This window comes from Aotus nancymaae, unplaced genomic scaffold (genome assembly GCF_030222135.1).
Source record: "Aotus nancymaae isolate 86718 unplaced genomic scaffold, 86718_ANA_hifiasm-v0.15.2.pri h1tg000058l, whole genome shotgun sequence".
Taxonomy (NCBI): Eukaryota; Metazoa; Chordata; class Mammalia; order Primates; family Aotidae; genus Aotus; species Aotus nancymaae.
The window spans coordinates 18,108,084-18,396,441 of NW_026988472.1; the positions used below are offsets into that span (position 1 = coordinate 18,108,084).

The 288,358-nt window shown below is 40.7% G+C and overlaps 1 protein-coding gene and 2 pseudogenes across 4 annotated transcripts; all 3 read right to left on the reverse strand.

Annotated features, from left to right (window-relative positions):
- Positions 1 to 21,977: 21,977 nt before the first annotated feature.
- LOC105724397 (glyceraldehyde-3-phosphate dehydrogenase-like) lies at positions 21,978 to 22,995 on the reverse strand (annotated as a pseudogene).
- A 10,826-nt stretch (positions 22,996 to 33,821) lies between these two features.
- On the reverse strand, positions 33,822 to 190,005 carry USP9X (ubiquitin specific peptidase 9 X-linked). Of its 4 annotated transcripts, none has more exons than XM_064364411.1 (45): positions 189,874 to 190,005; positions 152,534 to 152,787; positions 147,259 to 147,404; positions 143,548 to 143,627; positions 140,105 to 140,217; positions 137,542 to 137,760; positions 133,485 to 133,600; positions 133,023 to 133,274; positions 132,809 to 132,947; positions 130,501 to 130,653; positions 129,196 to 129,300; positions 127,269 to 127,475; positions 124,783 to 124,919; positions 122,789 to 122,922; positions 114,317 to 114,404; positions 109,850 to 110,192; positions 108,462 to 108,557; positions 107,512 to 107,723; positions 105,498 to 105,738; positions 105,124 to 105,273; positions 103,900 to 104,020; positions 90,604 to 90,734; positions 90,096 to 90,374; positions 87,980 to 88,105; positions 86,547 to 86,672; positions 85,193 to 85,359; positions 78,673 to 78,781; positions 78,296 to 78,442; positions 77,234 to 77,380; positions 76,029 to 76,251; positions 73,513 to 73,733; positions 69,087 to 69,277; positions 63,820 to 63,993; positions 60,448 to 60,589; positions 54,869 to 55,622; positions 54,514 to 54,637; positions 53,246 to 53,471; positions 52,608 to 52,737; positions 48,597 to 48,782; positions 46,882 to 47,102; positions 46,707 to 46,795; positions 41,055 to 41,211; positions 40,637 to 40,897; positions 39,930 to 40,025; positions 33,822 to 37,987 (listed from the first exon to the last, which is right to left on the reverse strand). In XM_064364411.1, exons 2-45 carry the CDS (start codon positions 152,627 to 152,629, stop codon positions 37,850 to 37,852), a joined length of 7,713 nt encoding a protein of 2,570 aa, XP_064220481.1. In that variant the 5' UTR covers positions 152,630 to 152,787; positions 189,874 to 190,005; the 3' UTR covers positions 33,822 to 37,849. The 4 variants fall into 4 exon arrangements, with proteins under 4 accessions (XP_064220481.1, XP_064220480.1, XP_064220483.1 ...); XM_064364410.1 differs by having other exon boundaries at positions 122,789 to 122,937; XM_064364413.1 differs by having other exon boundaries at positions 40,685 to 40,897; positions 189,874 to 190,001.
- Positions 41,219 to 44,594, reverse strand: LOC105714231 (keratin, type I cytoskeletal 18-like; annotated as a pseudogene).
- Positions 190,006 to 288,358: the final 98,353 nt, after the last annotated feature.

The window sequence follows — 288,358 nt, forward strand, 5'->3', positions numbered from 1 at the left end:
CCCTCATTATGTATTTTTATTTTTTAATAATAAGATAAATTGAGCTTGTGTTTTAATTAGGCTTGGCTGTGTAACAAGCCACCCCAAAACTTAGTGGCCCAAAGCAACCATAGTTTACTATTTCTCACCATTCCAGTGATTGGCTGGACAGTTCCTCTGCCAGTTTTGACTGGAGTTCCTCCTAAAATGTGTAAGATGGCCCCTCATCCTCTAATAGGCTAGATGGGCCTCCTTATATGGCACCTAGAGTTTGCTTTTTTTTTGCTTCCATCAACATAACTTTCTTTTCTTTCTTTCTTTCTTCCTTCCTTCTTCCTTTCTTCCCTTTCTTTTGAGATGGGGTCTCACTCTGTTGCCCAGGCTGCAGTGCAGTTGTGCCATTATAGCTCACTGCAGCCTCAAACTCCTAGGCTCAAGCAATCCTCCTGCCTCAGCCTCCTGAGTAGCTGGGACTAAGCACACAACAACACACCTGTCTAAATTTTAAAATTTTTGTACAGATGGAGTCTCACTATGTTTCCCAGGCTGGCCTCCAAATCCTGGCCTCAAATGATCCTCCCACTTAAGCCTCCCAAAGTGTTGGGATTACAGGCATGAGCCACCACACCTAGCCCATAACTTTTCCTTTTAATAAACTTTATAGTATATATATATATATATATATATATATATTCTTTTTCTAAGACTCAATTCAGAGGATATAACCATTATTTTATTTTATTTTGTTTTTGAGACAGAGTTTCACTCTTGCTGCCCAGGCTGGAGTGCAATGGCGCAATCTCGGATCACCACAACCTCTGCCTCCTGGGTTCAAGTGATTCTCCTGCCTCAGCCTCCTGAGTAACTGGGATTATAGGCATGCGCCACCACGCCCAGCTAATTTTGTTTTTTTTAGTAGAGACGAGGTTTCTCCATGTTGGTCAGGCTGGTCTTGAACTCCTGACCTCAACTAATCCGCCCACCTCGGCCTTTCAAAGTGCTGGGATTACAGGTGTGAGCCACTGTGCCTGGCCTTATTTTTTTATATTTTTTATTTTTCTAATTTTGTTTATTTTATTTTATTTTTATTTTTTGAGACCGAGTCTTGCTCTGTCACCCAGGCTGAAGTACAGTGGTAGGATCTCAGCTCACTGCAACCTCCACCTCCCAGATCAGGGAATTCTTCTGCCTAAGCCTCCAAATAGCTGGGATTGCAGGCGCCCACTACCACGCCCGGCTAATTTTTGTATTTTCAGTGGAGACAGGTTTCACCATGTTGGCCAGGCTGGTCTCAAACTCCTGGCCTCAAGTGATCTGCCTGCCTCAGCCTCCCAAAGTGCTGGGATTACAGGTGTGAGTCACCGCGCCCAGCCAACTTTTAGAACAGTTTTAGGTTCATGGCAACAATGGGTAGAAGATACAGAGATTTCCCTTATACCCCCTTGACCCCCGACACATACAGCCTCCCCCATTATCAATATCCCCCACCAGAATGGTACATTTGTTGCAATTGATGAACCTATATTGACACATCATCATCACCCAGAGTCCACAGTTTACGTTAGGGTTTACTCTCGGTGTTGTACATTCTATGAGTTTGGACAAATGTATGATTATGTGTGTCCAGCATCATAGTATCATACGGAGTATTTTCTCTTTTTTGTTGTTTTCTTTTTCTTTTTTTTTTTGAAACGGAGTTTCGCTCTTGTTACCCAGGCTGGAGTGCAATGGCACGATCTCGGCTCACTGCAACCTCTGCCTCACTGGGTTCAAGTGATTCTCCTGCCTCAGCCTCCTGAGTAGCTGGGACTACAGGCGTGCACCACAATGCCTAGCTAATTTTTTCTATTTTTAGTAGAGAGACAGGGTTTCACCATGTTGGCCAGGATGGTCTTGATCTCTTAACCTCGTGATTCTATTTTTTTTTTTTTTTTTTTTGAGACAGGATCTCACTCTGTCTCTCTCCCAGGCTGGAGTGCAGTGGTGCAATCCTAGCTCACTGCAGCCTCAACCTCCTGAGCTCAAGTGATCATCCCACCTCAACCTCCCAAATAGCTGATACCAAAGGCATGTATCACTATACCCAGCTAATGTGTGTATTTTTGTAGAGATAGGGTCTCACTACGTGTATTAGTCTGTTTTCATAATGCTGATAAAGACATACCAAAGACTGGCCAATCTACAAAAGAAAGAGGTTTAATTGGGCTTACAGTTCCACATGGCTAGGGAGGCCTCACAATCATTACAGAAGGCAAAAGGAAGCAAGTCACATCTTACATGGATGGCGGCAGGCAAAGAGAGGTGCACTTGTGCAGGGAAACTCCCCTTTTTATAACCGTCAGATCTTGTGAGACTTATTCACTATCACAAGAACAGCTGGGGAAGACCTGCCCCCATGATTCAATTACCTCCCACATGGGAATTCAAGCTGATATTTGGGTTGGGACACAGTCAAACCATATCACTATGTTGCCCAGGCTGGTCTCGAACTCCTGGGCTCAAGCCATCCTCCCCTCTGAAACTCCCAAAGTGCTAGGTTTACAGGCATAAGCCACCATGCCTAGCCTGTCATTTTCTTTTTTCTTTTCTTTTCTTTTTTTGGAGATGAAGTCCTGTTCTGTCACCCAGGCTTGAGTGCAGTGGTGCAATCTCAGCTCACTTCAACCTCCACCTCCTGGGTTCAAGCAATTCTCACGCCTCAGCCTCCTGAGTAGCTGGGATTTCAGGCTCCTGCCACCATATCCAGCCATTTTTTGGGTATTTTTAATAGAGACAGGACTTCACCATGTTGGCCAGGCTGGTTTCCAACTCTTGACCTCAGGTGATCTGCCCACTTTGGCCTCCCAATGTGCTTGGCCTGTAGCACTCTTCTTTTTTTTTTGAGCGGAGTCACGCTCTGTCACCCGGCTGGAGTACAGTGGCGCGATCTTGGCTCACTGCAACCTCCACCTCCAAGGTTCAAGAGATTCTCCTGCCTCAGCCTCCCAAGTAGCTGGGACTACAGGCGTATGCCACCACGCCCAGCTAATTTTTGTATTTTTAGTAGAGACGGGGTTTCACCATGTTGGCCTGGATGGTCTCAATCTCTTGACCTCGTGATCCTCCCACCTCGGCTTCCCAAAGTGCTGGGATTACAGGTGTGAGCCACTGCACCCCACCTTAGTACTCTTATATTTGACGTTCAAGAAGGAAACAATTGCATTCCCAAACAGCTAAATATGCATGTCTTTAAAGTGGAGTCTTTTTTTAAAAAAACTGTCACATTCTCTGCAAAGCCCATTCATCTCAGCATCCCAAAGCTGAAGCACACCTTCTGTGAGCTCTGTAAGAAAGTGACAAATACAGGGCATCACTGACAGCACAGCTCAGTATGCCTGCTTATAAAACGAGACTTCTGACGCTGGCTGCAGCATCATTTTCTCACCATCCTCACGTGGGAGAGCAGTTGTCTGAGTGATCGCTAAGTCATGTTCACTAAGTCAGTGCAGTAAGAATTGCACTGCTGAAGCTGAGACCAGGACAGCCTCTGCTGGGGCTAGAGCAGGCATGGCAACGAACTCCAAGCTGGGATCTCCTTTTGTTTTCTTTTTCTTTTTATTTATTGATTTTTTTTTTTTTTTTTTTTTTTTGAGACTGAGTCTCGATCTGTCTTGCCCAGGGTGGAGTGCAGTCATGCAATTTCAGCTCACTGCAGCCTCTACCTCCTGGGTTCAAGCGATTCTCCTGCCTCAGCCTCCCAAGTAGCTGGGACTACAGGCATGCATCATCATGCCCAGCTAATTTTGTATTTTTAGTAGAGACGGGATTTCACCATGTTGGCCAGCCTGGTCTCGAACTCCTGACCTCAGGTGATCTGCCTGCCTCAGCCTCCTGAAGTGCTGGGATTACAGCATGAACTACCACATCCAGACTCTTTGTAAATTTTTTTTTTTTTTTTGGAAATGGAGTTTTGCCCTTGTTACCCAGGCTGGAGAGTGCAATGGTGCGATCTTGGCTTACTGCAACCTCTGCCTCCTGGGTTCAGGCAATTCTCCTGCCTCAGCCTCCTGAGTAGCTGGGATTACAGGCACACGCCACCATGCCCAGCTAATTTTTTGTATTTTTAGTAGAGACGGGGTTTCACCATGTTGACCAGGATGGTCTTGATCTCTTGACCTCGTGATCCACCCGCCTCGGCCTCCCAAAGTGCTGGGATTACAGGTGTGAGCCACCGCGCCCAGCCTAAATTTTTTTTTTTGAGAAAGAGTCTTGCTCTGTTGCCCAGGCTGGAGTGCAGTGGTGCAATCATGGCTCACTGCAGCCTCGGCCTCCCAGGCTCAAGTGATCCTCCTACCTCACCCTCCCAAGTAACTGGGTCTACAGGCACATCCCACGACACCCAGCTAACAGAGCTGAGATTCTCCCTGTGTTGCCAAGGCTGGTCTCAAATTCCTGGGCTCAAGTGATCAGACCTCCTCGGCCTCCCAAAGCGCCGGAATTACAGGTGTGCGCCACGACACTTGGCCTCCATTTGTTTTCTAGCAAGCCAACGTCTGAGTGGAAAAAACCCAAACTGCTTTTCCTCTGGCCTCACACAACAATTAACACAGAACACTTCTGTGACCCCAAAATATGTGGGGATTTTCCCCACCAACAATCAAGCAATCAGTTCTGCAGTGGACACCAACTGCGTGTCCTCTAATTCTATTCAATTCTGACACTACCTGGAGATAGCGTCACATCCCACAGGTTGATGGCTCAGTCTCCAAGACTGTCCCACCTTTAGATGTCAATGGCAAGCCTCAGGTTGTGTCACCTGTGCTTCTGACTGATGGGCTATAAATTGGGGTTCCCCTCCGCCCCTTCCTTTGGTTCATTTAATTTGTTAGAGCGGCTCCCAGAACTCAGGGAAACATGTTTACCAGTTTATTAACAAGGATATTACAAAGGATACAGATGAAGAGATACACAGGGCAAGGTATGGGGGAAGGGGTGCGGAGCTTCCATGCCCCCTCCAGGTGCACCACCCTCCAGGAACCTCAACGTGTGCAGCTATCCAGAAGCTCCCAGAACTCAGTCCTTTTGGGTTTTTATGGTAGCTTCATTAGGTAGGCATGATTGATTAAACCATTGGCCATTGGTGGGCAACTCAACCTGCAGCCCCTCTCCCCTTCCCAGAGGATAGGAGTGGGACTGAAAGTCCCAACCCTCTAATCCTGCCTTGGTCTTTTTGGGGAGCAGCCCCCATCCTGAAGCTACCTAGGGGCTCCAGCCGTCAGTCATCGTCAGCATACACAGGCCATCACTCTGGAGATGCTAAGGATTTTCAGAGTTGTATGCAGGGAAACTAGGGTCAAAAACCAACATATATTTGATAATATCACCAAAAGAAGGGCTTTTCAAAGTTGTAATTACTTCTGGCAAAAATGTTACAGTACTGAAGATTCTTCTTTCTGTGGAATATGGATTTTGCCTTGACTTTCCTGTCCTTCAGTTCCACTTTGTTGCCACGCAGCGCGATGGGGATATTTTCACATGCTGTGCACAGTACTTGTACCAGATCTCTATGCCAACAAGGCACTTTTTTTTTCTTTGAGACAGAGTCTCACTCTGTTGCCCAAGCTGGAGTGCAGTGGTGTGATCTTGGCTCACTGCAACCTCCGACTCCCGGGTTCAAGTGATTCTCGTGCCTCAGCCTTTTGAGTAGCTGGGATTACAGGTGTGCGCTACCATGCCTGGCTAATTTTTTTTTTTTGTAGTTTTAGTAGAGACAGGTTTCACCATATTGGCCAGGCTGGTCTTGAATTCCTGACCTCAGGTAATCCACCTGCCTTGGCCTCCCAAACTGCTGGAATTATAGGCATGAGCCACCTCAGCCAGCCTTAAGGTACTTTTTTTTTTTTTTTTTTTTTTTGAAGCAGAGTTTTGCTATTGTTGCTCAGGCTAGAGTGAAATGGTGCAATCTCAGCTGATCTCAGCTCACTGCAACCTCCGCCTCTTGGCTTCAAGTGATCTTCACTGCAACCTCTGCCTCCCTGTTCAAGCGATTCTCCTGCCTCTGCCTCCCAAGTAGCTGGGATTACAGGCATGCGTCACCACACCCAGCTAATTTTGTATTTTTAGTAGAGACGGGGTTTCTCCATATTGGTCAGGCTGGTCTCGAACTCCTGACCTCAGGTGATCTGCCTGCCTTGGCCTCCCAAAATTCTGGAATTACAGGCATGAGCCACCACACCTGGCCTAATTTTGTATTTTTAGTAAAGACACGGTTTCATCCATATTGGCCAGGCTGGTCTCAAACCCCTAACCTCGGGTGATCCACTCCCTTCAGCCTCCCAAAGTGCTAGGATTATAAGCGTGAGCCACTATGCCCAGCCCAATCACATTTCTAAATGGATGCCCGTGCTTCATGCCTATCCAATGAAGTCTCCATAAAAGGCCAAGAAGGCCAGGCGTGGTGGCTCACTCCTGTAACCCCAGCACTTTGGGAGGCTGAGGCGGGTGGATCACGAGGTCAGGAGTTTAAGACTAGACTGGCCAACATGGTGAAACCCCATCTCTACTAAAAAATACAAAAATCTGCTGGGCATGGTGGCTCGTGCCTGTAATCCCAGCTACTCGGGAGGCTGAGGTAGGAGAATTGCTTGAACCGAGACTGGGGAGGCGGAGATTGTAGTGAGCTGAGATCAAGCCACTGCACTCCAGCCTGGGCGACAGAGTGAGACTCCATCAGAAAAATAAATAAATAAATAAATAAATACATAATGCACTGTAAATATTGTATTTTCTCTTAAAAAAGATTTTATTATGATAAAAATACATACAATTCGCCATGTTTTTTATGTATACAGTTCAGTGGCATTAAGTACATTCACATTGTTGTGCAACCAGCACCATCGTCCATCCCCGGAACTTGTTCATCTTCCCAAACTGAAACTCCATATCCGTTCAACAGTAACTTCCCCACTCCCCCCAGCCCCTGGTAACCTCTATTTTATTTTCTGTTCCTGTGAATTCATCTATTCCAGGTACTTCAGTGAAGTGAAAATGTGGCCATATTTGCAAACGATCTATCACCTACTTGGTTTTTGTTTTGTTTTGTTTTTGAGACAGAGTTTCACTTTTTTTTTTTTGATATGGAGTCTCACTCTGCCACCCAGGGTGGAGTGCAGTGGCGCTATCTCAGCTCACTGGAACCTCCGCCTCCTGGGTTCAAGCAACTCTCGTACCTCAGCCTCCCGAGTAGCTGGGATTACAGGCACCTGCCACTGTGCCCCGCTAATTTTTGTATTTGTAGTAGAGACAGGATTTCACCATCTTGGCCAGGCTGGTCTCGAACTCCTGACCTAATGATCCACCCGCCTCGGCCTCTCAAAGTGCTGGGATTACAGGCATGAGCCACCACGCCCAGCCGGAGTTTCATTCCTATTGCCCAGGCTGGAGTGCAGTGGTGCGATCTCAGCTCACTACTACCTCCATCTCCCAGATTCAAGTGATTCTCCTGCCTCAGCTTCCCGAGTAGTTGGGAGTACAGGCATGCGCACCCAGTTGATTTTGCATTTTTAGGAGAGACAGGGGTTTTGCCATGTTGCCCAGGCTAGTCTTGAACTCCTGACCTCAGGTGATATGCCCTCCTCAGCCTCCCAAAGTGCTGGGATTACAGGTGTGAGCCACCGAGCCCGGCCATGTTTTTTTTTTTTTTTTTTTTTTTTTTTTGAGATAGAGTTTCGTTCTTGCTGCCCAGGCCAGAGTGCAATGGTGCGATCTCGGCTCACTGCAACCTCTGCCTCCAGGAGAATCAAGCGATTCTCCTGCCTCAGCCTCCGGAGTAGCTGAGATTACAGGCGCCTGACACCATGCCTGGCTAACTTTTGTATTAGTAGCAGAGACGGGATTTCACTATGTTGGCCAAGCTGGTCTCGAACTCCTGACCTGGTGATCTGCCCACCTCGGCCTCCCAAAGTGCTGGGATTACAGGCGTGAGCGTCCGCACCCAGCGTAGGGGAAACTTTTAAAGATGGCAGTTACCGTCCATGATGCTGAAGAAGCTAGGACTTCTTGGAGGTCAAGATTCCAGCCTTCCTGGTTGTTCAACATTAGAATCCAGTATGAAGGGCTGGGTGCGGTGGCTCACGCCTGTCATCCCAGCACTTTGGGAGGCCGAGGCAGGCGGATCACTTAAGGTCAGGAGTTCAAGACCAGCCTGGCCAAGATGGTGAAATCCAGTCTCTACAAAAAATACAAAAATTAACCAGGCGTGGTGGCAGGCGCCTGTAGTCCCAGCTACTTGGGCGGCTGAAGCAGGAGAATCGCTTGAACAGGGGAGGCAGAGGTTGCAGTGAGCTGTGAGCCGAGATTGAGCCACTGCACTCCAGCCTGGGCGACAGAGAGAGACTTCATCTCAAAAAAAAGAATCCAGTATGAAGGAGATGTGATGAGTCAGAGTACAGGGCTTTGGATTCCAGTATGATGGTGATGGGGATGGGGGATGGTGACCAAGCTGACCCTCCCAGTTGCAGGCCTGTGGGAGGGCTCCCTCAGGCCTCCTAGATCCTGTGTGCCTCAGGAGCCAGCCTGCAGCAGTGTCCCCCATCAGTCTGGGGCGCCCACCATGTCCTGCCTTGTCATGCGTGCCAAGATGAATGCTAAATGTGGAGATTCTTACTCAGTGCTGGATTTCACGCCTTCTGGCATTCAATACTAGCCTAGTTTTTAATAAAAAAGAAACAACACTATTTTGGTGCAGTAAACCTATTTTTCACCATCTGGCATCCCCTTATGCCTCTTATGTTTCCTCTTCTAGGTCAGCAAAAATCCCACGATGGGACCACAACCTCCCTACCAAGGAGGATGTTCTCATAGATTCCCAGGGACAAGGTACCTCTCTTCAGGTTGCATCCACTTAACTTTGAATAACAGACTCCCAAAAAACCTCTTTCTATAAATGCCAGTAGAACAAAATGAAAGTTTAGTTCATGGAAATTAACATAAAAATAAAGGTTTGATTTTTTTTTTTTTTTTTTTTTTTTTTTTTTTGCATAACAGATGATGGCAATCTTAAAATACCCGACAGATGAAAGAGGAAGCAAAACCACCCCTTCTGTCTGAGAGAATTGTGCAATGATGGCCCAAAGCGGTCCTCTGCAAATTCTTCGGGGGTGACACCAAAGGAACAGAAGGCACTGGGGGAACCAACGGGAAAATTAGTTTAATTAGTCAAATTAACTTAATTAGAAAAAATAATTCTCTTTGGAGCAAGCTTTGAATAAATCTGTGATAATTTTGTGATTCTATGAATTTTCTGGAATATGTGTACGTGTGTGTGTTGGGGTGCATGCTCATGTGCGATCATGCGTGTGCATATGTGTGCCTGAATGCATGGTGTTGGACCCAGGTTTTGTGGTCCCTGAAGATTATACAATTTTGAATCGCCCTTTAAAAAAAGGAACTCAGGCCAGGCGCAGTGGTTCATGCCTGTAATCCCAGCACTTTGGGAGGCCGAGGCAGGAGGATTGCTTGAGCCCAGGAGTTCAAGACCAGCCTGGGCAAAATAGCGAGATTTCACCCCTACTTAAAAGAAAAAAAAATTTTAACAACAATGTTTTTAAAACCACAAAACGTGAATCCAAAATTAGGTAGGAGAGGGATGCCTATTTAGGTTTAGAAAGAAAACACAATTCACAATATTTTCAAAGCTGAAAAATACCTCCAATTTCACGTAATTCAGGAAACTAGCAAAGTTTTGTTTAACTGCTTAACAAACCTCAAGGGCACGTCTTCCTCCTATAATCTGTGGCTGCATACTCTTGGATCATCTTTTTTTTCTTTTTCTTTTTTCTCTCCCCCCGCCCACTTCACCTTTTCGTATGGCCACAATTTTATAATATTTTCTAGGGAGAGGATAGAAAGATAATTCAGTTTTTACGCTTGATATTAGCCAAAAAGCCAAGAAGTGATGATCATGCAGTTTTTGGCTGGCCAGGTGCAGTGGCTCATGCCTGTAATCCCAGCACTTTGGGAGGCCGAGGGGGGTGGATCACCTGGGGTCAGGAGTTCAAGACCAGCCTGGCCAACATGGTGAAACCCCATCTCTACTAATAACACAAAAATTAGCCAGTCATGGTGGCACACATCTGTAATCTCAGCTACTCAGGAGGCTGAGGCAGAAGAATCGCTTGAATCCGGGAGGGGGAGGTTGCAGTGAACTGAGATGGTACCACTGCACTCCAGCCTGGTGACAGAGCCAGACTCTGTCTCAAAAAAAGAAAGAAAGATAATTCAGTTTTTGTTCTAGCATAGTTGATAGAAATTTGGTTTTCATTATTGATAATTTAGAAAACTTTCAGCTTCACATTTTCATAATTAATAGTTTTGTGCATATTTTTAGGATTGCTGTCAAATTTGGGAAAACCTCTATCAAGTTTCTTTCATATAAAAGCTGTAAGTTGGCCGGGCGTGGTGGCTCACGCCTGTAATCCAAGCACTTTGGAGGCCAAGGCGGGCAGATCACCTGAGGTCGGGAGTTCAAGACCAGCCTGACCAATATGGTAAAACCCCATCTTAAAAAAAATAAATAAATAAAAAATAAAAGCTGTAAGTTTTCAGGGCATATCAAGGTTTCATGTTCAGGAGCCAACCTTAAATACTCTAAATTGGCAATACTCATGAACCAATTTGACCTCTGTGTCTTGCTGTAGAGGCTTATTATGAGATTTATGTTATCTTTGTCAATGTCTATATTTTAGTAAAATCTGCACAAAATGTAAATGTTTTCCTACTGTGTTCATATATTTCACTTCTTTTATGAAGTAAATTATTTAACAATCCAAGAGCCCATATATTACCTCTATTCAAAATTTGTCTCTGATCTGAAAAAAATTTGGTACAATTTACTTCTCAGACGTCAGAATCTTTTCTATTGGTTATATATAGAAATATTTGAAAAATTTCATCATATAGTGAGTTTGCAATTATATTACTGCATTATTGAATATATATATATGTGTGTGTTATATATATGTGTGTGTGTGTATATATATATATGTATGTATTTTTTTTTTCTTGGAGACAGGGACTCACTCACTCTATCACCCAGGTTGGAGTGCAGTGGTGCAATCATGGCTCACTGCAGACTTGACTTCCTGGGCTCAAGCACTCCTCCCATCTCAGCCTCCCCAGTAGCTGAGACTACAAGCATGCACTGCCGCACATGGCTAATTTTTTATTTATTTTTTTTTAGGGATAGGTCTCCCTATGTTGCCCAGGCTGGTCTCAAAGTCCTGAGCTCAAGCGATCCTCCTGCCTCATCTTCCCAAAATGCTGGGATTACACGCCTGAGCCACGATACATAGACTGATTATATTAGGAAAAACTTTCATTTTGATCTGCTTACAAGTTTTTGCATTTGATGGTTGGAAGAATTTTCCACTGATTAACTTCTGACTCTGTACATTTCAAACCTTGCTGTTTCTCCACCAGCCCAGGGCAGTTCAGATCATTCCTGGAAGTCATCCCTATCCCAGGATGGCCAATAATAACTATATGTAAAAACGTATGTGAAAACTCTATGTGGAAAGCATCCCATTAAAGGCCTCAAAGGGTCTTCTGCAAGTGAGGGGCTCTGAGGGTTAAGCTTCATGAGTTCTGTGTCTCTATGAGTGTGTGAGAGATTTTTGTTTGTTTTTTGAGACAGAGTGTCACTTGGTTGCCCAGGCTGGAGGGCAGTGGCACAATCTTGGCTCACTGCAGTCCCAACTTCCCAGGCTCAAGCGATTCTCCTGCTCAACCTCCCAAGTAGCGTGGATTACAGGCACCTGCCACCGCACCCGGCTAATTTTGTATTTTTAATAGAGACGGGGTTTCACCATGTTGGTCAGGCAGGTCTGGAACTCCTGGCTTCAAGTGATCTGCCCACCTCAGCCTCCCAAAGTGCTGGGATTACAGTCACTGCGTCCAGCCCCAAGGGTTTTGTTTGGTTGGTGTTTTTTGTTTTTAAACCACACCTGCTGAAGTGAGATAGTTTTCTTTTTAAAAAATTAACAGGGGCAGCAGGGCGCGGTGGCTCACGCCTGTATTCCCAGCACTTTGGGAGGCCGAGGTGGGTGGATCACCTGAGGTCAGGAGTTTGAGACCAGCCTGGCCAAAATAATGAAACCCTGTCTCTACTAAAAATACAAAAAATTAGCCAAACGTGGGGGCACGCGCCTGTAGTCCCAGCTACTCGGCAGGCTGAGGAAGGAGAATCGCTTGAACACCGGAGACGGAGGTCGCAGTGAACCGAGATCGCGCCGCTGCACTGCAGCCTGGGTGACAGAGACTTCAAAAACAAAACAACAACAACAACAGGAGCCAACAGAATACGAAAGGGCCCAGCACAGAGAGTTTGGATCTGTGCCTCCGCGTGAGCCCGCACTCCCTGTGAGCTTGAACAGATCTCTTACTTCAAGGCTTGTCCACCTTGGTTCGTCCCACTCGAACCCACCTTGCCCCGACCGCCTCATGGGCCATGTGGCCCAGTGGCCTCTAGAGGGCAGCACATCCTCACTTCTCACGACCCGGCTGCAGTCTCGGCTCGAGGGCGGTGGCGGGGGCTGCGGCGCATGCTTGAGGGCTGCGGCGCATGCTTGATTGCTGCCGGACTCGCTCCGGGGGGCTGTCGGCGCTTTGCGCAGTCGTGCTCCACGCAAGACAACGTCGTCAGCAGGAAATATGTCAACCAGCCTGGCTTCGCGCAGGTGCCGCTTGGTTCCAAACGGATGTGCGCAATGGAGCCGGGGCAGAGAGGGCGCCGGCCTCCCTTAGTGAAGTTCAAGTTCGCAGGACGGTTTTCATTACCCACTACCCTCACGGATCAAGGTCCTCTTGGCTTTGGGTCTAAGTACCTAAGGGAAGTAGGAAAGAACTCGCAGGTCTGGCATCTGTGGGCCGGATGATGTGACCACGGTGCTGGCAGCGTCACTGACTTCACACAGAAACACACGGTAGGAACCAGGGACTTAGCGCATGGCCCCTGCAGAGATGTTTGAGAGGCCCTCCCTGCCACCAGGCCCCCCCCACCCCCGGCGACTTTGCCACCCCTCAGGTCCTGAAGCACAGGACACTCCTCTTGATTTCTGGTATCTGGCACCTGCCGGACATAGGGGTTCATCAGTTGACGCGGGGATGCTTGTGACCAGGTGGGGCCGGGATCTGGGGTGGGCCCACCACCTAGACAACAAGGCACAAGCCCTTGGCCAGCTGCTGCTCCCCTAGCACCTATCCTAAAGGGCCTGTACAGGATCTGATGGGGTCTGAAGAGCCCCAGTTTGCGGGTCAGGCTATGCACGGGGAGGGGGCTCACTCTCCCATGGGACCTCCTCAGAAGGTGGCTGCCTTCCACCAGGGAGCAGTGGGTATAACTAATGTTTTCTATTTTGTCTTTGATCCCTGGAACTCAGGGGCAGGAGGAAGCTGAGAGTGTCCAGGGCTCCCCTCCCACTGTCTGTGGGTAAAGGGGTAGGGTGAGGAGGCAGAAGCAAAGGATTTAGGTGAGAAAAGCATGCTAATTAAATTGACTATTGTCAGCCACTGTCAGCTGTGGTGTGCTAGGCAGAGGGTGTGTGTGCACATCCTGGAGCAACGTGCAGGGAAAGGCACATTTTTTTTTTTTTTTTTTTAATTGAGATGGACTCTCACTCTGTCACCCAGGCTGGAGTGCAATGGCATGATCTCAGCTCATTGCAACCTCCACCTCCCCGGTCCAAGCAGTTCTCTGCCTCAGCCTCCTGAGTAGCTGGGATCACAGGTGCCTGCCACCGCACCTGGCTAATTTTTGTATTTTTAGTAGAGACAGGTTTCACCATCTTGGCCAGGCTGGTCTTGAACTCCTGACCTTGTGATCCACCCACCTCAGCCTCCCAAAGTGCTGGGATTACATGCTTGAGCCACAGCGCCCGGCAAGGCGCATGTTTTTTAAAAAGGTTATTGAGGCTGGGCGCGGTGGCTCATGCCTGTAATCCCAGCACTTTGGGAGGCCGAGGCGGGTGGATCACGAGGTCAAGAGATCGAGACCATCCTGGTCAACATGGTGAAACCCCGTCTCTACTAAAAATACAAAAAAATTAGCTGGGCATGGTGGCGCGTGCCTGTAATCCCAGCTACTCAGGAGGCTGAGGCAGGAGAATTGCCTGAACCCAGGAGGCGGAGGTTGCGGTGAGCCGAGATCGCGCCATTGCACTCCAGCCTGGGTAACAAGAGTGAAACTCCGTCTCAAAAAAAAAAAAAGGTTATTGAGGCTGGGCTCAGTGGCTCACATCTGTAATCCCAGCACTTTGGGAGGTTGAAGTGGGAGGATCACTTGAGACTAGGAGTTCAAGACCAGCCTGGGCAACATAGGGAGAACCCATCTCTGCCAAAAAATAAATAAATATTTTTTAAATTAAAAATTTATTGTGTAGAGTGTAGGACACACTTGCCAGAGACTGGGAAAGGTAGCGGGGGTGGAGTGGGGATTGTTAATGGGTACAAAAAAATAGAATCACATCTAGTATTTATAGAATAAATAAGATCTAGTGTTTGATAGCACAACAGGGTGACTATAGTCAATAATAATTTAATTGTACACACTTATGATCTCAGCACTTTGGGAAGCCAAGGCAGGTAAATCAGATTGCTTGAGCTAAGGAGATTGAGACCAGCCTGGGCAACGTGATAAAACCTTGTCTCTACAAAAAAAATACAGAAAAAGTTAGCCAGGCATGGTGGCACACGTCTGTAATTCCAGCTACTTGGGAGGCTGAGATTGGAGGATCACTTGAGCCCTGGAGGCAGAGGTTGCAATGAGCTGAGATTGTACCACTGCACTCCAGCCTGGGTGACAGAATGAGACCCTGTCTCCAAAAAAATTTTTTTTAATTTATTGTGGTAAAATACATATACAATTAACCATGTTCACCATTAAAAGATTTTTTGGTTTTTGTTTGTTTGTTTGTTTTTTGAAACGGAGCCTTGCTCTGTTGCCCAGGCTGGAGTGAAGAGGTGCCATCTCGGCTTACTGCAACCTCTGCCTCCCAGGCTCAAGCGATTCTCCTGCCTCAGCCTCCCGAGTAACTGAGACTACAGGCACACGCCACCATGCCCAGCTAAATTTTTGTATTTTTAGTAGAGACAGGTTTTCCTGATGTTGGCCATGCTGGTCTTGAACTCCTGACCTCAAGAGATCCACCCATATCAGCCTCCCAAAGTGCTGGGATTACAGGGGTGAACCACCGCACCCAACCAGAAGTTTTTTTTATTGTGGTAAAATATGCATACCATAAAATTTACCGTTTTAACATGTGCAATTTGTAGCATTTAGTGCATTCATAATCTTGTGCAACTATCATCACTATCTAGTTCCAGAACATTTTCCCGCCCAAAAAAAACCCTGCCCATTAGCAGTCACTTCCCATTCTCCCCTCTCCCAGCCCCTGGCAGCCACTAACCTGCTTTCCACCTCTATGGATTTGCCTGTTCTGGATGTTTTATATCAATGGAATCGTGCCACCATGGCCTTCCGTGTCTGGCTTCTTTTGTTCAGCCTGTTTCCAAAGTTCACCCATGTTGCAGCATGTGCGCTAGTGCTTCCTTCCTTTTCGTGGCTGAATCATATTCCATTGTATGGATAGGCCCCATTCTGTTTACCCATTCATCTGTCCATGAACGCCTGGGCTGTTTCCACCTTTTGGCAACTGTGAATGAGGCGCGCGTGCCTTTGCGGCTGTGTCTGGCCCTCATCTGCAGGCACCTCTGAGTCTAGTACCCTCTGCCAATGCTGGGCTGTGAGCAGGTGTTCTGGGCCTGCACAACTTCCCCCACCCTTTTACTTCCTGGGGAGTCCGGGCACGTGGACCAAAGGTCCAGGTGCCCGGACTCCCCAGGTGTTGCCTTAAATTGAGGGTCCACTCAGAGTTATTTTGTTTCCTCTCAGGGGCCAGGCGCTTTAAAACTCAGATGCTGGCCGGGCGCGGTGGCTCAAGCCTGTAATCCCAGCACTTTGGGAGGCCGAGGCGGGTGGATCACAAGGTCAAGAGATCGAGACCATCCTGGTCAACATAGTGAAACCCCGTCTCTACTAACACAAAAAAAAAATTAGCTGGGCATGGTGGCGCGTGCCTGTAATCCCAGCTACTCAGGAGGCTGAGGCAGGAGAATTGCCTGAACCCAGGAGGCGGAGGTTGCGGTGAGCCGAGATCGCGCCATTGCACTCCAGCCTGGGTAACAAGAGCGAAACTCCGTCTCAACAAAAAAAAAAAAAAAAAAAAAAAAAAAAAAAAAAAAAACTCAGATGCTAGAAGCAGCTCCTTTTCCTCTACTTTCTGCTAATACATCCCCAAGGCAAAGAATAAGACTGGCCTGGCTGCCGCCATGATGAGAGGATGGACAAGGCAAAGACAGTAGGAAATGCCAGGCAGTAGAAGGGTAAGGGAAGCAAATGTGATCCTCCATATTTTCTTTTCTTTTTTTTTTTTTTTTTTGAGACAGAGTAAGACTCTGCAGTTCAGTGGGTGATCTCGGCTCACTGCAACCTCTGCCTCCCGGGTTCAAGCCATTCGCCTGCCCAGCCTCCCCAGTAGCTGGGATTACAGGACCCCGCCACCACGCCCAGCTAATTTTTGTATTTTTAGTAGACATGGGGTTTCACCATGTTGGCCAGGCTGGTCTCGAACTCCTGACTTCAGGTGATCCACCCACCTTGGCCTCCCAAAGTGCTGGGATTACAGGCGTGAGCCACCGCACCCGGCCAATTATATTCATCCTCACTTACTCTCTTGCATGACAACTGAGTGGAGGGTGGGATAGTGTGGGACATGGAGGCGGCAGCCCAGGACAGTGGGTAGGGGAGATGATGAGGGGCCACATTTCCTCCCAGTATGACCAGTCTACCCAGGCCCGGGCAGGAAGCAAGAGGAGGGCAGACCATGTGGGGGTAGGGTGTGTCTGTGGCGGCCCTGTCTGGATGAGCAGACTAAGGTGGTCCTTCTTTGTCAAGAGAGATGGGCATATTGTGATGGCCAGTTCTGGAAAAGGCAGTCAATGGGCCCTGGGGAGAAGAGAATCTCTCCCCAAATCCACATGGAGGGAACCCTCCCTGGGCACTCAGATCAGTGAACAACTCATATCAGCATAAGGTACATGAGTTGGTATATTTACTCCTTGAGTTTTTATAGACAAGAATCCTTTGACTTGTCAAGTCCTTTAGCTACAGAAAATAAACCCATGTCTGTCCTCTCTGCTCCACCCTGCCATTTGCTGACCTACATTTGCTTTGTCAGTGAACACTAGAGGCCCGATTCCAGCTTGTGTCATTTGAAATCCAGTATTTACTGAGATGTCATAGATGAGCTGCTCTCAGATATCTCAATTTTTAAAACTGATACACTTTAAAAAAAAAAAAAAGAGAGAGAGAGACCTGGCTGGGCTTGGGGCTCACGCCTATAATCCCAGCACTTTGGGAGGCGGAGGTGGGCAGATCATGAGGTCAGGAGATCCTCCAGACCATCCTGGCCAACATGGTGAAACCCCGTCTCTAAAAAAAAAAAAAAAAAAAAAAAAAAAAAAAAAAAAAAAATCCAGAGGTACAAAATCTCATAGGATAGTTGTTTAAATGAAACAAATTCAGTCTTATGAAAATCTTACTCTGTTGTACCAATCGCTCATTCTGCATCATTTTGACCAGACACAATCCTCAAGGATTATGAGGTCTGGGGAGCAACCCAGCGTTCAGAAACCCCTTCCAGGGTGCGTCCTCCTGGGAGTATCCCATCCGGTTATTTTGTTTCCTTCTTCAATTATTCTTCCCAATTTTTTTCATAGGCATCTATGGGGTCTTTGACGAATTAGTCAGAATCTCCTGTACCTTTTAGAAATTTCTATATTAGTGGTGAGCAAACTTAATTTTCCCCCACAAGAACCAATTTAGGGCAAAAAAAATGATGCTTACGGGCTGTATTTATTTTCATTCCAAATGAAAATAGCTTTGAATCCCATGGGGGTGGGGGGAGGAAATGTATTTTCTTCCAGGGTAGAATGTCTGTGCAATCAAGTAGATTTCTGCTAATGAGAAAACAGTGCTGCTTTCCAGTTACTAAGATGTTAATATCCGAGATGGTTGAGAATTAGTTATATAGAGGCAGCTTTCTAATTTTTTAGCCTAACATTCGTTGACAGGCTGAAGGTATAGAGAAATAGAATGGCACAAAACCATTTATTAAAAGTGTAAGGTCTGTTTTTGCCGAAGATGAAACGGAGAAACTGAGGCCAGCACGAAAATAATCCAACGCAAGGGAATTTATTCAGGCTCCCGGACGAGGTTCTGCGGTCCGGACAGGAAGGGCCAAAGAAGTCACTGGGACTCCTCTCAGGCACGGGGTTTTATAGGGAGAGGAGGCATCCGATTGGCTGTGGCCCAGGTGGGTGGGACAAAAATGGAGGGGAGTGGGACCCGGATGGAAGGGAGTGGGGCCTGGATGGTATCAGGTAAGTCCTGATGGGGCTTTTTTCCCCGGGCTCTCGGCGGGGGGAGGAGGCGTGTCTGAGCTCCCGGCAAGGGAAGGAGGCGTGTCCGAGCTCCCGGCGAGGGGAGGAGGCGTGTCCGAACTCTCCACGACGCAGCCAACCTTACAAAAAGTATGTTTCATTCTTCTTCCTTTGATCAACCACGTGGACTTATTTTGATCCAATACAGGAAACCAAGTTATTAAGAATTATGCTAGTTCGTTAGTACATTGCAAACTGTACATTTCAGTCAGAACTCAGATGGTTTCTAAGGTTTGGCTACAAAGGCCAGTCTCAAAACAGCTGCTGTCTCCAGGTAGCAAGAGCTTCCTCAGAAGTCCGTAAGGAAGCCCAGAGCAAGCCTGCTGGAAATCACTCATTTTGGAGGCTTTTAAAAAAAATTACAAAAATTGGCCAGACATGGTGGCTCACACTTATAATCCCAGCACTTTGGGAGGCCAAGGTGGGTGGATCACCTGAGGTCAGGAGCTGGAGACCAGCCTGGCCAACATGGTAAAATCCCATCTCTACTAAAAATACAAAAAATTAGCTGGGCGTGGTGGCGCATGCCTATAATCCCAGCTGCAGAGACGGCTGAGGCAGGAGACTCTCTTGAACCTGGGAGGTGGAGGTTGGCGTGAGCTGAGATCACACCACTGCACTCCAGCCTGGGCGACAGAGCAAGACTCTGTCTCAAAAAAACAAATAAATAAATAAATAAGAAAATAATTTCCTGTTTATCTTTCATCCTGCTGAGCCACCCCAGATAAGATATTATATTTAAGCCCATTGAGCTGAAATTTCTTCAGTAAGATAAGGATATTTCACATACCTCATAGGGTTGTGGGGATTAGGGCTATCCTACTGCTTGCTGAGAACTAAATACTCCAGTCTTTTTGTAGTCCTATTCCATAGACAAGACAAAAGAACACTATCTTGTTATATCGTTTAGGAAATCAATAGAAAAAAATACCCATTGAAATTCCTCAAAGCAAAGAGTAAAGCTAACCGCCAGTGGTCATCCCTGAAAATCACCCCCACGCATTATGAAAAATCATTTGGTGAACTAGATAGGCAGATGTTCCAGAAGATTCTTATTGCTAATTTCAGCAACAAAGCCCAGCTTATACATAAACACACAACCACAAAGTTGTGGTCCTCCCCACGTTCCTCCCATTTCTTTGCTTTTCTTCAAAAAGGAGAGACACTTCAAGATACCAGGACACGCCACATTTGTTGTTCTGAAGCAAACCTCACATTACCAAAACATCTTGGATAAAAATAAAATTGTGTTTCTTTCTGAGATGGAAATTGCTTTTGGCTGCTCACCCAACCATGCTTTTTGCTAAACTCTGGGCTTTGTTTTTGCTTTTTATTGAAGCAGGTTTATAAACACCAGAGGCAAAATGCAGCAACTTGAACAGATGGCTTAAAGTGCTATTTCATTTGTCATAGATTGTAAAGTTGGGCTTCTGAGTCGCCAAGCTTAAAGCTGGAGGAATGTCTTCGGCAGAATCAAAGTCCCCTGCAAGGCAAGGCTCTACACAAAGTGGGGCCTTGGTACTTTTCTTTTCTAAAATGAAAACTTGACAGACACAAAAACCATCCTTTTCTTGCTCATAGTACTCAAACCATAGGTGAGAAAAACCTATGATGACTAGAAATCTTATTTCCACAAATTTGGGGGAGGCAGCCATGTCATATCCCTCATGCACCAAGACCCCATTTCCAACTCAGGGCCTCATGACCAATTCTGAAGAAACATTGTCAATTCCTTTTGAACTCTGACACCTTTGTCTAGGATATACTATGTTACAGTCATTTTGCTCACACGATGTTAGCAGTATTCCTGAACTCACCAAATTATTTTCTTGGTGTTGGAATTCTCTGTTGTATATATTTTTTGAGACAAGTCTCACTTTGTCGCCAGGCTGGCGTCTCAGCTCACAGCCACCTCTGCCTCCCAGGCTCGAGCAATTCTCCTGCCTCAGCCTCCTGAATAGCTGTGACTACAGGCGTGTGCCACCACGCCTAGCTAGTTTTTGTATTTTCAGTAGAGACAGGGTTTCACCATGGTGGCCAGGGTGATCTCGATCTCTTGACCTCATGATCCTCCAATCTCAGTCTCCCAAAGTCCTGAGATCATAGGCGTGAGCCACCGTGCCCAGCCTTTGTTTTGGAATTCTCGAAGATCCTCTTGGTCCTTTGCTGGAGAAACACCATTTCCAGTTTTCCCTGTGAAGTCCCTATCTTAGGGTTGATGTGGCATCCTAAATGGGCCATCTGTTAGCAAAGTTGGGCACCATTAAAAACTGCATCTCAAGGATACACATTGAATCATGACGGTGCTTGCTTCTGCTGTAGGGGAAGGGAATGGAATGGAGGATGGGGGAAATGGGAATTTATTGTAATACCTGATTTCTTTTAATGAAGAGAATACTTAAAGCAAATATGCCAGTTCCAGGTCATAGGCACATGTGTGTTATATTTGTCTGCATAGTTCTGTTTTGTTTTGTTTTGTTTTGTTTTGTTTTGTTTGTTTTGAGATGGAGTCTCACTTGTCACTGAGGCTGGAGTGCAGCTGTGTGATCTCGGCTCACTGCAACCTCTACCTTCCGGGTTCAAGCCATTCACCTGCCCAGCCTCTCAAGTAGCTGGGATTACAGGCACCCGCCACCACGCCCGGCTAAGTTTTGTGTTTTTAGTAGAGACAGGGTTTTGCCATGTTGGCCAGGCTGGTCTCGAACTCCTGACCTCAGTTGATCCACCTGCCTTGGCCTCCCAAAGTGCTGGGATTACAGGCGTGAGCCACCATGCCTGGCCACTTCTCTGTATTTTTAAAGTTTTGCAAAAACCTTTTTTAAGAATGACAGTGCACTACAGAAATGGTTTCAAACCCGACTGTAGTTATATGTGGAACATTAAAAATGCTAGAGATTCTTGGGCATGCCAAACCTATACTCAGTCTCCAGGAGTGGGATCCAGATGTTCTTCAAGCAGCCAATCCGGCACCAGCCTTTGGACCAGCTGCCTTCCAAAGTCATTCACCCTACATGATGCCAAAAACCTGGTAACTCACATACTTCAAAACGAAAAACCCAGCCAAGTATCTTCCCCTTTGGACAGTCCATTCTTTTAACCCAGCATCAATGGTAACTATAACAACAGCAAAAAGGTCACTTTTTAAAAATTTTTAAATTTTTATTTTCGGAGATGGAGTCTCACTCTGCCGCCCAGGCTGGAGTACAGTGGCGTGATCTTGGCACACTGCAACCTCCACCTCCCAGGTTCAAGTGATTTTCCTGCTTCAGCCTACTGAATAGCTGGGATGACAGGCGTGCACCTCCACGCAGGGCTTTTTTTTTTTTTTTTTTTTTTTTGAGCACAGGGGATTTTATTGATGGTACACGACAAGGTGGGGCTCCCTAGGCCCCTCCCTCTTCAAGGGGTCTGCATGGAAACTGTGAGGAGGGGCAATTCAGTGTGGTGGGGACTCAGTGTGGCAGGGACCCCCCAGCAGCTGAGGGCCTCTCTTCCTCTCGTGCTCTAGCTGGGGCTGGTGGTCCAGGGGTCTTACTCCTTGGAGGCCATGTGGGACATGAGGTCCACCACCCTGTTGCTGTAGCCAAATTCATTGTCATACCAGGAAATGAGCTTGACGAAGTGGTCGTTGAGGGCAATGCCAGCCCCAGCATCGAAGGTGGAAGAATGGGTGTTGCTGTTGAAGTCAGAGGACACCACCTGGTGCTCAGTGTAGCCCAGGATGCCCTTGAGGGGGCCCTCCGACACCTGCTTCACCACCTTCTTGATGTCATCATATTTGGCAGGTTTTTCCAGATGGCAGGTCAGGTCCACCACTGACACATTGGCAGTGGGGACACGGAAGGCCATGCCAGTGAGCTTCTCCCGTTCAGCTCAGGGATGACCTTGCCCACGGCCTTGGCAGCACCAGTAGAGGCAGGGATGGTGTTCTGGAGAGCCCCGTGGCCATCACGCCACAGTTTCCCGGAGGGGCCATCCATAGTCTTCTGGGTGGCAGTGATGACGTGGACGGTGGTCATGAGTCCTTCCATGATACCAAAGTTGTCGTGGATGACCTTGGCCAGGGGCGCTAAGCAGCTGGTGGTGCAGGGGGCATTGCTGACGGTCTGGAGGCTGTTGTCATACTTCTCATGGTTCACACCCATCACGAACATGGGGGCATCAGCAGAAGGGGCAGAGATGATGACCCTTTTGGCTCCCCCTTGCAAGTGAGCCCCAGCCTTCTCCATGGTGGTGAAGACGCCAGTGGACTCCCCCACGTACTCAGCGCCAGCATCGCCCCACTTGATTTTGGAGGGATCTCGCTCCTGGAAGATGGTGATGGGATTTCCATTAATGACAAGCTTCCCGTTCTCAGCCTTGACAGTGCCATGGAATTTGCCATGGGTGGAATCATACTGGAACATGTAGACCATGTAGTTGAGGTCAATGAAGGGATCATTGATGGCGACAATATCCACTTTACCAGAGTTAAAAGCAGCCGTGGTGGCCGGGCGCAGTGGCTCACGGCTGTAATCCCAGCACTTTGGGAGGCCGAGGCGGGTGGATCACGAAGTCAAGAGATCGAGACCATCCTGGTCAATATGGTGAAACCCCATCTCTACTACTACAAAAAATTAACTGGGCATGGTGGCGCGTGCCTGTAATCCCAGCTACTCAGGAGGCTGAGGCAGGAGAATTGCCTGAACCCAGGAGGCGGAGGTTGCGGTGAGCCGAGATCGCGCCATTGCACTCCAGCCTGGGTAACGAGCGAAACTCCGTCTCAAAAAAAAAAAAAAAAAAGCAGCCCTGGTGACCAGGCGCCTAATACGACCAAATCCGTTGACTCCGACCTTCACCTTCCCCATGGTGTCTCAGGGATGTGGCTGTCTGTCGAACAGGTGGAGTAGAGAGCCGGCTTTTTTTTTTTTTTGAGATGAAGTCTTGCTCTGTTACCCAGGCTGGAATGCAGTGGCGCGATTTAGGCTCACTGCAACCTCCGCCTCTGGGTTCAAGCGATTCTCCTGTCTCAGCCTCCTGAATAGCTGGGACTACAGGTACACACCACCACACCCGGCTAATTTTTATGTTTTTAGTAAAGATAGGATTTCTTGAACTCCTGACCTCAGGTGATCCACCCACCTTGACTTCCCAAAGTGCTGGAATTACAGGCATGAGACATCGAGCCCAGGTTTTTGTTTGTTTGTTTGTTTTGTTTTTTAAGTACAGACAGGGTTTTACCATATTGGCCAGGCTGGTCTCGAACCCCTGACCTCAAGTGATCCGCCCTCCTCGGCCTCCCAAAGTGCTAGGATTACAGGCGGGAGCCACTGCGCCCAGCCAAGGTCACTATTTTTAAGTCTTTATATGTGCACACTGGAACAGAAGTCCTTTGACAATGTATGGACTAGGATCCTTGTGCAGTTTTAAAGCTAAACCTTTAAGCTTTAACAGCTTACATGATAATAACATCTGTAAATGGCATTGCAATATCAATGGAATTTCCTTTTCAGATAATCTGGATCTCTAACTGGACTAGCTGTAGGACAACTGAACTTGAAAATAGCATCTTTTTCAGAGTAGGACTGGATATTACAGAATTTTACCCAAGATTTTGTTAGGATTGTCTTCATTTTTTAGTGTTAACTTTAAATATTTAAGTTTCTTCTATCATGTCCAATCAAGATTTTTTTTGTTTTTTTTGAGAAGGAGTTTTACTCTTCTTGCCCAGGCTGGAGTGCAATGGCACAATCTCAGCTCACTGCAACCTCCGTCTCCCGGGTTCAAGCGATTCTCCTGTCTCAGACTCTTGAGTAGCTGGGATTACAGGCATGCGCCACCACACCCGGCTAATTTTGTATTTTTAGTAAAAACAGGGTTTCACCATGTTGGTCAGGCTGGTCCTCAGGTGATCTGCCTGCCTCTACCTCCCAATGTGCTGGGATTACAGGCTTGAGCCACCATGCCCAGGTCAAGATTTTTTTTTTAAAGGTAATTAATGAGTTTAAGCCCACCATATGCACACTTACATTTATATGCACACCACCGTTCATGAAAAATCACTCCTTGGGACTGATGACTCAGTTGCACACTTTAAAGTCTGTCATTTAGCTGTTGCTCATTATGACTTTTTTTTTTCTTTTTTTTCCCGAGACGGAGTTTCGCTCTTGTTACCCAGGCTGGAGTGCAATGGCGCGATCTCGGCTCACCGCAACCTCCGCCTCCTGAGTTCAGGCAATTCTCCTGCCTCAGCCTCCTGAATAGCTGGGATTACAGGCATGTGCCACCATGCCCAGCTAATTTTTTGTATTTTTAGTAGAGACGGGGTTTCACCATGTTGACCAGGATGGTCTTGATCTCTTGACCTCCTGATCCACCCGCGTTGGCCTCCCAAAGTGCTGGGATTATAGGCGTGAGCCACCGCGCCTGGCCTGACTTTTTTTTTTTTTTTTTTGGCCATTACTCTTATCCTCCATCTGATGTGTGAGCAGCAAAGCAAGGAGGTGAAATTAAATCGTCCTCTTTGCTACTTGACAACAGCTTGGTACCAGGCAGCTAACACTAATTGTGATAACCTGCTTTTTGCCAGCTAAAACTAACTCTCTCTTTCTCAGACTAAAAGCTGTTCAGGCTTTATGTTAGCTTCTTGAGCTGGACAGACTCCATCTTAGCTTCTTCATTTTGGTTATTTTCCCACCATTAAGTATGTAACTATAGTATGTAGCTGGGGCAGGCTGACACTGGGCACCTCCAGGAATGCCTTTGTTGATAAGGGGCCGGGTTAAGTGGTACCAGCAGAGCCTGGGATTGCAGGTGCTGTCAAGCACCCAGAGCCCCCATTATCTATAAGTTGTATGTCTTTCATGACAACTTTACCCCTCACACCTGGCACTGTTTTATTTCTCTTTTTTTTTTTGAGACGGAGTTTCGCTCTTGTTACCCAGGCTGGAGAGTGCAATGGCGTGATCTCGGCTCACCGCAACCTCCGCCTCCTGGGTTCAGGCAATTCTCCTGCCTCAGCCTCCTGAATAGCTGGGATTACAGGCATGTGCCACCATGCCCAGCTAATTTTTTGTATTTTTAGTAGAGACGGGGTTTCACCATATTGACCAGGATGGTCTCGAACTCCTGACCTTGTGATCCACCCGCCTCGGCCTCCCAAAGTGCTGGGATTACAGGTGTGAGCCACCGCGCCCGGCCTTTGTTTTACTTCTCATGTACTAGTTTATCTTTTAACTTTCTGCTTACTCTGCTTTTGTGAAAAATTTGCTTCAGCTAGGTTTCCCTCCCTTTTAAAACTAGGGTATAAAAGACCACCTAACTTTTTCTTAGGGGCCAAGAGAATTTTGGGCGTTAGCCACCTCTCGGTCGCCGACATAATAAAGGACTCATAATTCAATATCAGAGTGTGGCGCATTCCTTGACTCGCTCCAGTACAACATAATAAATAAAAACCAGGGGCCCAGCATGGTGGCTCACGCCTGTAATCCCAGCACTTTGGGAAGCCGAGGCAGGTGGATCACCTAAGGTCAGGAGTTAAAGGCCAGCCTGGTCAACATGGCGAAACCCTGTCTCTATTAAAAATATCAAAATTAGCTGGGCATGGTGGCACACGCCTGTAGTCCCAGCTACTTGGGAGGCTGAGGCAAGAGAATCACTGGAACCTGGGAGGTGGAGGTTGCAGTGAGCTGAGATCGAACCCACTGCAGCCTAGGTGACAGAGCAAGACTCGGTCTCAAATAAGTAAATAAATAAATAAATCAAATGTTAAGAACAATTCTGTACATAGGTTAGAACTTCCAAGGTTGAAAGGAGCCCTGCTACCCCAGGTTTGGGGACTGCACTCAGAATGACTGTGCCAATGAGGCTGGCCCCTTGGGCAGGCTCGTGAGCAAACTTAGCATAATTATCAGGTATTCCTGGGACACCTACTATGTCCCAGTGTCATAGTTACATATTACCAGGACACCTTCATGTGTACAACATTGTCATACATACATTTTAGTAAATAGCCAGCATTGAGAAGGTTCCCCCTCCCAATTCAAACTCTCTAATGAATTGTGTACAGCCTCTTTGGTATGGAAAAGCTTAGTATAAGAACAGTGTGTGTGAGACCTGGTGACCTGCAGCACTCTTGTGAACTGTCCCTCTCTTTTCGTCTGGCTCCAGTCCTTTTTTTTTTGAGACAAAGTCTCGGTCTTGCCTCTTGTTGCCCAGACTGGAGTGCAGTGGCTTGATAACGGCTCACTGCAACCTATGCCTCCCAGGTTCAAGTTGCAGCCTCTTGAGTAGCTGGGATTACAGGTGCCCATCTCCATACCCGGCTAATTTTTTGTATTTTTAGTAGAGACAGGGTTTCACCATGTTGGCCAGGCTGGTCTCAAACTCCTGACCTCAGGTGATCCGTCTGCGTTGGCGTCCCAAAGTGTTGGGATTACAGGCGTGAGCCACCATGCCTGGCCTCCAGTCCTTTCTTAAGGGCCACTGCAGCCCTTGCTGCCCTTGACTTTGTACCATGAGGAAAAGGAAAGCAAGTTCAAGTGTACAGCAAAGAATCCAATCAGTTTCAACGAAAATTAATTCAAACAAAATACAAAGAAAAGTAACCAGAGTTGGGCAAGACAATATTCCTTAACTGTGTATATGTTCAAAATCTGAATGCATAAAATATTAAAGAAAAGAGTAAATACAAGGAAGCAACTGAAAAGCGAACACCACACACCAATCACTTTGGGTTGCATCCACCTATTCAGGTAACCACGCAATCCTAAGCTTACCAATTTTTCCATTTTCATTCTAAGCTGGGCCAGGCGTGGTGGCTCAAGCCTGTAATCCCAGCACTTTGGGAGGCCGAGGCGGGTGGATCACAAGGTCAGGAGTTCGAGACCATCCTGGCCAACATGGTGAAACCCCATCTCTACTGAAAATAGATAAAATTAGCCAGGCATGGTGGCAGGCGCCTGTAATCCCAGATACTTGGGAGGCTGAAGCAGGAGAATCACTTGAACTCGGAAAGAGGAGGTTGCAGTGAGCTGAGACTGCTCTACTGCACTCCAGCCTGGGCAACAGAGAGAGACTCCATCTCAAAGAAAAAAAAAAAAAACATTCTAAGCTAACAGATTTTATTAGTTGACTTTTTTTTTTTTTTTTTTTTTTCCTGAGACACTCTCCCTGTGTCACCCAGGCTGCAGTCCAGTGGTGCAATCTTGGCTCACTGCAATCTCCACTTCCCAGGTTCAAGTGATTCTCCTGCCTCCGCCTCCAGAGTAACTGGGACTACGGGCGCCCACCACTACACCCAGCTAATTTATATATTTTTAGTAGACATGGGGTTTCACTATGTTGACCAGGCTGGTCTCAAACTCTTGATCTCAGGTGATCCACCCACCTTGGCCTCCCAAAGTGCTGGGATTACAGGCATGAGCCACAGCATCTGCCCCCCGCCCCCCTCTTTTTTTTTTTTAACATGAGAGTTGCATCAACTGTCTGTAAAGAAAGCTGACTTTTCTTATAAAAAAAGACACTGAGTATATCCAGAAAACTCCGGCAAGGATGGATTTCTCTAAACCAAACACAAATACTTCAGACATGATTAATGACTGTGCACCTGGAGTGATGAGCTTTCCAGAGGTCAAATTAAACTCAATCTCCCATATTAAATCAAGAGAGCAACTGAGAGAGAGCACAATTTAAGGCAAAGTGCACTTCACACATGTGGAAGCTGTGCCTCAGTTGTGATGGCCACCCTCACCTCCTGTCTTTACATAGTTTCTTCAGTCCCATAACATGTTTGCAGTATTATTATTACTGAGTGATTGTGACAGCAAAATTAACTTTTTTTTTTTGAGATGGAGTCCCATTCTGTTGCCCAGGCTGGAGTGCAGTGGCGTGATCTTGGCTCACTGCAACCTCTGCCTCCCAGGTTCAAGTGATTCTCCTGCCTTAGCCTCTTGAGTAGCTGGGATTGCAGGCGTGCACCCCCACGCCCCACTAATTTTTGTATTTTTAGTAGAGACAGGGTTTCACCATGTTGGCCAGGCTGGTCTTGAACTCCCGACCTCAGGTTATCTGCCCACCTCAGCCTCCCAAAGTGCTGGGATTACAGGCCTGAGCTACCCCACCTGGCCTGAAATTAACTTCTGATGAAAAGAAAACTGATTGTAACAAAGACAAGAGTTTTTGAAATGCAAGTGAGAAAAATTCCTGCCTTGGAGACCTGACAAATGGCTACCAGTAGGACAGTCTAAATTCAGCCCATTTAGGAAAGCTATAAAGGAGATGCATTTTTTTTCTTTTCTTTTGTTATTTTAAATTTAATTCCAAGTTAGTTTCCTAAGAAGATGCATTTTTAATCAAAGTCACCACGGTAGGGTTTCATAGGAATAAACAAGCTTTTTATTTTTTTAATGGGGGATAACATTTGGGGTTGAGAGCAGATTTGAGAAGAACCGTACAGACTGCTTTCTTAGAGCTAGGCATTGCCCCTCTGGGCCAGAACACAGCCCTCACACACCCACTTCTTGTTTGGTGCTATACTGAAGTCACCATTGGGACCTGTGACATCCATATTTTAAAGCTGCTAAAGGATTTGGACGGATTGGTGCTGAGTTGGGGTACAGTCTGCTGTCACTTGAAAATATGAGCTGCTATTTTATTTTCTTCCTGGGACCCATGTGTTTTGTACAGCACATTAGCACATTTTCTTCTCAAAGTAGTCGCTACAACACTTGATCTCAGCCACTGGAAATGTGTTAGCGTAAATCTTCAATACTTATTTTCAAATGAGGTTCAAATCAGAGCTATGAAAAAGTGAAAGGCGTATTTCAGTTTTCAAAGTTGTACTCCCACATGGAATTTGTAACAAAAGCTGCTCGTCAACAGGAGTTCACGCTAAATGAATTGCAAAGAACTACTGCGGGCGGTGGGGGGATTACTGCAATTGATGTATAGCATAATTTAAAATATGGGATATTATTTTAGCCAACTGTATTTTCTTTTAGTCTAGACACAAAATGCAACACTATATTTTAGCTTTTGTACATCTGTAAACAAACTCAGAATTAAAAAAAAAAACTTACTTTTTTCCCCCATTCACTAGTCAAATTTAGAAAGCCAAGTTTTTTGTTCTGTTTTGTTGTTTGTTTTGACACAGAGTTTTGCTCTTATCGCCCAGGCTGGAGTGTAATGGTGCCATCTTGGCTCATTGCAACCTCCGCCTCCCGGGTTCAAGCGATTTTCCTGCCTCAGCCTCCTGAGTAGCTGGGATTACAGGCGCCTGCCACCACGCCCTGCTAATTTTTATATTTTTAGTAGAGACGAGGTTTTATCATGTTGGTCAAGCTAGTCAACAACTCCTGACCTTAAGTGACTCGCCGCCTCGGCCTCCCAAAAGTGCTGGGAATACAGGCGTGAGCCACCGTGCCTGGCCTGAAGGCCAAGTTTTAACAACTATTTTCAAACCAACCTAATGCCAAACTTCAGTATTTAGTAGGAGATTCAGGTATGACATTATATTTGCTTTCTTTCAGTTCTTAGCCTTGAATCTTCGGTTAATTCTTGACTTTAAATTTGTACAGTTAAACCAGCTTCTCTAAAAGTAATTCCTCTTTTGTGTTTACAGCTTCAAGCTGCTTTTGTGATGAGTATTGCCCATTGCACTTTGGCATAGTGGAACAGCAGTTAAAAGCCTAAATGTGGATTGCATATTGATAAATTGTCGCTCCTCAAAAGCACCTGATAATATAGGTGTCACTCTTGGTTACTTTATCACCCATTTCTAGAGCAAAATACAGACCCAGAGGAACATCCTGTAGCCATTTCTATTTTACATTTTTTCCAGCCTGCACTCTTGAAGAGTGGATTATTTTCCCTGTAAGAATAGAGTATTTGCTAATATCAGCATAAGAGGCATAGTTTCAAGTGTCTAACGCTGTGCTGATAAGTGCTAAACATTAACCCAACATCCAGTTTATCTAGCACTTAACGTTACTGAGTTAGTAAACCATGCTTCAGTGGCCATTAGTAGGGCAAACCTGCTACCATTTTAGTGCAAGTCCGAATTTTTGGTTTTTGCTTTTCTGTTAGACAAAAATTCCCATCTTGGGCTGGGCATAGGGGCTCACACCTGTAATCGCAGCACTTTGGGAGAAGGAGGTGGGCAGATCACCCGAGGTCAGGAGTCCAAGATCAGCCTGGCCAACATGGTGAAACCCCATCTCTACCAAAAATACAAAAATTAGTCAGGCATGGTGGTGGGCGCCTGTAATCCCAGTTACTCAGGAGGCAGAGGCAGGAGAATCGCTTGAACCCGGGATGCGGAGGTTGCAGTAAGCTGAGATCACACCACTGCACGCCAGCCTGGGCCACAGAGTGAGACTCTGTCTCAAAAAAAAAAAAAAAAAAAAAAAAAAAATCCATTCTTGGAGCAATAGAAAAGGCTAAATACAATCTAAAAGCTTGGTTATTTAAAACCAACCTAATAGCTTTAGCTTTCAAGTCTCTTTAGTATATTTATTCTCTGATTAAGTCAGACTTCCTAAAGAAGATATTTTGGGAATCTGCATAAGGCCCATTTTACTAGAAAAAAGTCATAATAAATGCTTAAGAAAACATTCTGAAAGTAGATGGCTGGAAGAACTAATTACTAGTACTACTGATTAATATTTTCAGTAAGGTAAGGTACTAACTCACCAAATTTAAGCAGTCCCATCTAGGTTTCTGATTGATTTTAAACACAGCCTGAAAAAGTTGTTTCCTTAATCACCCAGCAGAACGCATTAGTTTACATCAAGAAATAAGGGCCGCATCCTAAACATGTAGACACCTGAGGAAAATGGATTCTGAAGGGTTTTCCCTGAACACACCATGTGCCCTAAATTTTGACTTATTTCCTTGACATTCTGCAAATGCTTCCTCTTGCTAACAGCTGTTGCGGAGGCAGCAGTTGGTGGGTCAGAAGGGAATGCAATTCTGAACCTCCAAGAAGCAAATCCTTCCTTCTTCTTGGTCCCAGTAGCATGGGAATTAAGAGTCAGCCCAAATTATCCTTACTTCTGAACTCCAAAGGTGTACCCAATGTTTTAATGGGTGGGGGAAGAATTAGATGAGAACATGAGAGAATTAATGGCAAATGATTTAGGAAACACAGCAGCAACACTGTTAAGAATACATTTCTATTCCTCATGCAACTGAATTGCTAAAAAGGACTCCATGGAAACACCTTTCCAATATCCAAAGTACCCATCTTGGTTTTTAAACACATCTATAGGGTTGAATATAAATAGAAAATTAACACAGGCTGGGCGCAGTGGCTCACGCCTGTAATCCCAACACTTTGGGAGGCCAAGGGGGGTGGATCACCTGAGGTCAGGAGTTCGAGACCAGCCTGACCAACACGGAGAAATCCCGTCCCTACTAAAAATACAAAATTAGCTGGGCGTGGTGGCACATGCCTGTAATCCCAGCTACTCGGGAGGCTGAGTCAGGAGAATTGCTTGAATCAGCAGGCAGAGGTTGCGGTAAGCTGAGATCGCACCACTGCACTCCAGCCTGAGCAACAAGAGTGAAACTCTGTCTTAAAAAAAAACAAACACAATTCTCACTATTTTGCAAGGTGCCCCCCACTTGGTTACCTCTGGGGAGTTTGGCTAGCGGTGGGAAGGCTACATAAGCCAGTTTCTATACTTTTTTGAGACAGTCTCACTCGGTCGCCCAGGCTGGAGTGCAGTGGCGCCATCTTGGCTCACTGCAACCTCCGCCTCTCGGGTTTTCGTGCCTCAGCCTCCTGAGTAGCTGGGATTACAGGTGCGCGCCATCACATCTGGTTAATTTTCGTATTTTTAGTAGACAGGGTTTCACCATGTTGGCCACGCTGGTCTCGAACTCCCGACCTCAGGTGATCCGCCACCCTCAGCCTTCTCAAGTGGTGTGATTGCAGGCGTGAGCCACTGCACTCGGCCTCTATATTCATTTTCTAACATAGGGAGTGTTTTGACAGGCAGAGACAAGTCCAGGGCAGCTGAACCATTCTGGCAGAGCAAGAAAGTCCACTTGGTGTCTTAACTATAATGTATATGAAAACTAGATGCTACGACACAAAACTACCTCAAGAAGACCGCTTACACAGGGCACTTCATAATTTGGTGACTCCTCAAAGGTTCAGTTCCATCAAGCTGTTTCTTCATAAACTTGTAAATTGGCCAGCTTTGTTAACAATGACAAAAATAGGATTCCTAAGTTCCACTAATGGAAAAAAAAAAGCAATGTGAGAAAAGCCCACGACAAAAATCTATTTCCGGATGCAAAATGACATTTGTCATGACAAGGATTACTACCAGATGGTATACCCCACATTTTAATATCCGTGAAAGCCAGTGATTTTGCTTGCTGAGGCGCTCTGTAACCAACGGCATCTTGCATTTGTTCAAATACAGTATATTCTGTCTTGTGTTAATGGATCCAAACAAGACTTATTTACTTAGATGATGGCTAAAATGATTATCTTCCTCTTGAGTTTTGACTATCTAAATAGACTGACCTTAAAATAATCAACCTTTATTTAAATGGCTCTGAAATTTGTTCTATTTAGGAAATTTTTTTGTAGTTTAAATTTCTCGAGATTTTACATGCCTAAAGTTACTGTTTTATGTAACCCCAACTTTAGTAAGATATCTAAACTTTCAAGTATACAGATAAAAATAAAGATGTCAACTTTTTGCCTATCTGTTTAAGTTATCAGATTACAATGAAGCAATTCAAAATACTGGCAGCTATGTAGATTTTCAGTTTAGATGTACTCATGTAGCTAAAAATAGTTGAAATACAGTCTAATCCAACTGGAAGGAGTTTTCCAAATTGCAGAATAGTTTTCCATTTAAAAAAAATCAGTGAAATTAAATCCAATGAAAATCTGAGATATGTCTTTTAGCAGTTCTTTAAGTCACCCAACTTTAGGAAAGCACGGCCAGGTTTCTGTGTAAATCTTATTTCCCTGGGACATGACAACAAAGAGCTATTTCTAGACACTAAAAAACAGCAGATGGAATATGCTAGAGTTAACTGAATTTTCACTTCTGTGGCTCCCCTCAAAACATGTGGTCTGCTTTATTTCCTATTTAAGAGAACTGTGAAACACCAGTTTGTCGAATCTTAAGTTTTAACTGTAAAGTCTGCAATTAGATTACAACTCCTTTCTTTGAGCTTCTTAGGTGCGAATCCACTTTTGATATAAACAATGACAGCTAAATTCCTCATAAACATTTCCCTTCAGCTCTATTACGCCTCTACCTTGTTTAGAAATCTTGTATTAATAAATAAAGGGAAAACCGAAATTTAATTTATAAAGTTTTATTTTTGTATATGTGCTAAATCTTAGGAACCGTGAACAATCTTCATGTCAGTCTGTTGGCTTGTAAAAGGCTAAGAAGTGCATGACTTGGGTGGTGAAATTTCCTTTTGGGAATCTGGATCTCAAAATAAATTTTCACACATTTGCAGCTTTAAAATGTGGTGCACCTTGCCCCCACTTCTCTTACACCTATAAATTTGGAGGGAAAGTGCTACATTTCTGCAAACGTAAAAATAATTGTTATAAACACAATCGGCAGCAAATTCTCAATACACTTAGCACTTCTGTAGTGTTTTATCACACTCAAAAACCTTATTTTCAAAAACTAAACACTCACATATGTGTAGGACCAATTCTGGTTGAATCCTACTATGAAACCAGTACTGTTTTTTTTCTTAGTAACACAAAAACTGGGGTGTGGGGGAGTGTTGTTTTCCTTTATCGGCAGTATGTAGTACCTTCAAACTAGAGACCAAAACTGGGCACTTACAATGAAAAGGCAATTTTTTTATCCAGCTAATAATCCTTAATAAGGCAGGATATATCCACCAAATTAGCCACAAAATTCAGCAAAGTAAAATAGCTCATGGGAGAACATAAGCTGACTAATAAACTGAAAGAACTACTTTGAAGTAGTCATCTGAATATTCACAGACTTGTTTTCATTTACAAATGTAAGTCAAATAAAAAAGCCTCCTCATCTTTCTAACCACTACTAGGATTAAGGATTTAAGTTATCATTCACTAAGTTAATCATGAAAAAAAATAGAAAACATTTTCATAATTCTAAATTTGTATACACAATAGCTAAAAGACACAAGGCTGGAAAATTATCACCAGGAGAAAAATCAATGAAAGAGAAAACCCCAAATATGCTATTTCTGCCTCTACAATGCTAAACATGAACATTCAGTTGGTGGAGGGCTTAGAAACAGCAGCAATATGGTTTTTACCAAGTTGTGCACTGAAATACTTAGATACAATAGGGCAAAAGCCCTTGTTCACACGGTTTTACAACTAAAATATCTTCAGTCTTTATGTTAACACATTCTACTTACTGTCTTCTATAATCATGTTATTTAGAATTCTGGGGGCTACTTCTTTCAAAGGAAGACTGGTGATTCTGCAAACATTTAAAATAGGAAATATATGGCTCAAAAAATCAGTTGAAGGATAACTAAATAATCCTTAGGCACTTTGAAGACTTGAAATTTAAAATGTGCCATTTATGTTCAGAAAGACCTCAAAATCACCATTATGTTGTTATAATAACATGCATCTTTAAATTTCTGGTTATACATTAATGCTTAAGAGTTAAATATAGAAAATAATTTGCACAAACAAAAATAACTCCATTCACTTTCTCTTGCTCCTGGTTACAACACAGACCACTCTTCCTCAAATGGAGACAAAAACGATTCATGAGCCCCTCACCTGCACAAGGGGGCTTGTAAATTCAAAGCAACCAAAGTTGGGCTCTTCTTCCAAGTAGAAATATTCACAGCCTTTTATATGTCAAGTTTTTTCTCATCTAGGAAGTCAATAAAGTTTTTAAGTACATTACATATTTTGTTAAGGAGCAGGAAATATATAAATCGCCTCTCAGATGGTGAGATGGTATACTTAACAATAGTAACTCCTCCAAATAGTTATTTCACTCATTGAAGGAGCTTGAAACCGACAAACTTTTAAATTAAAAAACTATCAACTGGAGCCAGGTGTGGTGGCTCATGCCTGTAATCTCAGCACTCTGGGAGGGCAAGGCGGGTGGATCACCTGAGGTCAGGAGTTCAAGACCAGCCTGGCCAACACGGTGAAACCCCGTCTCTACAAAAAAAACAAATTAGCTGGACGTGGTAGTGGGCACCTGTAATCCCAGCTACTTGGGAGGCTGAGGCAGAAGAATCACTTGAACCTGGGAGACGGAGGTTGTAGTGAGCTGAGATTGTGCCATTGCACTCCAGCCTGGGCAACAGAGCGAGACTCTGTCTCCAAAACAAAACCAATTGGAATTGCAAATACTGTTGACTTTCACTCCAACTTAAAAAACTATCTGGTGTCAAAATTTCCTATTACAGGAACACCTAGAAGCACAGGTTGACTATATAGAGTACTACAAATAAGATACCCAAAGCTTTATCTTAAATACCTGCCCCTTTTAATCACAAAATAATGCAATGCTCTATTGATTCTGCTTTGTTCAGTTCCAGCTGTAGCCTTGACAAAACATGTCCCTATTAACTGAATTGTAAAAAATACAACCAAGCTTGTGCTCATTAAATATACATGTATATAAAAAACATACAAAAAGTACAAGATTATGTTAGGAAACTTTTACAGTGTCAACATCCTGATTTCTCAATATCCTCAGTAAAGGGCCAAAGGTCAAATCTTTCTGTGCACAAAAACTGAACGTGACTGAAATCCTGAATCGGTGTCATGCCTAGGCAGGCTATGCACAGAATGAATTTTAATATCCAGTCCTCTTTAAAAAAAGGACAAAAAAGTAACCAAAAAAAACCAAAAACACACCACAGGACAAAAAGTTCTTCTTAAATCAAATTCTATTTGTGAATTCAGCAAAATAATTTCTATAAAATAAAACAGCAAAATATTTAAATAGAATACGGTGGGCTGTATCTGTTTGCAGGGGTATTTGGTTTTTAGACAGGTTCCGAAAAATTACACACATTCAAGTTACCAATTCTTTTAAATACAGTATTAACTGAGGAGTTCCTTATTTTTAATCAAATGTTTATTCTGAAATCGTGGTATCTCAATTATATTAACTAACCAGTAGTTTCTTTTTTAATTAGACCCTGCTTTGAACGTTAGACTTTCTGGAATAATGGAGAAGGAGCTAGGACAATTCTTGCTTTCAAGTAAAATTGTGACTGAGCAGAAAATCAGCCAGCTATCTTGGTGCAGAGAGGTACTCCAAGTACTGTGGGGTTCTGATGACTTCCACGTCACTGGGATCCAGCAGAAGGAAAGTTTTAGAAGATTCACCTAATAAAGTCTACCAAAGAAATAAAACAAGCACACCAAATACAGTCTTCTATTATGCTCCAGCATCTTGGCATAGCAAATTTTTGCATATTTGTTTTAAATCTTTTAAAATTCCCATTACTGATACTTAAGTGTTCTTTATCCCACCCAGAGATTGAACTGTCAAACATTATATATAAGGAACATATGTGCAACTGAAAACAGCTTGCTTGTCACATTTCTCCCCTTGTTTTATATTTTAATATTCTAGGTGTAAGAAGTAAAAGCTCTGAGTAATACAGCTGTCACTTCTTGGACAACTGCTGTCATTATGGTAACTTTTTCCTCATTGGCTACACTAACTTGGTGTGAAGCCATGCTAAATGTTACAGCATAACTATAGCTTCAAAGTGATTAACCTAGTATCAGAATAAAAAGGCAATGAAAAAAACCTAGAAACAGTGTTACATCACCAATTTTCCACATCAACCAAATAATTTAAAGGGTACCAGCCTTACATTGCTCATAGCAAAATTGACTCCAGTGGCAAAGAATTAACATGAAACTATTGGTGTGGCTGACATGGATGGGCTCTGTTTTGTTGCTGCTGTTTTTTTTTTTGTAAAGGAGCTGATTCTACTGCCATGAGGCAGGCAACACTGGTTGCAGAGTGCAGTGGGTATAACAAGAAAATTAACTTTTGTAGTTTTTGTAGATCTGTGAGTCTCAACAAGAAAAAAGTTTCTTGCTTAAGAATTAACAGTCAACATTAATATACTATATACACCTTTGCCATTTACACATTAGCATCAGGCCATTTATTACAAAACACTATACACTTTCCACTGCAGGCGGGTTATATATTGACAGCAAATTTCTGCAGATAAGACAGTGAATAAACTCTCCACTCCATGTTGATTAGGAATAGTTTTTCTAGTTTTAAATATTAGCCAGACACAGAAAAAGGTTGGACTGTAAGGCCTGGGTGCACAGTCTTGATGGAACCAGTTCATTATGTGCATTTCACTGATCCTTGGTTTGAGGTGGGGATACTTCTTCACTGCCTTCATAATTTTCTTGTGCTCGTTGGCCAGTTCTCTGAGGGTTGTTCATGTGATGTGCTGCTGGGCCTGTATATGGCTGTCCATGCACATGATTATTCTAGGAAAGGAGAAGAGATCTGCATGTTAAAACTTTTCACATAGTAAAACAACTTCAAAACCATGGTCCGAAGTCTCTGGAAATATAAACTTTTATTCTTGGGACTTACTCTGTAAATACCCTTGCGCTACTATAGTGCAAAAACAAAACAAAACAAACAAACAAAAAAGGCCTGAAAGAGAAAAACAAAGTGTAAATGCAAACCCCACTGCTCTGAATAAGAGCAGTGACTGTGTAGGTCCACAGAAATCTTTGGCCAAAGTGATTTTCAGTGCCAAAAATTATTTAGACTCAAGTCTGGCAAATAAAGGATTAACCCACTGTTGCTCTTGGTAAAAAATTGTCAGAGAATGATCTGTGAGCATCTGTTGAGTCTTCCACATGCTAAATCCGACTGATTAACCATGATATGAGATCTGCAGAAGCAGTAACCCTGAACTCACAATAATGCTGATTAAAAACAGAACAATGTTCAAGATGATAAAGTAACCAGGCATGATTAACATAGAGTTTTCTCAGGGCCAAACTAAGTTAAACTTCCTTGTAGATTTGGTTCCCTAACCTTTTTAAACATCTGAACCCTACAGTGCTCTCATTTCTCTGTACATACTCCATCAGCCAAGCCAAGATTTTAGGCTTTTTTTTTTTTTCCCCTTTTTTTGAAAGGGAACCTTGCTCTGTCTCCAGGCTAGAGGGTAGTGGTGTGATCTTGGCTCAGTGCAACCTCTGCCTCCCAGGTTGAAGCAATTCTCTTGCCTCAACCTCCCAAGTAGCTGGGATTACAGGCATGCGTCACCATGCCCGGCTTTTTTTTTTTTTTTTTTTAAAGACAGAATCTCACTCTGTTGCCCAGGCTGGAGTGCAGTGGCACAATCTTGGCTCACTGCAACCTCTGTCTTCCGGGTTCAAGCAATTCTCCTGCTTCAGCCTCCTGAGTAGCTGGGACTACAAGCATGTGCCACCATGCCCGACTAATTTATTTTTACTAGAGACAGGGTTTCACCATGTTGGCCAGGCTAGTCTCGAACTCCTGCCTTGTGATCCACCTGCCTTGGCCTCCCAAAGCGCTAGGATTACAGGTGTGAGCCACCATGCCCGGCCAGGCTTTACTTTCTATAGATGAAAATAAATATGCTGAATGTGTACTTCCTAACTATTCAGTTTGCTTGTATGTACACACTGAAATGTAACAAAGAATGCCTGAAATGATGTTTCTCAAAGTATGGTTCCTGGACCACCAGCAGTATCACTTGGGAACTTGTTAGAAATGCACATCTTCCAGCCCCCTTGTAGACCTATGAAATTAGACACTCTGGGGTAGCATCCAGCCCTCTGCTGGAGCAAGCCTCCCAAGGGAGACTCATGCCTGTTCAAGTTTGAGTACCACTGCCTCACAAGAGCTGATTTAGTTGCATTTTGGTTTCAGAAAGAAAAAGTTCTCATTTAGAATGTTTCTTTATCTAATTTCATTTGCTATTTATTTACTTTACAGTTAATCACCTATGAAACCCAAATCCTTTTTTTTTTCCAGTTATTTTTACCATTACTGAAACCTGTGGCTAAGTAACCAAGGACTTCTTACTTCATTGCCATATCTTAGTATCTTTAAAATCCAGGTGAAGATTTCGCCTCATAGTAAATGTCACCATAATCCTCTGCACTAAACAATGATCATTTTATGTTGACATAATTTCTCACATAGTTTTATTAACTACTAGCACAAGAGGGATACCTTCTTGACAAGGAAAACCCTACAGGGGTTAAGTTGAAACATGTTGCACCATGACCCCCACTCCAAACCATTCTTCTACTGATCATGCTCCCAAAGCTAGTCTACATAATCCTGTTACTTTGTAGTCACAACAAAAAATTGAGCCATCCTCTAAAATTAAGCATAAAACCTAGTTCTAGGGGATAAAATCACAAACTGACTCCTGTTTACCTGTTGATACTGAGATCCAGGTGAATGGGGGTACAATGGGGCATCTTCAGGTGGAGGCGACTCATGTTCATCTGGGGCATCTTGGTCATCTGGCTCCTAATTTTGAATATTTCAAGATACAGAATTATGTAGGCGAACTCAAGTTTATTTTTAACCTTTTCTATTTGAAATAAATTTTAAAAACTACAAAACTGACTCATTAGCAACTTTTACTGCAAATAAATTGAAAACAAACAAATAAAAAAAACTGATATGCATTCTCTTAGAAATACTATATCTCAGGCAATTTCACAGAAATTTCTCCAAAGGAAGGCTCCCTCGTTTGCTTAAGATGACACAGAATAAACATTTTTCTTATCTTTTTTTTTGAGACGGAGTTTTACTCTTGTCACCCAGGCTGGAGTGCAATGGCACAATGTTCACTCACAGCAACCTCCGCCTCCTCAGATGAGATTACAGGCGCCCGCCACCACGCCCGGCTAATTTTTGTATTTTTAGTAGAGATGGGGATTCGCCATGTTGGCCAGGCTGCTCTTGAACTCCTGACCTCAGGTGATCCACCCACCTCGGCCTCCCAAAGTGCTGGGATTACAAGCATGAGCCACCACGCCCAGCCGAATAAACATTTTTCAAAGCCCAAAACTTCAACACAATCTTTTAATAATATCATTAATACATAAACACTGGCCTATAAAATAAAGAATTACTTTGCTCTCTTCCATTTCTATCTGCTGCACACTGGTGGCTTTTTTTACCTCCTCTGGACAGAGTTCACAAGCTTTAGCAAGTGTCATCCTAGCACTATGTGATCTCTCCAAGAAATAACCATTTGATGTCTCATTGCTTTGCACTGGGGGAGACCAATTGTTGTAAGTGTACTGAGGATTGCCAGTATATGGTCTTCTTTCAAGTTCATCTCCAAGCCATTCCACCGCCCAGGTCCACTTTCTTTTAAGATCTCCATTTCCCTGAAAAAGAAAATAAAATCATATATATAAGAGGATTTGGAATACTTCAAAGTTAACTTAAAATGATGACCCCAAGTTCTCATGATTCTCTTCTTTTAAAATACAATCCTTAATTCTGATTAAGAGTTCTACAAAATTATAAGAACAAGATCCTCACCTGCAAGATTTGGTAAGCAACAGGACAGTTACTAAATAGAGCTACCATACATTTTATACACTGGTATGCTCTTTTTTGATAGTGATTCTTAGAGCGCTGGATTGTGTCAAACAGCCCATCTCGGTCATCTGGAATTCCTTTCAGTGCATTATGGATTCTGAAAGAGAACCAGATATCAAAGAAAAACGTCTAAAATCTAATATATACTGAGTGCCTACTATGTGCCACGCAATAACGTCTTTGATTTAGTCATTTAATCTAACACTAGACAGTACATACTATTATTAAACCTTTTAACAGATGAGAAAATTGGCACAGAGTTACACAGCTTGCTGAGGCCATACAGCTGCGCTCTTATTAACTTATTACCAATCCAAAATAATTCTGCCATGTATGTAATTTAAACACATTGCCTGAAGTGAATTCAGTACACTCAAAAGTATGCAAATTTTTAAATAGTAACTAAGTTATGACTGCTGTAGTCAAAAATAATTTGCTATACATCAATACCTTTTATAAAACTGCATCTCTGAAGGCAAGTTAGGATTCAGTGACATAATTTGGAGGTACAGTATTCAAATTCTAATAATGCAAATACATGGCAGGCAAAGCATTCTGACAGGCAATAGTACAATTTGTATGATTTGCCAATAACACAGGATTTCATTTCAGCTCTTCTCAAACTACAACAGAGTAAATAATACCTAGCCAACTAGTTCCTATCTTTCCCTGAAATAACTAACTTAAAACAAGATTGTAGGGGCACAAACATGCCTTCTTTTGTGTTAAAAATATTATGTGTCAGTAAATAAAATGTGGTGTATATATATCTATAAATTATCCAGATATAATGACATGTAACATGGATGGATCTGAAAACATTACATTAAATGAAAGAAGTCAGACACACAAATTGCATGATTTCATTTTTATGAAATGTCTACAATAGGCAAATCCATAGAGACAGCAGATTAGTGGTTGCTGGGGCTGGAAGGAATGGTGAGTGACTGCTTAATTGGGTACAACTTTCCTTTTGGGGTAATAAAAATGTTCTGGAATCAGATAGTAGTAATGGCTATATAACATTGTGAATGTACTAAAAGTCACCGAATTGTATACTTTAAAATGGTTGAAATGATGAATTTTATGTTATGTAAATTTTACCTCAATTAGAAAACACAACCTGGACACTGAGAATTTAAGATTCTAATGTACACTATGGTATTTTACTTAATAGAATGTTTCAATTCAAAAAGATTTTTTTCCTCCATCAACTGCATTCATGATTTCCAAACAGATTACTTCAGCAATTTTGCAAAGCTTAATCATTTCAGATAAATCAACCATGTCCACGCCTTCTTGCTGTTTAATCTGAAACACTACATATAAATTGCTTTTATCTTCTGTTTTTTCAGGTGATAATGAAGTGCTAAATCAGTATTTCTGCCATACCATATTTTCTCCCCATTAGTATCAACTGTTCTCAAATGCCATTTTTATTAATACTAACTTCACTTGCCTTATTACCTGATGCCAAGCAGCGCTGGGCACATGGTAGACACTCCATAAATAGTTGAACGCTGTTCACTGAATGAACTAAAAGCTCATTATGAGAAAGTATTTTCACGTTTGGCGTTTGGGTCAGTGATTCACATAACAATATCTTTTTTTTTTTTTTTTTTTTTTTGAGACAGTGTTACCCAGGCTGGAGTGCAATGGTGCGATCTCGGCTCACTGCAACCTCCGCCTCCTGGGTTCAGGCAATTCTCCTGCCTCAGCCTCCCGAGTAGCTGGGATTACAGGCACGCGCCACCATGCCCAGCTAATTTTTTTTGTATTTTTAGTAGAGATGGGGTTTCACCTTGTTGACCAGGATGGTCTCGATCTCTTGACCTCGTGATCCGCCTCAGCCTCCCAAAGTGCTGGGATTACAGGCGTGAGCCACTGCGCCCGGCCAACAATATCTTATCTGATTACACAAAAATGTAATTTTCACATTTACTCTAGCATATATGTCTTAGTCATTAACACTTGCTCTAATCAAACAAGAGCTAAGATGTGATTAACTGGTTCAAAACTGTAAGTGCTTATAGAATTTTTTTTTTTTGACCTCTGAACTTTTTATTGGCCTCCTGCTCCCCAAAGGGTCCCCTGCTTCTGCTGGCCTAATGTCTCAGAACTTTGGTGTCGTTGGTCTCAGACATCACTTTGCCATCCACTATCTGGCGGGTGGTGGTCTTTTGGATGGTTTGCATGGAGTTGCTGCTGTTTAGGGCATCACTAAGACTGAAGTCCTCGCCATCTTCCAGCAGGCGGCGGTAGGTGGCGATCTCAGCCTCCAGCTTGACCTTGATGTTCAGCAGAGCCTCGTACTCCTGGGCCTGGCGCTGTCCCTCTGCCCGGGTCTGTGCCAGCTCTGACTCCAGGTGCAGCAGGATCCCTTGAGCTGCTCCATCTGCAGGGCATAGCGGGCCTCCACCTCCCTCAGGCTGTTCTCCAAGCTGATCTTTGTATTTCTCATGGAGTCCAGGTCGATCTCCAAGAACTGGACCGTACGTCTCAGCTCTGTGAGCATCATCTCAGCAGCTTCAACCTCAGTGGACCGTGTGGTGACCACTATGGTGCTCTCCTCAATCAGCTGAGTCCAGTACTTGTCCAGCTCCTCTCGGTTCTTCCGAGCCAGCTCGTCATATTGAGCTCGGATTTCTGCCATGATCTGGGCGAGGTCCTGAGATTTGGGGGCATCTACCTCCACGGTCAACCCAGAGCTGGCAATCTGGGCTTGTAGGCAGTTTACTTCCTCTTCATGGTTCTTCTTCATGAAGAGCAGCTCCTCCTTGAGAGCCTCGATCTCTGTCTCCAGCTGCAGCCGAGTGACATTGGTGTCATCGATGACCTTGCGGAGACCATGGATGTTGCTCTCCACAGACTGGCGCATGGCCAGCTGTCTCATGCTTGACTCTAAAGTCATCAGCAGCAAGACGGGCATTGTCAATCTGCAGAACGATGCGGGCATTGTCCACAGTATTTGTGAAGATCTGAGCCCTGAGGTCCTTGATGGTCTTGAAGTTATGGCCCCAGTCTCTGACCTGGGGTCCCTTCTTCTCCAGGTGCTCCCGGATTTTGCTCTCCAGCTTCCAGTTCTCGGTCTCCAGGATCCTCACTTTGTCCAGGTAGGAGGCCAGGCGGTTGTTCAGGATTTGCATGGTCTCCTTCTCGTTCTGGATGCCTCCCACTCCTCCCAGACCCCTGGCCATCCCCGCGGCCAGGCCCCTGACCCCCATGCTGCTCCGGAAGCTGGCGGAGCGCGTCACGGAGATGCGGGAACCAGAACCCCCGGCGCCTGCATAGACGCTGGCCGCGCTGCTGACCGGCTGGGCGCCGTAGCTGGGCACCCGGATGGAGCCCACGGACCGGCAGTTGGTGGAGAAGGTGGAGCAAGTGGTGAAGCTCATGCTGCCCAGGGAGGAGAGCGAGAGGACAGGACTCAGGCTTTGCCGACAACCCAGAATTTTCTTTTTTAAAAAAAATAGAGAAGGCCGGGAGCGGTGGCTCACGCCTATAATCCCAGCACCTTGGGAGGCCGAGGCGGGTGGATCACAAGGTCAAGAGATCGAGACCATCCTGGTCAACAAGGTGAAACCCCGTCTCTACTAAAAATACAAAAATTAGCTGGGCATGGTGGTGCGCGCCTGTAATCCCAGATACTTGGGAGGCTGAGGCAGGAGAATTGCCTGAACCCAGGAGGCGGAGGTTGCGGTGAGCCGAGATCGCGCCATTGCACTCCAGTCTGGGTAACAACAGTGAAACTCTGCCTCAAAAAATAAATACATAAATAAATAAAATAAAAATAAAATAAAAAAACAGAGCCAAGATCTTGCTATGTTGGTCAAGCTGGCCTCGAACACCTGGCCTCAAATGATTCTTCTGCCTTGGCCTCTCAAAGTGCTTATTACAGGGTGAGCCACTGTTCCCAGAAATACGCATTTTAAAAAAAGAAAACAGTAAAAGTTAGATTTCATTAAAATCAACTCTGAAGAAAGCTTTCAAATCCTATGAACATATTTAGAAGGCCACTGAATATTGCTTGAATAAATGGCTTTAATTTTGAGCTACTATCTTTTGTGTCTCATGAAAACTGATTTTTGGTTTAATGCTATTTTTACAGTATTTGTTTGTAATCTATTATGGTAAATTTGGAGATAATTTGAAAAATACTAAGTTACAAATTCTGGTATTCGCAATCCCCACTAAAACTCCAGATTGTAACTTCTCTTTAAGCATTTTGTTGTTACAGATCTAGTTTTTGAGTTTATTACATTGACAGATGGGAGGCAAACTGCAATACAGACTTTGAATTGTTTCCCCAAATTAACTATTATACTATCTTCCATGTGGGAAGGGAAGTTATAAAACCGGGCACAGCTGTCAACTAATACCATAATTTACCATCAATTATATAACTCTTGGGATTAAAGATAACATATTCAACTTTTACTACAAAAAAAAAAAAATAGAAAAATTCTCATGAAAGTCTGAGAGCCAGTTAAGCTGGATAACCTTAGTTCTCAAGGGGAAAAAAGTTAAAATTCTAAAACTTCTCATAAAAAACTAATTATAATTGATCTCTATTCATGAATTCTGTATTTGCGAATCTGCCTACTTCCTAAACTTTATAACTGCAAAATCAATCCTCAAGGTGCTTTCTAGGTCATATGTGGACACATGCGGAGCAGTAAAAGATATATCAAGTTGTCCAACACAATCATTCCTAGATGAAGTCCAAAAGTGATATTCTATCATGTTTCAGCTTAAACTGTAAACAAGTGTCCTTCTTCGTGCCACATTTTCCACGTATTTGTGCTTTTGTTGGTTATTTTTATGTTGAAAATGACCCCTAAGTACATAATGTTGAAGTTCTGTCTAATGTTCCTAAGCACAAGGTGGCTGTGATGTGCCTTATGGGGAATGTGTTAAAAAAGCTTGAGTTGAGCCTTAAGTTATAGAGCTGTTGGCTGCGAACTTAATGAGTCAACAATATATATTAAATGACTTTAAGTAGAAACACACATAAAACAAGGTTATGTATTGAACTGGTTGATAAAAATGTAAACAGAAGCTTATAGAAATCTAATTCTCTATTTTCTCCTAGGAGTAATGGTTCAGTATTTGCTAACTCAGTGTCTGTGGTGACTTTACAGAATATAAATACCATGAAAAATGGAAACTGTACTTAGCTAGGAATTACTTTTAAATATACTATTTGTGACTAATGACTACTTTAAGTTACTTGAAATGACTAGTTCTAAAATAAATGTAATTTAGTCATAAAATAATCCTAGGGCATCATTAATGAAATTCAAATATTTACCAAAAGCCCAAGCTAGCTCTTAATTTAAAAAAAAAAAAAATCAATCTAAAGAAAAGGCTTATTAAGTATGAAACTTAGGTAATGAGAGAATAATAAAAAAGGAAAAATTCTGAGGAAAGGGGGAGAACTTGTTATTTACCCTTGTCCTAGGTTTCAGTTTAAGATAAAACACTCACTAGAACTCCAATAGGCTTAAAAAAAAAATGTGGTGACTGGCAATTTCAGTTACGTCTAACACCTGGGCAAGCCTAACTGTTTCCAGTAACAAAAAGAGTATCCACCTGTGAGTTTGCCAGGAGTCCTCAATCAGTAAGATTTGCAAAAGCAGATCCAAATACGGCCGCAGTTCATAGGTATAGGAATATGCAACCTAAAAACAAGTAAGACATGGTGAATAACTTAATGAAAGGAGTAACAAATCAAATTATAAACATACAAAGGTTATTTTCCTTTTACCTGCCACAGAAGTTCACTGAGGACAGTAGATGAAAACTGAGGATTTTCCCAGCAGCAAAAACGAAGCAATTTGACAGTTTCCTCTGAATTACTGCAGTCTTCAATGATTTTCTTCACATAACTTGTTCTCACAAATAAAATGTCTGCCACATTCTGCTGAATTGGCATTATAGGTTGTGATAAATTAGGATCACCAAAAGGATTGGGAAGAGGAGGATTACCTAGAATACAGATTTGTCACCAATAAAAAATAAGCTTCTCCACAATAATAGTACACAACTTTCACGATAGAAAATAGCCTATACTTTTTTTTTTTTTTTTAAGATGGAGTCTTGCTCTGTCACCCAGGCTGGAGTGCAGTGGTGCGATCTCGGCTCACTGCAAATCTGGCCTCCTGAGTTCAAGCAATTCTCCTGCCTCAGCCTTCCAAATAGCTGGGACTACAGGTGCGCACCACCACACGCGATCCACCACACCTGGCCAAATGTTTTATTTTAGAAAAATAACATATTAAATCAAGTTTCCCAAGCACAATAAGAAAGTAACATTATGCATTATAATGATCAGATATACTGAGATGTAAAAATGCAAACTCTAAATACAAAAAATATTTTTGTTTTGGACACTTGGTCTCACTCTGTCACCCAGACTGGAGTGCAGTGGTGTCACCATAGCTCACTGCAGCCTTGATCTCCTGGGCTGAAGTGATTCTCCCACTTCAGTCTCCTGAGTAGCTGGGACTACAGGCACATGCCACCACACCCAGCTAACTTTCCTGTTGTTAATTTTTAGTAGCGATGAAGTCTCACTGTTGCCCAGGCTCAACCTCTTGAGCTTGAGTGATCCTCCTGCCTTGGCCTCCCGCAAAGCGTAGGGATTACAGGCATGAGCCACTGACCCCAGCCTAAGAAGTTAATTCTTTTTTTTTTTTTTTTTTTTGAGACAGTGTCTCGCTCTGTCACCCAGGCTGGAGTGCAGTGGCACGATCTCGGCTCACTGTAACCTCTGCCCCCCAGGTTCAAGCGATTCTGGTACCTCAGCCTCCCGAGTAGTTGGGATTACAGGCGCCCACTACCACGCCTAGCTAATTTTTGCATTTTTAGTAGAGACAGTGTTTCACCATGTAGACCAGGCTGGTTTCAATCTCCTGATCTCAGGCGATCCGCCCGCCTCAGCCTCCCAATGTGCTGGGATTACAGGTGTGAACCACTGTGCCTGGCCTAAAAAGTTAATTCTTAAACTATTTCATAAATAAGGTATCAACCTCAGTGACAAGGAGACAGAAAAAAGATTCCCATTAAATTTGTAGAAAAGGTACAGGACTAAAATATTCCAAAGGAGAAATCTTCCTCCAGACTCTCAATACTATATACGCCCAACAACATTTAAAAACTACTGTAAAGAGGGCTGGGCATGGTAGCTCACACCTGGAACCCCAACACTTTGGGAGGCTGAGGCGGGCGGGTCACCTGAGGTCAGGTGTTGGAGACCAGCCTGACCAACATGGCGAGACCCCGTCTCTATTAAAAATACAAAATTAGCCAGGTGTGGTGGTGGGTGCCTGTAATCCCAGCTACTTGGGAGGCTGAGGCAGGCAGTGAGCCGAGATCGAGCCATTGCACTCCAGCTGGGCAACAAGAATGAAACTCCGTCTCAAAAACAAACAAAACAAAACAAAACAAAACCACCATAAAGAATGGAGCATTCAAATTTACCATTGATTGAAGACTGCATTCTTGAAGAGACATTGCAGCAGCGGATCAGCTGTGACACTACTGAGTATAATTTGCCTAATTCAGCATACTGATATTTGATTGGAGGACCTGGACCTTCATCTAAAGACACAAGCATAAAGGTAGCAGGTACACTCAATTTCAGAAGCTGTGTCTTCTCTGCCACACCTACAACAAAGGAGTGAGGGGCAGAAGAAATAGAGGGAGAAATATGTGAGGAAAAAATTAAGATGCCAATGGCTTCATGAATAAAACAAGTAGTTATACAAAATATATTGTCTATAATTTTATGATCAGAAAAGTTTTGATTTGTAATTTCATCACTTTTACTTAGTATTCAGAGAACTGTTTTATTAGAAAAGAAAACCCATTGAGTGTAAGTATTAACACTGTTAAACAGTGACAATGACCACGACTATGACATTTCAATCGCGCCAGCCCACTATTAAGTTAGATGAACAATTTCTTTCTTCTTTTTGAGATGGAGTCTCCCTCTGTTACCAGGCTAGAGTGCAGTGGTGTGATCTGAGTTCACTGCAACCTCTGCCCCCAAGTACAAGCGATTCTCCTGCCTCAGCCTCCCGAATAGATGGGACTATAGGCATGTGACATCATGCCCAGCTTCATGCCCAGCTAATTTTTGTATTTTTAGTAGAGATGGGGTTTCACCATGTTGGCCAGGATGATCTTAATCTCTTGACCTCATGATCCATCTGCTTCCGCCTCCCAAAGTGCTGGGATTACAGGCATGAGTCACTGCACCCAGCTGGAAGATGGACACTTTCTATGGCCTGGAGAGTCTAAAGGGACTAATCAAGACTGCGACCCTCATTTGTAGGGAGGGTGAAAACAACAAAACAACTATATGAAAGGAGGAACAAGAAATCTTTTTAAAGTTGCCTCCCTCTCTTCTTTCCTCCACAGCCAAACTTCTTGAAAAAGATACCTACATTTGGTCTGTCTACTTTCCCATTTTCTATTCCTCAACCTATGCAGATTTGGTTTTGGCCCCTCTTCTCCGTAATAAGCTAAGGAGCAGTTCTCAGACCATAACCACTTCCTCCTCCCTAGATTCCTAATTTTCTTTCTACCTCTTCTTGTTCTTATTTGCGACTCCTCCTGTCTCTTTAAAAACTGATATTTCTCCAAGTTCCCGTGACAGGCTATCTTTTCACACCGATTTCCCTGGATGATCTAGCCCACTCTCATGGCTTTAAAGTTCTAGATATTTTCTTTCAGATGACTCAAAAACATTTCAAGACAAAAATCTTACTGTTCTACTGTGTATCTCCATTTGGGTGTCAGATAGGATCATGGAGTCAGATAGGCTCAAACTCAATCTACCCAAACTGAACTCAACCCTTTCTTTCCATACATACATGTTTCTCCTCCTGTGTTTCCCCTTAGTAAATGGTACCACTATCCATTCACAGTTGTTCAAGTTAGAATCCTGGGCATCATTCTTCACATTTCTTCCCTGTCCCCTCCTTCTGTGAATATCCAATCACCAAATTAACTGATTCCACTTCTTATAAAAGCACCATATATATCTATCTGTCCACTTGTATCTCCCTTACTGCCAGTTCCAATAAAGGCCACAATGATCTTATGTCTACAGATCATTTTAACACTCTCTGGGATCTTACTCCACTGCAATCCATTCCACACTGTAGCCACGGTGCTCTTTCTAGATGGTATTATCTGTTCAAAACTCTGTGATGGCTTATCCAGTGCCTGAGCCTCTCTCACAAGGCCTGTTAGAACCACATGATCAGAAACTCCTGCTCAGCACTCCTGCCATTCCCATCTTACATCAATTCTAGTCACATTAGATAACTTTCATTCCATCCAATAAGCCACAGCAAGTTTATCCCAAGTCTTTGCATCTGCTGTTCACTCTAGACGAAAAGTTCAACTAACCAATTCCCACATCATATTCTCCATTAAGTCTTCTGTACTTTCCAAATCCCTTCAGGTACCACACCCCCATGATGCATTTTGCATTTTCCCTATTACAGCCATTAACTTATTGTATGGCAACTACATTTTTATTTGCTTCTACATCCCATTAGGCAGTCTTATTTATTGCCATATTCCCAGAAACATAATAAAAACAGGTCCATAACCTCTTATTTAAAATCCTAAGATGCCCAAAGCTTTTTTTTTTTTTTTTTTTTTTGAGATGGAGTCTCCTTCTGTTGCACAGGTTGGAGTACAGTGGCATGATCTCAGCTCACTGCAACCTCGGCCTCCCGGGTTCAAGCAATTCTCCTGCTTCAGCCTCCTGAGTACTGGAAATACTGGCGCATGCCACCACGACCGGCTAATTTTTGTATTTTTAGTATAGACGGGGTTTCACCATGTTGGCCAGGCTGGTCTCAAACTCCTGACCTCGTGACCCACTCGCCTCAGGTTCCCAAAGTGCTAGGATTAAAGGTGTGAGCCCCCGCACCCAGGCCAACAAAGTTTTTCACTAAGTTGGTGTCAAAATGTGTTTGGCGTGATAACCTAGCCAGAACTGACTAAAGGCTACTTAGTCTTCATTTCTCCCTTCGCTATAAATATTCACGTCTTACTGTAGAAATATTAACGTGTTCAATTGTAAGTTGTTGTCTCAGACCCTACTATAGGGATGTTGATATATGCATTGCCTTGCTTTTCTTAAATCCAAACAATTCTCAACCCCAATACATATCTGACCTTAAGGATTTAATATTAAGGTTTACAGACCCTACAGTATTTGTTTTCAGCAGGAAAATTTTACAGTAGTTTACATTATGGAACAATGACGTGTGCTTTGTGAACAGGTAATATTTAAAAGAAGAGTTGAACACATGGGATTTTTCTGAATGTCTAAATTTTGCATTTTTAAGTTTGAAATACAGATTCCACTTATGCTTCTCTGTGTAATAAATATTATCTTCTTTCTCATCTACAAATACCCAAATATTTGCAGTATGGAAAAGGTAAAGGAAAAGAAGACAAACTAAAGAGACAAATGAAAAGTAGAATCTCCCTTATGTTAAAAGAACCATGGATCCAATGGTGATTAAGTAAGGTCACAGAAAAAAACCTGAAATGACAGGAATGCTTAGATACAGAACTTCATTTTGGATATACAGCTTTTCGGTTTGTTTGTTTTTTGGAGACTGGGTCTCATTCTGTTGCTCAGACTAGAGTGCAGTGGTACAATCACGGCTCACTGCAGCCTCGACCTCCTTAGCTCAAGTGACCCTTCCACCTCAGCCTCCCAAGTAGCTAGGACTACAGGCATATGCCACCACACCCAACTATTTTTTTTTTTTTTTTTAGAAGGAGGCTTGGTTTGTCGCCCAAGCCCTGGAGTGCAGTGGCACAATCTCGGCTCACTGCAACCTCTGCTTACTGACACCCCGCTAATTTTTAAATTTTATTTTGTAGAGATAGGGTCTCCCTATAGTGCCTAGTTTGGTCTTGAACTCCTGGGCTCAAGCAATCCTCCTGCCTTGGCTTCCCAAAGTGTTGAGAGTACAGGCATAAGCCATTGCACCCAGCCCCTAAATATTTTAAGTAAATATTTATATTATCCATAATTGTAATTTACTTCAATAAAAAACGTACATACAGACTAAGTCCTCTATCTAAATTTGGTGAGTATCACCAATCATCTGGGGATCCCTTTGAAAATGGATTCCCTGGCATTAGCTTTGGGAATGCTGATTCAATCAGTGTGAGAAGAGGCCTAAAAACTGTATTTTCAATAAGCAGCCAGATTTGGCACCACTGCATTACGAGATTAAAAAGAAAAAAATCAAGACACAGATTCTGACCTGTGTCTACTACAAAGACACATGCATAATTAAAGTAAAAGGTGAAAGTGCCATGTTCAGATGAAATTCACAACAGATTTTGGAAATTGTTTCTATTTCAGATCAGATTTCATCACTTGACTAAGTGACTTCACAATTTAATATGACACATCAAAATAGAATTCTGAAAAACTTAAATTCTTACCTAAATTGGCATACATTACAAATAGGTTGAAATACTGCTGTAAATGACGCCCATGCTCTGAAACTTCCCTTCTCAAGAGATTTAGTACTGCTCTTAGTAAGTGATCACTCAAGCTTAAGTTGTCATAAGCCTGTAAAGGATAAAACATTACCTGTTTTACAGCAACAAGGTATACATATACTTCTATTTGCATAAAAAGGATATGCACATATGGTGATACAGGCATACATTTATGGAAGGACTGATCACACAAACTAAACTTTTTTGCTTCTTGGGAAAGGGAATGGAGATCAGAGGTGGATTTCATTATAAATTCTTCACATTTGTAATTCTTAAAAAAAACTAAGGCTATTAAAAAAACCTTTAAAGTAGAAAAAAATCTACTTAACAGTAAATTTATAATTAAGTTACTGTATGTAACTGAAGAGGGAAAATTCTCTTATGTTTTTAAAGAGCCAACAATTACTCTTCATTGCTATGCAGTAGTTTTAAATGGAACTTACTGACGTCAGATTGAGCGTGTGTTTGTTAGGTAGGTAAACATATCAAGTAGATGGATATGTTTGTGACTTTAACTTCCAGGAGACACAATTTATTTGTAAACATTTAATCATTTAGAAAGAAAGCTGTGTGATTACCTGACTAGAAGGTCCAGGAGATGCAAAAGGTGAAGGACATGGCCCATCTTGCAAGGAAAAATGTGCAATAAAGACTATAAGTTTTGCAAATGCACCCCTCACTTCTGCACTAGGGCACTCCAGAAGGTATTCGGAGAAGCGATTTGAAACATTAAAAAGGACATTATGAGCAAACCAAAAACGTACATTCTTGCTGTGACGGAGGAGAATACACAATGCATCATACCTAAAATAAAACAAAAAAAATCTATGACTATTAATTAAATAACTTGTTTCCTATAGTAAAAGGATGAATCTCTATGAACCAAAAAAAAAGACAAAGATCTTCCTTTACTGCTGGGGAGAGAACCAGTAAAGGTTGCTTCTAGTATTAAAACAATGGATAAATACTATGACTTGCTCTGTTCTCTCAGAGTTACAAAACAGGTGAAAGCTTGTCCTCTAAAAATCCATTAACAAACTTTTCCTAGGTTCAACAACAAAATACCACCCCGTTCCCTTATCTTGACATATCATGGCCTCTATACTTTCACAATTAGAAACTTAAGAAAACCATTTCAATTTTTACCATTTTAATCTGCATCAGAATTCAATCTAGGTAAGCTAAAACCTAATACATTTTTTTTTTTTTAGTTTTTTTTCTTTTTAGAACTTTTGTTCCAAGAATAAATAAATTTCATAAGTAGCTTACACTTTTCAGTTTCATCGTGTAATCTTTGGTTTTGTTTGAGACAGTCTTGCTCTGCTGCCCAAGCTGGAGTGCAGTGGCACAGTCATGGCTCACTGCAGCCTCAACCTCCCAGGCTCCAGTGATCCTCCCACCTTAGCCTTCCAAAGTAGCTGGGATTACATGTGTGCACAACCATACTCGGGTAATTTTTTAAATCTTCTTTGAAGAGATGGGGCTCTCACTATGTTGCCTAGGCTGGTCTTGCTGAGCTGCTGAGCTGAAGCAATCCTCCCACCCTGGCCTCGAAAAGTGATGGGATTACAGGTCACTGTGCCCAGACTCATCTTGTAATCTTTGGTACAGAGAGGTCAAAGACATGATACAAGGTAATAGAAGCAGAAGTCAGCTTCTGAATAACAAAAGGCCATTTTTAGACTATTTTAATACGATTCTTCTCACTATTGTGGCCAAGAGTTATTTTTATTCTGTATTCCAAACTTCAAACAAGATTCTCATGGTTTAGAAAAAAATAAAGCAGCCTACTGAAGAACCAAACCAAGTATTAGTATAATAGAAATCAAAATCCAAAGCAATGTACCAATCACTGGCAGAGCCACGGACTACTTTCTTTGTGTGAAATCCTGTAGTAAAGAGGAACCTAGCAGCAAGTTGAATACTGATCATAGTGATTTCTTCTGCTTCAGGTAACAGGTGATCTTGCCCTATAAATAAAATGCAGATATAAAAACAAATTTTTATTTTCCAACCCCATTTTCAAACAAGTCTGCATTTCCATTAATTTTGAGAAGTCCTAAATTTGTTAAGAACCCTTCTCAGGCTACTTTAATTTAGACCCATTTAAAGTGAAAACATTAATTTTATGAACTTAAACATGTTGATGTCTACTAGAAATTATTCTTTATTAACTAAGAAGCTAAACTCTTGATACTTACCGGGAGGAGGGTTTAAGTAAACGCCATTACATGTAAGCAGTTTTTTCATAAACTGAAAATACTCCAAACTGTACTGCATTCGGTTATGCATGAATTGTACATTCTGTTTCCGTACACTTCTCTCAATGGCTGATGGCATAATAATCTGATGAGGTCTGGTGGTGACAGCAAGCTCTGATATGTATCTTATCAACTCATCATCTTGGTCTATTGTGTCCATTCGTTCATAAAAAAGTATATAAGCATTCCACCACCTTTTCTGGCGCCTGTATGACATACGCTTCATCATGTGATCAAACACTTCTCCCATGTACTCTCCACCAAAACACTGGTTTTTCATTTCCTCATCATCATCCATTTTACATTCTGTTACATCACCATCATCAAATTTATACCAGCGATTTCTCTCACCATCTCCACCATTCCTTTGGATGATGTAAGAATAATAATGCCCCCCACTCGCTTGACCACTGTGTACAAGCACACCCACAAGTCTGTATTTTGTGCTTCCTGCTGTCTCACTTTCAGACTGCTCGCTCTGTTGTATCAACTGACTCTCTGGGTTTACATTATCTCCTTCCAGCTTTGCGACACCTGCAACTGTGTAAGGTTCCATGTCCAGCTCTCGAGGAAATTCAAAATAATCATTGAACTTGATTGCACATTCTCTTTCCCAGTCATAGTCAAATCGTTTTAGTTGAATAGCAAGAACAGGAGGTAATTTTTTAATCAGCAAGCGCTTTACAGTATCAACCTAAAATAAATAACAGCAAGTTACCAAATGTTCTATCATAATCCACAGGAAAAACAAAAACAGAACAAAACAAAAAAACAAAAACCAAGCAAACTTTTAAATGATGCTGAATTCTTAAGACTTAACTGAATTTTTAAGTGTAAACAAATAAATGACAATGAACATAATCAAGATAATCCTACCACCTGATTTAAATGCTAACTAAAACTAATAATACGCAAATGAAAATTTGTTGACTGGTTTCTGCACGTCATTGTTATCTAGCCATTATTACCTGTTTGATGCTGTTGTTCCCATGGAGGTGGTTTGCTATGCACAAACCAAAGAACTACAATAATAGTAGCTGTTATTTGTTAGGAAATTAAGATGTCAGATAATATACTAAGTGCTGCACAAGTAGAAACATAACTAATTCTTATAACCTTCTCTAGTGTGTACTACTGAACCTTAAAGATGAAAATTAGTAATCACAGAGAGGTCAAGTAACTTGCCTCAGGTCTCAGGAGCTGCGGGTGGCAGGCAGTATCACTTTACAGCCCACAGTCTCAATCTTTAAACTTTAAGGCTCCTCTAAGTGGGCTGCATAAGGCCAAAACACCACAAGTGACTTGAAGGTGAAAGGGTTTGGGAGCCCCCAAGATATACCTTATTCATTATTATAATGCATATGAATCATCTCTCCCAAAGAATTGCTAATAAGTTTCCAAAATAAATGGTTTTATAACATAGGTGGTAAAATAAATCTTATGTGGCACCTGACTAAAAGAAATCTTATGTGGTTCAATAAAGTAATTAATGGTTTTAGCAAATATTTTGGTCTTGACAAGTAACCCTGGACATGACAGGAGAACTGTTTTCCTCTATCAGCTCTGTATCTTTGAGGGGTTCAATGGCAATGTGTTTCTTGGTAGAGATGGAAAATGTCTGTGTAACTTATATAAGAGAATATGCTATCACATTATTTATGACTTTTAAAATTATTCACTCGGGGAAGATCCAAGATGGCCACTTAGGAGCAGCTCAGGATTGCAGCTCCCAGTGAAAGCGCAGAGGGTGAGTGGACGCCACATTTCCAGACGGATTTTTATTGCCCATAGACCAGGAGAATCCCAGGCGGAGGAGCCCCACGGGTCGCCTACGTGGCTGTTTTGGCTGGTGCAGCTGTTTTGCCGGCGCCCTGGCGCGGTGCTTCTCCCTACAAAACACACTGGTCTGGGTCTGGCTAGTGGAGATCCAGGAAGCCACAGTTGCCCATTCATCTGATTAAAAAAGGGGACTGAAACAGGGAGCCAGGCCAGGAGATTCCCGGGCAAAAAAAAAAAACACCACTGTTTCAGCCAGCTCAGTGGGTCGCCACATGGGAAAGCACACAGATCCCGGCGCCTTTTCGGCAGGCGAGAGAGTCGACCATTCAACTAAAAGAAAAAAAAAAAGGCTCTGAGGCAGGGAGCTAGGTGATCTGGCTCAGCTGGTCCCACTCCCCCTCCCCCACACACAAAAAAACAGCAATTGGAAACGCTCTGGGTTGACAGCTTCACAGCAAGCACAGCTGAACCTAGGACGGTCCAGCTCTGTGGGGGAGGGGCGTCTGCGATTACCGAGGTACTCCACCACTACCGAGGTAGTCCGCCTTTGCTGAGGCAGCCCGCTGTTGCCGAGGCAACCTGCCATTACAGAGAGAGTCCACCATTGCCGAGGCAGTTCTAACTACACCCATATAAACAGGACTGCAAGGAAGTTCACAGAGCAGCTGGGCGGAGCCCATAGCAGCTCAGCAAAGCCTCTGCAGGCAGACAGTGACTAGGCTGCCTCCTTGCTGGGCAGTGCAGCCCTGAAAAAAAGGCAGCAGCACAACAGAAATTCCTAAATAAAGCCCTAACTCCCCGGGACAGAGCACCTGGGGAAAAAAAAGGGGTGTATGAGTTCAGCTGTAGCAGACTTAAACGTACTTGCCCAGCAGCTCTGAATGAACAACGGAACTCAAAGCTCAGCATTTGAGCTCCTATAAAGGACAGACTGTCTCCTCAAGCAGCTCCCTGACTCCCGTATATCCAAAGATTCACCTCATAAAGGAGACATCAGACTGACATTTGGCAGGCATCCTTCTGGGACAAAGATAGCAGAAGAAGAAACTGGTAGCAACCCTTATTGTTCTGCAGCTGCTGTAGGTGACCCCAGGCAAGCAGGGCCTGGAGTGAACCTCAGCAGTCCTACAGCAGAGGGGCCAGACTGTTAGAAGGAAAACTAAGAAATAGAAATAACTTCATCATCAGCAAACTAGACGTCCACTCAGAGACCCAATCTGAAAGTCAGCAACTACAAAGACCACAGGTGGATAAATCCACAGAGATGGGAAGAAACCAGTGCAAAAAGGATGAAAACACGTGAAACCACAACACCTCTCCTCCTACAAAGGATCACAACTCCTCACCAGCAAGGGAACAAGGCTGGATGGAGAATGAGTGTGATGAAATGACAGAATCAGGCTTCAGAAGATGGGTAATAAGAAACTTCTGTGAGCTAAAAGAACATGTTCTAACCCAATGCAAAGAAACCAAGAACCTTGAAAAAAGATTTGACGAAATGCTAACGAGAATGGACAACTTAGAGAGGAATATAAATGAATTGATGGAGCTGAAAAACACAACAAAGGATGTAAAGGACTTCTTCAAGGAGAACTACAAACCACTGCTCAACGAAATAAGAGAGGACACAAACAGATGGAGAAACATTCCATGTTCATGGTTAGGAAGAATCAATATTGTGAAAATGGCCATACTCCCCAGAGTAATTTACAGATTCAACGCTATCCCCATCAAGCTACCAATGATCTTCTTCACAGAACTTGAAAAAACCAACTTAAACTTCATATGGAACCAAAAGAGAGCCCGCATAGCCAAGTCAATTCTAAGCAAAAAGAACAAAGCGGGAGGCATCACACTACTGGACTTCAAACTATACTACAAGGCTTCAGTAATCAAAACAGCATGGTACTGGTACCAAAATAGAGATATAGATCAATGGAACAGAACAGAGGCCTCGAAGGCAACACAACATATCTACAACCATCCAATCTTTGACAAACCTGAGAAAAACAAGCAATGGGGAAAGGAGTCTCTGTTTAATAAATGGTGTTGGGAAAACTGGCTAGCCATGTGCAGAAAGCAGAAACTGGACCCCTTCCTGACACCTTACACTAAAATTAACTCCAGATGGATTAAAGACTTAAACATAAGACCTAACACCATAAAAACCCTAGAAGAAAATCTAGGCGAAACCATTCAGGACATAGGCGTAGGCAAGGACTTCATGACCAAAACACCAAAAGCATTGGCAACAAAAGCCAAAATAGACAAATGGGACCTGATCAAACTCCACAGCTTCTGCACGGCAAAAGAAACAGTCATTAGAGTGAATCAGCAACCAACAGAATGGGAAAAAATTTTTGCAGTTTACTCATCTGACAAAGGGCTGATATCCAGAATTTACCACGAACTAAAGCAGATTTACAAGAAAAAAACAAACAAGCCCATTCAAAAGTGGGCAAAGGATATGAACACACACTTTACAAAAGAAGACATACATGAGGCCAACAAACATATGAAAAAATGCTCATCATCACTGGTTATTAGAGAAATGCAAATCAAAACTACATTGAGATACCATCTCACGCCAGTTAGAATGGCGATCATTAAAAAATCTGGAGACAACAGATGCTGGAGAGGATGTGGAGAAATAGAACACTTTTACACTGTTGGTGGGAGTGTAAATTAGTTCAACCATTGTGGAAGACAATGTGGCAATTCCTCAAGGACCTAGAAATAGAAATTCCATTTGACCCAGCAATCTCATTGCTGGGTATATATCCAAAGGATTATAAATCGTTCTACTATAAGGACACATGCACACGAATGTTCACTGCAGCACAGTTTACAATAGCAAAGACCTGGAACCAACCTAAATGTCCATCAATGATAGACTGGACAGGGAAAATGTGGCACATAGACACCATGGAATATTATGCAGCCATCAAAAACGATGAGTTCGTGTCCTTTGTAGGGACATGGATAAACCTGGAAACCATCATTCTCAGCAAACTGACACAAGAACACAAAATCAAACACCGCATGTTCTCACTCATAGGCGGGTGTTGAACAATGAGAACACATGGACACAGAGAGGGGAGCACTACACACTGGGGTCTGTTGGGGGGAAATAGGGGAGGGGACAGCGGGGGGTGGGGAGTTGGGGAGAGATATCATGGGGAGAAATGCCAGATATAGGTGAAGGGGAGGAAGGCAGCAAATCATACTGCCACGTGTGTACCTATGCAACAATCTTGCATGTTCTGCACATGTACCCCAAAACCTAAAATACAATAAAAAATAAAATAAAAAAATAAAATAAAAATTTACTAAAGATAAAAAACAATTAAAATAAAAAAATAAAATTATTCACTCTTATTTACCTTTTTTTTTTGAGATGGGGTTTCACCATGTTGGTCAGGCTGGTCTCAAACTCCTGACCTTGTGATCCACCTGCCTTGGCCTCCCAAAGTGCTGGGATTACAGGCAGGAGTCACTGTGCCCGGCCCTTATTTACCTATTTTTATCTTATTTACCTAGCCCCTTTGGCACTACTGTTTTTCCTTCCCTGCCAAACCTATGTATCAGTTATCACATTGACTACTTCTCTGCTACCACTATACCAAGGCAGAAAAAAGTAAAAAGAGGGTGACTTTTAAGGATGAACCAAAAAAACCAATTTCTTCTAAATCCATTAAATGTAATTAAAATTACATTAAACAAAACTGGACAGCCCATACCTTTTTATTGCATTTTTCACAATGATATGCATTTGCACCTTCTAGTAAATCTCCTTTGACGTATTGTTCCAAAGAATCAAGAAGATTTTGGTGATTTCTAATGTCTACGTTTAGAGTCGTAAAAGATTCTTCACATTCGTACCTAAAAACGATAAAAAAAAGAATTTATCCCTTAGTTTTCTAACCATTTATTTAGTTATGGATGTAATGAAAACTACATTTGCCATTTTTATAATATGAAACCCATAAGTCATAGAATGTTAGCAATAAAAAAGTTAACCTGATCATTAAGTGAAACGGTATTTTAAAGTTGAATCTGTCTGGGCTCACAGCTTAATCTCTTTGTGGTATACCATGCTGCTTCTAGTGTTATCTATTTAGATAGTAATTCATGCCGAAGGCAAAGCATGAATTTATTAAATTCTGAAAAGGATCAATTATGAAAAAGCTAAATTTTTAAACTGTTCTTCCTTTGCTGTAATGGAAACCTTAGTAAAGCACAAGTTTGAACACAGCAATGAGTAGAAGATAAGCAATCTGAGTAGGAGCTACAATCCCAGTTTTGCATATATGCATGTGTCTCATCAGAAACCGGAAAAGTGATGAGACACATGCATATATGCAAAACAAGGCAAGTAAGGAATACATTATCAACAATTAATTTCCGGTTTCTGATGAGACACATGCATATATGAAAAACAAGGGAAGTAAGGAATACATTATCAACCATTAATTCATTCAATGGATAGACTGAGAGTGCCTTCCATGTGTAAAAGCACTGTGGGATAGTCAATGTTTAAGATGGTCCCTCATTTAAGGAATTTTAAACTCAGGAAAAAAGATAGGTACAAAAAGGCATTTACGAATGGTATGAATGGAATATAAAGCAGGTATTAAGCAAATTGCTACTATATAATCAAGGAACAGCCCATAGAAAAAAAAAGACGTTAGACTACACTTCAAAAGCAGGATATTCTTCAACATCTATAAAAAGAAGGTGTTCTAACACTAGAGGGCAGCAAAATCTTTCTGTAAAGGGCCAGATAGTACATATCTTAGGTTTTGTGAGGTGTATGGTCTCTGCGGCAACTACAGATGCTCTTTGCTTATGAAATGGCTACATCCCAATAAAGCCATCATAAGTTGAAAATACTGTAAGCTGAAAATGCATTTAACACACCTAACTTAACAAACATCATAGCTTTAGCCTAGCCTAGCCTAGCCTAAATGTGTTCAGAACACTTATATTAGCCTATAGTTGGGCAAAATCTTGCAACACAAAGCTTCATGCAATTATCTCATGTAATTCATTGAATACTGTACTGAAAGTGAAAAACAGAATGGTTGTATGGGCACTCAAAGTAGAGTTTTTTTCTTTTTTGTTTTTAACAAGGTGAGTTCTCACTCTGTCACCCAGGCTGGAATGCAGTGGCATGATCATAGTTCACTGTAACTTGCATCACTGTAACTTGTAACTCCTGGGCTCAAGCGATCCTCCTGCCTCAGCCTCCCAAGCAGCTAGGACTACAGGCATCCACCACCATGCCCAGCTAGTTAAAAAAATAAGACTAGTTTAGTTGTTGATCAGGTATTAGCAATCTGATTTCAAGACCATAATCTTTTGACATTTCACTTGCCAAAAAAAACCAGTGATTTCCAAATAATTTAGAAAATTATCTAAAACTAAGGAGGACTGACAGGAACAAATGACTTCAAAGTTGGCTGTTTTTATCAATAATTAAAAACAAGAGGGCCGGGCGAGGTGGCTCACACCTGTAATCCCAGCACTTTGGGAGGCTGAGGTGGGCAGATCACATGGTCAAGAGATCGAGACCACCCTGGCCAACATGGTAAAACCTCATCTCTACTAAAAAATAAAAAAATTAGCTGGGCCTTGTGGCACGCGCCTGTAGTCCCAGCTACTTGGGAGGCTGAGGCAGGAGGTTCGCTTGAACCCAGGAGGTGGAGGTTGCAATGAGCCGAGATCATGCCACTGCACTCCAGCCTGGTAAAAGAGTAAGACTCCATCTCACAAACAAACAAACAAACCAAGAGATTAAAATTTTGTTTTATTGTTCGCCTAATATAAAAGGCCTTTCGAAAGGACTAAAAGTTGCCTAGGCTAAGTAAATAAGTATATGCCCTAATTATGAATGAGTGGTAAGACTATAACTTGATAGATAGAAATTTCTCATTTATATAGTATTATCTCTCCCACAATCATTTCCTGGTAATCAAAAACAAAATACTCCCAACAAACCACATGTATACTCAACCCATGACTATATTTAATACAGTTTGGATCATAGAAAATACTATCTTACTGTGACATTTTGGTGAAAAACAATTGCAAATCAACATTAATTTGTAATATAACAAGACAAGTCCCAAAGTAAAACTTCCATGACAGGCATGTGTGTGTATCAGTAATGAACTAATAGAAGCCCTTAATCGATTTTCTTTTTAAGTCAAACAATTTGTTTTGTCAATCTTTTTCTTGTAAAAAATTTTTTACAATTAAGTTTTGTCAACTCTGATATGTTTCATATACAAATATACCGTAAAGATAAGGACAATAATCAATGCTATTTTAAAAGTCATTATTTCATTTGTATAGAAAATACTACCACAGCTTTGTCATCTTCTAAACTTACTGTATTTACACTATTATCATCACTCAAGTTCTAAGATAAAGGGTAAATTTATAAGTAACACCTGTAGCTATAGGCAAAATGCCATTTTATTTCCCGAGGAATAATCATCTGTAAAAGAACATAAGAGGAGGCTGGGCGTGGTGGCTCATGCCTGTCATCTCAACACTTTGGGAAGCTGAGGTGTGAGGACTGATTTTGAGGTCAGGAGTTTTGAGACCAGCTTGGGCAACATAGCAAGATCCCATCTCTAAAATAATTAAAAATTAGCCAGGTGTGGTGGCACATGCCTGTAGTCCCAGCTATTTGGGAGGCTGAGGCAGTAGGATTGCTTGAGCCCAGGAGTTCAAAGTTACTATGAGTTGCCGTCATGCCACTGCACTTCAGCGTGGGCAACAAACAGAAACCTTGTCTCAAGAAGGAAAGAAAAGCGAAGAAAACGAAGGAAGCGAAGGAAGGGAGGGAGGGACTGTAAGAGTATAATATAATAAAATGGCTAAGAGATCAGGTAGAGTAGAAGGAACTAAAAGTTATTTGACAAAAACAAAAAACAGCCCCACAACAGTAAGGTAGTATGCACAGTATATAAATCACTCAGTTTCAGGTATTTTATAATCAGTGACATACTCCACTTTTGTATGTAAGTACTAGTAAAAATTTTATTTTTGTTAGTATATACATGGTACAACATATACTTTCAATGTGTAATTATAGTACGTACCTATGTGGGCAGCCTTGGCAGATCTTCTGATCAGCAAAGGAACCTCCTAAGACTTTACTTAGCATAGCTGGATGTCCTAAAGCTTTTAAAGCTTCATCTAAACTATCCACCAATGAATTAAAAAATTCTAAAGCATCGTGTTGTTCACGCAGATTAACAGGCTCACCCCAAAGCCTAAGAAATGAATGAAATAAAACATGTAACATGTGACATTCACAGAACAATATGTACAACTATATTTTTCAGGGGAAAAAAAGGCAACAGGACCACAAACAACAGTATATAAAACTGAGATTTCATTCCTCAACTACATGGAAAAGGAGAAAAAAAATGAATGTGTTTTCCCTATAGAATGTAGTAGGGTAAGAGAGTGAGCCTCATAGTAGAACTAGTACTCTAGCGGCAAAGAACTGCCATGAAACCAGTGGTGTAACTGATGGGTAGTATGGCTCCAAGAAGGATGGTCGCTTCAGGTGATATGGCACATGCATGCCATTTTGAATACAATTAAAAATACTATTAAGATGAGGTGGTGGATCTCACTCTTATGTGGATGTTACAATTACTATTTTATTTATGTCATTTTGCTTAAATTTTGGATTATAGATAGTAAAAATATCAGATCTAGTTACTCTTAAATTTATTTTTTTCCCAAGTGAAGAGAGAAAAGTCTAACTTGTTCTAGAGTTAATCTCTTGAATAATCTAAGAAAACACACCATCACTACATATCACAAAATGAGAACTGATACTGCTAAAACCCAGGCACTGCTGGAAACTATCAATAATACCTGATTTTGTATTTACAGAATAATGCACGTAGAGAATTTAAGTGTATTCGTTCTAAGCAAGAAATGACAAACATTTTTAAGTATGCCAGAAGAACTGTCTTGATACTTTTGTAAAACCTCTTCTAAGTAGCAAATAATCTCATCTTATTTATATTTTAGACAAGAATTTATATACAGTAAGTTTAAAATCAAATATATTATTTGTTAAAAATCAGCTTGTTTCATTATTGGAAATTGTACCAGTCCATTCTATTTACTTTGAAACCATACTCAACTCCTCAAACTTTCAAATGTATAATCAACTTACTAATTTCAAAAGGGAAAAGGTACCCTTTATAATGGAGCGATCTGTTAAGACACCAAGAAATCAAAATTAATATCACTTAATAATTAAGTGGATAACACATGCCTCCCAATACAGTACAGTGAGAAACACATAACATCACTTATGTAGTTTCATTGCCCACACTCCCTCAACATTTAACATGAAGCTAATCATGAGGAAACAATCACACAAATAAAAAAAGACATTGTGCAAGACAACTGGCCTGGACTCTCTAAAAATTTCAGTGCGATACAAGTGACAAGTTAGGGAGATTATTTTACATAAAAGGCGACTAAAGAGGTAACAGCCACGCCTGGTGCAGTGGCTCATGTCTGCAATCCCAGCACTTTGGATCCAAGGTGGGCAGATCACCTGAGGTAAGGAGTTCAAGACCAGCCTGGCCAACATGGTGAAACACCGTGTCTATTAAAATACAAAAATTAGCTGGGCATGGTGGCCGGTGCCTGTAATCCCAGCTACTCGGGAGGCTGAGGCTGGAGAATTGCTTGAACCCGGGAGGTGAAGGTTGCAGTGAGCTGAGATCACAACACAGCACTCCCGCCTGGGCGACAGAGTGAGACTCTGCCTCAAAAATAAATAAATAAATAAATAAATAAATAAGAGGTAACAGCTGAATTCTTGTGATTCCTTCATGAGTATCAGATTGGGGTAGAAAGATAAGTTGTAAAGACCATTTTTGGGAAATCAGAATATATACTGATCAATATTAGAGAATAAAAATTGATACTACTTGGATATAATTGTATTATACATAAGTAGGAAAATCACCTTATTCTGATATACAATCTTTTTTTTTTTTTTTTGAGATAGAGTCTCGTTCTGTTGCCAGACTGAAGTGCACTGGCATGATCTCGGCTCATTGTAACCTCCACCTCCCGGGTTCAAGCGCAACTCCTGCCTCAGCCTCCCAAGTAGCTGGGACTACAGGCGCATACCACCAGGCCCAGCTAATTTTTTGTATTTTTTAGTAGAGATGAGGTTTCACCATGTTGGCCAGGATGGTCTCGATCTCCTGACGATGTGATCCGCCCACCTCGGCCTCCCAAAGTGCTGGGATTACAGGCGTGAGCCACTGCGCCCGGGTAATATATGATCTAAGATACATGTTGAAGTATGAAGGGGTAAAGCGTCATGTTTGCAACTTACTATCGATTTAAAATAAACCAAAAACCAAGTATACATATGACAAGATAAGCAAATATGCCAAAATGTTATCTAGTAAAACTGGGTAAATATAATATAAAGGTGATAATTATACCTCTTCTTCACCTTTACTGTAGGTTTGAAATTTTTGAAAATAAAAAAGTGAGGTGAGGAAGTGTAGTTAACTAACCCACGTGTATCAAGAGTAGATTATGTGTCTAAAGTGTGGATAATCCAAAGTACTAGTCTATACAAACCGAGCTCCACTAGCACAGAGAGTAACTAATTGAAAAGTCAAAAAGCAAAGGCATTACAAGTGAAAGAATTACAACTGAACGACAAATTAAGACAAAAGCTTAAAGAGTATAAGCCTTGGCTGGACGTGGTGGTCCACATCTGTAAGCTCAGCATTTTGGGAGCTGAGGCGGGTGGATCACCTCAAGTCAGGAGTTAAAGACCAGCCTGACCAATATGGTGAAACCCCATTTCTATTAAAAATACAAATATTAGCCAAGCATGGTGGCAGGCGCCTGTAATCCCAGCTATTTGGGAGGCTGAGACAGGAGAATTGCCTGAACCCATGAGGTAGAGGTTACTGTGAGCCGAGATCACGTCACTGCACTCTAGCCTGGGTGACAGAGGGAGACTCTGTCTCAAAACAACAACAACAACAACAACACCCCACCAGTATAAGACTCTGTTTGTGCTCTTCAATTTGGAAGAGCATCAACAGAAATGCTAAAAGCCTTAAGGCAGAAATGGAATAACCTAGAGAAAGAAGACAGAGTTGGAATAGTCAGAGAGGAAGGAGAGTGTTATGCTAGATGATGGGACTAAAAGCAAAACGAGAGCTGGGTGGGAGGGTGGTCCACACAAGCCACTAGTACAGAGTAAGTAGAGGGCCTAGTTAGGGGAGGAAAAGGAATTTATACTGCTCTGTCAGAAGGAGGGAAGGTATACTAGAGTATCAGTGTCAGGTGACCCTTCATTTCCTCCTCCTCTCAGCTGGCCGGGAAGCACCTTGAAGGGATTCTAAGGAAGATTACTTTCAAACCAAATGAAACCAAACCTTATTGCTGTAAAGAATTATAGCTCTTTTCATACACAATAGGAGTTATGTGGTTGTACTGTAATTATTTTAGCACAGTGCATGACATAGTACTGACATTAAAAAAAAGTCAAAACAAGATCAAAATGTAACTGAGTTTTCTAACTTAAAAAAAAATAGTTGGTGAGGGCAAATTTCCCTTTATAGATCTTTTGTAGCTAGTAAATGAAAAAATTAATTAGATTATTATTATTTTGTAACCCTGAAAAAATCCTGTATTAAGACAATGATAATCGGCTGGGTGAGATGGCTCACTCCTGTAATCCCAGCACTTTGGGAGGCCAAGGCAGGTGAATTGCCTGACATCGAGTTCATGACCAGCCTGGCCAACGTGGTGAAACCCCATCTCTATTAAAAATACAAAAAATTAGTGCGGTGTGGTGGCAGGCGCCTGTAGTCCCAGCTACTTGGGAGGCTGAGGCAGGCGGATCACAAGGTCAGGAGTTCGAGAGCAGCCTGGCCAACATGGTGAAGTCCATCTCTACTAAAAATACAAAAATTAGCTGGGCATGGTGGTGCACGCCTGTAATCCTAGCTACTCAGGAGAACTGCTTGAACCTGGGAGGCAGAGGTTGCAGTGAGCTGAGATTGTGCCATTGCACTTCAGCCTGGGCAACAGAGCGAGACTCCACCTCAGGAAACAAACAAAAAAAAAGATAATCAATTGCGGTTAACATCATAAGACAGACATTATATGCCACTCCTCATGGAGATCAACATTAACCCCTAAGAAGTAGCTTTCCTTATCCATTCCACAACAAGAAAAATAATACCTCAATCTTATCGAGCTTCTAGATCTCACAAGGTGTTTATAGAAGATGCAGGTGACCAAGAAAAACAGAAAATAATAAAAGGCCACAGGGATTCCATCAACAAAATTCAGACTATGGGGAAATTTACAGGGTAAACTATTTGTCCCCTGATTCTCGCGTAACTGTAAAGGGGAAAAAAACAGATCAATAATCAAGAGTCATTATCAACCATTTGTGGTAAACGGACCTCAACTGAATCTTAATTTTTAAAAATATCAGTAAAAACCGATTCTGAGATAACTCGGTAAATTCAAACACTGACAGAGATATTTGATGTTAAGCAATTTAAAAACTTAATGGTATCATGGTCATGTTTTGAGACAAGACACTAAAGACCCATACTAAAGTATTTGTAGATGGAACTAAGTTTCGCTTCACAACAATCTAGAAAGAAATAGGTAGGGGATGGGCGCGGTGGCTGACATCTGTTATCTCAGCACTTTAGGAGGCTGAGGTGGATGGATCACCTGAGGTCAGGAGTTCGAGACCAGCCTGGGCCAGAATGGTGAAACCGTGTCTCCACTAAAAATACAAAAAATGAGCCAGGTGTGGTGGTGGACACCTGTAATCCCAGCTACTTGGGAGGCTGAGGCAGCAGAATTGCTTGAACCTGGGAGGCGGATGTTGCAGTGAGACGACATCGTGCCATTGCGTTGCAGTCTGGGCAACAAGAGTGCAACGCCGTTTCAAAAAAAAAAAACAAAAAAAACAGAGAGAGAGAAAAGAAATAGGTAATAGGAATACAGATTAAATGAAGCTGGCCACAAGTTGACTACTACTGAGGTTGGGTGACAGGTATACAAGCAAGGGGCCATACTATTTTTTCTACTTCTGTATTTATTAGACATTTTCCTAATAAAAAGTTAATAATATCATTAAGAGACTAAAGGATGCTGCCCTTCCTTACCATGATGAAAAACAAAAAACAACCCACCCAACTAAGGACAGTTTGAATATTACCAGTGCTTAAAAAAAAGATGCCTTCCAACATGTCTTTTAGAGGTTCTATGTTAGTGTACTGAGATACTCATTTTAGGAAGTACCTGTATTACTATTCATCCAGTTTACCTGAACTGTTTCCAAAATCCTCTGGGCACGTAATACTGCAGTCGAGAAGCAGCTAAATGACCAAAGATGACCTGAAGGTGTCTTAGGACACCAATATTGTACTCTTTTCTATCTTCAGTTTTACTTAATGCTGGTTTATCTTCAAATTGTTGAGGATATCCAAATACATCATCCCTGGGATCGACGTTGCTCTAGAAATCAAAAAATATCACTAATGAGCTAGAGTAGAGTATAATATGATGAGACAAGTGCCAAGCAGTTAGGGAACAAATGATTTATATTCCTATTATGCTCATTTCCACAGCACTTACGTTTTTTTTTTTCTTTTCGGGTGTCTTGCATTGGAATTAAATTTTATAAATTTTTAGTATTTAGTGTTTATCCCCACCATTTCACATATTAGTTATCATAACCAAATATCCATGACCATGTATAAGAAAGAAAGATAATAACAGTATAGAGTTAGCATAGTAATTTAGACTGAACCAGACACAAATGCAGGCTCTACCACTTATAAGCCAAGTAACTTTGAGCAAGTAAAAATTACTTAAACTTTCTAAGCTTTAAGTTTCTTTTTTTTTAAATTTATTTATTTTTTATTCATTTTTAACAATTTTTTTTTGTTTTTAAAGACAAAGTCTCACTCTGTCGTCCAGGCTGGAGTGCAGTGGCACAATCTTGGCTCACTGCAACTTCTACCTCCCAGGTTCAGACAATTCTCCTGCCTCAGTTTTCTGAGTAGCTGGGATTACAGGCATGCACCACCACGCCCAGCTAATTTTTGTTATTTTTAGTAGAGACGGGGTTTCACCATGTTGGTCAAGCTGGTCTTGAACTCCTGACCTTGTGATCTGCCTGTCTTGGCCTCCCAAAGTGCTGGGATTACAGGCGTGAGCCACCGTGCCCAGCCAGCTTCAAGTTTATGTGTGAATGGGGATAATATATTATTCATGTAGTTATTGTATGTAACATGCTCAGATCTGTCAATAAAATACACCTATTAATATTAGCACAGTCATTCTTTGCTTAATGACAGGGATAAACTCTGAGAAATGCATCATTAGGTGATTCTGTCATGTGAACATCGTAGAATGTATCTATAAAATGTAGATGGTATAGCCTACTTGCTCCTAGGTTGTAAACCTGTACAGCATGTTATTGTACTACATACTGTAGACAACTGCAACCCAACAGTGAATCTATGCATCTAAAAATAGAAAAAATCAACTCGAATCAAAATTCTAAATATAAAAGCTAAAACCACAGAACCCTTAAAAAAAATAGGGCAAAAGCTTCAAGACAATGGATTTCGCAATGATTTCTTAGATATGACACTAGAGGTATAGACAACAAAAGAAAGTATCTGCAAATCACGTATCTGATATGGAGTTAATATCTAGAACATAGAGAGAACTCTTAAAACTCAAAAATACAACTCCATTTAAAAACAGACAAAGATGATGCATAAGCGGCCAATAATAAGCACAGCCAAAGAGGCTAAAAATCATTAACCATTTGGGAAATGCAAATCAAAACCATGACGAGATACTACCTCACACTCAATTAGGGTGTCAACTACCAGAAAGAGCGAATATAACAAGTGTTGACAAGGATGTGGAGAAACTGGAACTCTTGTGCACTGCTGGTAGGAATGCAAAATGCTGCAGTCACTGTAGAAAACAGTTCCTCGAAAAATTTGGCTGTGTAAGGTGGCTCACACCTATAATCTCAGCACTTTGAAAAGGCCAAGGATCACCTGAGGTCAGGAGTTCGAGACCAGCCTGGCTAACACGATGAAACCCCATCTCTATAAAAATACAAAAATTAGTGGGAAGTGGTGGTACAAGCCTGTAGTCCCAGCTACTCGGGAGGCGGAGGCAGGAGAATCACTTGAACCAAGAAGGCAGAGGTTGCAGTGAGCCCAGACTGCACCACTGCACTCCAGCCTGTGTGACAGAAAGAGAGTGTCTCAAAAAATAAAAATAATAATAATAATAAAAAAGCATCACCATATATCCAGTACTTCCACTTCTGGGCATGTAACTAGAAATACTGTGAGCAGGGTCTCAAACAGATATTTGTATATCCATGTTCATGGCAGCCTTATTCACAATAGCTCAAATGGGGAAGCAACCCAAATGTCCACTGACAAATGAATGGATAAGCAAAATGTCGTATATACATACAATGGAATATTACTCAGACTTTAAAATGAAAAAAGCCAGCTACGAAAAGGCAAATAGTGTATGATTTCATTTACATGAAGTATGTAGAGTAGTCAATAATAGAGACAAATAGTAGTTGCCAGAGGCTGTGGGGAGGGGGAATGGGGAGTAGTTTAATGGCAACAGTTTCAGTTTTACAATATGAAGAGTTTTGGAGATGGGTAGTGGTGATGGTGTACAACAATGTAAATGTATTTAATATTACTAAACCGTACATTAAAAACAGTTAACATGGCAAGTTTCATGTTATATGTATTTTACCACAATTTAAAAAGCAATAGGAGTAGTGGTAGAAGATGTAACATGAAGACAGAATTCCTAAAGGTCATAATCATATTGCAGCTACAGAACAGAATTTGTTTTTACATTTAACTGAATATCTTTCAATATTCTCTGAATTGTATCTGAGACCTCTGATATAGAAATAGACAACATCCAGTCCTTGCCCATGAGACACTTATAGTCTAGGGATGAAAACAAAAACGTAAGCCAAAAAGAAAACCAAAACCCAAAAAACCCCACAAAAACTCCCACAGTGCACTGGGGTGCCAAGACAACATAGAGCAGAGGATAGCTTGAAAGTAAAGGTGGGACAACTTATTTGAAATTGTATTATATTTTGTGTGTCTCATTTACTTCTTTACTACAATTACCTGTATCTATTTGTGTTTAACTCAACATCCCAGGTATATGATGGGCTACAGAACTGGAATTTGAATTACATTTTTTTCCTCAGAGCAGTGATTTCTAACCAGGTATGGGTGTGTCATTTATGAAGCCTTTTTCTTTTTCTATACCCAATTCCTGCAGATACGAAGCTTTTTTAAAAAATAAAAATGCTCAGACCCCAATCCCTAGACCATCTGGTACAGCCGGTCTAGGGAAAAGTTGAGGCAAGTCGATGTTACAGAAGCTCCATAATTGATAAACTACTTCTTCAGAGCAAAATCAGTTCTGGCAACTGAAGGGAGGGAATGAAAAGAACCATTTACTACAATTAGAATATACTCTGGCTTCTCTCCTCAGTGCCATCACTATAAACAGGAAAAGTTAAAATAAAACCAAGGAAATACTGTAAGGTAAGTACAAATATGACCACAGCTTAAGTCTTCTTGCCATATGCTCTTCTTTAAAGAGCCATCTCATAGTTATGTCAATTCTGATTCGCCACTACAACTCAACTTTCTCACTGCTTTATATTGCGTTGGATACTCAGTGGGCAGCCTAAATTTTGCCACAAGACCATGTAACTCTTTAAAAAGTAGGGGAAGTTTGTTTCCTAATCGAGAATACCTATGATCTAACGGAAATTCAAAGAGTAACCTAAAAGCAAGCACAGACAGCGAAACTGGCAGATACTGTATAACTTGGCTAAAAACAGAAAATTAAAAACTTGAAAAAGTAAAAATTTAAAACTTATTAAAAATGAATGTTCCTACCATTAAACAAACTCCGTATTATACTAAATATACCAAAATAATGAGTACATTAACTGTTGCTTTTTTTTTTTTTTTTGAGACGAAGTCTCACTGTCATCTAGGCTAGAGTGCAGTGGTGCCATCTTGGCTTATTGCAACCTCCATCTTCCAGGTTCAAGCAATTCTCCTGCCTCAGCCTCCTGAGTAGCTGGGACTACAGGCACATGCCACCAGACCCAGCTAATTTTTGTAATTTTGGTAGACACAGGGTTTCACTATGTTGGCCAGGCTGGTCTTGATCTCCTGACCTCAGGTGATCCACCTGCCTCAGCCTCCCAAAGTGCTGAGGTTACAGGTGTGAGCCACCGCAACTAGTGAACTGTTCCTTTGAAAATGTGCAAACTATTCTAAAAATTAACTGCAGTTTAAAGTCTGGTAGGTAGTGAGCACTATACTATCTTAAGAGGGAGCAGTTCATGCTGGCTGGCAGAAGTTCATCCCTACTTACCTTTTTTTTTTTTTCTAAGACAGGGTCTCACTCTGTCACCCAGGCTAGAGTGCAGTGGCATGATCAAGGCTCACTGCAGCCTCAAGCTTCCAGGCTCAAGCAATGGTCTTGCATCAGTCTCCTGAGTAGCTAGGACTACAGGTGTGTGCCCAGTCCATCCCTACTTTCGAATATACTTTAACAGGTCTAATGAAATATAGTATTCTCTTAAGAGAGAATAGTATCTTATATCATGACTTGAAACACAGAAAACAGAAATGGTAACTCAAATTTACCTCATTGTCCTGCTTCTCATCCCCAGACATATCATCATCTACATCACTACCTGTGCCTTCAATTGCAAGAATACCGTTCCTAATGGAAGGAATCATGTAGAGTTGCTGAATCACAGAATTCATGTAACAAGTAGCACCGGCATTTTTCAGCCCCACAAATCCTTTGGGTGGGCGGGGTCCAACAGGTGGCAGATATTCCCACTCAGTAAGTGCTTCACAAGCTGAGAGAAGAAAAGATTCTTGTAGCATGAACACAGCCATTTTGTCCTTTCAAACTCGATTACGCTGACAAAGCAACCCTGGCAATAATTCTACTACCCATAATTCCACTAACCCTGCGGCAACCTGAAGCAGTGTTCTAAGTTTGCGCTTCATCTTCAAACGATCTAAAATATACAGCAGCATGCACCATTGTGCAGCTTCTTATCCAATCACCCACAAACCCGTGTTTTATCTGATGTTGTTTCTGTGGCAGTCTCAAAAGTACAAGATGGTATATCCCTAATGTCTACATGCTAACTTTACTTGCATCTTTATTTTTTAGCCATTATTAACTTTCTTAATATTTTATACTTTTGCCTTCAAATTTGCCAAGGAATGAAATGTTATCTTAATAGATCAACATCCTAATTTTCTCAGTTTTAAATAATCCTAAAACCACATAGGCTCACATCCTGGTTCTGATGCCCTATCAACTTTTTTCCCCCCACCTTTAGGTGACCTTCTGTTTCTTCCTAGTAAACGTAATAATAAAAGTAACACTTGCCTTTCTTATGTCTATAATACTATTTTGAGGAGCAAGCAAGACAGTAATTTGTGATAATTGTAAACCACTGTACATCTTCCTATCTCCCTCCCACCTAATATAAACCTGGAAACAAGTTAAGTATCATTGTCTAGGGAACCAGTTAATTACATAATACTGGCTGAAAGGTACATAGCTAAAAATGGAATCAGGTAAATATTTATGTGTTGGCAGGGAACAATGACAGATACGGAACCATGCAAAGAACATTGTACTATATAATCTCTGATTATAATATTAACCCCCATTAAGTTAAAAAAAAAATACAATATATAGATTTGATAGGACAGCTAAAGATCTAACCTTTTTAAGCAATCAATTTATTCAGAAATTCCTAACATGTTATTTAAAACTTCCTAACATTCTGAAACACATCAAGAAGTAATGTGACATGTTCTTAAAGATTTACTATCATCAGTTATATTCTTAAGTGTTCTCAACAGTGATTTTCTCTTAAAACGAAACAACATCAATTATGCTTATTTCTGCTTTTTGTTATTAATGTTTTATATTGCCCTTGCCCCTTTTGAGCTTCAATTTCTTATCTGTAAGGTCTGAAATCTGCAGTCTATTCATGTGCTTGATGTGGGCATTAAATGAGAACATAAATAAGGTGCACTAAAATTTTAACTTCTCATGTTCTAATTTTCAAAGCCAGATTTTCTTTGAACTCATAAAAATAATGTTAAGGAACTTCTAAGTGAGGACCTGAAAGGTCTTCCAATACTTGCAATTTAAAGTTTTAAGACTGGGACAGGTGCAGTGGCTCACACCTGGAATCCCAGCACTTTGGGAGGCCAAGGTGGGTGGATCACCAGAGGTCAGGAGTTAAAGACCAGCCTGGCCAACATGGTGAAACCCTGTCTCTACTAAAAAACCAAAAAATTAGCTGGGTGTGGTGGCAGGTGCCTGTAATCCCAGCTACTTGGGAGGCTGAGGCAGGAGGATCACTTGAACCTGAGAGGTGGAGGTTGCAGTGAGCCAAGATCACACTATCGCACTCCAGCCTGGGCAACAAGAGCAAAACTCTGCCTCAAATAAAAAAATAAAGTTTTAAGTCTGTAATACTCTACGGCATTTACTTTGGCTATTTTTAAATCTGGAATTTAGATTTTATATCAGGTTTCATAAGATGAAATTTATCTTGCCAAATGGCTATACCACTTATAGGGTGACATTTAACAAATGTTTGAATTTTTTTCTATATTAAGGTTGTCTGCTTATAATGGTGTTAACTATTCATTAATTTTTCTTTTTTTATTTTTTTTTGAGATGGAGTCTTGCTCTGTTGTCCAGGCTGGAGTGCAGTGGTGCTGCCTCAGCTCACTGCAACCTCCATCTCCTGGGTTCAAGCGATTCTCCTGTCTCAGCCTCCTGAGTAGCTAGGATTACAGGTGCGTGCCATGACACCTGCCTAATTTTTGTATTTTCAGTAGAGATGGGGTTTCTCCATGTTGGCCAAGCTGGTCTCGAACTCCTGGCCTCAAGTGATCTGCCCACCTTGGCCTCCCAAAGTGCTGGGATTACAGGCCTGAGCCACCGAACCTGGCCTATAATGTTCTTAATTCATTAATGTTCTTAATTCATTCACTAAAAATGGTAAACTAGTTACTGAAAGAAATATGTAAGTTGGAACTAGAAGAAAAACAGATAAACCGAAATGTGAAACACTGGAATGATCAATTATCACATTATATTTTAAAATACTTACTAGTTATTGCTGTGCCAATGTAATACATTTCAGTCAAAGAATCTACTATTTGTTTGAGATTCCTCACACAGCCAACAGCTAATGCTACAAGTAATTCAAAACCAGCATTAATTGTAGGTGGTGAACCACAGACTGGAATAGCCTGTTCGGCTGGGAGCTCTCCATTTCTCATATACTGTAGGTAAACATTGGATGCAGGAAATATGAAATCATCAATTAATTCCTAAAAAGTTGAAAGAGAGTACATTAGCAACGCTATACATTTTTAGAAAAAAAAAAAAAAAGTCTCTTGTAAGTAAATAATTTTAAAATTACTCATTAGAATTTAAGATCTCATTACATCTCAGAAAACTCACTTAGATCTTCTAATAAAAAGATCTTCCTTCAAAACACTATTTACCATCATTAATAAAACATACCTAATTTCCCAGATTAATTTGTAAATATTAAGAAAGAACTGAATTTAGTACTTATCAAAATTTATATTTTAAATAAGTTTGCTCCTTTAACCAAATGTATGGCAATTTAAACCCATTTTTAATAGAAACAAAACGTACAAAAATGAAACTTGTTTCCCTGAGTTATTACATGAAGAAACTCACTAAAGATATACAAGCTGCATTCTTACAAAACAGGTTTGCCTCATTAAATAAAATGAATTCAGATTTTCCAAAGAGAAAAATTAAACAATTACTTTATAAAGTATCTTATTTATCTATTTATTTTGAGACAGTGCCTTGCTCTGTTGCTCAAGTTGGAGTGCAGTGGTGCAATCTCGACTCATTGCAACCTCCACCTCCTGGGCTCAAGTGATACTTCCCCATCTCAGCCTCTCAAGTAGCTGGGATCATGGGCGTGTGCCATCACATCTGGTTTTGTTTTTTTTTGTAGAGAAGGGGTTTCACCATGTTGCCCAGGCTGGTCTTCAACTCCTGGGCTCAAGCCATCTACCAGACTCAGCCTCCCAAAGTGCTGGGATTATAGGTGTGAGCCAGCATGTCCAGCCACAAAATATTTAAATACAAATTTAGAAATGTCTCTTGAATAAGGCACAACTGTATTTCTTAAATTACTGTACATTTGATTAAGATTCTTTAAAAAAAGATCAAGAAAATACAAAGACATGATACTACTATAAATTATTTAGATTTGATCATCAATATTTAGAAGGTTATATCTAGCTAACCCAAGAACACAGAACTTACTTTAATGAGATTAGCACCTCCTTTTTCACAACCAATATGAAATTTTTTCTCAGAAGTTTGAAAGGCCAGTAACTCCTTTGTCACTCCTAGGTGGCCCTCTAAGATTGTTTCTTCAATACCCGTCTCTCCTGTTCTTTTAACATCATCCTGCCAAAGGGGGAAAAAAAGATCAAATGTCTAGCTTATGAAAGGGAGGTAAAGGAGGGGAGAGGAGCCAGAACAAGACAGAGCCAGAGGTACACGATATAATTTCCTTAAGTCTTTCCATTCAAGCAAGTTTGTTTTCTTTAGAACTTTCTAGAAATAGGCTTTATGAACTACTAGAACAAATGCTAATTTAAAGGCTAGAAACTATAAATCTCTTCAGAAATAAATTCTTGTTCTGCCCAAATCAAAGTTATCAGATGTTATAATCAAAAGTTCTGCTCTATCAGACTCATTTTTTTTTTTTTTGAGACGGAGTTTCGCTCTTGTTACCCAGGCTGGAGTGCAATGGCGCGATCTCGGCTCACCGCAACCTCCGCCTCCTGGGTTCAAGCAATTCTCCTGCCTCAGCCTCCTGAGAAGCTGGGATTACAGGCACGCACCACCATGCCCAGCTAATTTTTTGTATTTTTAGTAGAGACGGGGTTTCACCATGTTGACCAGGATGGTCTCGATCTCTTGACCTCGTGATCCACCTGCCTCGGCCTCCCAAAGTGCTGGGATTACAGTCATGAGCCACCGCGCCCGGCCCAGACTCATTTTTGACACAAACTATTCAAGAATACTTTTTTTAAAAAAATGGGAATTTGCAAAAAGACCCAAAATGCTAAAATAAAAGAAGCTGAACATCAATATTTCAAGTCTCAAGTAAGCAATCCATTTTACAAAACAAGATATGCATTCATTTTGTGAATCACAGGTTACTAACATCCACCAATGCAGAGTACATTTCTTTGGTCCCTTTTATCAATCTTTGGAATTTTCCACTTAACCAAAATGCTCAAAAAATATAAATCATTAATAAAACAATCTATTTACTAATACTGACATATAAATGTAGTATTAACTGTAACTTACCCTAATTCTTTTTAGCCAATCAATTTCATTATTGAGAAGAACTTCAGCATTGGGTACATTAATATTACTATTGTAAGCATAATTAAGAAGGTGTCTTAAAAGAGTAAAGTAGTCGCCTGAATGTTTAGCTCTCTCTCTTGCTGTGCTCTGGAAATGAAGTAGAATAATATCAATTTACATGTCTATGCTCAGAATCCCCTTTCTTAAAGCCAGAGTTAACTAGAGAAGATGACTATAACAGTATGAGAAATTAAGTAGTATTTCATTTATTAAATATAGACTGTCCTAACTTTAATGCAAGCTAAGACCACAAATTTCTCAATGTTTCTTGCTTAAAGAATGAATCACATTGATAAGCATATTTTAAAAAGTCTCACCCCCAAAACAGTAAAGAGTAGAGTAATGAAGAAAAGTAGAGGCCGGTGTCCCATGCAACATCTGGTGCACATTAAAAAGAACTGCTCCTGTGCCACCTGACGAACAGTTCTGAAATAAAAATGTTTCACATTTAATACATTATTTTCATTAAAAAAATAACTATAACATTGTTTCGTCTTGGGGAGGGCAGGTGGGGGGAGTATAAGAGGAAGACAAATTAAGAGTAAGGATACAGGATTACCCCACCTATACACACCAAGCACTCAAGCCAACACCACATAACAGATGAGCTTAAGCTGTATGTCCAGGACTATAACCTCAAATTGACACTAAGAGTTTGAAGGATACCACCTTCCAACACCTCTTTCTTGGAAGAGGCTAGAACTGTTCCTCTATATACAAAATGCTCTACAGTAAGCCTTATGCATCTTTTTAGCCTTCCACAGAATTTTCATTAAACTGGTTTTGCACAACAGCTCTGTGGAAATTCTATAGTAATCACAGTAAGGTTATTATGGCAGATGTCTCTTATACCAGGGGTCCCCAACCCTCAGGCCAGAGGGCTGAGTGAGCATTACGGCCTAAGCTCCACTTCCTGTCAGATCAGCAGTGGCATTAGATTCTACAGGAGCACAAACCTTAGTGAACCATGCAAAGGTTCTAGCTTGTGTCCTCCTTATGAGAATCTAACTAATACTCATGATTTGAGGTGGAATCGTTTCATCCCAAAACTACCCCCTACTACCTCCTCAATCCATGGAAAAACTGTCTTCCATGAAACTGGCCCCTGGTACCAAAAGGGTTGGGGACTGCTGCCTTATACCATACTCTGGCAGTTCTAAAAGCACAGTCCCCAGAGCAGCAACATCAGCATTATCTGGGAACTTATTAGAAATGCCAATTCTCAGGCTCCAATGCAGACTTCCTGAATCAGAAATACTAAAGGTGGGACCTAGCAATGTGTTAATAAACTCTTCAGGTGAATCTGATGTGCACTAAAGATTGAGAACCACAGCCCTGGCATGGTGGCTCACACCTGTAATCCCAGCACTTTGGGATTACAGGCCAAGGCGGGTGGATCACGAGGTCAAGAGATTGAGACCATCCTGACCAACATGGTGAAATCTGTCTCTACTAAAAATACAAAAATTAGCTGGGAGCAGTCCCAGCTACTCGGGAGGCTGAGGCAGGAGAATCGCTTAAACCCGGGAAGTGGAGGCTGCAGTGAGCCGAGATCGTGCCACTGCACTCCAGGCTGGCAACAGAGCAAGACTCCATCTCAAAAAAAAACAAAAAAAAAAAACTGAGAATTACAATACCATATTTTCTCTCTGATGAGCCATGGGAAAAACCTGCTGTGGTTCCAGTACTGGGAATCATGGATCTATATTTTTTAAAAACTCTGTTATGTACTATATAGATCTCACTAGAAAAAATGCTTCAAGAGGACAGAAACATCATCTATTTAGTTAACACTGCGCCTCTGGAACCTAGAATACTATCTGGCATATAGGAGGAGTTCAAGAACCAGTTATCAAATGTGTAGTCTATCTCCACTACAAAGTAAACTCTTTCAGCGTAGGACTCTTCTTGATGCCAGAGGTCCTAGCACCTAGAACAATGTCTGACATATGGAAGATGCTCAACAAGCATGCATCTGCTAAGCACTTGTGTATATCTTAAAGACATCACAAACTGTATTTCATGGATAACTATGTTTCTGTCTTTGTGCTAGTTACTAGAGAACTCAGAACCTAATTTAAAGTACAAGTGTAAAGGACCTGACAGCATATATTCTGTGTACTAACCTCCTCCCTAGAGAGTATCTTAGAACAGTCCATAGGCCTATAAATCAGAGGGATTCAGAAGCCCCTAACATTTTGGAGGCAGAATTTGGGGGAAACCCAAGTAAACCAAAATCAGGCTTAACTACTTTTCTGGGAAGCAAGCCCAAAACTTTTGTCAGATTTTCAAAGGTATGTGTTACTCCCGCTGCTTTGGTTTACTCATTTTTCAACAAGTTAGGTATACAGCCCAAATGTGGGGATAGGGTAGGCAATACAAAGTTGATACTTGTCAATTCCTGATAAAACTTCCCTGAGAAAATGCAGGCTTCTATACTGCTTCAAAAGAAACACATTTCTGTCAGCAAATCCTGTTGCCTTTAACTTCTCAACAGTCAGTCCCTTTTATTTTAGACAGGGTTTCCATCTGTCACCCAGGCTGGAGTGCAGTGGCACAACCTAGCTCATTGTAACCTCAAACTCTTGGGTTCAAGAATTCTTTCCACCTCAGTCTCCTGCATAGTTAGGACTACAGGTGCATGCTATCACATCCAGCTAAAAAAAAAAAATTTGAGACTGGGTCTTGCTCTGTTGCCCAGGCTGGAGTGCAGTGGCACAATCATGGCTCACAGTAGCTTCATCCTCCCTGGGCTCAGGTGATCTACCCACCTTAGCCTCCTGAGTAGTTGGGATTACAGGCATGTGCACCATGTCCTGCTTATTCTATTTTTTTTTAGAGATAAGGTCCCACTATGTTGTCCAGGGTGGTCTCGAACTCCTGGCCTTAAGTGATCCTCCAGTCTTGGCCTCCCAAAGTGCTGGGATTACAACCATGAGCCACTGCATGCAGCCTACTATCATCTTTTATTTGAATTCACAAAATAGCTTGCTTTTCCTGCTATCCTATGCACTATTCTTAACCAGAATAAACTTACAATGTTAAGGTGGAGCACATTATTTCTGTGCTTAAAACCCTCTGAAGAATTCCCATCTCATTTAGGGTCAGAGTCAGGGTGTTTGTTATCCTCTCTGACTTTACTTCCTACAACTGTCTCCCCTCCCCAACCTCCTCTGCTCCATCCACTCATTTCCTTGCTGTTCTTTCATACGTCAGGCATGTTTCTGACATGCCTGGGCATATACATCTGTTGTTTTTTTCTGCTTAAAATACACTACTCCCATTAGCCACATGGATTATTACTTTGCTCTGAAAGGTAATGACAAAAGGTGACCCCTAAACAAAGCTATCATCTTTGTGAAGTCTTCAACCACCCTACATAAAAACTGAACTCCACTGATGCTCTCCTTATGCCCTCCACACTACACAGCCCCTTTTCCTGCTTTACTTCATCCCCATAGCACTTATTTCCATCTGATATGCTTCTCTTATGTCTTCTCTTCCCCTATCCCTTTTGGCACATAAGCTCCTAGAAGGGTAAGATTCTGTCCGTTTTGCCATATCCCTAGTGGGTAGTGTCTTGTACACAATAGGTATTTGATCAATATTTACCAAACATATACATGAGACTGCCTATACCACATTAAAATCAAACACTGCTTAGACCTTAGTATCACAGGCCTTCTGTCAAACTGACTCCCACTAACTTCCTATACAGTAATATCCTCGACTCCTTTTCTACACATTAAACCAAATACTCAGCTCTGCTCTGAAAGCACTATCCCAGGAGTGGCAAAATCAAATGCTTTCATGGGTCAAAGAAGTAACAAAAATGAGTTAACTAGGCAGGGAATAAAGCAACAGGCTGTGGAAACAGCAGAAAACAACATCATATCTAAAAGAATTTAAATCCACTGCAACTAATTATAATAAAATAAGGTCAGTGTCATCATGAGGAAGCAGACCATCTAGTAGGAACAGAGAGGTCAAGGAAACCTTTCCTAGTTTATGGATAAGGAAAAGTTACTGGAATATGTGGCGCTTAAGTTGAAACTTCTGAGTAGAAGCAGGGACCAAATTATGCAGTGCTTATAAGCCAAATTTAAATGTTGGGACTTAATTAAAAGATAATGGGAAGACATGGGAAGAAAATTTTAAGCAGGAAAGCAACAAGATCCTATCTTCTAGAGATCACTCTGCTTGCCATGTAGTCAATGGATTAGAAGAGTACAACACTACAGGTGGAAAGGTAAGGGTACTACGACTGTCCAGGCAATGTGTCCAGATTGCTTAGGTCAGGGTAGACCATGAGGAGGAAAGCATATGGAGTCCAAAGACACATAAAGTAAAAGCCACCTAACTGGGAGTGAGAAAGGGAGAGGGAGAGAGAGCAAACAGGCAATGCCCATCTTCTACTTTGATGCACATACAAATTCTATCCCAAACAAGAGCTCACATGCTACATTCTGCACAAAACATTCACTTTTGTTCTTTCCAGGTAGAAAGTAAGTTATTCCCCTCCCAATTCTCAAAGTATTTTACCTCTTATGACACCAATTTCTGTCTCAAAGTTCCTTGAGTGCAAGAACTGCCTTATTTGACTTTGGTTTTAACTGTCAAGCACATAGGTAGGAACTCACATATTTGCTGGTGGATTATAATTACATCCAGAGCCAAATTTGTGTGGCAGAAATGTCAGAACTCAAGAGGTAGTAAACCTTCAGTCTTAGCTTTAGCATTTAGTGATGATATGACCTTGTCAGTCATTTAATTGCTATAGTCCTTGTGCCTCTCCGTCAACAAAGTCTACTTCTGAGTTGCTATAGGGATTAAGTGAGAAGTATCTTGTAAATAACTACATTTAACAATGACTATAGGATTATAAACTCCATCTGAGGGGCAGACTTGTACACAGCTCGCAATCCCTTTTCTGAAGCCCCTGGGGCCAGTATGTATTTGAAGATTCAGTTTTTTTTTCTTTTTGAGACGGAGTTTAACTCTTATTGTCCAGGCAGGCTGGAGTGCAATGGCACCATCTTGGCTCACTGCAACCTCTGCCTCCCAGGTTCAAGCGATTCTCACCTCAGGCTCCCGAATAGCTGGGATTACAGGCACCCACCACAATGCCCAGCTAATTTTTTATATTTTTAGTAGAGACGGGGTTTTACCATGTTGGCCAGGGTGGTCTCGAACTCCTGACCTCAGGTGATCCACCCACCTCAGCCTCCCAAAGTGCTGGGATTACAAGCGTGAGCCACCTAACACAGTCTGGGGATTCAGATTTTAGAATATTAATGCCAATAATTAACATCCAAGTTAGATTCTCTGAAAATTCTTACCAATGGGAAATAATGGATTTTGAACCTACATGGGCATTCAGATATTTATAAAAATCAGGTACCTAAAACTCAAAAAGATCCTAACTTACAACACCCTCCTTATTATTGCAGACAATGTAACAGTGACATAATGAGATAACATGTTTCCTACAGTACTTTTTGCACTACTTGCAATTATCAGGGACGAGAGGGGAAAAATGGTTCTGACTTTGATATAAGGGGAATTTTCATAAAGGGCAGAGGGCAAAAAAATCTGTCAAATCAAGTTCCTTAATGCTTATTAGACTAAGAAGTGAAACAAGTTCCTAATTTAAAGATTTTTTAAAAATCAATATAGAATAAGAAACTTGCTACCCTCCAGGTTTGACTTATTTTAAACTGTTGGCTAATCATCTTTTCTATCCTCACCACTCCCACATGTATGCATCGTTAAATGGAACTAGACTTATTGAACCTATTTATCTTTTCTAGTGTGCAGAACTGTCTTCTCAAGGAGGTGGCATGCCCAGCCTGATTTGTGGGGATCCTATTAAAGGAGTTTCTGAATAAGCTGGACTGGATGTCCTCAAAGAACTCACCGAAGGAACTTCTTAAAATAGGTGATATTCCCACTTTAGAACCACTAAATCATTTTAGACTCTAAAGTGACATTCCCACTCCAGACTCCACATCCTCTGTAGTGGGCAAGTTGAACCTACCTGCGACAGCATGTACATTTTTAAAACTTCACTTATCACTATACTTCATTTCAACAAATGGCTTATTTTGACTTTAACCTTTCATCAATGAATTTTGTCATTATTGAATGGCATGTGACGGAATGATAAAGTAAACATTTTCTATGTCTTTTCACAAAATACAGATAAGACAGATTAATTACATATAATGGTGACACTAATTAAAGCTCAAGTTTATAAAGTTACTGTATACGAAGGTCAGGATCAGATTGATATAAGGGGATGGAAACCAACATTTTCTATAAATCTGACTGATGTGCACAAAAAGAAGCCCAAAACAAAATTACTGTCACTGATTAAATGCTCTTGAAATGAAAACAAGAGCTTTATACTGATCTTTATTCTCAGTGTAAACTGCAAAAGTTCTTACAATGACCCGTCTTGGAAATTTTATATCAAATTCATTTTGGCTTAAAAAAAATCTGGCATCTAGGAATATAAGACAGAAGGCCAATGTCCTATGTCATTTAAATCTTGCAAACTAGATTTTTAGAAACAGGCTAATCTATATACCTCTTAGGTAAAGCTAAATTCTAAAATTAGAAAACATCATGCTTTGACAATTAATATTGGCATTTGCAGAGACTAAAACCAAACAAATTTAGGTTAAGCAAAACATTGTTAAGTAATAAAATTTTCCTCAATATCAATGTGCTATAGAGACAATAAATATTTTACTTTTGGGATACATTTTGCCAGCAAAAATTAACTCACTCCACTTATAAAAAAGTAAGATTCTTACAATTAAAAAAGATACTTACTTGCTGTGACAGTGCAATAGTAAGTCAATGATGAATGTCTGCCAAGCCTTTTCTTTACTAAGAGCATCTAAGGCTGTTGGAATCAAGGCAAAACATAAGGTCATCACTTCCAATGCTTCACAGCAAACCTGTTCGTCTTCCAAGTCTGGCTCATTGCCTGCATTGGTCTGTAAAATTATAATCAAGAACAAATTACCCAAAGAAGCATTTAAGAAAAATCTCATACGACTTCTAGTTAGTGCTTTAAACTCACCTACTCACTTAAACCACCTGGCCTCAGCCTCTCTGAAGCTGCATGCAACTCGGAGGTCCCCTTGGAATAGTCTGGAAATGACTTTAATAGAAAATAAAGTCTAATTCCATTATTTTCCTGTGTCCCAAGGAGGGCTGAAGGAGCACACTGAGCACACTACCTATTACTTTGAAACTTTCTGAGTTGTTTACTTCTGAACCAACAACCAATCCCTTCTCAAGAACCACTGTGGCATGGCACTTAGGTACTTTAGACTAGCTCCATTGTGTAGCTTGCCTATTGTGCCATTTTATTAAAATTCAATTGTCTTTGACAATTACTTAGGAAGGGTTTCAAAGACTTACAACCTAAAATATGCTTGGGGAGGTATTAATAAAGTCTAACTTGACTTTATTCATCAAAAAGTATTAACTATAGTACATGCCTAAAACAGAATAGGCATTCAGTTACATGCTGAATGAATACCCAGGGTTATGCCAGACAGATACTATGGAACATGAACATATATCCTGGGCAAATCAGGGTTATGTTGGACATATAAAGGAAGTTCTACCAAGCCAGGGAAGTTCCTGTAACTCAATTTCTCCTCCTAAATATGTAGCATCGGGGCAGGCACACATGATAAATCAAAAAGCCAACCACAGCTTCTCTTCTGTAGATAATTTGCTTAACTAGAAGGTTGGGAATGATATCTAATTGGCTAACACTCTTCTTATTTTTGACTGCTTTAAGAGAATCAAATAAAAACACTTAAATGCCTCGATACCATAACTGACAAACCAAAATTTACGCAGGACAGAAAGATGATAAAAGAAAAAACAGAATGGGATAAAGCAAATTCAGTATGAGACAATTCTATCTGATCCCCACAAGAAGCTGAAAAAGGCAATTTCATTTAAAAAGCAGTCCCGTGGCAGGATTAAGTACTTAATTTTCAAAATAAAATTTTACCATATTCCCAATATAACTATCACAGTTATTTTTCAACCATTAAGATGCAAGTGATTGGATTTTTTAGTAGCAAACCTAATAAAAATCAAACCATATGCACAATTAAGAAACATTTGTTTGCAAGGAATATAGTTCTGTAGTAATTCTTACCTTCTCATAAATTTTAGTGATTTCTTCATTTGGGCTAAATACTAGCTGTAATGACCCACATCCTGATGCCCAGATAATTTTTTGTATAGCTCTAATTACACAAATATCAGGCATATATCTTGAAGCCTGAAAGATAATGAGTAAATAGAACTGTTGATAGAATATGAGAGTAAAATTCTGATTAGAAAAACAAAAATGCTTCACCTTGTAAAGGAAATAGGAATTACTGTGTAGTACCATTGTCTTTAAATTCTCAAGTTGCCTTTGTCTTTAAAAGAAAAAGGGGGGTAGAGGGCTCTGGCTCTGTCACCCAGGCTAGAGTACAGTGGTATGATCATAGCTCACTATGGCCTTGAATTCCTGGCCTCAAGAGATTCTCCAACTTCAGGCTCCCAAGTAGATGGAACTCCAGGCATCTGCCACTGCACCTGGCTTATTCCCCATCTCCCGACTTTAAACAGCAATCCAACAAAGTATGTTCCCCAAGTTATCCGGCCCTTTACTAGTATACTTTAAGACTACAAAGATGACAGCCTTTCCACTCATAGTTTCTTATCCAAGAAAAATGAAAACTTATGTCTACGCAAACACTTGTACACAATGTTCACATCAGCTTTATTTACAGTCAAAAAGGGAAAAACGATCCAACTGTCCATCACCACGTATATAAACAAAATGTGGAATATTCATAACAGGGTACTAGTTACCAATAAAAAGGAATGAACTACTGATCCACACAACATAGATAATTCTCAAAGTCATTAGTGAAAGAAGGCAGACATGAACACACACTATAATCCATCTGTATAAAATTCTAGAAGACAAAAAATACTCTCTAGCGACAAAAAGAGCAGTGATTACCTGGGGAAAGAATAACTGCAAAGGGGCATAAAGAAAGAGTGATGAAAATATTTGGTTTTGACTGCAGCAGTGGTTTCACACATGTCAAAATTCACCGAATCTGGCCCGGGCATGGTGGTTCATGCTCATAGTCTCAGCACTTTGAGAAGCTGAGGCAGGTGATCTCCTGAAGTCAGGAGTTCGAGACCAGTCCGGTCATCATGAAACCCCATCTCTACTAAAAATACAAAAATCAGCTGGGTGTGGGCGGAGGCTGTACTTGGGAGGCTGAGGCAGGAGAATCACTTGAACCTGGGAGGCAGAGGTTGCAGTGAGCCGAGATGGTGCCACTGCACTCCAGCCTGGATGACACAGTGAGACTCCATCTCAAAAACAAAAAAAAAAACAACACTGAATCTGTATACTTTAAAAGGATGCTGTTTATTATACGTAAAAGTTGATAAAAAAAAGGGAAAGTACTAATAGTAGACAAAACCGATATTAAGAGGACATTATCTATAGAATGAGACAGTGATTAAAATAAGTGGGCCTAGGAAAATTAAAACTGTGACAGAAGTCTTGATAAAACTAACCTCATCAGATATCTGCTGAGCAAGACGAACTGACACATTTCTAAGCATGCACTCGGATGATGGATTAGGAATGCTCTGAAGGGCACTTTGTAGCACCACTGCTTGATCATGGGTAACCTGGTTGACCTGAAAAAAGTTAACCATTTTATTTGGGATAAATAATTTGTACATAACCAGACCTAACCATTTGCTCTTCATTCATCACCCACTCCCTCAGAATGACTACCTTGCATATACACATTATAGAACCTGTGGCAACTTACACAAAAAGCACTACCTACAAGGTGGGCTTCCTCTCTTTCTTGTGCACTGTAGTGCCACGTGTCTGTGGAAATCTCCATTCTAGAGCAGTCCAACTCGTGTCTCTACATCTGGGCTCAGCTTAACTTGCAGGGGATAATGATACACAATAGACTGGTTCCAATCCCTTCTAGAGACTCAGTGAATTATTGTACCTCTTCTATGTACATGCCTTGGGCAGACCCTGTTTGTATTTCCCATTGTTATCACATTTTGCTTTGGAAAAAAAAAAAAAGAAAAAGAAAAATTCTTCCAGAGAAGTTGGAGAGGGAGGGAGAGAGGGAGGGAGGAAGGGAGGGAGGGAGGAAAGGAGGGAGGAAGGGAGGGAGGAAGGGAGGGAGGAAGGGAGGGAGGAAGGGAGGGAGGAAGGGAGGGAGGAAGGGAGGGAGGAAAGGAGGGAGGGGAAAAATTAAGGAATACTGAAAAACCAGGAAGAGGACTAATGTACGAAAGGTACCCTAGTTTTTACTTAATAGTATAATCAAGTTGTTAAATCAGTGAAACAGATTAATTTCATTAAGTAGTTGTTAGCAAGGCAATTCTGACTGCCTTCAAGTTGTAATTCCCCTCCAATATACTATAAATATTTCTACAATATTAAGATATTTCTGTGTTACTAATTTTGCATTGGGCTCCCTACTGTGAGCTCATTGAGATTAGAGGTTATTATGTACCTCTGTACCACAGTGGCACCTTCTCTGAATATTGAAGAAAGGTGAAAGTGGAAGCATGTAATTGTTTTCTGTGTACTTCATTAAGCATCTGTGTCAGGGATCACAAAAAAAATCCGTTTTTATCCTAACAACAAGCTGTCTTTTAACTTAAACTACTTAAAAAAGAAAATCCTAACAAAAATGGGACCTGTGATACAAAACAATATATAAAATTTAAGCCATTTTTTACGGAAAATTCCTAACACACACCCAAGTGTTGAAAGTAGAATTAACTCCCATGTACATATTACTTAGCTTCAGAAATTATCGCCAGTGGACCAAATTGTTTAATCTAATTATCCTCCATTGCTTTTCATCATCTCTCCACCCCAAGATTGTTTTTAAGCAAATCCTGGTTATCATATAATCTAACCTGGAAGTATCTCAGCAATCACTTCAAAAACATGGGGGGGGCTCTTCCTTTTAAACATGACCACAATATTATCACAGCTAAGACAACTATATATGATATTACCGTAATTATCAACATTCTGATCTCCCCAACTGAAACCTAAGCCATTTCTAAAGAAGAAAATCTTTATTCCTAGCGCTTTTACTTTCTATCAGTAACTTAGTAAAACCATTGTTTATGATGTTCATAAAATTTTAGTTAGAATTAAATGCATAGTTTGATCTCTCAAAAATAAGTATCAAATTCTGGCATGTCTTGGGAATTTTTAGTGACATGGATCAAGAATGCCACCAAGGCAGAAACAGAGTCAGAATGAGCTCAGAACTTGGGTTTAAGCCCAAGGTGGGAAGGGAAACTAGCAACAAGATAAACCAATTACATCTCTTATTACCATCTGTGTTTTTATATATCTGCCAGGCACAAGTTAATGAGATGCATATGGAATTTTTGTTAGGTTTAAAATAATTGAAAATCAAGCAAGATTTAAGTGGGCAGGGAGAAACTACCCTCTCAAATTATTAGCAGTCAGTGAAAAGTATTTATACTTTTAATACAAACATCATAAAGAAAACCTCTGAAAGGTACTTTGAACATTGAGTCAACCTTGAACTCTACACTTAAAATGCTAATTAGTTTTACTTTAAAAATTTCTATCTACTATTATAAAAAGATTTTTAAAAAGTCTTATTACCGCTGTCATGGGATTCACACCTTCTACACCTGGTTGACAAGCTTCTGCCACAGCTCGAACATGACCATAGCCAATGGCAGTTAGCAAAAGCTTGGCTATTTTAAGTGCATTGAGGTAGGCACCCCTTCGAGTTTCCATATCTGCATTTGGTAGGAAGTTATTTCTGGTTAGCATACTCAGTACAAGGGGTAGGCCACCACTTTTCAAGAAGTGAAACTGAAAATCAGAGGAATCATCAGTCAGAGGTGCACCAGCAGGCATTAACAAGGCATAGACTACCTGGAAAAACAGAGAAGAAGGGGACAGGGCTGTATTAAAAGATTTTTTAAAAACTTACTTCTATTTATACTATTGTCACTGCCAAGAAATTCTTGACCATTTCGCTATTATTTCAAATTAATATTTCATTTCAAAAATATTTCATTACAATTTTACCCAAATTATTCACATTACCATATGAAAGGTCAAATTAAAAAAACACAGAATTTAAAAGGGAATAAAAACCAACCTCTGTTAGATATAGCACTTGTGAGGCTGAAGGACCAAAGAAAAGTGAGTCAAGAGATGGACTAAGGCTGCTTTCTCCAAGTTTGGCATGGTCTAAACAAATAGCTCTTAATTTTTCTATCGTTGTGCTATCTGGAGGAAAAAAAAAGAGACAGTGTGAAACAAAACATAATACATGTGTTCATGCATATTTAACTTTTGATATCTTGAAGACCATATTAATATGGATTAACAATCCACTCAAGTCGGGCTATACAGGCTCAAACTTCGTAAGACGTTCGATTAAAAAAAAAAAAAAAGTGGGGGGAACCAGGGCTCTTTAATCAGTTACTCTAAACACAAGCATCTGCTATTCAGGGACCTCAAATCAACATACCCTCCCCTCAGCTAGTGGAGACGGAAAAAAATACATTTCAAAAGGAATTAGTTCTGACTGAAAATAACAAGAAAAAAATTATAAGCTCTTCCCTGCAACCTCTTTACTGTTTGCCCCGACACTATATATTAACTGGCTTGCTTCACCGAAAGAAACAAGAAAATGAACCCTAAAAAGCAAACATCAAAAAAGGATAAGTGCCTATGTTCATTCACCTCAAAGCAATCAGAGTTTCTGTCCTTTTGTCATAATATTAAAACATACATTTCTTTTAAATTATGGTGAAGACTGCCATGTTCTCACTCATAAGTGGGTGTTGAACAATGAGAACACAGGGACACAGGGAGGGAAACATCATACACCGGGGCCTACTGGGGGGTAGGGGGGTTAGGGGAGGGATAGCAGGGGGTGGAGGAATTGGGGAGGGATAATATTAGGAGAAATACCTAATGTAGATGACAGGGGGATGGATGCAGCAAACCACCATGGCATGTATATATCTATGTAACAATCTTGCAGGATCTGCACATGTACCCCATAACTTAAAGTATAATTTAAAAAAAATTACGGTGAAGAGGCACAGTTGGCTGCAGGGGTTGGGGGGCATAAGATAATCCCAAAATACAATTAAGCATTAGCTACCAAATACTCCAACTTTATTAATAGTCAATCAACCCTGGAAAGTATTTTGATGATCAGGTTATTTCTAAGGTAAATGCCCTATGAATAAAAAAAAACACTTGATAAATAATTTTTTTAAAAAAATTTTAAAGTATGAGTTCCTAGCGAAAGGATAATCTAAAAGCAAAAAAAAAAAAGAAAAATTTTAAAGTAAAACCTTCTTTTAAAGAAAAGAAAAATGATGAAAAATTACTATGATTTTCTTTGGGTAAATGAATTTTTACAGGCCTAGAAAGAGCAGCCAGTATCTTATAAATTTTTCAATTTGTGTTGCAATTATCACTTCTCTCTATTCTGAAGGGATAGCAACATATATAACCAATTAAAATATTAAGTTTTAAAAATATGAGTATCTTCTCATGTCATTGACTATTCATCTTTATCATTTAATCTGATTACTAAAATGACAATGTTATTTTACCAGTTTAATACCTATTATTGGGCATTCAGGTTTTTGCCTGCCCCAACCTGTTTAAACACCAAAGAACCTAACAACTGAATTTTTATAATTTTCCCCATGCAAAACCCTGCAAATGGCATGAAGAACTTGAATATAATGCTCAAGACTTGACATATAATGGCCAATTACTCCTAAAAGCAAACCAATTCGTGTTTAACCACTGTATCTGAGAGTATCTTGCTTGGATTAAAAATATTCTGAGTGAAGGATGGAGGCAAAAGGGAGTAGGAAAAAAAAAAAAGAAGAAGAGTTCAAGAAAAGGAAGTAGTAATTCTTTTTTTTTTTTGAGATAGGGTCTCACTCTGTCACCCAGGATCAAGTGCAGTGGAATGATCACAGTGAACCACAGCCTCAACCTCCCTTTGTATTTTTTTTTTTTTTTTTTGAGACAGGGTTATGCCACCATGTTGCCCAGGCTTATCTCAAACTTCAGGGGCTCAAGTGATCCTCCCACCTTGGCTTCCCAAAGTGTTGAGATTACCAGCGTGACCCGGCCAGAAGTGGTGAACTCTAAGCAAATCACTTAATGGTGCTGAATTATAGATTCCTCATTTGAGAGATCTGAATCAAAGTAACACTCAGTGGCCATTCCAGCTCTCACATTTGTTGACCTAAATTATTTTAGTTCCCTGATTATATACATGTTCATTTTATAAAGCATGGAAGACAGAAAAATTTAAGCCAGTCATAATCTGTAATCCAGAGTTCATTATGACTTTAGTTTATTTCTTTCTAGTCTTTTGAAAAGATACCTAAGCTTTGGGAGGTCAAGGTGGGAGGATTGCTGGAGCCCAGGATGTCAAGACCAGCCTGCATAACACAGCAAGACCCCCATCACTACAAAAAAATTTTCAAAATAAGCCAGGTGTGGGCCAGGCGCAGTGGCTCATGCCTGTAATCCCAGCACTTTGGGAGGCCAAGGTGGGCGGATCACTTGAGGTCAGGAGTTCAAGACCAGCCTGACCAACATGTGAAACTCCATCTCAACTAAAAATACAAAAATTAGCCGGGCGTAGTGGCGTCTGTCTGTAGTCCCAGCTACTTGGGAGGCTGAGGAAGAAGAATCACCTGAACCCAGGAGGGAAAGGCTGCAGTGAGCCAAGACTGCACCACTGCACTGCAGCCTGGGCAATAGAGCGAGACTCTTTTTCCAAAAAAAAAAAAAAAAAAAAAAAAAAAGAGCAAGCCAGGTGTAGTCCTAGCTACTCCTAGGCAGGAGCCTCACTTGAGGCTAGGAGTTTGAGGTTACAGTAAGCTAGGATCATGCCACTGCACTCTATCCTGGGACAAGTAAGGCCCTCTCTCTTTAAAAAAAAAAAAAAAAAGAAAAGAAAAGAAAAGAAAGAAAGAAATGTGCTGGGCACAGTGGCTCATGCCTGTATTCCCAGCACTTTGGGAGGCCGAGGTGGGCGGATCACAAGGTCAGGAGCTTGAGAACAGCCTGACTAATATGGTGAAACCCCGTCTCTACTAAAAAAACAAAATTTAGCTGGGTGTGGCAGCATGCACCTGTTAGTCCCAGCTACTCAAGAGGCTGCAGCAGAATAATCACTTTAACCCAGGAGGTGGAGGTTGCAGTGAGCCAAGATCGCTCCACTGCACTCCAGCCTGGGTGACAGAGTGAGGAAAAGAAGAGGAGGAAAGGAAAGGGAAAGGAAAGGGAAAAGGGAAAGGAAAGAGAAAAGACAGAAAGAAAGGTGAATTAACAATCTGTGCCTCAGTTTCTCCATCTTTAAAATACAGATAAAATTAATAATTTCCTTATAGGGATGGTGTGTGGTTTATCAGTGCTAAGAACTTACAACAGACTTTTACAAAAAACTGTATTAGATACAGTGAGGACTGCAGAAGTTTTAAGTTTAACAGCACATCACAACAAGGGCACTTGGCTTCAGGCAAAGATTCAGAATGAACAGAAGTGTAGTTAATGACTGGGAAAAAAAGCTACTGATTCTATTTTTCCCTTCCATTTAAAATACATCCAAAAGTGCACAAATACTAAATGATCACCCAAATGTACACAGCTAGTTACTACAGCCAGAAATAGAATTTCTAACTACTTATTCTTAGCGCTCCCATTTCCTTTCTTATTCAAGAGTTTATGTGTCTAAAACATGGTGCCAGAGAGTGGGTTAATATTTATTGAATACTAAGTGCCACCAGTCACTAGGCTAGGGGTGTTCCATACATTGTCTCATTTAATCCCTGCAATTATACAAAAACGTTATTATCCCAGTTCTAAGGATAAGGAAGATCTAATAAACTATGAAACTTATGTTTAAGGCCACAGAGCAGCAATTAGAAGCAGGATTTATACACAAGTCCATTTGAGTCCAAAGCCTATGATTTTTCTGCTGTAATACAACCATTACTAGCTTTTTCAAAAGCTGGCTCTTTCAAATTTAGGTACTATAGTATATAAAATATGAAAAAAGCACCTGCTTCAAGTTTCCTAAGGGTCTGACACGAGCTCATGCTTGCCATCTGGTGGCATTAATTGCCAATCACAAGATCAAGGATTCAGTAGTAGGTTTCCGTTTTTACAGTATGTTGTGAAGGTTGAATGTGCACTAAAACAACTCAAGGACTATTACTGAAATACTAGCAAATAAAACAATGTAAATTCTAAACACTGTAATAGACAAGAATGAAATAAAAAATCTTTGAGGGAAGCGTTAGCTAAAAATCTAATGTGAACTGCTTCTATCCCATAATAATTGCAAAGCAAGTCCCAACGAGATGTTTAATTTAGAAAATGGAGGTAATAAAAGCAGAAGACAGCTTTTAAAAATTATGTGTCAACTAAATACGGTATACTTAACTATATTTATCAGTACTTCACCCCCAAACCCCACTAAAATGAGAATTAATGAATATAAAAATACAGAAACTCAAAAGAGCATTAAAAACAGAAGAGGAAGCAACACATTAAACTGCTGTCAACAAATTACTGAAGGCATAGTGAAGATGGAGATAGTTGGTTTAGCTGAACCAAGAAGTGCTTGTGAAGGCAAGGAGAAGAGGGTGCCTATAAATTAGTGCCCCACTAAATCTGAGAAAAGGTAATGGTATGAAAACAACAAACACTTGAGAAGGCACAGATGATTCAAAGCCCTAAAAAGACAGAGAGGCTGAAGACTAAGAAGCATTTCCAACTCCCTCGGATTTAGGAAGTTGGGAAAACAGATTTCTCATTGCTGAAGAGATACAAATATGGAATGGGGACAACTAGGAAGTTGAACTGGTACAAGCGTGAACCTGTGTTAGTTAACTGCAGGATACAAAAATCAATATACAAAACTCAGTAGTGTTTCTATATGCCCATAGCAAACTATCTAAAAGAGAAATCAAGAAAGCAATCTTACTCACAATAGCTACAAAAATGTAAGATACCTAGAAATAAATTTAAGCAAGGAACCAAAAGATCATTACAAAAAAGCTGATGAAAGAAAGAAAAACAGGACACAAATAAATGGAAAAATATTTCATGTTCATGGGTTGGAATGGAAAAACCCATCTTGAGTTGATTTTTACATACGATGAATAATAAGGGTCTAGTTTCATTTCTCTGCATATGGATATTCAGTTTTTGCAACACCATTTTATTCAAGAGACTGCCTGTTTCCCCAACATCCTAAATCTGAAGGAGGTGTAACGAATATTGTTAACATGCCCATATTACCCAAAGCAATCTACAGATTGAATCCAATCTCTATTAAAATATCAATTATATTCTTCACAGAAATAGAAAAAAAATGTCATTTGAGTTGAATCTGCAAGGTAAAACAACAACAACGAAAAACCAGAAATATAAAACACTCCTAAAATTCATATAGAACTACTAAAGACTCCAAATAGCAGAAGCAATCTTGAGCAAAAAGAACACAGCTGAAGGCATTATAGTACTTGACTTCAAAATTTACTACAAAGCAATAGTAACCAAAACAGCACAGTATTGACACAAAAATAGATACAGATCAACTGAACAGACTAGAGAACCCAGAAATAAATCCACATAATCAGAACCAACTAATTTCAACAAAGGTGCCAAGAACACACATAGGGGGAGAAAAGGCAATCTCTTGAATAAAAATGGTGTTGTGAAAACTGAATACCCATATGTAGAAAAATGAAACGAGACCCCTATTATTTATCATATGTAAAAATCAACTCAAGATGGGTTAAAAACTTAAATGTAAGACCTGAAACTATAAAACTACTAGAAGCAAAACACAGGGAAATGTTTCATGCCATTAGTATGGGCAAGGACTTTTTGGATAAGACCTCAAAATCACAGGCAACAAACACAAAAATAGACAAATGAAATTACATTAAACTAAAAAGCTACCCAACTAAGGAAATAAGACCACAAAAAGACAAATCTATAGAATGGGAGAAAATATTTGCAAACTATGCATCTGACAAGGGGTTAATATCCACAATATATAAGGAACTCAACAGCAAAAAAGCAAAAAAATCCAATTTTTAAAATGGGCAAAAGACTTGAATAGATTATTTTCACAAAAGACATCCAATCCAGGCGCGGTGGCTCATGCCTGTAATCCCGGCATTTTCAGATGCCAAGGGGGGTGGATCAAGAGGTCGGAAAATCGAGACCATCCTGGCCAACATGGTGAAACCCTGTCTTTACTAAAACAAAAAAAAATTAGCTGGGTGTGGTGGCGCACGCCTGTAGTCCCAGCTGCTTGGGAGGCTGAGGCAGGAGAATCACTTGAACCTGGGAGGCAGAGGTTGCAGTGAGCTGAGATCTTGCCACTGCACTCCAGCCTGGTGACAGAGTGAGACTCCATCTCAAAAAAAAAAAAAAAAAAAAGACGACATCCAAATGGCCAACATGTACATGAAAACACACTCAACATAACTAATCATTAAGGACATGCAAATCCAAACCACAATGAGATATCACCTTACCACAATTAAAACGAAATAAGGATGACTTGGCTGGGTGCAGTGGCTCAAGCCTGTAATCCTAGCACTTTGGGAGGCTGAGGTGATCGCCTGAGGTCAAGAGTTTAAGACCAACCTGGCCAACATGGTGAAACCTCATCTCTGCTAAAAATACAAAAATTAGCTGGGCAAGGTGGTGGGTGCCTGTAATCACAGCTACTTGGGAGGCTGAAGCAGGAGAATCGCTTGAACCCAGGAGGCGGAGGTTGCAGTGAGCCAAGATCGCACCATTGCACTCCAGCATGGGCAACAGAGCAAAAACTCTTGTCTCAAAAAAGATGACTTATCCCTTTAGCCCTCAAATTTTGATTTCTAAATACCTTTTCTCTCACTAAGAGGAAAAATGGCAGATTCCAGAGCTGAGGCAAAGGAAATACTATAAATGAGCTTTAAACATCGTCTCATACCAGAAAGTAATAAAGTATCTTAAAAAATTGAGATTACATAAAAAAGACACTGGGTCTAACCTATAGGGGCTTCCACTGACCATATCTAGGACAACTGAGCATCAAAAGAAATAACAACTATAACAGTTATAACCCAATGAATAAAAATAAATCTGTAAGTAAAGAGTAATAATATGTAACAAATATAAAGGGGAAAACACAAAGCACTACCGTATAGTAGAATGTCAACTAATAAATGTAGAAAGGATGACAAAGTTAAAACAAAATTATCATTTTGCAACCATCATAGTAAAAAGATTTAGGCAATAATCACAATAGATGATAAAACAAATGTTTGATGAGGAAAAGATAGTTACAAAGTCTCAAAGCATCTCCCTACACAAGAAAAAAAAACTTTAGAGGAGAAACCTGGCAGGTATCAACTATATATAGTAATACAGACTGATCTGGGTTAATGTCACCAACTAAAGACACAGTGACACGTGTCTCTCAATGTGATGCTTAGACACATCAACATACAAGTAGTATTCTGTCAAATGTACAACCTCCATATAATCATCAGAACAGATAAAATCCAATGAGACATTTAGCACTAAAACTGACCTGTGCTATTAAAAAACAGTCACAAAAGATGAAGACTGAGGAACGATTCAAGATTAAAGTCAACTAAAAAAGATACCAAATAATTATGCAATGTATGAATCTAGATTAGATCCTCAACCAGAAAACATTGTTATGAAGTCCATTACTGGGGAAAGTGTCAAAATGTGAAAATGGTCTGTAGATTAGATGATATTATTGTATCTGCTAATTTTTTTTTATTTTGAATAAATGCTATGTTAATGTAAGTGAGAATGTCCTTGTTTTCAGAAGACAAAAAGATGATTGTCTACAACTTGTTCTCCAAAGGTTAAAAAAAAAAACAAAAAACATAATGCCATAACTATAGCAAACTGTTAATTACTGAATTTGGGAGCTCTTTGTATTCTTTGTAAACAGTTTGAAATTATTTTAATATAAAAACCTAGTTTTGTTAAAAAAAAAAAAAAAAGAAAGAAAGAAAGAAAGAAACTCCAGGGTCAGTAAAAGAAGATGCTGGAAAAAGAAGAAAACATAATATTCATCAGCAATAGCCTAGAGAGAAATAATTACAGTCTGCTATGCTATAGCACATGTTTCTATAACCCCAATTAGCTCACATTCGATTGGCAAATACAATGATGTCAGTAAAATGGGGAAGCCATATGTGATTTCTCCGAGGCAACAGTAGCCACAAGAGAAGAAGTGTTAATCCTCAACAAAAAAAAAAAAAAAAAAGAGCAAAGCAAAAAGCCCCCTCAGCTTGACAGCTGTGTAGGTAGAAACCTGCTTCTTTTTAAAGGAAAATTTAAAGTGAATACTTGCATCAAGGGCTCATCCTGGGAGGTACACACCTAAACTAGACTTTCATGGACCTTAGCAGGTTTTACTTCCCCCTGTGCCTATCTTAACGGTAGCCCATCTATCTCAGAGTTCCACTCTTCTGCCACTCTTCTGCATTATATCTTGGCAATGTCAAGTCAGCATTTCCTCTGTATTGGTTTGTGTCTTTTTACTATCTCCTGAGGAAACCTTCAGCCACACTGAAGTACTTGCCTGGGCTGTCCAAGTTATCTTCGAGGATACTAATTATCATTTCATTAGTGCTCTAATTAAACTATGTGCAAGTTTTAAAGGTAGTCCTATGTTGGGAATTAGAGACCATGAAGGAGGAGGAGGGAGCCCAACAAGTGGGTAGAGCTCAGCATAAAGATTCAACTCAAAGCAGAGTGACGAGTGTGCCCCTGGAGTGGAGACCCAACATTCAGAGACAGAGTCCTTCTGCATTCAAAGAAAGGCATGTGTGTGCCTGCGTGCATGCTGGACATAATTGATTAAATAGGAAAATAAGTGAAAGGGATAACGGAAGCCAGGTTTTTCACTGTCAGAAAAAAGAGTTTGAGAGTTGGCCGGGTACAGTGGCTCATGCCTGTAATCCCAGCTACTGGGAGGCTGAGGCAGGAGAATCCCTTGAACCCGGGAGGTGGAGGCTGCAGTGAGTCAAGATTGCGCCACTGCACTCCAGTCTGGATGACAGAGTGAGACTCCATCTCAAAAAACAAAAACAGAAACAACAAAAAAAAGAGAGTTACAAATATGGAGAGGGAGAAAACTAGAATGAAACTGTAATAGGCTGGAAGGACAGGAAGTTGTGTGACCCCATGGTTTTGTAAAAACATACAAACAAACATATATTTATGTGTGTGTATATATAGTAATATAGACTTAAATGTGGACACACATACACACGTTCCTTAGTTCTAACTGCTAAGAGAGCTGGGGAGAAACAACACATCAATAGCAATGAGTGCAATAAATGTCCAGATCTTGGTTTCTAAATACCATTCTCCAGGAAAATAAACCAATCAGGGCTCCTTGGAGAAACAGCCAATTCCAGAACTCTGGCAGAGAGAGTTTAAGATGTTAATCTGGAACTTCTTTTTTTTTTTGAGACAAGGTCTTGTTCTGTTGTCCAGGCTGCAGTGCAGTGGCATTATCATATAGCTCAATGCAGTCTCCATCTCCCACGCTCAAGTGATCCTCCTACCTCAGCCTCCCAAGTAGCTGGGACTAAAGGTGTGCATCACCACACCTGGCTAATTTTTAAAATTTTTAATAGAGATGAGGTCTGACTATGCTGCCCAGGCTGGTCACAAATTCCTGAGCTCCAGTGATCCTCCTGTCTCATCCTCTCAAAATGTTAGGATTATAGGTGTGAGCCATTATACCTGGCCTATCCTGAAACATCTTAAGTCAAAAAGGATACAACAAGTACTGAAAGAATAATGGAAACATATGAAAGTAACACAGAACAGCCTGAAAGGACTCCCACTGGCCAAATTAGAGATCATTTCAGCATCAAGATAAACGATAGCAACAGATTATAACCCCTTAATTTCATACAGATATAAATGAATGAATGAAAAATGAAAAGCCTAATAAGGAACAGCATAAACAGTTTCAAGGTACCTCTGCAAAAAATACTTTATTTTTGAGACGGAATCTCGCTGTTGCTCAGGCTGGAGTGCACTGACATGATCTTGGCTCACTGCAACCTCTGCCTCCCAGGTTCAAGTGATTCTCCAGCCTCAGCCTCCTGAGTAGCTAGGATTAGAGGTGCATGCTACGATGCCCAGCTAATTTTTGTCTTTCTTAGTAGAGATGGGGTTTTGCCATGTTGGCCAGGCTGGTCTTGAACTCCTGGCCTCAGGTGAACTGCCCACCTTGGCCTCGCAAAGTGATGGGATTATAGGCATGAGCCACTACACCTGGCCCAAAATCCTTTCCAAGGGAAAGGTAATTTTACAGTGGAGAAGCAAGGAAAAAACTCAAGTGATCACAGTAATCATCGTCAGTAACGGTAAAAACTGAAATTACATACTATCTGATCAGATGCACTGAGAAGAAAAGAACATTGCTTCTATGGTATTTCTGCCACAGATGCATAACCTGAATCTAATCATGATAAAACAGACAAATCTAGACTGAAGGATATTCTATAATTAACTCGTCTGCAATCTTTAAGAGTCAAGGTCATGAAGGTCAAAGACAGTATGAGGAACTGTTTCAGAAGGAAACTAAAGAGATACATTAACTGAATGCAATACAGTTATTCCCCAGTATCCATGGGGGGTGGGGGGTGGTTCCAGGATCCACCCTCCCAATACCAAAATCCAGGGATGCTCAAGTACCTTATATAAAAATATGTGGAATTTGAATATGACCTATGCACTCCTTCCTGTATACTTTAAATCATCTCCAGATTACATTCATGTGTATGTTCTGAGAAATGCATCATTAAGCAATTTCATCATTGTGTGAACATCAGTGTGTGTTTACAACAAATCTAGATGACACAGCCTACAATACATCTAGGTTATATATGGTATAGCCTAATACTCCTAGGCTATAAACCCATACAAGTATGTTACTGTACTGAATACTATAGGCAATTATAACACAATGGTAAGTATTTGTGTATTTAAACACAGAAAAGGTACAATGAAAATATGGTATTATTTTATGGAACCAACATTGTATATGTGGTCTGTCACATCATTATCCAGTGCCTAACTGTACTTGTAACACCTAATACAATGCCTACACATAGCTTCATTCATGTGGATTCAACACAGTACTCAGCATGTGGCAAATTAAAGTTTTGCTTTTTGGAACTCTGAACAATGTCTTCTCCCCTAAACATTTTCAACCCACAGTTGGTTCAATCCATGGACGCAGAACCCATGTATATGGAGGGCTGACTATATTTGATTTTGAACTATATATTTTTGCTGTGAATGAGATTACTGAAAACATTGAATAGGGTCTGCTAAATAGATGGCAGTAATGAATTGACATTAACTTCCTGGTATAGATGGCTGAATTTTGCTTATATAGACAAATATTCCTGTTTGTAGGGAAAGTATTTGGTGGTAATGGGACTACAAAAACCAGCAAATTATTCTCAAATGTTCTTAAATTATACTTCTAATTTTTCTGTAAGATTGTAAATATTTTCAAAAAACACATTAAAAAAAATTTTAGGTTGTACAGGCCTCAGTGATCTGTCCAAACTCTACTTTTCCCCCATAAGCCCTACCATTTTTAGTGCATAATTTTGCCAAACATTAGGTTTTAAAGGAACACACATATATTAGAACAGAAACACAAGAATCTGTTAGTGAAAAATAAAATCTTATGTATGGAAAAGTATAACTAGGAGAAAGGTCTTGACATTTTAACACTAGAATATCTGGAGGGGAAAAGCCAACAAAAGAGCTGGAAAAAGTTAAAGAAGTCACCCCAAAGATGGAATATGATTAAAGAGAAAAGAGAGAAGAAAGGAAGAGAGAAAAGGTAAAATCAGATCTAGTAGATTCACCATCACACTCAGACATTTCAAAGACACAGAAAATGCAAAATGCTGGTGAGAAAACTATCGAAGAATACAAATCTCTCTCAACCAAGGAAATCTCCAAGCCCACAGATGACGCATCACAAAACAAACCTAACTCTAAGGCATATCATAATATTTCAAAATGTAAGGATAAGGGACGCCTGGGGTGGGTGGGGAAGGAAAAAATAAAATGTAAGAATAAAACCAAAAGTTCCAGAAACCAAGGTCACATGCAAAGGAAAACAAACCAAGAGAACTTTGGTCTTCTCATCAGCAATGTCACCAGCTAGAAGGAATACATTTTCAAACCTAGGATTCTATACCCAAACCACTAATCAAATTTGATAGTTTGTCTCCATTCAGATAAAAGATGTCTCAAAAAAAAAAACAACAACCCCATCTACCTTCCACATGCCCTTCCAAACTACAGAAGGATGTACTTTAAAAAAATGAGAGCACCTTAAGCATGGCCTAAGACATAGGAGCCAGTGAACTAGGATCTGACACAGGGAAGTTTTAGAAACTAGAGTCCCAAAACAATGGTTGTGTAGCAAAGAACAACCAGAGGAGAAGGAAAGTCCTAGGACAATAGTGGAGTTAATGAATCATATAATGTATATAACAATAGAAAATGTGGTAGAAGATTATTAGAAAGTATGTGGGAAGAATAAGTGATAGGTGTACAGAACAGAAAACAAAAGGGAAATTATTAAATCCAGGATAAAAGTTGTCAGTAATCTATATTTCACAAAATCTTGGAAACTTAAATGTTGAATTTGGATTTAAGCAAATACTGGGAGGATGTCAGGGCATGTAACAGTTAAGTTTTCATCTGCACAGTAGAAAATCAGTATATAGCTATAAGTAACAAAGAAAGAGCTATATGAGGACAATACAGACATAATGGTAAATATATATACAAAAATAAAAGGAAGAAGTTGAAAGTGGTTGTTTCTAAGGAATAAAAAAGGAACAATGCTGCAGATGACACATGACCCATATTATAGTCTAGGCACAGGAAAATATTTTCTGTAAAGGGCCAGGGAACTCAAGTAGTTTGGGCTTGTGGGCCATATAGCCTCTGTCACAACTCCTGAGTTGTGCTGTTTTAAGACAAAAGCAGTCGTGTAGACAGAATGTAAACAAATGAGGCTGGTTTTGATCACGGACACTAAAATTTAAACTTCATATAATTTTCACGTATCACAAAATATTACTCTTCTGGATTTTTTTTTTTTTTGGTAGCCACTTAAAAATATAGCTCTTGGGATGCACAAAAACAAGTCGTGGGCTGGATGTGGCTTGTGGGCTGTCATTTGTCAACTCTTGATGTAGTCTATACCAAAAAGCATGGTCCATTTAGAAATATAATTTGCTAATATACTCCTTTTTGTCCAGCAAGTACTTGATCATCATTTAAAAATTCTTACCTGGTGGCATAAGTTTCATAAGTACTCTTGCTCCATCTCTAAGGGGTGGCATATTTAGGCTGCTACCTAAGTCTGCAACTTGCCAAAGAAAAGAGATGTATCTGGGATGCAGTGACATTATCTAGAAAATACACAAAATAATTACCTGTAAATTATTAACTCCCATTAAAAAAGCCCCCCCCAAGTAAGTCTCTGTGTGTTAATCCCTGTATTTTCACTTATGCCATTTCTACTCTTTGAAATAGTCTGACTTTTCCATCTTTTAATCCTTACAAATCCTTTATAGTGCAGATTGAATATCTCATCCAAGTCACTTCCAGTCATTTTTTTGTGACAGCTCCTGTTAAACCATTTCTCTCATATATACAATTTAGACTCTGGACATAACAAAAGGCTGCCATGCCCACTACCAAATTCTTAATCCAACTGTTATAGGGAGCCAAATCCTCCTGACACTGGAGTGGCTGCTATTATTGTAACCATTAAAATTTCTGTGGGGAAGGGCGAAAGGAGAGCTTAAAAAAGGGAGGAGTCATTGTTTCTTTGTGATATAAGATATGTTATTGACAATCTGATAAAGATTACAGGTATTTTCCAACATAGTTCTTGTTTTCATTTATTTATATGTTTAGAGATTGGGTCTCATTCTGTTGACCAGGCTAGAGCATAATGGCACAATCACAGCTCACTGCAGCCTAAAACTCCTGGGCTCAAGCAATCCTCCTGCCTCACAGCCTCCTGAGTAGGTAGAATTACAGGTGTGGGCCACCAAGCCCAGCTCATAAATAGTTCTAAAAGAATGATCCATTTTGTTGTATAAATTTTAAAAAGTGATACAGATGACTCTTGAACAACACAAGTTTGAACTTCACAGGCCCACTTACACGCAGATTTTTTCCCAACCAAACGTGGATAGAAATTTCAGTATTTCCAGGAAGCAAAACCCAAGTATATGGAGGGCTAACTTTTTGTATACATGGTTCCACAGGGTCATCTGCAGGATTTGGGGCACAGTTGGAATTATGTTTTAAATTCCAACTGTGTTACAATTACCTTTTAGAGGGCTCCATTCTGAAGTTGGTGGTTAACTGTATAGTTATTTGTTATTGTGTCTCATTAAACTGTAAGTTCCACCATAAAAGAAAGAACCATCCTATATATTTTATTCTCAAAGACCCTAGCATAATGCCTTACATACAGTAGTTCAAAACTGTATCTACTCACCACTCCAGGCAAACAGCTTTCCACTTCTGGATTGGGACCATCACTGTAATGATTACCATGGTTTCCAGGAGATCCAGTGGAGGAATCAGAAGAGCTATCAGGGCTTGAAGGCATATTGGAACTTATTTGTGTAAGTTTGGCTGTAATAAGCTGAAAATGATATACTATGTTAATATCAAAAACAAGGAAAAATACACAGAACACAAAACTTAGTGATATACCAACAAAAAACCCAAAAGACTACATGCTACATTTTAATGCTATAACCCTAACACCGAGCCCCAAACATAACAAATGCTCAATTAGTATTTACTGATTAAACGAGAGTCTCAGGTTTGATTTTACTGAAAAATTTGTTAACTATACATACATACCGATTTATCTTTTAAGTTTAATTGTCCAATCAACTTTCTATCATCTGCAGGATCTATCAGCTCGCCGCCCACAAAGAGCTCAATTTTTGTATGGGCTACGTTGGCTTTAATACGATTGAGAATACATCGTCGTACTGAACCAATTGTATCATTTGTATGAGACCATACCTCCAAGTCATCAACCTGTCTGCCCTGGTTTGGAAATCGAACTACAAAAGAGAGGTGTTTACCGCGGAATGCTCTGTGGGGGGAAAAAGAAAGACAGACATTATCATATTCAGCAGACTAGGAAATTTTGTTGCCAAGAAAATAATGCTGGGGATTTAACATTTGAGTATTTTCTTTATTAAATATGAGGATGTGAAATAAAAGATACTTAATACAGCCTCAGAATCCTTTATATGAAATGTCTGGGACCAGAGAGATTTTGGATTTCTTGGATTAGGGATACTCAACCTGTATTATTTTCAGTATCTTAAAAATAAGGCTGGGCACAGTGCCTCATGCCTGTAATCCCAGCACTTTGGGAGGCTGACGCAGGTCTATCACTTGAGGTCAGGAGTTCAAGACCAGCCTGGCCAACATGGTAAAACCTCATCTCTACAAAAAATACAGAAAAATAAGCTGGGCTTGGTGGTGGGTGCCTGTAATCGCAGCTACTCGGGAGACTGAGGCTGGAGAATAACTTGAACCTGGGAGACGGAAGCTGCAGTAATCGGAGATAGCACCACTGCACTCCAGCCTGGGCAACAAGAGCGAAACTCAAAAGAAAAAAAAAGTATTGCTCCTTTTAACTACAAACATAAACAATATTTAAAAACATAACAATCATATTCTATTGTTGTCTTGTATCTATGGTTGCAGAAAATGAGGTGTCTACTGAAAAGAAATTAAAACCAAGATGTAACACTTATTTTCATGCTGTAAAAGCCCAACTCACTAAGACTATTTTCGAATGTAAAAGGCTGACTGAACACAGTGGCTCATACCTGTAATTCTACCACTTTGGAAGGCCAAGGAAATAAGATCCCTTGAGTCCAGGAGTTCAAGACCAGCCTGGACAACATAGGTTGACCCTGTCTGTATCGATAAAATTTTTAAAAAATTGAAAAAAAGAAGGTAGAGTTTACCTTTCACATGTAAAATGGACAGTTATACACTTTATTAAAAGCATCAACAAAAATGCCACAATGTACGTTTTTTTTCCGGAAAAAATCCTTTGTATCAAAGTTCACTCCAAAATGCTATTTATATTAGTATATTATCTTTTTTAAAGTAAAATGCAAAATAAAAATCATATTCAAGAAGTAACTTTACATAGTTTTATGGTTAATAAACAGAACTCTTTAAAAAAAAATGATGTCACTGACAATAAAAAACATCCCAAAACTATGAACACCATTTGAAAATATTTCTTATACTGCCATGCAAAGCAGCTTTTAAGAGTTCTTTACAGGCCAGGCACTGTGGCTGACTTTGGGAGGTCAAAGCAGGAGGACTGCTTAAGCCTAGGAGTTTGAAACCAGCCTGGACAACGTAGTGAAACCCCGTCTCCACAAAGAAGTAAAAAAAAATTAGCCAGGTGTGGTGGCCTGTGCCTGTGGCTCCAGCTACATGGGAGGCTGAGGTGAGAAGATCACTTGAGCCCAGGAGGTTGAGGCTGCAGTGCGCCATGATCACACCCTGGCACTCCAGCCTGGGTTGACAGAGTAAGACCCTGTCTCAAAACAAACAAACAAACAAAAAATCCACTTATAATGGGTAATAACGTCAAAGACAAAAAGAAAACCAGGAAACAACTTGAGTAAGAATGCCTCGCCCAAAAAACCCAAACAAAATACCAGATGGGAGGGTGGGGGAGGTTATTAAAAAAAATTCTATGAGATGCAAATGTTTTTAATGGGCAAAGACAACAATTTTCAAATAAGAAAAGTTTCTGCTCTCCTTCTACCAGATGGCTAGGAAAATATCAAATAATTAAGAATTAGCACCAATAGATCAGTTATTCACAAACCTTGACATGGGGAGAATTGTTCTTTCCTCATGATAATCACTGTCACATTCATTTATATATTCCCTTAAAACAGTTAATACTCGAACCATTCGAACAGCTTCCTGTCTTGCACAATTAACACTGTCTTTGTCACCATCCAAAACACACAACGTGTCATAGGAGGCTTTTAGACGATCAAAACAAGACTGAATGAAGTCTTCATGGATCACCACCTACAAGTAACAGACCAAATAAAGACAAAGTTGCTTCAAAATGTAAAAATTAAACATTAATCCAATTAAAGATGGCAATGGCTAATTTAAACATAGCATTCAATTAACAGTCATATTTAAGTAGAGAATCCATATAATAATAAAATGTATTATGTTTCTTAAAAGGAAGCTAGCACTACGTAAGTTAACAAATATAAACCAGATAGTCAAAAATGAGCTTCAGGATTAGTTGTTAGCATCAAAATGAATTCACAGAGACTTTCTTTGTCATTTCAACATATAATAAATAGTTACATTAAAAATTACCCAATCGGCTGGGCACAGTGGCTCACGCCTATAATCCCAGCAGTTTGGGAGGCTAAGGCGGCAGATCAGAGGTCGGGAGTTCAAAACCAGCCTGACCAACATAAAGAAACCCTGTCTCTACTAAAAATACAGAATTAGCTGGGTGTGGTGGTGCATGCCTGTAATCCCAGCTACTCGGGAGGCTGAGGCAGGAGAATCACTTGAGCCTGGGAGGCAGACGTTGTAGTGAGCCTAGATCACGCCATTCATTGCACTCCTGCCTGGGCAACAAGAGTGAAACTCTGTCTCAAAAACAAACAAAAAACAAACCCAGTAACTTCAAGACAATTATCAAGGCAAGATTCATTTAAATAGTATTTTTTCTCTTTTGTATAAGAGAAATAGGAACTGAAAGAATTATATATGGAAGTTTTAATGCACATCAATCCTCACCTGATTGACTTGTAGTCTTGGACCAAGGTTTGTGTATATCTCTTTGAGGAGATCTATAGCTCTGCTGGCAATGTCATCATTACTCTGAATCACGACCTGGTTTCAAAATGAAAAAAGTGTTCATCCCTTTCAACATACATTTTTGTTGAGCATTTAAATTCAAACTATATCATCAGTTATTTTAAATACACTATTCAATGATTTAACAGCAAGCTGACTTTGATAATCAAGTATAATTAAGTGAGGACAGACCAAAAGAAATAATAAATGCAAAATCAAAGTCTCTGAATAAAACAATTTGTTTAAGAACGAAAGGTACATTTTTATAAAAATAAAATATGCTTTGACCACTATTATTTAACCCTATAATTTAACATCTTGATAACCAAGTGAGACACTCAAGAATAAATTCAAATTATTTGGCAGGAAATAAGAGATTACATGAAACACAGTTTAGCATAAAGGACTACTCTACCCCCAGTCTCTATCAATCTTTATCATTCATCTAATTACATTAGTGGTTTCCAAACTATGTTCAGAACCCTAGGGGTCTTTGAGGAACTGTTTCAGGGTTGACCCCTTTTATAAAAGGGTTGGGGAGGAGGAAGCGGGGAAGCATGGGGAGACAGTAAGAAAACAGGTTTTCCTTGTTCAAGTCAGTATACATTTTGTAGTGTGGTGCAAATTTTGATTTTTAAGATGGGTTTCTGTTGTTTAAAACAACGTTGAAAACCACATGCTTAATGAAAAGCTTTTAAATACTCCAATGCCACACTAAACATCTTTATCTATGGTTTGCAGAAAAATAATTCATAGATATCCAAACAACAATATAAACTGCTGTATAACAGGTCAGACTTTTAAAGACAGGAATAATAGCACTATAAAAATAGAAAGATCAGCCTAAGATAGTATAAAAAGATAGTATTTTGTTCCCCCCGGTATTTAAAAATATCACGAGGTAAAAAGTATCAATAAAGCATATACTCATAATCTATACTAAATACAAGTCCTCTCTTCTGTCCTCTATTTTACAGTGAAACATTGAGGAGGAGGAAATAGATCGACACTGAATGAAAAGTTGGGAAGAAACATTAATATCCACAGGGGAGGAATGAAAGAGTTGTATGTTTAGTGCATATCTATAGAACTCACAGATTCTAAGCTAAGGCAAAAGGAACATTAGTGGCGGGAGGAGGGAGAGGAAAAGAGAATAAAAAGCCCACTGACAAATGATGTAATAGTACAAAAGAACAATTATTAACTATACCAAACTCCTGAGATAAGCATCAGAGTAAAATGCACAGCTTATATGCAAAATTACAATTCCTCACTTATTTGAAAAAGTACATCAGACACCATTTACAGAGTTCCTACTTTTGACTTACCCTCCAAAGGTAATCTAATCCTATTAACTCCAAGTCATCCATCATATAGGCTCTCCTTTTTGCTACTAGTTTTCCTTCTCGACAATTCACAGCTTTGAAGAATCGCTCAAAACACTTCATTCCGTTTTCAGTTAACAGAGAAGGATCAAGTTGAAGCACATTACTTTCAAAGAAGTCCTTATTAATATCAGGATCTAAGTCTGGTTCATCTCCCATCAATTTGGAATACCACTTAAAACAGGCTTCACGATCACAAAGGTAAACTGCATTCTCAGCTAAGCATTTCCATATTTGTTTTGCCTGAGGAGCACATAGCCACAGTTGGCCATCCTTCAATAAAAATCTTGAAAAAAACCAAAAAATTGGCAATTAGATTTATATAATTTTTATCCTGAAAGTCAATCTATCTGTATTACATATAAAATAATACATTCACCATTATAACTATATAGATAAAAAGACATCCATTCTTTCAAAAGAACCTATTTCTCTACTTTTACCTGATAATTAAAAAATTCCCACTAGATACTAATTAATTCAACAAGCATACAACTGAAAACCCACTATGTGCCTGAAATGCGGCTAGCTGATTATGAATAAAAGATTCATCCTCTGAACTTTTAACCATTTAGTCTTTGAAACCAGACTTTTGGGAAAAAGCACATTTAATAGCTTGAGTTAAAAATAAAAGACTTAGACTGGGCACGGTGACTCATGCCTGCAATGTCAGCACTTTGGGAGGATGAGAGGGAGACTAGCCTGGCCAACACGGCGAAACCCCGTCTCTACTAAAAATACAAAAATTATCCTGGTGTGGTGGCTTGCGCCTGTAGTCCCAGCTACAGGGGAAATTGAGGCATGACAATCACTTGAACCTGGGAGGCGGAGGTTGCAGTGAGCAAAGATTGTGCCACTGCACTATAGCCTGGGTGAGATCCTGTCTCAAAACAAGACTTAACATCCTGCTCATATGGCATCATTGAAAAATGAGGTATTCAATTAAGTGACTTTCACAAATAACTAAGCCATCAGTATTTATGAGTTAAAACTGCTTAAATTTTCAAAGGTTTTCTTTTTTTTTTTCCCTAAAGATGGTGTAAAACCTTCTTCAAATAAAAATCCCATTTGTAAATCTGATATACAAAATAAAAGCAGAACTCCTCCAGTTGTTGGGAGGGGAAAAAGAAAGGAGAAATGGGAAACTTCCTATTGCCTGTTCAGAAATTTTTTTTTTTTTTTGCATTTTAGGTTTTGGGGTACATGTGAAGAACATGCAAGATTGTTGCATAGGTGCATGTGGCAGTGTGATTTGCTGCCTTCCTCCCCTTCACCTATATCTGGCATTTCTCCCCATGCTCTCTCTCCCCAACTCCCCACCCCGTTGTCCCTCCCCTATTTCCCCCCAACAGACCCCAGTGTGTAGTGCTCCCCTCCCTGTGTCCATGTGTTCTCATTGTTCAACACCCGCCTATGAGTGAGAACATGCGGTGTTTGATTTTGTGTTCTTGTGTCAGTTTGCTGAGAATGATGGTTTCCAGGTTCATCCGTGTCCCCAACAAAGGACACGAACTCATCGTTTTTGATGGCTGCATAATATTCCATGGTGTATATGTGCCACATTTTCCCTGTCCAGTCTATCATCGATGGGCATTTGGGTTGGTTCCAGGTCTGTGCTATTGTAAACTGTGCTGCAACTCCACAATGGTTGAACTAATTTACACTCCAACCAACAGTGTAAAAGTGTTCCTATTTCTCCACATCCTCTCCAGCATCTGTTGTCTCCAGATTTTTTAATGATTGCCATTCTAACTGGTGTGAGATGGTATCTCAATATAGTTTTGATTTGCATTTCTCTAATGGCCAGTGATGGTGAGCATTTTTTCATATGTTTGTTGGCCTCATGTATATCTTCTTTTGTAAAGTGTCTGTTCATATCCTTCGCCCACTTTTGAATGGGCTTGTTTTTTTCTTGTAAATCTGTTTTAGTTCTTTGTAAATTCTGGGTATCAGCCCTTTGTCAGATGGGTAAACTGCAAAAATTTTTTCCCATTCTGTTGGTTGCCGATTCACTCTAATGACTGTTTCTTTTGCCATGCAGAAGCTGTGGAGTTTGATCAGGTCCCATTTGTCTATTTTGGCTTTTGTTGCCAATGCTTTTGGTGTTTTGGTCATGAAGTCCTTGCCTACACCTATGTCCCGAATGGTTTTGCCTAGATTTTCTTCTAGGGTTTTTATGGTGTTAGGTCTTATGTTTAAGTCTTTAATCCATCTGGAGTTAATTTTAGTGTAAGGTGTCAGGAAGGGGTCCAGTTTCTAATTTCTGCACATGGCTAGCCAGTTTTCCCAACACCATTTATTAAACAGGGAACCCTTTCCCCATTGCCTGTTTTTGTCAGGTTTGCCAAAGATCGGATGGTTGTAGATGTGTGGTGTTGCCTCCAAGGCCTCTGTTCTGTTCCATTGGTCTACATCCCTGTTTTGATACCAGTTCCATGCTGTTTTGATTACTGTATCTGTTCAGAAATCTTGAAGGAACTTAACTCAGAAGCCCTAAAGCTCCTACACAGGTCTAAAAAACTACTGGTCTAATAGGAAGACCACAGACTTAAGTAAAAGAGACCTAGTTGAGTAGTACAATTCTACCATATACTGGCTGTGGGATTTCAAACAAGCTACTTTAAGCCACTGGAATCTTGGTTTTCTTATTGATCAAATGGGACTAACACCTGCTTAACTGTGTTGCTTCGGAGCAAATATAAAGTGTCTGGCACAGGCCAAACACACAGCAAGCATTAAAGTCAGGTTCCTCTCCCTTGAGTTAGTTGATATAGCTCACATAGAGGTATGAAAAGGGTAGAAACTACAACAGTTCCTGATTCCAAACTTTAAAATGCAAAAGGGCTTGAAACCACTTCTCTGTTCTAGTAACCCTAAGGGACATATAACACATACCAATCAGTAATGACTACTTACAATGGCAGTAACTCTCAATGTGGGGAGGCAAGTCCTTCTATCCAGGTGGTTAAAAACAAAACACACAGAAAAACTACGCACTTTAAACCAATACCAAATTTCTTAAAATTTGGTAGAGGTTTTTCCTCAAATTAAAATTATGCAGCTACTTAAAATTTTCTCCATAAATAAGTGCCAAATTCAATAAATAGAAATCTATAACACAGTCCAGGATAAAACTCTCCAGAATACATCATCAAAATAATAAATGGAATAGATTTCATGAAGCAGTGATAATCTGGGCATTTCTGTTAGCACACTTAACAAGCTCTTTTGCTACATTTGTTTTCTGGAATTCAAAAGAAACCTCTTATCAAAAAAAAAATTTTTTTTTGAGACAGGGTCTAGAGTGTAGTGGTGCAATCGCAGCTCACTACAACCTCTGCCTGCCAGGTTCAAGTGATCCTCCCACCTCAGCCTCCTGAGTACCTGGGTCTACAGGTGAGCACCACCATGCCTCGCTAATTTTTGTATTTTTTATAGAGATGGGATTTTGCCACGTTGCCCAGGCTGGTCTTGAACTCCTAGGCTCAAACCATCAGCTCACCTTGGCCTCCCCAAGTGTTGTGATTACAGATGTGAGCCACGGAGCCTGACAATTGAAATTTTTAACAAAGGTACTTTGCACATCTGTAAGTGTGTAATCATCAAAAGCTAAATATTGTAGAGCAAACATAGCCCTATACTACATTTTATCTTAATAAACATTTTTCCTCATGCCAATCAGAAATTACACCATTAACACATGACTTTAAGACTGCCTGTCAGCCACTGTTAGAATAAACAAGGCGCCAGAAGACTCAACCCACTCTTCTGAGGTGTTGGTCTAGCAGCCTTTTGTCCCCATTTCCTTAGTGTCCGTGATATCATTATGTCAGTATAGTCCTCCTTCTGGTTGGCCATGCTCGGTCCTCAAACCTGTAATCCCAGCACTTTGGGAGGCCGAGGCAGTCGGTTCACGAGGTCAGGAGATTAAGACCATCCTGACCAACATGGTGAAACCTCATCTCTACTAAAAATACAAAAATTAGCTGGGCGTGGTGGCGTGCACCTGTAGTCCCAGCTACTTGGGAGGTGGAGGTAGAGGAAATTGCTTGAATCTGAGAGGCAAAGGTTGCAATGAGCCGAGACCGTGTCACTGCACTCCAGCCTGGCAACAGAGCAAGACTCCGTCTCAAAACAAAAACAAAAGCAAAAAAACCACCATTTCCAGCATAAACAGATACGAAGAACAGAAATAAACTCTAAAGGTTAAAAATGTGTTCTCTTAAAATATTGCAACAAAGAAAGTTAAAATTCAGCCAATCATTGTAAAGTATTTAGTAACAAATATAGGGAAATGTCTTATATGACTTGGGAAAAGGCCACCCAACAAAGACCAAGCTATATAGTCTATTCACTCTATATTCCTTATCTGCTTCTTAAAGAGAGCAACACTAATTGTATAAAACAAACCTAAGGAAGTTAAGCCGTTCTTGAACTTCTTGAACGTGACTATATCTACTTCCCAGCCTCACAGTTTGTGGGTCATAATCTTCATGGTCTGCAAATTAAGAAAAAAATCATGCATTATACACATGGATAAACCAAATCACTGCTGACTTCAACCTAAGAAACTAGGTCAGTTAAAATGTCATTAATCCTTTATCATTAAAAGGCAACCTAAATTCTACTAATTGGTGGTTTTTATCCATCTCCTGTTTTCCTCATAAAAATACTTTCCTGTTACATAACCAAAAGAATGCTATCAAAAATAATTCTTCAGCACAACCCCTTCGTGCAACCTTCACACACAATGAAGCAATTTATGATTGCTGCCTAAGACCGACTTAAGTGGTCTGTGAATGTGAACTGATAAGACAAAAATTTTTTCTTCAATTGCTTACCTGTTATACTAAAAGGTATTTTCATGAGGAAAAAAATATTTTGGCATAAAAATACTAATTTACACCCAAGAAGGGAGGGTAACACAAGATGCTACTCTACATGACCAACTTATTATATAATCATCATTACCATGTTAATAATGTCCACAATTGTGTCATTTTTCTTCAGCATTAATTACTGTATTTCCATATCAGATCCCAGACCCTATGGTATGTGCAAGTCATTTTTAAAGATTCTAATTATGTGAGCTCCTTTGGATACTGGTAATCAAAGTCTTCAAAACATTGATGTTTCTTCTCTGAACAAACTCTTGATGTGCTACAAAGATGGGACATTCATAATGTCTGGAAACATTTGGTTTTGATGCTTTGATAAAGAAAAAAATCCCCACATATTACGACCAACTACTTTCTAATTCCACACATATTGGAATATGCAAACAGGCATAAACATGGTCTACTTCATGAATGCAAATTTCATCAACATTGGGACTTATACTTGAAGAGGTTTTCTTAAGAAACTGAAAAGAAAGTCAAGTTTTAGCCCTTGCCTATAATCCCAGTAATTTGGGAAGCCCAGGCAGTAGTATCGCTTCAGGCCAGGAGTTCAAGACCAGCCTGAGCAATATAGGGAGAAAAAAAGCCAGGTGTGGTGGCGTACACCTCTACTCCCAGCTACCTGGGAGGTTGAGATGGGAGGATGGCTTGAGGCCAGGAGTTCCAGAATGCAGTGAGCTATGATCACACCACTGTACTCAAGCCTGGGCAATAGGAAGAGCTTGTCACTCTTTAACAATAAAAAAAAAAGGCTGGGTGAGGTGGCTCATGCCTGTAATCCTAGCACTTTGGGAGGCCCAGGTGGGCGGATCCCCTGGGGTCAGGAGGTTGCAATGAGCCGAGTTGGTGCCGCTGCACTCCAGCCTAGGCAACAGAGTGAGACTTCATCTCAAAAAAAAAAAAAAAAAGTTGGGGGGGAATCATGCAATATGTGGTCGTTTCTGACGGACTTCTTCAAAACCACTTAGCATAATGTTTTCAAAGTTCATTCACATGGTACAGATTTATGTATACATTTCACTTGGGTATGTAACTGGGAATGGGTAATACACTAAATTCTATGTTTAACATTTTGCAAGGTGGTTGTACCACTCTACAATCCCAAAAGGGACATACAAAGGCTCTAATTTCTCCATAGCCTCATCAACATTTACTGTTGTCTTTTGTCACCCTAGTAGGTATGAAGTAGTATTATCTCACTGTGGTTTTAATTTTCATTCACCTAATAACTAATAATACTCAGCATCTTTTCAAGAGCTCATTGGCCATTTATATACCTTCTTTGCAGAAACTTCTATTCAGATCCTTTGCATCCATTTCTTAACTGGGTTGTCTACTTCTTTTTCTTGCCTAGTTACCCTGGCTAATGCCTCAAGCAGAATATTAAATAGAAGTGGCTGAAGTGGACATCGCTGTCTCATTACTGATCCTAAGGGGAAAGCAACTAGTCTTTTTGCCATTAATTAGTATGATGTTAGCTGTTGGTTTTTTTTTTTTTTTTTTGATACTCTTGATTAGGTTGAGGAAGTTCCCTTCTATTCCTAGTTTGAGGCTTTTTATATTAAAAAGAGGTTGGATTGGACAAATGCTTTTTCTGCATCTATTAAGATGGATGTGGTTTTAGTAGTTTCTACTGTTGTTCGGAGTATTCCACAGATGTCTGTTAGGTCTGTGGCCTGTTAGAAACGGGACCACGCAGTGGGAGGTGAGTGGCAGATGAGTGAGGATTACCACCTTGCTTGCGAGTCCCCCACCCCCACCCCCAAGTCCATGGAAAAACTGTCTTCCACAAAATCAGTTCCTGGTGCCAAAAATGTTGGGGACTGCTAGTTTACAGCATTCAAATATTTTTTGAATACTTTCAGCAAATTTGGAATACTCTCACTATCTGATGTCACTTGTTTTTAGCCTACTTCCTTTAAGATGTCTCATAAGCCAAGTCTTAGAGCAACAAATTCTGTCTTTATCTGGGAATTTCTTTAATTTGCCTTCAGATGTTAAAGATGGTTCTGCTGAATGTAAAATTCTTGGTTGTCAGGTCTGTCCCCTAACCCTGGCACTTTGAGTATGTTGTCCTATTACCTTCTGACTGCAATATTTCTGATGAGAAATCAGCTGTTAATTTTTATTGGGGTTTCCTTGTGCAGGACGACTCATTTTTCTCTTACTACTTTCTAACTGCTCTCTTTGACTATAACGTGTCTCAGCCCGGAGCTCTTTGCATTTACCCTATTTGAAATTCTTTGAGCTTCTTATCTTTCATCAAATTTGGGACATTTTCAGTGACTATGTCTGTGTCACTCTCATTCTTCTGGTATTCCCATTATAAGTATGTTGGTCCCCTTCACGGCACCCCATATTTTCCTGATATTCTGTTCACTTGTTCACTTTTCCTCTGTTCTTCAGATTGCATTTTTTTTTTTTTTTTTTTTTTTGAGATAGATCTCACTCTGTCACCCAGGCTGGAGTGCAATGGCACGATCTCAGGTCACTGCAACCTCTGCCTCCCGGGTTCAAGTGATTCTCCTGCCTCAGCCTCCCAAGTAGCTGGGACTACAGGTGTGTACCACCATGCCTAGCTAAGTTTTTATATTTTTAGCAGAGATGGGGTTTCACCATGTTAGCCAGGATAGTCTCAAGCTCCTGACCTTGTGATCCGCCCACCTCGGCCTCCCAAAGTACTGGGATTACAGGCATGAGCCACCATGCCTGGCTAGATTGCATAATTTCTACTAATCTATCTTCAGGTTTACTGATTCATTCTTCTCCCAGCTCAAATCTATTGTTTAGCCCCTCTTATGAATATTTTATTTTGGTTATACTTTTCAAGTACAAAATTTCTACATGATTTTTAAAATAAAATTTCTCTTTACTATCCAATTTAGATTAGATATTGTCATCATACTTTTAAAAATTCTTTAGACATGGTTTTCTTCAGTTCTAGGAGCATATTTCTAATTCAAGTGTTTGCTGTCAAGTCTAACAAAGCCCTCCATCTGGCCTCCTCCAAAGGTAGTTTTTGTGTCAGTCTACAGGTCAAATCTTCCCATTTGTTTGCATGCCTCAATTTTTGTCAACAAAATCTGGTATTGGATATACTGCAACAACCTGAATACTGATTTCCCTTCCCCTACTCATTTGCTTGCTTGTTCAGTGACTGGGCTAAGTCTATGAAGTCTATTTCCCTCACAGGGTATATCCTCCGATAGGTCTGCCCAGATGTTTTCCCCCTTCTTTTAATCCTTTAGACTGCCTATCTAGGAATTGCTCCTGGGTCAGTATAAGCCCCTTATTGGCCAAACACTGTATTTAAGCCTCCTTGACTAGTAGATTTTTACCCTTTGCCACTGGATGCCTGTGTGGCTTAGAGGCCACTATCACACCACTTACAAAGTTTATGTTTTTGTCCTATGTTCAGTCAGAGACTAGTAGCTTGCATGATCCCTTCTCAATCACTCCGGCAAAGACACAGTCTTGAATATGTACACAGTCTTCCATACTGCCAGGGATACATGTAATTTTCACGTCTGGCTTCCGAAGAGTTACCCCTGAGTCAGGGTAGCTTATTATTCATCCAGTGCTCTGTTTGGTCAAAGATGTATTTAAGTCCACTGTGTTGGTGAAGCTTTCACCCTTTGCTGATGGATCAACATGCAGCTTGGGGAATGTTTTCAATTTGTCCCATGTCCAGCTCTGATTGTTTCTGCGTAGGTGCAGCCTAATGCGTACACATAGCATTCTTGACCCCCAGGGTTAACTGTGAACACAAGAGGGTTTGTCTTGGCACTTTATCTAGATCTTTCTGTTAAACTTCTTGTTGCTCATCTGTGTGACTTGCTGATACCAGTACAAGGGAGCCACAAGTACACTCTTAATTCTTCTTCACCCAAAACTCCATTTGTGATGATACCTTTAGGCATGGCATGGTCTGGTCCAAAGAAAGTTGGTCCCTTCAAGCAGAACTACTGAGCAAAGCATCCTCACACCTTCTCTCTCCATCTGGCCAGAACATCTATGCTACTATGCAGGAGATGAAGGCAGGACAGTAGTTAACTTCTCCCAACATGATATTCCTGCCTTAAGAAATGGTGCCGGTGTTGAGGGGTGGGATCAAACTCTCTTGATTTTCTCAGATTGCACTCCCTGACATATAATTTCCACCCTGTGAGCAAGCTAAGTTGGAGATAATCACAGCCCCAGTATTCTCAGCCTGTTATGCCTTAAGTAAAGCATTTGCACTCCAAGTAGGCACTGAGTGGGGTAAAGGAGTCTCAGTTTTCTTGGACATGACTGCCTGGAACAGAGCTTCCGCCATATAGTACTGAAAAGGATCAGAAATGCTAGCAGACTGCACCTCGTGTGGTCAAACTATAGCCCTAGACTGGCAGCCATGGGGAGCCCCTGATTCTTAGTTATACCTACCTGGAGTGGAGGTTCCACACAAGAAAGTTGTATCTGAGCATGGGGAGAAGAGAGTAAGTTGTGGCTCAAATGCTACAGACTCTTGCTGTTTTTCTGAAAACAGATTTTCTGGAGTGTTTCCCCTCATTTGCTATACTCCCTTAGGACAATTTTCAGGTACTTTAAATGACTATTTTTCATATTTTTCTCCAATTAAATGGTTGTTTTGTTAAGGTCTGCTGAGCATTTTACTCTGTCATTCCAGACATGAAAATCCTCACCCCCTCGGGTTTATTTTCATCATATACTCTACATCTGTTAGTTGGCATTTTTGTTTATATTAGTATTTTCCTATTTTATTTTCATTACTAATTTTTGACCTAATTATGGCGAGTGAAAGCCAAAATCCTGTGTCCTTTTGACAAGTCAACATAATTGTCGAGCACTTTCTTACTTTCTGAAATAGGATGATCAAGGATCATGTCGTACTTTCCCTGCTGCAGGCCTGGAAACAGCCATTTCTCCAGGAAGGTATAAATTGTTCACAAAATGGGTAATACCCAATTATTTTTAAACCACAAAGAAGCCACACAGACTTAATAGTACTTCATGGTTGATGTGTAGGAATGAGTCCAAACTGAGAAAATCTAGCACAGGATTTGCATCTTAACAGAGCAGTGTTGATGAATGACACTCATAAAAAAATATTTTTCTCCTGTAATCCCAGCACTTTGGGAGGCCGAGGCGGGTGGATCACGAGGTCAGGAGATCGAGACCATCCTGGTCAACACGGTGAAACCCCGTCTCTACTAATACAAAAAATTAGCTGCGCACGGTGGCGCGTGCCTGTAATCCCAGCTACTCAGGAGGCTGAGGCAGGAGAATTGCCTGAACCCAGGAGGCGGAGATTGCGGTGAGCCGAGATCGCGCCATTGCGCTCCAGCCTGGGTATCAAGAGCGAAACTCCGTCTCAAAAAAAAAAAAAAAAAAAAAAAAAAAAAAAAAAAAAAAAAAAAAATATTTTTCTGTGGAAAACATTCCTAAAAACTGTCACTGTTGGATGGAAAAGACTGGGAAGAAGTAACAGAAAGTGGCAGTCCTAAGTAAACGGAGTGCAAAAATCTGACCCACCGTGAAGTTGTGTTATCCCACTCTATCCAGAAACAAGAAAAAATAGTTAAACTTTCAGTAAGCAGTGAAGTCAGTACAATGACTATTCTACCAATGAGTTAAAACTTGAATGAAAACTAAAAGGTAGTTTATACTTTACTGTATGCATATGAAAAACTTTTAAAGAATGATTTGTGTAAGTACCACTGTATGAAAGCACTTGTAATGAGGACATGAATAAATACTGTAAAGAATTTTACTAAGTTAATTCTTTTACCTAAATGTTTATAGAAGGTAAAAATCAGCTGATCATGCTTACTGAGGAAATGTTTTTCCCCCCAAAGCTAAAGATGCTAGTGAAAATAAAATACAGGCAGGACAAACCATTGGTAAAATGGTTATCAGAAATTGAGAACATCAGTGAACTGTGGAAGCCTGATGTTATCTTGCCAAGTAATATGCCTCATATCTAATGGGATTCATCCAACAATTTTATTACAGAGGCAAACCTCACAATTTACTTTAGAATTGCAAATTCAGAAATGTTACTGGATGACATTACCACAGAAGTAATTTAACACTGTAAAAAGTTTAATAGAAGAATTCTACTAGTTTTAAATATTATTTCCCCCCACCCCCATATTCAAGTATCTGCAGACTCATCAGTATTAATCAAGAGTAGTGTAATAAATTGGGAGAAGAGAAGATACCAAGGTTGGGAGAAAGAAAAGGTATGATGTTAATAAATTCAGAGGGGAATCTACTATACACCAGACATTATTCTAGCATAAATAACCTGCCCATGGTCATACAGCTAATGTTTGGGTCATGTTTCAGACCTAGGCAATCTGACTATGCAGACTCACATCTCTTGGTTTGCAGGTATACAGACAACATAAGGAGGGGAAACTGAAGAATGTCATCATTCCTGTGACAACGTTGAAATGAGGCAGTAACTCATGTAGAATTGTATTAAAGTGTAGCAGAAAACCCTAGTGAGACAGTAGGGTCCCCAACTTCTGACAATGAAATTGAACACCACATGCAAATAAAGTAAATAAAAATTAGCATTAAAGCACCTATCAACTATATGGCTCCACTCTGGGAAGCCCTCCTTGGTAACCATGAGGGCTTTGTACCACCAGGAAGAGATTATAATCATAACAAAAAGTCTGAGTTATATTATACTAGACCCAAATGCTTGGGTATACTACACATAAACCTCTTGTTTATCTCACTGATTTTGAGTGCTTTTGGCATAGAACATAAATCACGTGGCTGTATGTCTATACTGCCTTGATTGTTCTATTATACTGCTTAGAAGGAAACTAGGACTGAAATGCTAAGATCACTGCCTGTTGCTCATCAGCTGCCTAACACTTACATTGCTTGTATAGCTCTACAATCTATTGGCCCCGAGGGGATAAATGGAAGAACAGAGTCAACACTATCACTGAGAATATCAGAAGAGTTGCTTAATTTTTATGTTTATCTCAATTTTATTGGGAAATGTACGTAAGTATTAAGCAAAAATCTGGTAATTCATAAGCACCAGGGGATTTTATTCAACAATGTCAAAAGTCTACTCCTCAAATAATATTATAAATATTCTCATTTTTAACATACTATAGGCTTCTGCAGATCCTACATAACATGAAATGAATGGTACATAACGTGAAATGAATGGTAAGTTGAGTAATCAGTATGCTTAACTCTATCATTAACATTGGTAATACAGTATTTTCTTATATATTGCTCTGGAAACAAACTTGAAACTACAAAGTATCAATAGGGAAGGGGGCATGAATTTGTCATAAGACAGAGGAGGAATATACTGAGAAGCCATCCCACTCTTACACACACAGATTGACACAACTGTCAGAGGGTAAAAGAGCACTGACACAGGGCTCCACATACGGCAGGCACTTAAATCAGGGTCTGTTGAAATCATAGGAAACTTTATCCTAAACATGTTCAAACAATTTCACACTTTGAATGCCAATGTAAACATCTAGATTCTTACAGCCAGCCTCCCATCTCTACTCTTATGATTGTTAAATTCATGAAGTCTTGAAGCACTTACAAAACACAGGCTTGGAATTGTAAAAGAATTATAATGTAAGAACAGATTTAGACAAAACAAGTTTCCTTTTAAAAAGCTAAAGGTGGAGGTAAAGGACATAAAGGTTGAAAATGAGTCAAGTACATTCCTAAGAAGGTAGCAATCAATTGTAACAAAGGTAAGCAGAGCTCCCAAGGCAGGGAAGAAAAATTTACTTAACAAGGGGAATAGGAGAAGGCAAGCACTTAGCGAAGAGCCTTAAAATGCTGGCCTACAGTTTAGGTCGTCTAAGAGTTGGGAGTAATAGTGGATCTTAAACCCATAAAGGAACATGGTTTATATTTCTAAGATAATTAATGCAAAAAGAGTCACTGTTATTTCCCATAGTTCATTTAAGCTTACAATACATACCTCTAGCATACAGTCTCATGCTTTCCATGTAAGTTGCAAGGTTTTCTGCTACCAAAGTAACTAGGGCATGATTGTGTTGAAGTTGATTGATTAAGTCATGGCGATAAAACACATGGGGACTTCGCTGAGTTTGACTGAAACGAGAAGAACTTAACAATATAATTAGGCAATTAAGCTCTGTTGTAATTAGAAGAGTTTGTACTATCTAAATTCTTAGCTACTGAATTAAAAACTTAAAAAGTATACTTTTGTACATTTACTTTAATAAAAAATCACAACCAACTTAAACTCTTCAAAAAATGAGACATTTATTACATTATTCTTATTTTACACAAAAAGCATCCATCAGTATTCTCTAACTTTACCAAATGGGAGTATACCTCAACAACTAATTTCTATACTTCAGTAATACCAAAGCGCTTGTGTTACGTAATTATTCCCAAAATTATGAAATAGAAACATTTTTTGTAAGACTACGCTATAGTTGTAATGAAGAATTTAATCAAAGAAAATGCTTTCAGTAAAATTTTATTTATTAGCTATTTAAGAAAACATCCTGGGACACTTGGTTTGTAGCCAAGTTTGCCCATAGGTGTAGATGTCACCACAAAGACTAATCTGTTTTGCTATCTTCATTGAAACCCTAATCTGTTCTGCTACCTTCACTGAAACCAATCAACTTTCACAGCCAAAACTACTATTTTAGTGGAGACAAAGCCACTGTTCCTTGGGAGAATATGTGAACTACTGTGTCTACTTCGACAGATAAATGCATTCATTTGAGAAAGGCTGAAAGGCACATGTACAATGGGCCAAACATACTCAAAATATGCCCCTCAAATAAATATTGTTAATGAGATAAATGTCTCAATTTCTTACACTGTTTATCTCCACACCTTTTCCAATTTGATAATTTTTTTCTAGCCTTGGGCAGGGGAAATGAGACAAAGTTCAACTGTTTAAATAAAGACATACACATGACCTTTTCTGTCTTAGGTAATCTAGAGCTGTAAAGGATCTTGGCAATCATTTAATCTTACACATAAATAAAATATAATTTTTTTTTTTTTTTTAAGACAGTCTCACTCTGTTGCTCAGGCTGGAATGCAGTGGTGCAATCTCAGTTCACTGCAACCTCTGCTTCCTGGGCTCAAGTGATTCTAGTGCCTCAGCCTCCCGAGTAGCTGGGACTATAGGTGCATGCCACCACACCTGGCTAATTTTTATATTTTTTAGTAGACACGAGGTTTCGCCATGTTGGCCAGGCTGGTCTCGAACTCCTGTCCTCAGGTGATCCGCCCTCCTCAGCCTCCCAAAGTTCTGGGATTATAGGGGTGAGCCACCATGCCCGGCCAAACATGATTCATTACAGAATTTTTACCAGATTAAATTCCTGGTTTGACACAAGATTCACGCCTACGAATCCTGACTCCACTGTGAATATTCCTTCTACTGCACCCTGCTTTCTCTCCACACTATTTTTCCTTTTCATGTTATCAATTCCAACTCCATTACCAGAAAATAGAAGGACAAATTATTTCAGTAACCACAATTTGACACCTAAGATAGTATAAAGATAGCTATTAAAATTTCGCTAAAATAAATGTTTAAAAATTATGAAACTGTATCTTGTCATCTTTCATCAATTTAAATGTCCTTGTGGTCTAATCCAACTTTAAACACATACCATGAAACTTCCTGGCATACTTGCTAGAAATATAGTATGCATATAATAATAATTTTGAACCAAGAACCCAAAGGCAATATTATCTTGATTCTGGATATTTATCACTTAACTGTGGCTTACTTCCTCATTAATAAAACAAAGGAGGTAGACATAATAAAGGATTCTTTTGTTCCAAACAAACATTTCTTATATAGCCTCTTCTCACTCCACTAATTTTAATATTTGCATTTGCCAGCTGATACGCTGTTTCTTTTCAATAAAGTACATAAATTTAAATATTGTAATTTTCTATGTTAGAAAGTCTTACCTCAAATTTTGAGGCGCTTCACCAAACAAACTACAAATTTCTCTAATCTGTTTCAGTGCGGGAATAACCCATTTGTCATTTGTGCGAAGTTCTTCTATAAAGCGATCTATCCATTGGATCTTTTGTGTATCACGGTCCTTAAACAAATGATTTCAATGTTTTAAGTAGATTGATAGGAGAATTTTATTTTCAAATTATTTTGAGAATTATAAAATAAAAGCTTTTCTTTTAAGATTGGCAACACAAGCATCATGTTGTAGTTACAGTAAAGAGTTTAATTTAAATAATAATAAAAGCTTTATGTTTGTTTTTATTTCACATTTACTACCAAAACTCCAAAAAGTACAGCACTATTATAAAAGCTAAGTATTATATGGACTGAAATATATCTACACACATTACAGATCCTAAGTATTAGGCACACTGACAGAAAGTTTGATTTTCCAAGTTTGCCAGAGGGTAGGTATTGAGTTTTATTCAGTATTTTAAGAGATTCTACCGTATCATAAAATCCGTAATTAATATAAAACAACACACTGTTACTCTAAATAGGTCAAGTTTTAGTACAGTGAAGAATACTAAAAATGTATATTTTACTAAGAAAATAGAATGGCAACCACATTTAAAAATAATCACCAAAATAAAGAAACATACATACAAGGAGAGAAAAGGGACAGAAACAAATATAAACAGTCAAAAATTAATAATGTTATAAACTCAAAATTATTTCTACTATGGTATTTTACTTCTCAAACCTTAGTTACCTTCACCTCTTTCCCTAAAGTCAATAGTAATCGGTAACTGCAAGTTTGTGTGTCTAACAATTTTGTAAGCTTGGATTGTTTTATTTTTGCAAACAGGGAAAGGAAAACAATTTTGTGAAGGTTTTTTTTTCCCTTAAACTCCTCAAGTTTGGAGTTATTCTGTAATATACAGATATTCCTTTTTTGGTAACAAATTAGAATGATACTCTTAAATGATATACACTAAACATTTTCTACGTTAGTAAAAGTCTTTCTACATCAATAATCCTTTTAATGGCTGCATAATACAACCTCGCATAAACTATTATCATGCCTGTAATCCCAGCACTTTGGGAGGCTGAGGTGGGTGGATCACTTGAGGTCAGGAGTTCGAGACCCGCCTGGCCAACATGGCAAAACCCCGCCTCTACTAAAACTACAAAACAATCAGCCGGGCGTGGTGGCACACGCCTGTAATCCCAGCTACTGGGGAGGTTGAGGTAGGAGACTAGCTTGACCCCAGGAGGCGGAGGTTGCAGTGAGCCTAGATCATGCCACTGTACTCCAGCCTGGGCGACAGAGTGAGACTCCATCTCAAAAAAAAAAAAAAAAAAGGTAATTATTAAGGAAGCTTCCACATGTTCATGTCTATAAACACTAATGAATGTCCTTGTGGGTACCTCTTTTTATCCTTTTTCACGATTTCTAAGAAGAAATTTCTCTAAGTAGAACTGCTGGGTTTAATAGTGTATACCTTTTTAAGGTCATGAAAAAATTTATGATCAAATGTATACTTTGACAGCAGTCTTGGCAAGCAGAAGGGAAAAAGGTGGCAGTTGGAGAATGACTTTTACAAATTTATTTCCCAAACAATAAATGAAAGTTGAAGCTGACAAAAGGCAAAGTCTACTAAATTCAATGAAATCCAGTACCTATTCATGAATGAATGTGTAAAACACTATGCCAGGCACTGATACTAATAGATATTTAAAAGAGAAGTTACTAGTTAAAAGCCCTGATAGCAAATGTATTGCTTTGATTCAAGACTCCTCAGAAGAACCCTTGGTTTAATGAATTATCACTATTTAATTTGGTGAATAAATACTTTGAACAAACTGTCGCAAGTAAACTTGCATAGTCAAAACCTGAGTAGTATCTACATTAATATACCTTCCTGAGCTTTTCTTAGCTCTTACCTAAATGCCAGTTCATCAATGTAACAGATAGTTTTTATTAACAAGTGAAAAATTACTCAGCAATGTTCACTTTACCATGTGTTAAAAAATACAAATGCTACAAATTAGAATTTGTAGCAGGGAAATTGTGTGATTTGCTCATTGTGGAGGCACTGAATGTTTTACTAGTTAGGATATTCTACTAATTTTTCTTAACTTCCCTATGAGCCAAGAAAACCTAATTTCTCTTCCCTCTGAAGTCCCTAATCAGCTTTAATATTTTATGATCTATTCAAAACTGGCATTTCAGAACCATACACTTGACAATACCATCACTGTACAATCTGTTCTGTTTATACTTTCTCCCAAGGAGATTAAAATGCTCTTCAGATGAGTCACAAAACCTTGATGTACAGATCCTAAGGCAGACTAATGAACAAAAAAAGTCAATTCCGAAAAATCATTGAAAAACTAACAATGTCAGAGTAATACAGAACTATCCTGTAACTAAGCCCCTCTAACCGAAGGGGAAAGGTCACAAAAAGAGAGCAAAGCGGTACACCCTTACCTGGGAGCAACTGTAATCTAGTATTTTTATGTGGGCACTAAGAGCCAGGTCCATGATATCTACAGGCACATCATCACTGTGGGCCAGGTTCCACAAAAGGTTCAACACTTTGTGTGCCATCACACCATCTTTATCATCTTCTGCAAGACGACGTATTAGCTCAAGTAGCTTTTCACGTTGCTTTTTACTCGCATTTGTCCAACTGGCCTAGAAAAAAATTAAGTGACATGAAAACAACACATATTTAGTCACCACTTCATAAACTGCCGCCAGGTTAACAATATTCAAATTCATCAGAAAAACAACTAGCTGAGCACAGAATTATTCAATGAGATCTGAAAATATAGTTAACCTGATATTTTTTATAGGGTAAATTCCAAAAAGGAAAAATAAATGATACATTATCTCAATTTAGAAGACACACACCATTAAAAACTCTTAAATACATTTTTTTTAAAAACCTCTGAAGTAGTATTGTAATACAACATGGTTACCATACTGGGGGAAGGGTAGGGTACTGATGGCATTTTGTGAGTGGAGGCTGGGGATGCTGCTAAGCAATATGGGAAAAGCCTTATGTGTAAAATTACTGCTACTGTTCGAATGTCCCCTCCAAAACTCATGTTAAGCTGGGACCATGCCTCTTGCACCTTCCAATCTTCAGAACTGTAAGTCAAATAAAATTCTGTTCTTTGTCGCTATAACAGCAGAAAATGGACTAAGTTGCTAATCGGTGTTTATAGACAGTAAATCGAAATGAACCTGATGTCAAACGGCAGAAGAACGATTAGTTTCTAAGAAACTTAAAAGACATACACATGGACTGTATCAGGATCCTGATTAAAACTCACTTCTAAAATGAAGATGTATGACCTAAGACATTTAGACATTATTACAGTACACAATGTAAACACCTGTGTAACTAGTACCCAGGTAAAAAATAATACATGGTAAGCAACACCCCAGAAACCAGCTGTGCCTATTTCGGAACTTTACATTAATGTAATCAAGGTACATGAATTACTGTGTGACTTTATTCCTTTTTTCAACTTTCAGTTTATTACACTCATCCATGTGGATGAGTTGCTCTTTCATTGCCACGAAATTTTCCACTGTATGAACATTCCAGGGTTTTTTTTTGCTACAAGTGTTGTTGAACACATATCCTGGTGTACATAAGCATGAGTTTCTCAAGTGTATATTCAGAAGTTAAGTTGATGAGTCATGAGAATCTTAAACTTAAATACCAAATATTTTCCAAAGTGGCTATAGCAATTTATGTTCCCACTAGTCAGTATGTTATTTTTAACAAGAAACCTTGGTGACCTAATGGATCTAATGCCAGTTGTTAATAGAACAGCCCTTAGTGCACATTGCCATAAGGTCTTTATGTTCTTAATCCACAAATTCACTGACCACTTGAGCTTTCACAAACCTAACCCTGGCAACTGATGAAAGATATTACACAACATGGCCTCAAAAAGCAACATGATGGCATCAACGTAGATATATGACTGTAAGGGTTCTTGGACTACCTTATCAGTTATATTTTGATTAACTCATATTTTGCTTGTGCATATGACCCCTGAATACCAAGATATTGATAATCCCTTGCTGTCATCTTACTGTTTATTGCAACCAATCATCCTTCCCTGTAGTTCTAAAATTTGCTTGAACCTGTAACTGAAATAGAAACTGCCAGGGGAAAGAAACAAAAAGTGATAGCCTGAGTTTCCCTTACGGGGGCTGTTACAAAAATGATCATCAAGTTCTCGTTGGAAAAGAAAACAATGGTCAATTCCTTCACACCACAGACTGTTTAATGGGATTTCTATTTAAGTATTTATTGGCTAGGAATAACTCACAGATCTAATTAATCAATTCTATTTGAAATAGAATGGTAATATTTTGCTATGTTAACAATTACCTTAAAACAATCAAAAAGATGATCAAGTTGTTCAGGAGAAAAATCCCATGCCAATTTTGCCAGGAGATCATGTACATTCTTCACAATGGCTTCATGTTTCCCTGCCTATTGAAAAACAAAAACAAAATCACAACACACTAGAATCTGAGTAACAGATTAAATAGTATATACTGCTTGCTGACAACTATTAATAAAGTACTCCTATCTCTTTCATTTAACTGTAACAAAAGAAAATTCTTAACACAGCCCACACAGTGGCAAATGTCTATAATCCCAGCACTTTGGGAGGCTAAGGCAGACACATCACTTGAGGTCAGGAGTCGAGACCAGCCTGGCCAACAAGGTGAAAACCAGTCTCTACTAAAAATACAAAACTTAGTGGAGTGTGGTGGCAGGTGCCTGTAAGCCCACCTACTTGGGAGGCTGAGGCAGGAGAATCACTTGAACCTCGGAGGCGGAAGTTGCAGGGAGCCGACATTGAGCCACTGTACTCCAGCCTGGGTGACAGAGCAAAACTCTGTCTTGGAAAAAAAAAAAAAAAAAATTCTAACATTATAAAATGCTTTAGAACTGCTACCTAAAACCTGGCCACTTAATTTCATGATATAATAAATACAGGTAATGTGTACTCTGGTGGTTCATAAAAACCTTCATTACAATTTAATTTAACATGCCAATTTTAATATTGCAAATAGAAAAACAGGGCACACTACCAATACTGTTTCAAAACTGGAACCTTAAGCAATCAAGGCAAAACTGTTTTCTTGGTTTAATAGACTAAAAAAAAAACCCAAAGCTTTATAATCTACAACTCAATAATGTTTCCCAAGAAATCCACGAGTAGAAAACTGTCATTAAGATAATGGAGCTGTAGTTTCCAACTCAAAGACTAAAAAGGTTACTTCTAAAGAGTTAATAATTCTCTGGAATAATTATTATAGGTCTTTATAAAGATTTAAATCTGACACTGGAGGTTTTTGCTTTCTAGTAAGTCTATGAAGAAACCAATTACAGATGTCTTTACACTTTGTTTCAACAGACATTCCTTATGATTTTACTGTTTGCATCTTTATTTAAAACCACTGACAAATTCTCAACCTTTATCAAATACAGACAAAGGAATATTTTTATTTTTAAAAGATTATTGGTTATTTCAAAAAGATTCCTGGCAGGGGAACAAGCATTTAAATGTTCTCAAAGTCAAACAATACAAGCCTGCAACCATTTCATAACAGCTACTGTATTTCTTCAGTTTTTAGTATCTTTATTTTAAAAACTAAATAGCCATCATCTTAAATTCCTTACCTGTGCTGCCCAGATATTATCAAGATCCTGTAAGGTCAGAGCTTTTTCTTTGATGACAAAACGAAGAATCTTCTCTAGCTTTTCTACATATTGTGGCTGATGAAGACTATCTCGCAACACTATGGATAAGATATTGTTCTGCTGTATCCATTCCTAAATGTTAATTTGAAAACGTGTTTGAAAGCAGAAATTAAAACAATTTTTTCTTAATTGCTCACACTATTAAATAAGAAATTTTAAAACACATTTACAAGATACAATACTGATAAAATATGCTTATGTGTTGCTTTAATGGAAAATTATGAAAGTATAATTTTATAACAATTTTGCACATACAGAAATGCTTCCATAAATTAGAAATACTGAAATCAAAAAGATTCTACACTCCAGCATTTATTCAGAAAAATATTAAAGTACACAATCACCACGGTAGGGTGGATACAGGACCAATTTTAGAATCTTTGGATTCTTTATCCCAATTTGGTCACAGAATTATGTTTTGACCTTGGGTAAAAAGGCACTCTGTTTTTTACATTCATTCATTCATTCATTCATTCATTCATTTTTTGAGACAGAGTCTCACACAGTTGCCCAGGCTGGAGTGCAGTGGCAAGATCTCGGCTCACTACAATCTCTGCCTCCTTGGTTCAACCAATTCTCCTGCCTTAGCACCCCGAGTAGCTGGGACTACAGGCGTGTGCCACCACACCCTGCTAATTTTTGTATTTTTAGTAGAGATGGGGTTTCACCATGTTGGCCAGGATGGTCTTGATCTCCTGACCTTGTGATCCACCCACTTCAGCCTCCCAAAGTGCTGGGATTACAGGCATGAGCCACCACGCCCGGCCTTACTTTTGTTAACAATTATCATGTGCCAGGCACTATTGCTTATCCATTATCTCTTTAATTTTCCAAACAATCCTAGTAAGAGATACATTATTCTATTACAAAATGTAAACAGGCTCACAGATGCTAGAATTGGAATATGAATCAAGTCATATGCTGCCACAGTCTGTTTTTCTGTAACACTATGCTAGCTTGCTCAACTAGCATTCATTTAATTTATAGCAATAAAGTGATAACTCATGGTACAAATGGGGAGTAATCCACATTGTATGATTTTGCAATATTCTGTTTAACTGAGATAAAAAGTAGTTAGGCCCAAAATGTGTTTGAGAAGTACATGTCTCAGCTGAAAAAGAGCCGGCTTTTAATATCTAATCTGTTGCAGATATTTTTATTTTATTCTACATATATACATATATTTTTAATATAGAGACAGGGTCTCGCTTTATTGCCCAGGCTGGTCTTGAACTCCTGGCCTCAAGCAATCTCTCCTCTGTCTCCCAGAGTGCTGGGATTACAGGCCAGAGCCACTGCAGAGCTGCAGATACTTTTGTAAAATACAATAAGAATGTCACGGTGTCAAACTGCAACTAAAGTTTCTAAACACTTAACACCATTTTCTGTCCTATCTAGGACTGGGTCAAGAACCAGTACCAGTCTTCATACCATACTTTCAATAGCTCTGTGCTGGACTTTCCATGAGGCAAATTGGTACATCATATGTATGAAACCAGATGTCTACCACCTGACTCTCTATTACAGGGCAGTATCTAAGCAGTCTCCACATACATTTTAACACACTCTAATCACTATCTCCACTATTAAACTGAGGGCTCCTTGAGGGCAAGGACAGTTCTCCTACAGATGTTTCCCCAGGACTGTTACACAATCTACATTCGAAAAATATTGGCACTATACTTAAATGGCATACTTACTTATTTCAAAACAATGTATACAAAATATCTATGGTACATAAAGTTTCCTAAAATTTCAATGTCAATAAGGGCTTTCAAAATAAAATTCTCAAAATCATGATAAAACGATTTGTGTAGATCTTATTCTAGTAATTTCATTTCCTGTTTTAAAACATTTAACTGTAAATGGTCAAATGAACAATAGGGCCACTTTATAAGGTACCAGATACTACCCAATCCACTTTCTAGATCAACTCTACCTACTCCATTTCAATCAATTTCCCACTCCCCAACAAACTAATAATTACTTTGGAATGCCACATTCATCACTAAGTTTATCAAAGATGTTTTAAAGCTACACATAGCAATACCAAATAATAAACTATATTATTTCAAATAGTTCTCAGGATTAACAGTTATAAATCAATCAGAACATCTCCAATTTGAGAGTTTATTTTAAAATGTTACTAATTTTTTTAGCTAAAGCTATTCTAATTTTTTGTCCTAAGTAGATTCTTATTCACATAAAGAAGAATCGAAAGACTCACTGCCATTCGTTCAGCTGTGAGCCACTCTTCCTCCTCAGGATTACCATGCCGATGGGTATAGTATGATACACTAGATATCACCTTATTAACTTCATTCAGTGCATTCATCTTTCCATTGAAAGAAGAAATTTGCAATAATCTGTAAGAAAAATTCAGTGATAAGTATGATACTAAAATTGGCATAAATAATTACTTCAAGACTTAAGTATCTTACCTAAGTATCATTTTTAACCTAAATATTTCTAAGTTCTTAACAGTTTCTTCTTGTCCTGGAACCCTTGAAGCTAAATTCTTCAAAGATTTAATAATCATTGAAAGAGCATCATTTTTGGCTTCATTCTTTGCTTCTTTTTTCAGTTCTTCATCAGTTAAGTTTTCTAAAAACTGTGGAACCATTTCTATTATTGGAAGAAAGTATTTTTTCACTGTATGAAGAGTGAGAAACTCATAGCACTGCCCAAATGGTCTGAAATAAGATACAAAACTCCTGTAAATATGCAAATTCTTAAAATCAATTTAGGACTAAATTCTATATTACTTTTTGAACTCTATATTACTTTTTAAAAATTCAAGTAATTAGTTGAAGAAGAAACCACAGTTGAAAACCTCGATTTTTATGAAGCAAAACCCAGCAATTCTACAGTGTACTAAACATTGATTTTTAAATGTAACTTACTTAATAAGGGCTGCAATTATTTGAACGTTTAATGCTGATCCATTAATAAAACGATCATGTAAAATCTGGAACCCATTTAGAGTGCCAAATTTGTTGAGAAGATCCACTAGCCAACCCTGTAACACAATTAATGCAAAAAGTTAACTTCCTACTTTAAGGGGTAAAAAGCACTAAACGTTTATTGAAATATACTAGAAATAGTAAATTCAATAAAACAAATCATCTTTCAAAGGACCACAAAACATTGCATTTTGTTCATAGTAATTCCATCTGTGAGACAGAAGCAGTATATGGAACAAGTACAAATTAAATCACTGGGGCACAGTTCTGTTTGTTCCAATATAAGTGGTGAACAAGAATTAGAAGACATGCTCCTATTTCAAATATCCCACCATAGAAGAATGAATACCTTCTAATTATTGGAAAGTCTTTTATATTAATTTTCAGGAGGCAGAAAGACTTCAAGAGAGTTAAGAAGAAGCTACTTAGTAATCTAATATTAATGAATTTTGAATCCACTTCTTGTTTAGTTGTAAAACATTAAAATTTCCCTATGAACATAGTAACAGCCAGAGAGTGAACTGTCAATTAAAAACTAAGCCCTGGTATTAGTATCCATTGTTCCTAAGTAGAATATGCTGGTTGATACTTTTGCTTATACAAATTCCACCCAGTTCTCCTTATCTTAGAAGTAACACCATGCAACAGGATGAACTGTCTAAGAAAGAGCTGTAGCTCAAAGTACCATACAACTGGGACAGGAAACAGTTGTGAGGCTAAAAGCATGTCTGTATGCAAAAACTTAAAATGAATTAAAAGGCTATATAGATATAAGAATCAAATGTATGTAGAAATTAACGTGCCTAAGAATACCTTTCACACTTTGCCACCTTCTAAAATTTAGGCCAAGTTTTAGAAGCTGCTGAAGGGAAAACAATGGACAGAAAAGGCAATTTTCTCTTCCACAGCTTTAGCAAAAATATTTTCTACAGCTATTTTTTTTTAAATGTATAGGAAAAAGGAAAGATGCCAAATAAATGGTTGTATGTCCAATGTTTGTTTAAAGAGAAAATATAATAGCTAATGCTAGGTGTTTCTTTTTTTTGAGACTAAGTTTCACTCTTGTCGCCTAGGCTGGAATGTAATGGTGTGGTATCGGCTCACTGCAACCTCCACCTCCCGGGTTCCAGCAATTCTCCTGCCTCAGACTCTCAAGTAGCTGTGATTATAGGCACGCACCACCACCACGCCCGGCTAATTTTCGTATTTTTAGTAGAGACTGGGTTTCACCATGTTGGCCAGGCTGGTCTCAAACTCCTGACTTCAGGTGATCTGCCCATCTCGGCCTCCCAAACTGCTGGGATTACAAGCATGAGCCACCTTGCCTGGCCTAATGCTAGTTTTGATATGGTTTTATAAGAATATATAAATGAACTAAATTATCTAATAAATCTACTATCATATTTCAATATAAGATTATAGTGTTTTCCTACCTTTTTAGTCATAAAAGGCTAATTCAAAACCATTAAAACTCTGAGTACTTAATTCACCAGATCCCTTTTGTCATTCAGCAATTGTAAGAAAGTATATGCTCATTATGTAATATATTTTATTTCTTCAGTAACTGTAGTGAGATTATTAGAATGATATACTTGACAATAACATAATATTTATAAAATAGCAGGTGTGGACACAGTAAAGAATTATCTAAAGCTAATCTTCCCGTATTTCTTTAGCTGCAATGTACGCTTAAACAACTGGGAATATTAAGATAGAGTGCTACGGCCAGGCGCGGTGGCTCACGCCTATAATCCCAGCACTCTGGGAGGCCGAGACGGGTGGATCACGAGGTCAAGAGATCGAGACCATCCTGGTCAACATGGTGAACCCCCGTCTCTACTGAAAATACAAAAATTAGGGGGGCATGGTGGCGCACGCCTGTAGTCCCAGCTACTTGGGAGGCTGAGGCAGGAGAATTGCTTGAACCCAGGAGACGGAGGTTGCGGTGAGCCGAGATCGCGCCATTGCACTCCAGCCTGGGTAACAAGAGCGAAGCTCCGTCTCAAAAACAAAAAAAGGTAGAGTGCTTCAAATTGAGGCTAATAGACTAGCTTTAGCAGCTGCCAAACAACAGCTTTCTTTCTCTGGCTATAAGTTGTCAAGACTGGCAGAGAAAGATCAGTTGCCCTAAATAGAGAAATTCTAAATGACCACACAGCCTACAATTCACCATATGCTTTCCACATAGTTTTCTATTCCTACGAGTTCCTTTTCTCAAACATAGCATGGTGAATTTCACCTGAGACCTTTTGTCGCAACCAATGAAGTTTTTATTATATTTTGATTGTTTGGATAAACTCATTTAAACATCTGCAAACATCTTGGGGGAAGACAGAGAACAGGTAACACTCTCAGAGATAGTCCTGACAGCTTTAGCTTTGTCATGGGTCAAAAGTTGAGGCCACAGAGGTTCAATGTCCCAGGAGGGTAGGAGGGTAGGGGGTGTAGAGAGAATCTAAAGTACAACAAAATACCTACCAAAAACTCCAGAGGATAATTGAGTATTAAGGCTCAAAAATATTCCTAGTAAAACAGAATTTTAAGCTCTGTAACTCAAATTTCTCAAAGCTAAATGCAACTCATTACAAACAGTATGTGAAAGTGAATCTACAGCATACAAAATTTATCTCCATCAACTACGTTTGATGATCTGAATTTTGCCACCACCACCTTTGTAGAACAGGAGAAAAAAACATGGGGGCTCTTATATATCCCTTAGATTTTTCATTATATCATGACATCTACATCCAACTAGGGACATGGTTGAAGATTCTGCCAAATATGTCACCTTTTAATCAGATTTTAAAAAGCTTATAAAAGACCGGTTTAGCTGTATTATAAAATTTCTCTTACTTCAGTAGCAAGTAAATGTGTAGGTAAATCCATAGAATATGCTTCTCCTTGATTCACAACTATGTTTTGGGCTATATTTTAAAAAACTGTACTCTTGAAGGTTTTGAAAGTCTACTCTCACAGTCACTATTTTTTATTAGTTTAATAGCAAGAACTGTACTTCAAAGATATAAATTAACTTCAACCAGAAGTCATCTAAAAATTTTATATTTAGCCATATTAAATCAAGTTTTGTTCCCTGTGAATCTCTTAAGTTGTGGATTACTGGCATACAGAGGGGGGAAAAAAGGTAAAATGTAAAAAGAAATACAAGTATAGATGAAAATTTTTATTTTGAAGATCGCCATGATTTAGATATTAACCTGATCTACTCAAGTAAAACTAAGCCATCTAGTGGCAACAATATGAACTGGGAAATATCAGAAAATCTCAACTATTAAGTTTGACAAATTTTTGATAACTTCAGGTTATTAGTAGAATAAACCAAGTTCTGAATAATATGACTTAAAATTTTTCTGGCTGGATAGAAAAAGGAAAATTTGTACAAGACCTATAATATTAAAACTGTCTCCCAAAAATCTAAAAATTTTAAATTATATATTTAATAAAACAAGCATTTACAGATACATTTTTTAAAATGTACAGTTTGTTTACATATAGAAAACTTACATTTATGTACAGAATATAGATATTTAAGAGAGATTTGGAAGACTTACTATATTGATTTCATTAACAATTTTCTGTAATTTTATGATGTATCATTAGGTATTTAGAGGATATACTTGATTTTGGAGTCAAAATTTTAGAATGCTTAAAACGATCACAGCCCTACAGATCAACACTTCAGTCCTTGGCCAAAGAAGTAATCTCCTATTCTATTTCAAAAAAAGTACAGTCTATTTTTCACTAACCCAAATTATGACTACTCCTAAAGAGGCTGGACAGAAGACAATGGGGATAATTATACATGCAGAAAAAACAAATATAGAACTAAAATGACAGAGCTATGAAAAATACTCCTGGTTGTGTATATTTTCACTTAAAGCCTATTTCACTGTGACACTTTAAATACAGATCACTGAAGATTCTGTGTCAGAGCAGAACAATCATATTATTTAATTTTGAAACTAACAAATCAACACACCTTTGGTGATCGAGGGTCTGGAGAACGAGCAAAGAGTTCATCTTCAGGCAACTGAACACTTGAGGAAACTGATTCACATGGACGTGTACCATTGTAGATATGGAATTTGCAATGAGGATTTAAGGCCATGGCAAGAAGTTCTAAAAGTGGAAACCAGTCCTGGGACAACTTGGCCACACATAGCTCCACCAGACGATGAGTATTGTTAATAATACACCTCTGTTATATAAGGGGGAAAGGTGATTTACAAGGTCAAAGCACTGCAATTTCAAACAGAAATATCTTCTAGTATTAATCGTATCGTAACTAATAAAATTATCTCTTCATTTTCTATACTAATCATTTCATTAATATTGTGATCAAACTGATTATCAAAAAATTAGAATTTCTTTACTTCATAATTTATATGGTACTTTCAAAAGCCATTTGCTATGGCTTAAAAAATACAGGAGGCACCATATGTTATCTATTCCCGCTCTCCATCCACAGATAAGATGCAAATTATTTTTTTCTCTCTGGAATTTGTACACAAGCAGCAGCAATTCTAAAATCTAAACAGTATGTCAGGCCGGACCCAGTGGCTCACTCCTGTTAATCCCAACACTTTGGGAGGCCAAGGTGAGTGGATCACTTGAGGCCAGGAGTTGAGATCAGCCTGGCCAACAGGGTGAAACCCCATCTCTACTAAAAATACAAATATTAGCCATGTGTGCTGGCATGCGCCTGTGGTCCCAGCTACTCAGGAGGCTGAGGCAGGAGAATAGCTTGAATTCAGGAGGCAGAGGTTCCAAGAAAGCCAAGATGGCACCACTGCACTCCAGCCTGGGCAACAGAGCAAAACTCTGTCTCAAAAATTAAAAATAAATAAAATAAACAATATGTCAATCATCCGAGATAAATTTGCTAGCTAAATATCAAATGCAAAAGTCTGGCACCACTTCCAAAGTTTCCATTTCTACACCTATAAAATTACATGTTAAATCAGAAGATGTGGAATCTTTATGCTATGGTCATATTTGGGAAATAGGTTATAGACAATGAAAATATTATCTGCTTGACAACTTATGACCACTTACATAGTATGCAAAAGAACAGAGGCCAGGCATAGTGGCTCACACCTGTAATCCCAGCACTTTGGGCGGCTGAGGCAGGCGGATCACTTGAGGACAGGAGTTCGAGACCAGCCTGGCCAACATGGTGAAACCCCAGCTCTCCTAGAATATAAAAATTAGCCAGGCATGGTGGCGCATGCCTGTAGTCCCAGCTACTCAGGAGGCTGCGGCAGGAGAACCGCTTCAACCTGGGAGGCGGAGGTTGCAGTGAGCCGAGATCGCACCACTTCACCCCAGCCTGGGAGACAGAGCAAGACTCTGTCTTGGGGAAAAAACAAAACAAAACAAAAGGAACAGAGACTTAGAGTAATTATGGCATTTTATCAGTCTGAGTCATACACTTTTTTTACTGTTTAAGATCTCTGGAATCTGACTCTATCTTATAATATATGATAATGTGTTAAAATGTATTATAATTAATATTAATATGATATATAATGTATTATTATAATGTATAATGAATCATACATTACTGTTTTCCTAAATGGAAGGTATCTGCAAAGAGGACTTATGTTTGCTTCTGCTAGTCATTTGGGGGCACTACCGACCTGAGACCAGTTTACATTTCCCCTTAAGGATTTTTTGTATCACAACTGTAATTTGAATTCAGACTGCAAAACTGTTTAAATACTGCTTGTGGTTTAGATTTTCACTTTTTAATTTTTATCCCTCCCTCCACCAAGTGCCAAGGTTAAGATATGCAGGGGTTTTTGCTGTCCCTTTCTGCATGGTAAGTTCATTTCTCATTTACCTCTACACTGACCTTTTGGTGTCCCAGATATGTATAAGATGCCCCATCTTGGGTGTTTTTCTTAATAGTCCATAAAACAGTGACGTACCTTAAAACTGACAGCATTATATTTTTAATGAAATGTGATGACTTGCCTAAGGTCACAGGCACTTGAGATCCCAGGGGATAGATTAAACCCAAGTTTAACTCTAAATCTCATGCTTATTCTAAATGACTACGTGGCCTTCAAGAGAATTTATGAACATTTTTAAGTTTTTCATTCTTAGAACTTTTTTTTTTTTTTTTTTTGAGAAGTCGTCTCACTCCCATCACGCAGGCTACAGTGCAGTGGAGCGGTCTCGGCTCACTGCAACCTCCACTTACCGGGTTCAAGTGATTCTCCTTCCTCAGCCTCCCAAGTAGCTGGGATTACAGGTGTGTGCCACCACACCTTGCTAACTTTTTTTGTATTTTTAGTAGAGACGGGGTTTCACCATGTTGACCAGGCTGGTCTGGAACTCCTGACCTCAGGTGATCCACTCACCTTGGCCTCCCAAAATGCTAGGATTACAGGCGTGAGCCACCACCCCGGCCCAGTTTTAGACCTTTTAATTCAATTATAACAGACCAAATATAACACAGCCATATACACATATACCCCTCCCCACTCATAGGCAACACCATGTAAATCTGATTCTTTAAAGTCAAATGCAAGACTCACATGAATTTCAAACTTCCAGCCACTCACTGCTTCATCTGTAAGGATTTTAGTGAATGATATTGTTAGCCCATCTCGGAAAAATCGCTGACATGCTTCACTTTTAACATCAAGCCCTAAGAAAAAGGGAGAAAAATTAATGCAAACAAAGTATTTCTCTGGTTGTTTTTACAATGTCCAATATATAATAAAAGGTAATAAATAACTGGAAATTTCAATGACAGCTAATAAATATTTAACTGTATAAACGTAGATTAACCAAGTAATATTAACACTAATTGAAAATGTTACCAATTATGGCACTAGCCTTAAACACAAAATGGTGATCAGCAGCACCACATTAGAGGGAAATTTAAATAACATTTTGCTCCCTGAAAATAAACCTTTGAACTTAAAAACATTTCACAACTAATTTTCAAAATCTTATTTTGTTCATAAATCATTCACTTAGCATCAATATCCTTATATTGTAAGTGTTTGATGAAATAAAATGAATTACGTCTTGTCTTCCCTTGTCTCAGTGCCACTGCTTAATTTCACCTCATTTTAGAAAGGCAACAGAGCCACGTGCTTCCTAACAAAGAAAATCTAACTCTTAACGACAAAATGAAAAACATCCAATTTGTATAGAAAGTATTATTTGACTTTGATAGTACAAAAGAGATGGTAATTTAAACTTTTAAAAATTTGGAACTTGTCGACATTGTGGTCTCAGAAAAAAAATATGGTGGAGGGAGGAATACATATCCACTGAATGCCAATGCTATTAAATGAAATACCATTAATCAGTGTTTACCCATCATTTTAGTCCGGACTTAGAACATGCTTAGCACAGAAGTCTTCAAAAATTTGCTCATATGCCCAAAATAAAGGAAATCAGTATATTGAAGCAATATCTACACTACTATGTTTGATGCAGCACTATCCACAATAGCCAAGATTTTGAACCAACCTAAGAGTCAAAGGACGAATGGATAAAGGAAATGTGGTACATACACACAATGGAGTATTATTTAGCCATTAAAAAAAATGAGATCCTGTCATTTGCAACAACATGGATGGAACAAAAGGTCACCATGTTAAATGAAATAAGCCAAGCACAGAAAGACACACATCACACGTTCTCACGCATTTGTGGGATCTAAAAATCAAACAACTGAACTCATGGATAAAGAGAATAGAAGGGTGGTTAATGGGTACAAAAAATAGAATATGACCTACAAAAGGGTGACTACAGTAAAAAATAATTTAATTGTACCTTTTAAAGCAACTAAAAGAGTGTAACTGGATTGTTTGAAACACAAAAAATAAATGCTTGAGGTAATGAATACTGTATCTACTCTGATGTGATTATGCATTTTATGCCTGTATCAAAATCTCATTACCCAAAAATATATACACCTATATACCAACAAATATTAAACATTTTTTAAATAAGAAACATATTTTCTTTAAAAATTTTTTGATAAATTAGTGAACAAGTGTGTAAAAGAACAAAAAATTTTGAGTGGTGAAAACAACTGTAACCTGTCCATGTATTATATTTTCAGTTTGTCAGACTACTTCCACAGGATTAATGAGGCATAAGGATATTTTCTCCAAACAAAAGAGGGAAATTACTGTAAGATAAATTTTCTCTTGACATGGAGTTGAACTTAAAAGCAAGGTACTAAACATGTTAATTTTGACAATAATCAATTTCAATTGTGATAGTGCCTATTGTTAGTTGTAACACATCCACAGCTATCCCATTTAAGAAAATGAAAAGTTACTGCCTTTTAATCTGCAATGCCTTAAAAAATGAATTGAGAGTTACTACAATAGTAGTACTCTGTTAGATCAAATGCACCTTAAGTAGACCAACATCACTGGGGGGGAAAAAAGATTAATTCCTGCATTAAGCTTTTTCTTCTGGATACCTGAGTAAAAACACCAGATTTCCTTTTGTTGGCTTAACAAAAGCTGAAAGTCCATCTTTCAGTTCTTTAAGAGAAAAATGACACCTTTCCTGTGTATTAATTTAAAAAAAGAAAAAAAGGATGGGTACAGTAGCCCACGTCTTTAATCCCAACACTTAGGAAGGCTAAGGTGGGAGGATCGCTTGAGCCCCAGAGTTTGAGACCAGCATGGGCAACCAGATTGTCTCAAAAAAAAAAAAAAAAAAAAATTAGCCAGGGGTGGTGACTCACCTGAGGTCAGTAGTTCAAGACCAGCCTGCCCAACATGGTGAAAAACACTTTTTCTACTAAAAGTATAAAAATTAGCCAGGTGTGGTGGCAGGTGCCTATAATCCCATCTACTCAAGAGGCTGAGGCAGGAGAATCGCTTGAACCCGGGAGGCGGAGGTTGCAGTGAGCTGAGATCACACCACTGCACTCCAGCCCGGGCAACAAGAGCAAATCTCCATCTCAAAAAAAAAAAAAAAAAAAAAAAAATCGGCAGGGCATGATGATGTGTGTCTGTATCCCACTCAGGAGGCTGAGGTGGGAGGATTACTTGAGCCCAGGAGATAGACACTGCATTGAGCAGTGATCACACCACCACACTCCAGCCTGGGTGACAAAGCAAGACTATCTTACAAACATGTAAGGTAGTTTATTTTATAAGTACAATATTAATAAAATGGTAATTTTTAAGTAAAGGATTATGAAGATTTTACTAGGTACAAAGAGCCACACACCCTAACTCACTGTCATTTCAGGCAAGTGTACATAATTTGTAGATTTATATAGTACATATTTTGAGGACAGAAATGACTCAAGATAATTACAAGGGGGGTAGGGGGCAGATGTCATACCATCCAACAGTTATAGAATAGTTAATTGTAAAATGTTCTTTTATATATTATTTCTCATAACAGATAAGACCCTCAGTTAAAAATGTTTAACCTGGCCGGGTGCGGTGGCTCATGCCTGTAATCCCAGCACTTTGGGAGGCTGAGGTGGGTGGATCACAAGGTTAGGAGATTGAGACCATCCTGGCTAACATGGTGAAACCCCATCTCTACTAAAAATACAAAAAATTAGCTGGGCATGGTGGCACGTGCCTGTAGTCCCAGCTACTCGGAAGGCTAAGGCAGGAGAATTGCTTGAACCTAGGAGGCAGAGGTTGCAGTGAGCAGAAATCATACCACTGTACTCCAGCCTGGACAACAGAGTGAGACTTCATCTCAAAAAAAAGTTTAACCTTTGAGTTACAACCTCTATGTAAATCTGACTAAACAATGAATCCACTCCTTAGAAATACAAACATACATAAATTTTATGTAACTTCAGAGAGTTCGCAAACACTCTTTAAGAATGTCCAAAGGATATGAGCTCCTGCTTGCAAGCTGTAAGTATGTGTTTATAATGGAGTAAAACAAATCCACTTCATCCACTTTGGGGATGAAGTAAAAGTACATCTAGTAGCATACATTATAGAAAGCATAAAAACATATAACTTACCTTTTTTACTAAGATCAATAGCGGCTTCTAAAAGCACTTCTAATTCCCCTTTCGGCAAAACTGGAACTACCCATCGAGGCCTAAAAGTTTTATAAAATAAAAAGATGTTTAATAGTTGTACACTAAAAGAGGCACTATAAATGAGCTACTAATTATCTTGCTATAAAAATATTTAATATTAAAATAACATTAAAATATTAAGACAAGCTTGGCAGAATATCTGCTTTGTGGGACTAAGCACCATCTGCTGTCTCTACAGATTTTTAAAGATATGTCAAAAGATAAAGCAATAAGAGAGATAAGAAAACTAAATTATCTTGATAACTTAGGGTATAAAACTATTAACTATTATAACAATCAAATATTAACTAACTAGGTATCATGGATATTTTTGTTAAAATTGACAGGGAAGTGCTCTTTCAGGATTCAGATCAAAGGAGACACTATGATAAACCTCTTCTTTGCCCCTCATCCCCACTTTTTTTTTTTTAAAAGACAGGGTTGGCTGGGCACAGTGGCCCACGCCTATAATCCCAGCACTTTAGGAGGCCAAGGCGGGAGGATTGCCTGAGCTCAGGAGTTCGAGACCAGTCTGGGCAACACAGTAAATCCCGTCTCTACTAAAATACAAAAAATTAGCTGGGTGTAGCGGTGTATGCCTGTAGTCTCAGCTACTCAGGAGTCTGTGGCAGGAGAATTGCTTGAACCTGGGAGGCGGAGGTTGCAATGAGTCAAGATTGTACCACTGCACTTCAGCCTGGGTGACAGAGCGAGAAGACTCTGTCTCAAAAAAAAAAAAAAAGAAAGAAAGAAAATAAAAGAAAAAAAGAAAAAGAAAAGAGAGAAGAGAGAGACAGGGTCTTCTCATGTTGCTCAATCTGGTCTCTCAAACTCCTGGCCTCAAGTGATCCTCCAGCCTGTCTCCCAAAGTGTTGAAATTGCAAGTGTGAGCCCACTGCACCTGGCCCACTGTTGTCTTGAACTTCCTCACAAAGAAGAAAATAAATAGGAGGCAATGGACTGATTTCTGCCTCTGTTCATTATAATGCATCAAGTTTTTCTGAAGGGTAAGTAAGCAGTGGGTCTCCAAGTTTCCATGCCTCACAGACATCCTCCACCCACAAACAAGGATGCAGGATACAACCAGGTGGTGCTTACTCCAGTCTCGGTGGCAGCTCAACCACCTATGAATCCATCCTTTTCCTAACCCTTTGCCCTCATCACCACCCAACACACACCCACTGTTCCCCAGAAAAGTGACGCTTCTTCCATCCATCCCTTTATCTGTGTACTAAGAGTAGGCAAAGTCGCTAAATACCCCCAGGGCATTTTTATTAAAAATACTCCATTACCTGATAATTTTTTTTTTTTGAGACGGAGTCTCACTCTGTCACCCAGGATGGAGTGCAGTGGCACGATCTCAGCTCACTGCTACCTCCGCCTCCTAGATTCAAGCAATTCTCCTGCCTCAGCCTCCCAAGCAGCTAGGACTATAGGCGTGTACCACCACGCCCAGCTAATTTTTGTAATTTTAGTAGAAACGGGGTTTCACCATATTGGCCAGGCTGGTAACGAACTCCTGACCTTGTGAACCACCTGCCTCGGCCTCCCAAAATGCTGGGATTACAGGTGTGAGCCACCGCACCCAGCCCAGATAATCTATTAGAAACAAATGTATACACCACCTTTTGTCACTGTTCATATTTACATTAAAAAACATCATTTGTGGCTACGTGTGGTGGCTTACACCTGTAATCCCAGCACTTCGGGAGGCCAAGGCGCGTGGATCGCTTAAGGCCAGGAGTTCGAAACCAGCCTGGCCAACATGGCATAATCCTGTCTCTACTGAAAATACAAAAACCAGCCAGGTGTTATGGTGCACATCTGTAATTCCAGCTACTTCAGAGGCTGAGGCACGAGAATCACTTCCATCACAGAGGCAGAAGTTACAGTGAGCTAAAATAGTACACTACACTCCAGCCTGGGCAACAGAATGAGACTCTGTCTCAAAAAAAAAAGAAGAAGAAGAAGGAGAAAAAGACAACAAACAAAAAAAAACACAACACAGGGCACCTGGTAGCTCATGCCTGTAATCCTAGCACTTTGGGAGGCTGAGGCAGGTGGATCAGAAGGTCAAGAGATCAAGACCATCCTGGCCAACATGGTGAAACCCTGTCTCTACTAAAAACACAAAAATTAGCCAGGCGTGGTGGCACGTGCCTATAGTCCCAGCTACTCGGGAGGCTGAGGCAGGAGAATCACTTGAACCCGGGAGGCGGAGGTTGCAGTGAGCCGAGATCATGCCACTGCACTCCAGCCTGGCTAAAGAGTGAGATCTTGTCTCAAAAAAAAAAAAAAAAAAATCATTTGTATTTTTCTCTCTCCTGAGGACTTGCTAATAATATGCAACTTTAGTCCTCTAGTCAGCCTAAGAAATCACCAATCACCAGACAAGTATGGAAAAGCAACAAACAATACAACCTTCTGCTATGGTATCACTGCTATAGAGAATGGTCAGGGACCACCATTACAAACAATTTTTGTTTGACTATAATTCATTGTATACCATTACTACAGGCACCTGCCAGAATCACACAATATATTCTTATAAATATACCATTAAAAACAATGGATATTTATTTATTAACAGGAAAAATATTCAAGATAAATGAAGAAAGCAAGTTACAAAATTGTAGTAAGAATCCTGTATTTATAGAAAAATCAATTCATATATAATAGTAAACACAAAGGTAATCTGGAGAATGTACTCCTGATTGTTAACAGTAATTTTTGGCAGGAATATGTGTATGTAAGGGGGAAATTATAGGGAAATTTAGACACATATTTCTGCTTAGTAATGCATATTTATTATTTATATATTCAGATTTTTTTAATGCAAAGGATTTCTATTTCCCCTCACATTATGCATTTAACAGTGTTATTTTTAAAAAGTGAAATACAAAAAAGAAAAAAAAACTCAGTAAAGCAAATGCCTCTAAGAACATGTGTTTTCATTACTTTCCTTTAGGAGAGGGAGGGGGAAATGTGTCACACCTTCCTAGCACTCACTTGTTGAGCCCACAGTCTGGTGAAGACCACAGTCACATGAGATTCCCTGATGTGCTCTTCCCTAGCCTCTTGAAATCGTTTTCTTCCCTCTGCGCAAAAACTTACAGCTTCACTTTCTTGGAGTCTTCTTCTAAATAATCAATGTGTGCTGGGGTGGGATAGGGTGGTTGTTTGTATTATAAGTCTGAAAAATTATATTCTGAACTGTTCCCTGGGATGAAGACCAAGAAAGAAAGAAAAAAAAACATCTAGGATGGTTAAATGGCTCAAACTAGTCAAGAGTTCACCAGGCTCAGGCTCTGAGGAACTCAATGTCCTCATGACCTTATTTACCTCAGGGCATCCCAAAATTATGAAAGTCATCCAGCAACCAAGAGACCAATAACAAAACTTTCAAAGAGGGAAACTGTACATACAATTTTACTTTAGAAACAAACCAACTAGGGTCATCATCATTAATGTGAAAATTTTACTAACACTCTCACTCCCTTTCATTTATTAAATCCATTAAGAATCATGAGTTATAAAGCACTTGGCAGTGACAAAGCTGTAAAAACTAGTAAGGAGGCAGTGGGGTTACTTTCCTGTCTGCTCTTTCTTGTATGTTACACACATTAAAAAAACAAAGCAAAACCAACTCACCTGTTGATCATGTCATCCAACTTGGCCAAGTCAGTATGTGGAAATGCAGGTTCCTCATCTTCAAGCTGTGGTGGGGCTTCACCTCGACCTTGCTCATCTGGGGGAGTTGCCGGGGAATTTTCATTGGAAGAATCAGGCGATGAAGTCTTAATTAAAAATTAAATATTCCACATTTAAGTTTCTATAACATATGAAAAATAGTAATCCCAACACCAACACAGATGAGCATTGCAGATTTAAAAATTTAACTACTCCTACATATCCATTGGTTCTCCATCTGCAAATTTAACCAACAACCTTCGATCGAAACTATTTGAAAAGATTGCATCTATGCTGAGTATGTACAGAATTTTTTGCTTGTCATTATTCCCCAAAAATACAGCACAGTAACAATTTATATAGCATCTACACTCTATTAGGCATAAGTAACCTAGAAATCATTTCATGTATATACAGAAGGATGTACGTGAGTTATATTCAAATACTAAATAAACCATTTTATATCAGGGACTTGAGCATAGACGAATTCTGCTATCCAAGTGTTAAGAGGTCCTGGAACCAATCCTCCATGAATACTAAGGAACAACTATATTGAACATTTACAATGTTTCAGGCCATCTCTGTGCTACTGTGCTTTAAAATAATTTCATTTAATCCTCAACATCCTAATGAAGTATGCTACTGCCATTTAATAGATGAAAAAACTCAGACAATATGTAGCCCAAGATCGCACAGCTCAAACTCTATACTCAGGATTTGAATCAAAATCTAAATAGTTTGTGTTCTTAATCATAATGTGTACTGCCTCTCTGCTTACATTTCCCATTATATGAGCCATGACAGAAATCATTCTACAAATATGATACATCACATTTAATACATTATAAAGTGATTTGTAACTTCTACTTTTTTTTTATTTGAAGGGGGAAAATGTAATTATTCCACAATTTCCCTACACCCAAACAACAATTATTTAGAAGTCCATGATTATGGTTCTTAAATAAGTAAAACACTTTTCAACTAATGTGGCTATTTTTCACTTCTTTCATTCCTCGTTTTTGGCATGTCTTTCTCTCCCTCCCCACCCACCCCCCACTTTAGCAGTACATATTTACACAACTAAGTGAATGAACTTTTATGACCTTTACTCTTAATTTACAAAGCAGGTGGTATTTTCTCATGTATTCTTGAATTTTCTATTCACTGTAGGTTGATGGTCCTTTAAGAGAAAAGGGCCCCTCGCCCTATCATTCAAGCACCTATTAAACAGTTGTAAAATAAAGAGTTGCATAAGTAAGCACTTGCATGAAGACACATGAGTTTACCAGCATTAAACATGTTTCACTTACAAAGTTTATATATGAACTCATATGGTCAATTAGTAACTAAATAGTAACTAAATGGTGAACCTCTACTTAAAGAACACTGTGCAGGTGCACACAGACCTGGTCTCGAGGCAAAGGAAATGACAGCACAGAAGTCAAGTGTTACAAGTCCAACAAAAATGCCTGATGTGAAGTATGTAACTTTGAAAGCCTGCTTTATTATTTTTTTTAACTCCCTTCCCCCAGTGTAGTTTATACATGGTCATAGAAAATATAAAGACAAAAATAAAATTTAAAACACCTATAATTCTCCACCTATAAACGCCAATGACATTTAATTATTTCCTTGTAATCTTTATGAGTAAATAAAAACTGTCCATATATGTTCAATAAAATTGGAATTATACTTGCTTAAGTCTGTGTCCTTTTCCATTCAATAAATCTAGGTATTCAATTTTTTTTTAATCATTAAGAATCTTAAAAAAAATTAATGCCCACCAGATAATATTGCATAAATTAAACAAAATTAAGAGGACATTTAGTATTTGGTAATTGTTACTGCTAACAAAACATAAACATAGCTGTAATGAATGTTCTTATATATAAACCTTTGTGTTTAACTTTTCCTTAGGATAGTATTCTGGATATATAATTACTAGAACAGTATAAACAATTTCTTTGAAGGCCACTGACATATACTGCTGCCAAATTTCATTCCAGAAAATTTGCACCCTCCCAGCAACCACATCCAAGAGTGTTCATCTTATGGTGCCTCTGCCAAGGCTGTTTCATTTATTGAGTTTTACTATATACTAAAGCCTAAAATTCTCTAAGAGAATTTTTTTTAAAGACATGCTTAAAAAAGTTAAGTGAAAAATCTGATTTTAGAAATTCCCTTTATGCCAGCACATAAAAAGTATATCCAAAAAGTGAGCCCTAAGTTGAATAGGAATTAACACTTTGGTTGCTGCTTCTTGGTACAACCATGTCAGATCTTATAAAATAAAATCCTAACATTAAAAAGTAGAGAATAACAAAATGTAAGCGTGAAGGATAATGTAACAGTCATCTTCAAAAATGTCAAGTTTTTAGAAGAAAAGGAACACAATGTAGACATAGAATATTAGGTTGAATATCACAAATCCAAGAGCTCTAAAAATCATCAAGTACACCTTAAAATAAGAGTAGAGCTAAAGAAAAGGTTTGATTTTGTCTAAAGCCATGCAAGTTAGAAACATTGCAATAGGTTAGAATTTCATGGACAATGCTGGTATGAAATAAAAAAGAAAGAGAGAAAGATACTGGACCTCTACCTACTAGCTTCTGGTTTAAAATCAGGAATTTTTGGCATCTAACACAAACCTTTGACTACACTTTTAAAAACCTGAATACTGGCAAACAAATTTATAACACAGGAAAGACTTAACTCAGTCCAAGACCTGTGACCATACACTTTTAATATTTTATGTCTTGCAAATGGGAACTACAGAGGAAAAGGAATAAAGCTGACACATTTATTTGGGGAAGAAAAAAACCCCGACTTGTTCACTCTCTAAAATGGCAGAGGAAGAGGAAAAAGGAGAGACAGACAGAAGCTCTTTTCTATACTACTTATGATAGAGTATCTAATCTGTAATAGCTGGACAAGAACTTATCCCCAAATAATAGCATAAATACTTCAAAATAAGAATTTTGCCTAAAAACTTACCCAACAGACTCTACACAAACATGTAATAATTGGAAGCAGCATGTTTGTGATCATTTACACACATCTCAACTAACTTACCTCTAAGCACTGTTTGAGCTGCACATCACAAGTCTTAATGTTTTGTCAGTTTAATACTTCCCAATATAAAACTATATATATTAGAAAAGACAACTGAAATAAATTGTCTAAATTTCCATTTCAAGAAATGAGAAAAAGAACAGCAAACCAAATCCAAGGGAAGTGAAAGAAAGAGACGCTAAAAGAGTGAATGTGTGAGTGTGAGTGTTGGCAGGCAGGGGGTTGGGGGAGGGAGTAAAGTCAAGAGAGTTGGTTTTTTAGAAGGCTTAATGAAATTGGTAGTGGTATCAGAAATAAGGAGGCATTACCATAAGCCCTAAGACACTAAAAAGATAAAAAGGATTATCATTAACAACTTTACCTCAAATTTGAAGATCTAGATCAAATGGACATAGCACATTGGTTAGGTGGAAAAAAAGAAAAAGAAAAAAACCCAAATGGACAAATTCCTTGAAAAACACAATTTACCAAAAGACACTAAAAATTAAAAAATTCCTCCATTAAAAAAAATGAATCAGCCAGGCATGGTGGCTCATGCCTATAATCCCAGCACTTTGGGAGGCTGACGCAGGCGGATCAAGAGGTCAGGAGTTCAAGACCAGCCTGACCAACATGGTGAAACCCCGTCTCTACTAAAAATACAAAAATTAGTCACGTGTGATGGCACACGCCTGTAATACCAGCTACTGGGGAGGCTGAGGCAGAAGAATCGCTTGAACCCAGGAGGCGGAGGTTGCAGTGAGCTGAGATCACACCCCTGCACTCCAGCCTGGGCGATACAGTGAGACTCCACCTCAAAAAAAAAAAAAAAAAAAAAAAAACTGCAATAACTTTTACGCAAATCTCCCAATTAATGAAGAAATAATAAACTGTGCATAAATTCATCCAGAGAACAGAAAGGGAATATTATATCCTATGAGTTCTGAGGCCAGCATAAAAACCTTAATACCAAAATCTATGTTTAGCATTACTTCAATTGATCCTCTTAACAATCCATGAAGTAGTTACACTATTATTACCCTACTTGTAGAGATAAACAAACTAAGGCTTAGAGGTTATATAATTTACCCACAGTCATAATGCAAGTATGGTACAAAGCTGAAATTTGAACACTAGGCAACATGACTTGGGTCCATGTTCTTTTAATAATCTTATCATAAATTGACAATTTATAATTGTATGTATTTATGGGGTAGAAACTGTTGTCATGATTTATGATGGGTCATGGTTTATGATTAGCCATTCTAATCATAGGCTATACTGAATGATTTAATGCTTTCTCCCTTAGAATTGACATAGGGCTTAAATAGTTAATTTTAATGACATTATAAGCTACCAGAAAAAGATGGTGTACACTCAAGATTACCATCTATACCACTTGAGCTTTCTTGTTACTATGCAAGACCTATGTTCACTTTTCTTAAACAAAACTTAAAATAACAGTTTTGGGTTTTTTTTTTCCAGACATAGTCTCGCTCTGTTGCCCAGGCTAGAGTGCAGTGGTGTGATCTCGGCTCATTGCAACCTCCACCTCCCGGGCTCAAGCGATTCTCCTGTTTCAGCCTCCCAAGTAGTTGGGATTACAGGCGACCATGCATGGCTAATTTTGGATTTTTAGTAGAGACAGCATTTCACCATGTTGGCCAGGCTGGTCTCAAACTCCTGACCTTGTGATCCGCCCACCTTGGCCTCCCAAAGTGCTGGGATTACAGGTATGAGCCACTACGCCCGGCCTAAAATAACAGTTTTATAGTTGCTTCACAAATTTAGAACATGTTCCATCATTTAGTACCTCAACAGTCGACCTACCAGTGTAGGTTTTTTTTGTTTTTGTTTTTTTTTTAAGAGACAGAGTCTTGCTCTGTCACCCAGACTGGAGTGCAGTGGCATCATCTCAGCTCACTGCAACCTCTGCCTCCCAGGTTCAAGTGATTCTCTTGCCTCAGCCCCCCAAGTAGCTGGGATTTCAGGTGCACGCCACCACGCCCAGCTAATTTTTGTATTTTTAGTAGAGATGCGGTTTTCACCCTGTTGGCCAGGCTGGTCTCAAACTCCTGACCTCAAGTGATCCGTCTGCCTCAACCTCCCAAAGTGCTGGGATTACAGGTGTCAACCACTGAGCCCAGTCCCACTGTAGCTTTAACTAGTATCTTAAACATCCTACCTGATTCTGTTGGAGGGGGGGCTGAGACTGTCCATCAGGAGCCTGGCCCTGGTTGTCATTCCCTCCGACCGGAGAGCCACGAGTCGTGGCTGTCATACTCGACACAGGGCAGATCTTTGCAATTTTGTCTGCTTATGTAGTTGTCTTGAGAAAAGAAATTATAGTCCACTTATAGAAGATGAAGTACCAGCATTTGTCAGTCTTAAAAAGGTCCAATTCAAGAATAAACCATCTTGCAGAGACCATTGCATAACCTACAAATAGAAGGGGGAAAAAGTAATTGGTTTTAGATACAAAAAACATGAATTATGGAACTGTTTAAATTTAGCATCACCAGGGCATCTAGTCAGGAAAAAGGGGCTATATAAATGAGAAGAGAAAGTAAAAAGCTGAAGTTTCATTAACACTACATTGAAGTTAAAACTGATAATGGTACACCGGCCATTATACCAAGAAAACAAACAAATATAGCCTTAATACGTAATATTACAGTTTTCTCCTGGAACTGACTCTAAAGACAATATATCAAAGTACTTACTCAACTGTCATTTTGATTAAATAAGGAACGGCAAAAAACTATTTGTCTTCAATTTGCTGATGCATTCATTATACTGTAAGAATAATAAGAACAGGTGATATGAGGGTGGGGTCCCTGGCGAGGGCTCCGCCCTCAAGCTTGGACCTGCAGCCCAAAATGAGAACAGGCATTCCTGTTTTCATGCCCAAGTGTTGCCTTTCGGCCTTCCACACACCCCTATCATATAAACCCCAAGCCCCAGGCTCCAAGAGCAGCAGAGTGGCAGAGCATCGTAGCAGAGAAGAAGAAAAGAGAGGAAGTGTCTAAAGGTGGAGAGGAGTTCAGACTGGGGGCTGTTGGAGATCGGCTGGAGATCAGCCATGGGATAGCTGAACTCCAGGGGAAGGATCATCTTCCCACTCCATCCCCTCTCCAGCTCTCTATCCCACTGAGCGCCACCTCCATCACTCAATAAAATCCCCATTATTAACCATCCTTCAAGTCCCTGTGATGTGATTCTTCCCGGACATGGGACAAGAATTCAGGATGCCCTGCATGGGGGAACCCAAAAAGGCTATCACGCTGACTCTTCTCTAAGCTGTTTAGCACTTAAGCTGGTCAGGGCTGAAAGAGCATTGTAACACCTTAGACACTGCTGTGGGGCCAGAGCCCAAAAGCACTCACCCTGGCTCCTGTACCTGCTCACCTGTGTGCCCCCCTTCCCACAAGAGGAATAAACGAGCCACATCCCTGTCACATGTACCGTGAGGGGCTCAGGGAACTCTCCTGTTTCAAGAACATGTGGACTAAGACAAAGTATAACATGATTCCTTAAAACATTTCAAGGAAGCCTGCACAACTAACATTTGTAACTGATACTAGGACATTATCAAATGGTTTTTTAAGCAAGCTTCCAAGTGCTTTTAACATAAACTTTAACACTTTGGACAGAAACATCAGGGGTGCAGGCATACAGAGTAAAGACCACGTAAAGATGCAGCAGAAAGGTGGCCATCTGTAAGCCACAGAGAAGAAACCAAACCTACCAACACAAAACCCTGAAAACCACAAAAATCTAAATTTTCTTTAAGAGGGTTCAAACTACATAATACTCCAATACAACTGAATTTGTCAGATGATCTCAGCTCTCTACTTTGGCAAGGTTTTGGCTCCAGCCACTCCTAGAGCCATAACAGGGCTACAAGGCCACAATTGTTTAAGAACAGGAACTCTTCTTTGCAATCTGACCAGCAAAGGAGTGTAAGAGAATGCTACCAAACCCTCAAATCTATATTCATTAGATCAGTAGCCCTCTTCAGCTGCACAATAAAATCACCTGAAGTGATTTTATTTAAAACACTGATGCCCAGGTTCCTCTCCAGATGGAATAAATTACAGTATCTGGGAGTCAGGCCTAGGCATCAGTAATTTGCAAAAAATCCCCCCCCCCCCCCCCCCCCGCCATGAATGACTCTAACATGCCACCAGATAAATTTACCTGATTGGTTCTAATTCACTGGCTCTCAGAGATTGAAAGAGACTTCCCACAAACATTGCAAAGTTTCATTTCTAAGTTTTCTAATCATAACCTGGCTTAAGACATTCAACAGCAAATTTTCATCATTGCATATAAAACATACCTGGGGCTGGTTTGCTTCTGTAATATTAATACCCAAGTATTTTTCACCAGACACTTAGGTTAGCAAGCCACTGCAGGAAGTTTCCAAATGCTTTGACACTTCATTCTCATACCTAGTCTCGGCAGCACAGAAACTGAGTATTATCTCCATTTTACAGAGTCAAAAGTAAGAGACAGCGGGGACTTACCCAAGTTATGCAGAGCAGACTCTAATTCAGATCTGACTCTAAGACTTCTTCCTCTTCAAGTTCTCTATCATTGTCAAAGAAAAAAGCTGATGTATACTTCAACCCCCGCTCCGCCCCCCTCACATACACACAAATTATAGGTAGATTAATGAGGAAAATGTAAACAAGTATAGAAACTGCTAGAGGTATTTATGTTTAAAACCAGGCGCAGTGGCTCATGCCTGTAATTTCAGCAGTTTGGGAGGCCAAGGCAGGTGGATCACTTGAGGTTAGGAGTTCAAAACCAGCCTGGCCAACATGGTGAAACCTCATCTCTACTAAAAATACGAAAGAAAAATTAGCCAGGCATGGTGGCTCACCCATGCAGTCCCAGCTACTGAGGAGGCTGAGTCAGCAGAATCACTTGAACCCAGGAGGCGGAGGTAGCAGTGAGCTCAGATGGGGCCACTGAACTCCAGCCTGGGCAGCACAGTAAGACCCTGTCTCAAAAAAAAAAAAAAAAAAAAACCACTTGACTAAAACACACACAAAAACTTATTTTTAAGATATGTCCTTCTCTAGGCAAAATTCAGAGTCCTCAGGGAGAAATCAGATTTTTCTCTGAAAAATTAAAGGGCAAACAGGGTAGAAGAAAATATTTGTAACTATACATGTCCAACAAAGTACAAAATAAAGACACCTCAGTAGAAAAACAGGCAAAGGATATGAAGATAGACGTCTCAGAAAAAGAAGTGACTAATAAATACATGAAATAAGACATAATTTTACAATAGAGCTTTTCACATGTTAGGCACTGTCTGTAGCACTGTGATCCTTACAAATGTATATAGCAGGAACTATTATCATCCCTGTCTACCGATAAGGAAAGGGAGGCACAGAGAGCAAAACTAAATTACCTGTATCAGTAAGTACTAAGTGGCAAAATGGGATTCCAACCCAGGGAGTCCACAGCTCCTAAGTGCTACACTAGCCAGCCTCTCAACTTCATTAGTAATTGTGAAAATGCAAACTAGAAAACCAAAATTTGTTCCACTGATCAAACTGGCAAAGCAAAACAAAGTTTTAAGACTGATAATATCAAGTACTGGTGAGTCTAAGACATAGAAGCTCTTTAAATACATAAAGTGGGGGGAAAAAAAAACAACGAAAAGGACTGATTTAAGCAGTCCCTCTTTGGATTTTGTTATCCATTTTATACACCCTAAATTACAAAGAGTGTTACATGAAGCAGACAGTTTTAAAAATCTTGTTAGCCACTTTGGGTCTACTGACAAATTATTTTGTTGGCACTCAAAATATCAGCTAACCAATTCAACTTTATTTTTGTATACTTCAAATCTGATCCAGTTTCTTCTTCTTGTCCCTCAGCCTGGGGTCATGATCCCATTGTATACCCTCTCCAAGGGATGAAGCTCCAATCATCATCATCCCCAATCAATCTCCTCCCAGCCTGTGCTTGAATCTTCCCTACTGAAAATCACCAGTTTCTGCCTTTCCCTTTTCCCACAAGTCAAAAGACTGTCTCCATCTCTCCTTTTTTTTCTTTCTTTTTAAATAAATGTGATGGAGACAGTAGGTAAGTTGTAAATTATGGGGTTTTGTTTTGTTTTGAGACGCAGGCTGGTCACCAGATCCTGGGCTCAAGCAATTTTCCCACCTGGCCTCCCAAAGTGCTGGGATTACAGGTGTGAGCCACCATGCCCCACCCATCTCACCTTTCACTTTGTCCATTCTCTCTCATCACCTGGCTCCATCCAAAGCTATTAAAACTAAAGCTGCTTTAAGCCAGGTGGTCTTAACTGAGGTGTAGGGATGGGCTTGAAGATTCATTCTCCTAAAAATTACGTACAAAGCTTTTGAGTATGTAAGATGAAGGTCCACAGATCAATGTTCTACTAATTGACAAATCAAATAACTGCTTCTCAATATTCATCATGTTTGCCCTCTTCTCATTACACACAGTTGGCTACCACTGACCTCTACCTTCTTGAAACTCTGAGCTTCCTTGGTTTATATAATCCTGGACACCAGGTTTCCTGTCCACTTCTCTTCAAAGGGAAGGGGTAGAGTGGCAATTTGTACATTTCTGAACACTGAAACTGAGGTGAAAACCACTAGAGAGTTGGCTCTACATGTCTAGAATTCAGGCAAATCTTGGGGATCTTTAACACAAATCCAATTACTCACAAAAGGGTAGGAGGAGATGGATTCATCAGCATCACCTGGGAGTCTGTTTTTCCCCCCCAAAACAAACACAACCTCCACTCCCTAGCATCTCCTCCTGAGTGTGACGGGATAAGCGACTATATATTCCCTATATATTCCCAAGTGTGGGGCAAGTGTGGTGCCAGGGAGATCACCTTGTCCACTAAGCCAATATTGAATCTCTTTTAGAAGTCTTTCCAGGAAGCAAACCAAGGACAAACAAAATGTGGTATATACATTCAGTGGATTATTTAGTATTTTTTAAAAAGAAAGGAAATTCTGACAGGTGCTACAACATGGATGAACCTTGAGGACACCATGCTAAGTGAAATAAGTCACTCACAAAAGAATAATATTGCATAATTTCACTTATGTGGGTACCAGGATTAGTCACACTTGTAGAGACAAAAAGAATAATGGTTGCCAGGGGCTGGGGTAATGGGAAGTTATTGCTTAAGGGGTACAGCGTTTCAGTTTGGAAAGAGGAAAAGTTCTGGAAATGGATGATGGTAAGCATTCCACAATGTGAATGTACTGAACTGCACACTTAAAAATTGTTAAAGTGGGCCAAGTACAGTGGTTCACGCCTTTAATCTCAGCACTTTGGGAGGCTGAGGCAGGTGGATCACCTGAGGTCAGGAGAGACCAGCCTGACCAAAATGGTGAAACCTGTCTCTACTAAAAATACAAAAATTAGCTGGGTGTGGTGGTGTGTGCCTGTAATCCCAGCTACTCAGAAAGCTGTGGCGGGAGAATCACTTGAACCCGGGAGGCAGAGGTTGCAGTGAGCTGAGATCGTGCCACTGCACTCCAGCCTGGGCGACAGAATGAGACTCTGTCTCAAAAAGAAGGAAAAAAGAAAAAGGTTAAAATGGTAAATTTTATGTATATTTTCCCACAGTAAAATTGTATCTGTAGAGCACTCACTGTTCCCTTACCTTGCAGTTCTTTAGCATTTGGAGATCATTTAAGCTAAAATACCTCAAAATTATATTCTCATATTTTTATGCACCGTATTATTCCATCTATATGAATTCAGTAACCCTCCATCTGTAGACAAATCAGAAATATCTGGCAAAAGTCATGGTATAAATTATTCTAGGCAAAAGTACTATGTGGATAACTAAGGAGACTATCCCTTTAAACAAAAGAAGATAAACAGGGAAAGTGGCACTGTGAAATTCCTCTCTCAAACAAAACACCTTTCTCTCAGATCACAGAACTAAATCATCATCTGCTTATGACAGGACACTCAATCAGCAAAGCCTCAAGCTGCTTGCTACCCCTATCTCTTATATAGTCTCACCTTTCTAGCTCTTGGTTTCTCTGTTTCTTTTACCCGATAAGCTGTCCTCATTTCTACATTTCCGGTATTGCTGAGCAGATATGTCAGGTCTCAGCATAGCATACTCTGCTCTATCTCTCTACCACCACATAAGAATTTGATCCCTTTCCCTCAGCACATTAGGATGCAAGATAAAGAGCAAGAAATAGGCATGGAGGAATTAAAATAATTTCTGAATTCAAACATAACTCATTCAAACTCCCATTTCTGCCACTTACAATCTGCCTACCTTAAAAGACATTAACAACTTCTCCCATTCTTTTTCCAGGTATTTAAAATTGAGATGCTATTGCACACGTGCGTGCGTGCGCGCACACACACACACAAAGCCATGAGAATTACTTTAGTAAAAGGAGTCTCACAAGTACAGTAATTCTCAAAAAAAAAAAAAAAACATAAATTGTTCTTTTCCCTTTCTATAATGTACTGTGCAGAGTTCCTAAATATTTGAGGAATGAATCTGAAAATATTACTTTCAGATATAATTTGGAAAGGTTTGAGTGGGAAAAAACTTATCACAGATAACACTAAGTTATCCAAGAATAACACCACTAGTTTTCTTAATAAATCCTATTCAAGTGGTGGAAACAGCTGGGAATCACACTGCTTTACTTGATTTCAAGTGGCAGTCTCAGAACTCCAGAAGAGCCTGTTCTCTGTGTCACAGAGATGTAGGCATACCTAGCAGGGCTAGAACAAGCTTTATCAAGTCAAAGCACATCCTATACACAACTGAGCAACTTAGTAATTATTCAAATCATTCAATATTTGACACAGTAACATCACTTCCTATAAGAATGCTCAAATACAACAAATCACAATGTGAAAATTTATCACATGACATTTTTAAGCTTTATTTCATTAAAAATAAAATTATATGAACAGATGCATCTTCAATTTTTTGCAATGAGAAATACAACCAAAATGGTGATTTAATTGCCTCTAGGACACACAGCACTTTTTCATATTCAAACTTAGCATCCTAACATCTTTCATAATGGGAAAGCATCACCTTTACCTACATAAAGGTAGGACTGTATTAAATAATCTAGCACTCCATAAACAGCAAACCATTTACTTCAAACTTTGCAGAACTGAACTTCTCCAGCAGCTTTCACAGAGGGCCTTAATACCAGAGAAATCCCTCTCAGGACAAAGAATGGTCCTTTCTTACCCAGTCATTATCCCAACTCTGCTCAAATTTGCCCTACGTTCCAGTATCGTTCTCCTTTTACACAGCACACTGAAATCCTCTGATTCTATATATGATCCTAGGATACTTAAAAGATTTTCTTCTCTAAGTTTTTATTTTTAACCAAAAAAAAAAGATGTTTAAATAAAAATTCAAAGCTTAGTCATTCAAAAAATGTGTACTGAGCATCTGTAATGTGCCACATATTGTTCTAATCATAGGAGAATATATGGAAGTACACAGTGCTTCAAATATCTCTGCTTCTGTGGAACATTACAGACTGATGATAGAGACAATAAACAAGCAACAGCAACTTCATTCAAACCCCTACCAGATTATTTCCTTTACTGGACATCAAAGTGAGTTGAGTTTCTTAGAAAACAATTTGATAGATTATCCTTAAGCTCATACATGTGAAGTATCTTGACTTGTGAATTTGGCCTATTCTGGTTTTATGTACCAAAAATCAAAGGGAATTAATTTTCTTCCTTTCAAATTTCTATGTTTAACTGACACCTACAACCCTAGTTTTTCCATTCTTAAAATACTTGACTCACCAGAGACAAGAGACCTAACTGTACAACACAAGCTATACTTAGCCTTCACCAGTAGAAGGCACTAGACCTCACTACTTTTCATTTTTTTAAGGTAATGAATAATTTTTATTTTCTTCTTTTTATCCATTTCCGTTTTATAATATTTTAAATCATAAATATGCTTTAAAATGTGTTACTTTTAACAAAGTAAAAACTTTTAAAAGTTTATTAAACTTTCAATAAAGAGGTAATAAACTTATAGAAGATATTTTCAATGCACGTAATAGACAAAAAATTAATGTCCAAAATGTATAACAAACTACAAATTAAGAAAAGACAGTATCTCATTCATTGAGCACTTAGTATTTGTTATTCACTACAGAAAGCACTTTACATGTATTACATCATTTACTCCTTCTAACAACCTTCTCATGTATATACTGTTGCTTCCAGTTACAGATGAGGAAGTTGAGAGTCAGAGAAGTTAGGCTACTTGCCCATTGTTACTGAGTTGATAAAGGATGGAACTGGAATTGAAACCCTGTGGTCTGACTCCAGAGCCTGCTGCACTACACAACACTAACAACAATCTCATGAAGAGATGTTAAACTATACACTGGGGTCTGTTGGGGGGGAGTGGGGAGGGACAGCGGGGGGGTGGGGAGTTGGGGAGAGATAGCATGGGGAGAAATGCCACATATAGGTGAAGGGGAGGAAGGCAGCAAATCACACTGCCACGTATGCACCTATGCAACAATCTTGCTTGTTTTTCACATGTACCCCAAAACCTAAAATGCAATAAAAAAAATAGACTTTGCAGATTGCAGAATCAAAGAAATTTCCAATGTATTAGATGCTGCAAAGTATTTTTCCATGTAGTTATACCAACTACACCTCTCATCCTCACCAATGCTTGACATTGTTTATCTATCTCAAACATTCTAATGTGTCCATCCATCTCATAGATGAAACGTGGCAACATTATTTTTTGTTTCATTTGCAATTCCCTGGATGCTACTTTTCACTTTTTAAAGTACAACTGTTTCAGGCAAGCTGTGAATTATTTTGCAATTAAGATGCTAGTATAGGCCGGGGCGTGGTGGCTCACGCCTGTAATCCAAGCACTTTGGAGGCCAAGGCGGGCAGATCACCTGAGGTCGGGAGTTCAAGACCAGCCTGACCAACATGGTGAGACCCCGTCTTTTAAAAAAAAAAAAAAAAAAAAAAAAGATGCTAGCATATACAGGAAACAAGGCAGAAGTTAAATTACAGCTGACTCTTGATAGTGGCGACAATTTCCTCATGCAGTCGAAAATCCATGAATAACTTTTTTTTTTTGAGACGGAGTTTCGCTCGTTACCCAGGCTGGAGTGCAATGGCGCGATCTCCGCTCACCGCAACCTCCGCCTCCTGGGTTCAAGCAATTCTCCTGCCTCAGCCTCCCGAGTAGCTGGGACTACATGCGTGCGCCACCATGCCCAGCTAATTTTTGTATTTTTAGTAGAGATGGGGTTTCACCATGTTGACCAGGATGGTCTCGATCTCTTAACCTCATGATCCACCCGTCTCGGCCTCCCAAAGTGCTGGGATTATAGGTGTGAGCCACAGCACCTGGCCAACTTTTTTTTTTTTTTAAGATGGAGTCTGGCTCTATTGCCCAGGTTAGAGTACAGTGGCGTCATCTCGGCTCACTGCAACCTCCACCTCCTGGTTTCAAGCAATTCTCCTACCTCAGCCTCCTGAGTAGCTGGAACTACAGGCGCGCACCACCATACCCGGCTAATTTTTGTATTTTTAGTAGAGACAGGGTTTCACTATGTTGGCCAGGCTGGTCTTGAACTCCTGACTTCAGGTGATCCACCCGCCTTGGCCTCCCAAAGTTCTGGGATTACAGGCATGAGCCACAGCGCCTGGCCCATGAATAACATTTGACTCCTCAGAAACTTCAGTACTATCAGCATACTGATGACAAGAAGCCTTACTGATCATAAACAGGCGATTAACACATTTTGTTACATGTATTTTAATACCGTATTAGAGAAAAAAGGTTAAAAAAAATCAGAAGGGGCCGGCAGGCCATGGTGACTCACATCTGCAAACCCCGCAACTTTGGGAGACTGAGGGAGGCAGGTCACTTTAAGTCAAGAGTTTGAGACCAGCCTGGCCAACATGGCAAAACCCCGTCTCTACTAAGAAATACAAAAAAAAAAAAAAAAAAAAAAAATTAGCCAGGTGTGGTGGTGTGCACCTGTAATCCCAACTACTCGAGAGGATGAGGCAGGAGAATCGCTTGAACCCTGGAGGTGGAGGTTGTAGTGAGCTGAGATCTCACCACTGCACTCCAACCTGGGTGACAGAGCAGCGCTGTCTCACAAAAAAAAAAGAAAAAAAAAAAAATCAGAGAAAATACAGTTATAGTACTATAGTGTATTTATCAATACAGTAAGTTTACGTCATCTGAAACGGTGGGCAACCATAGCTGGAGACCTCAGACCTCAATATATGGTACCTATCAAGCAATTCAACTTTTTCTTGTAACGTCATGACTTTTCTCCGCTTCTTGGGAGCCCATTCACCAGCACCACTAGTGGAACTTCATACAAGTCCCGTAATATTATTCAAGGTTCATGGGTATTGCACTAAACATGAAAAAATACATGAGAACGTGAGATATCATTTTTTACTATGATAGACCATTTACTAGAGAGACGAACTGCTCATGCAGAGATTTGCGTCATAATGTTTTTATGGGATACTCACAAGCAGCTCAGGGCAGTAGCAAAAGGAGGTGGTTATGAAATTACAGTAGTAGAGAATGTACTACAGTAAATTTTATGCAGTTATGATTTAATACTCCATCTTTACATTTGTTCACATTTCTCTCAACTGCACATGGCACCACATGTGGTCTTTAAATTTTATAATAGATTTATGTATATTTTATGGTAGTAAATAGACTAGTCTCTGCATATAATTTACGCATTCATGACATACCTCTTTCTTAATTTTTTCAGTATTTTCAAGCTATGCAGTTCAACCTCACGTCTTTTTTGAATTGTCACAAATCTCCAAAATATTTTCCAATATACTTATTGAAAAAAAATCTGAAGCATAAGTGAATCACACAGTTTGAACCCATGTTGTTCAACTATATACTGATTTAAAATTATAATGGGAACATATAAATCAACTGTTTCATGTTTATTACAATCCAGTAAGCAGCATCTCTCCAGTTAAGCTTTCTTTCAAAATATCCACCATTTTAGAGTATGAAAATACTTACTTTTAAGCCAAGTTTAGATCTTTTTGAATTTTTAAATTGAAGATTCTGTTGCTATGACAGATTCACTATGTTTTTAAAGACAAAATTTTAATGCATTGTTGCCTAGAAGAAAGAAGTATCCTATACAGCAGTAGTTTTTGTACCACAGCATGAGAAAGGACACTAAAATAAGGTTATCACAGGCTTGACACACTTCTATGGACACAGAGAAATTGCTGAAACACAAAAACTGTATAAAGCAGAACACAAACTAAAAATAGCAAATATTAATAGTTATGTGCTGGACTTCAAGGGATTTTTTTGGTCCCTCAAAAGCAAGCATATGAAATGTGAGTGAAAATAATTATTAAGGGGATAATCTTGACCTTGATTTTTAGATAATCTCATTTGCAAACATTACTATTTATTTTAACTACTTAACTACTTTATAACTACTGTGGCACACATCTCACAATCGATTATATTCAGACACTATGGTCCATAACCATCCTGTAGGCAAGGCAAAACAGGTCTCAGTATTTATGCTAAGGGATTTCTTTTTTTCCCTTTTGTGGACTTGTTGGTTCCATTCCATTCAAAGGTTCTCTGTGGCTACTTTCCAGTTCTATCTTAGTTTGTATGTTATTCTAGAAAAGCTTTAAGTACTTACTTGTATATCAGGCACAACAGTAGGTGCTTTATTTGTATAATCTCATTTAATCATAATACCACCGCAAACAGCCATCAGTCCAATTTAACAAATAGAAGCTGAGAGATTAAGTACATTGAGCTTGTGCAAGATCACAATTTCTGTTAAGACTCTAAAACCCTTGGCTCTTCCACTATACCATGAAGGTTCTCAATAGAACCTTCTGATATCCTCCTTAAATTCAAATGGGGAGAAGGGGAAACAAGAGCCGATAAGGAAAAGGGACTGAGCTTTCTCTTGAAAGCACGGTGACTGTCAGGCCTGCATCCATTCCTACAATTATGTTTTATTCTTTTGGCATTAAAAATCATCACTATGAGTATTACTGAAATGTAAAACATGCCACGGCACTGCTTAAAAATCTTCAAAGACCAGGATGAAAATCAAAATATTTCTTTAATGTGTCTACAAGGCCCTCAAACACCCAATTCCAGCCTCATCTTACCACTAACCCCACCCAAAGCTCGCTTAAACTCCAGTTCAATTTGCCTTCTTGTAGTTCCTTCACAAGGTGCTCCCCCATGCCACCTCTGGGAGCCTCTGAACAAAGCAGTCTGCTTAGTTTTACCCATACTAATTCATCAGCTCCCAACTCTCCTGACTCAGGATTCATCAAGTACTCATATCCTAGGCTCTTTGGAGCCAGCTACACTATTTCCTTACAGCACCTGTGTGACGGTTTATCTTCCTACTAAAACATAAAAGCTCCTTAAGGGCAGAAGCTATACAAGCTTTGCTCACTACTGAATCCCAAGGATTCATTGGCAAACAATAGATATTTGTCTTAGCCCCGTCAGGATACTGTAACAAAAACACCAAAGAGTGAGTGGCTCAAATAACACTTAACTTCAACAGTTCTGCAGGCTAGGGAATCTAAGATCTAGGTGCCAAGCATATTTAGCATCTGGTGAACAGACAGCAATCTTCTTATATCTTCACAAGGCAGAAAGAGTGAGGGAACTCCCTGGAGTCTCTTTTATTAATACAAGGGCACTAATCCCATTTGTGAAGGTTCCACTCTTATGACCCAATCACCTCCCAAAGGCCCCACCTCCTAATACCATCACATGGGAGTTAGGTTTCAACATATGAATTTGCGGGGAGGGGGCAGAGACAAATAGTCTATAGCAGTGCTCAAAACTAAAATGGGGGTATGGGGAAATGCAGTAAAAACAAAGTCAAATCTCTCCCTTCCCATCTCCTCCATTCCTCTTTTATAACGTGTCCAATGTTATATTTTCTACTCCCACTCAAACCACTCTAGCCTATTAACAGCATCCTGGCTAGTGTCCACACTACCATGCCAATCTGTTTGGTATATTAATGCTAAATTAATCTCAACACTTTCAGTCTCCAAAACCTTTAATAGCTTCTCCTATCCATCTGGTACATATTCAAGGTCATTCATAATTAGCCTTTAACTTATTTTTTCAACTTCGTCTCTCATTCACCAACTTCAATACTATTGCAGCCAGGTTGACATACCTCAAATTTTAAATAACATTTTCTTCATTAACAGTGACAATAATAGCTAACATTTAATTACTTATTTTGTCTCGGGCACTATTCTAAGCAAGTTACTTAATCTTCAGAACAACCCTATTATCAGCTCACTTTCATGAGTAAAAAAACTGGGAGAGAGAATATAGACTGTCAAAGTGGCAGGAGCCAGGATTCAAACTCAGGCAGTACAAGTGCCAGTGTCTTACAGTTTTAACTATCACACCATACATTAATAATGTCAGAAAAAAGGGAGAAAAAACTACCATTAATCTCACCATAATCCCACTCCCAAGACAAACTGTATAGTTTGATGCAGAAACACGTTTTATAAAATAGGATTTTTTATTTAATTCACGATCTCCCTATGTTAAGTATTCTTTGTCACTGTTATAGTACATACCAACAACTTTCTAAGACACAATTAGCTGTATTCCTCAGATACATGCTTTTTTTTTTTTGAGACGGGTTTCACTCTTGTTGCCCAGGCTGGCGTGCAATGGCGCCATCTCGGCTCACTGCAACCTCCACCTCCTGGGTTCAAGTGATTCTCCTACCTCAGCCTCCTGAATAGCTGGGATTACAGGCATGTACCACCACGCCCAGCTAATTTTGTATTTTTAGTAGAGACAGGGTTTCTCCATGTTGGTCACACTGGTCTCAAACTCCCGACCTCAGGTGATCTGCCCACCTTGGCCTCCCAAAGTGCTGGGATTACAGGCATGAGCGACCACCCCTGGCCTCAGATATATGGAATAATAAAAAAATGTTACAAAAATTGGCTGGGTGTGGTAGTGTACACCTATAGCCCCAGCTACTCTGGAGGCTGAGGCAGGAGGATTACTTGAGCCCACGAGTTTGAGGCCAGCCTGGGCAACAAAGTAAGACCCCTTCTCTGCAGGGGTGTTTGAGAATGATTCTCAAACAGGCAGGAATGGCTGAGAAGTCTCGGGCTCTCTCCCTCTGACAGAGAGGGAGAGTTAAATGGGGAGAGTTCATGTTAAGGAGTTTGAAATACAGTAAGTTATTTTTAATAGTTGAGCCTACAGCTATAAACCTAAACATTCCTAAGTTATTTTAAAATGTGACCTTTGCTCAAAGGTAAAAGCTTTTCTATTCCTAGCTCCACAGCACTGCCATTATCATTTGCACAGACCTTATCATTCTCATCACACATTATGACAAATTATACACAAAGCCAGTCAAAATAACTATATTAAGCACAGGTTTCCTGCCCTCCCCACCCCCAGAGTGTGATGCTAGTTCTAGACAGCTTTAAATCCAATCAGTAACTCAGGTTAATGCAAATAAAGATGTCCAATTAATCGTTGTTAAATTCAAATGTTACTTGAGCTAAATGCTCATATTTTATTTCCAACACTATTCACACACACCTACACACGTACACCCTTACAGACTCCTGATTTTTGTCACTAAATTACTGTGTGCATCCGTGGCTACTTCCTATGGATAACTTCCTACAAGTCATTGCAACAGAACTGCATCCTGAATTCATAATTATTTGTGGCAGCAGAAATTTATTCATTTAGAAATGCTCAGTAATTGGCCAAACACTCTTATTCAAACCTCCTCCATACTGAGCGTCTGTCAAGTTGTATGTACCAGATTAGGGTACTGAATTTTACATACATATAAACTTCATCTTTTCCAAAGCATTCTCAAACACAAATTTTTAAGTGGCTGTACGCAATTTGAGTAATTTTAAATTAAAAATAACTTTTGGGGCCGGGCATGGTGGCTCATGCCTGTAATCCAAGCACTTTGGAGGCCAAGGCAGGCGGATCACCTGAGGTCAGGAGTTCAACACCAGCCTGACCAACATGGTGAAACCTCGTCTTTTAAAAAAAAAAAAAAAAGGGTAACTTTTGGAATGGTGCCATCAGAGGCTCTGTAAATGCTCTCCCCAGTGAAACAATCATAACTGGTGAAATTTTTTTTTTTTTTTTTAACGAAAACACTTAAAGCCTCTGGAAATTGTCCTAAGGGCATATAGCAAATGAAAAAATAATTTATTCAAGAAAATCTACCATCTCTCAGTAAGGACAGTCTGTGGCATTTGAGCCAGCTCAGCAGGACAGTAGCTCCATTCCAGGTAAGTACAGCTAAGAACACACCTCCTCCCACCCAGCCCCCAGTTGATGGTATCTCCCCAGGAGGAAAAGGCAGCCAACATTTCTCATCATCCACAAGTCTGAGTTGCAGAGGCTCTATTGCAGGCAAGAGTGGCTGAGAAGTCTGGGGCTCTTTTTTCCAGCTAGGCCCCACTTGTGAAGCAGACACTCTCAACTCCAGGTGGAGCAGGTCAAGAAAAGTGTGGTCCTAATGGCCCTCACTCTACCTCACTGAGAGTCAAGATTCCATGACAGGCAAAGGCAAGCTCAAAAGATCAAAGGCTGCTTCCCCCACCCAGCACCCTGCTCAAGAAGCAGAGGTGTCACTCTGAGAAGTGAGCCACTGTCCAACCCAGTTCTGAAGCAGTGGTGCAAAGATTTTGCCCAGTGGGAAAGGCAGGCCATAAGAACAGAGTTCTGAAGTTGTCGTAAAGTGAACTATTTGAAACAGAGTATGGTAACATCCTGTGGGTGTGTTGGACAATAACAAAAAACAGAAGAAATCATGGCAATAAGCAGCTATCAAAAGGCCTGTTCCACGACAGCAACAAGTTAAACTATCCAGCTAGCAGCTTACCAGAGAGAACCAGGGAAATACAAGCTAAGAACAACCTTCCTGGGGTCAGAACTAACCTCAGGCACACCCTCAAAGATGAGCCATGGAAAGCATGAGAATTTAATTGGATCAAACTGTGGGGCAATTTATGTCCCAAGGCATCATTTAAAACAATAGAGCAACCAGTAGGCAATTAGTAGAGAGTAATATGTGCATGTGATACTAACACAGAGAGAGGCTTAACACAGAAAGCACAGAAACTCACAAAGCCTTGCTTAAATCACCATCATCCCAGGCATAACTAATGCTACACCCTCAGAAGAACAACAGCACAGGCTGAGGGGTGGGCATTAAATAGTTCTGCCAGTCACTAGATAAATAAGGAAGCAAAAAACAAAGCTGCTAGAGGTGTGAGATATCCAAAGTTGCTATATTATATAAAAGATCCAGTTTTAAACAAAAAATTTTAAGACATGAACAGCAGAATGTGTGGCCCACATACAGGAAAAAAGTAGGCAAAAGAAACTGACTTTGAGAAAGTACAGACTTAGCAGAGACCTCAAAAACAGCTATCATGCTTATGTTCAATGAACTTTAAAGGAAGCCATGCTTAAAGAAGTAAAATACGACAATTTAGTCTAAACAAACAGACTAACAATAGAGATAAAATAAATTGAAATTAACAAAAAGAACCAAATGGAAATTCTGCTGTTGAAAAGTACAATAACTGAAATGAAAAATGTAGCCGATGAGCTGTCAGAACAAAGCAGCAGCCAAGCTGAAGATACAGACTGTTAGATTAAGCAATCTGAACAGAGAAAAACGAACAGAGCCTCATAGAAATGTGTGACAAATTAAGCAAACCAACATATGCATAATGGGAGTCTCAGAAAGAGAGAAAAGGGAACAGAAAGACATTTGAAGAAATCATAGTCAAAAACTGCCTCCAAATTTAATGAAAACCGTTAATCTACACACCTAAGAACCTCGACAAACTCCAAGCAGGATAAATGCAAAAAGATCCCGACTGAGAAACATTATCAACTGTCAAAAGCCAAATACAAAGAGAATTTTGAATGCAGCAAAAAGTGAATCAATCACCACACACAAAGGATCATCAATAAGAAAAACAGCTGATTTCTCATCAGAAAACATGAAGACCAGAAGGCAGTGGGATGGCATTCTCAAAGCATTGAAACTATCAGGCCAGGCATGGTGGTTCACACCTGTAACCCCAACACTTTGGGAGGCCAAGGCGGTTGGATTACCTGAGGTCAAAAGTTCGAGACCAGCCTGGTCAACATGGTGAAATCCTATCTCTACTAAAAATACAAAAAAGTAGCCAGGCCTGGCAGCAGGCACCTGTAATAGCAGCTACTCAGGAGGCTGAGGCAGGAGAATCTCTTGAACCGGGGAAGCAGAAGTTGCAGTGAGCTCTGATCGTGCCACTGCATGCCAGCCTAGGCAACAGGGGGCGGAAGGGGGAAGGGAAGAAAACTATCAACCAAACTTCTTTCAAAAAATGAATTCAGAGCCAGGTGTGGTGGCTGTAACCCCAGCACTTTGGGAGGCCGAGGTGGGTGGATGACCTGAGGTCAGGGGTTCAAGACCAGTGTGGCCAATATAGTGAAACCCCTGTCTCTACTAAAAATACAAAAAAGTAGCCAAGCGTGGTGGCGGGCACCTGTAATCTCAGCTACTCAGGAGGTTGAGGCAGGAGAACTGCTTGAACCCTGAAGAAGGAAGTTGCAGTGAGTCAAGATCATGCCATTGCATTTCAGCCTGGGTGACAGAGAGTGACTCTTTTAAAAAAAAAAAAAAAAAAAGAATTCAGAAATCAGCTTCCAGTATGAAAACCTGAAAAGCATGACAAAACACAATTCTCAGTGAAAGAACACTGGTAAATGCAATTATAAGAAAACAGTATGAATGCATATTTCTCCTTTCTCTTAACTGATTTAAAATGCATTGTGTAAAACAATATGTGTATAATTAATTGTTGGGCCTATTACATATCGAAATGTTTCCCAGTAACATTATCAATTAACTTGAAATGCATCAAAGACCTAAATGTAAGATAAAAAAAACTATAGAACTCTTAGAATAAAACATGGGGGTAAATCTTAATGACCTAGGATTTGGCAATGGATTCTAACAGATATAACACCAAAAGCAGGAGCAACAAAAAAAAAATAAATGGGACTTTTATCAAAAATTTAAAATTTCTGTGATCCAAAGAACACTATAAACAGTGAAAAGACAACCCACAAAATACAAGAAAAACATTTACAAATAATGTATCCAGTAAGGGAATTGTATCTAGAATATACAAAGAATTCATACAACTCAATAATAAGACAAACCAATTGAAAAATGGGCAAAGTATCTGAATGTATAAGACATACAAATGGTCAATAAGCACCTGAAAAGATACTCAACATCATTAGCCATTAGGGAAATGCAAACCAAAACCACAATGAGATACCACTTCACACCCACTAGGATGGCTATAATCAAAAAGGCAGAAAACACAAGTGATGGCAAGGATAAGGGAAGAAACTGGAACCCTTGTGCATTGCTGGAAGAAATATAAAATGGTGCAGCCACTGTGGAAAATGGTATGGCGATTCCTCAAAAAGTTAAACACAGAATTTACATATGATAGACATACAGCAATTCCACTTCTGGGTATACACTCAAAAGAACTGACGGGGACTTGAACAAATATTTGTACATGTTCATAGCAGCAATAGTCACAATAGCCAAAATGTGGAAGCGCAAGTGTCCATTTGACAGATGAATGTGTCAATAAAATATATATACAAACAATGAAAAATTATCCAGCTTTAGAAAGGAAGGGAATTTTGACATGATACAACATGGATAAACCTTGAGGGGCACTATGTTAACTGAAATAAAGCAGTCACAAAAGGACAAATATTTTGATTCCACTTATGAGGTACCTAGATTCATCAAATTCACAGACAAAATAGAATAGTGGTTGCCACTTTTCCCCCAAAACATTAATGTTTTATACCCACAAGTAACAAAAGCTGAAATGCAGCATGGTGTTGGGGGTTATAGGTCTGGACCAGATGCTCACCACCACCGCCCCCATCCCCCACATTATTCTTCTTGGCTTAGTCTGGCCACATGCTCTGTCTCAGAAGTATGTATGTGGTTCCACCTGATATTTATGCATTTTAGCTTTGTCTCCCTGAGACATCCCAAACCTCCCTTACACCTGCTCCTTCCATCAAGCTAGCTTTTTCAAGTCCTATATTTACTATAGTTTATCAGGAATTTAGGATCTTTTAAACTGTACTATTTTACTGGAATTTTTATTGTTTTCTTAGTGCTCTAATTACAAAACAAAATAGCTTTGGAATGATCAGTTTACTTTTTTTTTTTAAAAACTGATTTTTTTTTTTTTTTTGAGACAGAGTCTCACTCTGTCACTCAAGCTGGAGGGCAGTGGTACAATCTCAGCTCACTGCAACCTCCACCTCCCGGGTTCCAGCAATTCTCCTGCCTCAGCCTCCCAAGTAGCTGTAACTATAGGCGCCCACCACCACGCCCGGCTAATTTTTGTATTTTTGGCAGAGACAGGGCTTCACCATATTGGCCAGGCTGGTCTCAAACTCTTGACCTTGTGATCTGCCCACCTCAGCCTCCCAAAGTGCTGGGATTACAGATGTGAGCCACCGTGTACAGCCAACTGAATTTTTTTTTTTTTTTTTTGAGATGGAGTTTCTCTCTTGTTGCCCAGGCTGGAGGGCAATGGCGCGATATCGGCTAACTGCAACCTCTGCCACCCAGGTTCAAGCGATTCTCCTGCCTCAGCCTCCCAAGTAGCTGAGATTACAGGCATACACCACCATGCCCAACTAATTTTGTATTTTTAGTAGAGACAGGGTTTCTCCATGTTGGTCAGGCTGGTCTCGAACACCCAACCTCAAGTGATCCACCCGCCTCAGTCTCCCAAAGTGCTGGGATTACAGGCGTGAGCCACCACACCCACTCAGTTTACTCTTAATCCCATTTTTCCCTATATATTTTGGTACCTGATTTTTGCAGACCATGAGGTTTTCAGCAATGCATATACTGCACCATGACAGGTCGATAACAGATGATGTTCAACTGCAAGTATCATTTTTTTTTCTCTCAAGATGGCTAATACCTCCAGAAACTGTTGGAAAGCTTTAATAGGAGAATGTATGGAAGTACCAGACACATGGAGGGACCCAATAAACAGCAGGTGTTTTAACAAGTGCTGATTATTTCTCTTGAAATGCTGATTACTACCCTCTTGATAATTCTTATTTTTGAACCTTCAGAAGGTCCCTATGAATATAATCTCTAGACCAGCCCAAAGGAAAATTATTCTCCAAACCATAAATTACCAGAATTTTCTGCTCCTGGTATACATATCAAAGTTGCTTAGGTTGATTTTTAAATAAATGAACAGCCTCAACAGTTTTACCGATATAGCTGTTATTTCATTGCATTAACACAGAATCCTACCATATTTTAAAATTATTTTGTCTTATTTTTAGAAGTAAATTTCAAGTTAAAGGTATAGGCCACGTGAAGTGGCTCACACCTGTAATCGCAACACTTTGGGAGGCCGAGGTGGGCAGATCACTTGAGCCCAGGAGCTGCCCAGCACACCAGCCTGGGCAATATGGCAAAATCCTTTTCTACAAAAAAATACAAAAATGAGCTGGGCATGGTGGCATGCACCTGTAGTCCCAACTACTGGGGGTGCTGAGGCAGGAGGATGGCTTAAGCCAGGGAGCTCAAGGGTATATTGAGCCATGATCGTGCCACTGCACTCCAGTCTGGGTGACAGTGCAAGAACCTGTCTCAAAAAAGGGGGAGTGGGGGTGGTATCTTACTCTCTAGAAGACAATTCATAGCATAATATTCCTATCAGATTTTGTGCTGGCTCTAAAGAAAATGTGACAGTAGGGAAAATTAAACTAGTAACGAGATTATAAAATTATGTGGTGCTATACAACTTACTAATTATCTGTTGAGTTAAAGAATGAACAAATGAACGACCCTTTTAGGTAGAAATAAAAGTGTCTTTCCCATTTCATAAACAGAGAAATAACCTAGTAAATACAGAATTGCAGTCCCAGTTCCAGTCATTTAATGCCAAATGCCAGGTTTCTAGCAATAATACTAAGCTGGCCCAAGCTTGCAAATTCTGGTTCTACCTTAACAGAATTTTCAAAAACTAATTTAATCACTTTCTACTTAGTGTTGCTTAAATAAATGCAGACATGAAATTAGAATTAAATTCCTTATGTTTACCGCTCTTATAACTAAAACCAAAGTAAATTTATAAACGAAATACAAATAATACTATTAATATAATGTGACAGATGGCAGTGTATTACTGAATGCTAAGGCATGGGTTCCTTTTGAGTTTTGCATGGCTGTATCACCATCATCATATGTTCCTACTTCTACTTGAATGATTACACTACTCTATACACAGTGTCCTGTGACACTATTTGCCCTTGGCGCCAACACATTATTCATGTGTTAGGTCTGCCTCTGTTCTCATTATCCCACAAATCTAATGGTACAACTGTACCATTGATTAGCAATAAAAAACATAAAGCTAACATTAGTACTGAAATGATGTAACAGTTCATAATGTTGAAGAGTATCGTAAAAATGAAAAAAATTATTTTAAAAATAAAACACTTTTGTTTTAACTTGAACACAAAAAGGGCACCAAAGAGATACTTACAAGGCTAAAACCTTGCAGGGAATGGGGGAGGAGAGCTCAAAGAATATTAAGATTTGGAAATTAACTGTTCCAAATGTAGTAAATTACATCTAATCTCCCTTTGGACATTTTATTTTACAGCAGTGTGAGGCCCACTGCTGTTAGCAGAAAGGTCTTTTTCTTTCTTCTATTGAGTCAAAAATCAGGTTTATCTTGTCATTAATACCTACTGGTTATAGTTCCACTTCCTGAAACAAAAAGTTAATACTCACCATCTGCTACACTATAAGTCTTCAAAATACTAAGACTTATGGTGAACATACCCCAGGCTCTTTTCAAGAAAATAAATGTACTTTTGCTTAAATACTTCTTTTTAAAAGCGTTACAAAGGCTGTAACGTTCCAATAAATTCCAGTCCCAAATCAGCCAACAGGTGAGCAATGCTGACTTAATGTTAGACACAAGTCACATCAGATGTTACAAAAGGTATGCCTAATTGTCAATCTACTCTGTTGAAAGAACAGGTTAAGATGAACTCAAAGCTAGGCTGGGTGCAGTGACTTAAGCCTGTAATCCCAGCACTCTGGGAGGCCGAGACAGGCTCTACTAAAAAATACAAGAATTAGCTGGGCGTGGTGACGGACTCCTGTAATCCCAGCTACTACGGAGTCTGAGGCACGGAGACTGCTTGAACCCAGGAGGCGGAGGTTGCAGTGAGCCAAGATCGCGCCACTGCACTCCAGGCTGGATGAGAGCGCAAGATTCTGTCTCAAAAAATAAATGAATAAAGTTATCTGTTAACAGCTTTTTACCAATTTTGTTTAAGTTATCTAACTTTTCTAAGTTACTAATCCTACCATGAAATGATGACCCAACACACTAAAAACAAAGACCTCATTTATTTGACATTTTAGACAAGGCAGTATTAATAATTAACTTTTTCTTTTTGAGACAGAGTCTCGCTGTCACCCAGACTCCAGTGCCATGGTACAATCTCAACTCACTGCAAACTCCACCTGCCAGGCTCCAACAATTCTCGTACCTCAGCCTCTCAAGTTGCTGGGATTACAGGGTGTGTGCCACCACACCCAGCTAATCAATTTTTTGTATTTTTAGTAGAGACCTGTTTTCACTAAGTTAGCCAGACTGGTCTTGAACTCCTGACCTCAAGTGATCTGCCCGCCTCAGCCTCCCAAAGTGCTGGGATTACAGGCATGAACCACTGCGCTCAGCCTCATAACATTTTTCATGTGCCCCCAATGGGTGCTCTTTTTGCCTATCTTCCAAAACTAGATTGGTTAAGTCATAAATGTCAAGAATCTGAAAAAGTAAACCAAAGTATTTCAAATTCCTTTTAATCAATGAGATCATTATAAATTATTTTTCAGTTTTTTTAAATAACAGCCTTGAGATCTAATTCACATACCATACAAATTGTCTATTTAAAGTGTACAAGTCAAAGGTTTTCAGTATATTCAGAGTTGTACAATTATCACCAAAATCGATCTCATATTATTTTTCAACACCTCTAAAAGAAACTTCCTACCATCAATACTCCCTTCCCTCCAACCTCCCTCAAGCCCTATGCTAATCTATTTTCTGACTCTATGAATTGGCCCATTCTGGACATTTCATATATATGGTATCATGCAATATGAGGTCTTCTGTGACTGGTTTCTTTCACTTAAGTGTAATGCTTTCAAAGTTCATCCAAGCTATAGCATGTATCAGTGCTTCATTCCTTTTCATTGGCAGATAATATTCCATTATACATTTTATTTATGTAGTCATCACTTGATGGACAATGGACATTCAGGTTGTTTCCATACTAGAGTTCTATACACACAAATTCCAGTAAGAAAGATCTGGGAAGTATCCTCTAAAGTCTTCATGTCTTTGCACACTTAATTAATCCTCAAGGTTCAAACACACAAAATAACACCATGAGGGCTAATACTCAAATAAAAACAGAAAAATCTAAAGTGAAAGCTATACCAAATTACTGCAAATGAAATTTTCAAATACAATGTTAAAGCAAAAATGAAAACATTAGAAATTTAAAATATAGTATACAAAAACCAAAAATATTTAAATTCAATATGTGGTACCTTCTCCCTATAATTATATTACAGAGACACTATTATTAAACAAAGAGACCAGAGGTCAGCAATTTTTTGACAGAATATCACATATAAAATTAGAAGCAGAACAGCTAAAAGCAAGGGATGCTCATCTTTAAAATAGGAGAGTTGGCTGGGTGTGGTGGATCACCTGAGGTCAGGAGTTCGAGACCAGCCTGGCCAACATGGCGAAACCCTGACTCTACTAAAAATACAAAAATTATCTGGGCATGGTGGTGGGCACCTGTAATCTCAGCTACTTGGGAGGCTGAGGCAGGAGAATCGCTTGAAACCAGGAGGCAGAGGTTGTGGTAAGCCGAGATCATGCCACTGCACTCCAGCCTGGGTGACAAGAGTGAAACTCCGTCTCAAAAAAAAAAAAAATAAATTTAAAGACCAGGCGAGGTGGCTCACACCTGTAATCCCAGCACTTTGGGAGGCCGAGGCAGGCACCAGAGGTCAGGAGTTCAAGACCAGCCTGGCCAACATGGTGAAACCACGCCTGTACTAAAATTACAAAAACTAGCCTGGTGTGGTGGTGCGCCTATAATCCCAGCTACTTGGGAGGCTGAGACAGAAGTATCACTTGAACCTGAGAGGCAGAGGTTGCAGTGAGCCAAGATCATGCCACTGTACTCCAGCCTGAGTAACAGAACGAGAATCCGTCTCCAAAATAATAATAAAAAAATTAAAAAGTAAAAAGTAAGAGAGTTGGATGCTAAGGGTCCTTTTAGCTAGATTTTATGAAAGAGCAAATAATACCTGTGTGTTGGCAAATGCAAGCCAGGAGGCAAAAAAAAAAAAAAAAAAAAAAAAGGAAAAAATGCTAATTAAGAAAAAAGACGATTGAAATAGCTTATATGTAGTAGAGAGCTCATTTACGCAGGCATTATGTAACGTAGTGGTTAACACTAAAGGATGAAGATAGACTGCCTTAGTTTGAATTCCTGTTCTACTACTTAACTAGGTATACAAGCTGGACAAGTTATTCAACCTCCATGCCTTGGTTTCCTTATATATATAAACAACAGAGACAGTAATATCTACCTTTTAGGACTGTTGTAAGAAAGAAATTATGCAGGTGAAGCAATTTCATAGATCCTCACACATAGGTGCTAAGTGTTAGTGATTGTTACCTGCAAAAAGTTTACAAAGTAGAATAAGAGAATAGGTAAGAACTAAATTGAAAACTTGTAATTTACAACAGAGCAGCACAATATGAGCACCAAGAAAAAAACATCTAAATTAGACTGGGATATACTGAAATATGTAAGATGAAATGTCATTCGGGTTTTGCTTCAAAATGGAAGGGATAGGTAAAAAAAGAGACTAGCCATGAGTTGAAGTTGGTTGATGGACATATAAAGTTTATCTACATCTGTGTATCTTTGATCTTTCCTTAATACAAAGCTTGGAAAAGGAGTAAATTAGAAGAAGGTAGAGACTATCTATTAAAGGCTTCTCAGAAGAGGTAACATTTGAGCTGCAGGCCAAATAAATAGCAAACAAGCAGCAGTGCATGGTGCCAGGCATGGTGGCAGGCGCCTATAATCCCAAATACTCGGGAGGCTGAATCACTTGAACCTGGGAGGCAGAGGTTGCAGTGAGCCAACATCAAGCTACTGAGTTCCAGCTTGGGCAACAGAGCGAGACACCATTTCAAAAACTAAGTAAATAAAAGACAGAGGTCAGAGTATTTGGGGTTTTAAGGGGAGGAGGTAGACGCATAAGGGAACCTTCCGGGGTGCTGGAAATATTCTATATCTTGATCTGAATGGTTACACAAATGCACACATTTTTCTAAAATTTATCAAGCTATACAATCTAATATTTGTGCATTTTACTGTAAGTTATCTCAGTTAAAGTAAAATTTACAGTAGATAAGCCACTCAAAAGATAACATCCAACTTCTCTTGGTGGTCCAAGACACTGGTTCTCAAAGATCCCTGAGGTCCCTGAGATCCTTTCAAGAAGTCAGAGAGGTCAAACTTGTTTCCATAAAACTTTACTTGCCACTTCCACTGTCATTCTTTCTAAAATGTACTATGGAGTCCTTCCAGAGGCTACATAATGTATTACATCACAACAGATTGAAGGCAGAAGGAGGCAGAGAATCCAGTTATCTTCTATTAAGCCAGATGAGATATGCACAACATGTAAAACAATGCCTCTCTTCTAATTTTTGTTCTAGAAAAGTTATTTTTCATAAAAATATTATCTACATTGACATGCAGTGTGTTTTGTTACTTTTAAAAGCATACATAACTTTATTAAATGTCTGTTCTAATTTCTAATACGGTAAATAATCAATGGCTGTAACCCCACATAAACAAAAGCTCTTTGGGATCCTCAGTAATTTAAGAGTATAAAAGCATCCTGAGACCAACAAGTCTGAGAATGACTTGGCTAAGAAATATAACAAAAATAAGCTTCTTTTGCTAGTTCTCTTACAGTAGTAAGAAATGAGGTATCAACATTTTCTCTGAAACCATCTGTGCCAGATAAAAATCACTGCTACTGTATTTATCTGTGTATTTTCATCTTCAATTTGGAAAAAATAATTTCCCCCTAAATATTATTTCCCCTAGCAGGCTATACCACTTTTCAGCAGCAGTTATGTTCTTAAAGCTTAAGCTAGATTGCAGATGAAAACTTACCAAACTTTAAACCGCTCTGCCAACAAAGAAATTACACCCTGGCTACAAAGTCTATGGTCCCTAAATTCATAGTACAAACTCTGGGCCAAGCACAATTAACCCACAGGATTCTAAATAAAATAAAGCCCTTCAGACCATACACAGGAGAAACAAGGGGGAAGAGACATTCAAGTTGTTGGATTGACAAGTGGAGGAATATAATCAACTCCTAAATCCATTAACGTGTTTTTACCTTTTCTATTTTCCTTTACTTGACAATTTCTCTTCTCTATAGATTTTTCCACATCCCTAGGAATAAAGATAAAATTTAAGAACTAAAAAAAGTAGTAGTTTAACTCACCTTTTGTCCAACATCTTGGTTTTACAGAGTCATTAATGACCCAAGAGGTTAGCTAAATGATTTAACACAGGGAGGGGAGTAACTGGAACTAAAACACAGCTCTCGGCCAGGCGCAATGGCTCGAGAAATGGCTCACGCCTGTAATTCAAATACTTTGCGAGGCCAAGGCGGGCTCATCACCTGAGGTCAGGAGTTCGAGACCAGCCTGGCCAACATGACGCAACCCGGTCTCTACAAAAAATAAAAAAATTAGCCAGTGGTGGTGACGCATGCCTATAATCCCAGTCACGCAGGAGAATCACTTGAACCTGGGAGGGAAACGTTGCAGTGAGCCGAGATCGCACCACTGCACTCCAGCCTGGGCAGCAGAGAGACTGTCTCAAAAAATACATAAAATAAAATTAAAACACAGCCTGACTCCAAGTCCAGTACTCTTCCACTGACTACATTCTCTTACTAACTGCCAAAATAGGAAGCAATTAAATTATTAAATTATTTAAACAATCAGATTATTCATCTATGTTTGTATATCAAACTATTTTAAGGCAAAATAACATCTACACAAACCAAGGAGACAGGCTACAGTTAATGCTCTCTGGATACCAGAGTCTAACCCCTTTACAGTGGCGGTGGCGGCACGGGGGGAAACACTTGTGCTTTGATAATCCACTGTCTAAGGAATCACATTGGGAGAGTAGTCATTCTATAACCCAGATTCCTTTCTCTCTCTGACCTTTCAACAGATCTCAAAAGACAGCAGCTCTCAGTGAGGAAAGGAAATTGGGGGTGGCAGGAAAAGTTGAAAGGGAAGACAATAGAGGTGTTTTGCTTTTTAGCTCAGTACTCCATTCTGTGGCAAAAAAGCCAAACTCAAATTAGCAGCACCTCCCTCATACCATGGGAGCACCCCATTGATCTCATTCCTTTATTCCATTCCCTAATCATTATTTATTATCTCTCAGGAGAACTGTTAAAATACCATCTCAATCTCCCGAGACCCAAACTCTCAAACACATCTGCCATGAATGCCATCAGAATTATCTTTCAAAAACACACACAAATCTAATGTCTCCTTTCACTTAAACTTGAAAGTACATATCTCATTACCTTAACAGTAAAAGGCTTATGTCCTAACGTGACACTCAAGGTCACCCCTTTTGATTTTAGCTTCACTCAAACTACCTTTCAGCCCCATCTCCATAACCCCTGCCCCCCCAGAGTCTCCAGTGTTCCTTCCACCCTCCTACTAGTTTTTCCCCTGAAAACGCTATACTTTCACACGTTCATTGCTCCATTTCAAATAATGGTTCTCAATTTTGCCCCCAGGGCACAACTGGCAATGTCTGACGACATGGGGGGCGGGCATCTTGTGGATAGAAGCCAGGACTGACAGGGACAGCACCTCACAACAAAGAATTATCTGGCCCAAACTGTCAATAGTGTCGAGGTTAAAAAACCCTGCCTGATAGCAAGTTGCTCCCTCTGCCCAGAAGTCCCTGCTCTAATTAATAGGGCCATGAAAACAGTACATCCTTCAAGACCTCACCCAATGCCAAACAATGATTTCTCCATCTCTCCTACTACTCTTTTCACACCTCTATTTAATATAGCTATAATTACACTGTATAATTGTCTGGCTCACAATACTTCAGAAAGTAGACAATCATCTTTATATACCCTCTGGTACCTAAAATGGCACAGGGTGAGCATCCCTTATCTGAAAATCTGGAACTCAAAAAGTTTCAAAATCTGAACTTTTTTTTTTTTTTTTGAGATGGAGTCTCACTCTGTTGCCCAGGCTGGAGTGCTTGAAACCTGGAGGTGGAGGTTACAGTGAGCCGAGATCACTGCAACCTCCACCTCCCGGTTTCAAGCAATTCTTTGGCCTCAGCCTCCTAAGTAGCTGATTACAGGTGCGCGCCACCACGCCTGGCTAATTTTTGTATTTTTAGTAGAGACAGGGCCTCACCATGTTGGCCAGGATGGTGTCAAACTCCTGATCTCAAGTGATCCACCCACCTCAGCCTCCCAAGTGTTGGGATTATGGGGGTGAGCCACCATGTCTGGCCTCAAAATTCGGATTTTGAATTTCACTCTAGTATTCCTAATATTCCAAAATCTGGACGGGGGGGGCGGAAGATACAAAATCGGAAACACTTCTGATCCCAAGCATTTTGGCTAAGGGATACTCAACTCAATCTATATTAAATGAATAACTTCTATTCAATCATAGTAAGGTAGCACTGACATGATTCTCCTTCCCATCATGCACGAGGATAACAAAGCAATCCTCAGCTGACATTGATATGGCTCAGATAATGACATGCACTGACATCAGACAAGAAACAAGCCGGGCACGGTGGCTCACACCTGTAATCCCAACACTCTAGGAGGCCAAGACGGGCAGATCACCTGAGGTCAGGAGTTCGAGACCAGCCTGGCCAACACAGTGAAACCCTATCTCTACTAAAAACACAAAAATTAGCCAGGTGTAGTGGTACACACCTGTAATCCCAGCTACTCGAGAGGTTGAACCAGGACAATCACTTGAACCCAGGAGTCAGAGGTTGCAGTGAGTCAAGATTGCGCTATTGTACTCTAGCCTGGGCAACAAGAGCAAAACTCCATCTCAAAAAAATAAAATAAAATAAATAGGGCTCAGCGCGGTGGCTCACCCTTGTAATCCCAGCACTTTGGGAGGCTGAGGCGGGTGGATCACGAGGTCAGGAGTTCAAGACCAGCCTGTCCAATATGGTGAAGCCCCGTTTCTACTTAAAAAAAAAAAAATACAAAAATTAGCTGGGCATGGTGGCACACACCTGTAGTCCCAGATACTTGGGAGGCTAAGGCAGGAGAATTGCTTGAACCCAGGAGGGGGAGGTTGCAGTGAGCCAAGATTGTGCCACTGCACTCTAGCCTGGGCGACAGAGTGAGTCTCTGCCTCAAAAAAATACATACATACGTACACACATACACCTGTAGGCACTATAGTAGGTTCATCCTCCAGCACTCAGTCTGGCTCTGCAATCCCTCTTGCCTCAGCTCTGCACACTCCAAGTCAACTCTTAAAAATCCTGGATAATTGATGATATCTACAAAGGACATAGTAAACAGATAATATGCATACTGATTAAATGAGATTTTCTATATTTTCGAAAGTCTGGACAAATGCTGTACACAGCCAGTATCCTCCTTTCACATTCCTGAAAATAAGAGAGAAGTAAAAAATTTCAAAAACAACAGTCACATGTTTTTAGGGGTTTTTCCCACTCACAGAATACAGAAAATTTTAATATTTCTAATTATACCCTCACCTTTCAAATGTAAGCTTCATCATACATTTGCCATACTTAATTCCTATTTCATTCTAATTATTTCATTCACTATTTGAACAAAGCCAACTAACCTAACCAATGAGCACAACCTAAACCAGTAAGGTTTAAGATTCATATCCCTAACCTGCTCCCTATGTCTCAATGATATTTAAGACCTCCAGGTTATGCACTTTTACATTTTTGTTTTCCACTCATAAAAGGGCAAAATACATCTGAACTTACACATAAACACAAGATACTGCTGTACAAATACAGCAAAGCTGCTGAAACCAAACTATTCTCATGCAATACCACCTTGCAATAAAAAGAAACCCCTTTCATCAGCTAATGTACAGAAGTCTGAACCTGACTTGAGGAAAGGAGGTTCAGAGTTGTTAACATATAGTGTATCAAACGGGAGGTCAAGCACAGTGGCTCAGGTCTATAATCCTCTGGGAGGCTAAAGAAGAAGGACTGCTTGAGACCAGGAGTTTGAGACCAGCCTGGGAAACATAGCCAGACCCCTGTTCTCTACCAAACATTAGCCAGGTGAGGTAGTGTAGGCCTGTAGTCCTACTTACTCGGCAGGCTGAGGTGCGAGGATGGCTTGAACTCAGGAATTCCAGGCTGCAATGAGCTATGATTGCGCCACCAAACTCCAGTCATCACTGCTCTTAACTGGGGACTGGAAAACTATGGTAACAGACCAATTCCAGCCTCCTGTTTCGTATAGCTCACAAGTCAAGAATGGATTTCACACAAAACATTTGCAATCAATTTGATGACAAGAACACTGAACTTTATCCAATTAAGCAAAATACTGTATTACCTCCCCTTCACATACATATACCAAATTCTGTTTTTCTCATTACACTTACATTATACTTAATTGTATTTAATTATATTTTTTATTTCACCAATAAAAAATTTACCCAATGTCCTCAATTTTGCCTCTCAGCCCACAAAGTCCAAAGTATTTTTACTATGTGGCCCTTTACAGAAAAAGTTTACTGATCCCTACTCTGAACTCCAGATATGTTACCAAGCAGAGCGACCAAACCTTTGTACACTACACCTCGACCAGAGAGAAAATACTATTAGGTAGAAATGGGTCTAACACCGTACAGTAACTTCCGTGCTCTCGGGGGTCCGAGTTAATAAAGAGGGACCTTACTTAGTAGTCCTAAGTAATCAATTGACAGAAAAGACCAGAAAAGTGAGATGTAACCAACAGCCCTCAACTTATAACTCTCAATAGCCACCAAAAACAGCAGGAATAATATGGACATAAAGGACAGTAACAGGAGGCTTTACCACTCCCTATTTCCTTTTTCTTTTCCACCCAATTCACAGGCTCTGTAGAAGATGGGATCTAATATCCAAGATTACCAGCTCAAACTCATCCCAAGAAAAACAATTCCTTTGATTATGGTTGACTAACACGGGACAAACGTGTTCAAAGCTCACATGATTAATAAGGATAAACCATAGGGTGCCATAAAATGAAGATGCATCAATTCTGTACAAGAGGTTGGAGGTGCTACTGCAAGTTAAATTCTGCCCCAGATTTTCCCATTCATATAATCAAGTGGTTATTATAAACAGTATTATTCTAGATGCTCTGTAATACACAAAGGTAAAGGATAGAATCCCTGATCTTATTATCCATTACCAGGGAGAAAATTTAATGTTAATTTTATGAGTGACGACAGAGAATTTAATAATTAATATGATTTGACACATATAGAAATAGCTTCATAAAGAAGGCAGTCTATGGCATGCTATCTTGGTCAACTTACTTCACCCTTTTGAGCCATTTTTCTCATCTGAAAAATGAAGGGTCCGACTAGAACTGGTATCTCTTCCAGAACTCTTTATTGTAACGGGATTGGTAAGACAAGTGACTCTGAGTCGTAAAGATAATTAGCAAAAAGTAAGCAAAATCGCAAGAATATAATGATAAACTAACTATATTCATCCAACAGTTACTGAGTGTCTGTATGCCAGGAACTTTCTAGGTGCTAAGGATATTATCAATGACTTAGGATGAAAGTCACTAACCTTAAAGATAGAATTTGGAAGACAAAATTAATCAAAACACCTAAACAAAATAAACAAATAGAAAAACAGTGTAGAGATGAGAGAGCATCAATACAGCAAAAGAATGGCAGGAGTAAGGGGTGACACCAGAGTATGTAATTTCTGGTCAAAAATTAACAGCATCAGAAGTACAGCTATTCCTAAAGCCAATATGCCAAGAATTTTAAAAGAACCTATTTCTACTATGCTTGACATTTGGGCTCACTAGAGAAGACTGGAGTTCAGAATAAAATTCTATTTAAAGTAACAAAAAAATTCAATTGGCATATACCATAACAAGGTTTTTTTTTAAAATAGCAACTTAATCCAATCTGTCCTATAAGGTACATAAAAGAATGCCAGAAAATTAGGGCTAAGGACTTTAAAGATCAGCTAGTCCAGCCCACCTCACTTCATACAATGTTAGCTTCTAGACAACAGTAATCTCTACAACAGTGCCTAGCAGATGCCCAGTAAGTATTTGTTGAATGGTAAAAAGGAAACTAACGTCTTAACAGACATTAATGTTTATAGTAGAGCTGGAACCGTATCAAGAAGGTGCTAAGTGATAATAAATTTGATATATATGTGCACATATACTACATATATTACATGTGAGTATGGAATCCCTGTCTCTTCTAGCGTTTGAGCTTTTCATTACATGTTGTGTTTCAGTCTGTTATTTTTGACTGTGTGACTAACAAAACTAAACTCAAGTAAGAGTACTGCTGCCTAAGACATGCAAAGGGTCTCTTATCTCCCCTTTCCCTAAAAGGGATTGCAAAAAAAAACCCCTGGTTACATATAAGACTCACCTATTGAGCAAATATATTTTGAAAAAGCTCCACAGATGATTGATACACAGAGGTGGTAGAAAATCCTTGTTAGATAGTGACTGAAAATAAAATTGAAAATCCATTTGCTGCCAAATATAAGGTTGTGTATACATATGCTGAAGCCACCAAGATTTAGCATGGGTAGGTTTGAAGAATAAATTTTAGGTAAGCGATCTCATCCTAACAATATGCTTTTTCACAAGTTACTCCTTAAAAGTATATTACAATGGTCATCACTATAATCCACAGTAACTAATTGATAAATTCAATGCCCAATATAGGGAAGTGTTAGAAGCTTCTTTCTTCCTTATAGTAATTACATCAATTTCTTTCATGATCGCTAGAGATCCATTTTCTATGATATAATTTAACAAAAAGATCTTTGGGGAATCTTGTGTCACACTAAGAATGCTCATAGAGCCAGGCACAGTGTCTCACACCTGGAATCCTAACACTTTGGGAGGCCCAGGTGGGCGGATCGCTTGAGCCCAGGAGTTCAAGACCAGCTTGAGCAACGTGGCAAAACCCCATCTCTATAAAGACAAAAAAACACACACACAAAAAAAATAGCCAGGCATAGTGGCAAGCGCCTGTAGTCCCAGCTACTCGGGAGGCTGAGGTGAGAGGATCACCTGAGCCCAGGAGAGGTTAAGGCTGCAGTGAACCATGACCACTCCAGCCTGGGTGACAGAGCGACAATCTTTCTCAAAAAAAAAAAAAAAAAAAAAAAATCTTAATAGATCCTGAACTCCTATAGGCTTTCCTGCTGCCATCTTCCCACCATTACAACTTAGTCCAATGGACCAAGGGGATTAAGAGACAGAAACACTAAATAAATGTCTGTTATTATTACATTTCTTCAATAAAACAATTATAAATCAATGCCAAAACAACACAAAACTCAAAACAAATAAAACTCTAAATTCTCAAACTGAGACAACAGAATTTCATGTGATACTAAATGGTCACTTATGGGATGATTTAAATAAATTACTAGGAGACAAACTTGTAGTCTCTACACCTTTTAGGAATGTTAAGTTGCCTAATATTTTCTCATAAACCCACCAACTAAAATACCACCCTGAGCATGCCGGAAGATATATGGAAAGGGAGAAACCCAGCTGCCCCATAGCTTTTAACATCTCCTTTGGACGACCAAGATAGTTATCAAATTGGAGACTATTTTGATAGTCTTAAAAACTAAACTAAATCTAAACCTACTCTGGTACAAGAAACAAAAGCTCTAAATGCTTTTTTAAAAATAGCCATCAGTGTCATTTCACTAACATTAGCACAGTAGTTGAAGCACCACTGGTTGAACCTGACAGACCTCAGACCCATCTCCATAAGGTAATAAATGGAAACCGCTTATCAGTGCTGACAGATAATTAACACTCAAATGATAATCATGCTAGTAACTAAAAAAATTGAGAAAAAAATCAATTTTCTGATTTATCCACTTGAAAGTTCTAACATGATAAAAACAATAGCCCAGTGGTTTTCAACTCCGAATGCAAGTAAGGACCACAATGCTTTTAAAATATACCTCTGCCTAGGCCCCATATCAGATCAATTAATCAGTTTCTGGAGGTGGGACCCAGGGATCAGTTTTGGGGTTTTTTTTTTTTTTCTTAAACCCTGCCAAGTGATTCTCATGTCCAGTCAGGGTTGAGGTCCAACGTATTAACTTTTTCCCAAATGTTAACATTAAGACTCTATGTTAAAATATGAGAACTTAGCAATAAATAGGATGGCTTTCAAAACTACAGCTCCTAAAAGAACCAAATGAAAACTAAAATCCCGTTCTTCCCTTTTTGAAAAAAAAGAAAAACATTTCAAGGCTCAGTAAACATACCTGCAAGAGGGAAAACGTAATGCAGGCTACCGTAAAAAGTAATACATTCTTTTAGAATAAAAATCAACTAATGCAATCTCAGGATAAGACACCCTCCTTCATTGCCCAAAAGACTTACATGGCGTCTAATCCATTAACACACACCACTAAATATTTCAAATAACTTTCTTAAACCTGTTTTAAACAAAGATTGGTTTCAATATTAAAACTTTGAAACTGAACATTAGAAATTGATCTTATGAAATATAAATAAGCTCAAAGAATGCTTCTTGTGTGACCAACTAATCAAGAACTGGATGACTGGCAAATTCATGACAAACATCCATTTCAAAACCATAAGCTACATTAATACCATGTCAAAGAAAAATCTGAGAAGACAGCCAAGAAATCTCAAATCTTAAGATATTAAAAAACGTACTTCAAGACTCAAAGAAAAAAGATCTCAAGTAAATCCTACTTGAGCATTCCATAGATAAAACATGAGAACTGGGAGGCCAAGGCAGGCGGATCATGAGGTCAGGAGATCGAGGCCCTCCTGGCTAACACGGTGAAACCCGTCTCTATTAAAAATACAAAAAATTAGCCTGGTGTAATCTCAGCTACTCGAGAGGCTGAGGCAGGAGATTCGCATGAACCCTGGAGGCGGAGGTTGCAGTGAGCCGAGATCACACCATTGCACTCCAGCCTGGGCGACAGTGCAAGACTCGTCTCCAAAAAAAAAAAAAAAAAAAACTGTGAGCACTAGAGACCCCGATAACCTGGTGAAAGGTAAAATCTGCCCTTCAAAGTTCCTTCCTGAAGTAACTTAGATTCTCGCATGTACTGTTCCTGCTATTACTCCCTCCAGAAATTCTCTCTCAGAAACTACCAAGGTCAGCAAACAAAAGAAACATGAGAACGTTGATAACCAGAATTACAAGTTATATGTTCGTGCAAAAAATACAAGAAAAGGGGTAGAGAGAATTCATATAGTCCAAACGTCCTATTTTTAAATTAGAGAAAACAAAATAGCAAAATACCAGAGACATTTTGAGTTCACCTGTGGAACACCAATTTCAAATACTTCAAGCTTTCACTCCACCCAAACGCTGGAACGATAAAGTTTAAAGGGTTAAAGTTAGATGTATGACAAAGCACATGAGTTTAAAAATTGAGAAAAAGAATGTTCACACTTTTGTACATTTAATACATAATTCTTCAAGAATTTGAAGGCATCTGCTGAAACCAAAATGGCAGCCCAGCGAATTAAAAGACCAGCGAGATCTAAAGGAGAGTTTGTAGTCTCTATTTTTTTAAGTTCAAGTGTACTAACCAGCCAAGCTAGTCATGGTTAAGGAGTCCTTACCTAAGGGTAGATAATGAGCTCCGACAGGGTTAAGTACTTGTCGGAAAGTTTCCTAATCAATGCATCCCAAATTATTCTTTCTCAAAAGTGAAAGTATACAAATGTTACGTAAATTTTGGGACTCGTAGGTTTCCAGGTAAAAGAACGGTACAAATACTTCTCTCCCCGAAAAATAAAGTATGAATATTTAACCTATGCCTACAACTTATTTAAATTCAAAGACAATCTGAAGCAATTACACACACCTGTAAACTGTACCGTGGAAATTCAATTAACGTTATAACTATGGAACTTCCAAAAAATAACATGGTTAATTTAAGCAGGTTCTACTAGAAATTTCGCAAATCCTCGTGTAAGTTCTAGTCGCTACAGAAACCCATACAAATAATTTAAGAAGCCATCTATACACCTGTTCTGTAACTCTTTAACTTATTTCACAATGAATGAAAAATCAGCCATTTATCCAACCTGAAGCCTCACGTCACAAGAATCTGAAGATCTGATCACTGACAAACTCGCACATGCTATTATTTTTTGGAGAAATAGTTAAAAATACAAAGGTAATAGGTCCAAGACAGCTTGGAAGCGATTTCTGCATTCAAAAACCCCTTTCAAGGCTTTGGCCCTCTGCAAATTAAGGGAGGAGAAGGAGGTGTAGGAGGCCGATAACCCGGCTCGGACTCCGGGAGCCCAGGGCAGGGGAGAAACTGCGGGTTATCGCGGGAGGGTGGGGGGAGGCGGACAAGTCGTCAGGCCTGATAGCCAGGCGTAGCCGAGGCCTAGCTCCCCGGCTCCAAATCACTCCACCTCAGTAATGGCGTTTGGTGTCAAGTGGAACCAGACGGGGTAGGAAAGCGGCGGCCGGGCCGGGGGCGGTTAGCCCCCAATACGGACCCGGACCCCTGGTGCGGACGGCGGGTGCGGGGGAGGGGGGGGCTGCCCGCCACGCCCGGAGACTCCATCCTCCTACTCGGCCCCAGACAGGACGGGAAGGGGGAGGAGGAGGAGGGACGGAGCCGTCAGCCATTTTCCCTTACAGTCTAAAACACACAGACACGCTCTCGGGACACCGGCTCCGCACCCAACACCGGCCCGCGCGCCCGCCCAGCCCGGGCCGGAGGAGGGGGAACCGGGAAGCCCCGGCCCGCCCGGCAGCCGCCTAGGGAAAAAGCTCGCACACACGCACACCCCCCCCCGCCCTCCTCCCCTCACCCACTTCCAGCTGTTGGCCCCGGGAAGGCGCGTCGCCCCGGCGCAGCTGGCCACTCACCGCACGACACAGACGTCTCCTCAGAACCAGGGCACGAGGAGGCGGGAGGCAGCAGGCGATGGTGGGGCTCGGTCCCGGGACAAGACCTACCCTGGGTGCATCCCAGGCCCCGGTGACGGGCAACAAAGTGTATCGAAAGGCTGCGGCTGCGGGGCTCCGGGCTGCGGGCGTCTCAACGAGGCGGCTGCACACCGGCGCCGGAACTCGCTCCTCGCCGCGCCCGCCTCCTCCTCCTCCTCGGCCGGCGACGGCCCTCTTCCCCCTTCTCCCTTCAGACTGGGGCTCTCGCTGAGCTCAGACGGCTCCGGGCGGTGCGTTTCTCCTGCGTCACCTCCTCCAGCTCCTCCTCCTGCAGCGACGGCTTCACCTTTCCCTAGTCGCCGCCTCTGTCCCCGCTCTGGGCCTGGTCGCTTTGCAGCAGCTCGCTCCTCACTCCCGGCGCCGACCCGAGCACCGGGCGCTAAGGCGGCCGCCTCCCGTAAGAGAGAGGCGGCGGCGGCGGCGGGCTCCCGCGAGGCCCGGGAGCTGTGCAAGGCGGGGAGGGGCTCGGCGCGGGAGAGGCCCTAACGGGGCCGGATGCAGAGAGGTTGCGGCTCCGGCGGCGGCGGAGACTAGCGTCCGCAGCCGCGAATACCCGTCCTCGTCAATATGGCGGATCAGGCAAACCAAAAAAAAAAACAAAAACCGCTCGGCCAGTGGCGGCGGCGGTAGCGGCGGCGGCGGCAGCAGCGGCGGCGGCGGCGGTAGCGGCGCAGACTCCCACTAGCCCCAGTACCGCCCAAGACCCGAGACTCTCCGCCCCCGTCCGGCGCCGCCCCTTTGAGGCCCCGCCTCTCGGCCCTCCCCCTGCTTCTGCCCAGCCCCCTCCCGCTCAGCTGCCCCCTCTTCTGCCCCTCCTACCCGGGCCGTCAAGGCTGAGAACAGCGCGAGTCGCCGAGGGGGCCGGGCTAGGGCGTGAGACGCCTGGAACCCGGAGAGCTAGGGTGGGGGAAGGGAAGACAATGCGGTAAAGATTGTTCGCGCAGTACCGTTTCTTTCGGCTGGCCCCTTCAGGGTCGTGCTACGGCCAGAAATCCTGTTCCATGCTCCTCAGCTCAAGAACGGGACGAGGGCAGAGGGGGCTCTAGGACGGGGAAGGGAGACCCGAGAAGAACTAGCACACCACACCGAAGGGGCTGGGCAGCAGGAACTGGCGGGGTGTGTGGCCACGACGGGGTTAATCGCGTGAACCGCAGCCGCGTTGCTCAGAATTCGCTTGGAGACGCTGTTTTTGTTCCATTGTGAACCGTGGCCACGCCGACAAGAACCCGGATGATGACGTCACCGGCCTCCCCCTTTTCCGGGATCGTGGGGGGAGGGGCGTGGAAAGATGAGATCCCGAGACCACGCGCTGGGCGGTCGCCGCCCCGGTGCCTGGAGGTCCCGGCGGCGCAGCTGACCCGCGTCACGTGACGCACGAGCTGGCCGAGCCACTGGGCTGCGGGGGCGCGAGGTCCCGAGGGCCTGGCCACCTGCTCGGCGCCGATAGGGAGAAGGTGTGGCTATCTCCCGCAGCGGAAGGAGGGGGCGTGGGGAAAGAGGGCCTTTTCCCCACCCCGCGAGGGAGGTGCTATGAGAAACTCTTTCACACGGTCCTGCAGCATCAGTACCTCAAAGCGTTTAGGCGTCCTACAGCCTAACTGACGGGACCGACCACCTTTTTGGCCATAGGAGCCCTTCAAACACACCAGCAAAGAAAAAAATTATAAAATGCCCCAGACGGCTTAGCGAATAGGCGTACTGGATGTGGCAAGATTAGCCTCCATTGCCAGATCGTCAGCACGATTCGGTGTTAAAACCCGGAAGGAACTTATGAACCCATCCGCTGTGTCATGGACTATTTTCTACATGTTTATATTCTAAAGTGCAGGCATAGGAAAAACTTATCAGGCTAATCTCAAATTAATGGGGTGCTTGGAACAATTCTATACAGTCTATCTAGGAAATGAGGAAATTAACAGTTCCTAATTTACAGATTTCCTTTTGACTTAAAAAATGCCTGCGGACATCAAATGGCCTGCAAAATCACAGTAAAGCTCTACAAAAGGAGATCTATTAAATTTTATAGAGAACAGGGTTGAATTTAGTTATGATTATATCAGTTTGTAATAAAAGACTTAAAAATGGAACCAAACTAATTTAGGTGACAGTGAAAGCAAGTTATTGGTATCTTAAATTTTTAAACCATTTATTTAGCACTAGACTGTTTACAAATGTTTCACCACAAAATTATCTAATAGGGTATCCAAGATACATCATTCACAGCCCTAATAACTCTTAGCATATGTTATCTTGTTTTTATAATTATTTCCATGAATCATTTGCTTCCCCACTAGCTTATGAGCTCCTAAAAAGTAGACATGACCACCCATGTACACTGTAGGCTGCTATCTTCGATTTTAGATAAGGAAACAGAAAGGGTAAATGATTTGCCCAACGTCAGGATTGGAGTGTTGAACGCTGGTCTTATCAAAAATGCACCTTTAACAAGGATGTTCCCTCTCACCAATTCTGTTCAACATTGTACTTGCAGTTCTAGCCAGGGCCTGAAAAAGAAATGAAAGGCATCCAGATAAGAAAGGAACAATTAAACTATCTCTACTTGCACATGACATGATTTCATATAGAGAAAATCTTGGGAAATCCACTATCAAAAAAGCTAATAAAGCTAATAAACAAGTTCAGCAAGACTGCAGGATATAAGATCAATATTTAAACATCAGTTATAGTTTTACACACTAGCAATAATCTGAAAATTAAGTTAAAATTCCATTTTCAATAGCATCAAAATCAATACAGTTAAAAATTGATTTAACTAAAATGCAAGATTTGTACATTGAAAACTACAGAATATCATTGAAAAACATTAAAGACTGAAACAAATGAAAAAAAGCCCATATTCAAGGATTAAAAGACATAATACTATTAAGATAGCAATACTCCTCAAACTGATCTACAGAGTCAATGCAATCCCTAATCAAAATCCCAGCAGGCTTTTTTTTTTTTGGTGGAAATTGACAAGATGATGTTGAAATTCATACAGATAAGGAGTTCCCCGCCACTACCCCACTACCCGAAACAGTCTTGAAAAAGGAGAACAATGTTGGTAGTACTCCTACTTCCTGATTTCAAACCTTATTGTGAAACTATACTGTGTAAGGACAGGTATATACACCAATGGGATAGAATAAGGAGCTCATAAATAACCCTTAACATATATGGTCAGCTGATTTTCAACAAGGGTGCCATGACCAATGAGGGAAAGGACAGTCTTTTCAACAAATGGCGCTGGGAAAACTGGATATATATATGAAACAGTGGAGTTGAATCTTTTCCTCACATAACATAGAAAAATTAACTGAAAATGAGTCAAAGACCTAACCATAAGAGGTAAAACTACAAAACTCTTAGAAGAAAACATGATGGGGAAGTTCCACAACATTGGATTTGGCAATAATTTCTTGGATATGACGATAGCACAGTTGGAAAAAATAGATAAATTGGAGTTCAATAAAATTAAAAACTTTTGTGCATCAAATGACACTATCAACGGAATGAAAAGGCAACCTACAGAATGTGAGAAAACGTTTCCAAATAATATATTTGATATAGGATTAATACCCAGAATATATATTTTTTAAAAATCCTGCAACTCAACAACAGCAAAAGGAAAAACCCAAGTCAAAAATGGGCAAAGGACTTGCAGAGCCATTTCTTCAAAGAATATATGTAAATAGCCAATAAGCACATGAAAAGACACTTAATATCATAGTCATTAGGGAAATGCAAATAAAACCACAACAGAGATATCACTTCATACCCATTAGAAAGGCTAATAACCAAAAACAAAAAATAATAATAACCAGTGTTGGCCAGAATGTGGAGAAATTGGAACCCTCCTACACTGCTGGCAGGAATGTAAAATGATGCAGCTGCTGTGGAAAACAACATGGCAGTTCCTCAAAAATCATAAAATTACCATATGACCCAGCAATTCCACTCTTAGGTATATACCCAAAAGTGAAAACAAGGACTCTAACAGACACTTGTATACCACCATTCATAGCAGCATTATTCACAATAGTCAAAATGTGGACACAACCCAAATGTCCATCAACAAATGAATGGATAAACAAAATGTGGTATATACACACAGTTGAATATTATTCAGGCAATGTATATACATACATTGCCATATATGTACCTATGCAACAATCCTGCATGATCTAAACATGTACCCCAGAACCTAAAGTACAATTTAAAAAAAAAAAAGAAAGAAAGGAATGAAACTCTGATACATGCTATGACATGGATGAACCTTGAAAAGATTATGCTAAGTGAAAGAAGTCAGACACAAAGGCCGCATATTCTATGGTTCCACTTATATGAGGTACCTAGAGTAGTTAAACTCATAGAGACAGAAAGTAGAATGGAGGCTACCAGGGGCTAGGGAGAAAGGGCAATAGGGAGTTGTTTAATGGGTTCAGAATTTCTGTGTGAGATGATGAAAAAGGTTCTAGAAATGCAAAGTGGTGATGATTGCACAATATTGTAAATGTACTTAATACTACTGAATAGTACTCTTAAAATGGTAAATTCTATGTTATCTGTATTTTACAATGAGAAAAATGAAGAAGAGAAAATCCAGCCAAATATAATTTCATGTGGTTTAGTCTATACATTACACTCCCACCAGCGGTTTTAATCTCAACTCTCAAGCCAAGCTCACCACCAACTGACGTCTTGCACTCTATGGAGCTACCCAGAGGGTGCACCTTGGCTCCCAGGGTAGATTTGACCTACAGGACTGCCCCCTTTTGAGAGCTTCCACTTAGTTTATGGGATAGGAAATAAACAGTTTTGAGTTAAAAGAGTAAGTTCATTATCGCAGTGTAACTCCTTAAATTTAAATCCATAGTCCACGTCTTTCTTCCTTTGTTTGGGTTTCTCTTTTCTAACACCTGTCCTTTAGTTTTCAAACTGTAAGTTTTTTTAACTTCCTGGTTCTGCTTCATTAGGGCAAAACCTTATTATATTACATTTCCTCATAAAATTTCCCATTGCTCTCTCCCCTAGTCTCCCTCCCTGAGAAATATCTGATAAGTATACTCATTGTTTACCAGCCACTTATCTTAAACAATAGACAAATTTTCCTGGATAAATTGATATTATTTAATATTTTCAAAGCTACAAATTTTAAAGTTCTATAGGCAAGAGGTTAAATGCTTCATACCTGTGGAAATACTTTCCAGGCTAATGGCCAAACTAAAATAGAAGAGGAGGGACCTTTGATAATATGTTCCCTAGAGAAGGCTTTGTGATTGAATAGAATGAGCAAAGTCCACAATGAGTTACTATTTTTAATAGAAAAATATAAAAATACGATAACTAAGAATCTAAGTAGGTGGTCCCACTTCATCTTCCTTCAGAACAATAGGCAGAATTTGTAGCTAGGGAGAACAAGAGAGAATAAAATGATCACAGTTGATAATGTGCTATTGCTCATGAATATTCTATCAAATTTTAGACACGAGTGTCTAACATGTTTAGAAGTAGTCTGTCCTTCATGCTCTGCGGGAATCTCTCTGAAACTGACCTATTGCCAGCCAAAGACTTGGATGTAGAGTCCTGTAAGGATAGCAAGAGTAGTTCCAGCCTTGGATCATCCCTGAGTTCTGGGGACATAAAGGAGTCTAGGGAAAACTACCCTATATCTGCCCACTCAAAGGGGACCAGCTACCTGGTCTTAGTCATGGTACACGGGGCTTAGTCACCAATTAATACCACTGACATTAGAAGGAGAACATCAAAGACAAGCTGGTTATGAGTGTTATCAACTCAAAGACTATTTAATATTAGTAACTGCACAAAAGCCTTGAAAACTTACAGTCCATGTATGAAAGAAACTTAACAGTTGTCTCAAAGTTTATCATCTTTTTTTGTTTGTTTTTACCCCAAGTTGTTATTTATTTTCATGAGGGGGGAGAAGAATCCTTTATGATAGTGAAAATATACTTAATTTTTTTAATACAATAGCTGCCAGCAATATACTAGTGTGATGTTCCAAAGAGAAAAGAAAATACATGCATTCTATAATAAGCTTTCATTTGCCTGTTCAAGAAATTCTAAAGAAAATACTCCATTTCTGTTCAACATTATGATTTGAGGAATTGAAATTTTTCCATGATGAAAATGTAATTTGTGTGGCCCAAACCTTGACTGTTTATAAAGGATGGAGTTTTTAAAAGCCCATATATATCAATAATAAATGCTCCCCTCTCTTCCAATTAAATGCTTAATTCAAATTAATGTAAGAAAATGGTGAATCATTAAGCCTGATGAAATTTGCATCAAAATGTTCATGAAAAAGTACATTTCTATTTCCTCTCCATTTTTACTTTGTAGATATTTTCTAAATGGGTTTAAGGGCACAGAAATAAATGCTATCTACAGGCAACTCTGGAGAGATTCAAACACAACAGAAGTAAAGTTAACATGCCTAAATTCTAGAGTTGATCCATTTAGTGTAAGAATAAATGTCAGAAATCTCTTAATTGTAAGCAGATTGCTCAAGGATTTAAAAGTAAATTGTGAAAGCCAAAATTACCAAAAAATAAAATGTTACTTGAATTTTATCACAAAAGTTAACAGTCCTACTAAAAGAAGACAACAGAACTGTATAGAAAATCTGCATCTACATCAAAAAAGGGAATTTTTATCAACTAGAATAGTAGAGAGCTTTCCAACTGTTGAATACAAAAATTTCTCAGAATTCCTTGGAAAACAGTAAGACTTTCCATTCAGACTCCAATCTCCTCATTGAAGTAAATACAAAAGGTGTTTAAATGAAAGGGAATGATTTGTTAGTTATAAAAATAAAATCAGATTATTTCCATTATGCCAATTCACATACTGTATGAACTGTCTACCATGAAAATTTTTTTTCCCAAATTTCTCAAGATTTAAAGCTATGCTCTTTCCACAAACATACAAGGGGTTAAAGCATGGTTGTGAGATCATCCTTTTTACTAGCTAGCTTTTGTCCATTTACCAATTTCCATTTCATTTGACTAACTTCCCTGATAAAGTAGTATCTGTCTTTCTACAGAGAAAAATAATTCTGTCATCATCAAAATCACAATAGACATGCCTTCCTCGAACATGGCCAAGCGTAATCACAAGGTTCATAAATAACAAGAGAATATCCAAAATGAAAATACTTTGAGTTTCAGAATGAATTTTCATCACTCTGTTTTGAGGAATGGAGCTCTTTCCTCTGTTAGCCCTCCACCCTGCACTACTTGATTCATCATTCACTGGAAAGAACAAACCTCACTTCTCTCGAATCTTTCATACTTTAAGCTGTGAGGCAAAATTCAGTAACACCTAAATGAATGCCAAGTTGCCACTATTTTAAAAATAGGTGAGCCAGGCTCTGTAATCCCAAAGTGCTGGGATTACAGGCATGAGCTACCGCCTGTAACTCAGGAGGCTGAGGTAGGCAGGAGAATTGCTTGAACATGAGAGGTGGAGGTTGCAGCGAGCCGAGATCGTGCCACTGCACTCCAGCCTGGGCAACAGGGTGAGACTCCATCTCAAAAAAATAAAAAAGAAAAAGAAAAAAAGAAATTTTGATCAATCATGATTTTTTTCCTGGATTTTGTGCTGTTTAATTTGTCAGCTTCTTAAAACTTGCCATTTGTGGTGATTTCTCATTGTAAATATTCCCTTTTGTACCTAATTTTGCATTTGTAATTTTGAAATTTTTTTTTCAAAGAAGGCTCCCAGAATTGTGTAAGCACCAGCCTTCACAAAGCATGGGTTTGCCCCTGTGAAGAAGGATAAGGCAATAATAAATAATTAAAGACGAAGCCATGAAAGTGCCCATACTGTCTGTCATTTGAGAGTCTGTGTATATTTTGTTAGTTTATCTAGTTAAAAAACAGAAAGATTTTTTAAAATCCCCCCAGCAATTTAGAAAGCCAGGAAAAACCCAAATGAAAGAAATATATGCAATGAGATGAAATCTTTCTTATTCTGATTTTCAAAAGAACCTTGAAAGGCCCATGCAGTGGAAGCTGAGCCCCCAGGGCCTGGGCATCAAAATGGATGGCTTCGTAGGAAACCCAAAGAAGAAATCTGGGGTAGGAGCAAAAACAAGGAGGGGTCGCTGAGAGAGCAAGGGCCAGCCAGGCACTGGAGGCTGGCCCTCCTGAAATAAGAAGCCATAGAGAAGCACAGAGGATGGATGGCTATTTTACTAAAAAGTGGCCCTCTAAAATTTTGATACTGTATAGCATGCACCCTGGATAGTAGATCCCCAACATTCCTGTCACTGAGAAGGGACATATTTCGTTAGGAATGAATACATTCTCATTGGGATCTACGTGTTAGGCTCCTCTGGATTTGGCTAGCATGGGGTCATCACTAGAGGAAGGTCATCTCTGGATATTAAAGACTTGAGGAATGAGGGACCAGGCGCAGTGGCTCACACCTGTAATCCCAACACTTTGGAAGGACAGGGTGGGAGGATCACTTGAGCTCAGGAGTTTGAGACCAGTCTGGGCAACATAGGGAGACCCCATCACTGCAAAAAATAATAAAAAATTAGCCAGGCATGATGACACGTGCCAGTAGTCCCAGCTACTGGGAAGACTTAGGCGGGAGGATCACTTGAGACCAGGAGGTTGAGGCTGCAGCGAACCAAAATTGCACCACTGCACTCCAGCCTGGGCAACAGAGCCAGACACTATGTCAAAAAACAAAAAACAGGGCCAGGCGTGGTGGCTTACACCTGTAATCCTAGCACTTTGGGAAGCTGAGGTGGGTGGATCACCTGAGGTCAGGAGTTCGAGACCAGCCTGGCCAAAGTGGTGAAACCACTAAAAATACAAAAATACAAAAATTAGCCAGATGTGTTGGCATGTGCCTGTAATCTCAGCTACTCAGGAGGCTGAGGCAGGAGAATCGCTTGAACCCAGAAGGTGGAGGCTGCAGTAAGCGAAGATGGCACCATTGCACTCCAGCCTGGGCAACAAGAGTAAAACTCTGTCTCAAAAAAAAAATAAATAAACAATAAAGATTTGAGGAGTAAGACCTGAAAAGTGCTGGAGAGACCCCAGAGCTGACCTCAAGCCAACCTGCCTCCTTGCATCTCCACCTTACTCTACCCCAGGGGCATCACTATTAATATTCCACCAGAGTCTATTAGCCAGTGTTTTAGGTATTATTGCTCTCCTTTTACTGTAGAGTTTTCAGATCTTTGGGGCTTTTTTTTTTTTTAATTTGAAGGGTTCTGCCTTACATATTCTATGTAAACCACCATAGCACAAAATAATTTGATCCTTTTGTTTTTACTAGTGAAATCTTGTTTACTTCAACTAGGCCTAAGAAGTACATATTTTCCCAGGAGAAGATATCGCCAGTTTGTGGCACAGATTATGCCTCATTCCTGACCTTATGCTAGTTCCAGTAAATCCATTGCTCCTTAGCAGTGGTCTATCTCAGATATATATCTATGTACCGTCTAGAGGATTCCATATTTTCCAACCATATTCGCAATCAAAACTGCACTGCAAGAGCAGGAGCAGTGACTCACGCCTGTAATCCCAGCACTTTGGGAGGCTGAGGTGGGCAGATCGCCTGAGGTCAGGAGTTCCAGACCAGCCTGGCCAACATGGTGAAATCCCATCTCTACTAAAAATACAAAAACTAGTCGGGCATGGTGGCAGATACCTGTAATCCCAGCTACTCGGGAGGCTGAGGCAGGAGAATTGCTTGATCCAGGAAGTGGAGGTTGCAGCGAGCTGAGATCACGCCATTGCACTCCAGCCTAGGCAACAAGAGTGAGACTCTGTCTCAAAAAAAAAAAAAGAAAGAAAGAAAGAAAGAAAACTGCACTGCAGTCACCCAGACCAACCATTTGCTAATTCAAGTCAGACATCAAGTCAAATTCTCTACATGACTGCAGCCTGGAGAAGCTTCAGTTCTGTCCTGCTTTCTGCCTTAGCACTGTTATTTCTTCTTGACTAGCCTAGAAGTCTTGTAAAAAGGCAAATTTTCAACCAACTCTTCCTTTTGCTAGAGTTTCTTCAAAGTCTACTCTAATTTGGAAATATTACTGCTTATCTCAGAAAAAGTAAACACTTTTTAAGCCCATAAGCAAATATGCTCATTTGCTACCAATTCATCTACTACAACATCATTAATTTGGATCTCACTAAATTAGAGCATGATATTCTAGACAGCAACTGTCTTGAATTTTATGCTTATCCCATCATTGGGGGAAAGAAAAAAAAGAAAGCATATTCAAATCGACAGTATAAACAAAATTATAAGAGAATTACTTATAATCTAGTCTCTATTACAGAGTTGTTTGGGACATTTTAGAAAAATCTGCTAAAATACTAAACTTCTAAATCACTTTTAGTATTTAAAGTAGCTTCTCTAAAGCATGTGAAATGAGTATAGTAATGACCTGAGGGCCCTGTTTCCACACAGAGCTTTCAAGAGAGCCAGGGCCAACTTAAAGAGGTACCCCCAGCAACTCTACTGTAGGCTACTAAAAGTTTCAAATTGGCCAGGCGAGGTGGCTCATGCCTGTAATCCCAGCACTTTGGGAGGCCGAGGTGGATAGATTACCTGAGGTCAGGAGTTTGAGGCCAGCCTGAACAACATGGTGAAACCCCATCTCTACTAAAAATACAAAAATATTAGCCAGGCATGGTGGCAGGCACCTGTAATCCCAGCTACTCGGGAAGCTGAGACAGGAGGATCGCTTGAACCCAGGAGGTGGAGGTTGTGGTGGCCGACAGGCACCTGTCACCATGACCACTGCACTCCAGCCTGGGCGACAGAGCAAAATTCTGTCTGAATTAAAAAAAAAAAGAAAAAAGAAATGATAAAATCTTCTAAGAAGCCCGAGGGGAAAAACACCTTACCTATACCTACAGAGGAGCAAAGATAAGAATCACATCAGACCTCTCTTTAGAGCCCACGAAAACAAACAAGAAGAGAGTAGAGTAAAATATTTAAAGTATTATATTAAAAAAAACAAACAAACCACCAACCTAGAATTCTGTATCCAGCCAAATTATCCTTCAAATGTGAGGGGGAAGTAAAGACTTTCTCAGAGAAACATTGAGGTATTTTCTTGCCTATATACTTGCCTTGAAAGAAATGTTAAGTGCTTCAGAAAGAAGAATTATAGAGGTCAAAGATTTGGGTCTACATTAAGAAAGGAAGAGGATTAGAGAAGGAATAAATGAAGGTAAAATAAAATATTTTATCTTTATTCTTAATTCATCTAATAGGTAACAGTTTGTTCAAAATAGTAATAGCAGTGATTCAATTTTAGCATATTCAGTGGTTATAGCTTATGGATAACTGAAATGAATGACAGCAGTGTTATAGGGGCGTGAGAGAGGAATTGAAAATACTGTTATAAGGTACTTGTATTACCTGTCAAGTGGTACTGTTATTTGAAAGTGGACTTAGATTACTTGTAAATGTATACTGCAAACTCTATTGCAACTTCTCAAAAGAAAGAAATAGAATTGATATGCTAACCGAGGAGAGAAATTAGAATCATATAAAAAATTCAACTGGCCGGGCATGGTCACTCATGTTTATAATCCCAGCACTTTGGGAGGCTGAGGTGGGCAGATTGCTTGACCCCAGCAGTTAAAGATCAGCCTGGCCAACATGATGAACCCCTCTTTCTACCAAAAAATACCCAAGGGTGGTGGTGCACATCTGTAGTCCCAGCTACTCAGAAGACTGAAGTAGGAAGATCACTTGTGCCCAGGAGGTCAAGGCTGCAGTGAGTCAAGATCATGCCACTGCACTCCAGCCTGGACAACAAAGCAAAGTCCTGTTTCAAAAAACAAAAAACAAAACAAAACAAAAAGTTCAGCTAACACCAGAGAAGGCATGAAAAAAGTGTAAGACAAAAAAAAAAAAACAAAGAACAAGGACAATGAACAGAAACCAGTAACAAACATGGTAGACATTAATCCAACTATATCAATAGTCACCTTAAACATCAATGTTCTAATTATTATAAAGAACACCAATTACAAGATAGATACTGTCAGAATGGATTAAAAAAACCCAACACCCAACTATTTGTCATCTACCAGAAACCTACTTTAAATATAAAGATGTAGATTAAAAGTAAAGGGATGTTAGCCAGGCATGGTGATGCACACCTGTAGTCCCAGCTACTTGGGATGCTGACATGGGAGGATGGCTTGAGCCCGCAAGGAGGAAGCTGCAATGCGCCAAGATCGTTCCACTGCACTACCTCCTAGATGACACAGCGAGACTCTGTCTCAAAAAAAATAAAAATAAAAAAAGAGTATAGTCAATTTTTACATGCATACATATATGCTATTTATTTATTTAGAGACAGAGTCTTGTTCTGTCTCCCAGGCTAGAGTGCAGTGGCTGCCTCCCAGGTTCAAGAGATTCTCCTGCCTCAGACTCCTAAGTAGCTGAATTACAGGCATGCACCATCACGCCTGGCTAATTTTTTTTGTATTTTCAGTAGAGACGGGGGTTTCACTATGTTAGCCAGGCTGGTCTCGAACTCCTGACCTCAAATGATCTGCCTGTCTCAGCCTCCCAAAGTGCTAGGATTATAGGCTTGAGCCACCACACCCAGCCTACATATGCTTTTCACAATTTTAACAATAATATTAAATCATTTTAGTACTTACATGCTAAGCACTGTTCTAGCACTCTGCCAGGCGCGGTGGCTCAAGCCTGTAATCCCAGCACTTTGGGAGGCCGAGGCGGGCGGATCACGAGGTCAAGAGATCGAGATCATCCTGGTCAACATGGTGAAACCCCGTCTCTACTAAAAACACAAAAACTAGCTGGGCGTGGTGGCACGCGCCTGTAGTCCCAGCTACTCGGGAGCCTGAGGCAGGAGAATTGCTTGAACCCAGGAGGCGGAAGTTGCAGTGAGCCGAGATTGTGCCACTGCACTCCAGTCTGGCGCCTGGCAACAGAGTGAGACTCTGTCTCAAAAAAAAAAAAAATTCCTTTAATCCTTATAATAAACCTGTAAGTTAGGTGGTATTATCATCTTATTTTAGATAGGAAAACTATGGCATAGATAAAGCATTTGGCTGGAGTCATGTGATTAGTAAGCCCAGAGCTAAAATTTAGACAGACCCCACCCAGTCAGGCCCCAGTGTCTGTGTTCTTAGCCTTTCTATATTACAACTGGATATAAAGATAATTGTAGAATGAGCTTAGCATAGTGTCTCATCCACAATTTTAAGTGCTCAATATTATCATTTTTTACCATTATTACTATGCTTCATTGAATCTGAGGTGCCATCAATTGTAGATACATCGTTATTTTATGTGCCACTAACAAGGAAAGAAAACACTGCCAATCATAATAACTGAAGACTACTGAGTGTTCCAAGATGCATTCCAATTTCAAAGATGTGAGGAAATTGCACTTTGTAGAGTGAATGAAATTCAGTATTGTTATATGTAATTTTGCATTTAGTGTACAACTGCTTTGAATACCATCCATGTCCCAAGGACCCCCAAATTTACATTTTCAATCCTGACCACTCCTTTAAACTTTAGACCTGCATATCCAACTGCTTAGTTGACATCTCCACATGGATGCTAACAGACATCTCAAAAACTAAGTGCCTAAAACTGAGTTCTCAACAACCTTTACAATATCAGTATATGGCATTTTTATTCTTCCAGTTATTTAGTCCAAAAGTCTTGGAGTCAACAAATTCTGATGTCTCTACCTTCAATATAAACCCAAAATTCTACCACTTCTCACTACTCTCATTGCCAATACACTATTCCAAAGCACCCGTGGCAGAGATTGCTAGCCCCTCACCTGATCCATGCTTTCCTCTTCATCCTGGGCACACATTTCCCAGCCTCCCCTTGCAGTTAGGTATAGCCATATGATGAAATTGCTTTATAAGCAATGAAATATGAGAGCAAATTTCTCGTGCCACTTTTAGCCTGCTCCTATGAAACTCCCAAACATATTCCTATATGCTTTTCTCCTCTACTAGGTTGCTGGAGTAGTGATGACTGCATGCAACCCCCAAGGATGACCTTGGTGACCATGTGCTGAAGGTAGCAAAGCACCTGTCACTCTGGGTTTCTGAATGATTACATGGAGGAAGGCTGCCCTATTGACCTGTTCACCCACATAATACTTGAAGATGAGCAATACCAAAACATGTTTATTGTGTTTGAGCCAGTGAGCAGTGACGAAACTGATACTGGAAGATAAAACATGGAGAGCCATGTTAAAAAGCAGCAAAATTCTTGATTAAAATGTCACCTGTGATAAATTGGAAGTCAGACCAAGTATCTCCTGAGCCTATAACTCTAGGGAAATAAAGATAGAAAGCAATTTTTGGTGTGTATTGATGGTTACTTGTGCTTAGCAAGGTATTACACAAAAGAGAAAAGCTGACTCAAGAACTGGCTGGTTCAAGAGCAGAAATTAAAGAAAATAAAGAGTTGAAATAATGCTGCTCACCAACAACCATCTGATCTTCAACAGAGTTGACAGAAACAAGTAATGGGCTGGCTGGGAGCAGTGGCTCATGCCTGCAATCCCAGCACTTTGGGAGGCCAAGAGGGGGCTGGCAGATCACATGGAGAAACCTGGTCTCTAAAAAAAAAAAAAGTAATGGGGAAAGGACTCCCTATTCAATAAATGGTGCTGGGATAACTGGCTACCCATATGCAGAAGATTGAAACTGGACCCCTTCCTTACACCATACACAAAAATCAACTCAAGCTGGATTAAAGGCTTAAATGTAAAACCTAAGACTATAAAAATCCTACAAGATAATCTAGGAAATACCATTCTGGACAAAGGACCTCACAAAGATTTCATGACAAAGACGCCAAAAGCAATTGCAACAAAAACAAAAATTGACAAATAGGACCTAATTAAAGAGCTTCTGCACAGCGAAAGAAGCTATCAACAGAGTAAACAGACAACCTATAGAATGGGAGAAAATATTTACAACCTATTAATCCGACAAAGGTCTCATATCCAGAATCTATAAGGAACTTAAATCAACTAGAAACAAACAACCCCATTTAAAAATGGGTGACGGACAAGAACAGATGCTCTTCAAAACAAGACACACACATAGGCACAGGGAAGCAGGGGGAGGGAGAGCATCAGGATAAATAGCTAGAGCATGTGGGACTTTAATACCTACGTGATGGGTTGAAAGGTACAGCAAATCACCATGAAACATGTTAATCTATGTAACAAACATGCAGGTGCTGTACATGTATCCCAGGACTTTGAGAAATGCAAATCAAAACCACAATGACCTCAAAGTCCCCAAAGCCCCCCTGCCCTTAAGTCGAATAAAAAAAAAAAAATGAGATGCCATCTCACACCACTCAGAATCACTATTATTAAAGAGGCAAAAAACAACAGATGCTGGAAATGTTGTAGAGAAAAAGGAATGCTTATACACGGCTGGTGAAAATGTAGATTAGTTCAGCCACTGTGGAAAGCAGTATGGCAATTTCTCAAAGAGCTCAAAACAGACTTACCATTTGACCCAGCAATCCAATTATTGGTATATACCCAAAAAATACAAATCATTCTACCATAAAGACCCAAGCATGTGTATGTTGACTACAGCACTATTCACAATAGCAAATACATGGAATTAACCTAAATGACCATGTATGGTAGAACAGATTAAGAAAATGTGGTACATAAACACCATAGAATACTATGCAACATTAAAAACGAACGAGATCATGTCATTTGCAGTAACATGGATGAAGCTGGAGGCCATTATCCTGAGTGAACTAACACAGGAACAGAAAAACAAATACCACATGTTCTCACTTATAAGTGGGAGCTAAACACTGAGTACATATGGACATAAAGAAGGGAACAATAGACACCAGGCCCTGCTTGAGGGTGGACAGAGAAAGGAGGAGAGGAATCAAAAAACTACCAGCCAAAATTGTGCCATTGCATTCCAGCCTGGGCAACAAGAGTGAAACTTCATCTCAAAAAGAACAGGAAGAAAAAAAAAACCTACCTATTGGTTATTACCTGGGTAGTAAATAATCTGTACACCAAACCCCCGTGACATAAAATGTACCTATATAACAAACCTGCACATGTACCCCTGAACCTAAAAGTTAAAAAGAAAGAGTTGGGAAATTTGGGGATACAGCATTAGAAAAGCTCACTGCTTCTATACCCCAAATAAGAAGAGGAGACTGAAAAAGACTTTGTGTCACAAAGTGTACGGGAAAGGCTTCATCATGATATGCTGGTGACGCTGCACATCTTCATGTAGGCCACACAGCAAGGCTTGGCTGCAGTCTGACCTGAGTCTTGGCAGAATGCCCTTGATTCCTCCTGGAACAAGGGGAGATAAGGACAAGAAACTGCTGCAAGGCCATTTCGTGTCCCTATCTCTTGAGCACTTGACCCCTTGACACAATAGTCCATAAAGACCCCTTACTTAAACAGAGGGACCCTGCCCTAAAACAAAAATTAGATTAAGAGTGGTGGTGCCCTCACCTAATTAAGGCTGTTGTTTGACGTGACATCAAGGTAGCCACCATTAATTTGAAAGGGAGAGAAGCACAGGACCAAGAAAGCAAACACTGCAAAAAGGAGATGAGACGTTACCATTACGTCGAGGAAAGAACATTGGGCATGGTTACAGCACATGGAACTGTCTGGAAGCAAAGAGATCTGAAGCCTTCTATGGCTTTGAACGAAATAAATTACCAAAGAAACCAAGAGCCTGCTCTCAAAACACTGCAAAGTGTAAAACAACCCTTGGGCAGGAAATGATCAGAGAAAGCTGCCGTGGTCTCCAATCCCCATCATTATCCCTCTGACATCATTTCCTACTTTCCCCCTCACTCCCTCCATTCCAGCCAGCCTCCTTACCATTCCTTTAACAATAAACATGCTACCACCTTTGCCTTTGCTGATTCCTCTGCCAGGAAAAAACTGTTAGAAAGATATTCACATGGCATAGGACACTGTGGATCCCAGCCCCAGGCCTATTTAGGGGACATTGAAAGAAACAGTCTAGCTTTCTTCCTGCAAGCTGCCACTCCCACAGGCATCCAGGTCTATTGTTGCTGTAAAACAAAAGCTAGGTGAAATCTAATTGCCCTGCCACCTGTTCATGCAAGAACCTCAAATCCCCACAAAAAACACCTAATTATTTCCAGGAGTTGCTAGGGATTGTCACATATACTTAGGAACAGGTCCACTGCAGCAGTCTCAGTAAGACTCTACTCTCAGTTGGATACCAGACACTCCTGCCCCTCTTAGGGCTATGGTGGGGTGTTGGTTTCTCTGCAGGGTTGCAATAGTTCTGCCCCGGTGGCCCCCTGGACGGTAGGGGGCTGCAGAAGGTGTGTGGTGGTCTCTGGGTGGTTGAGATGAACAGCTCTCTCCCCCCGTGTTATCTTCTGCAAAAGCAGTCCAGAGCGGTGCCAGATGGAAATATAGGCTAAGGCAGCTATTGGAAGTCTGTAGTAAGAGAAGGGCATTAGTGCTCTCTAGGTACACTTATGAATTGGAACTACATTTTACAGGACACATTTTTTCTGTTTTTTTAGAGACAGGGTATTACTCTATTGCTCAGGCTGGAGTGCAGCGTCTATTCAAAGGTGAAATCACAGCTCACTGCAGCCTGAACTCCTTGCCTCAAGCAATTCACCCATTTCAGCCTCCCAGGTAGCTGAGACTACAGGCATGTGCCACCACGCCAGGTTAGAGAACACTGTTTGTTTGTTTGTTTTTGAGACAGAGTCTCACTCTGTCACCCAAGACAGAGTGCAGTGGCGCCATCTCGGCTCATTGCAACCTTCCTCTCCCTGGTTCAAGGAATACTGCCTCAGCCTCCCGTGTAGCTGGGACTACAAGTTCACCAGCACACCCGGCTAATTTTTGTATTTTCAGTAGAGACAGGGTTTCACTATGTTGGCAAGGCTGGACTCGAACTCCTGGCCTGAGTGATCCTCCCGACTCAGCATCACAAAGTGCTGGGATCTCACCACTACACTCTAGCCGCGACAAAAGAGTGACACTCTTTCACGGGGGGAAAATAATGCCGGGCCCAGAGGCTCAGGCCTGTAATACTAGCACTTTGGGAGGCCGAGGCGGTCGGATCATTTGAGGTCAGAAGTTTGAGACTAGCCTGGGCAACACTGGTGAAACCCCGTCTCTACCAAAAATACAAAAAAAAAAAGTAGCCAGGCATGGTGGTGGGCACCTGTAATCCCAGCTACTCCGGAGGCTGAGGCAGGAGAATGGCTTGAACCTGGCAGTCGGAGGTTGCGGTGAGCCAGGATCTCACAACTAAATTCCAGACTGGGCAGAGAGAAACTCTGTCTCAAAAAAAGGAAAAAAAAGTGAACTAGGCATAAAATTGTTAAGGACAGACAGAATTCCGTCGCTCACGCCTGCAATCCCAGCACTTTGCGGGACTGAGGCGAGCGGGTCGCTTGAGCCCAGGAGTCTGCGACCATCCTGGGCAACATAGGAAACCGTCTGCACAAAAAATTTAAAAGAAATCAGCGGGGCGTGGTGGCGCACGCCTGTAGTCCCAGCTACTCGGGAGGCTGAGGCCGGGAGACTGCTGGAGCTCAGGAAGTCAAGGATGCAGTGAGCTAGTATAATGGCGCCACTGCACTCCAGCCTGGACCACATGGCTTGTTTGCTCCCTCGCTTGCTCTCTGTTGCTGTCACACATTCACACACACACACACACACACACACACACACACACACATATATGCGTTGTTACATAACTAAACATAAGCAAACTCAAAGGCATCATGGAGAGAGTAAGTTAGGGAAGCAGCTCCCACCCCCACATATGGAAAGCCTTTGGGGGGAAGGGCTCCACAGCGCAGGCACAGACCCTAAAGCGGGGGTGTTGCTCTCCTCATGTTGGCGCTGCGGAGGGGCCTGCCTCGAGGCTGGTTCTGTGATGCTGGAAAACCGCTAACTGGATTCTGGTGTAGACCCGGGCAGGGCTTGGCAGGAGCTGAGAGAAGAAACACTCCTAGTGGGAAAACTGAGAGAAGCGGGAAGCATGCGGGAAGGACGGAGAGCGCTCTGCCATCCTTCCACGCCTCCAGCCTGGCAGTATCCTTCTGTCGCCCCCTATAGGCGGAGCCTAACAGGGAGCCGCGGGTAAAACCAATAATGTGGCTTGTAGAATCCCACCCCGGAATCCAAAAGTGGAGTCTGCAAGGGTGTGCTGCAGCTTCATAACCTCATAGTTTAAGAACATACACGAACAGTTTAGCGACTCCAAGAGTATCCATCACCCAGCTTCGACCATCATTACTACTTTGCCCCTCTTTTTTCATTTGTGCCTCTCAACATTTTCCCTCAGGAGTACTTTTAAGCAATCACATCATTTCATGTACAAATACTCAAGTATTTAATAGATACAGACTTAAGAACACAGTACCATTATCACACCTAATAAAATTAAGACTAATTTCTTAATGTTATCTAATTCCCAGTCTGTGTTCCAATGTTCCTGATTGTCTAAAAAATGTTTTGGTTTTTTGTTTGTTTGTTTTTTAGCAGTTGGTTTGTTTGAATCAGGACCGAATGTCATATATTGTTTTGGTGAATATGTCCCTTAAGTCTCTTTTACTCTATAATCCTGCTATGGGTTGGATGTATCCCCCAAAAAGAATGTGTTAGAAACATAATCCCCAAAGCAACAGTGTTGAGAAGTGGGGCCTAATGAGAGATAATTAGTCCATGACACAGATTAGACCTCTTCACAAATGGTTGAATGCTGTTATCTCAGGAGTGGATTCCTTGTGAAAAGATGGGTTGGCCCACTTTTTACTCTCTCACCTTTCTGCCTTTCACAGCACAAAGGCCCTCTAGATGCTGGTGTCTTAGACTTTAGACTTCCCAGCTTCCACGACTGTGAGAAATAAATTTCTGTTCATTATCATTGACCTGTCTCAGGTATTCTGCTATGGCAGCACAAAGGGACTAAGACACCTTCGTTCCATACTTCCTTACTTCCTTTCCTCTATTATGTCATGAAGAAATCATGTCATTTGTCCTACAGAATATCCCATATTTTAAATTCATCTGGTTGTATCCTGTTAGTCTCATTTAACCTGTTTTTCTGTTCCCTTTGTTTCCTTTAAGCTGGTAGTCACATATGAAGACTCAATGAGATTCAGTTTCAAATTTTTAGCAAGTATATTTCATAGGGTGCTGTGTATCTGTGTATTTCCTCATTGGGAGGCATGATGGGGATATTTTTCTTTTCTTTTCTTTCTTCTTTTTTTTTTTTTGAGACAGAGTCTCCTTCTGTCACCAGGCGCCAGGCTGGAGTGCAGTGGCACGATCTCAGCTCACTGCAACCTCGGCCTCCCGGGTTCAAGCAATTCTCCTGCCTCAGCCTCCCGAGTAACTGGGACTACAGGTGTGCGCCACCACGCCCAGCTAATTTTTGTATTTTTAGTACAGACGGGGTTTCACCATGTTGGCCAGGATGGTCTCGATCTCTCGACCTCGTGATCCGCTCGTCTTGGCCTCCCAAAGTGCTGGGATTATAGGTGTGAGCCACTGTGCCCGGCCGTTATTTTCTTTTTCTTTTCTTTCTTTCTTTCTTTTTTTTTTTTTTTTTGAGATGGAGTCTTGCTCTGTTGCCCAGGCTAGAGTGCAGCAGCAATCTCGGCTCACTGCAACCTCTGCCTCCCAGGTTCAAGTGATTCTCCTGCCTCAGCCCTAAGTAGCTGGGATTACAGGCACGTGCCACCACACTTGGCTAATTTTTGTATTTTTAGTAGAGACGGGGTTTCACCATATCGGTCAGGCTGGTCTCGAACTCCTGATCTTGTGATCCGCCTGCCTCAGCCTCCCAAAATGCTGGGATTATAGGCGTGAGCCACCATGCCCAGCTATTTTCTTTATTTTTTTTGAGATGGAGTCTCACTCTGTCACTAAGGCTTGTATGCAGTGGTACAATCTCGGCTCACTGCAACCTCCACCTCCCAGGTTTGAGCAATTCTCCTGCCTCGACCTCCCAAGTATCTGGGATTACAGGTGCGCACCACCAAGCCCGGCTAATTTTTGTATTTTTAGTAGGGAAGAGGTTTCACCATGTTGATAAGGCTGGTCTCGAACTCTTGGCCTTAAGTGATCTGTCTGCTTTGGCCTCCCAAAGTGCTGGGATTACAGGCGTGAGCCACGGGGCCTGGCCACAATGGGAATTTTTTTATAATTCAAGTGTAATTTGAAAATTGAGGTAAAATTATTAAATTAAGGTTAAACTACCTAAAATATAATGAACAAATATTAAGTGAACAGCTGGGTGAATATTTACATATTCATATTTACACAACCATGTAACCACCACTTATATGAAGACAAAACATTTCCATGGTGAGATCTCAGCTCACCGCAACTTCTGCCTCCTGGGTTCAAGCGATTCTCCTGTCTCAGCCTCCTGAGTAGCTGGGATTACAGGCATCTGCCACCATGCCCGGCTTATTCTGTATTTTTTACTAGAGATGGGGTTTCTCTCTGTTAGTCATGCTGGTCTCCAACTCCTGACTTCAGATGATCTGCCCGCCTCGGCCTCCCAAAGTGCTGAGATTACAGGTGTGAGCCACCGTGCCCAGTGCAAAGATAATTTTTCAATTTTTTTTTTTTTTTTTTTTTGAGTCGGAGTCTCACTCTGTTGCCCAGGCTGGAGTGCAGTGGCACGATCTCGGGTCACGGCAACTTCCGCCTCCTGGGTTCAAGTGATTCTCCTACCTCAGCTTCTTGAGTAGCTGGGACTACAGGCGTGCACCACCGTGCCCAGATAATTTTTTTAAATTTTTTAGTAGACACGGGGTTTCACCATATTGGCCAGTCTGGTCTCCAACTCCTGACTTCAGGTGATCCGCCCACCTTGGCCTCCCAAAGTGCTGGGATTACAGGCATGAGCCATAGCACCAGGCCCTGTCTTTTTTTATGAGCTTAAATTAGTTTATAATGAAGAACTTTCCTATTATTTCTGGATGCTCTTGACTATAGTTTGCCCTCCCCAATAAAAAACCAAAAAAAACAAAAACAAAATAAATATGTGATTCTTTCCTTTTATTTGCCTGTTTTACAATTAGTAAGTTGATGTCCCAGCAGCCTCCAAAAGGTAACCAATGAGGTTTTATTTATGATTATTGATGTCGTTATGAATTCACAGAGTTTTAAAATACTTGATGTGTAAATATTATAGTACTTTGCAGTCATTATGCTTTTTGATGCTCAAATTGTCCCATCTTGGGCCAGTGAAGGCCCTTAAAAAGTCGGCTCCTTATTTCTGTCATACAACCCTTGGAATCCTTAATTTCTAGAAAGACAGGATATTCCAAGTTCATCTTTTACATTTCCAGCCTTGGAGTTGGAACTAGCCACTTCCCTAAGGAGTTCTGCATGTTTGTTTTAAATTATATTTACTCACTATGATATGGATGATGGGTCTTTATTGCTATCATGCTGTCATTTCCTTCAAGTTTTTTCAGTGCACAGAGCTAAGAAATATTTTTTTCAAAATAAAAATAAATTATGAATAAATACTGCTATTTCTAATCTAAATTAAAGATTAAAGGGTTTTTACTTAATTTCTTTGATTTTGTGTTTGCGTCTCTTCTCTCATGTGTAATATCTTGGTTGCTAATGATATTAACATAATGACTTACTTGATTTATTCCGCTGTATAGGTAGAATAGTTTCAGGATAACGATACCAATGTTATTACTAACAGTTAGATCACCAAATGCCTTTTAAGATTTATTCACAGTTATTTCAGTCCTTAGGATCCAGCCCACTAAGGATGTACAGTAAAAATACTGTGTTCATGAATCACTTGAAATCATTTTTATATGTGTAGTTTTGCCACCAACTTGATATATAATCAAGTTCAATTTGTTTCAGTTTGTCTTCAATTTTTAACAACTGCTTCTTGTTTTCTTTTTGATTATATTCAGTTGTTAAATTATTTACAACTTAGTCGGGCGTGGTGGCTCATGCCTCTAATCCCAGCACTTTGGGAGGCCGAGGCGGGCGAATCACCTGAGGTCACGAGTTTGAGACCAGCCTGGCCAACATGGTGAAACCCCTGTCTCTACTAAAAATACAAAAATTAGCCCAGTGTGGTGGTACATGCCTGTAATCCCAGCTACTCAGGAGGCTGAGGCAGGAGAATTGCTTGAGCCCAGGAGTCAGACGCTGCAGTGAGCAGAGATCATGCTACTGCACTCCAGCCTGGATGACAGAGTGAGACTCTGTCTCAAAAAAAGAAAAATTATTTACAACAATCTTACTGTTCTAACATCTATTAGTGACCTATATATGTATAACAAATTATACAAAACTTAGCAGCTTAAAATAACCAATTTTTATTATCTTACACTTTCTGTGAATCAGCTTTTATTATCTTATCAGTTTCCGATGCAGCTTTGCTAGGTGGCCCTGGCTTAGGGTCTCCTCCTGAAATGCAGTCAAGATGTCAGCCAGGACTATGGTAAGGCTTGACTCATGCTGGAGGATCTGCTTCCGCCAGGGCTCACTCACATGGCTTTGTTGGGCCTTGGATCCTCACCACATGGGACTGCTCTACAAGGCAACTGGTTCCCCCACAAGTGATCCAAGAGAGAAAAAACAGGCTGAAAAGGAAACTATATTGTCTTTTAGAATCTAATCTTGGAAATTACATACCATCACTTCTGTCAAATTCTGTTTTTTTCTTCCCACACACAAAACGGATGTAACTTCTGCCAAATTCTATTGGTCTCACAGATCAACCCTGGTACAGTGTCAGAGGGGACATCACAAGGGTGTAAATGCCAGGAGGTGGGAATTCTTGGGATCATCTTTTACACAAAGCAAAAATATAAAGCAAGATACATTCAGAGAGTTCTAGCTTTCACCTTTGTGTGTTCCACATTGCCTAGCTCCACCTTTAGGAAACTACTTTTGTTACTTCTTGCTTTACTTTTTTCCATTGTTTCGTTTGGAAAATTATCAAAAAATATGTACATATATCTGTAGTTCCAAGAGTTAACTTACTATACACATTTCCAACACCTTGCTTTCTTCAATTAATGCCATGTCCAACAGACCACCTAATGGCAACCTATAGCCATCTTTATTCCATTTTATACCTTCATTCAACTCCATTATATAGTGATCCTGTAGTTGACGTAATATTTCAATGGCTTCATCATTTATCAATTTTTCTCCAATTTGGGGCATTAGTTGCTTATAATTTTCATCATCATAAACAATGCTGCAATGAATACCTTTCTGTATAAAGGTTTTGCTGGATGTGGAATTATCTTAGACTACTAGACTCATAGATAACAGATTTATTAAGTGAAAGATATGAAAATTTGTATGTTCTGCTTATGTATTGCTAAATTGGTTCGGAAAAGAGTTATATTGCATTACATTTCCACCTACTATGCAGAGAGTGTTCATTTTCGCTGTATTGTGATCTGCATTTGGTAGCCTAATTTTTTTTAATCTTCACTATTTTAACAGATATACCTAAGTGGATTCTTTTAGTGCCCATATATTTTCACATCATGCTAGGTACTAAGTTAGTTTACTTTAGGTATTTCAATGATAATTCATTACTTTAAAAACTCTATCATATATATAATACCATTTTTTACTATTTAATTTTCTATATATTTAACCTGACGCACATGTGAACTTATAGAATATTTTTCTGAGCTAGTAATACTTAGTACATTTCCATACAAGACTTAAATATATACAAAAATCATAAAGTGCTTCAATGATTATGATTATATATGTCATAGAATATTCGCTAAAATTATTCATAAAAGTTTTAGTACAATATATTCATATAGAGATACTAAAATCAAGTTATTTTGTTGGATTTGTAGAATTATAGTTTTATCTTGGCTATAATAATGCTGTTAATCCTTTTTTGCTAAGAAAACATAAACTAGAGTTACAGATCTATTATTGATGAACTACATAGTCCCTAAATGTTTTCAAAACACCACTTCCATGTTTCCCATTAAGATAGCTATGGCACATTTTTTCTTTCTTTCTTTCTTTCTTTTTTTTTGTTTTTTTGAGACAGAGTTTCTCTCTTGTTGCCCAGGCTGGAGTGCCATGCTGTGATCTCGGCTCACCACAACCTCCACCTCCTGGGTTCAAGCCATTCTCCTGCCTCAGCGTCCCGAGTAGCTGGAATTACAGCCCTGCGCCACCATGCCCAGCTAACTTTGTAGTTTTTAAAGTAGAGACGGGGTTTCTCCATGTTGGTCATCCTGGTCTCAAATTCCCGACCTCAGGTGATCAGCCTGCCTGAGCCCCCCAGTGTGCTGAGATTACAGGTAAGAGCCACCACGCCCAATATATGTCACATCTTTCTAAGTTCAGGTGTCATCATTCTTCATTAGATGAGCAAAATTATTTCTCTTTTTACTTTTCAGAGTGATATTTAAAAAATATTTTTGGCACTTATTGGATATACAGAGTGTAATTTTTAGGTCATAAAAGGGTTATTTATACAATAAAGTACTTTGCAGGATACATTCAGAGAGGTATAGCTTTCATCAATCACATTCAATACTGTGAATACTAATTGTGAATATATATTTAGGTGTTGGTAATACCTAGTTGTTTTCCTGAAATGTAACAAGACTCAACAGCAGAGCTCCCTGGGAATGGGGGATGGGGTATGTAACACCAAGGCCAAGTGCTAATCATCAATCTCAAGGTTCTCAATAAATAATTCTAACAAACTGGGTCAAAATGCCCTGAAATTCCTTAGTCCTCTGGGGCCTGCTGGGCCCTAGCTAAAAAGAAATATTGTTAATTAGTATGTTTCTTGCCTTCAGCCAGCAAAACAACTCAGGCCTCTTCGAATTAACCCTCACAGTATAGGAGCAAAGGCACCTACTGTATCTCAATACTTTCCAAAAAGCTCAAACAGTCTGGAGCACTTTTTTCAACTACAGTGCAAAAATTAGCAAATATGAACAGTGAAAGTGGATACAAAATGAAATTTAAAACACTGTTGTTTTTTTTTAAGAGACAGTGTCTCACTCTGTCACCCAGGCTAGAGTGCAGTGGTGTGATCATAGCTCACTGCAGCCTGCAACTCCTGGGCTAAAGTGATCCTCCCACCTCAGCCTTCTGAGTAGCTGGGACTACAGTGAAGCTACTGCGCCTGGCCTGTAGAACTTTTTTAAGGTACTTCTTGGTAATCTGCATCAAAATTCTTTCATGATCCATTCCCTTTGCCTACCAATTATATATTTACCATTTCATCATGAACAAATAATGGGCAGAGAAAAATTCCTAAAGTATTTACTGCAGTTCAGTGAATAGTAGCAAAAAGTTGGAAACTACCAAATGTCCAGCAATATGGAGACTGTTTTAGTAAGTTAAATCCATATGCAATTATTCAAAATAATTTTGTAGGTCCGGTGTGGTGGCTCATGCCTGTAATCCCAGCACTTTGGGAGGCCAAGGTGGGCATATCACTTGAGGTCAGAAGTTGGAGACTAGCCTGGCCAACATGGCAAAATGCTGTCTCTACTATAAATACAAAAATCAGCCAGATGAGGTGGCAGGAACCTGTAATTCCAGGTACTCGGGAGGCTGAGACAGGAGAATCCTTTGAATCCCGAAGGCAGAGGTTGCAGGGAACCAAGATTGTGCCACTGTACTGCAGCCTGGGGGACGCCAGAGCAAGACTTTGTTTCAAAAAAAAAAAAAAAGCAGTAATTAGAGTTTAAATAATGCCACACTCCCTATTCAATAAATTCTGGTGGGATATCTGGCTAGCCATATGCAGAAGATTGAAACTGGACCCCTTCCTTACAACAGTTACAAAAATAAACCCCAGATGAATTAAAGATTTAAATGTATAACCTAAAACTATGAAAATCCTGGAAGGTGATCTAGGAAATACCATTCTGGACACAGGACCTGGCAAAGATTTCATGACGAAGACTCCAAAAGCAATTGCAACTAAAACAAAAATGGACAAACAGGACCTAATTGAACTAAAGAACTGCAAGGCAAAAGAAACTATCAACAGAGTAAACAGACAACCTTAGCATGGGAGAAAATATTTCCAAACTGTGCATCTGACAAAGGTCTAATATCCATAATATATAAGGAACTTAAATCAACCAGAAAAAAAAACAAACAACCCCATTTAAAAATGGGCAAAGGAGGCGGGGCTCAGTGGCTGACTCCTGTAATCCCAACACTTTGGGAGGCCGAGGCGGGCGGATCACTTGCTGTCAGGAGTTTGAGACCAGCCTGGCCAGCATGATGAAACTGTCTCTACTAAATACAAAAATTAGTCAAGCGTGGTGGTGCTGCCTGTAATCCCAGCTATTCGGGATGCTGAGGCAGGAGAATCACTTAAACCTGGGAGGCGGAGGTTGCAGTGTGCCGAGATTGTGCCACTGCACTCCAGCCTGGGCAACAGAACGAGACTCTGTTTCAAAAAAACAAAATAAAAAGGGCAAAGGACATGAACTGACACTCTTTAAAAGAAGACATACACACATACATGGGGGGGTGCGGAGGGAAGGAGAGCAGGGTAAATACATAATACATGTGGGGCTGAATACCTAAATGATAGGTTGATAGGTGCAGCAAACCACCATGGCACATGTTTACCTATGTAACAAACATACACATCCTTCTCATTTATCCTGGAACTTTTAAATTCAATTAAATTAAAAAAAAAAAGAAGACATACACATGGCCAACAAGCATATGAAAAAAGACTCAACATCACTAATTAGAGAAATGCAAATCAAAACCACAATAATCTCAAAGCCCCCAAAGCCCACCTCGCCTTAAGTCTCATTGGAAACACACACACACACACACACACACACACACACACACACAATAAGATAACATCACACATTAGTCAGAATGGCTATTTTATATATATATATATATATATATATATATATATAAACAGATGCTTGAAAGGTTGTGGAGAAAAGGGGCTACTTATACACTGCTGGTGGGGATATAGATTAATTTGGCAACTGTGGAAAGCAGTATGGCAATTTCTCAAAGAACTCAAAGCCGACTTACCATTGGACCCAGCAATCCCATTATTGGGTATATATACAAGGGAATATAAATCATTGTACCGTTAATACACATGCATGTGTATGTTGATCACAGCATGATTCAGAACAGCAAACACATAGAATAAACCTAAAAGACCATCTATGGTAGACTGGATAAAGAAAATGTGGTACATACACACCATGGAACACTGTGCAACCATAAAAAAGAACAGGGCCATGTCCTTTGCAACGATGTGGATGGAGCTGAAGGCCATTATCCTAAGTGAACTAACACAGGAACAGAAAACCAAATATCACATGTTCTCACTTATAAGTGGGAGCTAAACCCTGAGTCTACATGGACATAAAGAAGGGAACAATAGATACCTGGGCCTCCTTGAGGGTAGAGGGAGGGACAAAGATGAGAATCAAAGAACTACCTATCAGTTACTACACTTATTACCTGGGTGGTGAAATAATCAGTACACCAAATCCTCGTGACACATAATGTACCCATAAAACAAATCTGCACATGTACCCCTGAACCCAAAAGTTAAAAAGAAAGAGTTGGGAAATTTGGGGATACAGCGTTAGAAAAGCTCACTGTTTCTATATCCCAAATAAGAGAGGAGACTGAAAAATACTTTGTGTCACAAAGTGACAAAAAAGTGTAAGGGAAAGGCTTCATCATGATATGCTGGTGACGCTGCACATCTTCATGTAGGCCACATGAGCAAGGCTTGGCTGCAGTCTGACCTGAGTCTTGGCAGAATGCCCCTGATTCCTCCTGGAACAAGGGGAGATAAGGACAAGAAACTGCTGCAAGGCCATTTCATGTCCCTATCTTGTGGGAAATTGCATCTCCCTCATTTGGGGAGGGCAACCCTTTCCACCTTCCCCACCTCTGAGCTAGGGTGCAGCTGCATGTTTCTGAGGTGCTCTACAAAACTGATCAACCATGGTTTATACCTGACTTATCTGCAGCAGAGTGACCTACCACTCCAGTGGCCTGTCATTTGGCTCCTCAGGTTCCCTGTCACCCTGTGGGACTAAGGACATGGGAAGCTGACACCATGCTGATCTTACTTATGTTGACTCTGTAAGTAATATACCATTCGAATTCCATTTGGCCTCATTACCTCTTACCAGCCAAATCTACAGTAGTGTGGCAAGCCAGCCTAAGAGCTGCAATAGTGTCAGCCACTATGCTGCTGCTGCTTAGGAAGCACTTGACCTCTTGATACAATGGCCCTTAAGGCCCCTCACTTAAAGAGAGAGACCCTGCCCTAAAGCAAAAATTGATTAAGGGTGTTGGTGTCCTCAGCAAGCGTGTTGCTTGAGATGACATCAAGGTAGCCACCATTAATTTGAAAGGGAGAGAAGCACAGGACCAAGAAAGCAAACACTACAGAAAGGAGATGAGACATTACCACTACGTCTAGGAAAGAACGTTGGGCATGGTTACAGCACATGGAACTGTCTGGAAGCAAAGAGATCTGAAGCCTTCTATGGCTTTGAACGAAATAAATTACCAAAGAAACCAACAGCCTGCTCTCAAAACACTGCAAAGTGTAAAACAACCCTTGGGCAGGAAATGATCAGAGAAAGCTGCCGTGGTCTCCAATCCCCATCATTATCCCTCTGACATCATTTCCTACTTTCCCCCTCCCTCCATTCCAGCCAGCCTCCTTACCATTCCTTTAACAATAAACATGCTACCACCTTTGCCTTTGCTGATTCCTCTGACTGGAAAAAATGTATTTTCAGAAATTTACATAGCAAAGGACACTGTGGATCCCAGCCCCAGGCCTATTTAGGGGAAATTGAAAGAAACAGTCTAGCTTTCTTCCGGCAAGCTGCCACTCCCACAGACACGAGCAAGGCTTGGCTGCAGCCTGACCTGTTGGCGTAAAACAAAAGCTAGGTGAAACCTAATTGCACTGCCGCCTGTCATGCAAGAACCTCAAATAGGGCCAGGAGCAGTGGCTCATGCCTGTAATCCCAGCACTTTGGGAGCTCGAGGCAGGGGGATCACCTGAGGTCAGGAGATCGAGACCAGCCTGGCCAATATGGTGAAACCCTGACTGAACTAAAAATACAAGCATTACCCAGGCTTGGTGGCATGTGTCTGTAAGCCCAGCTACCATGGAGGTGAGGCAGGAGAATCGCTTGAACCTGGGAGGCGGAGGTTATAGTGAGCCGAGATCGCGCCACTGCCCTCAGCTTGGGCAATGCAGCAAGACCCTCATCTCAAAAAAGGAAAAAAAAAAAAAAAAGAAAGGAAGGAAGAAAGAACCTGAAATCCCCACAAAAAGCACCTAATTATTCCCAGGAGTTTCTGAGGGTTGTCACATATACTTAGAAACAAGTCCACTGCAACAGTCTCGGTAAGACTCTACTCTCAGCTGGATACCACAGACACTCCTGCCACTTTAAGGGCTCTGGTGGGGTGTTGGTTTCTCTGCAGGGCTGCAATAGTTCTGCCTTGGTGGCCCCCTGGACAGTAGGGGGCTGCAGAAGGTGTGTGGTGGTCTCTGGGTGGTTGGGATGAACAGCTCTCTCCCCCTGTGTTATCTTCTGCTAAAGCAGTCCAGGGCGGTGCCAGTCGGGAAATGTAGGCTAAGGCAGCTATCGGAAGTCCTGTAGTAAGAAAAGGGCATTGGTGCTCTCCAGGTACACTTGTAAATTGGAACCAAATTTCAGATGACACATTTTTTTTTCTTTTTTTAGAGACAGGGTCTCACTCTATTGGCCAGGCTGGATTGCAGTGCCTATTCACAGGCATGATCACAGCTCACCGCAGCCTTAACTACTGGCCTCCGGCAGTTCACCCATTTCAGCCTCTCGGGTAGCTGAGACTACAGGTATGTGCCACCATGCCTGGTTAGAGAACACTTTTCCTTTCTTCTCTTTTCTTTTTTTTTTGGAGACAGAATCTCACTCTGTCGCCCAGAATGGGGTGCAGTGGCACAATCTCCGCTCCCTGCAAGCTCCAGTTTCCGGGTTCAAGCGATTCTCCTGCATCAGCCTCCCAAGTAGCTGGAACTACAGCCATGCGCCACCACACCCAGCTAATAATTTGTACTTTCAGTAGAGACGGGCTTTCACTATGTTGGTCAAGCTAGTCTTGAATTCCTAGCCTCAAGTGATCTGCCCGCCTCAGCCTCCCAAAGTGTTGGGATTACAGGCGTGAGACACTGCACCTGGCCTTAGAGAACACCTTTTTAACATCTAATGCAATTTTAAAATATATGTTCTTTCTGACCCAGCATTTCTACTACTCTCTGTCTACGTTAGAGAAACACTCCTAAACAGGGACAAAGACACAGGGACAGAGATATTAATCACTGGGTTTTTGTAATAAGGAACTCAGGACAACAGTGAAATAAACCGTGACATATGCATACTGGGGACCATTACACAGCATTTAAAAAGAATGAAGTGGATCTATATGCGGTAATTCAGAATAGTCAACTTCCAAGACAAACTGTTTACTGAATAAAGCAAGTTACAATGTATATTGTGAAATAAAATCCCAAAACCTAAAAAATCATGCCACATGTATTTCAGTGAGTATCTCTATGTGTACAAGCACATGTAAATGATAACTGATAACAGTGGTTAACTCTGTCTGGGGAGGAAGGAAGAGAAGGATTGGGGATGGTGACTGAGAGAATTTTAGCCCTGTGCTTAAGAACAAAGTGTCTTTCAAGGATAATGAATGCTTATGTAGCTAAGAAATTAATTTTTTATAACAGCCATTTGGCTGTGTAGAAAACATTGTCATGCCCCCTACCCCTGTCCCTTGTCTCTCATCAATTTAGCACACACTGGTCCCACTTCCAACTGCTATACTCCTGCATTACTTTGCCCAAGGACTTTCCCAGCCACTGAAGCTTGTTTTCCTGCTGGAATTAGTTTTGCCACCCATGTGACAAACTGAAAATACTAGGGAATTAACACCCCCTGGCAGCAGCCCTCACCAATTCCTGATGGAAGGCGGTGTATCAGACAGAAATGAGTCAGGAGGCAGAAACCACATTCGTTCTTTGAACAGACAGGATTTAACATAAAAAATGTTAACTAGGCTGGGTGCAGTGCCCTCAGGCCTGTAATCCCAGCACTTTGGGAGGCCGAGGTGGGCCGATCACCTGAGGTCAGGAGTTTAAAACCAGCCTGGCATACATGGTGAAACCTCATCTCTACTAAAAATACAGTAGAAATTGGCTGGGCATGGTGGTGTGCGCCTGTCATCCCTGCTACTGCAGAGGCTGAGGCAGGAGAATCGCCTGAAGCAGGGAGGCGGAGGTTGCAGTGAGCCAAGATCGGGACACTGCACTCCAGTCTGGTTGATAGAGCCAGACTCTGTCTCAAAAAAAAAAAAAAGTTAACTGGGCATAAAGTTATTAGGTAACAGCTGGATTCCGTCCCTCACGCCTGTAATCCCAGCACTTGGGGGAACCGAGGCGAGAGGATCTCTTGAGCTCAGGAGTCCAAGACCATCCTGGGCAACACGGGAAATCCCATCTCTACAAAAAATTTAAAAGAGGTTAGCCAGGCGTGGTGGCGCGCGCCTGTAGTTCCAGCTACTTGGGAGGCTGAGACAGGAAAACTGCTGGAGCTCGGAAAGTCGAGGTCTCAGTGAGCGAGTATGCGCCACTGCACTCCAGCTTGGACCACACGGCAAGATCCTGGCATGCTCTCTCTCGCGCGCTCTCTCTCTCTCGCTCTCTCGCTCTCTCTCTCACACACACACACACACACACACACACACACACACACAGACACACACACACACACACACGTTGTTACATAACTAAACTTAAGCAAACTCGAAGGCATCACGGAGAAAGTTCAGGAAGCAGCTCCCACCCCCACATACGGAAAACCGTTGGGGGGAAGGGCTCCACAGCGCAGGCACAGACCCTAAAGCGCGGGTGTTGCTCTCCTCATGTTGGCGCTGCGGAGGGGCCTGCCTGGAGGCTGCTTCTGTGATGCTGGAAAACCGCTAACTGGATTCCGGTGTAGACCCGGGCAGGGCGTTTGCGGAGTGGAGAAAAGGAACGTTCCAGGTGAGAAACTGAGAGAAGCGGGAAGCACGCGGGAAGGATGGAGAGCGCTCTGCTCCCCACTTGGTCTTGCGTTGTGAGGGTTAATTCAAACAGGCCTTAGTTGAATCAGGACCCAAACAATGTACACATACTGTTTTGGTGAATACGTCCCTTGAGTCTCTTTTACTCTATAATCCTTCTACTATAGGTCGAATGTATCCGCCGAAAAGAATGTGTTAGAAATTTAATCCCCAAAGCAACCGCGTTGACAGGTGGGGCCTAATAAGATGTAATTAGTCCAGGAGACAGATTAGGCCTCTGTCTTCACGAATGGATAAATGCTGTTATCTCAGGAGTGGATTCATTGTAAAAAGATGGGTTAGGTCCTCTTTTTACTCTCTTGCCTTTCTGCCCTTCACAGCACAAAGGCCCTCACTAGATGCTCAAGACACTGTCTTGATCTTAGACTTCCCAGCCTCCACAAGCTGTAAGAAATAAATTTCTGTTCATTATAATTGACCCTGTCTCAAGTATTCTGCTGTGGCAGCACAAAGGGAATAAGACGCCTTCCTTCCATACTCCCTTTCCTCTATTATGTCATTTACTTACTAAATAAACCATGTCACTTGTCCTACAGAATATCCCATATTTTAAATTCATCTGGTTGTATCCTGTTGGCATCATATAACCTGTTCCTCTGTTCCCTTTATTTTCTATAAGCTGGAAGTTTGAAGACTCAATTAGATTCAGGTTTAATTTGTTAGCAAGCATATTTCACAGGATGCCATGTACTTCCTCATTGGGAGGCACGTGGAGACTTTTTTGTTTTGTTTTGCTTTTTTTCTGAGACAGAGTCTTGCTCTGTCGTCCAGGCTGGCATGCAGTGGTGCAATCTTGGCTCACTGCAACCTCCACCTCCCGGGTTCAAGCGATTCTTCTGCCTCAGCCTCCTGGGTAGCTGGGATTACAGGCACGTGCCACCACGCCCGGCTAATTTTTTTGTATTTTTAATAGAGACAGGGTTTCACCAAGTTGGCCAGGCTGGTCTTAAACTCCTGACCTCAGGCAATCCACCCACCTCAACCTCCCAAAATGCTGGTATTACAGGCATGAACCACCGTGCCTGGCCCAGTTTTTAAATTATTTACAACAATATTACTGTTCTAACATCTATTAGTGATCTATTGGTGCATAACAAATTATACCAAACTTAGCGGCTTAAAATAACCAACTTTTATTATCTTACACTTTCTGTGAATCAGCTTTTATTATCTTATCAGTTTCTGATGCAGCTTTGCTAGGTGGCCCTGGCTCAGGGTCTCCTCCTGAAATGCAGTCAAGATGTCAGCCAGGACTATGGTAAGGCTTGACTCATGCTGGAGGATCTGCTTCCGCCAGGGCTCACTCACATGGCTTTGTTGGGCCTTGGATCCTCACCACATGGGACTGCTCTACAAGGCAACTGGTTCCCCCACAACAAGTGATCCAAGAGAGAAAAACAGGCTGAAAAGGAAACTATGTTGTCTTTTAGAATCTAATCTTGGAAATTACATACCATCATTTTTGTCAAATTCTGTTTCTCTTCTTCCCACACACAAAACGGATGTAACTTCTACCAAATTCTGTTGGTCTGACAGATCAACCCTGTTACAGTGTCAGAGGGGACATCACAAGGGTGTAAATGCCAGGAGGTGGGGATTCTTGGGGTCATCTTTTACACAAAGCAAAAATATAAAGCAAGATACATTCAGAGAGTTCTAGCTTTCACCTTTGTGTGTTCCACATTGCCTAGCTCCACCTTTAGGAAACTACTTTTGTTACTTCTTGCTTTATTTTTCCATTGTTTCATTTGGAAAATCATCAGAAAATATGTACATATATCTGTAGTTCCAAGAGTTAACTTACTATACACATTTCCAACACCTTGCTTTCTTCAATTAATGCCATGTCCAACAGACCACCTAATGGCAACCTATAGCCATCTTTATTCCATTTTATACCTTCATTCAACTCCATTATATAGTGATCCTGTAGTTTACATAATGTTGTAATGGCGTCACCATTTATCAATTTTTCTCCAATTTGGGACATTAGTTGCTTATAATTTTCAACATCATAAATAATGCTGCAATGAATATCTTTGTGTATAAAGGTTTCGCTGGATGTAGGTTTATCTTAGAGTACTAGACTCATAGATACAGATTTTTAAGTCGAAGATATGAAAAGTTTCATGTTCTGCTTATGTACTCCTAAATTGTTTCACAAAAGAGTTACACCCCATTGTGTTTCCACCTACTATGCAGAGAGTGTTCATTTTCTCTGTATTGTGATCTGCATTTGGTAGCCTAATTCCTTTTTAATCTTCACTATTTTAACAGATATGCCTAAGTGGATTTCTGTAGTGGCCATATACTTTCACATCATTCTTACTACTAAGTTAGTTACTTTGTGTATTTCAATTATAACTTATTACTTTAAAAACTATATTATATATATATATCAAATACCATTTTTTACTATTTAATTTTTCTACATATTTAACCTGAACGTGTTTACTTATAGAATTTTTCTGAGAGTAAATATTTAATACTTACATTTCCATGAACACTATAATGTGTACCAAAATAATAAAGTACATCAATGATTTTGATTATATTTCGTATAATATTCACTAAAAATTATTCCAAACATTTTTAGTATATTATATTCACATATTCAGAGAGAGTGAAATATTCAAGTTATTTTGGTGGATTTGTAGCATTATAGTTTTATCTTGGCTATAATAATAACTGTTAACCTTTTTCTGCTAAGAAAACATAAACTGGAGTTAGAGATATATTATTTATGAACTACATAGTCCCTAAATGTTTTCAAAACAGCACTGCCATGTTTCCCATTAGGATAGCTATGGTACACGTTTCTAAGTTCAGGTGTCATCATCCTTAGATGAGCAAAATGATTTCTTTTCCTTTTACTTTTCAGAGTGATATTTTAAAAATATCTTTGGCATTTATTAGACACACAGAGTGTAATATATAGGTCATGAAAGAATTGTTTATATAATAAAGTACTTTTGCAAGATACATTGAGAGAGTTCTAGCTTTCATCAGTAATATTCAATAGTGTGAATACTAATTGTGAATATATATTTAGATATTGGTAATACCTAGCTGTTTTCCTGAAATGTAAGAAGATTCAACAGCAGAGCTCCCTGGGGGTGGGGAATGGGGGTATGTAATACCAAGACCACCTGCTATCATCAATCTCATTGCAGTCCTTTTTTTTTTTTTTTGAGACGGAGTTTCCCACTTTAGCCCGGGCTAGTGTGCAGTGGCGTGATCTCTGCTCGCTGCAACCTCCACCTCCCAGGAAGCGATTCTCCTGCCTCAGCCTCCCAAGTAGCTAGGATTACAGGCGCCTGCCACCACGCCAGGCTAATTTTTTTATTTTTAGTAGAGACGGGGTTTCACTATGTTGGCCAGGCTGGTCTAGAACTCCTCACCTCATGATCTGCCCGCCTCAGCCTCCCAAAGTGCTGGGATTACAGGCGTGAGCTATTGCGCTTGGCCTTTTTTTGTGCTTTTTTGTTTTGTTTTGTTTTTTTGAGACAGTGTCTCATCCTGTCGCCCAGGCTGGAGTGCAGTGGCAGATCTCAGCTCACTGCAACCTCACTGCAGCCTCTGCCTCATGCACCTAAGTGATTCTTCTGCCTCAACCTCCCAAGTAGTTGGGATTACAGGTTCCCACCACCACATCTGGCTAATTTTTGTATGTTTTCACTAGAGACAAGGTTTCATCATGTTGGCCAGGCTGGTCTCGAGCTCCTGAGCTCAGGTGATCCACCTGCCTCGGCCTCCCAATGTGCTGGGATTATAGGTGTGAGCCACATTGCTGGCTAATCTCATTGTTATCAATAAACAATTCTATCAAATTGGGTCAAAATGCTCAGAAAATCTTTCTGCCCTGGGGCCCCCCACTCCCAGCACTGCCTGTTAGGTTCCTAACTAAAAGGAAACATTAATTTGTATATTTCAAGCCTGTGAGGTTCCTAGCTAAAAGGGAACATTAATTTGTATGTTTCCAGCCTGTGACATTACTAGCTAAAAGGAAACATTATTTTTATTTATTTATTTATTCATTCATTCATCCCGGGATGGAGTCTTGCTCTGTCACCCAGGCTGGAGTGAGGTGGCGCGATCTTGGCTCACTGCAACCTCCGTCTCCTGAGTTTAAGCGATTCTCCTGCCTCAGCCTCCTGAGTAGCTGGGATTACGGGCGCCCGCCACCACACTCAGCTAATTTTTGTATTTTTAGTACAGACGGGGTTTCACCATGTTGGCCAGGCTGGTCTTGATCTCCTGACGTGATCCACCTGCCTCGGCCTTCCAAAATACTGGGATTACAGGTGTGAGCCACTGCACCTGGCTAGGAAACATTATTAATGTGTATGTTTCTTGCCTTGACCAGCAAAATAACTCAGGCCTGTTGGAATTAACCCTCACAGTACAAGAACAAAGACACCTACTATATCTCAATACTTTCCAAGAAGGGAAAATATCTGGACCACATTTTTCAACTACAGTGCAAAAATTAGCAAATATGAACAGTAAAAGTCTACACAAAATGAGATTTAAAACAGGTAATTTTTTTTTTAAGAGACAGGGACTCACTCTGTTGCCTAGAGTGCAGTGGTGTGATCATAGCTCACTGCAGCCTCCAATTCCTGGTGTAAAGTGATCTTCCTGCCTCAGTCTCCTGAGTAGCTGGGACTACAGTGAGGATGTGGTAAGGGAAAATAGATCTGTTAATTTACTGCCAGGTGGCTCACGCCTGTAATCCCAGCACTATGGGAGGCTGACAATCCTGGGCATGGTGGAGGTAATCCCAGCTACTCATCAGTCTGAGGCAGGAGAATCGCTTGAACCCGGGAGTCCGAGGTTGCAGTGAGCGAAGATCATGCCACTGCCCTCCAGCCTGGGCTACAGGAGTGAAACTCTGTCTCAAAAAAAAAAAAAAAATTTACTGCCAGAGAAAACATGAATTTGTAGGGCCTTTTAAAAGTACTTCTTGGTAATCTGCATCCAAATTTTTTCAAAGATCCATTCCCTTTGTTTGACAATTATATATTTACCATTTCATCCCAAACAAGTAATGGGCAGAGAAAAGTATCTAGGGTGTTTATTGCAGTACAGTGGACGGTAGCAAAAAGTTGGAAACTACCCAGTGTTTAGCAATATGGAGACGGTTTCAGTAAGTTAAATCCACATGCAATTATTCAAAATAATTTTGTACAAGTCTATTTTGTTAGTTGCATGTGTAATACCCTTTATGCTCTTCTACTATACTAACAATCTGGATACTGTTCAGGGCAGCAATGTTCACTGCTCCAGGCACAAAATCCTGTCAATACTGACACTACTTTCGAAGTTGCCCTTGCACCTAGGGATGGACATTTTAGTTCTGGCCAATGAAATGTAAAGAAAGATCTACTGAGGATTTCTCAGTAAGTTTTTGTTTTCCTAGTAAAAGGGATAGATAGCATTGATGCCAGCAATCATTTACTGAGGACCTGTTAACTGAGGCTAACTTCTATTTATTAAGCAAGAGTTAGTTGGGTTTTTTGCTGGTTGAAGTCAGTAGTGTCCCTAACTATGGTGGATTCTGTGATGCAGGGCTCAGATCCCACTTCAGGACTCCCAGCTATTGGGAGTGCTACAGGCTTCATCTGCCTCTGGGAATTGTATTCAGTTAAAGTCAGCTGCCTTGCCCAATATCACCCCCATCCCTTCCCAGAGGCAGCCCACATCAAACAACATGGGTGTATAAAGGCCCAGCTTTCTTTCTTCAATTTGGGACAGCATTGCAGGGCCCTCTAAGCAACAAAGCCGGAGCCCTTGTTGGTACTGCACCACAGCCTACCTTCTCCTCCTGTCTAATCCTGCTTCATTCCCTTCCCTGATACATGTTGATCCTGAAAGCACTCCCGGATAAACTTCCTGCACACAAATCTCTGTCTCAGAGTCTGTTTCCTGGGAAACCCCACCCACAACACTACTGATACATTTATTCAAATGAAAAGATGTTCAAAATATATAGCTAAATGACAAAACAAGTTATAAAGCTGTATGCATGATGTCATCCTGTTTTTTTTTAATTATACAGGTTATAGATCTGCCTAGAAAAAATATCTGGGGGGCAGGCGTGGTGGCTCACGCCTGTAATCCCAGTACTTTGGGAGGCCGAGGTGGGCGGATCACCTAAGGTCAGGAGTTCGAGAACAGTCTGGCCAACATGGTGAAACCCCGTCTCTACTTAAAATACAAAAATTAGCTGGGTGTGGTGGCGTGCAAAAGTAATCCCAGCTACTCCGGAGGCTGAGGTAGGAGAATCGCTTGAACCTGGGAGGCGGATCTCAAAAAAAAAAGAAAAATATCTGGGAAATTTTTTTAGGAGATAATTATAAGAAGACTTTTATAGTCTTGTGATATTGGGAAGTTTCTTAAATAAGACATAAATAGTACAAACCATAAAGAAAGGCTTATATATTTGAATAAATTTAAATTAGAAACTTATGTTAATGAAAGGACAAAACCACAAGCCACAAACTAGAGACAATATTTTTATATTTTCAACATGATACCTGACAAAGGATTGTATCCAGAATATATAAAGAATCAATGAGGAAAAGTCAAATCCAATAGAGAAGAGGGCAAAGAATATGAAAAGGCAATTCACCAAAGAAAAATCATACATAACCAATAAAATATGAAAAGACTCTCAATCTCACCAATTCTCAGGAAAATGCAAAGTATTTTTCACTCATCATGTAGACAAAAATGAAAAAGATTGATAGTATCTAGTGTTGGCAAGAGTGTGGGGCATCAGGCATTGGTACACACAATATTAAAAAATAGTCATTTTGTAGGCAATTTGGCTCAGGTTTTTTGAAGAGTAATTTTTAACAGCAAAAAAACTTTAAGCAGCCGACATTTCTTTTGGGAATAAGGTAGCAAGCAGAAGTTGAAGAGAAAGAACCCAATGTAGATGTGGTGACATGGAGCACACTCCAAGACAAAATGTCAAGTAAATAAAGCAAGTTACTCAATGTATGAATAGTATAATCCCATTTATGTCTTTTTTTTTTTGAGTCGGAGTTTGCTCTTGTTGCCAAGGCTGGAGTGCAATGGTTCGATCTCGGCTCACCGTAACCTCTGCCTCCCGGGTTCAAGCGATTCTCCTGCCTCAGCCTCCCGAGTAGGTGGGATTACAGGCATGCTCCACCATGCCCGGCTAATTTTGTATTTTTAGTAGAGGCAGGGTTTCTCCATTTTGATCAGGCTGGTCTCAAACTCCTGACCTCAGGTGATCCTCCTGCCTTGGCCTCCCAAAGTGCTGAGATTACAGATGTGAGCCACCACACACAGCCCCCCATTTATGTTTTTAAAAGATCACTATATGTTTCAACATATACATTATGCAAATTTAAAGAAAAGAATTTGGAACAATATCTACCAAACTGTTAGTAGTAGTTGCGTCTGGAAATGGGGAATGGTTGGGGTAAATAGAAAAAGGGGGGCTTTACTTTTTACTGCATATTCTTCTGTATTTTTTTACTTTTTTCTTCACATTTCATTATGAGAAATAAATTTTTTAATAAAAAATGGAGAGAGAGTCTTGCTATGTTGCCCAGGCTGGTCTTGAACTGCTGGCCTTAAGCAATCCTCCCACCTTGGCCTCCCAAAATGCTGTAATTACAGGCATGAGTCACCATGCCTGGTCTTATTATGAAAATTTTCATTTAATTTTTAAACATAATAGCAACATTGAGTTTTATAGCAAACGTTCATAAAATCATCTAGATTTTAGCATTAACATTTTTTTTCTTTTTTTTTTTTTAAAGAAAGAAAGAAAAAGAATAAAGAAGAGGAGGAAAAAGGAAAAGAGAGAGAGAGAGAGAATAGGAGTATTGCTTTCTTGCCCAGGCTAGAATGCAGTTTAGTAATGGGTATCGAAAACCTCTTTTATACCAATAATTATACTTGATGTAAACAGGAAGGAATAAGGGAAGAAAATAACAAACGAGCAGCCAACCAATATTTCATTTAAACCTATGAAATGCTATGCGATTACTGAGGAGTGATTTACTTCCAATTATGTAGTCACTTATGGAATAGTTGTGAGGTGGTAATGTATGTTTTATGTATTTGAAGTGGAGAGTTCTATAAATGTTTATTAAGTTTACTTGTTCCGGGTCTGAGTTCAAGTCATGGATGTCCTTGTTAATTTTCTGTCTCGTTGATCTATAAAATCGTTAGCTCTTCTTGTTACATTGATCCTTTTGCCATTATGTAATGTCCTTCTTTGCCTCTTTTGCTCTTTGTTGCTTTAAAGTCTACTTTATCAGAGGCGAGAATTGCATCTTCTGCTTTTTATTTATTTGTTTATTTTTACTCTCTGATTGGTTGATAAATCTTCCTCCTTCTCTTTGTTTTGAGTCTTTGTGTATCGTTGCATGTGAGATGGGTCTGGATGCAGCATACTGATGGGTTTTGGCTTTTTATCCAATTAGAATACATATAAGTTTAATACTGGCATTTGATGCTACCCGGCTGTTTTGCCCATTAGTTGGTGTACATTTTTCATTGTGTTAATGTTCTTTGCTTTTTGATATATTTTTGGAAAGGCTGATATTGGTTGCTCCTTTATATGTATAGTGCTTCTTTCAGAAGCTCTTGTAAAGCAGGCCTGGTGGTGGTGAACTCTCTAAGTACTTGTTTGTTCGCAAAGGATTTAATTTTTCCTTCGCTCATAAAGTTTAGTTTGGCTGGATAGGAAATTCTGGGTTGAAAGTTCTTTTCTTTAAGGATGTTAAATATTGGTCCCCACTCTTTTCTGGCTTGTAGGGTTTCTGCTGAGAGATCTGCTGTAAGTCTGATAGGTTTCCCTTTATGGGTAACCTGACCTTTCTCTCTGGCTGCCCTTAGTATTTTCTCCTTCATTTCAACCCTAATAAATCTGGCAATTATGTGCCTTGGGGTTGGTCTTCTTGAAGAATATCTTTGTGGTGTTCTCTGTATTACCTGCAGTTGAATATTACCCTGCCTTGCCAGGTTGGGAAAGTTTTCCTGAATGATATCCTGAAGAGTATTTTCCAACTTGGATTCATTCTCTTCATCACATTCAGGTACACCTATCAAACGTAAATTAGGTCTTTTCACACAGTCCCATATTTCCTGGAGACTTTGCTCATTCCTTTTCATCCTTTTTTCTCCAATCTTGTCTTCTCGTTTCATTTCACTGAGCTGGTTCTCGACTTCTGATATTCTTTCTTCTAGTTGATCAATTCGACTGTTTAAACTTGTGCATGCTTCGCGAAGTTCTCGTGTTGTGTTTTTCAGCTCCATCAATTCACTTATATTCCTCTCTAAATTGTCCATTCTCGTTAACATTTCATCAAACCTTTTTTCAAGGTTCTTAGTCTCTTTGCATTGGGTTAGAACAAGTTCTTTTAATTCACAGAAGTTTCTTATCACCCACGTTTTGAAACCTGCTTCTGTTATTGGAACACAGTCGTTCTCCATTAAGCCTTGTTCCGTTACTGATGAGGAATTGCGATCCCCTGTAGAGGAAGAGGCATTCTGATTTTGAGTATTCTCTGCCTTTTTATGCTGATTTCTTCCCTTCATTATATATTTATCCGTCTGTTGTCGTTGTAGTTACCGACTTTCTAACTAGGTCTCTGAGCAGACGTCCAACTTGTTGATTCCCAGAGCCGAAATCTGAGCAAACCACTGCACCGGCCAAAACAGCGGTGTTAAGATTGATGGTGCTTTTCTGCTCGGGAATCTCCGGACTCTGCACCAAGAACTGGCACGCTAAGGCACCAGCAAAACCGCCACACCGGCCACAAGAGTCGCCCTGGCGACACGTGGGGCTCCTCTGCTGGGAATCTCCTGGTCCGTGAGCAACAAATATTCGTCTGAAAGTGTGGCGTCCTCTCGTTCTCTGCACTTTCACTGGGAACTACGAGCCCAAGCTGCTAGTGATCAGCCATCTTGGATAGCATTAACATTTTACTACATTTGTTTTATTACAAATCTATTTATCTATCGCTCTATCCATCCATTAGTCTATCTTATTTTAATGCATTTAAAATAAATTGTTAACAACAGTACTCACCTCCCTAAATACTTCAGCAGGCAAATGGTTAATAAGAGTTAAGTATTTGTTCATAGTTCTTCTTTGATATAAAATTTACCTATAATGAGAGACACAAATTTTAAGAGTATGTTCACTGAGTTTTGAAAAATGCCATATGATCAAAAGTTCTATGAAGATGTAGAACAATTCCATCATCCACGAAAGTTTCCTTGTGTTCTTTCCCATGCATTGTCCAATCCCGTCTACCAGAGACAACCACTGTTCTGGTTTTCTCCTCTATAGATTACTTGTGCTCATTCTGGAATTTCATGTAAATGTTATCGTACAGTATGTAGTCTTTTGTGTAAGGCTTCTTTCACTGAGCATTATGATTTTGAGATTCTTCATGTTGTTGTATCTATCAGCAATTAATTCCCTCTGTGTAGTGTTCCATTGTATTGAAGGAGTTCAAAACATGCCACCCTAAAATATGCCAGCATACCATATTAACTATTTGGGGTTAAAGGCATTTGAAAAACAGCAGATGCAAGAAGTACACTCTGATCCCCCTCTTCTTTTTTAAAAATACGAGATAAAATTCTTATGTGAGCACGGCCTTCTTTGTATCAAGAGAATAGAAACATTCTTATCAAGGATGGGCAGTTGAGACTGAGAGAATTCTGTACAAACCGATCTTCTTTAACCTTCTCATATATTTTAGTTACTTTCCCACAATTGTCTCTCTGTTCAACTCAGTATCAAAGCATTTAGGTTTTGCCAATTCTTTTTTTTTTTTTAGATGGAGTTTCGCCGCTCCTGTCGACCAGGCTGGAGTGAAAGGGCATGATCTCAGCTCACTGCAAACTCCACCTCCTGGGTTCAAGTGATTCTCCTGCCTCAGCCTCCTGAGTATCTGGTATTACAGGTGCCTACCACCACACCCAACTAATTTTGTTTGTTTGTTCATTTTTTTTTTAGTAGAGACGGGGTTTCACCATGTTGGCCAGGCTGCCCTAGAACTCCTGACCTCAGGTGATCCACCTGCCTTGGCCTCCCAAAGTGCTGTGATTACAGGCGTAAGCCACCGCACCCGGCCTCAAATTTCTTCTTTTTTAAACCCAATAATTTGTTTTTTAAGACAGTTCCCCATTCCAATATAGACTCCCTTACAGCAGGAAATGCCCTCCAAACCCATACATAGAGCAGTGGAATAATACTTTCTTGGCCGTGACGAAATATGAAAAGGCAACCTTTGGGACTTCTGGGAAGATGGAGTAAATGTACTATTCCTCCTGCTAAGTACAGCTCAAAATCCTAGACTTATTTGTTGGTTTGTTTGTTTTATTGAGGCAGAATCTCACTCTGCCACCCAGGCTGGAGTACGGTGGTGCGGTCTTGGCTAACTGCAACCTCTGCCTCCCTGATTCAGGTGATTCTCCTGCCTCAGCTTCCCAAGTAGCTGGGATTACAGGCACATGCCACTACACCTGGCTATTTTTCATATTTTTAGTAGAGATGGGATTTCACCGTGTTGGCCGGGCTGGTTTCGAATTCCTGGCCTCAAGTGATCTGCCTGCCTTGGCGTCCCAAAGTGCTGGGATTACAGGCGTGAGCCACTGCACCCCACCAACATCCTAGAGTTTCTATGTAAAATAAGCATATGACAACTGAAAGGCAGAGAGAAAAAGTCACTCATTAGGGGCCTTGGGACCTGAGGAACAACATGGCTGCGAATTCCCGGAGTTTTCTTTTTGTCTGACATCTTCCTGACTGGGTGCTGGTGAAGCCAGCAACCTAGAAACATCAACAGGCACAGACAAAAACACAAAACATAAAGCCTCCAAGAAAAGTCTACTCTTGGCCTAGGCGATTGGATCACCTGAGGTCAGGAGTTCGAGACCAGCCTGACCAACATGGAGAAACCCCACCTCTACTAAAAATACAAAATAAGCTTGGCGTGGTGGCACATGCCTGTAATCCCAGCTACTTAGGAGGCTGAGGCAGGAGAATCTCTTGAACCCGCGAGGCGGAGATTGTGGTGAGCTGAGATCTCGCCATTGCACTCCAGCCTTGGCAACAAGAGTGAAACTCTGTCTCAAAAAAAAAAAGAAAAAGAAAAAGAAAACTCTACACTCTCTAGCCAAAGGACCAGGAAAAGGACAGCCTAGCAAGACAGAAAACTTCTAGACAATCATCACTTTGCTGCAAGCAAACAACACAGAAAAAAACTGTGGCTCCACCTTCTGTGGGACAGAAGCCAAGTCGGGAGCCTAGACTTTCACCCTTACCAGACTGTAAGCAGGCGCCTCATACCACCCTTACCCCAACCCAGTGGTGCCAGAGAAGGCTGAGTAGGAAGGCAGGTGGAACATCCCTGCTGGGGAGTAAGGAGCCTCCTCGTTCCCTGTGTCAATGGAAACCACATGCACAGCCTGGACGTCTACCTCCGCCAGGCAGTAAGAAAGTACTGCTCCCCTTCTACTCTGGGGTGGTGTCAGAAGAGACCTAGCGGAGAGTTTGAACTTTCACCACTGCTCCGCGGTAATGAGGTCGCCCTGCCACGATGGCATCAAGAGAGGCAATAAGGAAACAACGTCAACCTCCTAACCAGGGTGGTATCAGTGGAAGCCTAGTGGGGAGCCTGAACTCCCACCCCCCTGAGGGGAGAACCTGGACTTTCACTTTCTTCTGCCAATAGTAAGGCAGAAGAGGTCTGCTAAAACACAGGATTGAAATAATATTTGAAATCTTACAACATCATGCCCAAAATATCCTGGTTTCAAAAACAAAAATCACTTGTCATACTGAGAACCAGGAAGATGTCAACTTGGATAAGAAAAGACAATTAACCTAGATGACAGAATTGCTAGAATTATTTGATAAGGTTTTAAAGCAGCCATCATAAAAATGCTTTGGTGAACAATTACAAACATGCTTGAAACAAACAAAAAAAGTAGAAAATCACAGCAAAGAAATCGAAGCTATAAGGGAGAACCAAAGGGAAATTTTTTAACTAAAAATTGCAGTAACTGAAATAAAATGCTCAATGCATATACTCAACAGCAGAATACAGACAGAAGAAAGAATCAGAATTTGAGGATAGAATAGAATTTACCCAATCTGAACCAAAGAGAAAAAATAGACTGAAAAAAAAAAAGAAATCAGGGCTTCAGGGACACGTGAGACCGCTGTAACAAAAAATCTAATAGTCACATTATGGGTGTTCCAGAAGGAGAGGAGAAAAATGTGGAACTGAAGAAATAATGGATAAAAGTTCTGAAATTTGGCAAAAGACATAAACCTACAGCTCAAGAAGCTGAGAAAACCTCAAACAGGATAAACCTAAAGAAATCCATGCCAAGGCCCATCACACTCAAACTTCTGAAAATTAAGACAAAGAAAAAAAATCTTGAAAGCAGCCGAACAGAAGCAACATGTTACCTATAGAGGAAAAACAATTCGAATGACCATGGATTTCTTCTTATCAGAAACCATGAAGGCCAGCAGGAAATGGCAAAACATTTTTCAAGGGCTGGAAAGAACTTTCAGTGCAGAATTGTATAGCCGAAATATTTTCAGGAACGAAAAGGAATCAAGATATGCTCTGGTGACAAAAAAACTAAAAGAATTTGTTGCCAGCTGACTTGCCCTAATGAATAGCCAAAGGAAGTTCTCTAAACAAAAAGAAAATGAGAGAAAAAGAAATCTTGGCCCATCAGGAAGGAAGAAAGAATGATAAAGCAGAAGCATGGGTAAATACAATAGACTTTTGTTCTCTTCTTGAGTTTTCTAAATTATATTTGACAGTTGAAACAAAATTATAATCCTGGCTTATGCAGTAATTTTCAATGTATGTAGAGGAAATATTTAAGACAATTATATTATAAACGGGGGAGGATTGAGAGTTATAAAAAGAGGTAAAGTTTCAACACTTCACTCAAACTGGTAAAATGTTGTCAACTGTAGAATAAGTTATGTATATATAATGTAATCCTTAGGGCAACCATTAAAGAGATACACCCCAAGAGCACCAAAGCTAAATCAAAATAGCATTCTAAAATATGTTCAAGCAACCCACAGGAAGGCAGGGAAAAAGTCATTCTGGTGGCAGATGAGAGGCTGATGGATGTGGCGGAGGGAGTGGAGGCACGTGGTGCATTGGGAATGGGTATAGGGCGAGGAACCTGCCAGGCTCTTCCACAGAACTTTGCCTTGGTGAATTGGTTTATACTGGTACTGTTTAAGCTGGTACTCAGAGAGCTCTTCTTGAAGCCAGCAGGCTGATCAGCCATCACACCAGAAGGAGCTCCCTGCAAAGGGTTGGGCTTGGCTGACTTCAATATTGGCAGGATGGTGCTTTTGCGTTCTGATTACAAAAGCCAGAAGCACCACTTTGTGTGTGGTCTATACTGCTGGTAAAATGGAATTAAGATGGTTTTGAAAAGGGCCTCATGCAACATTGGCAAGGGAGAGAAGCAGGTTCAATACATTTGGAGCTGTGCCCCAGATGCTTAAGCAATATTTGGGTTCAAAATCAGAAAACCTTGGCAAACTCTTCCTACCAGATTACAGAGACCTATTTTAAAAGGCATCTTCAGTCTTTCAACGATTCAAAAGAAAATGAATACTGATGAATACTGACTTCCAGAGTAGTTCAACTTCCCTTTGATTTTTTGAGGGCAGGAGTTCTGTATCTTTTTGCGTAGGCAGTAAGCCCCCAGATCTTGTAGTAGACCACCTCCTAGGACCTACTGGCTCTCTGCTTCTGGCCCCTCCAATCCTGAGTTTCCCAGAGAATACCTTTGAAGACTATTTTTTTTTTTTTTTTTTTTGAGACAGAGTCTCGCTCTGTTGCCAGGCTGAAAGTGCAATGGCATGACCTTGACTCACCGCAACCTCCCCCTCCCGGATTCAAACAATTCTCCTGCCTCAGTCTCCCAAGTAGCTGGGATTACAGGTGCATGCCACCATGCCCAGTTAATTTTTGTAGTATTAGTAGAGACGGGATTTCACTATGTTGCCCAGCTGGGTCTCGATCTTTTGACCTCGTGATTCACCCTCCTCAGCCTCCCAAAGTGATGGGATTACAGGCGTGAGCCATAGCACCTGGCCAGCTGGAGGTTATTCATGCATTACATGCCATTTACTATTCCAAATGCTGTTTTAATCAATTTAACATGAAAGCATCTTAATATTCTCAATAATGGCACTGATTATGGATTAAAATTCATATTCAGAAAAAAGAATAAGCAAGCCAATCTTCCCTTCAAGACACAATATGTAGATGATTAAATCTAGCAGGTTTGTGGAAAATTGATATTTTCTCAATATAAAGTTTTCCGGTGTAAGTTTTCTTGCATTTCTATTAACAATATCAATAGTATTTTACGGCTTTCTTTGTAGAGTTCTTGCACAATTATGGTAGATTTAAGTATTTGGTTCTTTTGATGCTATTGTACATGATTTCTCTTAAGATTTCATTTCTTAATTTTTTCACGGCATATAAAACTGCAACTGATTTTGTATACTAACATTTTATCCTGCACTTTGGTGACCCTCCACATATGCAACTTTCCATATGCACAATCATGCTGCTAACAAAGAATGAGAGTTATTGCTCCTTTGTAAGACATGATGCATTCTCATTTATTCTTTTTTTTTTTTTTTTTTTCTTTTTTTTTGAGACAGAGTTTCGTTCTTGTTACCCAGGCTGGAGTGCAATGGCGCAATCTCGGCTCACCGCAACCTCTGCCTCCTGGGTTCAGGCAATTCTCCTGCCTCAGCCTCCTGAGTAGCTGGGATTACAGGCACGCACCACCGTGCCCAGCTAATTTTTTGTATTTTTAGTAGAGACGGAGTTTCACCATGTTGACCAGGATGGTCTCGATCTCTTGACCTTGTGATCCACCCGCCTCGGCCTCCCAAAGTGCTGGGATTACAGGCGTGAGCCACCGCGCCCGGCCCCTCATTTATTCTTTCTTACCTCATTATACTCACTAGGAGCTACATTGCAATGGCAATGAAATAGTGAAAGTGGACAACCTCGTCTTGTTTCGATTTCAAAACTTTCAATATTTTATTATTGTGTATGCTTGTTGTTGGTATCATTTTAAGGAAATCTATGTCTATTTGTAGCTTTCTAAGGATTTTTATCATGAATAGAAGCTGTATCAAATGCTTTTAATGCATTTTGAGACACGTATTATTTTGTTCCTTTATTCTGTTAATATGGTAAATAGTTACATTTATTTTCAGATTGTTCACCCAATGCTGCATTTCTGAAATAAACATATCCCTTTTTTATATATAAAAATAAGAGACACTTTTTGCCAGTTCTACTCAGACTGCATCATGATGAGTCACAGTGGCAGCTCTCTAGAGCTTTGAATATTTTTGATGTTATGTGCTGAAATATTGTGGAAAATACACTCTAAGAGGTAATAACCTGAATTGGGAAAAATCTTTAAAAAGATTTACTGGTTGGTTGCTTGTGTGAGTGTGTGTATGTGTGTTTGCTTTAAAACCAGATTCATTAAGTATCCATCCTTTTTTAATTAATACAGTTATTATCTATTTTGGTTATGTGTTGCTACACACACACGTAGCAAGGCATATGTATATATAGTCTCTATAGTCTCTGTGATCTGGATGATATGTCCTCCTTTATTCCTGATGTTGGTAATTTGTGTCTTCTCTCTTCTTTTTGATCAGTCTAGCTACAGGTTGACCGATTTTCTATTTTCAAAGAACCAACTTTTTGTATCATTGATCTTTTTGTTGTTTGTTAATTTCCTATTATATTGATTTCTACTCCTGTCATTTCCTTTCTTTGGGTTTAATATGTTCTTCTTTTTCTGGCTTTCTTTTTTTTTCTAATTTTTTTCAGAAACAGGGTCTTGCTATGTTGCCGAAGCTGGTCTTGAATTCCTGATCTCAAAGTGATCCTCTGTGCTTAGGTCTCACAAAGTATTGGGCTTACAGGCATGAGCCACCCTGCCCAGCCCTCTAGCTTATGGTAGAAACTTAGATAATCAATTTTAGACATTTCTTTTTTTTTTTTTTTTGGAGACGGAGTTTCGCTCTTGTTACCCAGGCTAGAGTGCGATGGCACGATCTCAGCTCACCGCAACCTCCGCCTCCTGGGTTCAGGCAATTCTCCTGCCTCAGCCTCCTGAGTAGCTGGGATTACAGGCACGCGCCACCATGCGCAGCTAATTTTTTGTATTTTTAGTAGAGACAGGGTTTCACCATGTTGACCAGGATGGTCTCGATCTCTTGAACTCGTGATCCACCCGCCTTGGCCTCCCAAAGTGCTGGGATTACAGGAGTGAGCCACTGCGCCCGGCCATTTTTAGACATTTCTTCTTCCTCATTTTTCTTTTGTAAGAAACAGGGTCTTGCTCTGTCGTCCATGCTGGAATGAAGTGGCACAATCACAGCTGATTACAACCTTGAACTCCTGAACTCAAGCAATCCTCACACCTCAGCTTTTCAAATAGCTGGGACTACAGGTGTGAGCCACCATACCTAGTCTCTTCTTTCTAATGTAAGTATTTAATATTATAAAATTTCCTCTTAAGTCCAAGCACTGGTTTAGATGCAACTCACAAATTTTGATATGTTGTATTTTTATTTACATCCAATTAAAAATGCAGTATTAGTTCCTATGTGATTTCTTTGCCCCATGGGTTAGTTAGAAGAGCGTTGTTTTGTTTCCAAATTTGTGGGCATTTTCCAGATATCTTTCTCTTATTGATTTGTAATTTAATTCTGTTGTGGTCAGGGAGCACGTTCTGTTTGCTCACAATCCTCTTAAATTTATTATGACTTGTTTTATGGCCCAGCATATGGTCTGTTTGGTGAATGTTCCATGTGCACCTGAAAAGAATGTGTATTCTGCAGTTGTGTGGAGTTTTTTTTTAATTTTATTCTTTTTACTGATACATAATAACTAAGTATTTAGAGGATACATGCAATCATGAAATACATTCATGTAATCTGTAAAGATGAAATCAGTATAGTTGGGGTATCTATCACCTTAAATATTTGTCTTTTCCAGCATAAAGCTGGAAACATTCTAATTCTTCTCTTCTAGCTGTTTTGAAATATACAATAGATTATTGTAAACTATAGTCACTCTTCTGATCTATCAAACACTAGGTGTTATTTCTATCAAACTGTATATTTGAACCCATTAATCAACCTCTCTTCATCTCCCTCTCCCTGCTACCCTTCCCAGCCTCTGGGAACCACGAACCTACTCTCTGTCTTCATGAGATCTACTTTTTTAGCTCTCACATGTTAATGAGAAAATGCAATATTTGTCTTTCTATGCCTGGCGATAACATGGATGGAACTGGAAGTCATTTAACATAATGCATTCTCTAAGAGGTAATAACATAATAACATTTAACATAATGACTTCCATTTCCATCCATGTTATTGCAAATGACAGGATTCCATTCTTTTTTTTATGGCTGACTAGTACTCACTCCATTGTGTGTATATACCACATTTTCTTTATCCACACATCTGTTGATGGACATTTAGGTGGCCTCCAAATCTTGGCTATCGTGAACAGAGCTGCAACAAACATGGGAGTGCAGATATCTCTTCAATATACTAATTTCCTTCCTTGTGGGTATATACCCAGCAGTGGGATTGCTGGATCATGTGGTAATTCTGTTTTGTTTTTGTTTGTTTTGTTTTTGTTTTTGAGACAGAGTTTTGCTCTTATAGCCTGGGCTGGAGCTCAATGGCCTGATCTCGGCTAACTGCAACCTCCACCTCCCGGGTTCAAGCAATTCTGCCTCAGCCTCCAGAGTGGCTGGGATTATAGGCTCACACCACTACACCTGGCTAATTTTTAAATTTTTAGTAGGGATGGTGTTTCACCATGTTGTCCAGGCTGGTCTCGAACTCCTGGCCTCAAGTGATCTACCTGCCTCAGCCTCCCAAAGTGCTGGAATTATAGGCGTGAACCACCGTGCCCGACCCTCTATGTCTTCTTTTGAGAAATGTCTATTCAGATCTTTTGGCCATTTTTAAATTGGATTATTAGGAATTGTTTTGCTATTGAGTTGTTTGAGCTCCTCATATCTTCTGGTTGTTAATCCCTTGTCAGATGTGTAGTTTGCAGATATTTTCTCCCATTCTGTGGGTTGTCTCTTTGTTGTTTCCTTTGCTGTGCAGAAGCTTTATAACTTGATGTGATCCCATTTGTCTATTTTTTCTTTTGTTGCCTGTACTTTTAAGGTATTACCCAAAAAAATCTTTGCTCAGACCAATATCCTGGAACATTTCTCTAATGCTTACATCTAGTAGTTTCACAGTTTCAGTCTTTGATCTATTTTGATTTGATTTTTGTATATGGTGAAAGATAGGGGTCTAGTTTCCTTCTTCTGCATATGGTTATGCAGTTTTCCCAGCACCATTTATTAAAGGGAGTGTCCTTCCCCCATTGCATGTTCTTGGCTCCTTTGCGAAAATGAGTTGATTGGACTGGGCATGGTGGCTCACACTTGTAATCCCAGCATTTTGGGAGGCTGAGACAGGAGGATCCCTTGAGGCCTGGAGTTTGAGACCATGCTGGGCAAAGCAAGATGCCATGTCTCTATTAAAATTTTTAAAAATCGATTTTAAAAAAGGTTTTAAAAAATGAATTGGCTGTAAATGTGTGGATTTTTATCTGGGTTCTCTATTCTGTTCCACTGGTGTATGTGTCTGTTTTTATGCCAAAACCACGCTAATTTGATTGCTATAGCTTTGTACTTTTTTTTTGTTTTTTTTTTTTTTGAGACAGAGTAGTCTCATTCTGTCATCCAGGCTGGAGTGCAGTGACATGATCATAGCTCATTGCAGCCTTGAACTCTTGGTCTCAAGTGATACTCTCATGTCACCTCCCAAAATGTTAGGATTATAGGTGTGAACCACTGCCCCTGCCCGTCTATGCCTCTTTGTTTGTTTTGAGATGGTTTCTCTAGGGTTTACAAACCGCTTCTTTAATTTATCACAGTTTATTTTCAAATAATATAGCACTTCACATATTGTCTGAGAACCCTACAACAGTGTACTTCCCTTCTTCCCTTACTAGCCTTTGTGTTAATTTGCCGTACATTTTATTTCTACCTATCTTAGAAACCCTACAGTACATTTTATTATTTTTTCTATAAACAATTATCTCGTAAGAGACTTAGAAAATTAGAAAAATGACTTTTACTTTTAACCACATATCTACCATTTCAGCACTCTTTATTCCTTTGTGTATATCCAAGTTCCTTTCCGGTATCATATTTCTCTGCTGGAAAAACTTCTTTTAACATTTCTTGTAGTGTGGGTGGGTGGGTGCCCATCCTTTCAATTTTTGTTTGTAACCTTCATTTCTGAAGGATATGTTTTCTAGGTATAGAATTCTAAATAAACCCTTTTCCCCCTTTCAGTTATATAAAGAACTGTTTTTACGCCTTTCACAGTTTTTGGAGAGAAGTCTACAGTGAGTCTTACCTCTGTACACCTGTACATAATATACCTTTCTTCTCTGTGTGCTTTTAAGGTTTTTTCTTGGCCAGGCATGGTGGCTCATGCCTGTAATCCTAGAACTTTGGGAGGCTAAGGCAGGTGGATCACCTGAGGTCAGGAGTTCGAGACCAGCCTGGCCAATATGGTAAAACCCCGTCTCTACTAAAAATACAAAAATTAGCCGAGCGTGGTGGCAGGCATCTGTAGTCTCAGCTATTTGAGGGGGCTGAGGCAGGAGAATTGCTGGAACCCGGGAGGCGGAGGTTGCAGTGAGCTGAGATCGTGCCATTGCGCTCCAGCCCAAGCTGACGACAGCGAGACTGTCTCAAAAAAAAAAAAAAAAAATTTTCTCTTAGGCCGGGCATGGTAGCTCACACTTGTAATCCCAACACTGTGGGAGGCCAAGGTGGGTGGATCACTTGAGGCCAGGAGTTTGAGAACAGCCTGGCCAACATGACAAAACTGCGTCTCTACTGAAAATAGAAAAATTAGCCAGGCATAGTGTCATGTGCCTGCAATCCCAGCTACTGGGGAGGCGGAGGCATGAGAATCGCTCTAACCCAGGAGGCAGAGATTGCAGTGAACCAAGATCACACGACTGCACTCCAGCCTGGGCAACAGAGTGAGACCCTGTCACGAAAGAGGGTATCGCTGGTTTTTAACAATTTGACTTTGTCACGTCTTGATGCAGTTTTGTTTTGTTGGGGTTCATTGTGCTATTTGGATCTGTGGCTTTACAGGAGTTTAAAAATCAAATTTGGAAAATTTCTGGCCATTCTTTCTTCAAATATTTTACTGTCGTCCTTCTTTCTTCTCTCTTGAGATTCCAATTGCACATATGTTAAACCACTTGGTATTATTCTATAGGTCACTGAGGCTCTATGTATCATTTCTTAGCCATTTTTCTCATTGTGCTTCATTTTGGATATAGTTTCTGTCTTCAGATCTCTGGTCTTCTGTGGTGTCTAATTTGCCATTAATCTGATTAGGTGAAACTATAAATTCAGGTACTTTGCCTGTTTTTCATATCTAGAATTTCCTTTTTTTTTTTTTTTTTTTTTGAGACAGAGTCTCACCGTGTCACCCAGGCTGTTGTGGCATGATCTTGGCTCTCTGAAACCCATGCCTTCCCAGTTCAAGCTATTTTCATGCCTCAACCTCCTCAGTAGCTGGGATTACAGGTGTTCGCCACCAAGCCCAGCTAATTTTTGTATTTTCCTAGAGACCGGGTTTCCATGTTGACTGGGCTGGTCTCGAACTCCTGACCTCAAGTGATTTGCCTGCCTCGGCCTCTCAAAGTCCTGGGATTGCAGGTGTGAGCCCCCATGCCCAGCCTGGTTCTTTTTTTGTATTATCCATTTATATTTTCATTCTGTTCATATTTCCTTTTATTGGAATTCCTATTCTTACTTTACTATGCTGAGAATATTTATTTATTTTGCGATGAAATCTTGCAGTGGCATAATCTCAGCTCACTGCAACCTCCTCCTTCTGGGTTCAAGTGATCCTCTGGCCTCAGCCTCCCGAGTAGCTGGGATTACAGGTGAGAGCCACCATGCCCAGCTAATTTTTGTATTTTCAGTAGAGACAGGGTTTCACCATGTCGCCCAGGCTGGTCTTGAATTCCTGACCTCAAGTGATCCATCCGCCTCGGCCTCTCAAAGTGCTGAGATTACAGGCGTGAGCCACCGCGCCCGTCCAAGAATATTTATAATAGCTATTTTTTTTTGTAATTCCTGTGTATATTTCTATTGACTATTTTTCTCCTAGTTTTGGGCCATGTTTTCTTTTCTTTTTTTTTTTTTTTTTTTTTCTGAGACGGAGTTTCGCTCTTGTTACCCAGGCTGGAGTGCAATGGCGCGATCTCGGCTCACCGCAACCTCCGCCTCCTGGGTTCAGGCAATTCTCCTGCCTCAGCCTCCTGAGTAGCTGGGATTACAGGCACGCACCACCATGCCCAGCTAATTTTTTGTATTTTTAGTAGAGACGGGGTTTCACCATGTTGACCAGGATGGTCTCGATCTCTTGACCTCGTGATCCACCCGCCTCGGCCTCCTAAAGTGCTGGGATTACAGGCATGAGCCACCACACCCGGCCCTCTTTTTTTTTTTTTCCTTTGAGACAGAGTCTCACTCTGTTGCCCAGGCTGCAGTGCAGTGTGCAGTGGAGCAATCTCGGCTCACTGTAACCTCTATCTCCCTGGTTCAAGCAATTATCCTGCCTCAGCCTCCTGAGTAGCTGGGATTACAGGTGCGTGCCACCACATCTGGCTAATTTTTGTATTTTTAGTAGAGATGGGGTTTCACTATGTTGGCCAGGCTGGTCTCGAACTCCTGACCTCAGGTGATGCACCTGCCTCAGCCTCATAAAGAGCTGGGATTACAGGAGTGAGTCAATGTGACCAGTCTTGTTTCTTACATACTAGATAATTTCTTTTTCTCTTTATTAGAGACAGGGTCTCACTCTGTTGCCAGGATGAAGTGCAGTGTTGTGATCATGGCCCACTGCAGCCTCAACCTCCTGGACTCAAGCAATTCTACCACGTCAGCCTCCTCAGTAGCTGGGACCACAGGCATGTGCCATCATGTCTGGCTAATTTTTAAATTTTTTTGTAGAGATGAAGTTTCCCTGTGTTGCCCAGGATAGTCTTGAACTCCTGGGCACATACTAAGTAATTTCTCACTGGATGCCAAGCATATGAATTTTACATTGCTAAGTCCTAGAATTCTTCATTCTACTTTAAATACCATTGGACTTTGCTCTGGCACAGTTTATGTTACTTGCAGATCAGCTTGATCTCTTCAAGACTTTCTTTTAAAAATTTTTTAGGGTAGGTTCAGAGTAAACTTTCCTTTAGGGCTTGGTTAGCCACACTCCTAAGGTGTGATGCTCCTGGGGTCTCTACTGAGTTCCCCATTTATTCAACAAAGTTTACTTTGTTGTTACTTTGCTCAGGTTAGTAGAAATTTGAAAATCCTTGGTCCTGTGTGAACTCTGGGAATTGTTTGAATACAACTTCCTGGTAGTTATTTCTGTAGAAATCTTTCTTTGCGGCCACGAGTGATGGCTCATACCTGTAATTCCAGCACTTTGCGAGGCTGCGGCAGACGGATTGCCTGAGGTCAGGAGTTTGAGACCTGCCTGGCCAACAACAGGGTGAAATCCTGTCTCTACTAAAAATACAAAAAGTCAGCTGAGCATGGTGGTGTGCGTCTGTGATCCCAGCTACTCAGGAGGCTGAGGCAGGAGAATCGCTTGAACTTGGGAGGCGGAGACTGCAGTGAGCCAAGATCATGCCACTGCACTCCAACCTGGGTGACAGAGCAAGACTCCGTCTCAAAAAAAAAAAAAAAAAGAAATTGTTCTTTGCCCAACTATGTAGAATTCATTCTGTATATGTGGGACTTAATGCAAATTCCTGAACTCCCAGGATTCTGCCTACTACTGTGTTGGCCTGCAAGTTTTATTTTGCAGCTTGGTGACCTTTGTGTAATTTCATGAGGGTAAAATTCTATAAATGTTCTAAATTACCTAATTAATGACTTATCCAGTAATAACTTATTCTGTTTGTTTTGTAGTTTCATTTAGGTTTAGTATTTCAAGCATTTCTAGACCAAATTATATAGTACAATGAAAACATGAACACAACTCAATCAGTATAACATTATGTCATTTCATTGGTGAAACTACCTTGAATAATTCAGAATCTCCACTTCACCAAAGAGCACACTTGTTACATGTGTTATTACTGTCCAGGTTGCTGGAATGGAACAGAGCTTGGTACACAGAGAGCCTACCTAGAGCTCACAGGTGTTTACGGGTGTGTCAAGAACATTTCTCAAAGCTTTTAAAACTTGCTAGCTTTTTAGCCTAAGGGATTCTGAAGCCTTTGTTGGTAAGGTAAAGATAAAGCCTGTGGCAGAGGTGGATTAATAATTGGCCATTTGTTAGCTGCAAGTATGAGAAAGTCAGATGGAATTACATGTTATAAAATATATGCTAACAAAGGATTGTCTTAAAACATACAAGATTTTTTTTCATTTATGTTATCTGCATGGATGACTCCTTTAGTCAATATGTCAGCAAAATTTAGTGATAGTTATTTTGTTTGTTTTTTAAACAAACAGGGTGTCACTCTGTTGCCTAAGGCTGGAGTGCAGTGGTATGATCACAGCTCACTGTAGCCTTGAACTCCCAGGCTGAAGTCATCCTTCCACCACAGCCTCTTGAGTAGCTGGGACTACAGGCACGTACCCTCTTGACCAGCTTATTTGTTTTATTTTTCGTAGAAGTGGGGTCTCACTTTTTTGACCAGGCTGTTCTGGAACTCCTGGCCCCAAATGATCCTCCCTCCTCAGCCTCCCAAAGTGCTGGGATTAGAAGTGTGAGCCACCACGCCTGGCCAAATTTAGTAATAGCTTAAAGATTTTTGCTCTGCCTATGTGATAGCACCATAATAACTTTTGACACTTGCTTTTAGGGAAAGGAATTATAGGTTACTGTTTTTAATCATGTAATAGAGAAAGTAAGTACCTGGCAAGACACATAATTTTAAGGGTAAGGACAGTTGCTGACTTATTTGCATTTCTTTCTTTTTTTTTTTGAGATGGAGTCTTGTTCTGTTGCCCAGGCTGGGGTGCAGTGGTGCGATCTCAGCTCACTGAAAACTTCACCTCCTCCTGGGTTCAAGGAGTTCTCTTCTCAGCCTCCCAAGTAGTTGGGATTACAGGCACCTGCCCCCATGCCTGGCTAATTTTTGTATTTATAGTACAGATGGGGTTTCACCATCTTGGCCAGGCTGGTCTTGAACTCCTGACCTCATGATCCACCTGCCTCGGCCTCCCAAAGTGCTGGGATTACAGGCATGAGCCACCACTCCTGGCCTATTTCCATTTCTTACTCCAAATTTTTCAAATGCATAAAGATGCCACTGTGAAAAATGCAGAAAACACTGCATGGTGAAACCCTGTCTTTCCTGGGCAACAAGAGGGAAACTCCGTCTCAGGAAAAAAAAAAGCGTATGATGTCAGTGAATAACCAATAGATTATAGATATTCAAAGAAAATGCTAAGCAGATTAAATTTTAGCGGAGTCACAGAAGACTCCCTAGTAAGGGATGCACATTTTTTTTTGAGACAGAGTTTCACTCTTGTTACCCAGGCTGGAGTGCATTGGCACGATCTTGGCTCACCGCAACTTCCACCTCCCAGGTTCAAGTGATTCTCCTGCCTCAACCTCCCTAGTATCTGGAATTACAGGCATGAGCCACCACACTCAGCTAATTTTGTATTTTTAGTAGAGACGGGGGTTTCTCCATGTTGGTCAGGCTGGTCTCAAACTCCTGACCTCAGGTGAACTGTCTGCCTCGGCCTCCCAAAGTGCTGGGATTATAGGCATGAGCCACTGCGCCCAGCCTTTTTTTTTTTTTTTTTTTTAAATACAGGGTCTGGCTCAGTCACTCAGGCTGAAGTGGAGTGGTGTGATCTCAGCTCACTGCAACCTCCACTTCCTGGGCTTAAATGATCCTCCCATGTTGGCCTCCCAAGTAGCTGAGACTACAGATGCATGCCACCACACCTGGCTGATCTTTTTGGCATTTTTGTAGAGATGGGTTTCACCATGTTGTCCAGGCTGGTCATGAACGGGACACACATTTTTAACAGTGGACTTGCTCCCAGCGTCCAGCATGTCTTATTTCGGGCAATGGGATGGGACAGACTGGGAAGGGCTGGGTTGCACCTTGGACCTTGTACCCTAGTTCTAGGCACAAAGACAAAATTCATTTCAGCAGGTATGACACAGTATGGAGGTAATAATAGCAATGGTACTAAAGAATTTGACAGTGAACAACAGATGAAATGGTCAGCATGGAAGGCTGCAATATGGGAATGGAGCAATGGGGTTTCTCAACAAGAGGGCAGAACTTGGCAACCAAGGCTTTGGGGAAGGCAACATTCAGAGTCTGAGGCAGGCAGACAGGTAGGCAAGGAGTCTAGGGAATGTTTGCTAGCAGCTACAAATACTGCAATCTCTGGGAAAATTACGGACAAAAGTCTGGCAGAATGCAGTCCTACAGAGGCAAATTACCCACACTGCGGTTCGTACACCTGGAACAACACAGGGCGACCACATGTCAGGAACACTGTGGGCATTCCCTTACCAATCCTCAAACAGCAGTTGGACCGACTTAATGCTGAGTCCCAGCATGGTGCTAGGGTTCTCCTATAGCCTTCTTATCCAAGGGATCTTGTTTGGCTCTAGGGCTGAGGTCAGGCTGAGCCTGTATGTGAATCAAAAGTGGCTGAAGACACACAACCCAGGGAGGTGATTCCAATGGAGATAGTTTCAGGCCGGCAAGGAGCAAAAGGTAGCGATGAAGCTGTTTGGTCAGACTTCTCCACAATCTATTGGTAACTGTGCTTCCCCCCACCCCCTAAGATGGAGTCTCACTGTGTCACCCAGGCTGGAGTGCAGTGGCGCAATCTTGGCTTACTGCAACCTCTGCCTCCCGGGTTCAAGCAATTCTCCTGCCTCAGCCTCTTGACTAGCTGGGATTACAGGTGTGCACCACCACGCCTGGCTAATTTTTGCATATTTAGTAGAGATGGAGTTTCACCATGTTGCCCAGGCTGGTGTCAAACTCTTGGCCTCAAGTGATCCACCTGCCTTGGCCTCCCAAAGTGCTGGGATTATAGGCGTGAGCCACCGTGCAGGCCATTCACATACTTCTAAATTCAAAGTATTAAAGAGTTCGTAGTGAAAAAAATCTTCTCATCTCTGTTTCCCCAGACATTCAGTTTTCCTCCCCCAGCAACATTATTTGGTTTTCGTATATATATATATATTTTTCTTTTGTTATGTATATAATTTTTCTCTTTTTTTTTTGAGATGGAGTCTCACTCTGTTGCCCAGGCTGGAGTGCAGTGGTGCAATCTCGGCTCATTGCAACCTCAGCCTCCCAGGTTCAAGCAAGTCTCCTGCCTCAGCCTCCTGAGTAGCTGGGATTATAGGCATGTGCCACGATGCCCAGCTAATTTTTTGCATTTTTAGTAGAGACAAGATTTTACCATCTTGGCCAGCCTGTTCTTGAACTCCTGACCTCGTGATCCACCCACCCCGGCCTCCCAAAGTGTTGGGATTATAGGCATGAGCCACCGTGCCCAGCCTATGTTTCTCTTTTGTGTTTGTGCATGTGTATATAATGTCCCCTTTTTGCCTAAATGGCAGCATACTATATTCTGCTTCTTGCTTTTTCCCATTAACAACAGATCTTGGATATATTTATATATTACTACACAGACTACTTTCTTGTTTTTTTTTCATAGTTACATGGTATCTCATGAATGTGCCATAATTAATGTAATTAGTCTTCCACTGAAGGACATTTAGATTGTTTTCAATCTTGGATGTTCACAATAACCTTTACATGAGTTATTTCACATGGGTGTAAATATTTCTCTAGGATAAATCTTTAGAAGTGTAATTGATGGATCAAAAGATTCACGTATTTCCGGCCAGGTGCAGTGGCTCACACCTGTAATCCCAGCACTTTAGGAGGTCGAGGTGGGTGGATCACTTGAAGTCAGGAGTTCGAGACCAGCCTGGCCAACATGGTGAAACTCCATCTCTACTAAAAATACAAAAATTAGCCGGGTGTGGTGGCACATGCCTATTATCCCAGCTACTCGGGAGGCTGAAGCAGGAGAATCTCTTGAACCCAGGAGGCGGAGGCTGCAGGGAGCTGAAACCGTGCCAGTGCACTCCAGCCTGGGTAATAGAGCAAGACTCTGTCTCAAAACAAACCAACAAACCAACAAACAAACAAACCCCCAAAAGGCAGAAGCTTCAAAGTTTCTGACATGTGAGAGTCCTGAGTCATTCCTGTCCCATTCTATTGACAAACACAAGTCACAAAACCAGCCCAGATTAGGGAGGTGAAGGGAGAATGGCCTTCGAAAAAAAAAATTATATATTTGTAATTTTGATAAATTTTGCAAAATCTATCTCTAAGGATATATACCAATTTACACTCTACTGGCAATGTATAAGAACAGCTAGCAACTGAGGATTTTCACTGTGTATTTTATCTGTGTAAAAAGGCTGCTATCACTACAGAAAAACATTTCATGGGAATGGTTCCTGCAAGCATAGAAGCAAAGAATACCAGGTAAGGCTGAAGCCGGGGAGGAACATGTCTTTCTTGAGTGGAAAGTTGTTACTTTATGAAAATTCATTAAATAATCTTTATAATTTAGAATATTAATATTTCTGCTTTTCATATGGATGTTCATTAAATAATCTTTCTAATTTGGAATACTAAATTTTCTGCTTTTTATAAAGCTGAAATGTGAACCATAATCCCATGACAAACACCAAAATAAAAATGCCGCTTTATAGTTTATGAAGTGTTTTCACACACACACACAAAATCATATATTTTTGAGATGGAGTCTCACTCTGTCACCCAGGCTGGAGTGCAGTGGCATGATCTCGGCTCACTGCAACCTCCGCCTCCCGGGTTCAAACGATTCTCCTGCCTCAGCTTCCTGAGTAGCTGGGATTATAGGCGAGTGCCACATGCCTGGCTAATTTTTGTATTTTTAGTAGAGACGGGGTTTCGACACTTTGGCCAGGCTGGCCTCGAACTCCTGACCTCAGTTGACCCACCGGCCTCGGCCTCCCACAGTGCTGGGATTACAGGTGTGAGCCACTGTGTCCCCATCGCATATATATTTTTAAACCTACTTTTCTCTTCATCTGAAATCTAGGTTTAAAATGAGATACTGAATTTTGAGAACTTTGCTTCAGAAATACTAGTAAAGTCAAAACTGAACTAGAGCGAGAAATCATTTGTCAAATTTATACCAGCATGTTCCTCATGTCCACAGGCCCAGTTCTGCACTTCAAAGCAGTTATTTTTCTAATAGTGTTCAGAACTCCTAATGGCTCTTGAATCCAGGCCTGTGTGTTAAAAATGAATGACAGCACCATCTTATCATGGCTGATTCCTGCTGTAATCATTCTTGCAAAACCTCTTGCATTCCAAGACAATGAAAAATGCAAAAAGCTGTTCCAAACAGCTGAGTCAAGATCTAATTATCCAGTATGCTCATTCTTTTTTTTTTTTTTTTGAAATGGAGTTTCACTCTTGTTGCCCAGGCCGGAGTGCAATGGCGCAATCTGGGCTCACCGCAACCTCCGCCTCCCGGGTTCAGGCGATTCTCCTGCCTCAGCCTCTGGAGTAGCTGGGATTACAGGCATACGCCACCGCACCTGGCTAATTTTGTATTTTTAGTAGAGACGGGGTTTCTTCATGTTGATGAGGCTGGTCTCAAACTCCCAACCTCAGGTGATCCACCCGCCTCCGCCTCCCAAAATGCTGGGATTACAGGTGTGAGGCACCGAGCCCGGCCCTGCTCATTCTTATTAAATTCTACATAACTTATTGGCAAAGGAGATTGAATAACACATTCTGGCAGAAATGAAAATTACTGACAAACAGCTACATGGTGCTAGATGGAAAGGCATGATAAGAATCTCTATGGAATCTTTTACCCACCCATTTATTTAGTGCAGGTCATGTGACCATCTTTGCAGCTTGTGGGAGAGGAATAGAATTTGCTTGTGCAGTGCAGCAAGCCTTAAAGAGGTCTATTTTTGCCTCTGCAAAGTCCCTGGTCACGAGAATCTTGAAAAGCTTAACAGCAGGAGATAATGCTATTCATTTGGAAAATAACCAAAGCCCTTTTTTTTCACTAGTAATTTGTCCACAGATGTTTCATAAAATTGATGGATCAATATGTCAATCATATAATCCTAGCACTGCAGAATATGTATTTTTAAATACCTTTTCAATAGAAGAGTCTCATGTCTGTATTTAATAATGTTAGTTATCTAGGCAGGCTTCATTTACACCCTTTGCTGAGGTTGGCCTCATTTCTTGCTTTTTCTTCAGCAGCTGTGGATAGGATGTCACCAATAAGTTCCAATTAAAAATCATTCATCCACCTCACCAGTTCTAGCGGAAAATATGGGCAGAATTCTCTAGAACAGTGCTTCTCAAATTTTAAATTGCAAACTTACTATGGCAGTGGGGAGCGGGGTGGTGGTGGTGGTCGATCTTTTTAAAATGCAGAGGCTGATTGAATAGGTCTGGGTGGAATCTGAAAGTCAACGTTCCTAACAGAATACAGGTGATGGCTAAGTTGCTGATCTGAGGACCATATTTAGTTAACAAAACTGCTTTATTACCTGGGAGATGATAAAGCTTTTACAACTGCGACTCAAAGTACAAAAGCAATAAGGAAAATATAGATTAATCTGCTTACACTAAAATAACCTGTTGCATGCAAAAAGAATGCACCTTAGATAGAATAAAAATAAGTGACAAAATGGGAAAAAAAATAGTTGCAATTTGGATCACAAAGAGTTACTATCCCTAATAAAGGAAAAGCTTTTAAAACTAGAGAAGAAAAAGACTAGCAATTCAAGAAAACGGGCTAAAGATATGAGAAATAAATGCAAATAACTCTCTATCATATGGAAAGAGCTCAATCTTGCTCACAGTAAGAGAAATGCAAATTAAAACTACAATGAGATACCTTTCCTTTCCTAGCAGGCGAGAAAAGGAAAGAACTTTTATTTGAGGAAGGCCAAGTCTCTTTAAATTATCAGGCCTGGAGAGACATTAAAATGATACAGCAATCATATCCTGCTCCCCCCTTGAGCTATGCATTCATCTCTTCAAGCCACTTGCTATTGCCACAGGTGGCTATAAATTAATTTAACAATGCTGGACACTAACCCGCACCCTGTAGCTTAACAATGTACAGTCAATTACTAATCAATGTTACTTCTGTAAACCAATGAGAATTTTCGACAAACAGCTATTTATCAGCACTCCCCTTCTCCCCTTTCTTTTTGCTTTTAAAAAACTGCTTGTAACAAAGGCCAGACGGAGCTCTTATCCAAGGTTACTTGAGGGCTGTGCCTCCTAGGCAGCTGTCCTCACTTTGGCTCAAGTGAACGTTTTAAATTAGATTTTGTGCCTTAGCCTCTTCTTCCTTTCAGGTTGACGCAGGTTAGCAAAAATCCAAAAGTTTGACCACAAAAATCCGAAAGTTTCACTTTTAGGAATGTATCCCAAGGGTATATTATAAAAAGATAAAAGCACAAACCTATTGATTGCAGCATTAATTATAGTAGCAAAAGACTGGAAACAACATGAATGCTTATTGGGGGCTTAACTGAATAAATTCGAATACATCTACACAATGAGATACTATGTGAGTATAAAGGGGAATAAATAATATTTCTGTGTACTGCTATGAAGTATTTTCCAGGATATAACATTAAGTAAAAAAAAAAAGCAAGGTAGAAAAATCAAAGGACATATACAAATATGTATATATTATGTACTTATATTTTTAAAAGACAATAGAAGCCGGGCGCGGTGGCTCACACCTGTAATCCCAGCACTCTGGGAGGCCAAGGCGGGTGGATCACGAGGTCAAGAAATCGAGACCATCCTGGTCAACATGGTGAAACCCTGTCTCTACTAAAAATACAAAAAATTAGCTGGGCATGGTGGCGCGTGCCTGTAATCCCAGCTACTCCGGAGGCTGAGGCAGGAGAATTGCCTGAACCCAGGAGGCGGAGGTTGCGGTGAGCTGAGATCGTGCCATTGCACTCCAGCCTGGGTAACAAGAGCGAAACTCTGTCTCCAAAAAAATAAAAAATAAAAAATAAAAAAAATGAAAGACAATAGAAGGCTAGACCATAAATAAAATGGTTACCTGTGGAAGGAAGAAGGAAATAGAGGGACAGAACCCAGATTTTTCTGAAGATACTTTGACTTACAGACTTAACTTTAGAACCATGTCAGTATTTTACATAATTACAAAGCATAATTAAATCAACATTTTAAAACGCAACATTTAAAAATCAAGAGCAAAATGAAATGAACGGACTGTGTATTGAGCTGCAGGTTTAATCACATGGAGACAAATTATTCCAAGTGAGATTTAAAAGATAGTAATTTGATTGTAAGTGTCTAAATGGGATATACCCTAAGGATAAAAAAATACAAGCCAGGCACGGTAGCTCATGCCGGTAATCCCAGCCCTTTGGGAGACTAAGGTGGGGGAGGATCGCTTGAGCCCAGGAGTTTGAGACCTATCTGGGCAATATAGGGAGAACTTGTCTCTACTAAAATTAAAAAAATTAGCCAGGCAGGGTGGCACGTGCCTGTAGTCCCAGCTACTCTGGAGGCTGACGCAAGAAGATGGCTTGAGCCCCAGGGATCAAGGCTGCCGTGAGCACGTTTGCACCACTGCACTCCAGCCTGGGGGACAGAGTGAGACCCTGTCTCAAAAAAAAAAAAAAGAAAAAAGAAATCTATCCTCTTGGATGTTAGGGAAAGCTCATTACTGGGTCACTACACACTGCAGGAGCTGGGCGCTGGAGAATGTGCGAGCTACAGGAGCCTGGTGCTGGACAATGCTACAGGAACTTTCTGAGAGAGCACACAGAACCCAAAAAAGAGAAAACAAAACAAAACAAAAGAACCCTTTCTTCATGCAATTGTCTCTTTTTTTTTTTTTGAGACAGTCTTGCTCTGTTGCCCAGACTGGAGTGTGGTGATGCGATCTTGGTTCACTGCAACCTCCGCCTCCTGGGTTCAAGTGATTCTTGTGCCTCAGCCTCCCCAGTAGCTGGGATTACAGGCACCTGCCACCACAACTGGCTAAATTTTGCATTTTCGGTTGAGACGGGTTTCACCATTTTGGCCAGGCTGGTTTCAAATTCCTGACCTCAAGTGATTCGCCCACCTTGGCCTCCCAAAGTGTTGAAATCATAGGCGTGAGCCACTGTGCCTGGCCGTGCTGTTGTCTCTTTAGCATTCCCTACAGACAAAAATTCAGTGCCGATTGGCAAAGGAAAAAAATTTAAAGGGCCCAGATTCATTTTCACAGAGTAGTCTAAAAGGATGAATTTGGACTTGAGAGGCAATACATTGAATGCCATAGCATTCCTGGCACCTGGATTATGATCTTTGAATACCACTTCCTACTGAAAGAAACCAGAGCTCCTTAGAAAGAGAAATGTTCAATTCCAGGTCTGAATCAGGAAAAGTACTGTATGACTAAGGAACATCTTGTACGAGAAGGCCGGGGAGCTGTCAAAAGTTACTGGGGTCATGTCATAAGGACTTAGTAGCCAACACGAAGAGGCATTCATTAACAAATAATGGGATGATTTAAGTATCAATAAAAATAATAACTGCAGGCCAGACTCAGTGGCTCACGCCTGTAATCCCAGCACTTTGGGAGGCCAAGGAGGGTGGATCATGAGGTCAAGATATTGAGACCATCCTGGCCAACGTGGTGAAACCCCATCTCTACTAAAAATACAAAAATTAGCCCTGCGTGATGACGCGTGCCTGTAGTTCCAGCTACTTGGGAAGCTGAGGCAGGAGAATCGCTTGAACCTGGGAGATGGAGGTTGCAGTGAACCAAGATTGCGCCACTGCACTCCAACCTGGTGACAGAGTGAGGCTCCGTCTCAAAAATAAAATAAAACAAAAAAGAAAAAATAACTGCAATGGATTGAAAGATATCAAATATGTTAATATCCATTAGTTCATAATGAAACAAACTAGTGTGGGGAGGTTCCTGCTATGTTGCTCAGGCTGGATTTGAACTCCTGGCTCAAGCTATCCTCCTGCGTCAGCCTCCTGAGGAGCTGGGACCACATTTTGAGGCCATGGCCTGGCCTCAAGAACCTTACTAAACAAGAACAACAACAAAACAACAACTGATAAATAAAGAGAAAGAATCAAGAAGGTAACTTCCTTTCTTGCTTTGTTGCCTTTCTTGTACAAACTGACCTCAAGGTGACCACATAGTGAATGAGGGAAATTTTCTCTCTATGGAAGTATTCCAACTTAAAAATGCAGAAGGTGTTCTCTGAATGGAGAGGCTAAAGAATAAATTATTTTTTTAAAAAAAAAGGTAAAAATGAAGAAGGAATGATAAAAGTAGAACAATGGTTCTCGAAGTGTGGATCCTTGGACTCTTTCAGGTGTCCACGAGGTCAAACTATTTTCATAATACGACTAAGATATTACCTACCTCTTTCACTAGGTTGACTAGGGATGGTGCAAAAGCAAGAGTGGCTAAAACTGCTGGTACCTCAGTATGAATCAAGGTAGTGGTACGGACTAGTGGTCACTGTATTCTTTATTGCCACATTCACAGTAAATGAAATTGCTAGTTTCACTTGACAATGGCCTTGTTGAAGCAGTCAAAATTATTAATTTTGTTAAATTTCAATCCTTGAGTACATGTTTTTTAAATATTCTATATGATGAAATGGGAAATCTACATAAAGTACTCCAGCTGGATATGGTGGTGCACACCCGTAATTCCAGCTATTTGGGATACTGAGGTGGGAGGATCGATTGAGTCCAGGAATTCTAATCCAGACTGGGCAACATAGCGAGACTCCTGTCTCAATTAAAATAATAATAATAAGCACTTTGGCTGCACTCTGAGGGATGGTGGCTTTCTTGAGGAATAGCAGTTGGGCAACTGTTTGAGTTGAGAGCTGAACTAGCCACTTTTTTTGTGGAACACCATTTTTACTTGAATGAACCACTGCCAGCAAATTATGGATATTCAGACAGTGGTATTTGGCAGACATTTTCCTGAAAATTAAGAAGTGAGCCTTGTCACTTCAAGGAAAACAACTTGACAGTATTTGTTGCCAATGATAAAATTCGAGCTTTCAAATGAAAATGGTAATTTTGGGAGACTTGTATCTGCCACTGTAAGTTTAATATTTGCTCAGTACTTAAAGACTTTTCTGATGAGATTGGTGGTGATACTAATGAATGGGACATTTTAGATATCAAGTAATGAAATGTGTCAACATTTGCAATACCTGTAAAATGCAGTGAACCAATATTTCTGAAATGACTAATGCATGATGTTACACAATCAAGGATGAGTAAGAGATCCAAAGTACACAATAGATTTTAATGAAACAGAGTATAAAGAGGACATTGATGTGGTTTCAGATTCCACATTGCAGTTAACCTTTATGATGCAACCACTTTCAAAAAGGAATATCCATGATTATCTGTAGAGGCTATTGAAATGTTCCTCCCTTTTCTTAACTACATATTGTGTGAAGCTAGATGTTTTTCATATACTTCACTCAAAACAAGGACAGTGTCACTTTTCTCATTCCTTTTTTGTTGTTGTTTTGGGGAATATAGTTATTTTTCATAAAATATGTTATGCATAATAAAATACATCTATTTATTTATTTCATAGAGACAGGGCCTTGCTCTGGTATCCAGGCCAGAGTGCAGTGGCACGATCATAGCTCACGGCAGCCTCGAACTCCTGGGCTCAAGCAACCCTCCCACCTCAGCCTCCCAAAGTGCTGGGATTACAGGCATGTGCCACGGAGCCCAGTGATTATTATTTTTACATTGATCTTAGCCAAAATGCTGAGAAGTGATGTGATTATTTTTAAATAAACTAACATATTTAAACATTTCTCAGCTTTAATATTAAGTATGGTAAATATGAATAGATATAACTGATATAAAGAGATCCAAAGTACACAATAGATTTTAATGAAACAGAGCATGAAGAGGACATTGATGTGGTTTCTGATTCCACATTGCAGTTAACCTTTATGACACAACTACTTTCAGAAAAGAATATCCATAATTATCTGTAGAAGCTATTAAATTGTTCCTTCCTTTTCTAACTACACATTGTGTGAAGCTGGATATTTTTCATATACTTCACCCAAAGCAACACACTACAACAGTTTGAAAATAGAAGCCATGATAATCTAGCTGTCTTCCATTAGGCTAGACGTTAAAGAGATTTACGCAAATGGACAGTGCCACTTTTCTCATTACTTTTTTGTTGTTCTGGGGAATATAGTTATTTTTCATAAAATATGTTGTGTTTATGATATTTATTTATTTTTTACTTTTTTATTTTTATTTTTTTAGAGACAGAGTCTTGTTCTGTTGCCCAGGCTGGAGTACAGTGGCACGATCTTGGCTTACTGCAACCTCTGCCTCCCGGGATCAAGCGATTCTCCTGCCTCAGCCTCCCAAGTAGCTGGGATTACAGGCACACACCATCATGCCCGGCTAATTTTAGTATTTTCTGTATAAAAGGGGTTTCACCATGTTGGCCGGGCTAGTCTTGAACAACTCACCTCAGGTGATCCACCCACCTTGGCCTCCCAAAGTGCTGGGATTATAGGCATGAGCCACCACACCTGGCCAGGTATTTACGTATTTAATAGAGATAAGTCCTTGTTCTGTCCCCCAGGGTAGAGTGTAATGGCATGATTATAGTTCACTGCAGCTTTGAACTCCTGGGCTCAAGCAATCCTCCCACCTCAGGCTCCCAAAGTGCTGGGATTACAGGTATGCGCCACTGCGCCTAGTGGTCATTATTTTTAAATGAAGTAATACATATAAAAAATTCTCAGTTTTAATATTCAGTATGATAAACATGAATAGATATAACCAATATAAAGAGAAGCTCTTGGGGGATCCTCAATGATTACTAAGAGCACAGAAGAATCAATTCTAAGTTCAAAAAGTTTGACAACTTTTGAATTAGAATATCATCATTTTCCAAATAGTTACTGAAGTAACAGATTTAGGAATTAATCATCAATGGCCACCACATGACAAAAAAAAAGAGCTATCATGTACCTCCTGATAGAGGTTTACAACATCACCTATGAAGTATTGTTGCAAAAAAAAAAAAATCAAACCTGACTTTGATAAAACTTCTAGATTCCACTACCAATTTATATGAAATACAGGGGCCAGAGGAACCTGTTAAAGACACTGTGGGGTGCAATAAGCAAAACCCCAACATAACAGGTCGGACAAACCACCCCATTTTTTTCAATGAATAAATTGCAAGGAAAAGAAAAGATGGAATAACAAAAAAAAAAAAGAGAGAGAGAGAGAAAGAAGCAACATGTGGGTTTCTGTTCGGACTACTCTGCCCTGCTTTTCCATTTGGTGAACTCTCACTCATTGTTGAAGTGAAAGCTCAAATGTTACCTCCTCAGTGAAGCCTTTCCTGTCTTCTTAGGCAGAACCTGTTATTCTCTGTTGTACTGCAATGGCATTTCACATAGATCTTTAGTTTAGTACTTACCATACTGTAATAGTGTCTGTTTACATGTTTATTCTCCCATTGAATGCTAGCACCATCTTCTCCATATTGATGTATTTCCCAAGGCTCAGCACCATCATTTTGCTTCATAGTAGGCACTCAATAGACGTTTATTAAATGAATGAATGGGATGATGGTTATGTGCATGCTCAAAGTCCGTGAATCTCCTCCTCATTCCTTTTCTGATGAATTTCACTACCTTTGCCTCTCCTACATCTTTAGGTTCTTCACCATTTTCCTTTGTGCAGGAAACTAGACTGGACACAATGTCCTAAGGTTCTGATCTGGACTAATCTTGACAGGAGACAAGTTTAACAATAAGCAAAAATGATTATTGAATGCCTGGTCTATGGCAGGCTCTAGCAGCAGGATAGTCTGAGAATGAAGCAATGGGGGGCTTGCTGCCTTGTGCTTGCATCCTATTTGAGAGACAGTTAATAATCAAGTGAACTCATAACAATGATTCCAGCTATGGTAGGTGCTCTGAAGAAAACAAACTGGATATTGTGATGGAGAATCAGGGTGTATGTGTGTGGCGGTGGGGCAGTAGGGGTTCCTCTAACTAGTATGGTAAGGGAAGAGGTAACATTTAAGCCGAGATTCAAGGAGGCAGCCATGCATGGATATAGGGGAAGAACTTGACTTACAGGCTTGGGGAACAGTAAGTGCAAAGGACCTGAGGCAGGGAAGAGCTTGGTATGCTCAAATTGTTGGAAGGCAGCCAGGTGCGGTGGCTCACTCTTGTAATCCCAGCACTTTGGGAGGCCAAGGCAGGTGTATCATTGGAGCTCAGGAGTTTGAGACAAACCTGGGAAACATGGCAAAACCCTGTCTCCTAAAATAAAATTAGGTGGGAATGGTGATATGCACCCCTGTGGTCCCAGGTAATTGGGAGACTGGTGTGGGAGGATCACTTGAGCTCAGGAGGTTGAGGCTGCAGTGAGCCAAGATCGTTCCACTTCACTCCAGCCTGAGCAACACAGTGAGACTCTATCTCAAAAAAAAAAAAGCAGCATTGACAAATGTTAAATGCTATTGAAGCTGGGTAAGGGGTACAGGGAGATTTACTGTGTTCTTTTGTGTTTGTTTGGAAACTTTCACAAGAAACGGTTAAAAATAATGTCAAGAGCAAGCTACAAAGAATTACTATTGTGGCCAACCTCCCTTTTTTTTTTGAGACTCTCTGTCTGTCACCCAGGCTGGAGTGCAATGCTATGATTTCAGCTCACTGCAACGTCTGCCTCCTGGGTTCAAGCGATTCTCCTGCCTCAGCCTCCTGAGTAGCTGGGATTACAGGCACACGCCACCATGCTTAGCTAATTTTTTGCATTTTTAGTAGAGACGGGGTTTCACCCTGTTGTTGGCCAGGCTGGTCTCAAACTCCTGACCTCAGGTGATCCACCCACCTCGGCCTCCCAAAGTGTTGGGATTGCAGGCGTGAGCCTCTGCTGTGATCAAACTTCTTTTCAAAGCCACATTGGCATAGTTATGGCTCATGGTTAGTTGCTTCTCAGTTAAGAGCGCTAGGTGTTCTGCTAGATCTGTGTCGCCTCCACCCTCCCCTTGCTGCTGTGGTGTACATCTTTTTCCTTCTCCAAGTGGGCTACCCTCTATTGAATTTTCTGAATTTCAGAAATACAGAATATATCAAAGTCACTTGTAATAGGCACTGGGATCTGAGGGCCTGGATTTTGGAACTCCGTTTTCCCAGTAACTAGTGCAACCTCGGGAAGTAACTTCAACCCTCTGAGCCTCAAATTCCTCTTAGTAAAAGGAAATCAGTATTTTTTTTACATGTAGGTTGATTTAAATAAGAAATACATATTTAAGTAAGAAATATATGCACAACACATTTCCCAGGACTACGTAAATAAATGTGAGCCTGGCACTCATTCCCTCTTCAAATTGTGAAAAGCTCCTGTGAAACTGGCCAGCAGGGATTTCTCTTCCATCATTCAATAGGTCAAGGTAAAATTCTAATGTGAGAGTAAGGGGAGAAGGGACCCTTGGGGAAAGCCATTTGTTACACTGAATCCTCTTGCTCCTAGCCAGCTAGAACTATCCCTAAGGTTGAACAGCTCTTTCTAGCAGCCTGACTCACTGATTTCCCCTGGCTCTGCTGAAATATGTGCAGAGTATCTTTGAGGCATAGTTATGTCTCTAATTAGTTCAGTTCTACCTTTGAGAAAATATTCATGTCATCAGCTTGCAGGGTGGATGAAACCAGAGGCGTTTGCATGGTGGCCTGCGATTAGCTTGCCCAAAGTCCACCCCCCTTGCCGGCCTCCCACCTCAGTCCTCTTCCCTCTGATGACGACTGCCTTGGCTGTGCTTGGGAAATTTCCTGCCTCTCTGCGTCTCCAGGCAGGCCAGCCTCTGGTTTCTGCTTCTTCCTTTCTTCCCAGTTCAGTTTCCCTCTCCTCTCTCATAGTTACTTCCCCTCAAAGCAAGTTTTCTCAGTGTCCCTTTTCCTGTGGTCCCTGAAGACAACTGGGGTGTCTGTTTTGGCTTTAAGGGTTTCAAAGGATGACAAGAGCATCTCCTGTGATGCAGGAACGTCCCCCCTTTTTTTTTTTTGAGACAGGGTCTCTCTTTGTCGCCCAGGCTGGAGTGCAGTGGTGCCATCTCAGCTCACTGCAACCTTTGCCTCTTGGGTTCAAGTGATCCTCCCCACTCAGCCTCCCTAGTAGCTGGGACTACAGGCATGCACCACCATGCCTTGCTAATCAAGCAAATTTTTTTTTTTTTAGAGATGGGGTCTCACTATATTGTCCAGTCTGGTCTCGAACTCCTGGGTTCAAGTGATCCGCTTGCCTCAGCCTCCCAAAGTGCCTTGATTACAGGCATGAGCCACTGTGCCTGGCCCCCTTTGCTGTCTTATCTGATTCTTAGAGCCATCTCAATCCTGTGAAGGCTCCGTGGCGTTGAGGAGACTGAACTGGGTAGTGGTTAAGAGAACAAGCTCTGGTGTCAGCAAACTTGGATCACATCATAGTCCCCCTACCTACTAACTGAGGGACCTTGGCTAAGTCATTTAACCTCTCTTGGTCACTATTTTTTCACATCTAAAATAGGGAAAATACCATTTACTTCCAGGGCTTGTGAGAGTTAAACGATGTGATGATACAGCATGGAAAGGTTCACTTAAGGAAGAAAATCCTGGTTACTCAGGTAGTGCTAGCTAGCTTCCGTTGCTCCTCAGACCTGCTCTCCATTTTCCTCCACCCTGCTGTCTGTCCCTCTGACTTCTGCTTGGGTTTGGCTAAGGGGGAGCTCCAGCAAGAAATCAAAGGAAGATGTGGAAGGCCAAGGCAGGAGGATCTCTTGAAGCCAGGAACTTGAGCTCAGCCTGGGTAACCTAGTGAGACCTCATCTCTAAAAAAAAAAAAAAAAAAAAAAAAAAAAAATTAAAAATTAGCTGAGTGTGGCGGCATGTGCCCGTAGTTCCAGCTACTTGGGAGGCTGAAGTGGGAGGATCACTTGAGTCCAGGAGTTTGAGGTTAAGGTGAGCTGTGATTGCGCCACTGCAAAGGAACAGTGTAGAGTGAAGCGGGAGATCTACGTCCCTGGTTTTTTTTCCCTATGAGGTCACTTCAGTGTGGCTGTGTTCCTGGACAAAAGGTCATAGCTCTTTTCAAGGTAGCGTCTTTATGGGACTTTCCCCTTTTGGGTTCCAATGACCACTCTGTCTCCTTGCTTTTGGACCTATGAGTGATAACGGCCTCAGGGTACTGCACTGACCTTCACTGGCACAGCTGGGAGCTTCCAGAATAACCTCCTTCTTGGTGAGCTCCTTCCTTCTCAAAGCTTGGGCCTTTAAGGCATGTCTCCTCACCAGGACTTTAGGAAATAATGAAATGAAATACTGTCTAGAATACTTTTTCACAGTGAAGCACGGTATGAGTACAAGGGTTTTATTACTACTGTGAGTTGACTGAGCCGTAGTGGGTGAAAAATGACCTCATTTGAGGTCAGGAGTTCGAGACCAGCTTGGCCAACATGATGAAACCCTGTCTCTACTGAAAATACAAAAATTAGCCAGATGTGGTGGCTCACCCCTGTAATCTCAGCTACTCAGGAGGCTGAGGCACGAGAATCATTGAAACCTGGGAGCCAAGATCGAGCCACTGCACTCCACCCTGGGCAACAGGGAGACTCCACCTAAAAAAAAGAGTCATATAGGAAAATCATCTGGTCACTCGAGATGTTTACCTTAGGGCTCTCTTCTATTTAAGTGCTTGGATTATAATTTCAAAACACAATATATAAAAATGACAGCCACCTATCATTGAGAACCTTAGAAAAAATATTGTTAGGTGTCTGTGGTGTAGGCAAAGGGCCCTTAGGGTAGTCTCTTGTCTTTTCCACCACATAGCTGCAGCCCTTCAGTCTCACTCAGGATTCCGTGTGTTCTGTTTTGGTCACCAACACATCTGTTTTACCAAAAGATGAGGAACTTTGATCTATATTTTCTTTTCTTTCTATTTTTTTGAGATGGAGTCTCACCCTGTCACCCAGGCTGGAGTGCAGTGGCGCGATCTCAGCTGACGGCAACCTCCGCCTCCCAGATTCAAGCGATTCTCCTGCCTCAGCCTCCGGAGTAGCTGGGATTACAGGCGCCCACCATCATGACCAGCTAATTTTTTTGTATCTTTAGTAGAGATGGGGTTTCACCATGTTGGCCAACCTGGTCTCAAACTCCTCACCTCGTGATCTGCCTGCCTCGGCCTCCCAAAGTGCTGGGATTACAGGCGTAAGCCACCAAGCCCGGCCTCTTTTCTTTTCTCTCTGTGTGTGTGTGTGTGTGTGTGTGATTTTTTTTTGAGGCAGGGTCTCACTCTGTCACCCAGGCTGGAGTGCAGTGGCAGGATCTCGACTCACTGCAATCTCCACCTCCCAGGATCAAGTGATCCTCCTCTCTTAGCCTCCAGAGTAGCTGGGACTATGGGCATGCACCACCACACCCAGCTAATTTTTGTGTTTTTTTGTGGAGAGAGGGTTTTGCTATGTTGCCCAGGCTGGCTATATTTTCTTGGTCTGTGAATTATAGGAGCTTCGCCTAGTCCCTGAATACAATTCGATACAACTTAATGTACACATCAGACTTTTTAAAATTTCTGATCTCTTTTTTCCTCAGGCTGCCTCACGAGCTTTTTGAGCTGATGGGTAGATGAAACTCACCCCTTTGGGCTCTGGTTTCAGGCCAGAATTAAGCTTTTGGTATTCCGATCCCTGGAACTCACAGGTTCTCTGAATTGTACTCTCAGATGCGTCCAAGTAAGATCAGTGTTTCTTTAGCCTCTTCTCGTAACAAAATTCCACCCACCTCTTCTTGATTATCTTGCTTAACTGCCATCCTATTTGTATTAATGTATGTCCTCCAGGTTCTGACTTTTCTAAGGCTCAATGTTCTTGTCTTCTCTAAAATATCATTCCCCGTCCCCCAATTTTCTTTTCTTTTCTTTTTTCTTTTTTTTGGTAGAGAGAGGGTCTCACTATGCCTACGCTGGTTTTGAACTACTGGCTTCAAGCAATCCTCCCATCTCGGCCTCTCAAACTGCTGGGATTACAGGCATGAGTTACCACAATCACCGTCAAATGTCATTTTTGAGTTATTCTTCCACCCCGTTGCCCAACCTCTACCTGAGCCTATGAGTCAGTATATGTCGTTGTTACCTTTTCATCCCAAACTCATCTTAGTCATTACTATGAAGGCATAATAATAATTCACATAATGAAGTAAGGTCCTTCATCATAGTGTGGCTAAATCAAATGATCTTGTATCTGTGGCCATAGAATTTGGTTGAATAAACTCTGAATTATTATACATGTGTGGGATATGTGGGTTCTACTTAAGGCCCATTTGTATTACTCATCCATCCGTCCCCAATCAGTTCAATTGAACAGTTACTGATTGCCTTTTAAGGACTGCTTTTGATTGAGGTGAGCTGTAGTGTGTGGAACATCAGGACAGAGACACTCTCAACCATTTTAATTGATACTCAAGGGTGGCCACTTCCTCTCTAAACTTTTCATGATGGCCTGTTGCTGCCTTCCTCCAGTCCCGCAATTCTACCGCCATTCTTTCCTTAAAAAGACAAGGTTTGTTCTTGTTAAGATCTTGTTAAAAAAAGAACCAAACTAGGCTCAAGATAATGGCAGAAATGTGAGCTAAAAGAAATAAGATAACGAGCTGAAATTACCTGCATGGTCATTGTAAACCCTGCCTGTTCATTGGCAGTTATAGTTAGGCAGAAAGAACTGGAACGATCCAGAAACCTGAAGGACGTAAGTGAATGGCAGTGCTGAAATCAGCATTGAGCTCTGGTGACATTTTCCTAAAACCACTCAGAAACAGGGCCAGGAATTCTGCTAGACCCCTAAGGACGTCAAACTACTTGGTTTGACACAATTAGTTTTGTTCGAGTCAGCACTAGCACCAGCACCAGCCATAAGCTTCCTCTTAAAGGAGAGGAAATATATTGGCTTAAAAAAACTTTTTTTTTTTTTTTTTGGAGACAAGGGTCTCACTCTGTCACTCAGGCTGCAGTGCAGTGGTGTGATCATGGCTCACTGCAGCCTTGACATCCCAGGCTCAAGCAGTCCTCCTACCTCAGCCTCCTGAGTAGCTGGGATTACAGGCATGTGCCACCATGCCTGGCTAATTTTTTTTTTTTTTGTATTTTTAGTAGACATGGAGTTTCGCTGTGTTGGCTAGGCTAGTCTCAAGCTCCTGGCCTCAAGTGATCCACCTGCCTTGGCCTCCCAAAGTGCTGGGACTACACCGTGCCTGACTATTTTTTTTAGAGACAGTGTTTTGTTTTGTGGCCCAGGCTTGAGTGCAGTGGTGCCATCATAGCTCATTGAAGCCTCAAACTCCTGGGCTCATGGGATCCTCTCACCTCTACCTCCAGAGTAGCTGGGACTACAGGCATGCACGTCACATGTGCATATTTTTAATTTTTTTGTAGAGACAGGGGTTTCACTATGTTGCCTAGGCTGGTCTTGAACTCCTGAGCTCAAGTGATCCTCCTGCCTTGGCCTCCCAGAGCGTTGGGATTACAGGTGTGAACCTTAGCACCAGCCAGAATTTTTTTTTTTTTTTTTGAGATGGAGTCTCACTCTGTTGCCAGGCTGGAGTGCAGTGGTGCGTTCTTTGCTCATTGCAACCTCTGCCTCCTGGATTCAAGAGATTCTCCTGCCTCAGCCTTCAGAGTAGCTGGGATCACAGGCGTGCGCCACCATGCCTAGCTAGTTTTTGTATTTTTAGTAGAGACAGGGTTTCACCATGTTGGCCAGGTGGTCTCAATCTCCTGACCTTCGTGATCTGCCTGCTTCGTAATCTGCCTCCCAAAGTGCTGGGATTACAGGTGTGAAAATTTTTTAAGACTGGAAAGGAAATACTTCTGAGTCCAGGCAGAAAAGGCCTGGTGGGTTGAAGTGTAGCCCCCAAGGAAAGTGTCTTCATTCCTAACTCCAGAACCTGTGAATGTGACCTTATTTGGCAAAAGGGTCTTTGCAAGTGTAATTAAGTTAAGGATCTCAAGATGAGGAGATCGCCCTGGATCATCTAGGTGGGCCCTAAATTCCAATGACAAGTGTCCTTATAAGGGAAAGGTAAACTGGGTGTGGTGGCTCACACCTGTAACCCCAGCACTTTGGGAGGCTGAGGCAGGAGGATCACTTGAGCCCAGGAGTTAGAGGTTGCAGTGAGCCATGATCACGCCACTGCACTGCAGCCTGGGGGACAGAGCAAACCCTGTCTCAAAAAATAAATAAATAAAAATAAAAAAGGGAGAGACAGAGAGAGACTTGAGACAGAAGAGAAGAAAAAAGCTACACAGAGGAGTTGTGACAACAGGCAGAGATTGGAGTGATGCGGACGCGAGCCAAGGACTAAAGATTGCTGGCAACCATTGGAAGCTAGGAGTACAGCCCTGTGGACACCTTAGTTTTGGACGCCTGGTCTCCAGAAGTGCGAGAGGATGTGTTTCTGAGGTTTAAAGCCACCATGTTGGTGGTAATTTGTTATGGCAGCCCTAAATAACTAGGACTCTGGTAGTAAACCCAGCAAGCTGGAGGTAAAACTCCAGGCAGAGCCAAGAGTTTGGGACCCTGGGGGTCTCGGGGGTTCCAGGAGTGGAGATGGTCTCTTCTTTGTGAGGATGAGCTGGCGGCTGTCTGGGTTGCACAGTGGTTCCTCTGTGCACTTCTGTGACCAATGGCCAAGAGGAATCTGCGCGCCGAGGACTGGCTTGAGAACATTTCATACTCTTGCCCACTGTCAGCATTAGTGCTGCAGGGATGCTCTAGACACAAGTGAGAGTGAGAAGACTTTTAAAAAGCTGCCAAGGAGAAAGCAATCTATATTTGCTTGGTGTAAATAAAATTTTACTGTGCTGTGAGCCAGGCTTATTAATTCAGAGTAGGGAAAGGAAATTGGCAAAGCCAGCTACCTTTTATTTGATAAAGTGACTGGCCACCGGAGGCAGGCACGTTTGAAAGACACTGGGTGAAAACGCTCACTGCATGAGGGTGGAGGAGGGAGACAAACACGTATGATTTGAAGGAACAATGCCACAGAACGTTCACATACAGATAGGCTCCTAGGAAGAAAAAACTGAGTTCCAAAATTTTTCTCCGTTGGAAACTGTTCAAAGACCTCCTTTCTCTGTTGCAAAGAGAGGGGGCTATGATAAGGAAGAGAAGGAAAGGACCTTTGACATATTTATTTATTGACATTAAAGCTTTGACTATACATCTCAGCATCATCCAGATAGATATCCTGTTGGTTTTATATATATATATATTTTTAGATGGAGTCTTGCTCTGTCGCCAGGCTGGAGTGCAGTGGCGTGATCTTGGCTCATTGCAACCTCTGCCCCCGGGGTTCAAGCTATTCCCCTGTCTCAGCCTCCCGAGTAGCTGGGACTACAGGTGTGTGCCACCACGCCCAGCTAATTTTTTGTATTTTAGTAGAGACGGGGTTTCACCATGTTGGCTAGGATGATTTTGATCTCTTGACTTCATGATCCACCTGTCTTGGCCTCCCATAGTGCTGGGATTATACAGGCGTGAGCCACTGTGTCCGGCTGGTTTTATACTGTTTAAGAATCCTTGAACATTGGCTTTGCTCCTGTTCATGTGTAATTTCATATTTAATTAAATTAATTAATGTATCTATTTTGAGATAGGGTCTCCCTGTATCACCTAGGCTGGAGTGCAGTGATGAGATCATTGCTCTCACAGCCTTGACCTCCTGGGCTCAAGTGATGTTCTCATTTTAGCACCCCAAGTAGCTGGGACTATTGGCTTGCACCCCACACCTGGCTAATGTTTTTTCTTTTTGAATTTTAGTAGAGACAAGGTCTCCCTATGTTGCCCAGGCTTAATTTTATATTTTATATTTAAAGAACTAGATTTCCTAAATAAGAATCACTCCTTTCTCTTTCAAGAAAAGACAGTTACTTAGAGGATAGATAGGACTGATTCTTTTCTTTGGTATGGTCCTAAGGAATTATGTAAAACTTGATAGAAAATTTCCAGACTACAAAAATGGCTTCACTACCAATTCCGTCCCCTCTTCTGCCTTTTGAGCTTATGAAAACAAGATAAAGAAGGTTATATCTTTTCAGCTATTCCTTTCTCATCTCTTTCCCCAGTTTGGTCTACACTGAAGGCATACACGATTCATCCTCCACTGGTTCATTTAATAATCTCCTTTCCTTAGTTCCCACATATCCAATCTATAAATCAAGCCCATGAGATATGTAGATTCTAATTATTAGGTGGAATTCTGCCTTACACTCCAGAACAGTTTTTTTTTCTTACGCTGTTTTTCTTGTAAAGCAAAATCTGTAAGTATCGTAACAGGATTCAGCCAGGGAAACAGAGCCACTGTTAGTATTCTAGGAATAAAACCGTTCACAGCTGTGGGAAGAGCTGGGGAAGTGAATGTCTGGAAGGAGGAGTCAGAAGATCAGAGAGTCACTAGCCGTTGCCGGAAGCACTGGTGCAGTTGGACAAATCAGAGCTTGCCGGAAAATTCCAGAAACCAAAGCACATCTAGCCACTGAAGCGGGGCCGTGGAGGGGGAGTTTGTGGAGAGGTTTATGGGAAGCTGTGGCCTCTATGTAGCTCCCGCCCCATGTGGGGCGACAGCCAAGCTCGGGTGGTGGGCCCGAGGCAGCTGTTGGGTAGCAGAGCCAACAGCAGGAAATGCTAGCTGGGAGGGAGCAGAGGAGAGAGCCGGATAAGCCAGGAGCTGCAGGGCCTCTCAGGGCCCCTCTGTGTCTGTCCTTCACTGTATCTGACGGGAAACCTGCCAAGGGCAGTGACTGCTGCCTGCCTTCCGCCCTACAATTCTTGCACAAGGTTCTCTTTTGGCCAACTCTAACCCGGAATCACAGCAGGGAGGGGCTTCTAGGAAATGGAGTTCCCAGCCTTAATCGAGTTGCCATAGCACAGCTCAGCACCTCATCTTCCAGCGTGACCAATGAAATGACATCACTAGATCAGCAAAAGCCATTTAAAAAATAACTCCTTCATTCTACTGTCCCTCAGCTCAGCAGTCAGATGTGTGCATAGGCCTCCCTTTGTAAGATTCTCCACTTTCGGAGGTGGTGGACCTGGCAGGGTGTTATAGGAGGGAGTGGCATGTGCTGAGAAGCTCACAGGATCCTTAGTCCTGGCTCTGACTCACAGGCATTGTGTAACCTTGGGCAAATCCTTCCCCTCTGTGCCTCTGTTGTTCATCTGTAAAATGGGCAGAATTGTACTTAGTTGGCTTTTGCATAGTTCAAATGAGAAAATGGAAGTGAAAGCTCCTTGTAAACTGCTAAATGCCAGAATAGTTATAAATTTCTTTTCTTTCTCTGTCTCTCTCTTTCTCTTTTTCTTTGCAACCTCTGCCTCCTGGGTTTAAGCGATTCTCCTGCCTCAGCCTCCCAAGTAGCTGGTATTACAAGCGCCTGCCACTGTGCCCGGCTAATTTTTGTATTTTTGGTAGAGACAGGGTTTCGTCATTTTGGCCAGGCTGGTCTCAAACTCCTGACCTCGGGTGATCCGCCTGCCTTGGCGTCCCAAAGTGCTGGGATTACAGATGTGAGCCACTGTGCCCCACCAAATTCCTTTATTTCAAGGAATATTCTTCAGCTTGGCAAATGTCTGGTGTTTATGTACAAAATACATAGAAGAAATTATGAAGTGAATAAAATCATGAATGAACATGACTTGGCATCATGGGGAAACAATTTATGGTGGGGACATAATTTCAGAGATGGAAGCTTCCAGAAGAGCATCTTTTTTCTTAAAAGTCAGCCCATCCTGTAGACCCTCATTGGTAGCCTGATAACCCAGAAGTTTCCCTATCACTAAAGAGATCTGTTTATTTTCCAGTTAACAAAGAGTGAAGGGGACATTATCATCATCATCATCATCATCATTGTTATTTGCCTGAAGGCCCAGAGGACACCACAATGGAGCACTGCTGATGGGAAAGGAATTAGCGTTGACCTCTCAGGAGGTTAATTTGGGAGTTTAGCTCATGACCTAGTAATTCTGCTTCTGGGAGTTTATGGGAAGGAAGTGCTCTAATATGTGTGCATGTGTGACCACTAGGCTTTAGCATTTTATGGGTGAGCTAACTGTATCACAGAGGTGACCGTGTCTTGCATTGAGGAGAGAGAGAGCACTTGGAAGAACTTCCATGCTACATTCCATTTGGGAAGAACTTGGATCTTGCATAATGTAGACAAAGAGAATTAACAAGAATTTGTGGCACCTCTTTGTGTCAGTTCTTCTTCCAAATAATACAAATATAGCAATAAACAGACCAAGTTTCTGCCTTCATGAGGGAGAGAAGCAATCTAAAAATGAAAAATGGGCCAGGCTTGGTGGCTCACACCTGTGATCTCAGCACTTGGGGAGGCCAAGGTGGATGGATTACCCGAGGTCAGGAGTTCAAGACCAGCCTGGCCAAGATGGCGAAACACCCTCTCTACTAAAAATACAAAAATTAGCCGGGCTGGTGGTGGGTGCCTGTAATCCCAGCTACTCAGGAGGTTGAGGCAGGAGAATCACTTGAACCCGGGAGGCAGAGGCTGCAGTGAGCCGAGATCGCGCCATTGCACTCCAGCCTGGGCAACAGAGAGAGACTCTGGCTCAAAAAATAAATAAATAAAAATAAAAATGAAAAATGTCACTAAATGTGAGATTAAGTACCAAGAGGGAAAATAAAGCAGTGTCAAGGATTAGAGAGTGATACGGGTGCTGTTTTTAGATAAGGTAGTCAAGGAGGGTCTCTTTGAGGAGGTACCGTTGGGTTAGAGACAAAAATGAACAAAGGCAGGAAACTATGCTGACATCTGAACACAGAACATTTCAGGAGGGGGGAAAAGTAATGCACAGTCTTGAAGGTGAGAACAAAGTCTACAAACTTCATTTCTGAGACAAGGTCTTACTCTATCATCCAGCCTGGAGTACACTGGTGTCATCACAGCTCACTGTAACGTCGAACTCCTGGGCTCAAGTGATCCTCTCGCCTCAGCCTCCCAAAAATGAACTTCTTTATTCAGGGGACGGCAGGGAGACCAATGTGGCTGGAGCACAGTGAGCAAGCAGAGAGGGTGATGGAAATAAATGGGTGGGGGGAAAAGTAATGCACAGTCTTGAAGGTGAGAACGAAGTCTACAAACTTCATTTCTGAGACAAGGTCTTACTCTATCATCCAGCCTGGAGTACACTGGTGTCATCACAGCTCACTGTAACGTCGAACTCCTGGGCTCAAGTGATCCTCTCGCCTCAGCCTCCCAAAAATGAACTTCTTTATTCAGGGGACGGCAGGGAGACCAATGTGGCTGGAGCACAGTGAGCAAGCAGAGAGGGTGATAGCAGCTGAGGTTGGAGAGAGAGCCAGGGGACAGACCACATTGGCTTTTGATTTGGGTCAAGTCAGATGGGAAACCATTGGAAAGTTTTGAACTGGAACATGACCTTTGCTGGCTTAAATATTGAAAGGATATCCATGAGGAGTAATTTACATCTGGGCAAGAGTGGACGCAGAGAGACCAATTAAGTTCTATTGCAAGTGGTCCATCCAGGAGGCTGTCAGGAGGCTGGAGCAGGGCAGGGCAGCAGTGGAGAAGATGAGAAGTGGTCAGAGGCAATATACACGATAAGAGCAAAGCTGAAGGGATTTGCTCCCGGGTCAAATGTGAATTGAAATGGAAAGACGAGAGTCAAGGATGACTTCAAGATTTTTGGCCTGAGCAAGTGGAAGAATGGAGCCGCTGTTTACTGAGAAGGGAAATGCTAGGCAGGTTTGGGAATAATGCAGAATTTAGTTATGGACAGAATAAGAATGAGATACAGCTTGGGCAGCATGGTGAAACCCCGTCTCTACTAAAAATACAAAAAAAATTAGCTGGGCATGGTGGCGCGTACCTATAATCCCAGCTACTCGGGAAGCTGAGTCAGGAGCATCGCTTGAGCCCGGGAGGTAGAGGTTGCAGCGAGCCGAGAGTGCACCACTACACTCCAGCATGGGCGACAGAGCGAGATCCTGTCTCAAAAAGAAAGAAAGAGAAAAAGAATGAGATACAGAATAGCCATTCAAATGAAGTTATTTAGGTTATATCCAATACTTTTGTATTTTTAGTAGAGCAATTGGACACATGAGTCTGGAAGTCAAGACAGAAAATACAAATTTGAGACTCATTAGTGTATAGAGGGTATTTAAAGCTGTTAGACTGGGTAAGCTCATGCAATAATAGAGAAGTCTAAAGTCTGAGTCCTGGGACATCCTGATACCGAGAGGTCAGGATGAAGAGAATGAGCCAGTGAGTGAGGAAGAAAATCAGGAGAATGTAGTGTCTTGAAGCTAAATGAAGAAAATGTTTCAAGGCGGAAGCTGCTGCCTGGGATGTGGGAGGGATTAAATAATAAGCAGGAGGGGCCAGGCGCAGTGGCTCACGCCTGTAATCCCAGCTACTTGGGAGGCTGGGGCAGGAGAACCGCCTGAACCCGGGAGGTAAAGGTTGCAGTGTGCCAAGATTGCGCCACAGCACTCCAGCCTGGGTGACAGAATGAGACTCCATCTCAAAAAAAATAACAAATAAAAATAAGCAGGAGGCATTTTGAATTTTCAGGGCTGCTTGAGTGAGGAGATAAAGATTTTAGGTACAAAGACTGGGTGCGGTGGCTCATGTCTGTAATCCCAGCACATTGGGAGGCCGAGGCAGGAGGATTGCTTGAGGCCAGGAGTTTGAGACCAGCCTGGGCAATGTAGGGAGACCCTTATTCTACTAAAAAAAGATTTTTTTTTAATTATCCAGGCGTGGTCGTACATGCCTGTAGTCCCAGCTACCAAAGAGGCTAAGGTAGGGGGATCGCTTGAGCCCAGGAGTTCAAGGCTGTGGTGAGCTATGATTGAGCCACCGCCCTCCAGCCTGGGAGATGGAGTGAGATTCTGTCTCAAATAAACAAATAAAAATAAAAGAGTTTAGGCACACAGAAAGGAGAGAGGATATAAAAAATCAGGGGGTCAGTAAAGAGAGCAGAAGGCAGAAAGTCCCAGGAGCACGGCAGGACCCATAAAGGAATGCCATCCATGAGAAGTCCCCAGGTGGTGGAGAATGGCCAGCAACTTTCTAGGAACAGTAATATCTGGTGTGAATTTGATTACTTCCTGCCCTAGGTTGTGATTGTCTTTCATTTCCCCCAAACTCAGTGAAAGTCAGCTACATGTGGCTACCATGCATTAGTGGCACTTTGGACAGATGAAGGAAGAAAGGCAAAGTAATGTTGAAAGGGGTCAGCTACCCAAGAGGATGAAATGCTTGGAGGGATAAACAGGAAAACAGAGGGAGAGACGATTGAGAGAAATGGAACCCCGCTGAGACCTCTTGAAGACCTTGGGGTAAGTGCCGAACTTCCTTTGTTGGAGGGGATGCGTCTCCAGCATTTTATTTAGATGTTAAAGGAAAAGGTGAATTGTGCAGGCTGAAGGACCTGGAGCCACAAAATAAATGGAAAATGTGCAAGGACACATGTGCAGACGTGCTCTTAGCAGCTTTTTTTTTTTTTTTAGATAGAGTCTTACTCTGTCACCCAGGTTGGAGGGCAGTGGGGCAATCTTGGCTCACTGCAACCTCCGCCTCCCAGGCTGGAGCGATCCTCCTGCTTTAGCCTCCCGAGTTGCTGGGGCTACAGGCACATGCCACCATGCCCTGCTAACTTTTGTATTTTTAGTAGAGATGGGGTTTCACCATGTTGGTCAGGCTGGTCTTGAACTCCTGAGCTCTAGGGATCGTCCTGTCTCAGCCTCCCAAAGTGCTGGGATTACAGGTGTGAGCCACCATGCCCAGCCAGCGGCATTATTACTATTATTTTTGAGGACAGAGTTGTGCAGTGGTGCCATCTCCACTCACTGCAGCTTTGACCTCCTGGGCTCAGGTGACCCTCCTACCTCAGCCTCCAGAGTAGCTGTGAACACGGACATGTGCTACTGCACCTGGCCTTGCGTTTTTTGTTTGTACATTAACAAATATTGGGAGGCTGCTTGAATGTCTGGCAATGAGAGAGTGGTAAACTAGGTTGTGATGCCTCTTTTTCATGCAGCCATTAGAAATGATGACAAGGGCACATATTCTGTGGAATGAGAGAAGCTGGTTTTGAAACAGTGCAAATACTGAGATCCCAGTTTCATAGAGGTACTGTGCGAACATCTAGGTGTCCACAGAAAGAGAAGTAAACCATATTAACCCTACATTTGAAATGGTAGTCCCTCAGTGGTGAGATTATGGATAACTTTAATTTTTTTCTCCCTTCTTATACCTTCTTTAGTTTCTAAGATTTTTTTTACAGTAAATATTTATTACTTTTATGATTAGAGAATACAATAATTGTTAAAATAATTCACTGATGTATGACTTGGATTTCACTTCTTCTCATTTATATGTTTTATTAGGAAAACGTTTTTTTTTTTTCTTCTTGAGACACTGTCTCACTTTGTGGCCCAGGTTGGAGTTCAGTGGGGTGATCACTGCTCACTGTAGCCTCAATTTTCCTGGGCTCAAGTGATCCTCCTGCCTCAGCCTCCCAACTAGGTGGGACTACAGGCATGTGCCACCATGCCTGGCTAATTTTTTAGAAAAATTTTTTGTAGAGATGAGGTCTCACTATATTGCCCAGGCTGGTCTCGAACTCCTGGGCTCAAGCAATCCTCTGTCCCAGCCTCCTACAGTGCTAGGATTACAGGCGTGAGCCATCGTGCCCAGCCTAGGAAAACATTTTGAAGATAGAAGATAAAATCATTTCTCTCTCTCTCTTTTTTTTGAGATAGAGTTTCATTCCTGTTGCCCAGGCTAGAGTGCAATGGTGCAATCTTGGCTCACTGCAACCTCCGCCTCCTGGGTTCAAGCGATTCTCCTGCCTCAGCCACCATGCCCAGCTAATTTTGTATTGATAGTAGAGACGGGGTTTCTCCATGTTGGTCAGGCTGGTCTCGAACTCCTGACCTCTCAGGTGATCTACCCGCCTCGGCAGATCCCAAAGTGCTGGGATTACAGGCGTGAGCCACTGCGCCTGGTCGATAAAATCATTTTTATGTTAGCATGTAGCTTAATTATGCTGGAATTTTAGGATAACATAGCCTTCTGAGTCTTTGAATCCATTTAGAGGTCAAATGACCTGCCTGATAAGAAAGGGCTTTAAGTATTTAGAAGATCAACCATTCTTGCTTGAGGATTCAAAGTATACCCACCCCTTCAACTGTCCAGTATTTATATTTCTGATAAAGTTCTAATACTTTATCCTGGAATAATTTTTGTGTATGTTATGAGGTGAAGGTCAAGTTTAATTTTCTTCCTGCTGTGATAATGTTTGATGAAATCAATATCAATAATGTCTATTTCTTTGTGTTCCTAACAATTCTTAACCAGAGCCAGACATAAGTGGAAAGATATCTCCTAGGGAACTAACCATTTATAAGCCTGTAATCCCCCAATCACTGATTTCTGACAATACAGAGAAGTGCTATTCATCACTTTTCCTTACTTAGTGACTTGGCTTCTCTGAGAGGATTTAGTGCCCTGCTGCCTATAAAACATTTTCAGAAAGCCGGGTCTTAAAAATGAAAGTTCTTAAATCCCAGAAGATATATCACAGTGACCTGCCGAGGGAAGCTATCTTTATTTTGTGTTGCTTTAACAGAATACCACAGAATTGGTAATTTATTATTTATTTATTTTGAGACGCAGTCTCTGTCGCCTGGGCTGGAGTACAGTGGTGCAATCTCGGCTCACTGTAACCTCCGCCTCCTGGGTTCAAGTCACTTTCCTGTCTCAGCCTCCCAAGTAGCTGAGATTACAGATGGGTGCCACCACACCCGGCTATTTTTTTTTTTTTTTTTTTTTTTTGAGACGGAGTCTTGCTCTGTTGCCCAGGCTGGAGTGCAGTGGCACAATCTCAGCTCACTGCAACCTCCGCCTCCTGGGTTCAAGCAATTCTCCTGTCTCAGCCTCCCAAGTAGCTGGGACTACAGGCGCCCACCACCACGCCTGGCTAATTTTTGTATTTTTAATAAAGACAGGGTTTCACCATATTGGTCAGGCTGGTCTTGAACTCCTGACCTCAGGTGATCCGCCTACCTCGGCCTCCCAAAGTGCTGGGATTACAGGTGTAAGCTACTGTGCCCGGCCATTTTTCTGTATTTTTAGTAGAGGCAGGGTTTCACCATGTTGGCCAGGCTGGTCTCAGACTCCTGAGCTATCCTCCCACCTCAGACTCCCAAAGTTCTGGGATTACAGGTGTAAGCCACCCCACCTGGCCTATTATTATGATTATTATTTGAGACAGGGTCTGACTGTGTCACCCAGGCTACAGTGCAGTGGTGCTATCTCGGCACACTGCAGCCTCTGCCTCCCGGGCACAAGGGATTCTTTTGCCTCAACCTCCTGCATAGCTGGGACTACAGGTGCATACGAGAGCACCTGGCTAATTTTTGTATTGTTCGTAGAGACAAGGTTTCTCCATGTTAGTCAGGCTGTTCTCGAACTCAAGTGATCTCAAGCTCAATTGATCTGACCTCCTTGGCCTCCCAAAGTGCTGGGATTACAGGCATAAGCTACTCTGCTCAGCCTTGGATTTTACTTTTTGATTCATTTCTTCTCTAAATACAAAGAGTGAGCAGGTCACACTTCCATTTTAATGCTAGTAAGAAGCTCATTTAATGGAGCTGTTTTCTGGGCTCTGGTTTAATGCCTGTCCCTTTTTCACAAATATCATTTCCTCTAAGCCTTCACTCTGAAGAATGTTTATCTTTTTTGGAAACCATTGCCTTCCTAATACTCACTTCAGTCTGGCACTAACACAGACTAGCCTTTCTTGAGTACACTTTAAGTAACTGCAAAGAAGTTTAAAGAGGTCCTAGGTTCAAAATTCGCCTGTGGATTATACAGACATATGTCACTGGGATGATTCTGCAGCATTTGCATGTGTTCTGAGCTGTTGTAGTAGATCAGCTCTAGGAGGAAAAGCGATTGCCAAGGCAGGCATTTTTACTGTCCCCAGGTTGCTACTTGTTATTTTCTGGTCTGGCTTTCTAAGATCAAAGGACTGCAGGAGACTCGCTGAATTCACTCTGCAGTGTGGGGAAGACAAATGGATAGGTATCCTGATGGGAGAATGCACGCTTCAGAGAGGTAAGCATGCTGGCTGTCTCTTTGGCCACATAGCCCAGGAAGTGGACATTTCTGCTCCCTTCATCTCTTTGCGTAGCTCGGCTGGACAGTTGGTTTCTTTCTGGTGCAATCATCAATCTTGATGTTTGTGCAGAGCAGTCCTGACAAGCTGGTACAGCATGGTCCATTGCACCATGTGTACACAACAAAATCATCAATCATTAACGTAAAAAACCTTCCAAAGGCCACATTACCAGGGGTTGGGCAAGGACTGATCATAGTTCTAGGGTCCTTTGGAGCTGTGCTGGGAGTGAACAACCAGATATACTGTGTTACTCCTTTCTACCCTCCTGTTTTCCAGCTTCGCACTGGGCAGGTGCAGTGACTTAATCTCTCTGATTCCCAAGTTCAACACCCCCAGGGAAAAGCTTTGTTTGGTTCATCTTGGGTCAGGTGCTCACTTCTGGGCCAATCAACAAGAGATGGTGTGTGTGTGTGTGTGTGTGTGTGTGTGCACGCGCGCCATTAGGATTACACAGAATTTCTTAGAAGATGATACTTTTGAGGGAGTTAAGATGAAGCTGCTTGTTGTAGGTTGGGTTCTTCAGGAAACTGGCACTGCAGTGGAGTTTAGCATGAGGATGTTCACTAAGTGCTCTTGGGATTAACACCTGTGGAAGGTAGGAGGATGAAGCAGCATTGGGTAGAGCTTTGATGCAGGACTAATGGACTCAGCTGACCCTACGGGGAACTCTAGGGTTAGAACAGCCTTTCAGAGCTGTCCAGGGCTGAGTGGAAATGTCCAGACCTTTATACCCTTGGCATCAGTCAGTGGGCATGGGCTGCCCTCTGCAGCTGAGGCAGACCTGGAGGGGATGACAGCTGAGAGCTGTCTGCTGGCCACGCTCTTAGAGTTGGGCAAGAAGTCCTACCCTGAAGGGGAATCTGGGTAGTGCATCACAGTGCCCTACTTAAAGGGACACACACACACACACACACACACACATACACACAAACACACAATTACACAATTCTAGGGCATTTGAAACATTTTAAGCCACATCATACTCCAGAAAGTTTGCATAGATTTGTATTTCATTTCAACTTGAAATAAAGAACTTTTATAACTCAATATTAAAAATTCAAACAAGTCAATTAAAAATGAGCAAAATATTTGAGTAGGCATTTTACCAAAGATGACATATAAATGGCTAATGCACATGAAAAGATGTTTAACATTGGCTGGGTGCGGTGGCTCATGCCTGTAATCCCGGCACTTTGGGAGGCCGAGGCGGGTGGATCACCTGAGGTCATGAGCTTGAGACCAGCCTGGCCAACATGATGAAACCCCATCTTTTACTAAAAATACAAAAAATTGGCCAGGTGTGGTGGCATGCACCTGAGGCAGGAGAATCACTTGAACCCGGGAGGCAGAGGTTGCAGTGAGCTGAGATTGTGCCATTGCACTCCAGCCTGGGCAACAAGAGCAAAACTCTGTCTTTTTTTTTTTGAGACAGAGTCTCACTCTGTTTCCTAGGCTGGAGTGCAGTGGCGTGATCCTGGCTCACTGCAACTTCCGCCCCCCAGGTTTCAAGTGATTCTCTTGCCCTAGCCTCCCAAAGTGCTGGGATTACAGGTGTGAGCCACCTCGCCCGGCCCAAAACTCCATCTTTAAAAAAAAAAGAAAAGAAAAAAGATGTTTAACATCATCATGATTAGGCAAATGCAAATCAAAACCACAATGAGATACTTCATGTTCACCGTGATGGCTAGAATCAAATAAGACAGACAGTAACAAATGCTGGCATAAATGTGGAGAAATGGAAAGCCTCACATACTGCTGGGTAGTATGACAAAATGGTATAATGAATTTGGAAAACAGTTTGGCAGTTTCTTAAAAAGTTAAACAGAATTTACTATATGACTCAGAAATTCTACTCCTAGGTATCTACTTAAGAGAGGCCAACGCATATGTCCACACAAAGACTTGTATGCAGATGTTCATGGCAGCATTATTCACACTAGCCAAAAGATGGAAACAACCCAGATATCCATCCACTGATGAACAGATAAACAAAATGCTATCTAGCCACGCAATGGATATTATTTTGCTATAGCTAGGAATGAAGTACTGATACATGCTATGCAATGAATGAATGAAGGAATGATCTCCAGGATGTCTTCCCTGATCTCTGGACTCCTCTAGCATTTCATCTGTAATCTAATGTAATATAATACCTCATATTATGGGTTTTGGATTTTTTTTTGAAATGGAGTCTCGCTCTGTCACCCAGGGTAGAGTAGTGACGCGATCTTGGCTCACTGCAACCTTCACCTCCTGGGTTCAAGCAATTTTCTTTTCTCAGCCTCCTGAGTAGCTGGGACTACAGGTGTATACCACCATGCCCAGATAATTTTTGTATTTTTTTTTTTTTGTAAAGACGGAACTTCACCATGTTGGCCAGGCTGGTCTTGAACTCCTGGCCTCAAGTGATCCACCTGTTTTGGCCTCCCAAAGTGCTGGCATTATAGGCATGAGCCACCACACCTGGCCCTATATATTCTTATACATGCATTTTGGTGGACATATGCACTCATTTCTCTTGAGTATATACTTAGGAGAGGGATTGCTAGATCATAAAGCAGGCATATGCTTAACTTTAGTAGATACTGTAAAACTGCTTTTCTTTTTTTTTCAGACAGTTTCGCTCTTGTTGCCCAGGCTGGAGTGCAATGGCATGATCTTGGCTCACTGCAACCTCTGCCTCCCGGGTTCAAGTGATTCTCTTGCCTCAGCCTCCTGAATAGCTGGGATTATAGGCATGCATCACCATGTCTGGCTAATTTTGTATTTTTAGTAGAGATGGGGTTTCTCCATGTTAGTCAGGCTGGTCTCAAACTCCTGACCTCAGGTGATGCGCCCATCTTGGCCTCCCAAATTGCTGGGATTACAAGCGTGAGCCGCAGCTCCCGGCCATAAAACTGTTTTTCAAAGTGGTGGTATGAATTTTTACTCCCACCAATGATGTATGAAAGTCTCAATTGCTCTACGTCTTTTGGACGGTGGTTACCAGAATATATGTGTGTGTATGTACATATGTGTGTGTGTGTGTATAAACACTTATGACTAGTGTACTTTACATACTTTAATATATACAGGCCAGGCGTGGTAGATCATGCCTGTAATCCCAGCACTTTGGAAGGCTGAGACAGGCAGATCGCTTGAGTCCAGGAGTTTGAGACCAGCCTAGTCAACATAGTGAAACCCTGTCTCTACAAAAAGTTTTAAAAAATTAGCTGAGTGTGGTGGCTCACACCTGTAGTCCCAGCTACTTGGGAGGCTGAGGTGGGAGGATGACTTGAATCCAGGAGGTCGAGGCTACAGTGAGCTGTGATTGCGTCACTGCACTGCAGACTGAGTGACAGAGCGAGACCCTGTCTTAAAAAAAAAAAATTACACACACACACATATGTTGTATCTCAGTTTTTAAAAGTTAATTCAGAAAAGCGAGATTCTAAATGTAATGAAGTTTTAGGAATACTTTAACTGATTTAAATTTTCTTTTTTAATGTATATCCAAAAGTGATATATGAGAAAAACAAATGTCTGGATAAGTCTAAAAGAACTCTTTGAATAAAAATAAAATAAAAATTCTAAGTGATCAAGGACACTTACTTGTGTTCACACATATTCCAGGTCAGAGGAAACTCACGTGATCACCCATTTCTCAATAACACAGAAACATGCCCAACTACCTCACTGGACTTCATCCCAGAGCGTACAATGCTGAAACTTCCTCTGTGGGGCCTTTAAGACACTGTCCAGAGAGAGGTTGGCAGGTAGATGGCTGGGCCTGTAAAGGCTGACCAGGGCCACCGACAAGTACTTGGTGAAGGTCAGCGGGCAGGTTATCTTGCCAGCTCCTAACTGAGTTCATTTCTAGGTTTCAGGCTCCTGGCTCCACTCTGAAAGAACATCTGTTGTGACTTTCTGGCAATGCCCAACTCAACCCTGTCCCGTCTGTGCCCCATCCATTGGATCTGGGGCAGCCCAGTATCCTGTTTCATCCTACCACTGCCAATCAGGATCAGCCCCCAGACTCTCTTTCTAACATGTTTTGTCATTCTTCAAGTGTACTCAATCAGATGCCTCAGCAAACTCTCTCAAAAATAGTAAAAAGAGTGATCATATTTTACAAACTTGGGGCCCAATATGCAAAGTCACTGTTTGGTCAGGATCTGATTAAGAGTCTTATTTCTAGAACCCAAAGGCAGGGCATTGGATATGGAATTCAATTCTAGTTGCCCCCCATCCACACGCCCCATGACTGGATTGTGGAGAATTAAGCTTAATTTGCTCAGCCTTTCCTTTGTATATTTTTTAAAATAAAAAATAAGGCTAATTCAATTTTGCATAAGCAATAGAGATCTTTACTGTATTTTTATTCAATTCTCCAAACTGTCATTAGACTTTAAATTGGATTCACAGATACAATGTTTGGAGGTATTTTTTCTCACTGAGATTTAGTACCTTATTTGTTCCTGACCCATGTGATTCCCAGGTATCTGAAATGTATAAATTATTTATAGTCCAGATGGTGATCTGATACTATCTGCATCTAAAAATGTTCTGTGCTTTTGCTGCAGACACAGACGCTCAATTACAAAATTCAGGTTGGTCTTTAGGTCCTAGCTTGATAGCTGAAAGCATTCTTGATTACAAAGAAATACTCCAAATTCCAGCAACCTTTTATCCTCCTGCTTTCATTGCTTAGCCTTAAAAACCATTCCTCTGTGGGAGCTACCAAGTTAAGGAAGAGAAAAGGGGGGAAGTTCCTTTTTTTTTCTCTTGCCGGAGGAGGGAATTTTTTTTTTCCTGGCCAAATTGAAAACATCTAAGTTTCAAAATGGGAAATTGTGGATAGATTGCTAATTGTTCTTCCAAATCCTTTTTGTTCATTTTTTGGTGGCAATAGAAACCCTGAATTTGAGGAGGCAAAATGGCTTCCTGGAATAGAGACTACATTACCCATCCTCCCTTACAGCTAGGTGTGGTCATGTGACTACATTCTGGCCAACTATATGTGAACAGAACTTATGTATGCAACTTCTGGATCATGTCCCTAAAGGAGCAGAGTTTCCTACCCCCCTTCCTCTTTGCCCTTCTTGCTGGCTGGAAGAGGAATGTGGTAATGAGCCATCTGGTACCACGCGGACAACTCTTCACTCAGGGATGGTAGTTTCATAACACAGGAGGAGCCGAGGAACCACCATGGTGCTGAAAGATCAGCCCTGGACTACCTATGCCCAGAGGGAGAAATGCTCTGCTTTCTTTCTTGTAAGACGTTATTTTGGTTCTCAGAGGTAATAGCCAAAACTATGTGCTAATGAAAAACACAGACACTTATGCAGAATTGGAGATAGTTTTGATCGAAAGACTAGGAAAAGCCTGGTGCAGTGGCTTACACCTGTAATTCTAGCATTTTGGGAGGCCAACGTGGGCGGATCACCCGTGGTCAGGAGTACAAGACCAGCCTGGCCAACATGGTGAAACCCCGTCTGTACTAAAAATACAAAATGTTAGCCAGGCAAGGTGGCAGGCGCCTGTAATCCCAGCTACTTGGGTGACTGAGGCAGGAGAATCGCTTGAACCCAGGAGGCGGAGGTTGCAGTGAGCCGAGATTGTGCCACTGCACTCTAGCCTGGGTGACAGAGCCAGAACCTGTTCTTTTTTTTTTAAGAATCCCAAAAGTGCCCTTTTTGGGAAGAGTCTCAAACATGTCTAGAAGGTTCTGAAACAAGCCAGAAACTATCATGTACTTGTCAGGAGGTGTCTCAACATTTTCAGGGAGTCTTGAATAATCAGGAATGGTCCCAAATAGGTCAGGAAGTATCTCAAACAGGTCAGCAACATCTCAAATATGTCAGGAAAAATCAAGTAAAATGAGGCAAGTCAAAAATGGTTTCAGATGCATCAGGAAGAGTCTCAAATAGATTAGGGTCTCAAATTCACCAGGAATTTAAGAGTCTCAAATAGAGGGTCTCAAATTCACCAGGAATGATTTCAAACAGAAAAAAAGAGTCTCAAAGTTGAGAAACTTTTGAAACAGGTCAGTAAGTATCTCTAACAGATTGAGATGTTTCAAAAACATGTCAGGAAGGGTCTGAAAGAAAGGGAAAGTGTCTTAAATATGCCATGAAAAGCTTCACATATGTCAGGCATCTGAAACATGCCATGAAGCATATCAAACAAGTCAGAAAAGTTTTCCAACATAACAGATACGGTCTCAAAGTCATCAGGAAAAGTCTTGTATGTATTAAGGCGGGCTTCAGATACATCAAAAAGCATCTCATGTCTGTCCAGAAGAGTCTCAAGTATCAATGATAGACTGGATAAAGAAAATGTGATACATATACACCTTGGAATACTGTGCAGCCATAAAAAGGAAGGAGATCATGTCCTTTGTAGGGACATGGATGGAACTTGAAGCCATTATCCTCAGCAAACTAACACAGGAACAGCAAACCAAACACTGCATGTTCTCACTTATAAGTGGGAGCTGAACAATGAGAACACATGGACACAGGGAGGGGAACATCACACACTGGGGCCTGTGGGGGCAGAGGTGGGGTAGGGGGAGGGAGAGCATCAAGATAAATATCTAATGCATGCTGGGCTTAATACCTAGGTGATGTGTTGACAGGTGCAGCAAACCACCATGGCACACGTTTACCTGTGTAGCAAAACTGCATGTCCTGCACATGTATCCCAGAACTTTAAATTAAATTTTAAAACTATGTCAGGAAAAGCATCTAGTAAACAAGCCAAGAAGGGTCTAAACGTTAGGAGGAAGACTCTTACCAGGTCAGGATGGATCTCAAACCTTTGAGAAAAGGTCTTAAGCAAGTAAGAATGAGTCTCAGCCAGGTGTGATGGTTCACGCCTGTAATCCCAGCACTTTGGGAGGCCGAGGCAGGCAGATCATGAGGTCAAGAGATTGAGACCATCTTGGCCAACATGGTGAAACTCCGTCTCTACCGAAAACACAAAAATTAGCTGGGTGTGGTAGCATGCGCGTAGCATGTGCCTGTAGTCCCAGCTACTCGGGAAGCTGCGTCAGGACAATTGCTTGAACCTGGGAGGTGGAGGTTGCAGTAAGCCGAGATCACGCCACTGCACTCCAGTCTGGTGACAGAGCAAGACTCTGTCTCAAAAAAAAAAAAAAAAAAAAGAGTCTCGAACCAGTCAGGAAGGACATAAAACATGACAGGAAGGGGTTCAAAGTCATCGGGAAGAGTCTCAAATAGTCAGGAAGGGTTTCAGATAAGTCAGAGAGTCTCAAATAGGAAGAGAACTTAACAAACCAGGACAAATCTTTTTTTTTTTTTTTTGAGACAGGGTCTCACTCTGTCATCCAGGCTAGAGTACAGTAGCACCATCATAGCTCACTACAGTCTTGACCTTCTGGGTTCAAGTGATCCTCCCACCTCAGCCTCCCGAGTAGCTGGGACCACAGGAGCACACCACCATGCCCAGCTAGTTTGTTTGTTTGTTTGTTTATTTATATATTTATTTTTGAGACAGATTCTTGCTGTCGCCCAGGCTAGAATGCAGTGGCGTGATCTCGGCTCACTGTAACCTCTGTCTCCTCGGCTCAAGTGATTCTCCTGTCTCAGCCTTCCTAGTAGCTGGGATTATAGGCGCGCAACACCACACCTGGCTAATCTTTGTATTTTTAGTAGAGATGGGGTTTTACCATGTTCAGGCTGGTCTCAAACTCGTGACCTCATCATCTGCCCACTTTGGCCTCCTAGAGTGCTGGGATTACAAGCGTGAGCCACTGTGCCTGGCCTTTTTTAAATTTTTAAATGTTTTTGTAGAGACAGGGTCTCGCTTTGCTGCCCAGGCTGGTCTCAAACTCCTGACCTCAAGCATCATTCTGCCTCAGCCTCCCAAAGTGCTGGGATTACAGGCGTGAGACACTGCCCATCCCGAAACATCTTAAATTAGGAAAGGTTTTAACCATTTGAGTAAAGATCTGAAACAAGTCAGAACGAGTCCCAGTCAAGTTAGGTAGGGTCTCAAACAATCAGGAAAGGTCCAAAATACACCAGAAAGGATCTCAACATGTTAGTCAAGGTCTAAACCAGTCAGGAAGGGTTTCAAATAATCAAGAAGAGACATTTACATTTCAGGAAGTATCTCAACCAGGCAGGGAGTGTCTCGAATAATCAGGAAAAGACTTCAGCAAGTCAAGAACTTTCTCAACCATGTAAGGAAGGAATAAAACAAGTGAGACCGGAAGGGTCTCACTCAAGTTAGGAAGATCTCAAACAGAAAAAAAGAGATCAAATACAGCCAGAAGGATCTGAAACCTGTCAGGCAGTGTCTCCCAGAAGTCAGAAAGTATCTCAGTCAAGTCAGAATCATCTGAAGTATGTCAGGAAGAGTCTGAGACAAGTCATGTAGAGTCCCAAACATTTTAGGAAGAGTTGTTTTTCTTCTCTTCATTTCAAAAATAGCTTTATTGAGTTGCAAAACACATGCCATAGAATCCACCCATTTATTTTTTAATTTTAATTTAATCTTAATTTTTTTTTTTTAGACATAGTCTTGCTCTGTCGCCCAGTCTGGAGTGCAGTGACACAATCTTGGCTCACTGCAACCTCCACCTCCTAGGTT

Bases quoted from the DNA above. Each gene is read 5' to 3' on its own strand.
- USP9X (XM_064364410.1), bottom strand. From the start codon at position 152,629: ATGACAGCCACGACTCGTGGCTCTCCGGTCGGAGGGAATGACAACCAG. The intron at 90,375-90,603 runs GTTGGTTTTTAT...CTGTTTTTCCAG, and splicing joins AAGTGCTATATCTAACAGAG to GTAGTCTATGCCTTGTTAAT. The intron at 63,994-69,086 runs GTAAACTGGATG...TTCATTTCTTAG, and splicing joins GGATTTTGGAAACAGTTCAG to GCTTTGGGGTGAGCCTGTTA.